The 258,994-nt window shown below is 33.1% G+C and overlaps 12 protein-coding genes, 2 long non-coding RNA genes and 1 pseudogene across 18 annotated transcripts; 10 read left to right on the forward strand and 5 right to left on the reverse strand.

Moving 5' to 3' along the window:
* The first annotated feature begins 4,726 nt into the window (after positions 1 to 4,726).
* LOC140051004 (uncharacterized) lies at positions 4,727 to 11,946 on the forward strand. Its single transcript, XR_011845476.1, has 4 exons — positions 4,727 to 4,744; positions 5,802 to 5,995; positions 6,735 to 6,883; positions 10,138 to 11,946. It is a non-coding gene; the product is annotated as an uncharacterized lncRNA (long non-coding RNA).
* An 8,203-nt stretch (positions 11,947 to 20,149) lies between these two features.
* Positions 20,150 to 24,073, forward strand: LOC140051005 (uncharacterized). Its single transcript, XR_011845477.1, has 3 exons — positions 20,150 to 20,283; positions 22,558 to 22,619; positions 23,075 to 24,073. It is a non-coding gene; the product is annotated as an uncharacterized lncRNA (long non-coding RNA).
* A 515-nt stretch (positions 24,074 to 24,588) lies between these two features.
* On the forward strand, positions 24,589 to 79,133 carry LOC140051949 (phospholipid-transporting ATPase ABCA1-like). Its single transcript, XM_072097304.1, has 50 exons — positions 24,589 to 24,678; positions 27,120 to 27,368; positions 27,907 to 28,000; positions 29,210 to 29,351; positions 32,091 to 32,239; positions 35,757 to 35,878; positions 40,365 to 40,562; positions 41,114 to 41,225; positions 41,684 to 41,808; positions 42,271 to 42,468; positions 43,817 to 43,882; positions 44,327 to 44,570; positions 45,275 to 45,411; positions 46,172 to 46,288; positions 46,644 to 46,826; positions 51,438 to 51,531; positions 52,159 to 52,270; positions 52,961 to 53,140; positions 53,677 to 53,899; positions 54,350 to 54,571; positions 54,947 to 55,154; positions 57,291 to 57,404; positions 57,595 to 57,775; positions 58,393 to 58,524; positions 58,773 to 58,909; positions 59,224 to 59,361; positions 59,750 to 59,991; positions 60,106 to 60,226; positions 60,712 to 60,929; positions 61,507 to 61,681; positions 62,580 to 62,635; positions 62,742 to 62,763; positions 62,870 to 63,024; positions 63,541 to 63,764; positions 64,032 to 64,262; positions 64,899 to 65,016; positions 65,366 to 65,449; positions 66,337 to 66,503; positions 66,802 to 66,979; positions 67,453 to 67,568; positions 68,434 to 68,581; positions 68,971 to 69,094; positions 69,407 to 69,539; positions 70,246 to 70,369; positions 70,669 to 70,740; positions 71,173 to 71,421; positions 71,537 to 71,868; positions 72,310 to 72,553; positions 73,179 to 73,287; positions 73,625 to 79,133. Exons 2-50 carry the CDS (start codon positions 27,303 to 27,305, stop codon positions 73,795 to 73,797), a joined length of 7,509 nt encoding a protein of 2,502 aa, XP_071953405.1. The 5' UTR covers positions 24,589 to 24,678; positions 27,120 to 27,302; the 3' UTR covers positions 73,798 to 79,133.
* LOC140051043 (biotin-dependent 3-methylcrotonyl-coenzyme A carboxylase beta1 subunit-like) lies at positions 79,025 to 86,167 on the reverse strand. The gene is made up of 10 exons (XM_072096115.1): positions 85,541 to 86,167; positions 84,985 to 85,163; positions 84,598 to 84,678; positions 83,267 to 83,445; positions 82,982 to 83,174; positions 82,501 to 82,592; positions 81,557 to 81,836; positions 81,294 to 81,389; positions 80,745 to 80,900; positions 79,025 to 80,582 (listed from the first exon to the last, which is right to left on the reverse strand). Exons 1-10 carry the CDS (start codon positions 86,058 to 86,060, stop codon positions 80,505 to 80,507), a joined length of 1,854 nt encoding a protein of 617 aa, XP_071952216.1. The 5' UTR covers positions 86,061 to 86,167; the 3' UTR covers positions 79,025 to 80,504.
* A 1,288-nt stretch (positions 86,168 to 87,455) lies between these two features.
* LOC140051825 (cytochrome P450 4V2-like) lies at positions 87,456 to 97,318 on the forward strand. The gene is made up of 11 exons (XM_072097145.1): positions 87,456 to 87,755; positions 89,827 to 89,942; positions 91,233 to 91,318; positions 91,732 to 91,922; positions 92,276 to 92,345; positions 92,698 to 92,824; positions 93,657 to 93,857; positions 94,168 to 94,270; positions 94,503 to 94,637; positions 94,844 to 95,023; positions 95,804 to 97,318. The coding sequence occupies exons 1-11, from the start codon at positions 87,587 to 87,589 to the stop codon at positions 95,962 to 95,964; spliced, it is 1,539 nt and encodes a 512-aa protein (XP_071953246.1). The 5' UTR covers positions 87,456 to 87,586; the 3' UTR covers positions 95,965 to 97,318.
* A 407-nt stretch (positions 97,319 to 97,725) lies between these two features.
* Positions 97,726 to 113,611, forward strand: LOC140052721 (cytochrome P450 4V2-like). 2 transcript variants are annotated; one of them, XM_072098413.1, is made up of 11 exons: positions 97,726 to 97,931; positions 101,006 to 101,118; positions 106,526 to 106,611; positions 107,265 to 107,455; positions 108,034 to 108,103; positions 108,423 to 108,549; positions 109,222 to 109,422; positions 110,087 to 110,189; positions 110,749 to 110,886; positions 111,385 to 111,564; positions 112,630 to 113,611. In XM_072098413.1, the coding sequence occupies exons 1-11, from the start codon at positions 97,763 to 97,765 to the stop codon at positions 112,788 to 112,790; spliced, it is 1,539 nt and encodes a 512-aa protein (XP_071954514.1). In that variant the 5' UTR covers positions 97,726 to 97,762; the 3' UTR covers positions 112,791 to 113,611. The 2 variants fall into 2 exon arrangements, with proteins under 2 accessions (XP_071954514.1, XP_071954515.1); XM_072098414.1 differs by having other exon boundaries at positions 110,752 to 110,886.
* Positions 113,612 to 113,880: 269 nt separating this feature from the next.
* LOC140051355 (uncharacterized) lies at positions 113,881 to 116,910 on the forward strand. Its single transcript, XM_072096544.1, has 3 exons — positions 113,881 to 114,048; positions 114,335 to 114,483; positions 116,427 to 116,910. The coding sequence occupies exons 1-3, from the start codon at positions 113,956 to 113,958 to the stop codon at positions 116,611 to 116,613; spliced, it is 429 nt and encodes a 142-aa protein (XP_071952645.1). The 5' UTR covers positions 113,881 to 113,955; the 3' UTR covers positions 116,614 to 116,910.
* A 1,330-nt stretch (positions 116,911 to 118,240) lies between these two features.
* LOC140051448 (cyclin-dependent kinase-like 4) lies at positions 118,241 to 149,767 on the forward strand. Its single transcript, XM_072096669.1, has 12 exons — positions 118,241 to 118,327; positions 119,768 to 120,065; positions 126,170 to 126,363; positions 134,998 to 135,192; positions 139,006 to 139,184; positions 139,562 to 139,674; positions 140,154 to 140,293; positions 142,401 to 142,610; positions 142,739 to 142,861; positions 143,513 to 143,748; positions 145,791 to 146,023; positions 146,490 to 149,767. Exons 3-12 carry the CDS (start codon positions 126,190 to 126,192, stop codon positions 146,630 to 146,632), a joined length of 1,746 nt encoding a protein of 581 aa, XP_071952770.1. The 5' UTR covers positions 118,241 to 118,327; positions 119,768 to 120,065; positions 126,170 to 126,189; the 3' UTR covers positions 146,633 to 149,767.
* Positions 149,768 to 150,471: 704 nt separating this feature from the next.
* On the reverse strand, positions 150,472 to 167,298 carry LOC140051287 (SH2 domain-containing protein 4B-like). 2 transcript variants are annotated; one of them, XM_072096450.1, is made up of 9 exons: positions 167,093 to 167,298; positions 164,932 to 165,236; positions 164,086 to 164,239; positions 163,252 to 163,675; positions 162,424 to 162,586; positions 161,250 to 161,376; positions 156,191 to 156,312; positions 155,415 to 155,635; positions 150,472 to 154,756 (listed from the first exon to the last, which is right to left on the reverse strand). In XM_072096450.1, exons 2-9 carry the CDS (start codon positions 165,101 to 165,103, stop codon positions 154,667 to 154,669), a joined length of 1,473 nt encoding a protein of 490 aa, XP_071952551.1. In that variant the 5' UTR covers positions 165,104 to 165,236; positions 167,093 to 167,298; the 3' UTR covers positions 150,472 to 154,666. The 2 variants fall into 2 exon arrangements, with proteins under 2 accessions (XP_071952551.1, XP_071952552.1); XM_072096451.1 differs by lacking the exon at positions 167,093 to 167,298 and adding an exon at positions 166,897 to 167,001.
* A 1,024-nt stretch (positions 167,299 to 168,322) lies between these two features.
* Positions 168,323 to 175,180, forward strand: LOC140051675 (SPARC-like). The gene is made up of 5 exons (XM_072096963.1): positions 168,323 to 168,476; positions 172,262 to 172,427; positions 173,069 to 173,296; positions 173,587 to 173,806; positions 174,352 to 175,180. Exons 1-5 carry the CDS (start codon positions 168,426 to 168,428, stop codon positions 174,491 to 174,493), a joined length of 807 nt encoding a protein of 268 aa, XP_071953064.1. The 5' UTR covers positions 168,323 to 168,425; the 3' UTR covers positions 174,494 to 175,180.
* A 401-nt stretch (positions 175,181 to 175,581) lies between these two features.
* On the forward strand, positions 175,582 to 193,987 carry LOC140051951 (endosomal/lysosomal proton channel TMEM175-like). Its single transcript, XM_072097307.1, has 8 exons — positions 175,582 to 175,920; positions 187,811 to 187,855; positions 188,245 to 188,339; positions 190,827 to 190,878; positions 191,740 to 191,775; positions 192,383 to 192,466; positions 193,403 to 193,474; positions 193,880 to 193,987. The coding sequence occupies exons 1-8, from the start codon at positions 175,675 to 175,677 to the stop codon at positions 193,985 to 193,987; spliced, it is 738 nt and encodes a 245-aa protein (XP_071953408.1). The 5' UTR covers positions 175,582 to 175,674.
* Positions 193,988 to 194,714: 727 nt separating this feature from the next.
* On the forward strand, positions 194,715 to 211,549 carry LOC140051124 (endosomal/lysosomal proton channel TMEM175-like). The gene is made up of 13 exons (XM_072096244.1): positions 194,715 to 194,790; positions 195,274 to 195,372; positions 196,176 to 196,230; positions 196,501 to 196,607; positions 196,857 to 196,894; positions 197,901 to 197,945; positions 199,443 to 199,505; positions 206,210 to 206,313; positions 206,450 to 206,530; positions 207,543 to 207,603; positions 208,651 to 208,710; positions 209,427 to 209,514; positions 210,656 to 211,549. The coding sequence occupies exons 1-13, from the start codon at positions 194,730 to 194,732 to the stop codon at positions 210,673 to 210,675; spliced, it is 882 nt and encodes a 293-aa protein (XP_071952345.1). The 5' UTR covers positions 194,715 to 194,729; the 3' UTR covers positions 210,676 to 211,549.
* On the reverse strand, positions 197,158 to 197,278 carry LOC140053102 (5S ribosomal RNA; annotated as a pseudogene).
* Positions 211,550 to 211,906: 357 nt separating the features above from the next.
* On the reverse strand, positions 211,907 to 214,662 carry LOC140051126 (uncharacterized). Its single transcript, XM_072096245.1, has 5 exons — positions 214,310 to 214,662; positions 213,600 to 213,819; positions 213,187 to 213,266; positions 212,829 to 212,931; positions 211,907 to 212,542 (listed from the first exon to the last, which is right to left on the reverse strand). The coding sequence occupies exons 1-5, from the start codon at positions 214,320 to 214,322 to the stop codon at positions 212,320 to 212,322; spliced, it is 639 nt and encodes a 212-aa protein (XP_071952346.1). The 5' UTR covers positions 214,323 to 214,662; the 3' UTR covers positions 211,907 to 212,319.
* Positions 214,663 to 217,338: 2,676 nt separating this feature from the next.
* On the reverse strand, positions 217,339 to 229,117 carry LOC140052110 (uncharacterized). 3 transcript variants are annotated; one of them, XM_072097519.1, is made up of 6 exons: positions 228,645 to 229,117; positions 220,384 to 220,600; positions 220,112 to 220,188; positions 219,845 to 219,958; positions 218,994 to 219,096; positions 217,339 to 218,155 (listed from the first exon to the last, which is right to left on the reverse strand). In XM_072097519.1, the coding sequence occupies exons 1-6, from the start codon at positions 229,060 to 229,062 to the stop codon at positions 218,005 to 218,007; spliced, it is 1,080 nt and encodes a 359-aa protein (XP_071953620.1). In that variant the 5' UTR covers positions 229,063 to 229,117; the 3' UTR covers positions 217,339 to 218,004. The 3 variants fall into 3 exon arrangements, with proteins under 3 accessions (XP_071953620.1, XP_071953622.1, XP_071953621.1); XM_072097521.1 differs by lacking the exon at positions 228,645 to 229,117 and adding an exon at positions 220,837 to 220,952; XM_072097520.1 differs by lacking the exon at positions 219,845 to 219,958.
* Positions 229,118 to 258,994: the final 29,877 nt, after the last annotated feature.

Raw genomic sequence — 258,994 nt, forward strand, 5'->3', positions numbered from 1 at the left:
ATTGACTAACAATAAAACATGTGGACGTAAATTTTGTAAGAAGAAAGTCAAAGGGGGTCTGTTCCCTTTAAGTTAATGGACGATCCTGTCAAAACGCCACAAACAACCGGGAAATTTGAACAAAAAATGGGGGGTTTTAAAATTGCTCGTATGAAAAAAACGTGTAGCCCTACATTAAATCAAATTATGTTTTAAAATTACAAATCACAAATTATAACTCTTGTACAAAAAAAATGAAATGACAAGTAGTTATCGAGAAAATGCAATTTTAGTTTACTTTTTACGTTAGGACTGCTCACAGGCTTTTAAAAAATGTCTCCTATCTTTTAACACTAGCAGGTCACTGAATATCCAAGAGACAGCTTCAACGAAAGAGGTGTTTCGACAAGCAATATTAACAATTTATAGCTCATAAAAATTCTAGATTTTCCAGATCTTATAACACTTTGGACTCCAACTCCAACCTACTTCGCAGAGTTATTTCAAATTATCAACATCATCTTGTTGCTAATACCGTACAACCACCGTTAGGTTGTGAGGGTGGTGAAAACATGGGATATCTCTATACTGTAAATGTTAGGCGTAAATGGCTAATATTATCACAAATCTAACGTTCTGACATTGTAGAAACCATCTTCATGTCAACATTTATATCTGGTAAAAGATCTGTCTGGTAAAAAATGTACAGGTAGGCCTACCCGGTATATTAAAAAAACGAACATTTCAATCGAATTATTTCGAATTTAGCTGCATACTATTATATTGCAACAATATCTAACATATGAATTCTGCAAACCAATATAATTTAGACATTCTAAAAAATGTAAATATTAGAGTACTTGATATTCTTAAATCGCTGAGTATCGCAATGATTGAAGAAACTAGTCAAATGTAATATAATTTATGGTAATATTAATCTTTCTGTGTGTATCATGATATTACCACAAGGCGCAATCTTCATCCACTTAGCTATTTGAAACGTTCACGTTTAATTGCGCCTGTAAATAACAGACAAATCAACATTTAATTTAATCGTGGTATTTTCACACCCACGCAGATAAATATATCGTTCCGCATCTTGGAACTACTTATCGTGTTTCTTTTAAGCTCAGTCTACAATATCAAACTAATGATGTGCCCAAATATGTTAGTGATATGTCCAGATATGGTAGTGATATGACATCATCATGTCCATAAATGAGCACATCACATCATCATAAACTTTGATAGAGTAGACTGAGCTTCGGATTAGGACCGATTATTTATATCAGTTTACTTTTGAAATATTATAAATAAACATTATTATCACGTCGGTATCTATATTATAAGTGAGAGAGTTTGTACGTCTGTCTGTTTGTTTGTTTATTCGTTATACAAATTGTTGTTACTGCACGTAACCTTACATATGGGGTACCAAAATGACCGTATTTGTACCGGGAATGTAAACTACATTTTAACATCATCCGCCATCTAGGATCCAAGTTAGGGACCAAAATGTGGTGGGTGGTTTGTGATGTCATTTTTGCTTGGGCTCGGGGTTGTAGGCTATCGAAATGTAAAATTATACTACAAAATTTTGCAGTATTTGAATTATCTTCAGCAAGGCGTTTGGGGAAATATAGATATAGATATACATATTTATTAACCAATATGACACCTATTCATTTACACATTTAGCAAAGTACTTTAACCATATCCAGCTATTTATCGGGCTCTTAGATTGTTTCATTACAGACATCCATTCCTGTGTGAACATAATATACACGTTCTTTACTGTTACAGTGTTCTACTACTATATTTAAACATCATCCGCCATCTAGCATCCAAATTAGGGGCTGGGATGGTGAGAGGAGAAAGAAGGCTGAGGGAAAGAAGTATCAAAATTAGATATTTTAATTATCAGCCAGTATGACACCTATTTATTTACACAGGTTTACCACGTTAGATGTATACACCTCTCAATTTAAAGCTGAAGTTGAATGTGTCCTGGGAAGAATTTGTTTTTAGAAAAGAGTGTGGGGTGTTATTGAAAAGGGGATGGGGGTTGGTGGGTATAAGGAGGTACTGGCGTCGGGTGCTATGTACTGAGAAGGCTTTAAACAAATTTTAAAACCCGCTCTGGGGCGGGTATAATTGCTAGTTTTTTTATAAAAATGTATTTAATCAATTTTCTATTTATGATTATGATCGAAAAAAATCCTTCAACAATGTCGACAATAATTAAAAATAGAGGAAAAAGATTAGTTAAATTTAAAGTTTTACCTTAGACTATAAACCATGAAAATCACATAAAACAACTAATGTTGAATTCGTTTAATGTGAGAATAGTTTCATTCATATTAAACCCTATATCAATTCATGAATAAAATCGATAATGAGAAAGATACATATTGTAGGCCTAATTAAATCCGAATAATATCTAAATGAGGACAGAAACTATTAATCTTAGGCCTAATAAAAAATAAGAAAATTCTAAATTTAATTTAAATTTTATAATAATTATACACTGGGCCTAAAATATGAGTTCTGTTCGTCAAGTATAATACTATATGATATTAAATTAACTTTAAACTTAGCTTAACTTCTGAGATTTTCCTAAAAATAACATATAATCTCAAATGAAACATCTTAGAATCTTTTGTAGAATACAAAAGATGTACTTCGTAGTAAAGAATCAATTTCGAGATGCTTCTTAAGTCATAAAAGAATTATAATGTCAAATGCGAAAGAACCTAAATTCTGTTGGTTCACTAACTAACTAACTAACTAACTTGATTCAACCTTAGATACATTCACAAAAGTGTTTTTACTTATTTGTGAGAAACTGATACAAGACTGTAATATTCATTTCTATGTGGTTCACCAGAAGAAGTTGTAAAGGCACAATGGGCTTTCAATAATGTTGTCAAATTGTGGAAGACAAGCAGCAGTGCCGCAATAAGATATAATAATATTTAAAGGTTTGCAGGGCGAAATCAAATATTGATATAAAGTTAGCTGTACACCACGTATATTAGTTGTGAGAAGAACTGAGTTTCTCGACGTTTCGATCAATATGTGTTGATCGTCTTCAGGAGAGTGAGAATTAAATAACGAAAATTTGTTTTTATCAATGATTCTCACAGGATGGTGTCCTATCATTGTATCTTTCATGATTGTTGTATTTTTATATTTGTGCTTGTGAGTTGAGTCATTTTATATGCATTTGTGTTATTCATGCTCAATTCAGCCTTGCGCTGTATGTTTATATGAAAACAGAGATTGATAGAAGGAATTGGCATGTGAAAGAACTGGACAGGGACCAAAAACAGAGATTGGTAGAAGGAATTGGTATGTGAAAGACCTGGACAGAGACCAAAAACAGAGATTGGTAGAAGGAATGGGTATGTGAAAGAACTGAACAGGGACCAAAAACAGAGATTGGTAGAAGGAATTGGTATGTGAAAAAACTGGACAGGGACCAAAAACAGAGATTGGTAGAAAGAATTGGTATGTGAAAGAACTGGACAGTGACCAAAAACAGAGATTGGTAGAAGGAATTGGTATGTGAAAGAACTGGACAGGGACCAAAAATAGAGATTGGTAAAAAGAATTGGTATGTGAAAGCAGTACGCCTTGGCATGGAACACACGAGTAAAAATAAACAATAAACGGAGAGAACTAAGGAGGTGGTGAAAAATGTGGTTGGACAGAGTCGAAGAGAATTGCGCAGAACCGTGTGAGATGGAGACGCGTAGTTGATGGTGTGTATGCACTGCTGATCTAACAAGGCATAAAGTAGTCACCAGTTTTAGTAAGTAGATTGATTGCCTTGGTAAAAGTAACATGTTGAATCTGAACTCATACCACAGACATAAAAAATAGCTTTTGTTCAACATTCGTTATATATTTATTTTCACCACATGTCTGACACGAGATCAATTCTAAAGAAGCGTGGGTTAAAACATTTTCTTTAAAGTATTGATACATATCATATAAGCAAGTCAATACGTCAATGTACAATACAAAATCACAAAAAAACAAATTGAATTTGTTTTAATTGAAGGACATTGCAACATTTAAATGTCACGACCTTTTGCGAAAAAATGAATCAAACAGAGTAAGCCTATTAATTGATAAACGAATTGATAAACCAAAGGGAGGCCTAAAGTGGACAACATACGAAAGAAAACGAAACAATATAATATTATAAAATAGAGGCCTAAAGCAGACATCTTTAATTAGGCCTATAGCTTACACCGAGAATGCCAATGTTTTAATTTTCCTATATTAACTAATGTACATGCAGAATTATCGATAAAAGTACAGTGTTGTTGCATTAGACAAAATAAATTAACTATTGATTAAATAAATATATAAGGTCATAAGTATTCCTTTATTAAGTCATGAGCAATCCAGTCTTGAGAATGTTTGTAAAAAATTAATTTTAACTTTTTTTTTTTATTTTAAGACCTCCGTTTGAGGGTTGCGTTGTTTACTTTTAATATACTGAATCATACTGGTAATGTAATTTTAACAATAATCAGATGATTAATAATATGTGAGAGCGCCATTTTTTTAAAGCAGACTACGCTCATTTGTCACATGGGTCAGTTTTATAAATCAGTAGACCAGTAATTCTCACTTTAACATCATGTCATGTAATATACCATATGCTATAGAATTACTACACCAGATCAAGAGGGTAATTCTTTTCGTTCGTGATTAAGCTTGGTTCCCATTTGAACATGCACAACGCAGAGATGTAAGTACCTCGCAAGTAATTTGACCAATCCCAACGTGATAAATTATCCTAACTTTTGCTGGTGATTGGTCAACTAAAGCTTGGTTCCCAAAGAACGCAACGAAGGGACGTACAGTACGCTTGGTTCTCACTAATGGCGCGCACCGCAAGGATGTGACGCAGGGTAGCTGCCGATCACAAGCGATGAAGTCGCTTGTTATTGGTCAACATGCTTGCGTTACGTCCTAGTAGGAACCAAGCATTAGTGATTTTCCAAAGATATTCGGCTTAATATCACTTAATTTACCAATCGCAAAAGATGGATTATTCGAATTGACGCTTGTCATTGGTTAACTCGTCAGTCTGTTAACTATGTCTATGGCTCTCTCGTCGGAACCAAGATTTAAGGCTATTAATGGGTTATAATCTAGAAATACTTTTAATGTACTTATATTTTTGATACAGTCGTTACTAACTGTATGTTTACATGTACATACATATGAAAATACATTTAACCTGAATCTCAATAGGCCTAAGGCAGTATACAGAAATAAAGATTTAGTTTGAAACGGTCAGAAATAAATGTAGGGTATGCAGGAACAATATTGGCATTTTTATTTATTTATTTATTTATTTATTTATTTATTGTTCAAATAAGGCAAGTAAAATTAAACTAAATACACCTAATTTGATTTCTGTAATATTTATTATGATTTACAACTGCGTATGTAATGATAAATATCAATTCCTGTGTGGGCTGTTTAAGTGATTTTTAACATATTTCACATTTGATGATATTTGATTTCTGTATAAATTGAGATGTTAAAATAATCTAGCCGGATTCCCAACTGCGCATGTCTACAATGTCTCTTAAAATCGATCGTTTTAAATTGAAATTGTTAACATTTGCAAAAGTGTTTGGCTTGTTAGGAAAGTGTGTATTTTCCAATGATAGAATAAAACACTCGTACAAATTGATCTTAGTCGTCTGGGCAACGATGAACTGTTTGCAAAATTTGGAAATCAAGTGAAAATAAATTGGCTATTTTATTTTTGTCTCCTCGGTTGGTCGGAACAGTGCCAAATAGGAAGTGCCTTGAGATACTGATTTGCCCTTCCTTTCAAATCTTTGACTAGCATATAATAACGAGAAAAACTTTACTTGAACAACATTTAAAGCGCTCTGGTAGAGGAAACTAATAACATTTTATGCCAAGTTTTTGTTAGTGGAATACAGTTGGTGTTCTTGTTTCAAGCAGATTAATTATAAAGGTAATATTTACTATATTTATTTGTAATCATATTTTTCAATCTAATTATTCTACCACATATCTTTTTTTAAATATTATTTTTGTTTTATTATTTATATTCATACTTTGTTATATTGTTTCTTATAATTAAAATTAATAATGAAAATGTTGTGATTAGGCCTAAGTAAAAATGTATTTAAATGTTGCTGAACACCTTGTGGATCTTAAAGCAAACTTATAAAATTATCATTGAATTATAATTAAATCTACAAATAATTTATTTTTTGATTTTTACTTTGATTTAAAACACCCTCGTATCGTTTCCTACATGCTTGTTTTATCAGACAAACGTCTATCCCTTCCTAAGAGGTATAAATATGATTAAAAGTTCGTAGATGAGTATTGTCAATGTTAAACTGTAGGCCACTGCATTTTCAAATGAACTATGTCTGTTTTAAAGGACTTTAGACCTACATTGCATTTACCCTGGTTAATCATAAACCGCTGAGGGTCATATTCGATAATCGGAAGCCAACCTGAATATTGAAAATGAGTTAGTTTTAAACTATAAATACATTTCCGGCACCCATCTTGCAGAGCGGATATCCAGTACCATTGACAACCATTAACAGCCAATTAACTTCAATAATGTATCAATTAATTCATTCAGATTAAAGAAAGTGTGACGTCCAACCAACGTGTCTTGAGTGTCTGCAGAATTTCATATGTCATGATATTTCTACATTTGTTTTTATTTTTAGGTTATTCATGATGCGTAATACACTTTCGGTCTATGCTTGTATTTTCGTCGTATGTCTGACGGTTTTTTCGGATGAATGTTGGGCGATTAACTACTTCCAGAGGGTGATTGTTCCTCGTCGAATGAAATACCATCGTTATGGCAATCACGGTAGGAAAATAGACTGTAAAGACATTCATTGTTCTATTCTAGATTTCGTCATTAATGTCACCCCCCCCCCCCCCCGCAACTTCATTCTCCTTTCCCGGCTATAGATGTTGACTAAGAAGCACATATGATCTTTATCAAAGCAACTTCGCTATTTATATTTAAAAGCATAGGCCTAAACATAGAAGAACATGAAATTTGGTTTTCACATGCTTAAAAATTGAATCATTTTAGGCGATATTGTTGTAAGGTAGGCCTAAACAAATTTACTGATACAAACATAATAGAATAATAATAAATATTAAAATAAAATAATATATTAGATAAACCCGCTGAATTCACTTTGAAAATGAACAGTTTTGTTATTTTCTACATCGTTTTATTTCAATAGACTATACAAAATGTATATATAAAGCAATGGCTTATTGTTTGACAAAGCTTACCATCGACGTTATAACCATAACACGAATTATAAAGCAAACAATATTATTAAAAAATGTCTTAGTTATTATTCGTTTATTATGCAGTACAGATTACCTTATTTTCACTAACATCCATGGATATAATAGTATGGCTTTCACTATATATTAATAAGTTTAAACGCCTACACGCTCGCATTGTTGAACGGTTATTACCAATATAAAAATGGTTGAAAACATGTAATAATATATGTGTAATCATTATCTGGTTACTATATAAGTTAATTAAAAAATTTCTACAAATTATGCCCCCAATATATGATGTCTTTTTATACCATTATTACACGCCTACACATGGTTAACGTAATATAATCAGGTTAAATTTGTAGATGGTAATATGAACTATTAATCAAATGTATTAAGTCTGATATGATACCATAGGAAATTAGCTCCACATAGGCCTAGTTTAGATATAATAGGGTTATAGGCGGTTTTGCCTTTCATATATACACAAATAAACATATCAAAACATTATTTTTTCTTTTGAAGTTTCATTTCGATTGTAGGCCTAAAATAACTATGTTAATGTCAATTATTTATTTATTGCACGTGACAAGTGGTTTATGTACCGTATGCCTTTTCGAATGTATGTAATCAATATTGTGTTAACATTACAGTATATAGAAATAAAGCTAGGTAGCGATCCATATCTTTATTTTACTAATTCTTTATCCAGATTTGACTTTCATATTATCAAACAATAAAGCTAAACTTAAAATCCTGAAAAAAAACTATGCTTTCTCTTTACGTATGTCAACGGGGGACCGTAATGTTGGGAAAGGGGATCGTAATTAGGTATGCCTGCTGGATACCATCCCCCATCAAACATGCGCTGCACTAAGTAGGCCTACAAGGAGGGGAGTCTTAAACGCACAGATTGTGGTATTGTTTACGTAGTTTAACCGTTCGACCACTCAACTTTACTAAAAATAAAGCCTTCATATGATGCCCCTTATTCGTGTTTAACCTTTCAAAGGTGAAGGTCATTGCCGCTTATGTTCAATAATAATGATTTATGTTACAGATGAATCTGTTCAATCCAGAAATATAAATCTAAATCAAATGTCCTTAGATAGACCCCATACAATGTCCAATAAAATAACTTGTAAATCCTCAAAAAATGAAAACGAATAAATTAATGTAAATAAATATGTTATTTATTAGTAAAAATGAAAATTTAATTCATAACAAAGGCAAATGTATACCGTTAAGAAAGCGGACTCGTTTTAAAAGGATTTTATTTGGGAAAATATCATAGCCCGCGGATGTTTAATTAAACGGACGAACTGATTGCTTTGAATTTGTTTTAAAAAACACTATATTTTGTTACTATTGTAAGTAATTAAAATGGAAATTTTGAATCGTAATTAATACTATGTGTACGACGATAGTAGATGATTACATCATTCAAACGAAAAGTATTTCCTATTTATTTGCCTAAAGGTATCAGCGCATGCGCATTCACTAAGTTGAGCCGTAGTCTGATGAGGAAAGTGATTGATGTGGGTGATAATTAAGATATTCATTCTGATGAGAATTATTTACAATTTGAACGATAACAATTATGGTGAAAGCGAGAACGTTATGGTGATGAACAAGATATCTAAGGATGAATGAATTAATGTAACACTAGGATCATGATGAGAAAGAAACTGTGACATTGAGTCGGGCTGTTCCGAGTAAAGGGAATGATTAACTAATGAGTTATTTTAAATAAACGTTTCACTTTTCTTTATCAATTGTGATTTTCTTACTGATATTTGGGCATGGCCCATGGTGTAAACTTTAACTTTCTTCTTGGATTTACTCCCTCGTATCACTAATAATATGGTCCCGTAGGCCTATACTAACGTTTTATTAATTTATTATCTTTTAAACTATCATTCATAGGCCTATATCGGCATGATCAAAATCATATATCTCACTATCTTCAATTGATTAACACTATACATCCTACCACTAAAAAATAAAAAAATAAAATAAAAAATCAAATACAAAAAACCAACGAATTAGCTATAACTGAACGATAAGATGTTTAGTAGTAGACCTCTTTAATCAAGATTCTTTTTTTTATATATTATACTTTAGGCCTACTGGCTACCATTTTTATTATGTAATACATTATTTAATTAGGCCTAATCAACACATTTACATATTTTAATATTAAAAACTCTACGACATTGATTTGTGGCGTAAGGCGATAATATAATAGACACAGATTATACACATACTTATTAACAATTCACACTTCTAATTTAAGGTGTAGGCCTATTATTACCCTTTTTATTAGTCACCTTGTTCAGTCTCATACATTTGTCCGTTTTAAGCACTTTAGAACATAACAAATCCAAGTACAATAGTACACTTGTGTATCTTAGACCATGGACCTATACATTAGATAGGTCCATGCTTACACCATGGAGCCATAATTAGATAGCTCCATGCTTTCACAATGTACTTGGTTAAAAAAACTAAATTGATTTACCATGTTACGCCTTTGAGCCAGGCTTACTTGTAACATGGAGGTATATAATGTGTATTCCTGCACAGTAACTTTGTATTGGTAGACATATGACTGTACATTATGTTTCTCCCTCGGAAGATTTTTGAGATAATTTAAACATAAATATTAAAAATGATAATGAACATTTCAATGTGTAAGAGTAAAATGCATTTTCAATAACCTAATAAGATGATCAATTCTTTGAAAACAACTCTCATGTTATTACATAATGATGTATCTTATGAAACTTATGAATTGAATTGAATTCTTTTTAGGTAGCCGACGTTACTACGCTTATCGGAAACCACGTCAGATATCTGACGAGAATGTAAGAAACAGCCGAGCAGCTGCGGACAGCGTACGGCAACGGGCATTTCGTGATTTCTTATTAAGCAGAAATAGCCGTTAGCTGGATTAGGCCTACTATCAGATCAATAATACACAACAGAAGTTAACTGTTCAGAAATGTAAATTAACATGGATGTAACGGTCAAATGCCCGAAATCGTACAGTAAGGACATCTGATATTATATATTATGAACACAGTGTTTCATCAAATCTGTGCGTGCACGTCACAATATGTTGCCATGAATTGATGTTTAGAATATATTGTGCTAGTTTTTTTTATATCGTCAAACTGAAGGGCATTTGTTAATCAAGGTACAATATCCGCAATCTTTCCGTTTAACGGAAGTTTAAAAGAATACAAAAATATCTGCAAAATTCATTTCCGATTTTATATTTCATGTGTAGTATTATTAAAAGGTCGAACTTTAACCCCCGCCCCCACCCCATCAAACAAAATAATATTATAGAACACGTGTGACTTGATAAATAGTGGTTAATGAGGGTTAAATATAATACCCCTTTCACACCAATAGCAAAACTCCGGAGATCACTGCTTTGGTGTGAAAGGGGTATAAGTTACTTTATAATAATAGGATTCGAACATCATAAAGCCCTAGTGGTCTAGTGGTAGGGTGAAATCTATTTCGAATGTCAGTTACAGGAAAGAATTTGCACTCTGATTCACTTGATATTTAAGAATAATATTTATTATTCAAAACGCCATTTTAAGTCACTGTTTCAATTATATATCCATTAATTCATTTTGAAACTTCAGGTATACTTATCTACCCACGTTACTTATTTCGATTACCTTCATGATTAAATCAATTTCAACAGATTCATGAAAACGTTTTAAATGCACTCGTGTATAACATCAAAGTTATTGCAAACGCCTATATCGATACAAATACTAATATAACAAATACTCTATATTCAATTTAATTATGTACATAATAGATTAACGTTAACTATTGTATGTGTTTTCTTTTCATTCACGTTTTAAACTATCATCATCGTATATTATATTACTATCGTCATTTCGTCATTATCTGTAATTGATTAAAAGTATGCCTGTCACAACAGTAGGGTTGTTACCCCGGTGAACTGGTTCACAAAATAGCCCTAACAGGAGGTTACCACCTATCTGATACCACAGTGATTGATTTACTATTGGTAATCATTGGCCACATTGCCTCAAGACATAAAATAAATTAAAATTAAAATAAATTTTACTACAGAATTCCTCACCACTGCAACCGGCGCCAACAAGGAGAATTCCTTTTTTTAGGACGCCCGGCCCCTATATTCGGGAGACACTTTCTTTTGAAAATCCAACTTCTATTCATAGGAAAACTGTTATGTCCCGAATTAGTACGTTCACTTTAATATATTTTTTTACTAGGTTGATCATGGGATCAATGCCGGGTCCTTGAACAGCTCGATCCACCCGGCACACAGGGCTATCTACCTTCACGTTTACTTTAACAGGTGGCGCTTTGTAGGCCCAATAACAACAACATTAATACATAACGACGGACATGCAATTAAATCACAGTATGATATTATAACTGTATTATAGAAAGTAATTTGACAGATGTTAGCATGGTAGGACCATAAGCATATGCTTAAGATTCGATCATTCTATAAAGATTGTGTTGAGATCGGATTGGATTGTGTGTGTTATTCTAGTGTTATTGTATAATGATATTACTAGTGATGTATAATGACAAATTATAACAACATTAAGTGGCTGATGTGATTAATAAGTGTGCGCCGTTATTGAGACATCATGTTCTAGACCGTTTCAACGTAGCTGTTTACCGGCGATGTTTGACTTACCAGTGAGTAACGATAACTTGCCATAATAATACATTCTGGACATCGGTGAGTTAGATTGATCAACATCTTTTAAGTTAACCAAATACTTAATTGGCGTCCATGATCATCATTATTGTTTCACTGCCTGTCGTTTAGTTGTTGTTGGTATGTCATGATAAAACAATTCATATTACATTGTATATATTGTAATTTATTGTACATACTTGTTAACTTAGGCTATATAGTGTTAACTATTCTCTGCTGTAAGCAGCTTGCTCAATTTTATTCATTTGTCATTTCCTTTTCTGTCTAATTTAAATGTTTGAATGTGACCTTTTTGATAATGTAAATGTGAGCACAGAATATTTTAACGAAGATAACTTAATTTCTTCACTTGAACATTCTAATTTATCATCAAACTTTTCTATATTTGGACTAAACTGTCGTAGTGTTGTTAATAAGTTTGACTTAATCTCAAACTATTTAGACTCACTCGTACATGCCTTCTCCGTCATTGCCTTCAGTGAAACCTGGTTAACCGAAAAAGATAATATTAATCTATACCAGTTACCAGGCTACAGTTTGATTCACAATGATAGGAAAGATAAGAGAGGTGGTGGGGTAGCGTTCTATGTTACCAACAAACTAACATATATTATTAGAAATGATCTGTCATCTTGTATGACTGAAGCAGAGACTATTTTTATTGAGATTGAGTTAGAATCAGGAAATAATGTTATTTGTGGTATAGTTTATAGACCACCCTCACGTTCCTTGCAAAAGTTTGATGATGAATTAACATGTGTAATGCAAATGATTAATCTAGAAAAAAAGAAAGCTTACCTTGTGGGAGACTATAACATAAACTTACTCCAACAATCTACCGACAACACTATCCAATCACACTTAGACACAATATTTTCTCAGTCATTTCAGCCAATCATAAAAAGTCCTACTAGAATATCCGATAATTGTGCTTCAATAATTGATAACATTTATTGCAACATCGATTCTTTTACTACGTCCCTTAAAAGTGGAATACTTATTACTGATATTTCTGATCACTTCCCAATATTCTGTGTAGATACTTTGGAAAAACATAATAAGCAATATCCTCGATTTGTATATAAACGACAATACTCTCCTCAACAAACGGAGTATTTTTTGCAAGAATTACAAAGTAATCAGTGGAATGATGTGCTATTCTCAAATAATGCGAATGTTGCTTATCAAAATTTTACAAACACTTTAAATAAAACAATTGATAATTGTTTCCCTTTAAAACGAATTAGAAATAAGGCGAACAAGTTAAAATCTCCTTGGATCACAGCTGAAATTGCCAGAGCTATCTCTCAAAAACATAAATTATATAAAAAGTACAAACAAAATAACACCACTACTAATAAAAGTACGTACATACATTTTAGAAACAAGTTAACCACTACTATTAGAAATCGGAAAAAAGAATATTATATGGTCCAGTTTGAACGAAATAAACAAGATATTAAAAAAACGTGGACAATCCTAAATGATATAATGGGTAGGAAAAAGACTACCAATTTGCCTACAAAAATAAAATTGGGTACTGATACTTTCTCTGATAATGATGAGAAAGCTGATGCATTCAACTCTTTTTTTATTAATATTGGAGAAAAACTAAATAATAAATTTAGGCATGAATCTCAAAATGAAGAAATCACCCACAGAACTTTCTTAAAGGGAAATTTTACCTCTTCAATGTTTTTTAAGCCTGTTACTGAACATGAACTTAACCACTATATTAAAAACACAAAGAATACTTCTCCTGGCCATGATGGTATAAGTGCCCAACTCATAAAATCTGCTTCCCCGTTTATTTTAAAACCTTTATTGCATATTATTAATACGTCATTATCATCGGGCTGTGTCCCGGCTGATATAAAAATTGCTAAAGTTATCCCGGTATTTAAGAATGGTGACATCTCCGATATAAATAATTATCGGCCTATTTCCATTTTACCCTTTTTTTCCAAAATATTTGAGAGGATTGTGTATGATCAAACGATTTGTTACCTCTCAAAATATAACGTACTGAGTAAAACACAGTATGGATTTAGACAACACCATTCAACTAGTCATGCTTTAATACAATCGATTGAAAAAATCACAAACGCTATTGAGAATAAAGAGTTCACACTAGGAGTTTTCCTTGATTTATCAAAAGCGTTTGATACAATCGATCATGATGTATTATTAGATAAGTTAAGATTTTATGGTATAAGAGGAGTTCCGCTAAACTGGTTCTCAAACTATCTTAAAAAAAGACTACAATACACATTTATTGTTAATACTGCATCTAGTAAAATGACAGTAAACACTGGAGTTCCTCAGGGATCCATATTGGGTCCATTATTATTTCTTATATTCATTAATGATATTAGTCTAGCATGTAACCATGTAGACATGATTATGTATGCAGATGACACAAATGTGTTTTATAGTCACAATGATATTACTCAAGCTTTTGATACAATGAACCAGGAGTTATCTATACTTTCGGACTGGTTTATTGCTAACAAATTAACGCTAAATGTAAACAAATCAAAATATGTTATATTTAAGGCTAGAAATAAGTCAGCTGACACTACCTCACTAGAATTGAGGATGGGAAATGAATGTATAGTAAAAGCTACTGAAGTTAAATTTCTAGGCTTATTTCTGGATGAAACTTTATCGTTTAATTTTCATGTAAATGAGGTAGCAAACAGTATTTCTAGAATAATTGGTGTCTTAAACAAAGTGAAGTCTATGTTATCAAGTAAAATCTTGTTAACGGTATACAATGCACTTATATTACCTAGAATAACGTATGCTATCACAGTATGGGGTGCTACTTCTGCTACAAACTTAAACCGTATACATATTCTCCAGAAAAAAGCACTTAGAAATATTTGTCATGTTCATTTTATGCATCCTTCTCATCCACTTTTTATTTCAACCCAAACATTAAATATTTTTGACCTTTATACGAAACACACTGCTATATTTATGTATCAATATAAACATAATCTATTACCTGAATCATTTAATAACTTATTTAGTACATCTGCCTCATTCCATAATTACTCAACTAGAAACAGGTCAAACTACTGTCCACAACTAAAACGCACCAAAGTCGGACAGCAATGTATTTCCTACCAAGGAACACATATTTGGAACAATTTAACAGACTATATAAAACAATCCCCCACTTTAAGTTTGTTTAAACAGAGATTAAAGCAATATTATAACAATAGAAATATTTAAGTTAAGTAAATCACATTATGTTATTTTGGTTTGTTCTTTTTGTTTGTACTAATTGTTTGATCTTTTTGTTAGGGTTACATGCTTAAAGCACTTGTGCTTATTTTGTATCCCATTCCATTATCTTATTATTTGTATTGTATTTGTATATGTTTTTATTTTGATTATGGAATAAAAATGTCGATGAATTGATTGAATTGAATTGATATTATTACCTTATTTCTTTTTATTTATGATTTTATTTTTACCCCCTGCAAACACAAAAAAGAAACTTTTTAATTTCGTATTTATGATAGAAAAACAGTATAAAGTGATCATTCCTGAATATGTACTATACCTTATACGCTTAGTCGATTCTATGGCGACAATTCGGCTTGTTTTTATTTTTTCAAAGGCAACATTTTGGCATACATGACGTGTCATACGTATAGTAAAATGCAACATAAAAAAGACAATAGAGATTCATGCGCATGTAAAATGCTATTTCAATGTATAACACGTTCTGGTGCCTTTAAAGCTTGGTTCCCACTAGAACGTAACGCAAGGACGTAAACGCAACGCAAGCGTTTTAACCAATGACAAGCGAAGTTTAGTTAGCAATCACAAGCGAATAAGCCATCGCTTGTGATTGGTCAATTCACTTGCTTTGCGTTACGTCCTTGTGTTGCGTCGCCAGTGGGAACCACGCTTTTCTATAAAATTGTAACAGCATGTGATTTAATTATGTATATACGTATTAATAATTCCTGTTTTGTTATGATTGCTTTTGTAAAGTTATTATTATGTTTTCGACAATAGGGTCATACAGTACGTATTATGGTTACCCTCAAGTACCGTTTAGTACCGTAAGTGCTCCTATATAAAGTGGATTATTCATTCGCTTTTTTTCTGTAATATAATGTGTGTTAATATTGTGAATAAACTTTGTTTCGTAAAACGTTAACTTTGCTTTATTTTAAATTTTGTCAGAACACCTTTATGGCCCCCATGCCTGTAGGTTTGGTAATACGTTATTGCCATATTAGCCTCAACCCTGGATATTGAGGAATTTTAATTTTATTTGGAGGGAATTTGACAATGAATGAATGGTTTATGGTTACTCCTCTCGTACAAAACTATACGCTTTCCGTCTATGTCACCATGCTGGAGGACGGTGCTCAGTTAGTCGGATCTTTCGTCTCTCTCTCACAATGCCGGCCATGAGTCTACATAGGCCTACTTAGGCCTACTATTCTTCTCAATGCAGAGACTGAAACGCTTTGTTTCTATCTCACAATGGAAGGAAGTTTGTGCACGTATAATACTCGTGCGTCTACGGAGCGTCCAGAGCAAGGCACGCTGTGCCTATCAATGCATGCAGCCTGTGTCCGTATAGTAAAGACGCGTTGCGTCACGTTAGACGTACCTGTCACAAATTAGGTGCGCATATCCCTATAAAAAAAGAAGTCGCGTACGTTCTACATCATCATGCAAATGCGTGGTTCACACAGCGACGTATCGATGCAATAGTGCTGCAAAACATCTTAGGTTTGATCTCACGCAGGCGGGGGTAAACGCAATGATTGGAAGGGCATTTTCTTACGTTGCGTAGATTGCGTTACGTTACGTCGCTAGTGGGAACCAAGCTTAAGATTTACCAGGGGGTAAGACTCATATTAGAGCAGCAGGACATATTTCGTCATAATAATGGTTGATGCTATTTAGAATCAAAGACTGGCTTGCTCCACCAGAAATCACAGCAATTGGCGATCTCAGTGTTCTCTCTCAGTTTCCTGAATTAATTCCCTATTTATTTTTTCCCATTCCCAAGGGAAAATATGGTGAATTTGTCTGGAAAATCTGCGATTGTGCAGTGGTGACTATTCGTCGTCATTCCAGGTTTGTACTATAGCATTATGAAATAAAACACATCATCTACAGATATATTGACAGATATAAAATAACATATGTATGACTTTTTTAATGGCTCAGCAGATTTCAATATTATAGATATGAAATATATATATTTTTTTATATAGACAATCGTAATAATATTAAAGAGTCCAGACAATGTGTATGTTTTTGTACTATAGTGCGTGACTTATCATAGAATTCAGGAACAGGAATCGAATATGGTCTACTATTTCAAGTACCTCTGGCTGTCGTAGTTTTAAAGATGTATTGTCCCTCGTAATTTGTTTTAATGTCATGATCTCTATTCACTTTGACCAAAAATTGGATCGAAAAAAAAAATGATTTACTTTAAAAAACTGTAAGTTAAAGCAAAAAATCAAATTGGCTGCCAGCCAATATAGGTTTTTGGTTAAATTTAACTATTTTGACATTTTATAAGTTAAAACATTATTTTTTTCAGTTTTTTTTTCTACGGAAAATTTATACAAAATGGCCTATTCAAGGTCTGCTTTTGGCCTAATTAATCTTCATTTTTCAGGTTTTTTGGGGACAATACATCTTTAACCAGACACTCTCAAGGCGAAGTATAAATAATCATTATTATATAGTAGACCTATACTAAAATATTAAAAGAGTGTCAATCCATCTCCTTTACCTTTCAACCCTTTTCACCAAAAACCAATGAATTTTGCCAATGAATAGTGCCTCAATCACTTTCCCCTGCTTTTACAGGAGGTAGGCTTTCCCCTCCATTATCCGCAACGTTTTTCCTACTAATTGTTCTACAAAACTGAGCTGTCTGATCCGTGTCTCCTAGTTTATATGATACAGAAAATAGAAGTATCTATCAAATTAAAACTGATCTTTTACTTTATTTTTTTTCAATTCAATTGGTTTCTTTTTCGGATTTCAGATGACAGAATAAGAAATTACCTACCGTAGAGGGCATGGGTGTTTTTATTGACCGAGAACTATTAGCATATGCATGTTCGTAAAATCAGCGTGAAGTGAATAGAATTCTAAAAAGTAAAACTGATATCGATTATTGACAATGTAGTTTGATAATAAATTTTTAATAACTAGGACCTTACTCTTTGGTTAAAATAATTTGCTATTATTATATTTTAAAATATAAAAATCATTCATTTAAAGAAAAACTCTGGAACTCTGTTAAAAAAAAATCTTGATATATAATAATATTATGCGGATTCAATTCAATTCAAAGAACATTTATTAACTTCCAAAAGACAAAAAGTAACAACAAAAAAACAATGGCAAGAGAAGAAAATGGAAGAATTGGGACTGGATTGCCTTTACAAATTACAAATGATTGTACTTTATTTGATCTGAAACAAGAACTCTTCTCGTTTTAATAATTATTTCAATCGATTACAATTTGCATTGATAACTCATACAGTGATGAAAATTTGCTATTTTTAAAAGCAAAACTATGGGCCTAAGGCATAAATTGATTTTTCAAAAACCCTGACATTTAACAATACTGTATACATCTATTGTGATTTAATCAGGGAGTTAATAATTAGTTTTCTAATTAACGAGTCCCTGATTGAATGGTCCTTCACGTTTGTTTCTTATTTACATAGGCCTAATCTAGTATTTTGGTCATTAATTTTGGTCTGTCATTTGTATATATTTTTGTTAAAGATATATGGTCCCTCTAAAAAAATAGTTTTTTTAATTTTTTTGTCGAATATGTTATTTTAATGTCACATAATAGTTATGCACTCTCACAAAAAATTGGGTCTGAAAAAAATTTATTTACCTGAGAAAAATGCAATTTAAAGCAAAAAATGGTCAAATTGTCTGGAAGTTTTTGGGTAATTTAAAACTGTTTATTTTGTCTTTTTATAGGTGAAATAATTTTTTTTCCCGTTTTTTTTCTTATGGAAGTGAACAACTTCATTAAAACTGCAAAATGGCCTATTCACAGTCCGATTTTTAAAAATCTTTATTTTTCATGATTTTGGGGGACAATACATCTTTAAGGATTTACTGTTTATGCCGATAAAATATTTGAAAAAAAGTGTCAAAGCTGACTGTGTTTGTTTGTCTTTCTTGGAAGTAACCTAGATTTTCTTTTTTGAAAAAGATTTAATTCAAAGGATTTGAATAGGCCTTGTCACTTGTCTTTAGGATTTCTTTTTTTTTATGGTTTATTAAAACAAAGAAATGGCAGTACAAAACTGAATTGCGTCCAGTAACATTAACATAAAAAATATATCAAAAACGAGCAAAATGTACACAAACATCCAATATAGAAATATATATATAGGCCTATATATACAAAAATGCATTAAAAAAAATAAAGAATATACAATTACAAATTTACAAAGATATATATCAAAAACGAGAAATTTACACAACCATCCAATATAAAAATATATATATATACATAAATGCATTAAAAAAAATAAAGAATATACAATTACAAATTTACAAACTGCGAGCAAAATTATTAATCATCCGTATGCCTATCTATCAAAATTACGAATTTCATATATATATTATTGCACTAAGGTCATTGTTAATCAGGAATGGGAGTGTGGACTTCTTAAATCTCTCTGTTCTACATTTAATTTGGGATATTTTTTTCGCGTTTCTGAGAGATCTACCTGTCGCTTCAGCACGGGTATTGGGGATAATAATATTACTAAATTTTTCATGGATACTCCTTCAGAACAAGCTGGAGACGACGGTCACAGAGCCTATCAAGAGAAAATTTCTTTAGGGCTGCAGTGTACGTTGTACCTTCTCCCTAGTACAATTCTTAAAATCTCTTCTGGACCGATTCAAGGTCACAGCTTAATTCGGAAGTCAGGGAGGAGTGCCAGGTTGGACAAGCATATTCAATTATGGGGCGTATGAAAGATTTATACATCTTGATTAATTGATCTTCTGGTGCACCAAACCTTTTAAGGACTGACACAATATGCATGGCTTTACTGGCCTTGCTAACGATCTCACCAATGTGTGTATCCCACTTATGGTTATCTTGGATAGTTACACCTAAAAGCTTCAATTTCCAGTCCAGAAAGAAGGTAGTGTAAGAGCCCAATAAGGTAATGACTCGTGCTGATACCTTTGCATTACCAAACTGCTGTTTATCTATAATGGTAGATAGGTCTTCATTTAACCATTTAGTTAGAAAATGTTCAAGGATTCGGATAAACAGTGGCGTAAGCAAGATCGGTCTAATCTGTTCAATACTGACTGTACCTTTTTTCTCTGGTATCGGTATAACGGTAGCTTGTTTCCAAGCTTTGGTGATCGAATTTATAAAGTGAACAAAATACGGTATACTGATGTTTTATTCTCAAGCTTTCACTGGTCACTGAACACAGCTTAAGCATGTGCTCTAGAATAAAACGTAAGTATAACGATTTTATTCAGACAAATAGTGTATTCGATCATAAAAACAAATGCATGTAATCTATAGAGATCAGATGAACATTGTGATAATAACGATATTTTTCGATAATGACCATGCAAATACAATGCATCGCCAATCATATCTGTACATACATTTTTCGAATCGGCGTAAATTGGAATTGTCCTGTCAAAAATGGTAAGTTTGTTCTTACTTTAGTAGCTAGATCAACTTTCGTATGCACTTTGAGGTACATATGCCCTGGGTTGTGGGTCAAAGGTCAGAAATGGCATTTCCGGTCATTTTTGACTAAAATGTCCCATAAGACTAAATATAAATGTATACCTTTTGATCAATTTGATACCAAAAGTGACCAGTGGTTGTCGAGATTTAAGGACCTATTGGTGTTTGGTCTTATAACCGTTCACACTGTGTTTTCAATATGTGTAACCAAGCCAAAAATGATTGTTTGACCACCATAAAAAAATTTCTGAAGTCAAATTCTCTGGACCGCAAAGTGCATACGAAAGTTGATCTAGCTACTAGAGTATCTGGTCTAATTATTATTAGTGCTATCAGTCAAACGATCTGAAAAAAAAAATGAGGGATAATGTGCTGGTCTTTGCCCGTGTCAAACACCTACTAAAGTGTATGCTTTATTGTTTTATTGATAGTCAAAATGTGTTTAAAATACTCTAGTCCCTTGGACTCCAACCCCATTTATAATACATGAATAAAATGCAACAATGGTTTGTTATCATTAGCTCGTGTTAATTAATTCCTTTATCCAAAGAAGTGAAGTGGTTTTTTATCACAAATGATGTGTTCTTTACCGAAAATAAATTGTACGTTGCTACGATAGTATGGCTACATCCGCAATGATGAAATAGAACAAATAAAGTAATGTTATAATCATACAAGCGTACGTGTGTCTTACTTGTTTGTGTTCTATATAGGCCTAAACATTGTTAGAAACTTCAAAACCAATGTATAGCAGCACCGCGCCGGACGGGAATTGGACATTGTAAAGGTATGCCTATGGGTTTCTTTCTTTGGTTTTCATTTATTGTGTCTATTTAGGCCTACTGACACAGGAGGGTCTTTTGGAAGACACCTTAATTAAGGGTTATGTAGCCTAGGCCTTATCGATCGACTGTTTTATGAACATTAATCTTAACAATAATCGGTAGGTATAAAGAAAAATCAAATTTATGTACAAACTGTATCCTATATTCATATAGACAAAGACCTATTAATAGCCTATATCGGTAATTATATATACATTTTACGTAAGGGCAAAATACGGTAAATCGCGCCTTACTTCTACTGTGGAATTTTTACTTGATGGTATATAAAGTTTGTTCATACGTTCGGTACTGCTTTTAACTACCTAACATACCCCTGTTTACTAATTAAGTTTAGTTAGGTAATTATTTACTGGCGATTACAACGAATTTAGGTTCAAATAGGGGTGTTTTCCGGATCGTGGTATACACTGTCTAATGGATACCGATGCTAAAAAATACTCGCACACAATATCTAGGCCTATAGTATCTTTACTAGACAACGCAGTGGGATCAGCTGCACTACTTCGAACAGCTTAGCGTTCTCAAGCTAAGTTAATTAGTCAGACGTTTTGTCCTACTCTGTGTACTTGTAGGGTCTACTTAAAGAAAAAACATGAAAAATTAAGAATAATAAAATCAGACTTTGAATAGCCCACTTTGTAATTTTAACAAAGTGAATCACTTTCGGCCTCACAGTTATGTATATCACCATTTTATTTATATGGTGCTTTTAACAAAGCACATAAATCCCTAAAACTTTACAAAAAAAGCTTAAGAAAAACAATTAAAAAATGAAACAAACTATCAGGTCTGTGCTTGACCAAGGACACATCACCGGGTATTCACTTGGTCATCTCACCATTTTACCATAATTAATATTAATTCTTTTTTCCCCTCAGATTGCTTAAACTATCGGTTAAGGCTTACATAGCTTAGAAAATAGTTTCAGTGCAAAATGAAGGTATGTTTCAAATGTTGAAATTATAACTCCCACAAGAACTCGATGAAAACTGTGCGATGAATTAGCGAAAAAAATTAATAATTATATAAAAAAAAAACAATACAATGGTTATTACAACCATCTCGTTGATCAATCACTCCAACCCATCCTTCTCACACCCTTATTCTTTTTGTTAACTTTTTTTTAGCAATCTGAATTTTATGCCTTTTGGATGTGTTTTCTACTATTTATACCTTCTTATTTTTGTTTTTTGTATTTTGTTGTCTATAGTTTTGCTTTGAATATGCTTAGTCCTCTAAGCTGTGACCTGGGATGTTTGTTACATTTTTTAAATTTGAAATATCATATTCGTTTAGGAACATTATTTATGAGAATATTGGAGAAGAAAAAGTAGAGTTAAATTAGGAATTGTCAGATCATAGATTATCTTCTTTAACGTTTCTATTTATTTACAGATTCTCGTTATCATTCCAATTATTCTGGCAGTTATCACAGCATCACTTGCCGAAAAAGAACGGTGTAACGTCGTTGCAAAAAGCTGGGTTACATGTACATCGAGTAACGACTTTATTCAAAAAGGAGAAGTCGAAACAACTCTTAACTATGCGGTAAAGATTGATAAAGCTGACGTTGGACCGCTGGTTTGTTGTAAAACACAGAGTTGCAAGGAGAAAAGTTGCAGATACGCAGCGTCAAAGTGCTCGTATTATTCTTTTACCAACCAAGTGGCATGGAACAACTCGAACGCTAAGCCGCAAATTAAATGCTATTCCATGGGAGCTATATCTATTTCTTGGGAACATTTTGAATAAACCACTAAATAGAATTATGCACTGTACAATTAATTACTGATCTATTCTTTGATTTATATTATACAGTAATAATAAGTAAGCACATCATAAAACAGTTTTTGCTACAACAAAGACATGATATTAGAATAAAAATTCCTACTGCTACTGCTAATACTGCGTCGAGCTTGCTAAAAAAATTCTTAACTATACTTAATATAACAAAAGAGGTTTTAGATATGTAAAGCTCTGTCTACACTATCACCCTTTATGTGAAAAAATGTGATGTGTCATATCACTACCATATTTGGGCATATAACTACTATTATTTGGGCACATTACACTCGTTTGTCAAACTAATTTGATAGTGCAGACAGAGCTTTAATAATATTGGGCGAATTAATTTATATAAAAAAAGTATTTTAACGCTCCATAAGCCACTAGACAAGAGATGGAGCACAGACTGTAAAGAAAATAATTGTACTGTATTAGGCCTATGTTAAGAAAGTTTTAGAGATGCACTCATGATAATTATATTCGTATGTGATACTGTAATTAAGAAAGACTATAATTATAAAATAGCTCCTCAATTTAATGTTTAGTAGTGAAAACAAATTTATTAGACACAATTGTTACAAATTCAAAAGCAGCTAATGAAAATTAAAAAAACACCCCATAAATAAATGATGTGTGCGATGTTTCATGGTTTTTAAATAATACTTTTTTTAAAATTATAAATAATACCTGGTCGATTTAAGCTTCAATCAACATGTTGAAAAGAAAAGTGTGAGGATCAAACTGATTAGAAATGTCAATGACATGCCACATATAGAAGACGTTATGTTATGGCGCTAGTTACTACTTGTATTCATGAATGTCTAAGAATGATTACGTAACGTATGACTTGGTGTAGACGAGATCTCAATTGTTCGGCGATATGACGTCATCGTTGTTGTTGAATGATAAATTGAACGCCACAATCATATTCATAATGGTTAGTCAATTTCTTATTTGTTTTAAAACTATATCCAATCAAAGAAAAGTACTGTATAATCAATTGAAATCAACACCGTCAAATATTTTTTTGCGAAAACGGCGTTTCATGCAAGAAATTTTGTAGAGTGCGCCCTCTCACGACTTAAGCTATTACGTCATATGATTTGTTATTTTTCCATGAACTTGCAAAAAACATATGAACGAAGCTGTGCAACATTTCTACAAAAATACCAGGCTTTCTATTTGATTTTTCATAATGAATCTAGGAAATTGAAGTGAGTATAAGTAGTTTAGACAGATCCTAATCCACTAGGCCTAGCTGTTGTTAACTTTTTCAGTATTTAGCCAGGATAAGTTTAAAGTTTAGTTAGGCCTGGCCCTACACTCTAGCTAGCTAGGCTAGGCCTAGCTAGTAGCCTTAGGCCTAGTCTAGGCTAGGTAGGCCTACTAGCCTAGGCTAGGTAGGCCTACTAGCCTAGCTAGGCCTAGGCCTAACTAGATATGATGGTAGGTGGGCCTAGCTAGCCTCTAGGCCTAGTAGGCTAGGCCTAGTAGCTAGTAGGCTACCTTTTGAGTAGTACTAGTAGAGGGTAGGCCTAGCCTGGCCCTAGCCTAGGCCTATTTATTATTAATCTAGGCCTAGCCGGGACTAGGCCTAGTAGCTAGGCTAGGCCCTATTTTTAGGTAGATCACATTCTTTTGTTCGGACGTATAGTAAATTCCTTCAGTACACGAGTACTTTCAAACAATCTGATTGGATAATATAATTACTTCTAGTTCTACATAATATGACGTGAGCGAAATAGGCTATATATAAATTTGAACATTTCATGCACAGTGGATTTTTTTAGTGAGCTGTTAGTTCACGTTCGGCACACACTGTGAGGAAAATAACATGTGTGATAACAAATATTAGACACGATAGCATGTGTGCCGATTCTTCACAAATTTGTCGGCGCAACACTGTGAGTGTTATTCCTGTCAGTTGTATTAGCCGATAGATAGAGTGCGCCGGGCTTTAGGTCATCCCTCTGACTAGGCCTAGCTCTCGAGGCTTATATGTGGAGGAGGCTGACACTACAGACGATGGAGACCACGGACAATCGATGATCAGGTCCATTTTTAAAGGCCTATAGGCTATAGTTATATATAGCTATATAGTATTCCACATCGATATAAACCCAAGGCCTATATATATGGTTTGTACAGTACAGTAGATTTTGCTGACTAGGTTTATTTATTTTATGTGTAAAGTGACTGGGGTTGGGTCAACCGGCTCAGCTACTGTGATTAAGATCACTTATGTTGACCCTGGTCTTCCCAATTTCAGTTTTTTTTTGTTATGTACTGTACATACCGAAATAGACCGAATAAATAATGAAATTAAATTATTATTTAAAGTGGTTAGGCCTATTAAAATATGCCATATTTTTCTGTCTTAATGTTTGTTTTTATTTATGGTTCAAATCATCCAACAATGCATGCAATTTCAAATTGTGAAATTAATAAAGGAAAATTATGTACTATTTTAAATTGTGCAAGAAAATGTGAAAAAAATTTGCTTGACTTAAAATAGGTTATTAATGTATATTTGAAAGGAGAATATGGCATAGCTAGGCCCTACATATCTAAACAAGATTGGAGCATTTAACGTTATTAATTGAGACACGGCCCTCCTAGATTAAAAGTCAAAACATGCCAAGAGTTCAGAACATCTTTTTAGACTAATTAATGGATATGCACAGTTCTGTAGCAGAAACTCTACCATTATTAATTAGCTCTGAGACTCGAGGCATGTACCATAGACCAGTGGTAGTTACATGCAGCAAGATAACAATTTTCAAAGGCAAAATGTATGTCCCTGTCAAATTGGTATGTGCTAGAGCTAGCATATGATCATAAATTCTTATATTGTTTCCCTTTATATGAATACAAAACTATTAATAATTAATGATTCCATATGCACTACAGTTACATACTGTAGCATTACATAAGCAGCATTCATTGGAGCATGACATTTTCTCTGAACTATACATAATTCATATGGATTGATGTCGATGCCTATATGTACACAGTAGTATCCAATTATTTTAAGTACGCACAAACAGCTTGTTTATATTGTAATATTAGACTACAAACAGATTGAACTATGTGAGTATGTTTTGGTATATAATGAACATCATGTAATGAAAGATCTGACAGTAATACTGTAAATAAAGGGCAAACTGCTTTACTGCCATACCGATGTTTGAATCTTTTATTCACTCTTTAGTATTGCTTCAGAGTATATAATATCATTGAATTAAAATTGATTATTTTTGTATTTTCTGTTATCTTGTGACTTGCTTAACTAGCCCCTGTCAACTACTTAGACGATATAATAAAACCGTAAATAAAAAAATATAAATAAAAAAAATTGCATAGAAAAATATACTATTTATAAAATGTCAGTAAATTATTGAATATAAAAAATACAATTGTTTGAATGACATTATGATTGATTTTTATACTAAAACTTGCTATTTCAATGGTTCGTTTACTGCAGTAATTGCATTTCATACATATTTCAAGATTTTAGATTTTACAGCTCACTATGTCGGTCGGTTAGTTTAGTTTAGTAAACAAATTTGCATGTACTGATTGGCTGCTAGCCAATGTGTTTCTTTGTGTGCTATTTTACGCAAATTGCTAGTCTAATTTATTTGTTTCTTTTCAGGAAATTTGTTCAATATGGTATTAGAAAATCAATGAAATATAACTTATTAAGGGAAACTGTACCTCTAGATTGTTTAAATATCTAGACAACAAACAGTTAATTTCATTTGAAACTGACAAGGACACACAAAGGACAACGAAATTCTTCAGAAGCTCACAAGCCAGTGAAAGGGAATCTGTGAAAATGGGATTCACCAATCAGCTATACCTTTTGACGTGGAAGAATTTTGTTCATCGTAAAAGACAACGGGTAATTTATGTTTTTGTGGATACTTTTTAACAGAAGAATACATTTATATTAAGCTATGTCTACACTATCGACTAGTTTCACAAAAAAAGTATTATGTGCCCAAATATGGTAGTGATATGCCTTAATATGGTAGTGATATGCTTTAATATGGTAGTGATATGACATCATTATGTCTATAGGCACATCACATTTTTTATCACATAAAGTTTGATAGTATAGAAAGAGCTTAAAATACAAACTTGTATGTTAGTATTGCGAGCCATTTTATGACTTAAGAGAATCAAATGTTTGCACTGTTTAATGACCATCTGAGATTGTGTTGAAGTCAACCATTTCTCCACAGAAACTATTTTTTTTTAAATGGGTTTTTTTTTTGTATTTCTGACCAGAATCAATTTGTGTTTTTAACTTCTGTTATTAAGAAATTATTTATTTTAAAGATACAGTTACCTAAAGAAAACAAAAAGCTAAATGTTCAAATTAGGCCTAATGTAATATAGTTATGTTTGTAATATATTTGTTCCCATTGTTTTTACAGTTCCGACTGTTGGTAGAAATCTGTTGGCCGCTCCTTATTTTTATAATTCTTGTAATTATAAGAAAATTTGAACTTCCTGAGTTTAAAAAAGAATGTAAGTATCCGTCTTTTTATCATAAAGGCCAATTTTCACAGACGATCAGTAACAGTAATAAAAATATAGAATCTATGTTATTCCTATGACCATATACATACTGTACAACACAGAGTGGGACAATAAAATAAGACATTAAACACATCCTCTCACCGTTACCGCCAGTCTGTGTAAATTGGTCTTTATGTATCTGCAGTATCGTGTTTGTTATTTACTGTGGTTGTCTGGTTTAGATGTGAAGATAAAAATAATAAAATCATAAAAGTAAAAAAAATCAAATTAATATTGAATTATAAGATGTAATTTTACTGATTTAGATAACTTGTATAACAAATTTATCATATGAAATTAAATTAATTCAACAGAAAGAATTACATAATAATATAAGCATAAGATATAATAAACTAATTGTAGGAAAAACCACAACAAACAAACAGAGATTCTTTCGCAATGCGAATAGCAAACCAATGTATTTATATTTTTTGTATTTCAAACTTTGAACACTTGTTAACATTTTAACCTCATTTTGTTAAATTGTTGATGTTTTTTTTAATAACTTTTTGTCTCTGAAAACAAATTTCATGATTTCAATATTTTTACAATACATATGATGAAATAAAATGAATCTGAATCTACTCAAGATTGGTTGTATGATTACATGAACAATTTCTAGTGAAAAGTATGGAAAGGTGCATTATAAAACCTACAGTAGTACAGTACAAGACATTGGATGGTAGACTACTTAACTTGTCTGTACAAAAGACATTTTGTCAACAAGTAGTTAAACAATACAATAGATTTGGTTTCAGTTCAAGTACCTTTTTCTACAGGTTTTGTCAATATTCGTATGTTTTATTTGAAAAAAAATGCAAGTCACAACAACCTTGTTGAAAGATTAAAAGAACAACAATCTTGAAATATTATTTATTATTTTAATTCTTCCAAATAGTAAAAATATGACACATGATAATCATATTACATTTTTTATACTTTATTGAAAATTGATTTACTTACAGAATTACATTTTATTGTCACATAAAATTTGATAGTGTAGACAGAGCTTTAACAGTTTGTGGAAAATTGACTAGTAAATCTTCAAATCTGAAACAATATTTATTTATGCCAACTAAATCTAGACAAAAAGTATTGTATTCTCATCCTTGTAAATGATTACGATTGTTTTACAAAATGTCTGTGTATCTGTTTTAGGTCATTTCTATAGCCGAGCTTTGTTTTCGGCCGGCTGGGTACCTACACTACAGTCTTTTGTATGTGATAGTCAGCATGTATGCCACAGCAACGTAACATCGGGTGAGGAGGCAGGCAACATCAATGACTTTCAATCATCCGGGTAAGAAGAAATCTAATTTGTTTTATAGTTTTGTTCCTAAACTAGGGGTGTATAAACTATGCTTAACTCAAAGTGATGCTTACCTTAAGTAAAATAAGGACACAAAGAGTATTACTTGTATAGGCTGCCTCCTCTCATAGTTTATACGTGTGTCATGTGTTCCTTCATTTTACAATTTATTTGGATATTGGTTGTTAATTTACTGTGGAAGAAATAAATGTTAATTTGAATTGTTGTGTGTTAGGCTTGAAACAAGATATTTCTAAACTATTGGTAAAATCAAGCATTATCAATTGTGTTCATGTTACAATTTAGAGTGTTAGTCTGCACCAATTATACTAATGTTCCAAATTCAGTTTAGAAAAAATAAGCTACAGTAAGTTGAAAAATCGCTGAAAATCATTGACATACGATTTGCTAACATTAACAATAACAAGCAGGTTTAACTCTACTATAGAGAATGACTTTATTATTGTTATTTTATGGTGTTACTGTCACCATTTTATTCTGTTTTTTTCATTCACATAAAGAATTACTGTACTGTTAATATAAAAAATACATATTTATAAAATTTGCCATAGCAAAAGGAACTGAATTGCAGTTTAACTTTTACACAAAAACAATAAATTGTTTACTATTACTATACAATTAATAATATTACAATAGTTAATTCTAAAGTATTTTGCAATTTTTCACATTATTTTGACTCCATGCAGTTATTAGCTGTTTTTTAAAGGAGTATACTCTTTTATTTTTAGCATCCTTAATATTATAATTCTTTGTACAGTATTTATATACGCCCACTTGCTACAAGACAGCTCATCTCAAATTATGTTGATTGCCTTCTCAAATTAAGCATTTTTTTCCAGTTAGTCTTCCCACCTTTATCTACCGTATCTATAAATTAGTTTTTGTAGATTGACTGTATGTAACTTTAATATTGTAAACATAGACATGTATTTGGATTTTAATTCTAAATTGAAAAAAAAAACACACAACTTTTGTATGACTTTAGTGTACTGTACATACAGTATACACTTTCCAACTTTATGTGACACAAAACATTACAATTCTGGATTGTCTTAAAAAAAGAACATAATCTTGAATTCAGAAACTTCTTGTAAAAACATAATTTTTGTACTAGCTTTATTGCTAGGCGTGTTCTGTCTTGATATACAAATATTGTTATGTAAAGCAGAACCCTATTAAGGAGATACCTTCAAGATGCACCCAAAGTTTCTCAGTATTGTTGTACTGTATGTGTGATTCTCTTGAAAACTCTATTATATTTATAGTATATTGTTCAGTTTATGACTATTATCGTCGGCCAAACAGAAGAAGTAAAATGGGGGTTATCAATAATTACAATATTTTATTTTATATTTAAAGAAACATGCTATTGAGCTGTTTGGTCTTCCTGTTTCCTGTTACCTATTGTTTAGTGTTTGTATCCGTTTCCAATCTTTACCTGTTTACTACATATTTTTTTTACATTAAGGCAATTCACAAAGCAACAAAAAATATTTCATAATGTTGTATTCAGACAATAGAAACAAAACCACAATGAACTTCATTTAGTACAGTTAACTCTCAGATTTTATTATTAAGTATCTTGTTAACAAATTTCTGTAGTAAATATAATATTGTGTGCATCATTACAGGGTTTCGCATAATTTTACATACTTTTGATTGTGTATTTCTAAAGTGCAGTATTTATCTCCATTTCCGTGTGTCTGTATTTGGACTTCATTTTGTAGATACCTCAATTAGTACTACAGTACAATACTACAACTAGAACCCTATGACCATATTCACCATTCACACTTTCTAAGGGAAACAGTTACCCTTAAAATTTAAAAAAAATATGTATCAAATATAAGTAAACACAATTTAAGTGAAATACAATAATACAATATTAACAAGTGTTTTTAGCCTCTGTACTGCTGTTTGTATGTTTTAATACAGCATACTGAAAAAATAAATAAAAACCAGTCCTTCACGAATGAAAAATCGAGGAGAGCAATGAATTGCTCTCTTAGTACAGTACATGGTGCAAAATGTGGACTAGCCTAGGTTGGGTTCGGGAGTAATTAGTTGCTCTCCTCGAAGCATTATTTAGGAGAGCGGAAGAGAGCAATCGCTCTCACTTTCCTTAAAACTGAAGGACTGAAAAATGATGGAGATTGCATACTGAAAAACCAGATTTTCCAGAAAAATGACATTATGGCCTAATCCAATTTCATTCATTAAATATTCACTATTCAAATCTTTTAATCTACCCATAATTTATATGGTAAAAGTATTAGCAGAAATTACCATGCCCTACATGCAATTGACATTCTAAAAAGTGTACTCTATTATTATTATAATCTAGGTACTACTATTATTTCCTTTTTAAAAGTTGTTTTTTATTATATTGAGAATAGAATTGATTAAATTTATTTATTGCCATATTTATTCGATTTAAATACATCTGGTTTTCTAACAAATAAAGGCTCCGGGGCATTTATATATTACATATGAAGTCCTATGGGGAGAGGCGTTTTTTGGGGTGGCCACTTTTTTAAATCGGAGCGTTTATTCAAATAAATACGGTATGTGTTTTACACCATATTCTAAGATATGACCAATAAACATGAGCAAATTATTAATAATTGTATAATTTTATTTAGTTTCAAATAAACCACAGACAATGTCATATTTAAAACAAACGTGTGTGCATTATATTTTATTTTTCAGGTTAAATCAAGTTTTGTTTGACATTGAACAAATCTTTTCGAATGCAACAGTAATAGAAGAAGGCAGTAAACTGTGGTTGCAAATCTCTGATATCAACAATCGACTAAACCAAGATGGATGGCGAAATATACCGTCCAACCTGCCACAAGGTACCGTCATATCATTCTCATAATATCTGTCTCATACAGTATTATCTGTATATAATTCTTTACATTAATCCATTCATGAATACGTACGTTTGCGACGTTTCGGCTTGTTTTCAGCGAATTTTCATCTGTCAATGACTAGGTGTTAGTGGTCACTAGAAGTAGCTTTGCTAGAGTAGTTGTAGAGCAGCGCCCCTATTAGTAACCTTGGGCGGCGATTTTCCGAAGTTCTTCAGGTAAAATGAGTTGGTCATAGTGTATGTGAGAAAGCGAGAACACACTGTCATCCCTATATTGTATTTTTGTTTTTTCTAATCCATAAAGATTCTTTTATTATTCATTTTTGCCATGTGCTTTATTTTTGTAATATTTTTGTGTCATGGTTAAATTAAATAAACAAAAGAGCAACTAGCAATAATTAAAAATAAAATCTCCCAAGAATTATAAAAATAGTAGTCTATTTTCATACCATCCAATTTACCATAAGTTAATGTATCCTTCTTATAATATCTGTCTTATATTATTAATATTATTAATTATATCACAAATAAACAGAAGAGCAGCTAAATAATAATTCCAAATAATATCTCCAAAAAATTAAAATTATAAAATATAGTAATCTATTTTTTATATTGTTTATTATAATCTGAAATAGTGATTGTGAATGAAATGATTGTATTATTTAAATTACATCAAAGGTTAAGTATATGTAGTATCAGTAGTGAATATATACTTGTGTTTTTTTTTGTACAGTATCCCATTAAACAAGATATTCCAATTAAAAAACTGCTGACATTTACAGTACTGTAATTACCTATGTATTATTGCGAAACAAACAATTGTTGAATAATATACGCACTGAGGAATTAGTTTAGATGTGCATTACTGAATTTACAGTCAATGTTTGCATTTTCTGAATTTGAGAGTCGTCAAGTGATGTATCACTTTTCCTGTATTGTAAGAATATTTCTGAATATAAAATATTATTATTACATTTTTAGTATATCACCGGGTGGTTTAGAATTAATGTTCTTTGCCTTTTGTGTTTATATAAATTAATTTGAAATGATAAGATGAGGAAATCTGTGAGAATAAGAAATGTTGCCCCAACCGAGATTCTAACAGATTTTCTCATCGTATCGTTTCAAATTATTTAATACATTTTCAGTATATCACCGGGCAGTTTAGAATTTGTTCTGTGCCTGTGGTACAGTATTTAATTTATATAATACCAACTGTATACAGTTAGTATTATGTATATAATCATAGTCAAAAATCATCATCAAAACCATACATGGTTAACATTAAACAAACACAATTTTACAATCAATTTGTGAAAAATTATACTGTACAAATTGGATGAATTTCGTCAGATGTTTGCCTTACTCTGACAAAAGATGAATGTCATCATTATGGGAATACTTTAGGGACCATGTCAAAATTATTCTACAGTTACTGCAGTAAACTATATTTTTTACTTCAATAGTAATAGTATATGATTATGCTATAGTTTATGAGGTAGTCACTACAATAAACAGTGTATGATACTTGTGTTTATGAAATCTTATATCTAATGCAAACAGGTTAAAAGTAAACAATAGTTACTGCAGTAAACTGCTTGAGAACGGGTGGTGTAAATGGTTCCTCTGCTTTTTTTTTTTGTGGCTTTTTTAGGATATTTTATGGATCATTTTTGTGTGTAAAGCGCTTAGAACCATTGTATTCCTGCAGTAGAATATTTATTATGGTCTCTTAATACATATGGTCCCTTTAATCACAACATACAGTAAAAATATCATAAAAATATCATACAACCAAGTCTTTTGTTTACACTTAAAATACAATATAAGTAGCCACAAAGTCTACAAATTCAGTTTTTCTGATTTTCGAGGATAAAACAGTGATTTTTCTAAATTAATCATGTTTGGTTTTTGGCTATCATCCTAGAATCTTCGGTAAAATTTGCCAAGTTTCTGATTTCACAATAAAATTGATTTCCTGAAGACAGCATAACATTTGAAGCGTTCAACGATTCGCCAAAACGATTGGCATTCATATAGTCTTTGTCTGCCATGGAATGTATTTTATAAGTCAACACTTACTTACCAACTTAACAAGATATGACATATACTGCAAGTTGAAATAATAAGTATCATGCATGTTTGTAGACTTGCCCCAAGTCTGTATTATCTTTTTTTTTATTTATTTGTTTTTATTTTGACCGCGATTTTTGTCTGAAAATACAGACTTGTGAAACACGTATAGAAATCGATTTGCAGACCGCAAATATACGATAAGAATGACGTAGGTTATCATACCGTATTTGGCTATATGGGGCGGGCGGTATGTAAATATGAATTTCGAATCAACCAATGATCATTTTGTTTCAAAATGAAAGAGATCGAGTACGTAGGCCTACCAGTGCTTAATGTACGATCGAGACTGTTGAAATATAAAATAGTAATGCCAAGTTGTTTTGTTTATTAATTGTTTAGTCCTTGGCCTAGGCCTCTTTCGTAGGTCCTACTCAACTCGCACGTATGACCTGCCAAATAAAACGCCAATGAAGTCCGGCAGACAAGAGGGCTACACCACCACACAGGACAGGACAGGGTCTCGGTGGGAATTAAATCAAAATTATCTCCGCATAATAAATGATCCATTCAATGTTTGATTTGCGGAGAAGCTAGCCTATCATATATCAAGACGAGTTTTCATGTTTCAAAGATCCCATCAAATGTTTACCAGACTACTAGGCATATAAAATAATTTCTAGCCTTCAGAACTTTCATAAATGTACCCAAGTACACATTGTCTAAACGTAACATAGCGCATGCGCATCATCTTAGTTGTTGAGTCTTTGAAATTCTGAAATATGAATATTTACACGGTGTACGAGTGAGTAGCCAATCGCATGCAGCTGAAACTAGTCAACCGGATAATCGTATGCACCAAGAATTCTTGGTGTCAAACCACGTGACTTGTGCGTGTTTCCCCAGACGGAGTATCCAAAATCAAGTAGTATACGTATGAAACGCCATCTGTGCCAAAATATTTATCTTTTAACTAATATTAAGACAAAACTCCCTCTGGAACCCAGACTAGCATGTTTGATACATCATGTTCCTTTTCCACAGCGGCAGTTCAAGTTTAGTAAACACCTTTGCAGTAAAATTCTTTTTAGTCAAATGCAACGCGACTCTACAGCTCACTATATTGGTCGGTCATTAAACACTAACTAAAATTTGAGCCTGCAACTGCAGCCATGTATATGGCCTTGTTTATCTCACATTAGCTATTATAAAACTACAAACAAATTATTTTTACTGTTTTATTTCATTTATTTTATTAATTTTGCCACACAAATAACAACACAGAGCTTGATTCTGCCAAGGAGTCCTGCTGTAGAGCTTCTGTTGCCAATAAGGCCTCAACAGTGTGCTATATTACCTGATAATATTGCAGTTTTTCTGTTTAATAAATACATAAAGCATTTTTCCTTCTTTTCTATCCATTGCAGACAAATCTTTGGCCGAGTACTTAAAGGACCCAACTGATGTCAAAAACCAACTAATGTCAGATTTGAACCTAACACCTGAAGTAGCTGATGCACTGTTAAATTCTCCCATAACACCTCAACAGGTAAGTTAATACTATCTTTTAAAGTACTGTATTGATTTAATTAATGTAATTTCTTAAGCTCTGTCTACAATATCAAACTTTGTGGGACAACAAAATGTGATATGGACACGATAATATCATATCACTACCATATTTGTGCATATCACTATCATATCTGGGCACAACACAATTTTTTATCACATCACGTTTGATAGTATAGACAGATACTTGACTTTCATGTCTTACCCAATTTATTTCTTAATTTCCTCGTCAGATAATTAGGACTTGTATAATTCCATTTTAACAACTGACAAATTAATGAATAACAACTTTATTAATTCATTTTTTATTGATGAATATTTAATAATTTGGTCTTTTTTAATATTTCGAAATGGACAAGAGTCAGCAACCCAACAAAAGTTTTAAAGGCCAGGTGCAGGCAAAAAATTTCTATTGATTATACCATGGAGGAAAAAATAATTTATTTTTTCCTCCGTGATTATACATTCCAATAATTTTTGATCTATAGTTTCCCCTATGTTTCATAATTTTTGAGATTTTATTTGTGTTACACTAGCTTGTTGAAAATAAGCACTTTCTTATCAGTGGGGGGATAGTTCAAATTACACAGTAAAATCTCTATTCTTTTGTACACAAATTTTGTAAATAGAGAGGCATTTTAAAAAGCTATGAAAAATAAACAGTGTGGTAAAAAATGTTATCAGATGACTAAATACAGATAATATAACTTGAATATTACATTTCTGATATTTTTATTCAACTTCAGATTTTTATTTTTATGCTATAGCAAACATTATCCACCGTATATCCACAATCTTTTTTCACCATCTAGAGACTCACCAGACATGTTATTACATTAGGTTAAACTACCTAACTACTGAAAAAAAGTCTTCCTGGTTTTTATGGAAGAATTTTTGCCAAATTTTGTATTTGATCATACTAAGGGAAATTCATGTTTTTTCGTCTTGATTTCTGTTACAAATATTTGATTTATGTACAATTAACCAAATATTATATTTAAAATTCATGCCTGTAGCTGAGCTTTAATGTATGACTTTTTGACACAACAGCTACAGCTACAACATTAAATAAAAAATTTCTGTTGACGATTTCGAATGCAGACATCTGCATACAATCTTAAAACCTAAAAGTCACTCCATAATATAACAACCCCTCAATGGAAACTAATTCTTCTGTGTAAGAATTAATTGGGTCGTCCTGAATCTATTGTAAATTTATTCAAACTAAAAATAAAACACAAACGTACAATCCTCAAAATTCCTTATTGTGACAACTCGTAAACTATGTTACGATAGTTTCCATAAATATGCCCACACTAAAGCTATGTCTACACTATCAAACTTTATGTAACAAAAAAAAAATGTGATGTGCCCATATATGGACATGATGATGTCATATCATTACCATATTTGGGCATATCACACTTTTTTTGTCAAACTATAGTCCAGACAGAGCTTAAAGTTGTTTTTTTAAAGAATATTATTATTAATGAAAATTAAATCAGCATAATGTTCAATCTGATTCTTGTATTAATTAACACATTAATATTTCAAGCTTGATATGCACTGTTATCCACATTGAACGCAAGAAGTTATTAGTCTGGTGTGTAGCTTTACACATAAATAATTTATAGAGCTAAAATATTCATTAAATTCAAGGCACATACAATTAGAAATATGATATCAACACAATTCAATTTAGGTTATCTCTATAAAAAGGTTGTGTATAATAATACATAGGTCTTTGATGTTGCCATTGTTATGTTTTTTATAAGATATACAGTAGAACCTACAATAGACACCTATTCAGTGTATACTTTTGCTTGAAATGAATAAAGGGAAATATATCTTTTTACAACCTCTATTCTGGAGACACTCCTGTTAAGTGGACACTTTGTTCGGCCTTGAAGGTGTTCACTTAATAGCAGTTAAAATAATGTGAAACAGGATGTAACGCAATATGTAAAACAGTTTAAAAATGTGTCTTAATACATGTGATACTGATAAGTTTCACTTTAATTGTTATGATTGCTATTAGAAATGTAAAAGTACACTTGAACTGGCATTACCTATCTGGTATCAGGCAAATTCTGTAATCGTGTCACATCTGTATCACATGTGGTGTCTGTATAATATGTTAAGGTTAACATTCGACTTATGGCCTATGGATACGGATTGCGAGAATTTATTTTTGGACAATTTATAGATACAGTACCGAGAATGATGATTTAAATGAAAAAATAAACATACAGTACTATAATATATCAAATTTAGAAATTCAGTTGGAAATTATTAATCTTGTTACAGTTTATCAATAACTTTGATTAATGTTTGATATTATTTATTCAGAGATAGCTTATCTTTCTGAATAAATACTTATTTAATACTGACGGCAGTCAAATCCTGTTGGTCTACGTGTATACTCTGATTTTAGGTACTTTGTGTATATAATGTTATAGGCTATACAAACATTCTTTTACTGCAGTGTCTACTGATAAGTTTGAATAATGATATCAAACATATCCCCAATAAATGAGACAAGCCATTATACAATTTACTGTATTTACAATTTTATTTATGATTATTGTGAAGAAGGTTAATAGACTGGTCCAATAGTCATATTTCCACTCATAATAAGATGCTGTAAGGCATTTCATAAGAACAAATAAAGTTTGAAATATAAACCTTTCACACTATTAGCAGAACTCTGCAGCTTACATGCACTGGGGGAATACTGTACCATGCATGTGTATGTAAACTATGGAATATTGTTAGGCAATGTGATGCGATAATTTTTAGTGTTATGTTTTATAATAGGGACTTCACAAAAAACAAAGGTTAGGGGACGAAGACAATTATCCTGTGTTCGCTAGAGTGTAAAATCATATACAGTCACCATAACCGTTTTATTAGTTACGCACCCTTGTTGTGAAAAGACACAGTATATCTCTTCAATCCCTCTACTGTCGCGTGGCGCGAGGCCCTTCTGAATCACTTGGGCTCTGGTGTTAGAGCATAGTCCTTCCTAACTAGGACCTCGCATTCAAACGCTGCTTTTAACACAGCCATTTTAACCCAATACAAATATTATTTCATTAAAAAATTAAAAGTAGAAGTTGAAATATTATTTAGAGTTTTGAAAATTTGAAGTATATTTAAGGTTATATACAGTACATTATTTCTAGTCGTTCTCTGTAAATGGGAAAATGGCAACTTTTCTCAAAAAGTTAAAATGACAGAATTTCATGCTAAGCTCCGCCAACTTTGTTAAAGCTCGTGCATAAATTATTCATGAGCACCGTCCTATCACTTCCCTTTGTGTTTCGTAAAGTCCCTATAGTATCACTCTTGTACTGTTTATACAACATTACCTGGCATGTGTATTTGCCATCTCCTATATGTCAATTGGCATTATCTAGTTTCCTTTGATTGCATTTGTGATAGGATAGTGGTTTTATATGGTGCTTTTATAATTTAAAAAACAAATTCATTGTACCATAAAGTAAAGTTGTAGTTCAATAAACCTACACAAACAATTCACAGTAGTTGAAGCTCTGTCTACACTTACCAAACTAGTTTGACAAGAAGTGTGATGTGCCCAAATATGGTAGTGGAACATTATGCCCAAATATGGTAGTGATATAACATTATCATGTCCATATATGGGAACATCACATTTTTTTGTCATATAAAGTTTGATAGTGAGACAGAGCTTTACAATACAAATACATATTGATAGAATTAAGACTATTAGAACAGCATACTAGAAGAAAGAGATCAAGAGATGGATACTATTATATTTGATGACATCTGAAACCAAATCTGGTGGGATTTACCTAGCTACATAGGTCGATTTACTACATTTTAGTGCATTGAGGTGAACAGCGGGGGTGGAATTTAGTGGGAGATGGGTCATAAAGGGCTAGACTAGATGTACTGTAACCTACACAAGGGGTTCAGTTCTACTAAAATAGTTTTAAAAGACTTTACAATAATATTGTGTGCAACAAACAAATATTTTAATTGATATTTTACCTCCGCCGAGGAGGTATGTGTAGTCGATCACGTGAGTTTGTGTGTTTGTTTGTTAGCAGGATTACTCAAAAAATAATTACAAGATATTTACCAAAATGAAAATACAGATAGATATGTGGTCAAGGATCACTCCATTCAAATGTGGAGGCAATCTGGACCACGGTCTCAATTTTGGACTGCTTTTTAGTAAAATTTTCAGACCTGCTAGTGTTAAAAGATAGCACAGAATTTTCAAAAGCCGGCATTTGTATTTAAGGATGTCTCATGTTATTATATGTGTTATATATTACTATAAACCTTTTCCCTACTCTCTGCTTTTCTCTTCGGCCTAAAAAATATCTAGACCCATCCACAAGGAGACTTGGCTTTATAAACTAAAGATGATGCCTTGTATGTTTTTTCCATTCTTTTTCCAATTTTTATTTGTGCAGATGATTGATATAATTGGGAGTGGAGAATACAAAACTATAGCATGCAATGCTACTGCTCTTCAGACTCTTTTGGATATTTCTGATCCTACTCTCCTGGCGGAAACAAAAAATGAACTCTGCGTTCTTACTACCGACGATTGGAATAAACTCGGAGAAGATATTGTTCAAAATCTTGATTGGAGTCAAATTATTGGTGGAGTAAGTATGCATAGTGGCAGCTTATAAATAGAGTATTAAAATATTGACAATAGCCAATGTAAATAATAGAGGATTAGTTAATAATGAATTGAGATTTAATGTAGTCGTTTATTGGCTTGGTTCCGGTTTCCCTCACAATTTACTCATACAATTAAATCAACTTTTTATTTATTCAATACCAGACTAGAGAAAGTAATGGGAATTTCCATTGTTTAAGTTTGACATGTTACAATTCTAATATTGCAAACATTGAATATGTATTCTTATATTGTATAATACATTAGAATCCCCAGTAACCTTGCCTTGGACACACTGTTATTTAAGAGTTAACCCCATCCCCATAAAAGAGGTATTTAAGAGTTAACCCCATCCCCATAAAAGAGGACACTTTTCTGGCTCCTGAAGTTCAATCCCTAAATATGGGTACTAGCTACTATATCCATTTTATATATTTTTTAATACAAGTACCATTAACACCTTGAAATATAAAGTTTAGAGTTTCACTCTACATAATGGTCAAAATAATGATAACATTCATTGGTTTGTTGCAGGCTGGGAATTTAAGTCCATCTAACTTTGATCCGTCATCATATTCAAGTCTTGATCCTGAACAGTTAGAAAAAATAACCAAACAATTACAGGATGCTGGAGTAACTGACATTGGTAAATATGTGCAGTAGAACTCGTATTGGCACATTCAATACCCAAAATAGCATGTCCCCTGAATAGGAGTTGGCTGTATTGCTTAAATATATATTCCTTCTAATTTGTGTGAATATTAAGATAGATATTTACAAAAAAATCATTGCTATTAATGTGTATAATTCATTTTATTAAAACTTCACTGTATTTTATTTGGTTTTTGTAATATTTTAAATTATCAATTTATCAAATTATTATTTTTTTAAATATGTTTTATAGAATTATTTTGAGTAGTCCTTGCAAATTCACACAACCTCTATCTCTGTTTTCTAGTTGCCTCTCTAGTTTTAGTAACTATGGATGTTACAGTTCAAACCATTATTTTCAATAATGGTTTGAAATGTTAGAGTGTGATTTTTTTAGATTTGAAAATAATTACAATGACATGTGTTTTAATATTTAAATCTCTTTGTTTTCAGGTGATTTTCCTTTAAGCAGTGTGATCAATGATCCTACAAAGTTGAAAACATTTTTAGACCAAAACATTTCACTGTCTGAAGGAGCAACCAACACTTTGCTAGATTCAACAACCTCTTTGCAAGAGGTAAGAGTCACTGAGAATTGTTTATTCCATCAAAATGATTTTATTAATTTTATTTATTTAAATAACAATAATAACAACAATTCAAAGCATTAAACGAGTCCTTATATATTCATATTGTGTGAAATATTTCAATTTATATTTTTGTGGATAGAAATTTTTACTGCAAAAAAGTTTTTTGTCTATATCTCAATTCTGTTGCCTATTTTATTATTCTGAAATTATTGGTTGTTTTTACATTGTTACTTAAAACATAATAAGTGCATTAGACTTAATAAATGTATTGTTACTTTGTTTATTAATTTTCCACACACAAAATATAATAAATGTAAGTCAAAATATAAATTGTACAAAAGTAAAATATAGATGGAAACCAAAATAAGTTTGACAACAAACGTTAGGGTATGATCATCTGTTACAATGATAGTTACAAAATAATAATATACTTGTTTTTTTTTTCTCTAGTTGCAACTTCTGTCTGAGGGCAGTCTAATGAGGCCTATCGTGTGCAATACAACCGCGCTGCGTAATTATGTGGACGTTACTGATCCCGCATCATTGCAGACGCTCAGTGACTCATTGTGTAATTTGACGGACGCTCAGTTAGATGAACTTTCTCGAGCAGTTAGCGAACAGGTTAATGCAACCACTCTGCTAAAACTTGTAAGTTTAGATTTTTTTCAATGTCTAATTATTTTAAAGAAAAAGCTGAATGCTGTTGCTGAGCCCATCATACTACAGTATATTTTTAAAATAGACCTATACGATTTTGTGTTTAATGTACTGGCAATCCTGATTAAGATAAATTCTCACTCAAATTATAATCTTTATTTTCATGGTACATCCATGGACATATCCTGGTCCAATTACAGTAGTAAGCTTTTATTTCAAGGCTGGTAGACAAAGTAGACGGTAATTAACAGACTGTGACGTGACGGTGTGTACACATTCCACAACCGTCACGGCCTGATAAATTACCATCTTTTACGATACGATATGATAGTATTTATTGTCATTTGTTGACAAGGTACAAATGAAATTTGATTTATACTATCCCAAAATGAAAGACAGGGTATATTGCCATCATGTGCAATAAATAAACTACCATAGTCTTTATAATTGGGTTCATTTCATCTGACCAAATACTCTACACCCTGATGCAAAGCTACTCCACAATTATTTAATTTATATAAAAATTTATTTCTTTCATTTTATATACAAATTATTGACAAAACAGCAAGATAAAAAAACACAAAGATCATTGAGATTCACAAGATAGACATATCCTGTTTGTCTGCATTTCCTAATGTAATCTGTTGGTTAAATAGTGGCTTAGATAACAATTTAACCAGGAACATAAGATAAACCACAACGCTATTAAACTTGAATTGTAGTTACTTGTGGTTAAATTTTAATGTGGTACAGTATACTTAAATCTACAGTGCATTTTTTATATTAATGTTTGTTAATAATAACTTTAAGTAGAGTAATTTGATATGTTACTGTTATTTAGAGTGGGTACCAATGTACAATAGACCTACTGAAGCAGTGCTCAATATGTTGTTCATCTCAATGATATTTTGGCACATATACTTTATATAGTATTAAACTATTCAAACTATATAGACCTATCCTCTGTACACTCCAACATCAACAAGGAATCCACAACATTTTTAGGATTCGGCCAAGTAGCCTTTTGGCAATTAATATCTAATTACAAAACGCATTATGCAACACTTAACTTTTTTATGGCATACAGAATATGTGTAAAATACAGCGTGTCTACGACATTGAAAGCATAAATTTCAAATTTTCACTTTGAATACAAAATTTCATTTTCCAATCTATTGGTTTTTTTCTGTAAACATTTTTTCCCTAGAGATAAAGGGTTGGGCCTAAATGTGTTATTCAAATTCAAAACCATATCTATTTACACATTTCATAGGAAATCATATAATCCACACATATACAGTACATTTCTAATTCTATATCCTTTTACATTTTTTTATAGTTTAATGTTACGGATACCGAATCTGCTCGTCGGCTTATTGATGAACTTACAGACGTCGCAAGAGAGGTTTGTCAGTTTCAGATTCAGTAAATTGGGCCATTTTAATATGATGTATTTTAATGATTAGAACTCCTCCTTTGTGAAACCTCTATTCAGGGCCATTATTCCTGTTAAAACAAGTAATAGTGTAATATATGTTCATACACTATGGAAAACCGGGGATATTGTGCAATTTTAATATATGATGTATTTAAATTATTAGTGCATTTACTACAGTAAAACTCCTTTGGGACACCTATTCAGTGCCATATTTCTTTTCAAACTAACAAGTAATATTGTAATATATGTTTAAACACTACGGAAAACCGGGGACATCCTGATTTTTTTCTGGTAAATGGAGGACGCCCTAACATATACCATCCGCCCTTCTAATCAACATCGTAGCTTCTTCCTTGCTTGCTTAATACATTTTTCTTCCCTACTTTTCCCCCTTTTTTTATTGTTTATTAGATTCAAGATCTTAAAAGTATAGAGAGCTACATCCAAGACATACAAGACCAGCTGAGCAACAAAGATGTACAGACACTTGTGTGCGGTGGAAGTGGTGACAATGACCTATTGAAGGGTAAAGTGGACGCGCAACATGAAGGGGGACTGGATGGTGGAGAGAGCAGAGTATCAGGCAATGCGCAATCTCCGGAAGATAGCTGCAGTTTAAGCTCGTTCAACTTCAGCAATGCCCTTGATAATTATGGTAATTATCTTACTCGCCCTCGAAGGAGGAAATGCGAGAATTTAGCCTCCAGGTCTTGCTGTGTATTTAATAATTAGATTCTACTTTTTAAAATCTAGTTTATGTGGTGTATGTTATGTATCTCAAACACTATTGATTTGATCTATAAAAGATATTTAGATATTCCAACCTGTACAATGTACAGCTCTATTTAAATTTGGAGTTTAATATCATTTTCAACGTTTCTATAGTAGAATAGTGGTATTTTTTTTAGAGTTAGGCTCCGACAAAGTCAACAAGTATACTGTATACACTTTTAAAATAATATTTATTTAAATAAGTTTATATGATCAACACTAATAAATATGTAGCGACACAAAAAGAAATGCATGCTTAACATATGTATAAACATTTGTACAGTACTGTATATACATTATATATTAAAAATATGGTAAAGTAAGAGTAAGGTAAAGCTCTGTCTACATTATTATATGTTTATATTATATTATTTCTACATTTGTGTGACAAACAAATGTGATATGCCCATTATAACGATAAGATAACTTTATTTTGTTCACAAAACAAGTGGAAAATTAACACAATGATGTCATATCACTACCATATTTGAGCACATCACACCTTTTTTGTCAAACTAGTTTGATAGTGTGGACAGAGCTTAATACTAAATCGTTGATGAGTTTATTATTGCTGTATTTTCTTCATAGATGGGTGTCCATTGGATCTGCTTGAGGATTCAACTGATCCTTGTGTTGTGATACTGATGAGGATGTTGAAACCACTCTTGGTTGGAGAGGTTTTGTATACACCTGATAATAATGCCACAAAATCGATTATCAAGAAGGTATATTTGAGCTCGAAACATTTTCAGTATCCGATTTTTCTTTTAGATAAAAAATATTAATAATTCTTTACAAAACATAATAATATAATAATTTCCATGGAAAGCAAAAGTAATATGAGGACGTGCGTGAGAGAAATTTGTACGGCCCGCTAGGGCATCTGTTCCATTTTCCTTTCAAAGGGTGTCCAAATTGGGAATAATTGCATATGTAGAGTCTATAAGGTAGGTATCTCACTCATAGACTACCAACACCACTGTTGGTTTGTGTAATTTACATGGTAGATTCCACCCCTAACAACTACAACTATTGTCAATTAGCTGGTATTTCTTCTGGAAAAACTTTGTGTTTTTTCTGCACAGTTTTGGTATCTCACACTAATGTACTCACAGTGTTGTAGCCAAGAGAAATAAAATGGTACGATGGTTGCAACAATAAAAGACAAAGCAAGAGTGTTCTCAAAGACCTTGTAAAAAAGTGGTCAGATTGAAACCTTACCAACCGTACTGGTTGCTATGGCCCTGACTTACAGATAATAACAATAGATCATGGTTACTCTTTTTGTAGAAGATCTAACAACATCATGGTGGCAACAACCCAAGAAACCGTACTTTTCATATTCCCTTTAGCAGAGATAATGTCTTAAAATACGGTTTTATTAGTAGATTAAGTCAAAATGTATAATCGTCCTCCTCACCATGCTTAATTAACGCATATTTTCTACTATTTCGTTACTATTTTCTTGCTATCGTTTTCATTTAGGCTCAGGAACCATTTGATACACTGTGGATGGTGAATGATCTTGCAGAGAAATGGCTAGCTTATTCACCGACCTTACACAACCTTATTAGCCCTGATGGTCAGTTAGGTCAGCTTGAGGTTAGTATAACAGCCAATCAATAGATTGATATTTTTAACTTTCTCAAAATCAAACACCAATGATGTCCAGTTTTGAAGTTTTAATTTTCAGCAAGATTAAGAAAAACTGGTTTACAATGCATGCATTCTGTTTTATTTTTTAATGACTAGTTTCTATAAAACTGCATATATGGACATAATAATGTCATATTACTACCATATTTGGGCATAGTATCACTACCATATTTGGGCATGTCACACATATTTTGTCATACTAGTTTGATAGTGTAGACAGACCTTTAGATGTTTAACAGGTTTTAGGAAAACTTCTTTTTAGTAAGAGTTTAATGATTTGGTGTTTTTTTTATGAATTTAGAAACAATTGCAAAATCCTGTCGTGAGAACTGCTCTAGAAGAGGCATACAAAAATGTAGCCAATCAGACGGATGGAGACATAGCATCAACAATAAGTGAAATTGAATCATTTAACACTACTGAGTGGGAACAAATACTAGATGAATTGGATTATGCTGCAAATACTACAATCAAGATTCTAAAAGTAAGGCATTGTACTATTATTGTAGCTGTTTGAGTATTGAATTATTTAAAAGTAATCAGAATTTAATTTCTTCAAGGCCTAATACATTACACCCCTTTTGTTAACCCCCTATAGAGCATTTTCATTTCTTCGAAAGATTCTCAAGTACTGTTATATGTTTTCAATATAAATTGTTTTATGACGGATGCATGAAAACATTTTTTGATCAGAATAACTGTCAGTGGCATGTATTAAAAACGAAAGGTTGTAATATACAGGTATTCAACCAATGAAAAGATTGTAATAATCAAAACACTAATAGACTAATAGACTAGTCCAGATTTGAAAAAAAATGAAATGCTGTAGGCATTTTGTGCTAAAAGCGAATAAACATGTGTTTTAGGGTAATTTTGGGGTGCTGAATTCAAATTTGCTGTTTACCCGACTCAATTTTTAGATCTTCACCCTTAAAATGTGAAAAACAAAATGGCCACCATTTCAGACTTATTTTGGCTTATAACTTGACTTTTTAAGTGACGTAGCAAGTTAAAAATGGTGTCTATACCTATGTTTGTGATAGTGAAGATTCCAATTATATTGTTATTAAAGTTGAAAATATTCTATTTCAGCCGCCATGTTGAAATCCAAGATGGCCGCCATTTTAAACGTATTTTGGCTTATAACTTGACTTTTAATTAACATAGCAAGTTAAAAATAGTTTCTACCTATAGTCCAGTAAAAGTATGGTTAAACCTAGAACAAATTGCAACATAATTTGTTTTTGTTTTGTCTGGTTGATATGGTCCAAATTAACATCATATCCAATGTTTACCAAAATCAGACATCGTGAAGTGGGTTCATTAGCATAAATTAAAAATGGCCGAACGGTTGGTTTTACTTATAGACCACCTACTGTAAGTGAATTACTATTAATTATTATTAATCAGATGTCTTGTTAATTTTGGACTGAACAAAAGATGCATGTTTCGAATTCATTCATATAATTCATATCTTTGTTTCTTTGCAAGTACAGATCGTTTCTCATTCGAAATGCCATTGAAGATGTTGCCATTTGCTCCCCAGTGTTTTCTTTAACTACAGATTTTCCACTATATTGCTTCTTCTGTCTTAAAATATTTTTTTAATGATGGCAAAGTAATAGTAGGCCCCTAATAGATTTAATGCTCCATCTGCATTCAAAGTTTCGATTCCATTTCCTGAAATTTTTTGCCAAGGAAGTTAAATACTGCTTGTTGTAGAAATTTAAATACTGTAATTAAGTACCAATTATCAATTTATTCACCATTTCAAATTATTTCAATTTCATAAAGATTTATAACAAATGCTGGTGTGGATGACATAAGAACAAAGCTTGTTTACCGGGCACCGGTAGTGATGGCAAGTTAGAAAATTACCCAAACCCTTTGAATACCGTTGATATGCAGTATCTTTAACTGATGGTTCTTCATCCTTGTTGGCACAATATAATGTCCTTTATGTTTGATGAATCTTGGAAACAGCATTATAATATAAGCCAAAATGTTGTTGACTTGGTCACCAAACAGGTAAAACTCTGGCAATGAAATAGCAACTTTGATTGCAGATGAAGATGCTCACTTGTTATACCAAAAACTGCAATATGACATCATTTATTTCATGTGTCATTTCAATTTTGGATGTTTCCATACACGTTTGATCCAATAGACTGGGGTAATAATGTTTCACAACATTAGGCGCTATATAAATCCACGATATTATTGTATGAAAACTATTAATTTGATATCTAATTATTATACTATAAATTAAACTTATATTTATGTGTGTAGGCCTACATATTACCACTAATTGCAAAGCATAGCTTAATGTTTATTGCATAATAATTGTTTAATGGGCTAAGGCGGCTATGTGCAGGTGTTCACAGGTCCCCAGGGCACAGAGAACTACATGCACAACAGGCCTAGGATATGCGCAAAAGCAAGGCAAGTCAGAAATTTATGCGAGGCATCGTTTTACCATCATCAAAAAATGCGAGGCATCATTTTATCATTTCCCAAAATTTAGGATCGATTATTATTCTTTGAAAACAGAACAGCATCAGCAGTAACATATTACAGCATTTTTATTGACAAATTAACAAATATATTGAGATTAAATGTGTTTTTCACCAATAAATGCATGAGAAATTGACGCATTCCACTTTGTTTTAGTCCTCTATTATCATTTTGGCCGTGAAGCTAGTTAATTCTATTTCCTTATTCTGAATTGAAGGCATTATATATAATACTGTAGATGAAAAAAACCTCAAAACGAAACCTCTACTTCCTCTGGTATCCAGTATCATTTACTACTATGGCTTATGCTATCATCTTACTGTACACTATTGATAATTTTATAAATTACAGTACCTTTTTTTTGTAAACATTTTGTACTGTACTTTTATAAGTGTTACCCCAAATGTCACAACAATCATTAATATATGGTAATATCAATGCATAAATAAATAAATTATACACTACTTTTTAGCAGTTTTCTCAATTTATATATTATTATTATACTGATGTATTTATCAATTGTTGTTTGTATACATTTAACATGTTTGTTTTTTTAACAATTTTACAATCTATTTCTATTCCGAGAAATGTTTTGATATAAATACGTTGTTGTTGTATTGAATTGATTCTGTGAAATCTATTTGACCAACTCTTTCATTATCATTATGAACAAACAATTTGAACATTGTAGTCAACTTATACCAGCCACGATATGACTTTAATGAAAAAAACAATCGTTACATAAAAATAAACAACATAGCATGATGAGTGTATACACGAATCTATTTCGATACGCTAGGCCTATTTTAAAAATATAAATAATTGATTATTAGGCCTATAATATAGCATAATAGCACGTTAAGAAATGCCTCGCACCTTTTTGAAATTGTAAACTATGCCTCGCACCTTTTTGAAATTGTAAACTATATGCCTCGCTTGCCTCACACTTATACTTGGTGTGCCTCGCTGCCTCACACAATCGAATTGGAACAATACAATGAAAACCCCAGGTCTAATGGTTAGAAGATCTGCATATCAAGCAGAAGGTTCCGGGTTTGAATCTCGGAGAGGGCTTTTTCTCATTCTCACAGGCTTCGTCATTTTTATTTTTTCTAATTAATTAAATTTCATTATATCGGGCGGATTAGAATTTATTCTGTGATGTTTATATACTGTATATATATATATTTTTTTTTCTCTTTTGTGGCGCAAACGCTACTTTTATTCACATTCCTATTATCTCATGTCATTAAATCATATTATTTAACACATTTTTGTTAATTCCAAATGTCATCAGTAACATTTTTACATTTATGAATTCCGTATTACCTCCTTTTTTCATTAATTTTCTTATATTTTTCTAAACACTTGACAATGATCATCATTATCATCTATCTCGTTTTAAAATATTTTACACATAAAGAACAATCCCTTTGTGAGTTTTTCATTTGTTTGTTTGCCTCGCACTTTGTTACTACCCTGTGTGTGTGTGTGTGTGTCTAAAATAGGCGCCATCTTTGATTTCAACATGGCGGCTGTTTACAACTTTAATAACAATATATTTGGAATCCTCAGTATCACAAACATAGGTACTGTATAGACATCATTTCTAAAAATGTTACTTTTATGTCAAGTTATAAGCCAAAATACGTTTTAAATGGCGACCATCTTGAATTCCAACATGGCGACTGAAATAGAATATTTACAACTTTAATAACAATATATTTGGAATCCTCAGTATCACAAACATAGGTACTGTATAGACATCATTTCTAACCTACTATGTTACTTATATGTCAAGTTATAAGCCAAAATATGTTTTAAATGGCGACCATCTTGAACTCCAACATGGAGGCTGAAATAGAATATTTACAACTTTAATAACAATATATTTGGAATCCTCAGTATCACAAACATAGGTATAGAAACTATTTTTAACTTGCTATGTTAATTAAAAGTCAAGTTATAAGCCAAAATACGTTTAAAATGGCGGCCATCTTGGATTTCAACATGGCGGCTGAAATAGAATATTTGCAACTTTAATAACAATATATAGTTGGAATCTTTACTATCACAAACATAAACATAGGTATAGACACCATTTTTAACTTGCTACGTCACTTAAAAGTCAAGTTATAAGCAAAAATAAGTCTGAAATAGCGGCCATTTTGTTTTTCACATTTTAAGGGTGAAGATCTAAAAATTGAACCGGGTAAACAGCAAATTTGAATTCAGCACCCCAAAATTACCCTAAAACACATGTTTATTCGCTTTTAACACGAAATGCCTACATGAGTGGAAATATGACTATCTGGACTAGTCTATAAGGATACAAGCAATGCGGCGAGAGTTGGATTCGAACCTCGATCTCACAATCAGTATTCGAACGTCCAACACAATGCGCCACACGCCCTTGTCCATCAATGACCAATAACAGTTTTGTAACCTACCTATACCAATAACAATAATGCCAATTGTGACCCTGAAGGTTTAGACAATTTAATCTATACTCTTCTAAGAGGACACATATTTAGAAGAATTTTTTCTTTTGAAATATATTTTTGTTTGTTTAATTCAACAGTGTATTAACATTGACAGATTCAAAGCTGTTGAATCAGAAGAAAAGTTGGTTAACATTGCAACAGAGCTATTGACAAACCAGTCATTCTGGGCAGGTGTGTATGTACCCCTCTTTTTATTTAGGAAACTATGATGTTCTTTGGTTACTTTTTAATTCATAAATTGTGAATAGTGTATAACAATTATATTTTACATAAATATTTTTGTATTAGCGAATGTCGTTGTTTTGTCCAGTGTCTTGATTTTTATTATTATGTTTTTTAATATATTTTTGTTTTTTATTAGTACATGCCATGAGTATTTGTAATATATATATTGTAATATTGTATTTATTTATCTAATTTTTAATTGTAAAAGACACTTTATTTCAGCTTTTGGCTGCCACTGTATTTTAATTTTTTGGAAATAACAATGTTGTGAAACCTCTAAGCGCTGAACATTATTACCCCAGTCATTTTGGATCAAACATGTATGGAAACATACTCCCATAATGCAGCTAGTAATCAGCGCAAAATTGTGTGTTGATCTAACCGGGCAATTAAGTAAAGTATCTTGCCTACAGATACAAGCAATGCAGTGAGAGTTGGATTCGAACCTCGATCTCACGATCAGTAGTCCAACGTCCAACATACTGCGCCATACTGCCTCTCCATGAAAGGAATGATACTCTAGTTTTAAAGTCAGAAAGTCAAATACTTGAGTGTACTTTTTCTTTTTTTTAGGCATTATATTTTTAGAAATGGAAGATGCCGGTAACACAATACCAAAACATGTAAAATACAAAATAAGAATGGACTCGGATAGAGTTGAAAAAACTAAGTACCTTATGGACAGGTAAAGCATCCATAATAAAAGGAACATTTGAGGAAGAAAGAATATAGAAAGTTGTAAAACGAAAATACTTAGAATAGTGCAGCAAAATATGTCAACCTTGCCATCATGTGTTAAAGGCCAATTTACACAGACGAGCGGTATAACGATAATAAAAATATAGAATGTTATTCCTTAAGACCATTTACACATCCGCTAAGGATGGATACAGATTCTATGTTGGACAATCTAACCAACAACCATCAACAAATGATGGAGAGAGGAGTTTGGATTGATGCGATACATAGACATACTGCAGACTTGCATGCAATATATCCCATGTGTTAGAAAGGTTTATACTTTCAGGTGGCAGGTGAAATGAATATCTACAAATTTGATTTTTAGATTTGTTTAGACGTACAGTTATATATGATTTCATTTTGGTCTATTAGGCAGTTTAATTATTCAATAATACTTCATTTGATAATTTGAATTAACTAAATCATAATATTATCTTTGTATCGCCTACTCTTATTCTCATTACCATTGTGTAGAGTTGTATTTACAATTTTTATTTCATTTATTCCGTCAGAAAAGAACAAAAAGAAAAAAAATCAAAATTAAAAAAAAACAGTTAACCAGAAAGCGAAATGAATCATTGTAAAGTGGCTCACCAAATCTTAATACAAATATGAATTATTATATTATATAAAGGTATTGGTCACCCGGTCCGAGAGGTGGTATATCATTTGACTTGAAGTATATTCAGAGTGGCTTTGTGTATATTCAGGACATGGTTGAACATGGTATCATTAAGGCATCTACAGGTGTTGAAGAAACCGGTGCAGGCATATATATACAACAGTTCCCTTATCCCTGTTACATTGATGATTTGTAAGTATAGTTGTTTAATTTTTAAGCAGTTTCAGCTTCTGCTTTTACGGATTTTTTAGAGAGCTTTTCCAACATTCGTAAGTCCTTGATTGACACCGAGTGTTTAAGGTGATGTCGTGAATAATGTTGCCAAACTTCCGACAGCATAATAAAATTAAAATAAACCTGAGTTTGATAAAAAACATTTTTGCAAACTGCTTAAAAAATTGCAAAACGTTTTACGTGTTTCCAAATTGTATAGTATTCGTTTATATAAGATTCAGCTATTTTGAGTTCCAGTAAATTTTCTCTTGGAAACCATAAATTCTCCAAATAGTTTAGAACATACATTTATGAAAGCTAGACATTTTGTTTGGTAGGATTGTCTATGATAAAATGAAAATATGAATTATATATACAGTATATTATATTACTTATTATGTCTATATCATTTCTTAACTTCAAAAATTTAATGTAAGTACAATTCTAAAATACACTTGAATTGAACGTTATTAGTGATAATACTTAAATACAAAACATGTTTATTTTGTTCACAGGTTTGTATTTGAACTGTCTGGTGCCCTCCCACTGTGGATGATCATCTCATGGGTTTATTCCGTTGCCATGATCATAAAGAGCATCGTGTATGAGAAAGAGAATCGCTTGAAGGAGGTTATGAAAGTGATGGGTTTGAGCAACGGGGTTCACTGGGTGGCCTGGATGATCAATGCCTTTAGCGTCATGTTTATCAGTTCACTTTTACTTATTTTTGTAATCAAGGTATGACTTTGTTTTCACGTCTTAGATTATTACAAAAAATTCTCCCTGCATTTAAAGTTTGAATGATTTTAGTAGTACTATTTGTAGATGACTTTGATAGCTATGTTTGTTAGAACGAAAATTCAATTTTGTTACTATGGCAGGCCACAGCTGCCTTAAACTTTCAAACACATTGTATTATATTATACTATGTATGCCATAAAAATCTGTATAGTGTAATGTTATTTTGACTATGGCAAGCCACAGCTGCCTTAAGCTTACAAACACATTATTGTAGAATCTTGATAATTGAGCTTGAGAATGACCCCATAATGGGTTCAAATCTTTATACGTGTTAATTTTAAATATTCATTGACCTTGACGGGGTCAAATTTTACTTTTGAATGTTTTATTGTATTAAATTTTTAATAATAATATTAATAATAACAAAATAATTTTTTTTGTCTACAGCAAGGACAACTATTGCTCTACAGTGACCCAACAGTTCTGCTGTTCTTCTTCTCGTCCTTCAGTATTTCAACTATATCACTATGCTTTCTCATAAGCGTGTTCTTTTCACGTGCCAACCTAGCAGCTGCGTGCGGTGCAGTCATTTACTTCTTTACGTATGTACCGTATAGTATGGCGTACTCATGGGATGAGTATATGTCAACAGGAGCAAAGTACGCTGTTGTAAGTGACGCCTTATGTTTCTATTATTTTGATATTTTATTATTAAGGCTGTTCCGATTATGACATCTACAGAATACCACTTTCGTACTTATTATGAGGAAGTTTTATGCACCTTCATACATTGTTTCTTATTGTTTTCATAGCAGTCAGTCTTCTAACTTTCAAGAAGAGATATTATTATATACTAACTATTGATTAATGGCTGAGTGGTCCATTCTTAATATAATGTAATATTTTAGATACAAAGCACATTTATTTCATATGTTTTTATACTATATATGCATTTTTAAATAAAAATACCAATATATATATTATTCCTTTAATAGTCATAAATCATTAATTATTTGTCATTGGCTTTCTCTATCTTTATTACAGTCTCTTTGTAATACCATTGCATTTGGTTATGGAACAACTTACTTAGCTTACTATGAGATCCAAGGTACTGGTGTGCAGTGGTCTAACATTGCTGAAAGCCCAATAACTGGTGAGGGTGGATATGGCTTCCTACAGTCTATCATCATGATGTGGGTGGACACTGGCATCTACTTGCTTCTAGTCTGGTATATCGAAGCTGTGTTTCCAGGTTAGTTTTCACTTTGTGCCCAATTTTATAAAATAAATTGCTATTAATTTATAGCCATACACTTTGTTTTGTATATAATTATATAATAATGTGTATGTCGTGGTTCAAAACAAAAAAAGGAGAATACACTTTGATTCTTTCCTTCTATCCGATTTATTAGTTTCGTATTGTACTCCAGCATCAAATCATTATACAAATCATTTAAAGTACAAGAATTCAAGCCCTGCAAAATATGAATAAACAAATAACAACCACTGTATCTAACAGTCAATTATATCAATAAGTAAATAATGCACCAATCCAACAACGAACAATCAAAATATAATAGTACCTCAAGTTATACAACACCAAACGTATGACACAGCATCAACTCGTGATAACTCCTGACTATTATACCTCTGAATCTAAGATAAATATTGTAAATGCAAGTTTCATTAATTGTAAGCATGATTATAGTTAACATATTTTAAATCAGTTGCTTATACATATATAAGTTAAGCTTAGTACTTACAAAATAAGAACATAGCAATATTAACACAACGAACAAAAGAACCTGCACAGTCTTATATACTTGCTTGATACTTGCTTGATGTTATGGGTCAGTTAGAAAGCTAAATATAGCTTATATGACCCTTCCTGTCTTCTTATGACCAAAATATAGGTGCTTAGGGCTCCGGGTGTACACATAATGTTCCAAAGTGTTTATAAATGTGAAAAAGTAAACTTGCAGTCAAGGGACTTCCAATGATCATTGAGGAGTGACTTGAATAGATTTAAATTTGGTGCTTTTACAACATTAGATGGTAAGCTATTCCACGAGTCCACAACTCTACAACTGAAGGAAAACTTCCTGGAAGCCTAAACTTGTTTTTATATATAACTTGTATTCATGACCTCTAGTTCTATGACAATCAACAAATGTAAAAAACTTTCTGCATTCTATAGCGTCAAGACCATTTATAATTCTGAAGATTAAATATATCAGAACTATAACATAGCGAGAGCCTGAAACACAACGAACATAAACCCCGCTTCGCTTACGCACGGACAGTGTCACCTGTATTCCAATTACAGAATGACTATGCAGCGCCATCAATACACAATTAATTCCAAATCATTACATGTAATCCAAATATAATACAGTAGAACGCCTCCTTTGGGACACCTCTATTCAAGGGACACTTTCCAATAAATTGAATGGAGGGCACTATATGTTTTAACACTACTACTAACTATTCAGGGGACATCACCATTAGGGGGATAATTTGTAATTCATACAAGTATATAAACTCTCTATAATAATCACAACTACGAACAGCATCAGTACAGTATTGTAACATCAATGTGATATAACATAATGATTTCAGTATTAAACCAATCCTTGAGTTTACTGTACAATATTTATGTTATTACTAGGAAAATATAAAACCAACTAATACTACCACTACCTATCCGGACAACTACACAGTCTTTATCATCTAGCAGCAGCATCACCTACCCATCTGACAGTATTATCAATGACACTTTCACTGGACGGGCTAGGCCCTGCTACTATGTATGTACGTACATAGCCTCTAACTAGGCTAGATTAGCTAGAGGCCTAGACCATCATTCTTCTAAGACATTAGACGGCCTAAATAAAGTCAATGATTCCGAACCAAATTCCCAAATGATTCCACAGTGAATATAAAACATAAGTTTAGAAAATAAACATCCTTACCATGCCATTCCATCAAAAGGCTCTCGGTTCTCCCATGCTTTAACATACCTCGCTGTGTTTGTTTACCTTTGTATATCCACTAAAAGGTCAAACTGACGGTGACCTCGCGAACGAGAAACGTGTCTATTTTGCAGAGTATAAGTACTTGCTTTATTTTTTTTTTTAGCACGATAGCGCCTACAATTTTAAAGTTCATTCTGAATTTTTCAGTGTAAATAGATATATACTTTAACAGAACATGCTTATTGAAATTAAAGAAAATCGGTTTATTAACTACACAAATAAAAAGAAGAAAAATTTGCATTTTTTAAACATAAGGCGAAATATCAACATGTGCCCTCTGTGGTAATATTTTGCCACGTACTTCACTCAGTTTCTGAGTGCTTTCATTGTGATTGTCTTGTTTTTCAATAAAGGTCAGTATGGCATGCCTCGTGAATGGTACTTTCCTTTCACTAAACACTACTGGTTTGGAATAAGTGAAAATGTGGACACTAGTGAGTCATGTGAACTTGGAACATTGTCAGACAGTGAGTATTTTATTTATTTTATTTTTATTCTGCATTTTTGACTAAAACCTGATAAAGAAGTTCTCAATGCAAACATAGAGCAAAATAAATAGTGATCCAAATGCATTTTTTTCATGGCTACTGTTTGTTTTAGTTTAGGTTCGTTTTTTATTGTACTTAATCATTTTTGAATATTTTTTTGTTTTTTTAGATGACCCCACAAAATTTGAACGTGACCCAGAGCATCTTACTTTAGGCGTTTCAATCAGAAACCTTGTCAAGGTCTACAAGCTAGGGAAGAAGGTTGCTGTAGATGGCTTAAATCTGAATTTCTATGAAGGTCAAATCACATCATTCCTTGGCCACAATGGTGCTGGTAAAACTACAACAATGTAAGTTATATGTATGGAAATAATGTTATTGGGAAACTATCTACTGTAATTAATTTAACAATTATCTAATTCCTTTTTCACATGACATAAATATGTTTACAGTTTTTAGGTTTTATAATATGTTTGTTGAGACATATTTTTATTTCCAATTGGACAAGTCTGTTGATTCCCGTAACTTTAATGATTGACAATAGGGACTTTTAGATTTGAGTCAACGTTAATGAAGTCCACGTCCACATGGGTCGTTACTGTTACTCGTCGACAAATATATGAACGTTTAGATTAAGGGAACGTTGGTATGACAGTGAACGTAATGACCCTGTGATCATCTGATCTTGTAAACTCTAGTAGCACTCATCCATGAAGGTATTTCACTGCAATGGGCCAGTGTAAGTACACAGGTTTAGGCCAGGCTAAGTGTGTAGCTTTGACCTAGTTTAGATCTTTAATTTTCTGAACAAAGACTGCCGTCCTAGTGATGAGACCCAATCCATAACCTGTATTATTAAAAGCTTTATTTAAAATAACCAATGGATATCATGATATTTTGTCATTCTGTCTCTGTAATAAGAGTCCGATAATTAATGTTAATGTAATTTAAATTGTTTTATTTTCAGGTCGATCCTAACAGGTCTGTTTCCTCCTACAAGTGGATCGGCATATATTTACGGCAAAGATATCCGTAAAGACATCACCGAGATTCGACGAAGTCTTGGCACATGCCCTCAACATAATGTGCTTTTTGATAAGTATGAATGATCTTGTTTTATTTTGTTATTGTCTATGTTCTTTTCCTGTGTTCATTTATTTTAGGTTGATAAACCATGTTCAATGTTTGTACTCTTTATATTAACATTATTGTTTGGACATTTCTTTTCTTAAATTGAATATTGGAATTCTGTTGATGTAGATAATGTTGTAAAATGATTACCATTACCCATTTCCTTTTCTCTTCTTTTTTTTCATAATTTTTATGGTGTTCATTTTTTTTTCACAGCATGTCTGTTATTGAACATCTGTGGTTTTATGCCCGTCTGAAAGGAGCAGAGAATGACGTCCGCATCGAGATGGAACAGATTTTACAAGACATCGGTCTGCCGCACAAACGAAATGAATTATCTAAAAATCTGTCAGGTAAAATTTGTATTATATTTGTATACAGTTTCCAGGTTGAAATTGAATAGTTAGTTCAAAATCTCAGAGTCCATTCCATTTTGTGTCTAATCATTTCCTACTTTCTTAAGCCCTGTCTACACTATCAAACTTTATGTAAAAAAAAAATGTGATGTACCCATATATGGACACGATGATGTCAATAGCACTACCATATTTAAGCATATCACTACCATATTTGGGCACATCACACTTTTTTTGTCAAACTAGTTTGATAGTGTGGATAGAGGTTAAGTCTTATGAAACTTTGAATGTATTTATTGTTACTTTACTAGGTGGTATGAAGCGTAAGCTTTCCATTGCTATGGCTTTTGTTGCTGGATCACGTACAGTGGTCTTAGATGAACCAACTGCAGGTGTTGACCCGTATGCCCGAAGAGAAATTTGGGATTTGCTGAGTAAATATCGACGAGGTAAGTATGGAAAGATTAATTGTTGCATTGAAAAAATTAGCCAATGAGTCAATTATGCTAACAAGATGTCCTATATTGATTTTGGTGTTTTACTGGCAGTGCCTCGTCCTTCGGATGGGCCTTTAAGCTGTGTACATACAGTGCATGTTAAAGAACCTGTTCTATTCGAAAAGAGTAGGGTATTGTCTCCTATTGATCTAGGTAGTAGGTGCACTGCTTGCTGCTGTGCGTTTGTAGAGGGCCTCATCCAAATTTCTTTAGTGCATGAGGATGGTTCTTCTTGTTTTAAATTTGTTTTATACACTTAAGTGCATAGATATTTAGTTATCTACTAAAGAATTTTAAACATTGAGTTAACCAAGTGGAATTTGTAATTATTTTATTCTAGGCCGCACTATTATTATGTCCACTCATCATATGGATGAAGCGGATATTCTAGGTGATCGCATCGCAATCATTTCCCAGGGTAAATTATGTTGCTGCGGTACATCATTGTTTCTGAAGAGTCGTTTCGGACAGGGTTACTACTTAGTCCTGGCAAAAAAAGTGGGTAAAGGTAACCCAAAGATTGCAGATATGGAAATGAAAGTGAAAGGAGTCATGGATATACCACCATTGAATGAAATAACGGTGAGTATTTGGGTTTGTAACACCTGTACAGTCAGTCAGTTATAATAATTAAGGCAGCTTAAATGTTCTCATTGTTAAGTTAACTGTATTGTATTGCATTATTTTTTTTTTTAGCTAAGTCTTGAAGACCTAGATAAAGATGAAGGTGTTGGATCAGAAACTGCTTCTGATTCTGCCACAGAATACGCAGTGAAGCCAGAAAATGCTGGAGCATGTGGAGGTACAGATATAACAGGTAAGTAAAGAAAAAAAGTATAATCTAACTATATAATTTGGCACAAAAGACTATGATTACCTCACAAATCCAATAAGGTTTATCGCAAATTGCGTGAGTGATGCATAATGGGAAGGGTTTGGGAGCAATAGCGCCACCACCAGTATATAAAGTTTGTATTATACCGGTGGCGCTATTGCTCCCAAACCCTTCCCATCATGCATTGTGCAATGACGTGTCTTGCGAAATCAAGGTATTTGCGATAAACCTTATTACAATAGAGCCTCTCCTTCGGGAAACCTATTATATGGATATATTGTTGGTTCCCGAAGATGTCCCCTTAATAGGGGTTCTACTGTGTGTTTTAAAAGTGTATTTGACTAATGTTCATATTGAGAAACATTACAGTAAAGTTTTCACAATGATTGTTTTTTTTTCTTTGTCAAATAACAAAGTTATTCTGACATTCGTTTTAGTTGAATAAGTAAATGTTATTTTGTTATCAGATCACGGACAGTGCTCTGTATCAGAACTGACAAAATTTATTCAACGACACATTCCTGATGCAAAGGTGAACGAGGCGTTTGGCACAGAGGTGTCGTACGTCCTACCAACAGATGCAGCAGAGGGTGGAGCATTTGAGGCTCTATTTAAAGATCTTGAGAGTAATCTGGACTTACTACATATCAATAGTTATGGCATATCAGACACAACACTTGAAGAGGTAAAGTTACTATTTCATTAGTGCGGGATACATCAACTGTTGTATTGCAGTGTGATTTATTATTGTGATTTTTAAATTGGATAATTATTGGATAAATGTGATAATTTTTAACCTTTGACCTGAAGGACAAATTGTTGCGTTGTGATTGGGCATCTGGTTGTTTGGTAATGACTGATCATGCGAACTTTATTGGTTAGAAAATTAACCGATAATTTGAATTTAGTTGCGAAAACACAGCCCTATAGTCTACAATATGAAATGTTATCAAACAGCAAGTTCGCTAGTGTAGATTAGGCTTAAACAAATTCAGGCATTTGAAGAATTTTTCTGGCTTTATTGATAAATAGGTTTAGTATTTCACTTTACATCATTGTCAAATAGATATTTAAGAATTTCCCTTAAGTGCTATTCTAATTTAGGAGAATTTGAATAGTAACTTTTTTCCTTAAATGGTAAATACGGCCACTTGAGTTTGGTTGTCTGAAGTAAAACTGTAACTTTAAAAAAAAATCCACATATACAAAAGAGAAGTATAAAACAATAGCTTCTTATTTTTATTTCACACATTGTTTTCTAGGTGTTTTTGAAAGTTGCTGAAGAGACCGGCGTTGACTCCGCTGAAGGTGAGATTCTGACAGACAGTGGCCGTCTTCCACGCCCCTTCCTTGGGCGTGGCAGCTTACGCCGGCAAAGTTATCGTATGCCTAATTTGAGTTGTTCCGATGATCAGCAGAATTTATTGGATGATGATGGTAATAATATTTTTTTTTTTTTACTCTTTCTAATTATTTCAATATTAATATTTTTGATGTGAAAAGAAAAATAACTAAACAAGTGTATTTGGTGGTAAAATAAAAAATACACAGTTTTGGGAAAAGTTAAATTCCATGAATCATCAAGATCTTATTTGTGGCAAAAATATATAATTTCTGATTCTAAATTAAATTTTTTTCTAAAATCTCTTTTTCATTTTTTATTTTTATTTGCACATGCATTTCTCCTTAAGTTGGTATGTTTATTTGTTTCTCTTTTAATAAATTATGTTTAATGTATTGATTTATTCATTGCTAATTTAAAATGTATTTAAATGTGTAAAAGTAACACATAAACATACCCAGTTATAAGCTAAAGTATTTGTAGAGCTTCATTCTTGTGTGTGCATGTGTGTTTTTTCTTTGAACTGATTATCATTTTTTAAGAAAGGCATTGTATTGGCAGTTATTGTTAACACATAATTAATTACAAATAATGAAAATAATAATTATATTTCATCTCTGTTTTCCTTTTACCTTCAATTTGTCTCTCCATCACCACCACACCCGATCTCAAAACATCTCTGTACCCATCCATAAAACCAACTCATTCCAACACAATATAGATACTCCGTACCCTAACTGTGGAATAATCTTCCATCCACCATTTCAGACTCTGTCTCTCAGAATGGTTTTTTTTTTTATAAAAAATTATATCTTTTCTAAATACTATCCATTCATGTCTTGAACCCCTGCCACAAGATGTTTTTTTGTTTTCATCTTCATCACCAGGGCATCTGCCTTCAAACTCTGATCTCATATAATTTTGTTGTTGCTTTGTATGTTATTATCTTTTATGTTAGAATATGTAAATAAATGTTATGAAATTTGATTGCAGAATGTGATAAAGTCCATCACGAGACTCTGGCTGATCATGATGAACAAGATGAGGATGTCAAAATATTAAATGTGGCACAACATAGAGTGTCCTAATATTTCTACCTAGACTTGCCCCAAGTTATATTTTCTTTCTCTACCGCATGGCATTCTGATTAACTAGAGTGATTCCAGCGTAAGTATAGGTATGACACGCCATCTGTGCCAAAATGTTAAGAAAAATCACCATCTAGAACCCATGACAAATTTATACCATGTTTACAAATTATGAAATTTTGTAATTACTTGTAGAATATATGTCGGTGTCTACTCAAGACAACCGCTCAGAGGTCAGCGGGGAAGAGCGCAGAGTTAAAGGTTTAAATCTTGTACGTAGACAGTTCTGGGCGCTTTTTATTAAGCGTTTCCATAATGCGAGAAGAAGTAAGAAAGGTGTTTGTGCACAGGTAAGTTGAATGTTTTAAATCTTATTTAATATAATAATGTTTATTCACTCCTACATAATACAATATACATAGGCATAATACAAAAGGAATGAAACTGTTTCGGTTGTCTAATGGTTAGTGGATTAACGAAGAATACGTCAATACAGCAATAGAACTTTATGAAACTTTATTCATCGCACGTGTCTGTTGTGTATGCTCGAGATTGCTTAGATATATATTTGATAAATTAAGTCTCATTTGAGACTTAGGAAAAGTAAAGAGAGTTATGAGTTACCTCATGTCATTATGTCAGGATTGTACAGTACCTTGGTATTGGCAGTCAAGTACATTAACGATTTAAGCTTCTGGTCCACTCCATTAACATCAACCAAAAAAGTACCAAACTTTTTCTTGTGTTCTACTTCACACATCATCGTAAACGTGCCTATGATTGTGGGCAATTTTTGACATGTACACAAATGTAACATATTGAGTCGCAAGACTTAAGTCTGTTATAAAAATGTATTTATTTCTCAGGTTGTACTGCCAGTGGCTTTTGTCTGTATCTCCATGTTATTTGCATTCATCGTTCCTCCGCTTACTCAACCACAACCTCTTGCTTTGGTGCCGTGGAATTATGAGCCAAATAACGTCTTCTACAGCAATGATGCGCCAGCAAATTCGTTCTCAGTCGAAATGGAGGACAATCTTATCAACTATCCAGGAATTGGATCTAGGTGTATGGATGGGGATCCAGTGCCGTAAGTTTTATTTTGTTGTGTTGATATTTATAATAGTGGTATCAGTACAACCACAGTTCGCAAGCGATGGTAGTTTTTAGCACATAAATGTTGATGTTGATGATTTTGATAAAAATAGCAGTATAGTCATTTTTCATGATCGTAAAACCAAAGAAAACAACCAAAGAAAAAGATTCATTTTGTTTCACTTTCACAAATTGTTTTGTTTGTCCAACTTAACATTATTCATATCTTAAATATATTCAAATAAGTATTTTTAATTTCTAGAGATAAACCATGTGATCGAGAAACTTCTAGCATGTGGAAAAAATCCAATCAGTCAAAAGACACGTCACAAGAATGCAACTGTGAATCTGGTTATCAGATGTGCCCCTCTGGAGCTGAAGGTCCAGAACCACCTCACCGTGTGACTGAAACAACAGACACCCTATATAATCTTACAAGTAGAAACATCAGTAATTATCTAGTCAAGACAATGGAAGAGTTCATATTAAAAAGGTAAGTCATAGGTTTGTGTTTAATATTTAGATATAGATATCAGTAAATAGTGGAGTTGTGGCTTGGTGGTTGTTATGCTTGTCTACCAATCCAAGTGTCCTTGGTTCAAGCCCTGTCATATAATAGGACTTTTTTCTAATGACAAATGAAAATTCCACTCCCACTACACTTTATGTAGACATCTTGTGTATATGTTTGTCAGGATTGCCACCTTTAAGAGGGATAGTGAATCAATTTGCTTGTAGTTATCCTTGGCAATTATATTTATTTTTTTATTTATATTTGCCTAAAATATATAAAAACCAAAAAACAAACAAAAACAATTCATATACACTGCCAAATAACACATGTAAATTTTTCACTGGCCAACAATTCCGCATTTCTGCATCCCTGATTCAGACTACACATATCCAGATCAAATACACATTTTTGCTGGCAGTGTAAAAGAACTATAAATTGACATGTTTAATTCCCAGTGATATAGTTTAAACCGATTAGGTCAGTAAGCATTCCCCGACTGTCTCTGCAAGTGCAAATTTTTATGTTTTGTTTTTTTGTCCAGTAATCCTGACAAATTAATTTAAATTCTGATTTTTTAGGTGAACTGAACTAATATTTTACATTTCTAAATTTCAGGTTTGGTGGATTTAGTTTTCTGGAAATTGCTGATTTCTCAAATCTAACTAGGAATGTTAGCAATGAGATCATTGCCAACATATCTGAAACAGATTTCAAGACATTGTTTCCAGAAGCTGTAAGTATTCTAAATGAATTCTTAAGCTCTGTCTACAATATCAAAGTTTATGTGACAAAAAAATGCCCATATATGAACATGATGATGTCATATCACTACCATAATTGGGCATTATCACTGTTATATTTGGGCACTTGTTCTGTCAAACTAGTTTGATAGTGTAGACAGAGCTTTAGTCAACTAGAAATGTTGAAATAACACAAGCAAATTATCATATACCTTATCAACAGTTAAGTTCTAAATTGCGATTTGTATACAAACATTTATTACAATCAATCAATCAATCAATGAATTTAAAAACTGGATTCAAATGTATTATTGGTATCAATTTGTATTTTATTTATTTCAGGACCCAGATTTAATACCATCTGTTGACACAGTGAAAGAGATATATGATGTATTAGAAGAATTAACAGAACGTTATAATGCAAAGGTAATTGTGACTAGTTATGTCATGCTAGATATAGAACCTGTGGTTAACTGCACTGTGTGTTGCAGTTTTAGTTATTTAATCATGTTTAATCTCATTAGAACATATGGGACTCCTATAGTGTCTATAATAAAGTTATTGATCTGGTAGGGTAGTTTCGAAGGGTTTTATATGAACACAGGAATACCCTATTCTTTTTGAAAAATGAACTGGGTTCTTTTAAGTGCATACAAGGAATTTTCATTGTCACAGTCACCAGAAGCGAGGAGAGCCTTGCACCTTTGCAGATATTAGGGACTTTACGAAACACGACCGTTAGGGGAGGATGACGAATATCCTGTGTTCGCTAGAGCATAAAATCATATACAGTCAACATAGCCGTTTATTAGTTCCGCACCCTTGCACGAAGACGACGACCGGCAGTATATCTCTCCGATCCTTCCCCTGTCTCAGAGCGCGGGACGCTTCTGAATCGCTTGGCTCTAGGCATAGAAGCATAGGCCTAGCCTTCCTAAGCTAGCCATTTGAACCCAATAAAAATGTTATTTCATTAAAGAATTAAATTAAAGCTTCAAATAGTATTTAGAGTTTAGATTGTGTTTAGGTGTAATTTGAACTGTATATTTAAGGTTATATACATTCTCCGTAAACAGGAAAATGGCAACTTTATCGTCCTCAAAAAGCTAAGACGACGCAATATCACGCTAAACACTGCCCACTTTGTTAAAGCTCATGCATAAATTATTGATGAGCACTGTCCTGTGGCTTCCCGTCGTGTTTTGTAAAGTCCCTATTATGACTGGTTTGGTGTACCCCTGTCACAACAGCTTGATACTGATACAAGATAATGTTAATATATTTTTAACTCTATTTGTAATTTCTTTTTAAAGGTTTGGTGGAATAATAACGGTTGGCATGCACTACCTACATACATCAACGTGATGAGTAACATGTTGTACAGAGCAAAATTAAATACGTCCCAGCGTAGTTCACATGGAATTACAGTATATAACCATCCACTCAACTACACACAGCTACAGCTGAATGAAAAAGCATTGTAAGTAGTTTTGATGATTTCAAGGCTAGTTGAGTTTGCTGGTGATATCTAATCAGGAAGCCATTTTTTTTATTTACGAAAAGAAATATCGCAACCAGGAATGGATCCTTTATTTGTGGGTGTCTTTCGTTTCATTTATTTCCACTCGTTTAAATGTATTTAAACAAACATACGTATACAGTGTATAATATATGGGTGGAAGGAGGTCACAGTAAGTTCATTGAACTTTAAATCGTGACCTGCGTGTTAGGTTATGGTAGTGATAAGTGTACAATAAATTCATGCTTCCTTTTTTTAGGCTTCGTAGTTCAATAGAAGTTTTAGTAGCAACCTTTGTGGTCTTTGCAATGGCATTTATTCCGTCCAGCTTTATTGTGTTTTTGATTGGTGAACGAACGAGCAAAGCCAAACATCTACAGCTGGTCAGTGGCATCAATCCTACCATCTATTGGGTAGCAAACTTCTGCTGGGATTTGGTGAGTTATCTTTCTTTTTATTACCTCCGACAAGGTGGTTATAATTATATTATTTTGATTATATACCAATGGTTAAATAATACATTAGTAATGTATCCTTTCCAACACCAATGATGTAATTGTAACACAATCGACGATAAAATGATCATAATACTGTAGCTCATTAGGTGAATATGAACTCTCTTAAATTGTAAATGAACTACTTTGAATGTTTGGATTCCTGTACTGAAACCATGTAGTAAAGCTCAAGAAATTTTATTTTTTCTATCTTATAATACTGTACTCTGATTATACAGTGGAGGACACCTTCAGGACCCAACATAGATGTGTCCCCTTAATAGGGGTTAACCATAGTGTTAAACAATATATTGCCTCTCATTCATTTCACATGAAACTGTCCTCTTTATAATAATTGTCTTCCTGACTGTCAATTAATAATTCAAGTATTAATAAATACTGTTTACATTTTGTAGATAAACTATGCCGTTCCAGCTTGCTTAGTGATCTGTGTGTTCCTCATATTTCAACAAGACTCCTATGTTGGACCTAAAAATTTTCCATGCTTAGTTCTACTATTGATGTTATACGGGTAAGTTGAGAGCCAGTCAAAATACATACATAATAATGAACTATTGTTGAATTTGTATTTTGTATGTGTATGGCCCTAGGGAAGAACAACCATGTGCTGATCTGGGCCTCCATGGATAGATTAAATTGTTGAAACTCATTAAAAGATTTTTCACACTGCTGCTCTAGCCCGCTACGTCCCATTAGGACTACTCAATCAGAAGCTAAAGCAAGCAGCAGTTATAGTTCTAAGGACAGACAGTTTTGTGAAAATGGAAACTCCACTATGATTTATTGATTCACAGTAGACCCAAAAAACGTCTGGGAAAGAGTCTATTAGGACATGTCATGCTAAAATTACAAATCCCTAAGCATTTCTGGTATATTCACTGTCAGATATTCATTGAATTATTATCGAAACAGTCCATTAAAGTTTGTGTTTGTAATAGGATACTTCACAATTGAAATATCTAGGGTGATGAAGTGACCCCCAGATTTGACCTTAGCAATAAAATTAACTAAAGTGACAGAAATTGAGTATTCACTTCTGTAACAAAAATATAATATTTATTCACATATAAAAAAAGAAAAGAAACCCAAAAACCATTGTCTGACAGACAATTTAAGTATTTGTTGCTTTAAATTACATTTTTTTCAGGTAAAATAACTATTATGTGACAATAAAATGACACATTAAAAAACATTTGAAATAAAAAATATTTTTCAATAAGCGAGCAGCGTTTTTTGTAAGAAATATTTCTTGTTTAAATAGCCAGCACTAAACAATAGCAATAGGAAGTGTAGTTAGTTAGCCTAATTTAACACCACTATTCACATATTGTTGCATTTCATTAAGTGTCATAAAAATCTTTTTCTTTATCGTGTAGTTGGGCTATAACACCCCTTATGTACCCTGCTACGTTTGTGTTCAGCGTGCCTAGTACAGCCTATGTTGCTCTTGCATGTACCAATGTCGTCATTGGCATTGTTACTATGTCTGCAACATTCATTCTGGAGTTTTTATCAGATGATGAGGTGAGTAGTATTAGGAAATATTGTACATAAATAATAACTATACGATAACCCATCTATACTGCCTTTGATGAAAATGATATTTTCTTATCTCCAATCAAATAATTAGTAAGAGCAATAATATCATGACGATGCAACAATGTCATTTCATTGGATTTGAAAAACATTATTTTTATTAAAGTTCTAGTATGATAGTTTTTCGAATTTTGTTGTATGTAAGACAAATGTATGTTTATCCATTTACTGTACTAGTGTCGCAGCCTTAACCCCTAACCATTTTAACGTCTCAATACAATAATATTGTGACGATACAACAATGTCATTGCTGGGAAACATATGTAAGCCAGTGAGTATTGGATTACAATAATACTTTTCTTTTATTATATATAAAGCATTTACAAAATGTTAACAACATTTTGAAGTCGATATTCTTGGTATTACCTCAATACTGTCTTGGAAGGGGCTTAATAGACATGGCAACCAATCAACTGTATGCAGAAACATTTTCCAAATATAGTAAGCAAACCAACGAAATTTTTTTTTATCTCCCTGAAGTGAATCACTTTCAATATAAATGGATTCAGTTGGACAATTATATTAATAAGCATTTGAAAATTAAGATTTTGTGTAATGAAATATTTAATGTTGCTTTCTTGTCTTGCTAAAAATTACTACAGACTCAAAATATAAATACAATTATATACATAATTATGCAATTTCTACTACTCATTTTATGATCAATAGAAAACAAAATTGAGGCCTAATATGTATTGTGAAAACAACTGTTTTGCATTGACATTAACTTGAATTGTTTTAACATATTTGTAGCTGGTTTCTATAACTTTAGCAGTCCGCTTGAATGGGATCTAGTTGGACGCAACTTGTTTGCATTGTTGATCCAGGGTTTTGTCTTCTTTGCATTCACTTTACTCATTCAGTACAACTTTTTCATCAAACCAAGGTAAACACTTTTTGTTTTTTTTCTTCTTAAATTAAATTTCACTTCTTAAGATGCAGGTGGATTTAACAGAAAATTATGCCATGTCATAAATACATACTTTGTTATGTTTGTGTTAGGGCCCATTTAAACTAGGACGATAACAATCGACGATAAATATATAAGCATCCAGTTTGTTTACGTAAAAAAGAAATTAGAAAGGTTTTCGTTCTAGGACTATATGATAATCATTTATGCTGTCTTTGATAAAAATAATATTTTAAAAATTCCAATCAAATGACGTCATGATAAATAAAAACAATAAAAACGTTGCATTGTCACGATATTATTGCTCTTGCTAATCATGACGTCATTTGATTGAACGTGTGAAAATATCATTTTCATCAAAGGAAGCATAGATGGTTATTCTATAGTTCTAGAATGAAAAGTTTTTATATTTCTTTTGTTTTATGTATGAAAAATGCATATTTGTCTATTTATCGTTGATTGTTATCGTCTTAGTGTATAATGGGCCTTTAGAAAGTATGAATAGAAGAGAATCATTCATGATACCAGTTTGTTTTAATTGCTCTTGTCTGCTCACTTCTTCCTGGAATTTTATTATTTTTGTTTTCACACATGATGTAAGGAATACATACAATAGAATAGAATACAGTATTTTAATTAGATCTTCAAAATATATATATTTAACTGGCTAATTTGTCTTCAGACATATTAAACCTCAAAAGAAAAACAAAGAAGAAGAGGAAGACATAGATGTTGCAAGAGAAAGACAAAGAGTCCTTTCAGGGCAGGCTTCTGGTGATCTAATGAGATTAGAAAACCTTACTAAGGTAATAATTGAATCTCTATATGCATGGTCAATCATTTCAATGTATCGTTTGGTCAACTCTCCCATTACCAGACACCTTTGGGATTTGCTGTTGTGACTGGTTTTCCAGAAAGTCTGGTATTCAGAATGTGTTTTTAATGGTAAAAAGGGAAATTGGGACCCTTTGGACTTAGAGAATTGTCTGGTTTTCATAGGGTTCGGTATTGACGAATTTGAAACAAAATTTTGTCATATATACATATTGTACAATTGTTTAGTTTTTTTTAAATCAATAGAACTTAAATTTATTTCTTTTTCAAGGTATACCGTGTGTCCAGAGGTTCTTACAATCTCGCCGTTGATGGTATAACATTTGGAATTCCAAAAGGAGAGGTATTACTCATGAACAATATATCTTTTTCTCATTTTTATTTTTCGTATTTACATCATATTTTAACTAAAGTGCCTAGTCAAATAGCTATGGGATTAAGGTAGAGGCGCCATTACCGTACCTAAATAGCCATCGGGGCCGATTCTCTCCTAGTTCTGGTGATGAAACAAGTCTTCTAAAATAAGGACTATAAATCGTACGTCCAGTTTACACAGATTGTCCGTGTGCACTTTAAAGAACCCAGTTTATTATTCTAGATGAGTAGGAAGTTACCCCGGTGAACTGGTTCACAAAATAGCCCCTGGTTCAGGGGGATTACCACCGATAGGGCAGTTATTAATTTACTTTTATTAATTCTTAGCCACATGTGCCTAAATACATAAATATAAAAAATGAATAGATGAAAATATAAAAGTGTATTTATTGCATTGCAGTGTTTTGGCCTACTGGGTGTAAATGGAGCAGGTAAAACAACTACCTTTAAGATGTTAACAGGAGACACAGATGTGACCAGTGGCACGGCGTTTGTCAATTCCTACAGCATCTTAACTGAGATGCGCAAAGTAAATCAAAATATGGGTTACTGCCCTCAGTTTGATGCACTTGATCAACTACTCACTGGGAGGGAACATTTAGAATTCTATGCAAGATTACGAGGGGTACCTGAAGAGGATATTAAAAAGGTAAGTAAAGTATAGCATTATTGTGCAGTAACTCTAATTTGTTGATAAATCATATATATGTTTATAAATGCATGGTTGATCTTGTTACATTTTGTTTAATAACCTTGCCTTTTAGGAGGCTGATAATGGAATCAAGAATCTCGGTCTTATTCAATATGCTGATAAATCAGCTGGTAGCTACAGTGGAGGGAACAAACGTAAACTCTCAACAGCTATTGCGCTCATTGGTGATCCTGCAATTGTCTTCTTGGACGAGCCGACGACCGGTATGGATCCAAAGGCTCGTCGTTTCTTGTGGAACTGTATCACGCGTATGGTGAAAGATGGCCGTTCAGTCATCCTAACGTCTCATAGTATGGAAGAATGTGAGGCGTTGTGTACTCGTATTGCTATCATGGTCAATGGTAGATTTAAATGCTTGGGTAGTATCCAACATCTTAAGAATAAGTAAGTATCTTTACCTAAATCTTTTATAGGAATTACATTATTTATTACAATACTTAACTCTTACTTTGTTATTTTCCAGACACAATAATCATAAAGTGCTAAATAAAATTGATTTGTGTATGGAAATTGACATTTTAAATTATAAAATTTAAAATTGTTATTTTTCATGATATGATTAAAGTAGTAAACATTCATTGACTAGTAAAAAATATATTTATATTTTTTTGGTTGATTCCATTTTTTACTTTATTTATTCATTCAAATATGTATGTTAATTTTTTGTTAATAATCTGATGAAATAGAACCCAACAATTGTTGCCTGAATAGTGGTTTGACTAGTGTTAAAAACTCCGGATAGATATAGTGGTATCCTAAAGGATGGAATATACATTAAATATTTCCACCTCGAATGGTTAATCTAAGTAAAAAATGTTCTTCTAGGTTTGGGGATGGTTACACAATTACAATAAGAGTGGGAGGAGATCAACCGCAACTACGACCAGTGATAGACTTTATGACCCAGGCCTTCCCGCAGGCTGTACTCAAAGAATTTCATCATAACATGATGGAATTTCAGATACCCTCACCAAAGACATTCCTTTCAAAACTCTTTGGCAAGTTAGAGTCTTACAAGGAGCAGTTGAACATTGAAGACTACTCAGTCAGTCAGACAACTCTAGATCAGGTATTTACATACCAATTATTGTGTCCTGTGGTTAAAAATGTAATATTAATCATCCTCGAATTCAGATTATGTCCTCAATAGACCCACGACAGCCACAGTGCAGCAAGGACATATCATGATCAGCACACTGGTAGATTTTCTCTACACTTTATAGAATAGTGTATTATATAAATTAATATAACATTTTATAAGCCTGTAATGAAGCAGGGTTTGAAACTGAGAAAACACTTTGTTAGCTTGAGAATAATAATATGACTTAGTAAACGCAACATCTGTGAACGTTTTTGAAGGAAAATTGGACAAGTATTGGTCAAATAAGGACTTTAATACCATTCTGGGCTTTGAAGTATAACTGACTGTGGGTCACAAGAGGAAAACTATCCTATGTAATATATACCCACACACATGAAGTTTCAAGTCTTTATTGTGCATTGTCACAGGACCAACAGATTTACATCCAATCTGAAGGACGATGTAATGAGAATAAAGTATCTTGCCTAAGGCTACAAGCAATTTAACAGGTCTTGAACCCTTGCCTCTTGTATTTGGTATTGAATAAATGAAAGTTATAAACTTATTTGTATCTCAATCTATCATCATTATGCAAATACTTGATTATTTTCAGGTTTTTATAAGCTTTGCTAAGCAACAGAAAACAGGGGATGAATTAGCGTTTAATGCAGATAATACAGCACATGATGAACCTGTATCAAATCAAATACAACTCACCTCAGGTAAGCTGTCTAGCTAACATGCTGTATGATCTAGGCCTAATTTGTACTGTCATTTATGAACAGTAGATTGCTGTGTTATTCTTGTTCTGTAAAATGTACTCAAACTGTAGCTTGGTTGTTATTCATGATGGCATTCAGGGTTTCGTTATAACGAAAACTGATGTTTCATTCTCTAGCTTTCGCTGGTCAACCGAAAGCTAGAGAATTAAACATAAGTTTTTCATTTTATTCAATTTATTGTTGGATCATCAAAAAAGGAAATCCTATAAATTACTAATAAGAGATCCAGATGAACCTTTTCACAAATTATTTACATTACTTTATGTTCTCTTTTCAGATGGAGTACGATTTCACAATCGGCAAGTATCAGTAGAGGACTACAGTGGGTATTCCAACCCATTGTACAGTCAGACCATACCAGCAGCTGAACGGCCTAGAAACCCTCACGGCTTCAGTAACCCATTGTATGCAGTTGGCAACCAAACAAAAAATGACTCATCAGAATGCTGAGTGGTGGGGTATACCGGCAACTGAATGCCTAGGAACCCTCACGGCTTCAGTAACCCATTGTATGCAATAGGTAACCAAGGTAGAAATAACTCATCAGAATGCTGAGTGGTGGGGTAATACCGGCAACTAAATGCCTAGGAACCCTCACGGCTTCAGTAACCCATTGTATGCAATAGGTAACCAAGGTAGAAATAACTCATCAGAATGCTGAGTGATGGGGTAATACCGGCAACTAAATGGCCTAGGAACCCTCACGGCTTCAGTAACCCATTGTATGCAATAGGTAACCAAGGTAGAAATAACTCATCAGAATGCTGAGTGGTGGGGTATACCGGCAACTAAATGCCTAGGAACCCTCACGGCTTCAGTAACCCATTGTATGCAATAGGTAACCAAGGTAGAAATGACTCATCAGAATGCTGAGTGGTTGGGTAATACCGGCAACTAAATGGCCTAGGAACCCTCACGGCTTCAGTAACCCATTGTATGCAGTTGGCAACCAAACAAAAAATGACTCATCAGAATGCTGAGTGGTGGGGTATACCGGCAACTGAATGCCTAGGAACCCTCACGGCTTCAGTAACCCATTGTATGCAATAGGTAACCAAGGTAGAAATGACTCATCAGAATGCTGAGTGGTGGGGTAATACCGGCAACTAAATGGCCTAGGAACCCTCACGGCTTCAGTAACCCATTGTATGCAGTTGGCAACCAAACAAAAAATGACTCATCAGAATGCTGAATGGTCGGGTAATACCGGCAACTAAATGGCCTAGGAACCCTCACGGCTTCAGTAACCCATTGTATGCAATAGGTAACCAAGGTAGAAATAACTCATCAGAATGCTGAGTGGTGGGGTAATACCGGCAACTAAATGGCCTAGGAACCCTCACGGCTTCAGTAACCCATTGTATGCAATAGGTAACCAAGGTAGAAATAACTCATCAGAATGCTGAGTGGTGGGGTAATACCGGCAACTAAATGGCCTAGGAACCCTCACGGCTTCAGTAACCATTGTTCTTCTTGCTGTACAAGAGTGAAAGGATTACTGCATATGGAGGGCTTGATGGCTAAAGTAAAGTACTCTCAGTCAAACTGGTCAGTTAATCAATTTTTCCGTCGATAACTAAATACAGAGATAAGGATATAAGAAATGTCATGTAATCAAAGCTATTGACAGAGATAAAAAAAAGATTGAAGTTATTTGATTACCAATATAACATGATGATATAAGAGAAATGAAAAGACAAATCTAATTTTTTAAGAAATATATATTTTATGTGTTAAATTAATAATATTTGTTACATAAGAATATGATACCAACCTTAATATTGGTAACATATTCTTATTAATTTTTACATGCCTTTAGGATATGGTTGATGCTTTATAGCTTTAGGAAAGTTTACATTTGCTTGGTAAACTTTCATAGAAAATGTAATCTTTTAATTAGAAATTTAGTATTTTTTGTATCTTTTACATGGTAATATATCTTTAATCATGTGCAATATACTGAATATGCACACAAATATTTTAGGTTTAACGTAGATAGTTTTATGACAAATTGTTTGTATAACTACAATTTGATGTAAGATGCCAAAAAGAAAATCATGATCATTCATGGTTATGTGTTTTCTATCTGACATGTTCGACTGTGCATGTATGTTTGACTTTTTAAAAGAAGTTTTAAAAAAATCTTTTGAATTAAATTGTTTTCATTAATTTATAGATGTATTGTCCCTTGAAACACAAAAAATGAAAAAAAAAATATTCTAAATTTAAATTGGCCATATCAAAGTAATATTAAAGTTATTCACTTTAAGTAGAAAATTCGAGCCAAAAACAACAATTTTACGTAATTGACAGGTAAATTAATTAGATTACATTTCATCTGGGAAATCGTCGCAAGCGAAAGTAAACAAAGATTTCAAACCATGAGTATGCATTATTCATGATGCTAATTAGGATTTTTTACAACTTGTCACGGTTGAGAAGGTGTTTTCACACAGATCGCGAGGAAGTTTTATGATTATGCATACAGAGTAGCCAAATAAGTGTGTTGCATTATGAGATATGTTTTGATTGAAAACTTTGACTGGAAGTCAAAGTTATTTTTTGAACAAAAAAACATCTGTATTTTGGTTAAATAATTTTTTTTTCCGACTAATTTTTGGTGAAAGTTAATAACTATTATGATACTTCAAAATGACCCACTTTTTTTCAAAATAAAAAAAAAAATTTTTTTTGCAATTAGTCAAAGGGACAATACATCTTTAATATTTAAAATGGTCTTGGCAACCAAAAAGATATACAAATAACAACTATGGTTAAATTAAATACAAATTTATAATCAGAAAGATATTTATTACTGAAATTATGAATCAAGAAAATAGTCAAAGATATAGTTGATATTGTACTTATATTATAAAGAGAAAGAAAAACAAGATTAAAGAAAATGTATGGTAGATGACATGATCATTGACATGTGTTCATGTCTATGGCAAAGATAGAAAGAAAATGTACGGTAGATGACATGATCATTGACATGTGTTCATGTCTATGGCAAAGATAGAAAGAAAATTATATACTAAATTTAAAGATGTATTGTCCCCCAAAAACATGAAAAATGAAGATTAATTAAATCAGACTTTGAATAGGTTATTTTGTAGTTTTCACTTTCGTAGAAAAAAAAAGAAAAAAATTAATGTTTTCACTTATAAAATAACAAAATAAATCGTTAAATTCAACCAAAAATCCATTGGCTGGCAGCCAATTTGACTATTTTTTGCTTTAAATTACAGGTTTTTTCAGGTAAATACATTTTTTTCGATCTAATTTTTGGTCAAAGTGGATAAATATTATGTGACATTAAAATGGTATATTCAACAACAAAATGTTTAATCATTATTTTTTCAGGGGGACAATACATCTTTAAATATATTTCTATATAAGTCCTGTGAGAGAACAAACTTGTATTATCAGTGAAGATTGAAATTATAAAAGTTTAATTTCAATCTTTTCTGCAATATCTTTCTACTAGGTTTTTGTACCATGTTGTGTGCTAAAGTAGTAAATATAGGCATATCTTGAAAGTATAGATGTAAATATTTCTAATTTCCTATAAAAGTAAATATAATCCAAGTTGCAATGCAGATTTTGTCATTCCAAATGCTGAAGAATATTGTTTATTATAAACGTTTATTTTAATTTTAAGTATAATGAAAGAAATTATTAAAAACATATTATATGCCTGATGGTTTTATCAATTTGTGGAAAAACAAACTTGTTGAGCAAATAATAGAGATATTATAGTGCACTATGAGCAAATGTATAAATTTATTAGTTTTCTTAAACTTACTAGCCTTTAAATACTTAACAATCTAAACTTGTTTATAGTTTAATATCAATAAATAATCTTATTAACACAGTTGTGAAATATTACAGTTTGATTTGAATTATACTCAGAATTTTCTGATAGAAAGAAAAAAACTCAATTTCTGATATTTTCTCTTCGTTTGTTTTAGTTTATTTTGAATTTTACTCAGAATTTTCTGCTTCATAGAAAAAAAAACTTAATTTATGATATTTTATGGTCATACTATGGGTATACTGTATACAGATGAAAATTGAGTATGGTTCTGTGTGTAATGTAAATACTCAACAGAAGTAACTAGCTTAGATACCAGGGCACAATTTGATATTTGGCTAGGCACCGTATAAACATAGTTATACTTATATATATATACTTCAAACTTAGCCATTTTAATCTGTCTACAGAAATATCATATTTTTAGTTTATTTATTTCTTGTTGTGCCCTTATTTTATGATATGTTTTTAATTTTAATTATGATAAGAAAGCACTTATTGTGAAAGGCCACAGTGTGGCATATATTTTTGAAAGAAAGAACTGAAAATATTTTTTAAAGAAACTTTTAACTTTACTTATTTTGCCACTATAATGCACTGTTGTTTTATAATGAGTGAAATGTATAGTTGTTTAGTACAAAAATAGTATTAGTGTAAAACAAAGTATAAATATATTGTTTTTTATATGTGATAGCTAGATTTTGTATTATTTTATGTAGGTTATAGTTCAGTGGTACTAACTCAATGCTATTTATACCTTTTCAGTCATGGTGTTGTCACCATAATACCAAACTCTCATTTTAGGACAGTAGACGAATAACAAACCTTAAATCCAATACAAACATGTTAATGAACGGAATGTTATTGTTTTCGATTTTATACAGCGCTTTTAACAATCAGCAGGTTGTCACAAAGCGCTTAAATAAAAATTGATAAATTCAATTCAAAACATTTATCGGAATAAATAGTGGGTTTATATGCATACATCTCTCACCTATTGTCTTAAAGTAAAAGCTAATTATGTGCAGTATATATAGACGTTATATTCAAGCAATGATTCTAGGATGAAAATATGACACAATTATGCAACAAACTAGACTAGCTCTAAAACCCAATGGTTTTTCGCTTGATGAAATTACCAGGTATTTTGTATAAACTGAATGAAAGGGTTTAAGGAGTCAGCTTGGAGTGGCCTGACATCTGCAGTGGCTTGAAAATGGCTGCCAATAATCATGATCATCTATTTGCGTCACCACATTTTCTGATGGGTGTCCTATAATTGTTCTAGAATCAAAATTATCATTTCGTTATGTTCAATTCAATATAATAATGAATTTCGGTGAAATTAAAATTGCATGAAAATAATATACGCCGTTTATTACGCACAGAATCTACTAAATCAATCTAGAATTGTTTAAAAATAAATAAATGTTCTTTTCATTAAGCCTCTAGGAATCAAAAGGTTGGGGAATACAGGTACTGTACAAATAAAAATAGAGAAAATAGTATAAACAGGGTGCTTATTCACAATAAGAGACTGTATTATATACTATTTTCTCAATCATATTCAACATATTCTTCCAAATGTAAGATAGTATTTCAATAATGTACCTTTAATTTGTTAATCATTCCATTTTTCTGTCATATTTCAGTGGTTATGGCAGGATTTTCAAAAAGGGTCAAACAGTATGTTTAATGTAGCCTGACTGTATCAATACATTGCGTATAGTGGTACCCATGTTGATGCCACCCCTGGGGTATTTTAAAAGTAAAAGTGTATATTAATGTTATGCATGCAACATAATACATTACCATATTACCACAGCTTTTATTACTTGGGTATTAATGCATGTTTTAGGTCATAATGTTTTTTAATTACTTTTTAAGTAAGTCATTGGAAGTATTTTGTAGTTTTATTATATTGTGCTGTAACCTTGAATGCAATAAACTACTCAGTTTTTTTATGTATAAATCCATTTGCTTCAAATTGAGTTTATCTTTTATTTTTTGGAAGACAAACAACCACAATTAGTGACACCTCATTTTCTTATGCACTCCAAAAAACACCTTTCTGTATATAAATCCAGCGTTACCTTACTTCCTATCCTTTTCAAGCTGAGTGTCCCATAAGGCTACAATATAAATTCTGTACCATTATTCAATTAACAAAATTGTAGATTATTGTAATTTCTTTGATAACCTGTCTATGAATTAATAAATTCTTACTTGGATAATTAAGTGCCATTGTTTTTCCCATAAAAGAACACCCCTCAAATATAATACAATTATCAATATTTCTTCAATCAAAGTCTTTTATTTTCTCCATACAGTAGATAATAGCATATTTAAGACTACAATATTATGTACCCTTTGAAATAGTACAAATATTCTCAAGATATGTTTTTTTTTCGTTTAAAATCTTTTTCATTATCCTGGCCGAGAGATTTTTTAAACCATGACATTTTATCTGTATCTTTTACACTATTCCCAGCACACTCGGCCTATATTTACAATTTTATTTTTATATTGCATTGAAAGTGCTATTTGCATTATTCTATCTTACATTTACTCAATTATTATGACAAAATAAATGGTTTTTCAAATCCCACAGAAAATGCCTTTGTTGTGTGCTAAAATTATAAAGAACTTATAACACACGAATCTCCTGTTTTTCCAAAGCGTGTAACAATTTCGAAATGCGTTGTAGGATAGAATAGAGCTAATTCACTAAAAGCCAATTTCTGACAGAATACAGTAAAGGCCAATTTACGACGAGCGGTAACGGTAATAAAATTATAGAATCTATGTTATTCCTTATGACCATTTACACGCAACACTGAGCAGACAGGATAATTAAGTGCCATTGTTTTCCCATAAAAGAACACCCCTCAAATATAATACAATTATCAATATTTCTTCAATCAGTCTTTTATTTTCTCCATACAGTAGATAATAGCATATTTAAGACTACAATATTATGTATTTCGAAAGGCATTGTAGGATAGAATAGAGCTAATTCACTAAAAGCCAATTTCTGACAGAATACAGTAAAGGCCAATTTACGACGAGCGGTAACGGTAATAAAAATATAGAATTTATGTTATTCCTTATGACCATTTACACGCAACATTGAGCAGACAGGATAATTAAGTGCCATTGTTTTCCCATAAAAGAATACCCCTCAAATATAATACAATTATCAATAACATAGTTGTGAATCCAGAAGAGATAGTTGTGAATCCGGAAGAGATAGTTGCGAATCCGTAAGAGATAGTTGTGAATCCGCTAGTGTGTAAAGAATGTGTCAGTTTGGTGTGGTAAAGAATCTATGTAGAATAACAATTTACATTCGAAGTACTCCAAACTTTGTATTGCTTTCACCTTTTTGTTGAGATATTATGTTCAAACACTTGCCAAGAACCTGTAAACAAAAACAATAATTTTAAATGCAAGAAGTTTATTAAACTCATGAATATCTTGGCAAAGTAAATTTTGAAATACCAGTCAGTTAATCACCTAAGCAGCTGTGGTATCTAAACAGGATATCCAGTCGGATCAAATAAATATTACTAATTTAACTTACGTTTCTAGTATCCTTTGGAATTACTATGCCATCATCATACAATCGAGACGAAGAATAAAATGCAGACATCTTTTGATGAACTAAACCTGCCGTTTCTTTTGACAATGTTTCTCTGTCTTCACTTGACATTGAACCTCCTTTTTTGGATAATTTTTCCTAGAAAAAGAAAAGAAATGTTTAATAATATTTTGACAAATCATGATTGTAATGAATAATAATGTAATTTTATTTTCTGATAGTTTAGTGGGACCTTGCATTATTTACAGGCTTACAAACCATGACTTCTTTCTGAATTTGGGGTTGTTAATGAACTATCACTCTTGTTGGTGTGTAAAACATTTACAGGCATTTTTGTTACACGCTGGACTTGGTAATCATATAATGCAAATTGTAATGTAAAATTGAAAAAAAAAATGTATTCTTACAAAAACAACTTTTTGTCATTAATTCTATACAAAGCCTATTAACTTGTTTTAAGCACTTCTACATGCCCATATATAGATATTAATTTAATTGAAGACTAGTTTACATTTCTGATTAAAATCTCACCTGTAGTATAGCACTAGTAACATCATTTTGATTTGCTAGACCTATCTGTGCATTCGGCCAGAGAAAATGAAATCTTGGATCAAAAGATCTTCCACACTACAAGCAAAAATTGATATAAAACAGAAAGTGATTTCAGAATGTTAACATAGTTATCTTTATGCTTATACAATAAAACATTTCCAATCGCATATCTATACCCATTTAGCCACATTACTTCACTTTAACATAAAAATAGAAAACAATTTGAAACAATCATAGCATACCATAGCAAAGCTGCTTGGTCCAAAACAGCCACCAACAACAACTGATATCTTTGGCACTGACGTGCACGCTACAACTGCAACCATCTTTGCTCGTGCCCGGAGCAGATCACCGAGAGCTTCGCTGTCCAGTTTTCCATCAATATCTGGATCCTCAGGAAGCGTGTTTTGTAAAAATATGATTGGTATGTTTCGCTGACTGCAGATTTCAACAAAATGCGCTCCTTTGAGAGCACCCTCATAGCTTAAATGCCCGTTATTTGCAACTATCCCCACCAATGTTCTTGAAATATAAGAGAGAAAACTCATATATATCATGTACACTATTAGACCTTATCATGTTGAAACACCGGTTCTTGTTAGATTGTTGTTAAGCAACGTTGGGGTCGGTTAGAGCTTTGATGGGAGACCATCTGGGAATATCGGGTGCTGTATATGGAGCTGGGGTCCCATTAGGCATTTGAAATCAGCGCTGCTGACTCTTATAGCAGCCCCTGCATCTAGTATCTGCATCAGACATATTGGCTTATGCCTCTCCTCTGGTTAAGGTTGGCACTTGACGAGAGAAGCCCTTGGTCAATGTTGGGACCAGCCAAAGGTGCTTTAAACAGTCATCATTCAGATGAATACAAGACTAATTGACATTGTCGGCCATATTAGGTTTCATTTGTTTATTTATGAAAGATTGTCAACGTGTTAGGCTACAGTATTTGTAACATTTGGCAATGTTTTGAAACAAAGTGAATTATTAGATGTAGCCACATGGGCTCATGAATATATGTTTAATGATGTCATTTAAATGATATACTATCAGAGAAGTAACATGTTTGAATTGCTGTGCCTGGCACACAAATAAACTCTTAAAACATGAACAAATACCGTAAAAATCATGGCAATAGCGATAAAACGAAATCACACTATTATTAACTCCCTTAACTATTACATACCCTTTAATAGTGGCAAATCCAGTGACCAAAGAAATGCCAAACTTTTGTTTAAACTCTTGAAATCTACTCCCATCCACTATTCTTGCTAGAATCTATTCATAGAAGAAAAAAAAACAAATAAACATTTTGGTTAACTGAAATCTTTATACACAAACTCAGAATTTTTTAATTTAGAAGCATATTGTTTGTGCTTAACTCATTCGCGACTTTTTTAATAACCTCTAAAAATCTGTACTATTTTAATATTTTTATTGTTGAAATAATCCAAGTATGGTGCCATGTAAGGAGTTATTTAGTAAAATATTAAAGGAAAACAATTCAAAAGAAAGGAAAACAATCAAAGGGCCCAAAAGTTACCCAGTATAAATATAAAACAAAACAAAACAAAAAAGGTGAAAATAAAAGGACATGCAATCTATTAGAATAAACACAAATTCCCCCAAAATATTATTCATTGAATGGATATGAAAATTGTATTAACTTTGTAAGGATTGTAATCCAAGTCCAAACTATGACGTGGTGCTAGGCCAGCTAGGTCATCCGTAGAGTACATTGGTTCTGTGAACTCGGTAGGCTCGTCAGGATATGGCTCATTCAAGGTATCCACAATATTCCTTCCCATTTCAAAGGCTTCTATTTCAGTCTCTGCAAAATGGTCTGCAACACCACTAACACTGAAAGTTAATCAATTTTGTTATAATAGTAATAATAATAATACTGTATCCTATATTTATAAAGCGTCTAATGTTGTGAAAACACCCCTTACGTGCAATGTACAGTGGCGCCACCAAGGTCTTCGGAAGTCACTTTCTCACCAATGGCAGCATATACAAGAGGTGGCCCTCCTAAAAAGATTGTACCGATACGATGTACCATTACTGTTTCATCAGCCATACAAGGTACATACGCTCCACCAGCAGTGCATGAACCACAGACTATTGCCACCTATGTAAAAGACACAAAAATGTGTATTTTTACCAAAATTGTGTGTTTTAATTTAAAACATAGAAAGTCTTATTCAGTTTATTTGTTTTCTGTTGAATTAAAAGTGTCGCGATAAAATAACACTAACAAGTCACAGGGGTCATTAATAAATATTCAAAATAAATAAACTACCAGTAATATTTTTTCATTAACAAAAATAATAGAAAAATGTGCATATTTTGGTAGCATATGGATAGCATATTGTTATTGAATGTTATAAATAACCCAACATACTGAATGCAATTGTGAATGAAATTGAAAAAAAAAGTAATAAAATATGCACATTTTGTAATATAATAGCTGCATCTTAAAATGTTCATGTTGGATAATGGATAGAATAATTTATGAGCTTTCATTTAATAGATTACTATACAGTTCATCTAAACACTAAATCATATACAGTAATAAACACAAACAAACACTACCAAATACTACATTTTTTTAAGATGTATTGTTGCTTTGACTAATTCCAAAAAAAAAGTTATGAAGTATCATAATTAGTCGAAAAAAAAAAAAATTAACTGAAATACTGACGTTTTTTGTTCAAAAAATTACTTTGACCTCTAAGTTTTCTTTGCTTGTTTGGCTACTGTGTATGTATATTAATCCTATACTTTCCTCGCGATCTGTTTGAAAACACCTTCTCAACCGTGACAAGTTGTAAAAAATCCTAATTAGTATCATGCATACTCGTGGTTTGAAATCTTTGTTTACTTTCGCCCGCGACAATTTTCCAGACGAAATGTAATCAAATTAATTTACTTATTAATTACATAAACTTGTTGTTTTTGGCACGAACTTTAATATTATTTTGATATAGCCAATTTAAATTTAGAATATTTTTTTTTCAAGGGACAATACATCTTTAAAAAACAAAAAAATATTTTCAAAAAGAAAAATAAATATTTTCATTCATTATTAACCATTCCAATGCATTGTTGATGCATTTTTTAATTATGATTTTTTTTTCTTCTTTTTCTCTGTTTTCATTTTAGGGACAGATCTAGAGGGGCACTTACTTTCCTCTTTTAAAATGAATGAACTTGTATAATATGTTGGTGTGAAAGAGTAAACAAAAGAAAATGTATCCAAATGCAAATCTACATAAAATACCTGTGGAATTTTTAATGATGACATAACAGCTTCATTATAAAAGGTCTTTCCTCCATGTTCTTTATCTGGAAATATTTCATCCTAGAAATAAGACAATTTTAAATTTCAAATAACTTGGTTTTTTTTTAGTAAAGAAACAAACATAGAGGGTCCAATATATATGAATATTTCCAGTATAAATGGTCATTTTGTTACAGTACCCCATGTGGGTATAACAAACTTTTGTTAATGAACACACGATCTAAGAAAATATATGAATAATATAAAAATGTGTACAATTATCAATATCAAATGGTATATTTTGTTTTTTTTTTTTAAATCTAGTTAACAATATCCTTTGATACATAAAACTATAATAGATTTTAATAGAATTTCCTTTTACTATACCTGAAGAGGTAGAAATGCACCTCCACTGTCAACAACATAAACTGAAGGCAGTCTATTGTGCAGTGCAATCTCTTGTGTGCGTAGTTGCTTCTTGACTCCAATTGGGTAAACAGTTCCTCCTTTTACAGTTGCATCATTTGCGTTCACTACACACCAGTGTCCATTTATTTTGGCAATTACTGAAATTTGAAAAAAAATTTTTTTTATCATTCCTAATAATGTACTGTATCCTTGCTATCTCATTGATTGACTTTATATCATATGGGTTGTGCACTCCTATTTCAATACTATTGCATGCTCAGCTTCAAATCTTGTGTGTTTAATTAGTTTTGGTTTTTTTTTTTTGCCATGGTTGACCCATTCAGTGTAAAGCTTCCTATGGGCATGCTCAACCTTAGACACACAGTTGGCTGTGATGAAAGAAAAAAGAAACAATCATGATGTCGATAGTCATCACACTATAATGACCATACCTAAAAAAAACCTAAAAATTACATCTTTTTCTTGCATCGCCTGTCATGCCTAATAAAAAAGTAATTATTAGCTGAAAAAATACCATTGACCATTCCGGAAGCTGGTATATCTCCATAGATCATTCCTTGTCCAGCTAAAGGTGAAAGTTCAAGAAAGTCCTCATCATCTAATAAACATCTTAACCTGTCTCTAACAAACATCTTCTTATTTACTTCAGTGTGTTGTTTCATTCCTCTTGCTCCACCTCCTCCATAAACCACAGACAAAATGTTACGATACGATTCTTCTAGCATATTGCTATTTTCTCTATTCTTTACAAAAGAGCTGTTCGATTGATCTATTTCACCATCAATAACCTTAAAGCCTGAAAATTTTGTCCGATCTTGGTTTCTTTTGGGGGAAGTGCTAGGCCCGTCATTGGTCTGTTGTACAGAACTGGACAGACTCGCAGTCGGCGCGGCCAACCGGTTCCTTGCTCCCGGTAAAGGCCTAACTCCGGTGCTCATTATTGCAGCTATTCTATGAACTCTAAAACTTGATAAATACATATTTGAAATACATTTGATGCAAATAGTGTTATTTAGATTTATTCTAGTAAACATTTTAAATTAGTTACGCCTTAAAAAGTAGTAAATTGTAGACGTTAAATTGAACCAATCTGTTGGGTGTCATAGGTCTCCGTTCCGTTGTGACTTCCCTTGTGATTTCCCTTTTATACTATACTTTGTTTACATCTAGTCTTTGATATTAATTTTCACCAAAAAAGAACGCCACCTATAATTTTATAATATTAATTTGATTTAAAAAGAAAGTGGAGGAAAGAAAATGATTTTTTTCTTAAAGCTCTACAGAAATATTAAATTGTGATGCTACCCTAACCAACCAAAGTGAATCATCACTGTGCTAGAATTGTTGTTCTTTCGTGAGCTCGGCTAACTTTTAATTAATATGTTTTAGCATAGTCAATTTATTCAATATATATATTTTGTTTTCTTTTGTATAAATTTATACAGTAGTACCTTGATTATAACAAACATAGATACATTTTTACGATGCTGCATGCTCTAGCCAGCTATGTCCCATGAGGACTAATCATTCATAAGCTAAAGCAAGCAGCAGTTATAGTATCTAAGGCCGACAGCTTTGCAACTTTGTAAACTCGACTATAATTTATAGATCCCAGCTGCTGGACCCCAAAAAACGTCTGGGAAAAGAAAGTCTATGAGTCATGCTCACGGCGGTTAAACTATTTTGGATTCTCGCCCTTTGATTGGTTGACGCGAATCAACAGACTGGGAAGAATTTTCGTGAAGTTACGTTGTCTCTCGAGGGTATTCAGTTGCATGCCAACAGGTTGAGGTCACACACACACACAGAGCACATTAAATTTAAAAATTGACCATTTTTAAATGGGCATGTAAATCATAATTAAAGAACTATCTTTGATTTGTATGTATTTTTGCGATTATAATTAATCATAAATATATCTGAAGAAAGAACAATGATTAATTTTAAAATGTCGAGCAGCATTTTTGTAAGAAATATTTCTTGTTTAATATATCAACTTTGATGATATAGAAATTATGAAAAAAAATATGCTAAGCATAATTCAGTAATATGCTAGAGCCCGTTCGAACGTAACAATTTACATAACACGTGTTACTGCAATGGTCGTTTTGGTCTAGCTGTTTCAAAAACCCAAGGTTGATTTTAGTTCCAATAGACAAACAGAACAAAATATGTCTTTGTTGCAAATGGCATCCATCTTACCATCGATAAAATACTAATAAATTATATTATAAATTATAAATTATAACAACTTTTTAAGCCGTTTTATCAATTGTGTGAGTCTATATTTTAATTTGTTTTTTATCGTACTAATATCTGCCAATCTTTTTATTTCTATTGTTTTTTATTATGATAAATTAATGGACGAAGCTATTCAGTATTTTTCAATTAGACTTGGCCTTCGACTATTGAAAAGGGTTAGAAACAAGAGGCGCGTACCTGGATTTTACTTTGTTATTATTATGGACGTGCCTGGGAAAATATTTTACACACAAAAAGCAAGCGCGGCCATTCATGCATATCTGTACAACAACATCAACATACAGCAGCAGCAGACGAGATGTTGGGACTTGGTATTGTTTCAATAAGTTTAATATTCTGTTTCATTATCGGAAGTTTATTCCTTTTACAACCTCTATTTAAAACATGGCAACATGTTAGCAAATTTCCTGGACCTAAAGCGTATCCATTGGTCGGCAATGCCCTAAGTCTTGAAAGAGATCCACACGGTGAGTAAGTAAGTAGGGCAAGCCTAGTAGGGCAGGCCTAGGCCTAATAAATATAGGCTAGGCCGGTGTGTGACCGAAACGGCCGCCGATTGAAACGGCCGCCAACATTTTCTATTATGGGACGCCAATACCGCCGCAGCTACAACAAGCCAATGCAGTATTATAAACGTACAGTAGTAAAGCCTATGAAACCACGATGGAGGAACAAATAAATGAAACCAAGCAATATTTTGCATTAATAAATTATAAATAAAAATTAATAAAATATTATACATTAATAAGATTCAAAAACTTCAAAATCGCGCTATGCGTGTTGTTCTTCAAGCTCCGCCTCGCACCAGCACTCACATTCTTCTAACATCTCTCCACATCATGAATGTGTCACAGAGGGTGCAGTACCAGGTAGGCTGCCTAGCTTTTAAAGCCATGAACAATATTGCCCCTCGATACATCACCCCTCGATACATCACCCAACGATTTTCCACTGTTCCGATACACTCTATGAGGACTAGGGCTGCTTCCAGGGGAGACTTGCTGGTACCCAAAGTTAAATTGGAATGTTTCCGGCGCTCTTTTATTTATTCTGCTTGTATTTTATATAATGTATTACCTTCTGTTTTGAAAGAATGTACCAATATTAACTCGTTTAAATTTAATTTAAAAAAAAACATTTTATCGTAATTGTTTAATTGAATTTTTTTTGGATAATTATTTTTTTATATAATAGTTTTAAATTTAAATGTATCTAGTAGATTCGTATTAGTTAAGTATAGTTTTATATATTTTGTCATTTTCAAGAGGGCCCCTGAATATCAGCTGGCCTGCGGGTTCAGCTGGAAGGGTTACCCAAACAAATACTGTATTTTGTCCAATTTTAATTCTTTTCCTTACACTTTTACTTTTACATTTAAAAAATATATAAAAAACCCAACTATGTTTACACAACATTCATTATTATACGATAAACATAATAATACATAAATAATTAAAAACATCTAGGCCTACTAGGCCTATCTGTTAATATTTATTAAGTCACATACGTCTAAAGATAAAGTCATTTCAATCTGAAAAAAAGTAAAACAATTGTATTACACCACACGTCGTTTTGATTACACGTTGTATGACAAACGGCACACGCGGCGTCTCATACATTCAATTGCGTTTTAATTGGCGGCCGTTTCAGTCGGCGGCCGTTTCGGCTGTAAACCGCTAGGCCTAGGCCTACTAATAATATTATTTAATATTAGTCTATAGCCTCGTAGGAGGCCTTGTATGTATTGAATTGTAGGCCTATCTATATATCATATTCATATTTATTGGGTTAGAGGCCTATATAAGCTACTAGACTATGCCTAGTAGGCGTGATCTCTAGGCCTTTTGATATGAGGGAGTCGTAGCTAAGTAAATTCTCCATGATTGAATTGAAATGCATCAGTAATGTATGATTGAATAAAAATAATAATAATATTCAATTAATATAGCGCAAAATGTAGGGCGCCTCTAGGCTAGTCTTTAATGAAGCGCTGACAAATCAACAGAAAATGTAAGAAGCACAAAAATTAATTATTGATGATTGAAATCGAAAATTAAAAACCTGGGATTTGAGTTTCCTGATTGAGTTTGGAAGGGCGTTGTTCCAAAGAACAGCAGCTGACCGTTAAGGCGCATTTTTCAGTAAGTGTCTTATTAATTATTAATAATTTTGAAATATTTTCAATGTATACGAGTGGAATATTGCATCATTTAATTAAATTTAACAAAACATGTTGCTAATGAAAGGAAGGGAGTAGGCGACGATCGCTGCTGGCACGTAAAAAGACAAAACAATGGTGAGGTTTTTTTGGAATTCATGGTCACTGCCATTCACGACTTGGTTAAAATTAAGTGGTCATATAGGTTATAAGGTAGGATGCTTAAGCATAGATGGCTTTAATTTATTCACTAGATCTGATAGATTGTTTAATTTGGCCTTCATAAATAAATTCATTCAAAATCTAAAACTTGACAACTAACATTTAACAATTAATTTCTTTTTAGGTCTAATACTAATAGCAAGTTCTTTTTGTTGTAGATTTATTTAACCAAGTTCGAAAATGGTGTACAGAAGATTTCAAAGACTATGGGTTGTTTCGAATATGGCTTGGGATTGTGCCATTTATAGTAGTGTATAAAGCAGAAGATGCTGAGGTAGGTTATATGTATACATTAGCACTGGAGTAACTCAAGCGACAAAGGCTCCTGGGGTCCTCCGACGCTGGATGGTTACATTGGGACTGCTCATGCTGTGGGCCCCTTATTAATCCAGGGAGCGATCAAAGCTGTTACGCCACTGTATTAGTTTTTTTTTTTGATAGCTTGACATTTTAATTTCTCAATGTAATAATAGGTAGGTTACTTTACTACTTTAAGCCACAAAACCTTTTGGACTTTAGGAACATACTCCCAGATTGGTAAAATTACTCCATTGACTACCTTCAATATTAACCACCATTTAGGGCTGCTTTTTAGTTTTATTCCAAAATTGTTTATATCTACCAAGCTACTGTATCTTCTTTGTTTCCTACTCAATACTATCTCCATTCTCTATTTACCAGCCTTGTGCCTCTTTTCTTTTATTTCTTTTATTCCTGTCCACTCAGGCAGCACTTGCCTGATTTATCTATCTATCTTTGTCTCAATTACCTTCACTTGCAATGATGAAGGGCTACAGTAGTGTTGCCCGAAAGCTCTGCTAACTTTTCTGGCTGTTTTACTTTATCGTTTTTGTATCTCCATTGAGATCCAGCCATTGATACCCACAGCATCATTGTCATTTTTCAGTATTTTGCCTTTGGATTTATATATTTATTGTAGTTTATAAACCACACTTTTTAATTCATGGCATCTGATTGGTTAATATTAATCAATTCAACATTACTTCCTTCAAATCAATTTAAGATAAGATTATATACAATAAGACAAGGATATAGATAAAATGTGGAGTGAAAAAAAAACTAAAGAGATTGTTCAAAACAACTACAGCTACAGGACTATGAATTTACTTTAGCAGGAATCTCAAAACAAATTAGTGCCAATAGAAAAATTGAATATTAGAAATATCAATAGCCTCTTAAAGATGTATTGTCAGCCAAAAACATGAAAAACTAAGATTAATTAAATTAAGCTTGAAATATGTAGATTTGTAGTTTTAATAAAGTTAATCAATTTTGTAAAAAAAAAGATGAAACAAAAAAATGTTTTTACTTATAAAATGACAAAATAATGGTTAAATTCAACCAAAAATCCATTGGCTGCCAGCCCAGTTGACTTTTTTTTTTCGATCTAATTTATGGCAAAAGTGGATAAAATGAGATATTCAAAAAAAGACAATACATCTTTAATATATTATTTGTTTATGTTAGTTTTTCAATTACAACATAACACTTTTTAACATCCATTATTAAGATAATTATTTAATGTTTATTCTTCACTTTTTAGGAAATACTTAAAAACAGCAAGAATCTAAAAAAATCGTATATTTATACATTTTTTCACCCTTGGCTTGGTACAGGTCTACTTACCAGGTGTGTGTAAATTAGAGTTTTTTTTAATACTGTATAATTAATAAATGAGCATAATCCCATTCTATAATTTTGCCAGCCCCCCCCCCCCCCCTGGGACTATACTTGGTCCTATACAGTTAATACAAAAGTAAAAATCTAAAGCTCTGTCTACACTATCAAAGTTTATATGACAAAAAAACTGTGATGTGCCCATATGTGGACATGATAATGTTATATCACTACCATATTTAAGCATATCACTACCATATTTGGGCATATCACACTTTTTTGTCAAACTAGTTTGATAGTGTAGACAGAATATATATTTGTATGGAACTTTTTATATGGTAAAAAAAAATTCTTATTGCAACTATTGTATCTGAGAAAAGCAGACATTTTCTTTTTGTGAATATTTGTTTTCTACACCTCTTTAGCACTGGGTCAAAATGGCACACACGACGGAAAATGTTAACGCCGACGTTTCACTTCAAAATTTTGAATGATTTTATGCAAGTTTTTAACGAGCAAGCAGAAATTCTTGTCCAAAATTTAGAGAAAAAAGCTGACGACAAGCCATTTAATATTGTCTTCTTAATGACAGCATGTGTGCTGGATATTATATGCGGTAAGAACTATTGGCTATGTTTTATTTTTAGTAAATTCAATTCATGCATTGAATAAAACCTTCAAGTTATTTTATATTGTATTTGATATGCTGAACCCTGTAAAGCTCAGTCTAAACTATCAAACTGTTTGACAAAAAAAGTTTGATGTGCCAAAATATGGTAGTGATATGCCCAAATATGGTAGTGATATGACATCATTATGTCCATATATGGGCGTATCATTTTTAGTCACATAATGTTTGATAGTGTAGATTTAGGTGTTTTAAGCAATCCCATTGACCTATATGTTACTCAATTCCTTGGTAAGGAAATGAAGATAAAGAGATAGAATTGATTCATTTTCACTTTACAGAGACGGCTATGGGAGAGTCTGTACATGCACAATGTGACATTCAGAATGAGTATGTCCAAGCAGTGTTAAAGTAAGTTATTAATCCGGTGCATGCAGGTCCAATGGAGATGATAGGGTTGAATAATAATATTCCCCCTCCTCTTTTTGAAAACCAAAATGTTAACATTTTCATATCACTCTATTTTTGACAGGCTATTATTTATTAATAATAATAATATATTGTAATATAATAATTTATGTCTTGTTTTTATAATTACAAATGAGGGTACAATATGTAAATAATTAATAGAAAAATAACGCTGTTTATTGAACTTGATAATAACACCATTATGGAGTCGAAACATCATTCTTTTTTAAGCATTATATTTTAAGCATTATTTTTCTATTAATAATAATTTTTTATTTGGGCTTGTGTTACACAGGATGTCCGAGTTACTTCATGAGAGACAGAAATCTGTATGGCTTTGGCCAGACTTCATCTACTTTCGTTTGTCATCAGGAAAACAGTTTTCAGAAAGTTTACATATTCTCCATGACATGACACTCAAGGTATGATAAAAGCAAGTAAGAAGACACTTTATAGACCCAACGAATGTCCAGCTTGGCTGGAGGCTAAACATATTTGGTCAGTCTTCAGGAAAATGTCCTCTTAAAAGCAGTGTCCACGGGGTATCCTCTGAAACTATAAGAGGACACCTTTGAGACCCATAAAACTGATGTCCACCTTGGCTGTAGTTTGAAACATATTTTGTCCTCTTCGGGAAAGTGTCCTCATAAAAGTAGTGTCCATGGGGTATCCTCCATTAAGAGGAGTCTGACACTTTTGAGACCCTACGAAGTGCTGTCCACCTTGGCTGTAGTTTAAAACATATTTTGTCCTCTTCGGGAAAGTGTCCTCATAAAAGTAGTGTCCATGGGGTATCCTCCATTAAGAGGAGTCTGACACTTTTGAGACCCTACGAAGTGCTATCCACCTTGGCTGTAGTTTAAAACATATTTTGTCCTCTTCAGGAAGGTGTCCTCATAAAAGTAGTGTCCACGGGGTATCCTCCATTAAGAGGAGTCTGACACTTTTGAGACCCCACGAAGTGCTGTCCACCTTGGCTGTAGTTTAAAACATATTTTGTCCTCTTCAGGAAGGTGTCCTCATAAAAGTAGTGTCCACGGGGTATCCTCCATTAAGAAGAGTCTGACACTTTTGAGACCCTAAGAAGTGCTGTCCACCTTCGCTGTAGTTTAAAACATATTTTGTCCTCTTCAGGAAGGTGTCTTCATAAAAGTAGTGTCCACGGGGTATCCTCCACGTATATAAGTATCCTTTAAAACTATTAAGAGAACACCTTAAGGAACTAGCATTTTTATTTTTAAACAAAAATCCCAGATTATTAACAAACATGGGTCAGAACTAAAGGAACAGCTTAAACAACAGAAAGATCAAGGTGCTGTGGCGTCAGAAGAACCACAAACTATTGGCAAAAGAAAAAGACTTGCATTTCTAGACTTGCTTTTGTACATGCAAAATGAAAATCCAAGTTTTACCATCGATGACATACGTGAAGAAGTGGATACTTTCATGTTTGAGGTACAGTACTGTATATATTTATAACATAGAATACTTTGTTTCAGTAGCACTTAATACTTATTAAGACTAATTACCATACATATTTAATTTAACATACTAACTAAAATACTAAAAACGTCAGGAGTAAAATTAATTTTTCCTCATCCAAGAAGACCAAACTATGGTCGACATTGTTGTATCCCTTCCTTAACTGCTTGGCCTCTCGACTCAACCAAACGTCTCACACAAATGTATTCAATGGTTTAATTGAAACAAGCAAGCAGATATTTTATTTATTTTAAACATTAAAATATATGATTGTGGAAACCAGGGCCATGACACAACCGCAGCAGCTTCAAACTGGGCTGTGTATTTGCTCGGCAGGAATCCAAAAGCACAGAAACGTCTGCAAGAGGAATTGGATCAAGTATTTGGTAAGTAGTGAAAGGATCTTGTTTGTTACACTTTATGATGCAAAGCGCCACTGTTAATGTTAATGCATACTTTTTGTGTGACAATGGCTAAACAATTTATAGTGAAATTGTTTATTGCAGTTAGTGTGTCAAATACCATCGTCATCCTTAAACAAATCGTTCGTTTTGATGCAAAGTTCCCTTTTAATAATAACGAAATAGTCATTCATTAACTGTACATCTTGTTTGATAGGAGATAGTAATCGACCAGTCACCACAGATGACTTTAAAGAACTCAAATATCTTGACTGTGTTATCAAAGAAACACTTCGTATGTACCCTTCTGTTCCCATATTTGGACGTACTATAGAAGAATCTATATCAATTGGTCAGTAATATATTGTGATATTATACCTATGTTTTTTAGTTATTATAAAAGGTATATTAATTATTATATAACATGTCAAGAAACCTTTCTTTTCAAAAGTTATGTATGTACTGCAAACTTTATATAACATATTGATTTCGCCATGCAAACAAAATATAACTTAATTAACTTGCTTGATTTCTAAATGCTGCGGTTCTTTTTTTCAGGTGGAAAAAAAATACCTGAAGGAATGCAAGCCTTTGTTCTCGCCTACAACTTGCATCGAGATGAACGCTTTTTCCCAGAACCTGAAGAGTTCAGACCGGATAGGTTCCTACCGGAAAACTGTGTTGACAGACATCCATTTGCTTACGTGCCATTCTCTGCCGGACCAAGGAATTGCATAGGTACATTTGTGAGACTTAGCAGAGTACCCTCTGTCTTAAAATCCCCGCTAAATCCAAGGCTAAATACCCAAATGTTGCATAGTCTCAATTGAATGTTCCCAATTAGTTTTGTGTAGAGAGGGAGCTCCATTTGTGATGATGTTACATTTTGAGGTATTAGGGAGTTTTCGCAATCTTACGAATACGATAACGAAAACGGATACGTCACGCACACGTATTCGTTTTTCGTAAGTCAGTAAAATCTGTTTCGCATGGAAATGAAATATTAAGGGCGCCGTCCAAAATATGACTGCGGTAAATTTGAGCGAAGCGCAGGTACGTGTTGCTTGGTGCTTGGCTGCCAAGGCCTAGCGTAACATCAAAGCGAGTGAGGACTTTAAAAACTGCTATTTATCAAAATTGACCTGGCATTTTAGTAAATTACTTTAGTAAATTACTTTCAATAAAAGTATAATTATATTATAGTCATGAATCATTCCTGATTCAAATGCTAAATGTGTAAAATAGATCAGAAACTATACTCGTTTTGTAGTTACAAATATGACTGGTGATATTTGTCAACACGAATACGCTTTACAAATATGAAATGGGGATCAGCTCAAAAGTTTCACAAATGTGTGATGTATCCGTTTTCGTTATCGTATTCGTAAGGTTGCGAAAACTCCCTATTTACACAATTAGCACCGGCAGTGATTAACGCTATAAAATAATGATGAAAATCAAATTATATGTATTCTTCTATGATCATCATTTGCGTAAACTGATTGTAATATTTTTCAGGTCAACGTTTTGCAGTCTTTGAGGAGAAAGTAATCCTTGCACAAATATTCCGAAGATTCAATGCTGAATCTGTTCAGGAGTTTGACGACCTCAAGATACATGGAGAAGTTATTCTACGTCCATCTGCTGGAATAGTTGTAAAGTTAACAAAAAGAAGATAATTGTACTGTTATATGTTATTATATTTACTCATGCAATTGTTCTTTAAAAATGCTGTTCATTACTGTAGGCTAAAACTTTGGCCATAGTCGTAACTGAGTGTTTGATTTAATGCTGTAAGTTGCTTAAATTCTGCAGGCATCCCAAACAATGTTGTACTGTTCTCTACTGGTAGTGTATACATCGGTGGTACATTCTCAAGATTAAACTGTATATTCTGTGTCGTAGGTCATCCTAACGAATCATAGGTTCATTTAGCAATTGTCATGTTTTTCTTGTAAATTCAGTATTTTTTTGTTTTTTTAAACTTTGTAATGCAACTCATTTTAGCTTCGGCTACCAAATTGCAATAAGTTTCTTTTAAACCTGAATAAATAAATAGGGCAGCACACTTGGAAGGTTCTTTATTCTAGTTAGGTACCTAAGTGTGGACATGCTTTGTGTTTTGTCATTCAGGTACCTGTGAGTGCTGTTTATTGACATCGCTATTTTCGTTGGTTGCGTTGTAGAAGTAGTACAGTTCACCTGATTTGTTGCTGTGATTTTATATATATATATATATATATATAAACAAATCAGGCACAGAACATTAATGATATATATATAATATTCATGTGTTTATATAAATATATATATGTCATTGTTTGTTTTTGTCTGTGTTTTTTGGGCATTCCTGACACAAGAATTTACTTTCTTGGTGACGCCTCCCATAATATTTGGAAATAAATGTTATTTTGATCTGATTTGAATAATAATGTTTTTCTTTGTCATGATCAACTGCCGTCTCAGAAGAGTAAGCCATGTGTAATCTGGGTTAAGTACCAAATTATGCGAACAAGTTAGTTGGTGGTGCATTTCTGTTAAGAATTAAACCTTCATCGGAGGAATCTGTGGCATCTCCAAAATTGAGCAACATAATTGTTGTTTCTCACTTTCCACTTCTTGAACAGTGCATCAGTCTGATGGAATAGATTAGGTTTAACTGGAGCATTATCACTTTTCCTTCTTTTCCACTATGTATGTCCATGGATTAAAGAATCCATGGTATGTCCTACGCTTTCTGCGAGATTGAAATGTGCAGGGCCCTCTATCTTTTGCAAGATCACTCTATCTCCGTCTTGCAACTGTGAGTCTTCTTATAGTTCTTCCTGAGTTACTTCAACCATGGAGGTATCTATGCTTCAACCATGTGATGTCCTGTATTTGACTGTGCCATATTCATAAACATTGTATATATTTATTTTTCTTTGTTACAGTTTTATTAGTAACTTTTCATGTCTTTTTATGAATGTTTTTAATGAATGGCCTATTGTTCTAAAAAACAGAACCAAATATTTAAACCGGTGCTACATCTATACCTGATATGTTTTATCCTGTATATAAATATGTTTTTCAATAAATAAATTCTGAAAAAAAGTAAAAAGTATTAATATTTTTTTTACCATGTCCCCTCGGAGCTTCATACAAAATGAAATAGCTATACATATTTAATAACAATATCAATTAATTATTAAATTGCTGGTGCGGTGAGGTTAATTTTTTTATTTTTGTATTGTTAAGTATGCCTAACATGGATGCTATACGTCAATACTACTATGATATTGATTAGATACTAATGCTTCTTGTGGTGAAAAAAAAATTCATATTTTTTTTTTTTTTTGGCGTGCCTTGGAAAATATTTCACACACGTCACACAGAGAGAGCGCGTTCGTGACCATTCAAGCATATCATCCACAACATCACACAACACAGACACACTCTAAACAACAGACTGTCGGCAGTGACTCTAGCAGAGGCAAGATGTTGGGACTTGGTATTGTTTCAATAAGTTTAATATTCTGTTTCATTATTGGAAGTTTATTCCTTTTACAACCTTTATTTAAAACATGGCAACATGTTAGCAAATTTCCTGGACCTAAAGCGTATCCATTGGTCGGCAATGCTCTAACTCTTGAAAGTGATCCACATGGTAAGTTCCAACAGTCATAGCCTAGCTAGGCTACTAGCTAGGCCTAGGCTAGGAGGGCCTACTGTAGTTCGTATAGGCCTAGGCCTATATTATTAATAATACAGTATAGGCCTACAGTAGCTAGTAGTAATAGTGTAGTAGTAGGCTCAGGAAGAGCCTAGGTAGGTCTAGTTGTAGACCTACTTCTGCCATGGGGCGCCGTCCGACACACAAGTGGCTAGTTTAGGCCTACATACAACTCATCCATTCAGCATTCTGTCTTAATTATCATGTTTGTATAAAATAAATAATAGACCTAAAATACTATGTGGTTTGTCTTTGATAAAGACAAACCACAGTTTGTTTTTTTTTTTTCAAATCATTGTTCATCCGTTTGAAAAGACAAATTCTGTTTTTATTGAAAGGCAAGCTAGCCTAGGCCTATTGTTTGTTTTTTTATTAAAGATATCTTTATTATTTTAGTATTTTTATTTAAAGATGTATGAAAAATTCAATCTTTTTATTTAAACGGTGGGAAAATGTTTAATGCAAATAATAAAAAAATCATTGTTTTGTTGAAATGAGGCATACATTCTGAGCTTGTATTTGTAAACAATGACCATTAAAAGAAAAAGTTCACCTTTTTCTCGGTCATATGAATTAAGATGTTTGTACACAATGAACAAAAGACTTATTATGAACAGTTGTAATGATTTCCTTGAATTACCTATACCAAAAAGGCTAATGATAGCTGGTTGTACTGTGAACAAACTCTGCTAACCTGACATGTAATGGTAAAGGTGCCGCGACTGTTAATTTTATTCACAGTTTGATTGATTTGTGCAATTTCAAATTGATTCAAGGATTTCTTTGCACAATTTGAATCAAAATACTAAATTCAAATTTAGCAGAATATTTAATTGCCCAAAGTATTTCAGTATTTAAATTATTATTTGATAAAACCAAAATCTTAATAACTGTATCCATAATTTTTTATTCATTTATTTATAAACTTATTTTCATGGATGACATTTTCATTAAAAATAATGTTCTTACAAATGGTCCATGAATAAAAGAAATGTATGCATAATAGTGAATAGTCATAAGTTACAAAACATTTTGTTGTTGTTTTAGATAATATCCTACCATGATAAATAATTCTAGTAATTATATAATACAATTTATAATTTATGTGTATTAACTATTATTTATAACAACTTAACAGAATAAACTTTTTGAGTTTAGGGTACGTTCACTAAATGGATTATGTAAGCCTTTAGAGATTTTTAAACAATGTTTCAGTTATAAAGCGCCTATGTATTTTAATATGATTCCTAAAATCATTCGACAATCTGAAAATGTTATTTCCTTTAAACGTGAACTTAAACAATTTATTTCCAGTTACTATTGTTCGTACTATGTATATATATATATTTTTTTTTTTTTTCTGTCAACGATTTTAACTTTTATATGAATTTTATATAATCATTGTAAATTTTTAAGCCTTTAATATATTTTATGTCATTTGAATATTTAATATTTTATGTGTTGTACTGTATGTTTGTTTTATCGAGGGCCCTGAATGATCAGTTCTATTAGGAACTGGATAGGCTACCCTCAGTAAATATGGTAATAAATAAAAATAAATAAAAGCGGTAAGGTAATCCACGGATTAAAATGCTCGGGTGTTCACACGTACAACGTTTGTTATATTAATGAATGGCGTTAAACAAAGAAGTCCAAGTATCGTTTACGTTTTAAAAGTTAAACCAGTGGTTACTTTTTAGATTTTACATTGTCTTGATGACAATCTTTTGGTTATTTTTAACCATTTCTTGAAATATAAACTTCAGCACTTGATTTCTAAATCAATTGGTTCCCAAAAAGCCTCTGCTTTTAGCCATTATTTACTTTTATTTCACCCTAAACAATTCATGCGCCTTTAGATCGAAGAGCAGAGAGCAGCTAAATAGCTTGTTTGTATATCAGCAATAAAATTTACAGTAAAAAACTAGAATTGATTGGTGAATATCTTAAAATAAGGTCAAAATCATTCAAGCGTCGCTGGAGTTAGCTCCATGGCGTTAGTTAAGATGGGCTATCATGTAGTTGTCGTTAATAACGCCACGGACGTGCCATAGTGAATTGCTTTATTAACTCCACTGCCTAGTTCACACGCAAGGCGTAGGCTATGCAAGGCATACGCCACTGGCTTATGCCATATGTGTTCAGGCTCTTAAATAATAATAATGGGTAAGTATAAAATATTAAAGGATTTAAATATGTCTATAGGCCTATTTTTTTGTAGGAGAGACGATAATTTAGATGCTGATTTTTAACACTGATCCTTTCCCCGCCACGTAGGTTGGGTGTTGAGCTAACATCACCGAGAAGTGCCAATGAGTGAAAACAACGGCTGGACCCTTTTATACCTACTACGTTTCATGTTATTGTATTTTGTATCATAAAGAAAATCCTTCCGCAAATTTCAAATTCTACGAATTTCTTGCGAATTTGAAATTAAATTGCGCAAGGAAATCCTTGCATAATTTAAAATTGCACACACCCACTTCAGGCTCATGATATTGATAAATGATAGAGTTATGAATAAATAATTTCCTTGTTGCATTGCAACTTACTGTATACAAATAAAAGAAGGCAACAATAGGTAGAATTGTTTAATAATAATAATTTTTAACAACATTATTTATGAATTACTGAAATTATTAAATACCTTTTAGATTTATTTTAATGTTACCAGTACTACTTTTTTACTTCAATAATGTATGATTTTATTTAGAGGGTACTGTATAAATATTGATATGATCCCTTAGGCATGCTTCATTGCATCAACAACATTCAAGAAAAATGAAACTCGCAAACGAATGAAAAACAAAACTAAAAACGATGGTAATTTTTGGAATTTCTGGTCGCTGCCATTCATAACTTGGTTAAAATTAATAGGTAAGCTATGCTTAAACCTAGAGGGCCATAATCACTAATTGCCCATATAAAAAAAATTAATAAAATTTCGAACTTGACAGCAAACAAATGATTTTGTTTAGGCCTAATATAACAAGTTATTTTTGTTGCAGCTTTCTTTAACCAGATTGGAAAATGGTGTACTGAAGATTTCAAAGATGGATTTTTTCGACTGTGGCTTGGGATTGTGCCATTTGTGATAGTGTATAAAGCAGAAGATGTTGAGGTGTGTGCTCCAGACCATGAATTTAATATTGTTGGCAATTGTTTAATTAAAATATTTTGTTCCAGCCACCTCCTTTTATAAAGTTGACACTTTTTCTGAGCAATTGTTTGGTTGTTTATGGCTGAACTAGTATGGTAGTATAGTACAATGACAGTGAGACATTGAATTTGACTTTGACTATGAAAGTCAAATTCAGTTTGGTGATACCATTTATGTTTTCTTACACACTATCATATAACTACAAATTGGATAATTTTTAGGCCAAAATATATTTGTTAAAAAGTTGATTTTCCAAGTTAATAAAGTTAATATATGGCCCATTCCCTTGATGATAATATGAAGTGTGGAATAAAGAATGGTTAAATCATACAGGAAAGAAAAAAAATATATAATATAATGTTTTTAACATCTTTTTTTGTATCATATTTATCATGAACTTTGTCATGACTTGACATTCTGTTATGATTTATAATACAGTAATTTTCCATGATGTATTACTAATTCCAGTAACCCATAAGCTACACAGACGACAACCAATCAAATATATTTTATATTTCCCCTGCTGTATGTGTACAAAGTACAGATTTAAATAGTAATCCTATCTTTACTAATATATTTTGTCTAAGGCATAGTGCCAATATCTTCAAATTTAATCAACTGTCCAAATAGGTAGCAATCTGATATAGGACAAATGTATTGTAAGTAATACTAAAACAGGCCTTTAGTGAAATGGTTTGTTATTAGAAAAATAATGGACATATGATTGAACCATACACTCCAGGATTCAACTAAACCATCAAGCCACACAGTGTGTTATTTCATTTAAAATAGTGTTTTACACAATCTATAACATTCTTTTTAAATGTTACTGATCTTTTAATTCCCTAAACCCCCATCCCTGTCCTCCTTCAACTCAACCATCAAATCACACAGTCACAGTGTGTTATTTCATTTAAAATAGTGTTTTACACAATCGATAACATTCTTTTTAAATGTTACTGATCTTTTAATTCCCTAAACCTCAATCCCTGTCCTCCTTCCAAACCAGAAGTACAGTAATAACTATCTATGAAACTGATTGGTTGTATTTGACATAAACTACTTTAAACTCCTCCAGACTTCCACCTTGCAAAAACCAAGGCAATCTAACACCAAGAGGCTGAGCCCCAGAGAATAATATATTTGCTATGAAATTAAAAAACATTATAAATATTAAATTCCTTGGGTACTGAAATTTGACTAAATTAAGAATAATTTGCTACTGTAGTAATAGGCTATACTTTCACTAAATTAGAATTTATTTATATTTGGATCGTTAATGTGTATTTTATTTATCTTTATGTACTGGATGTCTAAGGATGGATAAGCAAGCCTGTGAGCTACAGCGATTTTAATTGCTTTTGCTTATCCTTGCCTCCTTAGATTTCCACCTGTCTTGTTTTTGTTACCTTGTTTTAAATGTATTTCGATTTTAAAGCTCAGATACAGGCATGAATTTTAAATATAATATCTGGTTAATTGTACATAAATCAAATATTTGTAACAGAAATCAAAACGAAAAAACATGAATTTCCCTTAATATGGTCAAATACAAAATTTGGCAAAATTCTGCTATAAAAACCAGGAAGACCTTTTTTCAGTAGTTAGGTAGTTTAACCTAATGTAATAACATGTCTGGTGACTCCCTAGACGGTGAAAAAAGATGGTGGATATACGGTGGATAATTTCTGCTATAGCATGAAAATAAAAATCTGAAGTTGAATAAAAATACCAGAAATGTAAAATTCAAGTTATATTATTACCTATATTTAGTCATCTGATAACATTTTTTACCACACTGTTTATTTTTCATAGCTTTTTCAAATGCCTCTCTTTTTACAAAATTTGTGTACAAAAGAATAGAGATTTTACTGTGTAATTTTAACTATCCCCCCACTGATAAGAAAGTGCTTATTTTTAACAAGCTCAAGTAACACAAATAAAATCCCAAAAATTATGAAACATAGGGGAAACTATAGATCGATAATTATTGGAATGTATGATCAATAGAAATTTTTGGGGGTGTCTATAAAACTCAGATCATGCACTGTATTTTCTTTATGATTTAAGCTGTAGGCCGCTTCTACATGTCACAATATAAGTAAGAAAACGTACACAGTAATCAGTTTTAATAATACTCTAGTATTTCAAATGACTTACCTGCTGATTAATAATGGAACGATCCAAATGACCTACCAACCAATCAAATGATGATCTGAGTTTTCTAGTTCCATTTTGGAACTAGAAAAGTCAGATATTGATATCTGAGTTTTCTAGATCTAGAAAAGTCAGATATATCCGAGATCTGAGTTTTCTAGATCTGAGTTTTCTAGACACCCAATTTTTTGCCCGCACCTGGCCTTTAAAGGCTAAACAAAGAATGAATGAATGAATGAATGAATAAGAGTGTTTATCTGTGGCTGCAAGCAACACAATCAGACACCGCATGCCGCAGAGAATATGTACATATTAACAGTACTGTTAGTATTTTTCGCATTCAGACATAAGATCAAAGGACTGTTATAACAAACAAGTTCCTATCTTGGTAGGCGAGCTCAGTGTCCTGTTTAATTGTTTCGCAGAAACACAGACAGAGCTACAGAATGGACCCATAGAATAAGCTGAATAATTGACTTGAATTATGAGAAACAACAAGCAATTGAATGAATAATTTAATTTAATTTAAATTAAGTGTTTTATTTGATTTCCCTTAATTCTTTTGTGCATTATATTATTATAAATTCTATTTATTTTAATTTCATTTTAATTTCATTTTAATTTCATTTTAATTGTATGTTTACTATATTTCTTTGAGGGTATTTAATGATCAGGACCACCCTTGTAAAATATTGTTGAAATAAAATAAATAAAAATAAAATAAATATATTTGTGGTTAACAACAACCCTGAGTGGCATGAAACAACCACTACAGCTCCAAAACAGGACTGTGCTTAGGGGAATCTAAAACGCATTATACTTAGGAAAATAATTATTTTATACCTCCATGGTTTATTTCACACAACATATTATTATAAACACCACAAGCACAAAACAAATTCTAAAAAGTCGGCCCAACCCAAGATTCGAACCCGGAACCTTGCTTGATATGCAGATGTCCTAACCATTAGACCACTGGGCTTTCATGGTATAATATATATATTAAACATAACAGGCAAAGAACATTAATTCTAAATCACCCGGTGATACTGAAAATTTATTAATTAATTTTAAACAATGATTGATTGATTACTGCCTCCTCCACTAAAAAGTCTGGTGAGATTTCCGCTTGGGTTGCTCTGTAAATCTCTTACAAGTTTCTTCCAATCGGATCTTTAATTGGCTAGTTCTTTAAGTTGTTTGATGTCTTTCTTGGTTTCAAATAAATAAACAATAAATTACATAAGGAAATCTTATGAGAATGAGAAAATGTCGAACCCGGAACCTATCCTTCTATCATTTCCTCATCCTATCGTTTCAAATTATAATAATACATATTATACATATGGCACATGCGAGGGAAATCAGACATAAATAATACTGAAAATACATAATCCAAGATTTAAAATACTGGAAAAAATATCTTGCCAATACCTTCCAGAGATATATCTAACGCCCGTATTCTTAAACCGGACTTTAGTCGTAGTTCGAAGTTCGACTTGAAAAAGTCGTAGTTCGAGCTATTACTTCAAATTCGATTCAAAAACGAAGTAGTCGAAGTTTGCAGTTCGACTTAATGAAGTCGAGCTTTTAGTCGAGTTGCACACGTCTGGGTAACAAAGGCTAAACATTAACCAATGACAAGAGAGTATTTGAGGAGCAGACAAAATTTTGCGCATTGATATCACTTTCCATTTTCTTACAAAACTTTTTACGCATCAGGACTATACATGAAAAATAATTTTAATCGTTAATTATTAGAACAAGATCAGTATTAATTTAACAGTGAAGTACTTTTGATTAACAACAAACAAAATCTTCAAAATATATTTAGGAACCATGGAGGTACGGTAACTTTCATATTTTCTAGGCCTCCAACAAAGTATGATCGCGACGAACCACGCACTTCATAGCGTGACAAGAAAGCGCTAGGCCCCCTAAACATTCCATCACGTGGTGAATTGCAGCATCTCCCATTGTCGCTATGGCGTGACGTAGTTCAAGTCGGACTTGCGCGAAGAAAATAATGTAATTTGTATACAGTTGAAGTTTGTAAATAAAGATGATTTTCATTATTATACTTATACCAATGTATATTTAATTAAGCTAATATAAATATAGATATTTCATTCTTCAATATCTGGCCAATATAACAACTCAATGACTGTTATGTTTTTTATAAACATTGTTTAAAAACCATTTAGTCGACCATTTAGCCTGCCCCCTCCAGGACTAAAAAAATCGATCAAAATCCGTCTCGATTTAGTCGAGGTTGGCCTGATTTAGTCGGTGATTTAGTTTAAGTTCGGTTTATGAATTAAAATGACGTCATTTTTTTAGTTTTAGCTCGAACTACGACTAAAGTCCGGTTTAAGAATATGGGCGTAAGTCTAAAATGTTAGTTGTTACAATCAGTGTTTAGAAAAAAATGCTTTTAAAGTTAAAGATGTATTGTCCCTTTGACTAATTCCTAAAAAAATAAAAAATAAATATTTCGAAAAAAAGTTGGTCATTTTGAAGTATCATAATACTGTAGTTATTAACTTTCACCAAAAGATAGTCGGAAAAAAAATCATTTAACTGAAATACAGACGTTTTTTTTGTTCAAAAAATAACTTTGACTTCCAGTCAAAGTTTTCGATCAAAACATATCACATAATGCAACACGCTTGTTTGGCTACTCTGTATGCATAATCATAAAACTTCTTTGCGATCTGTGTGAAAATACCTTCTCAACCGCGACGAGTTGTAAACAATCCTAATTGTTTGTTTTGTTTGTTTACTTTTGCTGGCGACGATTTTCCAGACGAAATGTAATCAAATTAATTTACCTGTTAATTACGTAAACTTGTTGTTTTTGGCTCGAATTTTCGACTTCAAAAAGTGAATAACTTTATTATTACTTTGATATGGTCAATTTAAACTTAGAATATTTTGACCTTCATTTTTTGTGTTTCAAGGGACAATGCATCTTTAAGTTACAGGAAATGAGAAATACAAAAACAGGGCGTTTAAGTTTACGCCTTTCAATAAACAATGAATTTAGTTTTTTCAGAGCTCGTCTATAGACATAACCACCTTTGTGAAACAGTATATTGTTTATATTGTTCAAAATAAAATTTTTATTTTAACCTTTTATTTATTTATGTTTTTTGTACTTTTGTTCATGCCTTTCAACATGTAGGTTAATAATTTTAACTTTATATTATAGGAAATACTTAAAAACAGCAAGAATATAAAGAAATCATATGTGTATACATTTCTCCACCCTTGGCTTGGTACAGGCCTACTTACCAGGTGTGTGTTTTTGTTTTTTTTAAATCATTTTTTTTTCTGTTATCTTGTTATGTATGTTTTGTGCTATGAGTTTCTCAACATTCGCCACGGTTATAACCCCATGCAGTGTAATCTCACCATCTCAGAGTCATATACCAAATTTCGTATCTTGGTCCTAGTTTCTAAAAATGTATTTTTTATGTGGACATGGCGGGCAAGAAAATACCATTCTTTCAAAATCTGATATTTTAAATCCATTGTTTTGGAGAGTGTGTGTCAACACAATAATATACTTCGGTTGATTGAAATTTATATTTATACTGGGTAACCTCTTCAGTCAAAGACTGGTCTCCCAGTTGGTGATCAATGGCTGTGATGTACTAATACACCGGGGTAACCCCCTACTCGTCTCGAAAGATGTACTAGGTTCTTTAAAGTGCACACGAGCTAGTTGTGTACACTGGACCCACGGTTTATAGTCCTTATCCGAGAAGACTTGTTCTACCACCAGAACCATGGAGTGAGTGAGCCTCGAACCCCTGCCGATGTTATGGCTACGTAATTACGGTTCCACTGTCTTAACCGCTCGGCCACTCACCCACTCACAGACCCTATAATTAATGTTGAGAAAGTAGACATTTTCTTTTTGAATGTGTTTATTTTATACTCTTTAGCACTGGCTCAAAATGGCACACACGACGCAAAATGTTAACGCCGACATTTCACTTCAAAATTTTGAGTGATTTTATGCAAGTTTTTAATGAGCAGGCAGAAATTCTTGTCCAAAATTTAGAGAAAAAAGCTGACGGCAAGCCATTCAATATTTTTTTCTTACTGACAGCGTGTGTGCTGGATATTATATGCGGTAAGAACTATTTTTTTAATAAACAATTTTAACGTATTCTTTTTACTCATGGCGTTTCTTCCTGTTTTGTATTTTTTTAACTTTTGTATTGTTCCATATTTTTATTTATTTGTAAAATGAGCAATGAATTTCCGAAAGGATTAATAAAAAAAAACTTGAATTTTGAATAGCGCATATTCATGAAAAGGAGACATATCTGTAGACTATCTCTTGGATTTAGTCCTGACTATCCTAAAACGGTTTTCATGAAAGGGAACATCTTTAGTCCTGGACTAGACCTGTAGTAAAACCGGCAAATGATAATCCACCCAAGGGGTAGGCTTAATAAAGTTAGTCTAGGATTACAGAAGTCCCCTTTCATAAATATAGGCCTATGTATCTTTGTTTTATTTTGCGTGCATTCATGTGTGTAAAACCTTCAAGTTATCATTGTATTGATGATGTTGATATCAGATGTTGAACTTAGTAAGATATTTAACCCGCCATTATTTTGACATATGTCAGTCAATTTCTTTGTAAGTAAATAACTATAAGAAGAATAAAAAAGCAATACAAATTGATTTATATCGATTTTACAGAGGCGGCTATGGGAGAGTCTGTACATGCACAAAAGGATCTTCAAAATGAGTATGTCCAAGCAGTTTTAAAGTAAGTTATGATAAGGGTAAGGGTTGGGAGGTTGAAGGAGGAATGCTAGCTTTTCATATCATTTTTTACTATAATAATACTAATAGCTCAGAATAGAAACACAGTTGGTCAAATCAGCTGTGTACACGAGGTGGCACTCCCTAGCCCTGTATTATTACCGTATTTAAAAAATCCTGGATCTATCCTTGTTAATATTTCTATATCAATGTTGTTTTTGAAAACTTTTTTTTTTTTGTTACTCAGCTGTATTGTAGATATAGCATTTTGTATGATTTATGTTTTGTTTTTCGAAGTCTAAATTAGTTTTTTTGTTTCACAGGATGTCCGAGTTGCTTCAAGACAGACAGAAATATCCATGGCTTTGGCCAGACTTCATCTACTACCGTTTGTCATCAGGAAAGCAATTTTCAGAAAGTTTACGTATTCTTCATGACATGACACTCAAGGTGTGATATAAACAGGTGTTCCTATTGGGGGTACACTTTTGAGACAAAATAATGTTGCCCTTGGCTGCAATGGCGTAACGGCTATGAGCGCTCACTGGCTAAACCCAGGGGTCCCGAAGCTTATGGGAACCCTTAGCAGTGCCCAGAGGAAAAAACAGGCATTAAAATATGCATTAAAAGCGTTGGCGTGCCAGTAAGGGTTCCTAAATCAGGGCCTCAGGCCTCTGTGTTACAGTACATCACTGCTTGGCTTTAGTACAAAACATATTTTCTCTCGTTTGTTCATCGAAAGGATTGACTTAAAAGCAGTGTTCATAGGGGTATCTGATGAAACTATTAAGGGGATACTTACAGAACCAAACAAAAACATACTTTGCCCCTTGTTTGTTCTCCACACTGGTTCTATTAAAAATGCATCTCTATCATAGTTTTCAAAACACTCTTAAAAAACTTTTTTCTTTGTAATTTCTCTCTGATTTTTCTCTCCGCACTTTGAAACAATCTTTTGATTGGAAAAGCGCTTTATAAATTCTACTACATACTCTTTGTCAATGAAAAGTTTGTATCTGTTATGGTGCTTTTTTTAACATCTACCTCTTCTGATATGTCACACAGATTCCTCAATTCCAAATTCTTTAAGGCACCATTTTTATTTTTGAACAATAATTCCAGGTAATTAACAATCATGGATCAGAACTAAAGGAACAGCTTAAGAAACAGGAAGAACAAGGTACTGTGACGTCAGAAGAACCACAAACTATTGGCAAAAGAAAAAGACTTGCATTTCTAGACTTGCTTTTGTACATGCAAAATGAAAATCCAAGTTTTACCATCGATGACATACGTGAAGAAGTTGATACTTTCATGTTTGAGGTACAGTACTGTATATATTTATAACATGTTTTCCCTAAGGAACAGTGCCTAGAACATTTTTATATGTTTTTTGGCCCAAATACAACAATATGACTAATAACAATAATATACAGTAATACTATTATCATGGAGGAAATATACAGTATATATACTGTATATTTCCTCCATGTTATTATATACTTTGTTTCTGTGGCACACAAGAGATAAAATAACAATAAAAAAGTAAAAATAAAAATACAATTCACAAAATACAAATACCAATTGATTAATAAAATACCAAACATTTTACGACAGTACTTAATCAATTCAGATCTATAAAATTAAAAACGTCAGGAGACAAAATTTGTCCTCATCCAAGAAGACTTAATGTTCTATTACTAAGATAAGATAACCTTTATTGATCCTCAAAAAGGAAATTCATTGCTCGTCATAATAAAAAACAAAGAAAACACAATAAATACAAATATAGCATATAATCATTCATATAAAAACATCTATAAAAAAATACAAAATAATAGGCGAGTCTTGAACCTGTGCCGATGTTATGGTTCCTGAACTGCTTAGCCATTTGACTCAACAAAATGTCATAATTTCTCACACAAATCTGTTCAATGTTAATTGTTAAATTGAAACTAGCAAGCTGTTGTTACTTATTTTTAACCAGGGCCATGACACAACCGCTGCAGCTTCAAACTGGGCTGTGTATTTGCTAGGCAGGAATCCAAATGCACAGAAACGTCTGCAAGAGGAATTGGATCAAGTATTTGGTAAGTAGTGAAGGGATTTTATTTATTGATTTATTATTTATTTCCTCTTTATACTAGGTGATCTTTGGCAATTACTTTTCTCCCAGAATGCCCAGTTATGGCTGTGTGTAACAGTGGCTGTGTGGGTACTAGTACACCGGGGTAATCCCCTACTCGTCTTGAAAAATGTACTAGGTTCTTTAAAGTGCACATGAGCATTATGTGTACACTGGACCTACGGTTTGTATTTCTTATCCGAGAAGACTTTGTTCTACCACCAGAACAATGGAGAGAGTTAGCCTCGACCTCTTGCCGATATTATATTATTATTGCCAATTCCACTGCTCCGTCACATTATGAAGCACAACTGTTAATAACTGTATACTTTATGTGTGACAATGGCTAAATGATAGACTTGAAGAGAAAGGATTTTGCTTATTACATTTAATGTCACCATCATCCTCAAACAGATTTTTTGTTGTGCCTTAATGCAAAGTGCAACTGTCAATAATATACTTTACGAACAATGATAGCTAAACGCAATAGTCATTCATTAATTGTACATCTGCTTGTTTGATAGGAGGAGATCGCAATCGACCAGTCACCACAGATGACTTTAAAGAACTCAAATATCTTGACTGTGTTATCAAAGAAACACTTCGTATGTACCCTTCTGTTCCCATATTTGGACGTACTATAGAAGAATCTATATCAATTGGTAAGTTTTTCGGACCAATGTTAAAAAATACTTAATTTCTTTATATAATGATTAATTTGATGTCATACGGCTGTTTCTTTTTATTATTATTATTACTTTGGTTTTTTTTCCCCATTTATTCGATAGTGATTTATTGTCTCATTTATTTTATCTGTTTACTTAGTTAATTATATTAATTTAGTTTGCAAAGGGTCTTATATCTCAATTTTGAAATTCCGACTTATGTCTGATTTCTCTTGCATGTGCTACATATGGTCAATATTCTTTCAAAAACTCCTTTCTTGACAAACATATATTACAGAAGTAATGAAATAAAGTATAAAGAATAAGAATAAATAATACAATTGTGGTTTTAAATAAATATTTTGAATTATTTCACATTTGAAAATTGACATTGACTATTTCCATAGTGTTTGTGATATTTCTAGGAGTACCATTCAAAACTGATAGTAATATAATTATTGCTTATTATCTAAATACTGTGATTCTTCTTTCTAGGGGGGAAAACAGTTCCAGAAGGAACGCAAGCCATTATTCTCACCTACGGCTTGCATCGAGATGAACGCCATTTCCCAGAACCTGAAGAGTTCAGACCGGAGAGGTTCTTGCCGGAAAACTGTGTTGATAGACATCCATTTGCTTATGTGCCATTCTCTGCCGGACCAAGGAATTGCATAGGTACAATTGTGAGACTGTTAGTGAGCATTTTCTAAAGCTCTGTCTACACTATCAAATGAGTTTGACAAAAAAAGTGTCCAAATTATGGTAGTGATATGACATCATCATGTCCGTATATGGGCACATCACATTCTGTTGTCACATAAAGTTTGATAGTGTAAACAGAGCTTTAGACTGTCTTTGCTAACAAGTTTAAACATGCAGAAATTGTCACCAGAGAACTTGAATATCCTGGTATCTAGACCAAATGCCCCAGATAAAATGTTTGTGCTAAGAGAAAGTAGCGTGATTGGCGAACAATGTTAATAAATAAATTAGAATAAAAGTAAGAATATGTAAGGTCACTACACAGTCCTAAAAATTTGGTGCGTGCGTACCCTTAACATTTTCTAGTCAACTCCATCCTCTAATGGTCCGGCTAAACAAAATGGATAGCCATTAAAATTTAAGTAATGATGAATGGCAGAGTTATCTGAAGACATTACATCATCAAAAACACACCCTAATTGTATTTATTGTTGCATCTTAATATAGTCTGTTTTTAGTATCCCATACTGTACAGTATGTTTCCAATTAATCCTGTGTTGAGAGCGAGCTGTCCCTTAGCGATGACATGACAATGACAACTTCTTTTATTTTCTTTGTAAATAAAGTAGATAAATAAACTACAAAATTAACATTTATAATTAAAAAATTGATTTAACCAAAGAAAAGAGGAAAATTCTTGCTTATAAATAAAAAAAAACCCCATTTAAATATAAAATTCATTAATAAATGTAAATCAGCTCAAAATAATAATTTTATAGAAGTTTTCCAATAAAATACTACATTTAAACTAAGCAAACAATTTAGTTTTTATTTTTGATTTATAAAAGAATGGGTTTACAAATTACTTTCTGAAATCAAATGCGTATATATTTACATAACTTTTTAAAAGTAATTTTTCTTGAACAAATTGTGATCATTTTAATCGCTTGAGGTATTTTATTAGGATACCTGCCAGAATAGTTTTATAAATGTCAAATTATGCTTATTCTTTGTCATATGTGTTTTACTATCTTTCAGGTCAACGTTTTGCAGTCTTTGAGGAGAAAGTAATCCTTGCACACATATTCCGAAGGTTCAATGTTGAATCCGTTCAAGAGTTTGACGACCTCAAGATACATGGAGAAATTATTCTACGTCCATCTGCTGGAATAGTTGTAAAGTTAACAAAAAGGAAGTAATCGTGCTGTACTGCTTTTTCTGTTAACGAAATTTATACAGCACAGAAAAATTAAACAAATCAAATCTATCAGTATAGTATAAGTACTAGTAAATAATTAATGTAAACAAACATTAACATTTTGCCCTCTTTCCAGGGGTTGGATATTTCCGCCGTTTCAGTAGGCGTGTTCGACTAGACTGTTTTGTATGAATGTTTTGTATGAAACTATGAAATATGTACAATTATATTTTAGTAAAATTCTACAGTTAATTAAAAATGTCAATTTCAATTATTTTTGTTTGCAAAGGTAACTATTAAAAATGCAATATAGTGCAGCTTAACTTGATAATCTAAATTTAATCATATTTTGTATAAAAAAAATTAAATTATTTATAATTGTTTTTATTGATATTAATATATATGTTTATAAAGTTTATTACTGACAGGTTTAAGAAGGAAGAATCAACTCAATTAGCAGCTGTGTTTATTTAAAGATGTATTGTCCCCCTGAAAAAATAATTCTTTAAACATTTTTGTTGAATATGCCATTTTAATGTCACCTCATAGTTATCCACTTTGAGCAAAAATTTGATCGGGAAAAAAAATGCATTTACCTAAAAAACTGTAATTTACCGTACAGAGAAATAATATATACTTTTGTTGTCTATGTGTACACTAAAGATATCAATATTTTATATTTCAGTTGAATATTCTGAAAATTGTGATCTTTCTATAGAAATAATTTTCTGGAATATAAGTCTATTGCTGAATGCATTTGATTTTGAATTATAAACGGTTAAATTGTATTTGAACAAATCGAGGCAATAAATTATTTTTAAATTGCATTTTGTTGTTTTACTTTGGTGTAATATTCATTCTTAACCCGGATTTAAGTTTGTTGGGCCTATTGTACGTTTTTTCTGGAGAAAATGCTTATTTGTTTGAAATTACCATAGAGATATATCACTATGAAATAGCGGATCTCAATCGACTTAACTTTTTTATGATGGTGCTAGAAATGTAGATAGCCCCCTCTATTAAGTTACTTTGTTTGGGTTGCTATAGCTACAAGTTCCGGAAGTACAATATAGTGTATTGCCTAATGGTAAACAAAAATCAAAGTGACAGAATATTATTAAAGTACACGAACTTAATCGACGACCTAGGCTATATTTCCTATCAAAATGAGTGAACTTGCATCGCACTGGGAAGCACTAAGAAAACAACGTGTAATTGATAGAAAACATGCTGCGTTGAAACGAATGAAAGAAGAAAAGGTGAGTTTATAGAGAGAGGCATAGCCTACTCTGTTGTTGTAGAGGTGAGGACTAAGCGGTGTCTTCATACATGACTTCATACTCTGTATAGTGTTATATCCTACATGTATGTATTATTACATAGGCCTACAGCCTGCTGGTCTATTTATACTTTTATGCGCGGGTAAGCACACACAAGTGTGATGATGATAATGTGTTCCGGGCCTGCACGACGAATGTTTATGAAACACGAAAACTATATCATAAATATAATGTTTGTATTTTTTATTCGTGTGTGTTTTTTTAGGAAAGACAAGAAAGAGAATTTGCCGAAGAAGAATACAGAAGAGCATGTATTTTAAGAGAACAAGAAGATCAAAGAAAACAGGAACTTTCAAATCAAATAAAATCCGGATCAAAAACAGCTATAAAGAAATCATACAGAGACAGAGAAAGGTTCGTTAAAAATTAAATATCTAAACTAGGCAAAATAAAAAAAATATATATATAATTTTATTTATAACTTGTGAATTTAAAGCAGATCATGTACACGAAAGTGATCGATACAGGATGTAGAGCCAAATAGAAATAAATGATAAAGACGCTTATAAATTACCAATTGAACTTAATCTTCAGCAGGTGCTTGGCTCTGACTGAGAGTCAAGCACCTGAAGATTGAGTTCATACTCATGAAACAGCCTGCAGTGCAATAAAATTTTAAATTGGTAATTTACAAGCGTCTTTATCATTCATTTCTATAATTTTAATTAGGTTTCCCCCCCCCCCCCCCCCACCTCCTCTGGTCCCCTCTGGTTTAGTATAACGCAGTGACTCAAACCACATGTGGAGATACTACGAAGATATACAATTTAATACAATAGAAATAACAAAAAGCGATTGTAGTGTAAGCATAAATTGCACTCTGTTTAAAGAATGAATGATTAACATGTCACGTCTTTTCACACATTCATTGTGTTAGGAAATATGACAATGGAATCCGTCACTACAAACAAGGGTATCGGTCACTGAAAATACAGCTTTAGGACGTTGAAAAGTCAGGCTAGGATCAAGCTAGGATCGTAAAGAAACAAGACAAAAAAAACTGAGCATCTGTCTAGAAACAGATAATAAAACTTGACTCTAGTTTTGTTGAAGTTCGATTTAATGAAAATTGTAGTTTTTTGCTGTGAAACAGTTTAATAAACTTTTGTGTTAAAATGTACAGTATTTTATTAAACGAAATAAACTGAATATGATGACTGTATTTTGTTATTACTGAGATTAGTAAGAATATAAATGAACCATCGCATCAGTATCTCTATTAAAATGAAACAAGTATACCATTTTCAACGTATCCGGATATTCACCCCCTGGACATTTACCCCCCAAAAAAATAACCCCCGGAAAATTACCCCCCCGGACAACCACCACCTGGACAACTACCCCCTTAGGACAACTACCCCCTTAGGACAACTACCCCTTTAGGACAACCACTCCCCGGACAATTACCCCCTAGGAACAATTAACCCCCGGACAATTACCCCCCCCCCCCCCCGGGTAATTACCCCGCGGACAACTACCTCTGAGACAATACTCCCCGTAGGACTCCTGGACCTGGACAATACTCCGAGGGCAAATAATCTTTTAGGACAACTACCTCCGTAGGACAACTAACCCCTGGACAACTACCACCCAGACAACTATCCCTTTAGAACAACTATCCCCCGGACGGACAACTACCACCCAGACGATTCAACAACCTGACTCTGCAACAGTGTATAATAGGAATTAATAACTATATTTTAATTCGTTACTTTGACGAATTACTATTCATTATTGTAAACAAAAGTAAAAGATTGAACATAAAATATAGCCTGGTGTCAGGTCTCTGGTCTCTGGTCTAGTCTCTAGTTTCGAAACACCCGTTAAAAACAGATGATTTCATCATTTTTACAGAAACCGGTCCTATATATTTGTCTACTTTTGGATTGGAGGGGGGGGGGGGTAGTTGACCGGGTGGTAGTTGACCGGGGGGTAGTTGACCGGGGGTAGTTACCCGGGAGGTAGTTACCCGGGGGGTAGTTATCCTAAGGGGGTAGTTGTCCTAAGGGGGTAGTTGTCCGGGTGATAGTTGTCCGGGTGGTTGTTATCCTAAGGGGGTAGTTGTCCTAAGGGGGTAGTTGTCCGGGGAGTAGTTGTCCGGGGGTAGTTGTCCTAAGGGGGTAGTTGTCCGGGTGGTAAACATCCGGGGGTGACTGTGTCTAGGGGGTAGGTGTCCTAGAACCCATTTTCAAAATAGAACCGCAATAAGTTCGTCGAATACGGATTTTCATAAAAGAATTTAATGAATTTTATGTGTAGCGCCCTCTATTTACAAACTTTTTTGACAACTTTTTTAGAACAATACAACGGCTTCAGGAGGAACGAGAATGGCACGACGAGATGATAAGACACATGGACAAGAAAGAAAGACAAGATATTTATACAGATATGATGAGAGATCATAAACATAAGTCTAAGGTGCTACGTGATCACGGAATCTATAGAGGCGATCCTAAGTTTTTTATTGACCCTCAATATGCCTAAAACTGCCAGTGATAAGAAAAACACGAAGAGAGCTAGCTAAACATGTTTTGTAAAGACACGCCAACTAAGTAGTCTTTCCCACACTCGATCCTACGTAGTAGAGGTTTAGGGAAGGCCAACCGCACGGGACATTTTTTTTGTTTTGAATGATCTGACTAATTATTTTTAAAACAATGCAAATATTCATAGGCTAAATAAATGAGTAAGCATACGTTTTTATGTGTGAATTGAATTATTAATCTTTTTTTAATGTATTATCAAAAAGTGTGTCGAATTTAGGGTGTTTCGTCGGTGGGGTGGGGGGGGGGGGAACATATTTATTAATAACATTTAAACCTAACTTTATAACTTTAAACTTTATACTTTATGTTTAACATTCCGCACACCCAATTGTAAATAAAAAACGCAAAGGTACTGTAAAAGTGTAGTAGCATTGTTTTCTTTTGGTTTTTTTTTGAGATAAATAATATATATTATTATATAATAACAATATAATTATATCATTAAAAACATGTGTATTTGTTCGGCGCGGCAGAGAAGAGTTGCCGATGCTTACAATACCAATGATAATCAACAGCTTGGAATTTCAGTTTAATTAAGTTATTTTATAATATTGTTTTTTGATGTTATCTTGTTTTATATGTATTTTCTTGTTTTTCCATTACTGCGTCCAACTTAATCATTATATTAGGCATACTAGGCCCAACCACTCACTTTTTCAGTTAATTACGGATTGGATCCCATTGGAAATAAGTTTACTTTTTATTTGTCGACTTAATGTGTTATCCTGGTATATTCTTTGTACATTGTATATTTTAACCATTTTATGAATATCGAATAAAATCAATCAAGGCCTGTTGATTACTAAAGATCTGAAAATGTCAAAATACGTCAAGAGTTTTATTATTCTCTTAGCTTTGAACATGGAAATATAAAAATAAATGATTTATAACTCCATGCTTTGAACACAATTTTATGGATCAAGCAAAAAGCGACACTCATGCTGTATAACAATACTGTTAGGAATCCTTGTGCCAATGTTTTACTAAATATTTATGTTTTTAACGATATTGAAAGAGCGCCGTCGGGTTGATTTATTTTAGCCTAGTCCGATTAGGCCTAATTTCCCTAAAGAATGCAATGGAGCTATGTAAGACCAGGGAAGAGTGAAATTCAATTTATTTTTACTCTTCCCTGAGACTATGTTTACCATTAAAATTTGCGTTAACAGTTTAAAGACAAATGATATTAGAATAAACCCGGAATGTTACACTTGTAGTTTGTAGGCTACTTCAGTCACCAATTGGAACAGTTGTGTAATGAATTTCGAGTAGGCCTATTCTCGGTTAAATACGAAATGAAACGTCCCTAAAATTTAGTAAAAACACAATGTATTATTACATAGTACAATACGTATAATAAATATCTGTCGGCTTTATTGATGTTTGCAATGAATAGTTTGAAAGAAAAATCCAAATCATTTATCAGTAGACTACTATAAATAATACCAATCAGCATGCAACACGCGCCAATTCACAACATCACACATTGATTACTGTTGCCCAGGCAACACACGAAAAGAGCTTGGCTGAATATGCGTCCGTGACCTCGGAATCCGATGGTGATGACCTGAATGTGTGTATCGTCGTCGTGTGTGTTGGTGGTGCAGCTAGTAGCCGTGGTGGGTACGAAAGTTTGTCTCAAGTTTTTACTGGTAAATTCTTTTGCATTTATTTGTTTTCAGTATGTAAGTTGATTACTCTTTTGTTAAGAATCAGTTATATAAAGTATAAGCTTTTCTAGGCTATGCCAATTCTAATTGTTAAGTTCTGTTTATGTTAAGTTTGTTGTGATCGTCAGCTGGCTTTTTTGGGGTTCGCGATTTATAAGCAGTTTGCTGTCCAGGCAGGCAGTGTTTTTGTTGGGGGAGTGCATTGTCATTGAGCCTGCAGATTGAGCACTCCTTTCAAACACAACTCATGTTTTTTCAAGCTTTAAATGTTTTCATGTATATTATTATGTATCTTTTCTTTTATCTTTGCACAACTCCATCATAGTTTGAAACTTTTTTTGATTTTTTTATATTCAATATAATATTTTTTTACTGTAAACTGTATACCTAGCTACTAGTACCTAGCGGCTAGCCTATCACTTAACAGCAGATCCGTTTCAAAAGGTGAGAGGAACAAATTAAAGATTGATTTCGCTAATAAAAGATTGATTAGCGAAACAAGCAATTTTCAGCTGGGGGCAGGGGCCACCAACCAAGAGCAATTTTCGTTTCATTCACCAGTTCCAATTTCGGCGGGAATGTCCCGCTTTTTTATATTGTGTCCAGTTCAATCCTGACCCACGTTTCAAATGTGTCACATTATTTATCAAAAAAACACATTTAATGACACTGGAGGATTGAAAATAGCTCTTTGCCAGTAGACCAGGGTATGATATGTACTGTTACACACCTCTAGATGGCTGGAAATTGCACTCACAATCAACACTACAAAATACATAACAAATTCACTGATTTTCCGGCAAAAATTAGGGGACCATCCTCCCTTAAAAAAAAAGTGGAGGGGATATTTCCTCTATCGACACCTTCCACCCCTAGGATCTGCGCTGTTAATATCACCTTAAGCTTTCTGTGTTTTTGTTTTCTATCATGCATACCTACAGTAGGATGTCACACATAATATCAAAGTGTAAATTTATACAAAAAGTAAACTCAATTACAGTATGAGGATGGGAGAAAAGCATAATTACTGTAATACTGTACATGGCATGTTGAAAATCAACCTAATCAAATATAGTAACAACAATATACTTCAATATTCAAATTGTATTTCATTGCATTTTGTACGTTAAAGAATAAATACTGTACAGTACGTTAAATATTAATTTAAAAACTTAAAGCTGTCTACTGTATACTATCAACTCAAATGCGATGATGTGCCCATATAAAGACATGAGGATTTCATATCACTACCATATTTGGGCATATCACTACCATATTTGGGCACATTACACTTTTTTGATAGATAAGATAGACAGAGCTTTAACCATAAAATAACATCATTTATGATATTAACTACTTGCATGATAAGCAACAGTATAAAAGTACACTTGCTAATTTAACAAAATTTTTTTTATGTGACAGGAAATCAGCTGAAAGAAATGAATCAATAATTCAGTCTTAAAGAATATATTGGATTTAATATTACAAAATTCAATCAATTCGACATCTTAAATTTTACTTCAACAAGAAAGAACACGAAGAACGGCTGTCAAGATACTTGATGTCTCAATTATGTAGATCATTTCAGTTTCCAGTATTTTTTTCTTGAGCATTCTGACACTTTTTTTCTCTGAGTATTGACCGCAAATATGTGGGAAATAGAATGCCAAGGAATTTGGAGACTTGAATTCAGTTAGAATAGAAGATTGCAATTTGGTAGGTAAGAATTTGAATTATTTATAGAGAATTTCTTACTTGTTTCTTGGTTGAAATTGAATTGTATTTTTTACTGTACAGTTGGATTAATGGTTGTTATAAACACAATTATACAGTACTAGTGTCATACAGTATGTGGTTGACCACAATGAAATGAGTTTTTTTTTGTGGCAACTATGTAACATAACTTGGAGCTGTGGTTTTCCATATAACTAGCTCTGAAGAAAATCTTGTAATGTAAAGTAACTTTAAAAAACAACAAAATCACAAAAAAGTATCCCAAAGTACATATTTTGCTTTCTATAGATTGGAATGTACTTTTATGATCATAGAATATTTTGCTCTCTCCTGGCCTCCTGGTTACATTATATTAATAATTTATCAGCATTTGTTGTTTTTAGAAATAGGCCTACTGTATTTTGGAATATAAGCATAAGTGATATAATATAAGTTAATTACAGTATAACATTTTCTGTCATAAATTTATAAAAATTTGTCTTGGCAATATTAAACTTTGTAAGAAAACAATTATAATTAAATTGTTAAGAGAACATTTGATCTGCAAATACTACTTAGGAAAATCTATCTTTGAAATATTTTTAAAATAAATTTTATTAAAAGTACAAAAAGGGGAATTTTTTTGTTATCATAATAAAAAGATAAGCATTATTGTCTAGCTTAAAGTTATTCTGTATAGAATTATAACAAAGATTATGTGGTTTACATAGTGAGATTGAAATTATGATTTTTCATTGGATTGTGTTTTGACTTTTATATTGTTGGATAAAGTAAAAAGATTCCAAAGATGGCATGTCATATTATTAGTACTGTACCTTTGGATGTTATTATCGCACTCTACTATCAAAATGACAAGGAAGCAGCTGAAATTTGGCATAGAAATTGCCTGTGAAAACTGTTACAAGATCAGGAATGAAAAAACTGTTAGGTCATTCAGAAAGGATGTTTAAAAAAAATGAAGTTGCCAGACACATTTTTAGTTTGTTTCCTTAAGCTCTGTCTACACTATCAAAGGGCGCGTTTATACAACACGCTATTACACGCATATTCTACACGCCTACGAGAAGTGTGTTGTATAACAACAAAGAGATTCCGTGTAATGAGATTTTAATTGCAAAAAAGGCTACTTGGCTGAATCCTAAAAATTGGTGGATTCCCGGTCGCCGTTACCGTGTTGGAAGTGTCCTCAGGGTATATTTTGACCTCTCGTTAAAACAGGTCGTAATATCAATCATGTCATGCGACGTCTAACAAGATTGGGCCCATTTATTGCTGCTTCGCTGCCAGCAATCATCCTCCTACCACGTCTTACGCCTAGCCTGGTAGGGCCAACTCGTAGTGGTAGTAGGCCTCTATAGACTATCGTTTCCCACTCCAAACAGAATAAAAAATAACATCGCAAAAATGGCATCTTCTTCCATAGTGTATAGATGAAACAATGAAACAAACCCTTAAAATAACTTTTATTAATTTAAATGAACCGAGAACAAAATAAACAACAATGCAAACGTGAACGAATACAATAATGAAAACGGTAAAAACCGCGCGAATACATCGGACAGTGAGGAGGCCACGATGATTTGTTGACAACCCAGCCAACAATTCAATTCAAGCGATCAACGATTTGACCTTTTATCCTAGCATGCACTGCGTGTTGATGAAACTTCCGGTACAACACGGTATCGTGATTTCTAGTATAACAGCAAACGTTAAGGTGGGTTGACCTCGGTCCGAACAACACGCTAAAAATTAAAGCCGTGTTCAAATTTAGGGTGTTGTATAAACACGACCAAAGTTTATGTGACAACAAAATGCGATTTGCCCATATATAAATATATGATGATGTTATATCATTACCAATACAGTATTTGAGCACATCAAATACTTTTTAGTCAAACTACTGTATAATTTTGATAGTAATTAGTATAGAGCTTTTAAGATTTTTAATTGTTTTAGAGGGACTTTACTGTACACTCTTTACTGTACACTAAGTACAGTAACTGTTTAGTAATATCAAACATGTAAATGTTTAGTCACCATTTACACACCTCGGAACGCTTTGCAATCATGCAAATTGAATGATTCTCAATATTTTTACTGAATGCAACGATTAAAAAAAATATAAATAACAGTCTACAGTAGGTATAATTTATTATTTTAAAATGCATGCAAGTTCTCCAAAAGTTAATGATGGAAGAAATTTATATGAAAGTTAAACTAACATTTTTATTTGGCCTTAACTCTGGTTTATTTTTAGCATTTAAGCAGATGTCCATTTATTAACAAAATACAGACAGCATTACCAGATGATAACAATTCAATTAATATTCATGCAAGTAATAATTGTCTCTGGGGGAGCTCTAAATAACAAATGGTTAGCATGGCAACTGCCAGGCACTTTTCAGCTGCTAAAATGTGCATGGACATTTACTACTGCTAGTGCTAGTGAAAATTGTCATTTCCATGCATGCTTTAACTATTTAATCAGGGAACATTTTTGCTGTTGTATTGTAGATACAGCAAATGTTAACAAACCTACCCAATGCTACACCTTTATTGGTATAGTATACTTTCATTTCATTATTTATTTGGTCTATTTGAGTATATACCATAACAAAAAAAACTGGGGAGACCAGGGTCAACCTAAGTGAACTTAATCACTGTAGCTGAGCCTGTTGACCCAACCCCAAAGTCAATTTACACATAAAAGACATAAAGACAAAATACAGTTACAGCGAATCAAAATGAATAACGAACTTTCTAATGAAGGCTGATGGGCTTTCTAGAACTGCAGCATCTATTTGATTTTGATTTGATTTGATTTATTCAATATCGGCTCATTACAATTACAACAGAATACATAAAAATATATAATGAAACAAAAAGCCAGGATTGTCACAAGCGAACCCAATCACTGTTTAAAGACTTTCCTTTAAATAACATAAATAAAATATAAAATAAATGATGAGAAAAAATTATCTATCAACGGTCTCGGAAGCTGGTCCCAGACACGGGGTAACTTGATTTCTATAGAATGGAAAAAAGCCTGTGTAGCACAAATGCAGTATACAACTATGTTTCTTGCATCTCAGACTCAAATTGATCACCAAGTAATTGCTAATCAGTATGCCTACCTGTTGACCATCATAAACATTTATCATAATTTCTGAATTACTGGTACTGGTACAATAAATTAAAAATTCTGATGCCAATTGCAACTGTATTAAAAAACAACCTGTTGATTTACAGTACCTCACAGTCCTTAATGTTGCCTGAAATCACTGATGAAACTTACAGTAGTATGGTATAAAGAACTTTATGGAGACAACTTAATATGAAAAATATTATGATCAAATTAATACTTGGAAAGTAATAAGTGCTTGGAAAAAATAACAAATAAATTGACAGTAATTTTACTATTGTATGCTCAGTATAACTATAAACCAAAAAACAATGCATGGAGAAACCCCATAAGGTAGGATTTGTCCAGTAAATGGCCAAATTATTGTCATTTTCTTCCAACTTTACAGTACAGTATTACTGTAGTACTGTAACTTGAATCATAATGTTTCTTGTGTACAGTAGTACAGTACATGTACTGTACTTCAATCAGTAACAGTTTTTGAATATTTTAACTAACATCATTCCAAATCCCACATCATGTCAAATTAGTCTTTAAGAAAAAAAGTGTGTTGACTTTAATATATTGGCACATGCAGTGTTTCATGATCTTTGAATGATGTCGTCTGCTTTTGATTGTTGCTTTTCCTTGATATAGAAAACTACCTGTGTACCAACAAATTAAATTGTGTTTATTGTTATTATCACCTGATCATTTCTGATTTATATTGAATGTTAATAACCTCAATACATAATGTTTGCAGGGTTATATACTATGTAAATGTTTACATTTTGATAAGTAGTAACAGTATGTCCTGTTTGGTCATGACAGTCATTTTGAACTTGAATTAAGCTTCAGAAATTCAATTAAATATTAACTTTGATAAATATTTGAATACACTTCTTGGCAATATTACTGTACAGTATATCCTCTGTGGTATAATCACCCCTGCACGCCTTCCCTTCCCCTTCCCATAGAACACAAAATTGGGAAGGGGGATGTAAGACTATACCCGGAGAAAACCTGGTTCCAAAAATAAAAATGATTGGTAAGCATTTCTTGTAAAAACTCATCTGAACTGGCTAGAGAGAGGCCTATAAATAACTGTACTGTACATAACTAAAAGTCAATACTGGGACTAAACCCGGAGATATGTTTGTGAAATCAGAAATAAGTGGGTGGGATTAGACCTGAAATGGGTTTATAGCCAACGATACAGTATTACTATTAGTAACTGTATTCTCTCTGCAATACATGAGTTTATAGTACTCTGTACCAAGTCAATAGCCTACTGTGTATAGAATCATCAAATACTGTAGTAATCCATCAAATGAAGTGACATTGTATGTACTTAAATGTGTTTTCCTACCTGGGTATTAGATAGTATACTGTACAGTACAATAGTAAATATTTTTTATTGAAATTTTGTTTTTTGATATTTAGGCAATTTGCCAAGGATTTCGAAAAGACCAAACAAAAACCACCTTACAGTATGTTGGCGTAACTTGACTGATCCTAAAAATATGCCCTATCCCTATCCTAGACAATTTTCCCAAATTAAGACCATTTTAATAACATTGATAAAAAAAACAGTGGCTGAGTTTTTTCTTTTATTCTTTTTTTTTTAAATTAAAAAATTATATAATAATACCTAATTATATTTTATAAACCTTTTTTTTATTGGCCTAGGCGAAATCATTCACTATCGTTTTTAAAGGTGGCAATCCTACAGGAAAACATACAAGATGCAATTCTATACACATAAAGTATAGAGTTGAGTTTTTTTTATAAGAGAAAATCCTGAAATCTGACTGGATTTGAACCCAAGACCCTGGGTGTAAATAAAATGGTATTACAATACTGTAATCGCTAACAATTCCATTCTCAAAGCAAGCAAACCTTTTTTGTTATTTTATCAATTTTCCACCTCATGTGAGGTGGAAGTTTATATAATAACATGCACTGAATGTGATGTCAGCATTATGTCACACATCCCTTTATGCTGCAATAATATAACATTCATGGACTTTCATCCACCAATATAATAGAGTGTTGCCACTGCCAGAGGCCATTTCTTTCATTTCGTAACAAGATATTCATCTTCAGATAGGTATTTCAGCACCTGAGTAGACTTAACTAGGCCAGGTCAGCATTTTTTTCTTCTCAGGTAATTTCCACCTGTGGGGCTTGGAATCAGCATTTGGCCTACCAGACAGTTTCTTAGAAAACTTCAGAGAGGCCCTTTCTCACCCAATTAGCTTTTATCTCCTTGATGCATACACTCTGTTAAAGCATAAGAAAGGGTATCCTGCAGTGAGTCTCTGTTTTTCTACTATGGTAGTCCCATCATGTTGGCTTTTAATATGGAAAAAATAAACAATGGATATAGCACTCATTATTGTCGGTTTTTCTTTAAAGTTAGACTGTCTTGCGTAGCTAGACTAAAATAATTCCATAATTCTAGACAGGTAATTTAAGATTCTGTTTTATTAGTATATATTAAACCTTGTCATGTTGCTAGCATGTACTGTAGAGCCTGTGTCTCTACGATCAGTCAGGGAATTTTAGGTGATACATTTAAGTAAGTTTGGAATGATCTTTTAACTATTTATTGGAAATTCAATACTTTTTTAAAATTTGATTCGATAGATTTTAGGAGTATTTGAGATTAATTAATAAAAGTTAAATTTTATTTAACTAAAAACAGTACCTTTTTTTTCAGTATTTCGTGAATAGTGATACTGTAATATTAAATTACGTGGAGCTCTCATTTTGTGTACAAACATCTTTATAAAAGACGTAACAGAAATAAAAAAAAATGTCATGTTTTAATACAGAACTGGTTTTTTTTTTCCTTTGTCAGATTGGGTAAAATTTTATGAATGTTAAAAAGTATTATTGTTAAATGTTACTGTACTGTAGTTTGATTGTTTATTTTGTGTAATCATTTGTATTATTCTCTTCCGTAGTTTAATCCTCCAAAGGCGTCATGAATATGGAGAAATACGAAAACTTGGGTCTAGTCGGAGAAGGGAGTTATGGAATGGTGCTAAAATGTAAACATAAAGAAACAAACCAAACCGTCGCTATCAAGAAATTTCTTGAAAGTGAAGACGATAAAATGGTGAAAAAAATTGCCATGAGAGAAGTTAGGATGTTAAAGGTAAGTAATTTGTTTTTATATAATGTATTAGTGCATTACAGTACATTGCGATCGTTAGTAGTACAGTAATTACGATCCTAAAAACTATTTGTAACCATTCTCACATGATTATGATAAGTGAGCTCAATCTCAATTTGTCATTTGTTACGTGATTTAATCTCCGAGTCTAAGAACAGAATCTGATTTCGCAATCACACAAAATTAGGCACATATTTCTTTGAATGATTTATTTTTATCTCATACATGTACTGTACAAACAGTAGGATCATATAAATTAACCTTTCTTGCTTGTTCGCAGCAAAACCATCAAATTACATCCAATGATGTGGTGCACATCTAAAACGATTACCGTATATTTCGGTGTATACTGTAAGTCGCACCTGTGTATAAGACGCACCCCCTAACTGAGAGTAAAATATCGGTATTTTTTATATCGTCGGTGTATAAGACGCACCTTATATTTCATCAAAACAATGTTTTTTTAAATTGTAATCAATATTATTGTAATAATATATTTGTTATATCTGCAACGGCGTCCTTTATTTAGGTTTTTTCTTACCTAGGCTCGGCCGCGCTCAGCCTCAACAGCCGCAACATCGAGTGCATGACCGTGTGTGTAACATGTACGTGTGGGCTAGCCTCGCTCAATCATTTCGAGAGGGCGCACGTTTTCACGGACAATCGTATTCGATTAGTATCTATGTATCCGAGAAGTGTGTACGCTAGGTCCATGCTATAATCACCTGAGGAATACTAGTCGAATACCGTACACCATGTGGCCGCCAGCTTGCGCTGGGGGTACGGCGATCGTGCGTATAACTACTGTATAAATAAATACTATTCCAATCGTACGTAAACGTTTACAAATGAAATTTTATCGCCATAATGAACAAATCTTTTCATCATATTTAGTATAACATCATGCTAAAATGCCTTGAAAACTAGGCAGAAGTAGGTTGCCGTTACGTTCGTTAGTTACTGTAGCTAGGCCTAGCCTACTCAGGCCTAGCAAACGAGGTGACGATAGCCTAGGCCTTGCCTATATGTACAATCTGTGTGGTGAAGCATTTATGTTCGGTGTATAAGACACACTCTTAATTTAGAGGTCAAATTTGCGTGTCAAAAGTGCGACTTATACACCGAAATATACGGTAGATAGGTTATCATTGAATCCTTGTACTGAAAACATCAAACCCTATTAATGTACCTTTATGACAAACAACAAAGTGTCACTTTAATATGGGTTGGTCTTTTGTTAAACGTATATTGCCAAACTCTTGGGTATCATTTCATGATAAAGTGTCCCTTTATAGGGGTGTCCCCTGCATTGGGTGACCTTTTGTAAAACAGATACAGTATTGTCCACCTCTATCTAGTTTGTTTCATGGGAATCGTTCCTCATAAAAGGTAGGCCTATTCTGCTGTAAAGGTGCGTAACAATAGTTGAATTCTTGAAAATAGGAGCTGGTCCTACAGTATGATTCGTGCCTGTGTTTTTTAGGCAGTATTACAGTATAATGTAACATTGTTGGGGTGGATTGAGTGGCATTTGTATCTAGCATGCTTGAACTATAAATAGATTTTATCAAATTATGTGGGTGTAAATAGGGGCTTAAAGCCGTGTCACATGCTTAAGTTGTCTACAAGCAGCAAGATATGTTTGAATTAGGATCTCAGTGTTTCTAACAATCTCACTGTAGGATTTATAGTACAGATACAGTAATTGATCTGTGAATACATTTTACTTAAATGTCTACTTAAATAGTTTAGTCTCTCAGGTGCTGATTGACTACTATCTGTTATTATCACAATTATCTTTACGGTATTTGTCTTGCTTGATATGTTCTGTTAGATGATAACAGTATTTTCTTAATGCATTTCGTAGTGATAGTTCAGACCTTGATTTATAAATGTAAGGGGAGATCTCCTAATGGCTCTGCTCAATACGTTGAGGAGAGCCATTATTTTGATTAAGTATCCGAGGCACAGAGCCACCATGGTTGGGGTGTGACGAGCCGAATTTTGATAAATGACACCTCTAGATGGCCGGAAATGGTACTCTCGCACGTAAAATTCATTGTAGGTCATTGTTCTCTGAATGTAGCCTACGATGTATTATTATGATATTATCTATGCGTCGATCGTAGGGTGGTTCGTAGGGTTAGTAAACACCATTTTCATCGCGTTTAGAAGCATGGACAATGCAAACAAACAATGTATTGTTTGCTAATTAAAATCCTACCTAAAGATAGCAGACGTCAATTTTTATAGCTGCCCTAGCCTACTGTAGGCCTACGCATCGGTTATCCTAATTTGGACGGAAATCCGCCGACGAGACGACATCGGGTCCGTGGACCTCAGCTCACGCAGAGAGAGAGAGTCGAGGCTATCTACACACACGAGGCGGCCTACACTATAAATTATTTAATCCTAGCTTGGGTTAGCGAATTATAAAAACAACGACACCTAGCCTTGGACACCAACAAAATATATGCAAAATAAATATATTCCATATTTAATAATTACTGTAAGATTTAACATAAGGCTTCCTTAAGCCTTTTAAAATGATTACGACATGTGTATTAAGAAAAGGCCTGACCAGAATTTTGAGGGGAAAAAATGTGAGCAGTTTAGATCAGAGAGAGTATTATGTTTCATGTCAAGTGACACAAAATCCAGGTTCACGATCTTAATTACTGTTTTATTGTCGTCAGACGGCAGCCACCCTCTCGTACTGAGTAAAAAAAATGTGAGATTTTGCGGTAAAGCAGAGAGTATCGCGTTTCATGCCATGTGACGAAAAAAACTAGTCTGAATAATTATGGTTTTCTGTCGGCAGTCTTTTTGAGCGACAGATTGAACGTTCTGATACTATATTTAGTATTTAGAATGAATTGTTTACGATTTTTTTTCTCGCTACATCAAAAATTGTTTGCGCGACTATATATAGACTGTGTGGTGTATTCAGGGTTAATATTCTTATATTATATATTTTTATGACGCACTGTAACACAGGTTGGGGAGCGCTATTTTAGGCGCTCCTTTGATCGTTTTCAGGAGCGCCAAGGAACGTCAGCGTCATGGCACTCCTTTTAAATCAAGGTCTGAACTTTGAAGCAACTTTGATGTGAATGTGTTTGAACAGTTGCACAAATGCAACATATTAAAATTAATTAAAGTCTTTTTATTATTCTAATATATTTTTGAATACCACATTTGATAGTAGAACAGTAGACGCCTCTAGCTATTTCACTGGACAAACAAAAGCTTAACAATCAAGTGATAATATAACTTCAAAAGTTATCAACCAAGTATAATAATTGAAAAGTATTCTCAGGATGCCATACCCAACAATGCAATCTCCATGGTTATTCCTTATTATATTATATTTATCCCTGGGCAATACAATCTAAAAATAACACTGACCTCTGTATAAACAAGTTACCTCTTAACTTTTATAATATTTAATCAATCTATAAACACAATACAAGTAGCCTACTGTAGACTGGCCTAAGGTCCATCAGCTACTCTTTTCAGTTTATTCAGGTGTTTTCTTTTCCCTGAGCAAAAATATTCAATAATATTTGTTCATATTGCAAGAACTGCAGTCTTGTTATTGCTTTCATCTGCCACCATCAAAGCTAAAGGTTTACTACTGAATATTATTAATAATTTTACCCCCAGCGTACTGTGTCACAAATGAACTTTCTTATTGTTGCTAGGCAGTATGTGACCTTACATGTAATGTAGTTCATTGGTACAAAAATTGCACTAAAAAATCCCAGATTGCCAGAATGGATGCCTGTACAGTGGTAAATCCATACCTACAGTACTACCATGATTTATTTGAGGCATTATGATACTACTGGTGTCAAAAATGACAATCTCACTCAATTGGCATTCTTAAAAATACAAATAAAATTGATTAGGCACCCTAGTAAACCCTGGTATTTTTACAGTGAATAAAATGAAGTTACTATACAGTGCATGATCTTACTATTAGTATTACATTAAGTATTAATTCAGCTGAAAAAAGTGTGGATTCATGGCTTAATGTCCTATCCGAAGGACGAGACAATGAGAGTACAGTATCTTGCCTAAGAATACAAACAAGGCAGTACAGATCTGTCTCGATCTCATTCCTTCTCATATTTTCATCTGATTCTCCTTTTATTAAAGACCCCTTCCCTGCAATTTTGGACGTTTTTTGGAAAATAATACATATATATCACTTTAAAAACATTAAACCATGTCATTCCTTGTCTTAAATGTACGTTTTATGGTAAATTATGATAAAAAGTGAGAAACAATGCACTACCTAAGTAGCTCGCGGCGATCGACCTCTCGTGGACGGTCTTAGGCCTAGCCTAGCTAGGCTTAGTTTTGTAGGCCTAGCTGGTAAACATCGATAACGTACGAACATCGTACGCTAGCTATATACCTAGCCTGACGTTGTATAGTTGCTGCATTAATTGTCTTTCTATTTTTGCCAGACTCCGTTGATACAAATTGGGGAAAACCCGGTATTTTCGCTGAAAAGTTAGGAGTCTTCCATTTGTTTTGGCTTCACGATCGATCGAAAAGTGGGCGAATTACAGGTGAAAAACAAAAATATCAATCCGCGCGCAATGCATTTTGGGATTTATAGCAGGCCTCTATAATTATTAGAATCGATTTATTTTTCACATTTTTAACCGTTTAAAAACGAAAAAAGTTATCGCAATAGGACCATATAGTATTATTTTTACATTAAATATAGTTTGTGATCTTAAAATAGATCTAAAAAACGTAGGGAATGGGGCTTTAAGCTTATTATTGTCGACCTAACCCTTGTATAATATAATAAAGTGCACTTAAAAATATTCAGATTCTACAGTTGTTCTGTAGATTAGTAAATATTTGATCAACCAATTTCATATTAATTTAGATTTTATTATTATTATCCTTCCCACGCTTGTCTGTAGTGTACATAGACTAGACTGTTATTATTATGTCAACTACAGTACTTAACCTAGATTTGAGCATCTCGAAACATACGAAACTGTGAGGTCAACATTAGGGCAGTACAGACACTGCAGCCATGTTACTGTCAAAGTCAGTACTAAATTACTTTAAATTTTACTTCAAGATTTATATACAATGGTTGTTTCATTCCTTTTATAGGATCTGAAATATAAATAATAGTAGTCTTGTTCTAATAGTAAACTGAATAGTAGGACTTCATTGAGATGTGTACCAAATCTCAGATGACAGCTAATGTTTACCCTCAATGTTTGCCTACTTAGCAATAATAATACATTTACTTATTCACTGATCTATTGTGTAATAATGCGTCTGCTTGTAAATTTGCTAGACAAAGGCTGTAAAGCTTGTAAATGGCCTCGGTGCCTCGATCTTAAAGTCAATTGCGTATCAGCAAACGGACATGATAATGACGAGAAGTCATGTTAGACTGTTAGTTGAAAATTTCCCCACTGAAACTGGTTTAAGAACAGGTCAGCATATTTAATTGCTACCTATGATATTCTTCTTCTTGTTTCAAGATTGGTTCTTTTTTATGTCGTATTCAGAAAGAAAAAACATATTTGCATTTAGTTTTCACTATAAACCATTTGATAATAATAGACAAGGCTCACTCGCTCCATGGTTCTGGTGGTAGAACGAGTCTTCTTGGATAAGGATAAGGACTATAAACCATAGGTCCAGTGTACACATCTAGCTCATGTGCACTTTAAAGAACCTACTACTTCTTTCGAGATGAGTAGAGGTTACCCCGGTGTACAGTACTAGTATATCACAGCTACCGATAACTGGGCCCTCTGGGAGACCAATCTTTGACTGAAGAGGTTGCAGTGTGGCTATGTAGCAGTTGGCATGCTACAGTACACTGGTGAAAATGTTCCCTGGACTGATTTCTGCTGGCATGAAAAAAAAGCCTTCTAGAAAAAACGTTTTGAAATGTTGTTGCTTAATAGAAACAGGCCCTAAAAGTAAAATTCTTTATATTCTTCCATGGACACCATTTCAAAAGCTACAGTTAGTAATAGTACGTAGCCTACTGTAACTTTTTAAAAAGGAATAAGAAATAAAGCTTGTTAAATAATAATATTTTAGTATACTGTAAAGTAATACAGTAGCTTCAAACAAATGAGCTACTGTACAGGTATAGATTTTGCTGTTTGTGTTGTTGTTGTGAGGCTTGCACATTATTGATTTTGGTTGTTTTAATAAAGAGTGGTGTAGCTTCTTTTAATGGCTTATTGTTATTGTTATGGACACCTACTATAGTATAATGCACCCTCCTTAGTAACAGTTCTTTTGTCATCAATTAACACTATTTAGTCTGTTCACCTTTTAGTTTTATGGCAATAGCGTCATATAGAATTATACAAACATTAAAATATATTTAGTTCAATCCCTTTAAAAGACCACAAAAGGTTAAATATATCATCTGTGTTAATTCTCGCTATAAAAAGCATTTAACAAAAAATCTTTTTAACGTGATTACATTGTGAGATTGTTGTGTAATGCATTATGCAGGTACAGTATAAATAATGAACTACAGACAACAACCTATAGTGTGCGCCATCTATTGTTTGTAAATTCATGGTTTTATGTGGCAGATTTATTTAATAAAAGTTTATATTGTTATGTAAAGCAAAAATATGATTATTTGAACATTATTTATGGAGAATATTATTATCGAAAGTCAATAGTCAATTTTTAAACTAATTAAAATATTCTTCGTATTCAACTCAAAACCTCACAAAAATGTATTAATAAAATTGTATAAATGACATTGAAAAAAACTGTTATTATTAGCTCAATGAAAATTTCAATTGACATTGACTTTGCACGTATTGGTTTTTCTTCATTTTTAGCCTTCCTTTTGGTAGTAGTGTCATTTTTTAAAGACATTAAAACATTACTGTTTCATGTTTGATCAATATTTTTTTTTAAAGTTTATATTGTAATTAAATTTGACATTTTTAAAATGCAGTTTAGCATTGAATATTTTATGTACCTGTAGTATCAGGTTATTTTAGAATTTAACATTAATATATTTTTTTAATTTATTTTAATCATTTTAAAAACAAAGTTATTTTTTAATTTAATTTCTTTGAGGCCTATTTTTATATTAATAATTAAAGTTTTCAAAAATTCTTGTGATCTAACTGAAATTTAATTAATTTATTTGAAACGATAAATTCATATATAAATATATAAAAAAAAACCTACGCCACATAATCTTTGTTAAAAGTAAAGCATTATTTAATTTAATTAATATTTTACATCTTACATATTAATTAAATTATCAAGAGTTAAGTTTTGAATGTCTTTTAGTCATCATCACATTCTATTTTATGTAATTTGTAAATTACAATTTTAAAATCGTATTAAAGTAATGTTCGTGTGTTTTTGTTTATGTCAGATAGAATGTATTGGTTAAATATGTACTGTAATATAACAATATTAATAGGTTGGTATAGTACAGTTGTTTATTTCATTACTATTATTTTCATGGTGCTTTAGGTAGATGAAAAGGTCACCACTTTTACCACCTTTTGCAAATGCAGGAGGCCCAATGTACTGTCCTAGGGGATTCGTGTTATGCTCTACATACTGTTACCACACTAATATAATGTGAAACAAAATACAGTACATTTTTTGATCTAAGAGGATATTGAGAGAAGGAATAAAAATGTTTTGATATATATATTTGTATATTTTATTTGTTAAATTTATCATAAATTAAATTTTAATTTTAATCAAATAATACGGTAAATTTTAACATCACATGGCACATGATAAATTCTAAACCGCCTGGTGATATACTGAAATTTAATTAATTAATTTGGAACAATAAAGATGAGGAAATCTGTGAGAATGAGAAAAAGCCGCTCCAACCGAGATTCGACCCGGAACCTTCTGCTTCAGAATGATGTCCTAACCATTAAATATTATAAATTTATCAAAATTAAGCTTTAGGTTTACCATACAGAATTGGTAACCTACTTAAAATAACTTGGTATTTTATAGTAATTTGTCATTTGGTAAGCTGACTTTAGTCCCAAATACATTGGAAGAATTATATAATATTTCTTTACTAGCCTATTTTGCTAGTAAGGCTAGCCCATCAGTTGGCGCACCAGACAGTTGTTCTGAGCAGATAGCTCCTCAAACTTGTCACTTTCTTCTGTGAGTAGTGCAAAAGCGAGGGGTTTTCAAGTGACCAGTTGAATGCGCCTACAGTATTTTCAAACATAACTTGGCTAGTATAAAGTTTATGGCATTATTTTGGGCAAGCAAACTAGTAGGGCTAGTAGAGTATGCTGTACATATAAATGGGCTAGTGAGAACAAATACAAACTTTTATACTATAAAATAGTATGTTTTATTTATGTTTATGATCAAGTACAATGGTTAAGGATTATCTTGTAAAAATCTTTCATATTTGATCTTCATTTACTTAATGTTATATGAACAACATATTAACAACAAAACGTTCTAACAAGAAAGTATTGTCTACTGTAAAACAAAGCGTTATCTAATAATAAAGCGTTAAATCTAAAACAACAAAGTGTTATCTAACATTGCGTTATCTAACAATCAAATAAATTTTCTTCTTTTCAGCAATTACGGCATGAAAATCTGGTGAACTTAATTGAAGTTTTTCGACGTAAAAAACGTTTATATTTAGTCTTTGAATTTGTTGATCATACCGTCCTTGATGAGTTAGAACGATACCCGACTGGTCTTGACGAGATAATGGTTAAAAAATGTTTATGGCAGATTTTAAAAGGAATTGATTTTTGTCACAATCACAATGTAAGTATAAATTCATTCACAAAAGACAAAAAAAAAATATATCGGTTATTACTGTCTGTTAGCGCTTTTGAAGAAAAGCTGGGAAGTGCATTTTCAAATACAGTATGAAGCCACTTGAAAGAATGTGGTGTTTATAGATGCTTTATTGTGACCATATTCCTACTGTACTGTACATTTTTTCTCATTACGTGCAATAAAAAGAATATCATTCCCTCCTTTGGGACGTGATTTCTTTTTTCGTACATAAGTTGGGAATCCCATGTGAAAGATAGCCGAACTACTTCCTAAATATAACTAAACCTAACCCTCTAAATAATATCTCTCTCACTATAAAGTAAAAAGAAGTAGTCGAACCCCATACATCGACATGTAAAGTCCATAATCTTATCCACTCGACTACACAGACAGCTCGACAGAAAGCGTTTGCATTAGTGAATTGTAGTTAGCACAATTCTTACGTCACACCTGATGGATATGACTAATGAATATTCATGTTTATTTTGTGACGTTTCATGAGGGGTCCCCAACTGTACGAAAAGAAATATCGTCTGTGGGAAACCCCTATTCAGGGATATTCCTTATAAGGAAAAAACAAATAAGGGAAATATTAATATTATTTATAGATATATAATTGTTTAACACTACAGCCAATCAGGAGACACCCCTACAAAAATGAATGTCAAAGGTCTCCTCTTAATAAGGGTTGCTGTAGTTCTTAATTATGTAAATTTAATTAAATACCATTCTGTTAATTGAAAAATTGAGTAATTCTTTCTGTGTACATACTAGTACTACAGTGATTATAATTACACTATATACAGTTAAGGTGTTTGAGACTTTTATGTATGATTGACCATGTCTGTCCATCTTTTGATACAAAAGAGTACATCTTGACCTTGTTGACAAAAAGACATTAATAAATAATTAACTTTGCAAACTAAGATTCACAAACACAACCCTTTGAACTATTGTTGTTTTTTAATTATACCTGTTCTTTTCAATGCTGTAAATTATTTATTTATCAAGTTGCGTTAAACAAATCTACTTACTAGAAATACAAAGACAGCTGGGCTGATGTGTTGTGAGGCTGGTTATAATTGTTAATAATAATCTTTATAATACATTTACTTTACACCACACATTTAAACATAATTATTTACATACGGTTTAAATACTTGGTTCTCACTAGCGTCGTAACGTAACACAACCTACGCAACATAAGCAAATGCCCTTCCAACAATTGTGTTTGCCCCCGCCTGCATGAAATCAAACCTGCTTGTTGCACGTCAACTTTAGCTTGCCGTAGACTTTGACCTGGTTCACCCTACATACTTTTGAGTACGCACTGTACTATGTTTTCCAGGGTCTTTTGTCGTTGCGTGAAATCAAACTGATTTGATTTCCTGTTTAGCGATGTTTGCAGCACTGTTGCGTCGTCGGTTCCCACTTGTGATTATGCAATACTGCATCTTGCATCGATACGTCTATGCGTTGCGTTCTAGTGGGAACCACGCTTAAAAGGTAATTTACAACAATACACAGTATACATTTTTTACATTTTTTTAAAATACAGTACAGTACAACCATTTGACTAATAGTCACAAGTCATGGGTTATGAAATTTGGAGAAATTTATGTGGTGGGATGACACTGACAGTATACTCGAATTGCAGTAATTTAATGAAATTTAAATTAATGTTTACAGCTTTTCACACGTTTAATACAATATCATTGTCTTTTTAGTTGAGTCAGCATTCTCCCTGTTCCAATGGGTTACTGACTGTCTCTCATTCCAGTCTGCTACACCATCTCTTCACTTCTTCCTGTCTTGTGCATCATGTTCCTCCAACCATCTTTCCTGCTCTCTTTCTTTACCATAACTTTCCACGTCACCTCTTTCTCTTCTACCTCCAACTTCTAAATGCCAAAATCTCTTTTCTGGTTCATCTTCATGTATGCTGCTGCTTGCATTGCCACTCATTTGATGTGGCTCAGTGTGCGACCAAAGTGCTACTGTCAATTGGTTTTAGATTGTTCATATGATTATGAAAGATTTTATACTTTTGAAATTGGTACAAGCTTGTTTAGCTGAATTATGATATCTTACTTTTGAATCAAATATTTCTCTTCCTTATTATAATTTTTTTGTTTTTTTGGTTTGAGAAAAAGATGAATGTATAGTGTTTGGTTACAACACATGGGTGATTCTGTTTTCAGTATACTGCCTAAAGAAATAAAGTGGACACCATCAATACTATTACGCCCTTAGCTACATAACAAAAACCCTGTGTGGTCCGTTGCTGTCAGCCAACACCAATTCAAACTAATAAATGTATCACTAAACACCAAGCAAACCAGTTCCTTTTGTTTGTTAGAGAAAGGAAATTAAACAAAATGAAATTGTAACTATATATTGCTACTGTACTGTATATATCCTGGGGGTATAGGAGCAGTGTACACACACTCACAGATGTATTTATTTTAAGACTTAGATGATGACATATTTTTGTTGTCATGCTGAGAAAGCTACAACAGTGAGAAGTTATTGACCATGGCTAAAGTGTTTTTCTCTAATAAAATCTATTGATGAAAAGTAACTCAAGAGTTTGCTATAATTGAAAGTAGATTTTATCGATTTAATTAAAAGATCAAACACGTTCTTTTGATGTTATCTGGCTCTAGTTAGCCGAGCGGAAAGCGATGCTGAAGTATTAATTTTAATTGTTGTTAATTGCATTGTACTGTATAACTGCATTGTATGACAGCTACAGGTACAAACACAATCATTTTGTTTGTCATACATAACTACGTCTCCATATTTTTCAAAGATCATGTGTGGCCCTTAATTTATAGCCCTTCTTTTAAATTAGTTGAAACGATTCATTAACATATTCATAACTATGATTACATATTCATAACTATGATTAGCTAATAATACTATGTCAGTATTATTTTTAAAAATCTTGTCTAGTTTGCTCTGTATCAAACATGATGAAGATAAATATACAACCTGAAAACGTGCTAAAGAAAATAGTATACCTGGAATTTTTATTTTTATTCAATTTTCTGCCATATACAAAGAAGACAAAACAATTATAAAAAGGGGCAAGGAAAGACCAAACAGGTGCTAAACACCTACGGTATGCTAGCTGGTCAACCCAGAACAGAGCACAGAAAAAAATAAATAAATAATTACGTTATACAATTAAAGCATCTACAAGAAAGCGACCAACTACACACATTTTTAATATCAAAATTATTTAAAAAATAAATATTTTGGTGTAGTAAAATTCAGTAGACATTTTGGGAGGCGTGGCGAATACTTTTATGATTTTCACCTGTGACACTCATGTCCTATGGTACAGTATACTGTAGATGTTTTGTTTATAACATTTCCAGTTTGGTTTGTATAATTGAATAAAAATAGAAATGCAAGATAATTTTGAAAAGGTTTATTAAAACACTGAACAGTAATAAAACATATTAATTAATAATTCTACAGTAGATAGTTATTAGTTATTGTATTAATAATAATATTTATTAGTCTCTGTACTAATGAAAATGTCCTTTAGTTCAACAAAGCTATTGTTCATCAGTATTAATATTACATTTCTAAACTGCTTTATTTATACACCCATACAATTATCAAAAAAAAAGATACATAACTTTATGGAAAAGAAATATCATATATGAAGTGAATAATGTTTGTGAGATGAGATATTACAGTACTATATATTATTAATATATGGCCTATTACAGGTACATGTACACTGAAATAATAAATGATTCAATTGCTTTTGTTCTTTTTCTTTAGATTATTCATCGAGATATAAAACCCGAAAATATTCTCGTTTCAAAGTCTGGTGTTGTCAAATTATGTGATTTTGGGTTTGCACGGACATTAGCAGCTCCCGGTGAAGTTTATACGGATTATGTAGCTACTAGATGGTATCGGTCACCGGAACTTTTGGTTGGAGACACAAAATATGGAAAGTAAGTTTTGATGAGAGTTGTTCTACATGAATGTTCAAATTCTATCTTTACAGATTGACTAAAGCTCTGTCTACACTATCAAACTTTATGTGACAAAAACATGTGATGTAGCCATATATGGACATGATGATGTCATATCACTACCATATTTGGGCATATCACTGCTATATTTGGGTACATCACACTCTTTTGTCAAACTAGTTTGACAGTGTAGACAGGGCTTAAATTTATATGTATATTATATAAGTATTGTTGTTTGATCAAATATGAAAATTATTAATAACATATTAACAAATATATTAAATATTTAAATATTGATTGATTTGTATTGATTGATTAGTATCTAATGATTATTAATTGATTTCATTGATTTTTAGAGCGGTAGATATTTGGGCTGTAGGATGTTTGCAAGCTGAGATGCTAACTGGTGAGCCACTGTTTCCAGGCGATAGTGATATTGATCAGTTATTCCACATTATTAAATGTTTCGGTAAGCTAATTTAAATTAAATTTTGTTAAGAATTTTGTGTTTATTAATTGTATAGAAACATAGATAAAAATAAACATTATTTGTCAATGTAAAAAATACATGAAATGATCTTCCTTGACAAGATCAGAGTTTGGGCATCCCTTTTCAGGAGTTAATTAAACAGGGAGTAATTTATTTTTAAAACTATTGCCATTCTCCATTCAGGGAACACTCAATAGGAGTTCAACTGTATTACAATAAAAACAAAATTACATTGAAAATGAATAATTAATTAATTAGTAAATATATTAACATAGCATTCACACCATACACTTGGTAGTTAATACGCAATGCTTACTAATTCCAGAGTCCTGAGTTCAAATCCTGACTGTCTCAATCAAACCATTGTATATCGCTATCTCATAATAACCCTTACTTACCTTGACAAATTCATTTATTTTGTATTTCACAATCATTGTCATTATTTTATATTTTTGTAGGCAATTTAACAAATAGACATAAAGAAGTGTTTTTGAAGAATCCTCTTTTTGTTGGTATGCGAATACCAGAAGTAAAGACGATGGAACCACTAGAAAAAAGGTTTCCCAAGTTGTCATCTTTATCTATTAGTATTATGAAGGTAATATATTTTATTTATCTATTTCGTGCCTAGCTTACCTGGATAAACCAAAAATAGCCAGTTCTCTCCAGAGGAAGGGCTTAGATTACAAGACTACACCCCTGTATCATAATGGAATAGTCCGCAACGGCGTCCCCTTGATCAAGTAAGCGGAAAATGATGACGGTGTTACCTTGGAACATTCCCACATGACGGCCTAGTCCATTATGATACAGGGGTGTTATAGGAAATTTTACTTTCGTATCTAAGCCCTCCCTCAGAGCATGGGCTATTGTCGGTTTATCCAGGTAAGCTAGCACTCATTGACTACTAACACCACTATTGGTTTGTGTAATTTATATTTTCTTTAGAGGCCAGTAATGAATAATGGAGTTTTTTTTTTACATTCTTTTGTTCAGCAATTTTGTTTTCCCAAATGGTTATCTTGTCTGTACAGTTGTCAGAAAACATTTTCTACTTTATCATTGTGATGAATAATGTTTTATTTGACATTCCTTTAATAATGGCAATGTTATTATCTCAAATATTTATCTTGTCTTGTACAGTATGTCACAAAACATTTTTTACTTTATCATTGTACTGTGGCAATATTTGTGTAGCATTCTGGTATGTACTTTTTAAGTATAGGGACAATGAGACATTTTTTTTAATGAAATAAAACATGTATTCAAGTATGCTTCACTCAAATGTTTCACTTTAAAGTGGTACTTGACTAGTTCACACACACTTGTTGAAAGAGAACCTTTTTTTTAAAATTTAACCACTATTCATACACCATTACCTACTAATATTACCATAGGCTCAATGGGTTGTTGCATTCCCATGAGTGTACCCTGAAACCTATAATTATAGTTATATTGGAGATTCAGAGTGGATCATCACATATCGATCACAAGATCGTTGGTTGATATAAATTGATTTCTCTGGACATAAAACAAAGACTTGTAAATAAGAATTTGTTTGTGTACAGAATCTTGTGTATCTGTTTGTCTTGTGAAGAGGCGCTGGCAAATCAAATCGAGCGGCAATGTTTCATTTTCACATGGCCATGCGCATATCAATTGGCACAGGTGTGAAAGACCCTTTAGGAGGACAGCGAATGAAATCACTGTTATCCACTGCCTCAAAAAAATACAGCGTTATGTAGCAGGGTGTCTTACCTAGGGTGTATTACTCTGATATGATTCGGATCCGCTTAAGCTTGCATAGTATGGAGTGTGTGCACACGTACCTGGCCAAACATGACAACCTAGTTTGTCTATCAATGTGTTACAATTCCTTCAACTCGTTATTACTCTGCATCCATTCATTTCAATTCTCAATAGAATATAATTATTTCCGTTTTTAAAAATAAAATTTAATAGATAAAATCTCTGATTGATTTTGGTATTATTCTATTTTTTATAGTAATGAATATTTCTTATTAATGACAATTGACATCAAATGTTTAAATACAATACAGGTGTTTCTATTATATACTTTTTTTATCGTTTGTTCATCCTACTATTCTGACCTTATGATACTGAGATTTACTTACTCTGTATTGATACGATAAATTCTGATCCAATAAAATCTCACAATTTTTTGTTTGTGTGGTTTTTTTTCGCAAATTACCTTGACAGCAGGTGTCTCTTTCACAGCAATACAGGTGTATATTAAAGCTTCTCTGTGGTGTGTTCAATACGCCCTGGATAAATTCTCTATCTCCCCCCCCCCCCCCCCCTTCTCCTCTCTACACATTTTAAAGCCTTCTGAATAACCCTTATTAATAATTGGTCAGATGTTTTACCCTACTTTGATGTAATTAGTACTCTATACTGAGTACATTGAGAACACTTGCGGAAAAAATCTAGCTATCAGTGTAAGCTCGGTGGTCTAGAGCCAGGCTAGTGATCTAGAGGGTGTGGGTTTGAGTCCCACTCGAGAATTGCTTGCACATTTGTTACCGCAAATTTTCTCAATGTACTTAGTATAGAGATCAAATTATGTCAGAATAGGACAAAACATCTGACCAATTACTCAACACCCTGATACAAAGCTACTCCACTGTTGTTAAACACAATTTCAATCATTATTAATAAATTAAAATCCTTTTATATCTGAGCAGAGTAGTCTGCAACTGGAGCCAGACAATAGGCCTACTTGCAACCAGCTACTCAAGCATGAGTTTTTCAAGAAGGATGGGTTCTCTGAACGTTATCCAGCTGAGTTACGGGCTAAAATTCAGAAAGAGATGCATGAAAATCCGTTACTACGAGAAGGTCATAGCGGTGGCCACAGTGCCGATGAGAAAAAGAAACCAAAGAGAAGTAAAAAGGTAAAAAAGCTTTGTTTACCATTAAATTGAGTAAATGTACTTTTTTGCAAACTTTACTGTACTACTACTGTAATTGAACATAGTGTTCTACTTTATAACTCACAAGAGTTTGTTTTCTGTTTTTGTAGCATGATGCCTTTCAAGAAAAGCATCGTAAAAAGCATGCCGACTCTGAGAAAACGAGAAAGATGTCTGTAGATACTGTGGTTGTGGAGGACCGGCAAACAAAGTCTTCTCCCGAGAAATTAAAGGTGAGAACTGATTCAGATAAACGCCATAGTTGGCAGCCAGTGGCATGGGGAGAAGAATGTTGTTGAAAAGGTTTACCATCTAAGTCCACAGTGCCATGAGCGCTTTAGCAGATATGGCGTTATATAAATCTTCATTATCATCAAATAATGAGTGTTTACAGGTTGAATGGAGAGAATAAGGATTCCCTTAAATTCACATACATTATATTATTTGTTTTATAACACGCCTACTATTCTTAAGTAACTTTTATTTAATGAATCCGCTGCTTCCATCTTGGAATCAATGCCGATGGGTAGAGCCATGCAACTCAAAAGGCGCACTCTCTGACAATTTTGTCATAACACAACATAATAATAGAACAATTAAATAGAACTATTTTACTATGCAATAGAACTATTACATTGAATGGCATGTGATACAAAATTAACCAATTGGGCAGCAATGGTTACGTGTTGTACATTCTAATAAATCAACACATCAAAATATTTATTTTTTCCTAGTCTGCTGATGTTATGCTTATTCATCTAATTTTCAAATGAAAAATGTATATTGAACATTTTTTACTGGTGAAAAATGTACTCAATACAGTAAAAAATAGGTAGAATATACAATGCATTTTCATCTAATTTAAAAAATTATTTTTTATTTAGGAGGTTAATATGAGTGAGTCACAGAATGACCGCAAGTCCAGTACAACTCTCCACCTGAATGGCACCAATTCCACCAGCAACAACAAGGGAGGTTCTCCCATCCCACCAATTAGTCACAATGGTCCCACCAACCATGTATCGCAAGGGCCTAGCCTAGCAACAGTCAATACACTAAGTATGGGCTCTGTGTCACGAGGAGTTTCCTATTCTAACAGTACTGGACCACCTCCATTGAGGTAAGTTTTCTCACTCTTAAGGGCCTGTGGATCGTGAGTTTGAATCGAACTCTCACCGCATTGCTTGTTTCCTTTAGGCAAGATAAGTATAAGTGGGTGCCCGGTTAGATCGAGACACAACTTTGCACTGATTACTCTCTGCATTATTATGGAAGTATGTTTCCATATGCGTTTGAAAAAATTAATTAATTACCGGGGTAATAATGTGAAGAGCTTAGAAGTATAAGCTCATATAAGAACGAATATTATTATATTGTGTGGCTTTGCAAATGACTATAATATACACTTTTTAATCTTAAGACAATATACCTTTTAACATAAAAAATCATATTAAATTTTTTTACACATTTTAGTAATTATGATCTCTTCAAATTCTTACACATCAGTTGATGTTCCTCTTCCAATTCCTTCACATCAGTTGATGTTCCTCTTCCAATTCCTTCACATCAGTTGATGTTCCTCTTCCAATTCCTTCACATCAGTTGATGTTCCTCTTACAATTCCTTCACATTAGTTGATGTTCCTCTTCCAATTCCTTCACATCAGTTGATGTTCCTCTTACAGTTCCTTCACATTAGTTGATGTTCCTCTTCCAATTCCTTCACATCAGTTGATGTTCCTCTTCCAATTCCTTCACATCAGTTGATGTTCCCCTTCCATTTCCTTCACATCAGTTGATGTTCCCCTTCCTATTCCTTCACATCAGTTGATGTTCCTCTTCCAATTCCTTCACATCAGTTGATGTTCCCCTTCCATTTCCTTCACATCAGTTGATGTTCCTCTTCCAATTCCTTCACTTCAGTTGATGTTCCTCTTCCAATTCCTTCACATCAGTTGATGTTCATCTTCCAATTCCTTCACATCAGTTGATGTTCCCCTTCCATTTCCTTCACATCAGTGGATGTTCCCCTTCCTATTCCTTCACATCAGTTGATGTTCCTCTTACAATTCCTTTACATCAGTTGATGTTCATCTTCCAATTCCTTCACATCAGTTGATGTTCCTCTTACAGTTCCTTCACATCAGTTGATGTTCCTCTTCCAATTCCTTCACATCAGTTGATGTTCCACTTCCATTTCCTTCACATCAGTTGATGTTCCTCTTCCAATTCCTTCACATCAGTTGATGTTCCCCTTCCAATTCCTTCACATCAGTTGATGTTGCTCTTCCAATTTCTTCACATCAGTTGATGTTCCTCTTCCATTTCCTTCACATCAGTTGATGTTCCCCTTCCTATTCCTTCACATCAGTTGATGTTGCTCTTCCAATTCCTTCACATCAGTTGATGTTCATCTTCCAATTCCTTCACATCAGTTGATGTTCCTCTTACAGTTCCTTCACATTAGTTGATGTTCCCCTTCCAATTCCTTCACATCAGTTGATGTTCCTCTTCCAATTCCTTCACATCAGTTGATGTTCCTCTTCCAATTCCTTCACATCAGTTGATGTTCCTCTTCCAATTCCTTCACATCAGTTGATGTTCCTCTTCCAATTCCTTCACATCAGTTGATGATCCTCTTCCAATTCCTTCACATCAGTTGATGTTCCTCTTACAATTCCTTCACATCAGTTGATGTTCCTCTTACAGTTCCTTCACATTAGTTGATTATCCCCTTCCAATTCCTTCACATCAGTTGATGTTCCTCTTCCAATTCCTTCACATCAGTTGATGTTCCTCTTCCAATTCCTTCACATCAGTTGATGTTCCCCTTCCATTTCCTTCACATCAGTTGATGTTCATCTTCCAATTCCTTCACATCAGTTGATGTTCCTCTTCCAATTCCTTCACATCAGTTGATGTTCCTCTTCCAATTCCTTCACATCAGTTGATGTTCCTCTTCCAATTCATTCACATCAGTTGATGTTCCTCTTCCAATTCCTTCACATCAGTTGATGTTCCTCTTCCAATTCCTTCACATCAGTTGATGTTCCCCTTTCAATTCCTTTTTTCTGTACATCCTATTCATATTCTACATTATACTTATGTTATATTTGTTGACCTCTGTAATGATATACATAAAATAACTTTGTTTTTATTTTAGGATAAATGAAAAGTTGAAGAAGCCCAACAACAACTCTGTGTACAAGAAATCTCCAGCAGGAGTAACGCACCATAGTACCAGCATGACTACGCAAGTACAGACAGAGAAAAGCGCCCTTCATGAGAAAACTATGCAGCTTGAAAAAATGCCCTTTGGTCAGCGCAAGAAGGGTAACTCGTCACCGCGCCAAGATAATTATACGCACTTGCCAAACTTAAAGGGCGCTGAAACATGCAAGTTTGATTTCATTTTATAAATAAGTTTTAATTAAATCTTTTGACGTTGAAAAGTATTGTTTATTTGTTGATACAAAGTTTGCGTTACACCACATATATTAGTTCTTAAAAGAACTGTTGAGTCACTCGACGTTTCGAGCAATATGATTTGATCGTCCTCAGGAGTGAGAACTTTATATCAACATTTAATTTCGCCATGCAAACCTTCAAACAATATATTGTTATTATATTTGTTATATCATTCTTTTTCTTGGCCTCTGTGTTCCTTTAGAATTGTGTGCCTATTTCTATCCGTCAGACAACTTACTCATTTTAAGGCAAATTAAAAAGCATTTAAAAACGCTTTTTAATTTGTGTTTTTCTGGAATTGTCAATGTTAAGCAAATTAATGTTTTCTTACAATGTACTATATAAACTTAATTAATTAATTAATTAATTGACTTCTTTGTCTTCCACTACACAGACAAACCAGAGAAGAAAGCCAAACCAAGTAAAAGCCAACACGCCACCACAATGCCTTCCATAGCCATGATGGACCAACGCCATGACAGCAGATCACCTAATGCCTCAGATGAAAGATATAAATCAAACCTTCCGGCGGTTTAGAATCATCCATCCCACTGAACAGATAACAAAATCCTCATTTAACTGTGCTACATTGTATTAAATGTACATACTTACTAAATAATGTTGTTGTTTACTATTTGTTGTGAAATTTATGTACATTATATATTTTTTAATAAGACGTTTTATTTATCTAAGTGGCTAGAACTAGAAGAATCAGTCACACGAATGTTAAGGGTTTTACAATAATGTTATCGTTAATTAAATAGTATCCCGTAAACCCCCCGCAAACCCCAGCTCTTTATCCCCCAATTATTTGATACATCCCTATACAGTATTACTTTTAGGTGCATACTTACATTCTGGATTCATACAATAGAGTTAAGTGTTAATATTAATTAACATACAAAGGTATACAACTTGGAATATGGACTTGAGGTTCATATTGCTGAGAGAGTTATTCAGTGATTTTTTCTAATTGTGGAAGCTATTGATTGATGGATGGCACGAAGACAAAAACAAATAATAAACTAATGATAACCATTTCATATTTAGCAATTGTGTGTCAAAAAGAGATGAAAATGATACAAATGTATAGAAGAAAACTATGTGAATGGTTGAGGGAATTAGAAAGAAGTGGATAGATTGTATGGTGGCATAAAATCACTCAGGAGCTTTGAATTTGCAACGGCCGATGACCGAAGTACTTCATACTTATTCACTCGGCACATACATGGATTTTAGAACGAGTTTCCTCACTCCCTATCTCAATACAAATTTGATGGATTATATGTCCAATTAATGACCAACGGCACATCAATTGACCTGACCTTTATAGGTCATCGCAAATCAAAAGTTCCCTATAGAATGTCTGTAGGGCCTCGTAAAAGAGACAATTTTACTTTTTAAAATTGTGAAAACCATTATTTTTGTTTTTTCTTATAAATTTTACATTGATATTGATATATTTACGCGTGACAGGTACACATTGGGTTAATTTTTTGGAGTTTATTATTGGCAATACTTTATGTAATATGTATTTTATTACGTTTTTACTGTTTTTTTGTATTTTGTAAAATTTATTGTAATTCTGGAATAGCCTGAACAATTCCTACTATAAAAATAGATATTCATACAATGTATCCTATTGTGAAACTTTTCTACATAATATTTAGATGTGATTTAATGCAAGCAATGAATTTACTAGCATATTATTTTTGCGCAATATTTTTTATTCTGTAGTCAGCTGGAATTTTTGTATTTTACAGAAATTTATAATTCCAGTCATGTAGTATGTACACGTTGGTTTGAAAATCAACAATGTTCCTCCACTAAGGGTCACATTATGTCCTAATCTAAAGGTCACATGTTCGAAAAGTCAAATGACCTGATGGTAGTTTAACACGGTTCTATGAACTGCCTGTTGTGTATTCTGATTGCTGTTAGGATATGACTAAATTATGTCTTGGCAATGATTCTATCATTACAAGCCCTTTTATTATTTAGGGTAAATGGTTTTCAAAATTGCATTCTGTTCTATAGAATACACTTTAGACACCTGTTGTATTTTTTTTATGAATGATTATTTAAATATACCACCTGCAGTAAATGGAAAAAGAAAAGAGTATGGAAACATAGGGAAACTGTTATTGGATGGGGTATTTAAACAGGGTTTGTTTGTGAAAGTTATACTATCACACTTGTACAGGCGCATTTGAACAAGTTGAGCTAAAAATAGCATGGAAGTTGTATTAATACAATTAATCTTATGGCATATCATTAACAAAGTGTGTGTAATGATGAAATACATTACAAATAAACATGTACAGACGTGTTGACGCTCTTTATTTTTATTCGCAACAAATTCTGATTGATGTGTGTATGGGCATTTATAATGAAACCTATATCTCCATAATGTGTGCAATTTTGTTATAACCGTAGTTGTTTTAGATTTGTGTGACAAGCTTTGTATAAATATTCTAAGCTTCATGATTTATGGCTGAACATTTTGTATTTGCAGTACAAGTAGTGTCTAATTATTTAAAGGTTGATTAATTTATATAATTAATGGATTGACAATTAGAGGGGTTAAAGGCGTTCTATATGCTAGCTCATTTATTAAACAAGTTATCCTAAATCTAAACTGTCAAACTCTATGTGACAAAAAATGCCCATATATGGACATGATGATGTCATATCACTACCATATTTGGGTATATCACTACACCATATTTGGGCACATCACACTTTTTTGTCAAACTAGTTTTATAGTGTAGACAGAACAGACATGACTAATAATTATTATAGGATTCTTGGCATTTAAGGCAACCAAATTAAGAGAATCAAAAATAATTTGATTACAGTTTTTTGGAATGAAAAATATTATTGAAACCTTTTACAATTTATTTTTAAATACCTACAAAATAAATTATTGCTTAAAAATATATGGAGCTATCATGAAATGGAAAAAACCTGACTACTACTGGCTTGTGTTGCAAAACAACATCTAATGTAAAGATATCCTCTATTGAGGGGACACTGTCCTATGAAATGAGATTTAGGGAAATATATATTAACACTACAGCAACCAGGGATAAAGGCACATCACATTGGAGTGGAGCTGTGGCTTGGTGGTTATGATGCTTGGCTACCAATCTAAGGGTCCTGGGTTCAAGTCCTGTCATATGTCAGGGTTTTTTTCTCATGACAATTTACAACTCCACTCCCAAAGACTTAATAATAAGTCTTTGTCTATGTAGAGCATCTTGTGTATATGTTTGTCTTATATGTTCTAGTGCAGTATTTGGAGAGCCATCTCGATAGTGCTTTGCACTCATGGCAATCCTCAGGGTGCTGCACCGCTGTATTGTCATGTATTGTTGTGCCTGAAAATTGAAAATAAAAAAAAAATAAAATAAAATCTCTATTAAGAGGACATTCGATGGTAGTACTGTAGTTTTTAAAAACAATATCACACACAACATTGAATCTATTTTTATTTATATTACTTACAAAAGATGTTTGAAATCCTATATATTATTTTTGCACCAAGGTTTTATTTTATATGAGCTAAATATGTAAATAAAATATGTATTTTCTTTTCTGATAAACTAGGAGTTAAGGTATTAGGAATATCCTATATATATATGTAATTGAAAATATCCACCTGGTTTAATAAATGCAAATGAATGAGATATCATGTGACTGGTTGTTATTCATTTAGGCAAAAATACTGTTTGTTTGAGAGTTCCTATGTGTGTTAGTGTATCGCAAACTGTAAGGGCTAAACCAATTTTTGTATTCAGCCTTATTTATAGAGGGTAACCCTAAACAGTGTAAGGGGCCTTCTTATGATAACTGTCTGTGTGTGCCGTGGCTGTGTATACTAGTACACCGGGGTAACCCCCTACTTGTCTCGAAAGATGTACACATCAAGTGCACATGAGCCATATTTGTACACTGGACCTACGATGTATAGTCCTAATCCAAGAGGACTTGTTCTACCACCAAAACCATGGAGCGAGTGAGGCTCAAACCCTTGACGATATTATGGTACGGTTCCACTGCCTTAACCACTTGGCCATGCAGCTGACCCCTCTAAGAATACCTCATGAGGGAATGAAATCCACAGTTCACTAGGCCTATAATAGACTTAAATAGGTATAAAAATGCAAACATATTTGCAGTCTTGTTTTCGTCAATATAATTGTGTATGCTTGTGTATTCCCATTTGTATGGTACAAAAAAAAAATACTCAAATACCAACCTTATTATAACCATTTCTTTTAAGGCAATATCAACTGGAATATTTGAAAGAAATATGCTCTCTTATAGAACCAAAAAAAAAAAACTGCTAACAAAATTCATAATAATAATGCTTTATTAATATACATCATACATATTCCAAAAACAATTTAATAAATAAACAATTTGAATAGTATACAAAAATAAATGAAATTTCTTGTAAGGATTTCATTTTATTAATTCGCCTAAATTATATTTTACACCAAATAAAAAGTTGGTTGTACAAGGGTCCTTTGCCAGCAATTGCAACTAAAAAACTTCTTCAATTCACACTGCATTTAGCAACTTTGCACTGAGGGTTTGTGTTACCCGAAAGCTTGCAAATTCTTCCGTTTTACTTTATGGTTTTGTTTTAGCTTTTTGCTCATCTCTATTTGTATCTCCATTTTAGATCTTCACTGACACCCACAGCATTGCATTTTTTTCATTTGCTTTTTGATATATATTTAACAACCTTGTTTAGTTCTGACAATGATTCAGGCCCGATTCAAGGCACTTACTACATAGATATTAAATTATAGTTCACTATAATATCTCTATGCTTACTGTTAACTTCTTAAAGTTAAAACTACTGTATTTATTTTGTTAGTATTATTTATAAATAAGCTTCTCTTGTTTATAATCGTTTTTAAATTGTACATAACGTGTGGATATTTCATAAATTCCTTTACTGTATCATGCTAAACCACTGTGACTGGTGTAGTGAAATAAATGCTACAGTACAACAAAAACTAATCAAAAGGTGCAGTGTTTCGTTTATAATCACAATTTGTTAATGGCATACAAAGAGATACCGAGATTTACAGTTAGTGAATGGAATGGTAGATTAATATTAATAATTGAATAATTTATATTCAATACTGATAGAAATTATTGATTAAATTAAAACAATTTATTATAAATCTGTACAATAGGAGAATAATTAGAAAAATGAAACTATAAAGATAATTATAACATATTATACACCATGATTATTTCATATGAAGAATTGAAATGTGGAATGTTTATTTTATTTTATAATTATATTATTTATAAAACTATGAATTTGATAGAAAGCATATCAAATATAAATCACTATTTTGCTTAGAAACGTACAAAAAATTCATTCAAGGTGGAATATGTGTATACAATAGACACCATTAATCATACTGTTATAAACAACTAATACAAGGCTCTGTCTACACTATCAAACTATGTGACAAAAAAGTGTGATGTGCCCAAATATGGTAGTGATATGCCCAAATATGGTAGTGATATGCCCAAATATGGTAGTGATAAGACATCATTATGTCCATTATATGGAGCGTATCATTTTTGTCACATAAAGTTTGATAGTGTAGACAGAGCTTTAGGTGTTTTAACTAATCCCATTGACCTATATGTTACTCAATTCATATCACTATTAATACCCTATTTGGAAACATCACACTTTTTTGTCAAACTAGTTTGATAGTGTAGACAGAGCTCTAGAATTAAAAAGTACCATTATTATGACCAAGTATATAATCCCTCCATCTAAATTTAGAATTAAAAGAAATTTAAGAAAACTTTGATAAATCCATTGATAGTTTAATATGCCTATAATCACCCCCCCCCCCCCCCCATATTGTTTGCCAAATGTTGTACCCCCTGGGACTATATTTGATCATATACGGTATTTTTTTGTGGACATTTATTGTGTTGTGGTACCAATAAAAGTGAAACAATACTACAGCACCTAACAAACATTTTGATTAAAATTATGCAAATGTTCCTGAAGTAAACATTTAAACCATACCTTTTCAGATTAGCACCCTTTGGAGTTACCATAAATATTAAATTGAGTTGTAAACAAAAGTCTAAATCAGTGTAAGGAATCAAATATAAATCTAAATCTGTTAGAGACCATCGTACGATCAAAACGGTACTGGGTATGATCAACTAGCGTTCGTGTTCCCACCTAATCATCCATTCACAGAAGTACTGATGAAGATATCAATCTGTGGCGACAATAGAATGGACTCAAGACCTGGCTATCTTCGACTTTTAAATAATAGAAAGTTTTGAAAAATTTTGCTAGGCTTGTATGATGTGTTTGTATATTGAAAAATGGTATATCTTTAAATATAAATAGCTTAAACTGTATTAATATACCGTAATATGTAAATCTAAACCTGTTAATTTGCTACACAAGACTAGGTCCACTTGGGGGCTGTGGTAGGCAGAAACCCACACCCCATGGTACTATTAATATACAAAGTTATTATTTTTAAAACTATCTGTATTATGAAAGCTCATCGATTATGATCAAAACTACAGAAAGACTAAACATAGGAGGGAATGCTGTATGAGGAATGCTTTATGTTATTAATTGTTTGTACATTTTGATTGTAATAACGCCTCTTATTTTATATATTTTTTACTATCCAATTCTTCATCTATAAATTTATTTAATTATAATAATTATTAGTTAAAAAATAAATTGTTAATACCAAATATCCGATATAAAAATGAAATTCACATTTTTAAAAATCAAAGCTGCCTTTTTTATTTATTGGTGTATATTTACATCTTTTACATAATAAGTTAGCAAACTCTACTATATGGTGATATATAGAGAATACCCTTTAAATAATGAAGATAAAGCAAGATATAGTCAGGGCTTCCAAGGTTCAAATACCCTTTTCAAACTAAATACCATAGTGATGGTAAATAGGCCTAAACTAGCCTTGCTTGTGACGGTTTCTGCCCCTTTTGAAACAAAAATAAACCTTCTATAAAAATCTTGGATATGGGCTTGGTCCCATCAAATTTAAAATTCACTGTAAGAATTTGAACTGAAAAACCTATCAATAAGTGCTTAACCCTTTCACTGCGGAGCATTATTCCCACCTCTGTGCGTAATGTATATTTAAGAAAAACATATGGTATTTTAATAAATTTTAAAAAAATGCTAATTGAGATAATTGTGTAATTATTTTTGTGGTGTGTGATGGGCAAAGGGTTAGTCTACAGTTAGGTATAAAAAAAAATGTAATTTGCATATTGATCACGTCATTTTCCAACTGGATATTGATAAAGATATGTATAACAAATAAAAATATAAAAAAAAATTGAATTATTTTTATTGTTTTATAAATATTATGCACAAATCAAAGTTTTGGGGCAAAATCGTGAAAATAATGACATTTTCCAAAAATTCACTATAGTACAAAACTAAGTATTGTTTCAGAATTTTTTTTTTGCGTGTTGTGATAAACACAATGTTGCCCTATTGGGGCTGGTAAATTTTGGTTACTTTCAAAATGGCCACCATTACGCTACTCAAAACAACTTTCCAAGATAGAATACTATTATATACACTATACTATATATAATATAACTATAGAGGGCGCATGATTTTCAAGACAATAATACAGCTATAGAGGGCCGTTTTTTTTGCTGGAAAATTTTTTTAATGACTTGCAAAAATATTCAAGTTCATCGAACAAATATAGAGGGTGCTATATATTATAGGCAAATACGATTAAATCATTGTTTTGCCCATACCCGGTATTACCGGGTATACGCACTTCAACGACGTTTGTTTATACCCGGTAGTACCGGGTATACGCAGTGAAAGGGTTAAGCTGTTTGAATTATATTAAAAGCAGAGAGATATACATAGGTTGTGAGGATCAATGTCTATCAAGCATTATGATTACCATAGTGCATCACTTTTTAGTTAGCAATATAGCAATTTGACGACCAAGAAAAAAACGTCGAGAATATCTGGCCTTCTGAATACATTTTAAATAGTACAAGAACAAATTTGGGATCATTGGGTATATTAAAATAACGTCACTTAATTAATCATAGTGATAAGTTTAGTAAAATAAGGAGAAACCAATCACATAGAAAATATGTCACGATCTATTTAAACTATTGTGGTGTATATTGCTAAATGATTGTGGTATAAATTTGTTTTGCTCATTTTTTGAGATTTTTTAGATGAATAAGAGATTGATTGATTGCTGCATGAAAGCTGGGTCAAAGGTTGTATGCAATGACTTGTAAACACTAAACCGTATGCTAATTGGTTGAATTCAGCTGATCATGATATTTGATCATATAAAATGACTTGCTTTATCATGATCAGTGGATACATGACGCGAACTTACCTATTGGGAAAATTCTGGTTGAGGAAGTCCAGCTTGAGGGAAGTTGACTGATGGATATGACTGCTTGTATACAAAAAAAAAGTATACTGTAGGCTTTATATAATGTCATCTGATGTGTTTAAAATTAATTACATCAAAGAAGTACATCATAATCAGGTTTAGATGATGTTTGGCCTTGCGGAAACTTTAATATCTCTTTGCCTAACTCGGAAATCGGTGTCATCTGTGAAAGAAATGAACAATATAGGTATGTTAAGAGTTTATATATTTGGTTTTAATTAGGCCTAAAAGTTGTTTTTTTTTTAGCCCATGCCGGGAACCATGCAGATATTGCAAACAATTTGCTTACACCAGGTCAAGTCAAATGCCTGCTTGCGTAGATGTACAACTATAGCGTTTTAGAAAAATTTCTAGATACCGTAAATCTTCTAATTGTGACCCTGGGTTATTATTATTTGATTGTTTTTTATGGTGGGTTACTATTAGAAGGGAGGTTACTATTAGACTAGTGGGTTACTATTACTAATCTTAAATTAGGCACGTGAAAATAGTAACCCACCAACTTTTTCAGTCAGCAACTCATAGCAAAATAATAAAACAGTACAAATAAACAAATTTATTTTATAAACTTAAAAACACTAAAACCTACCGCACTCCCCCTGAGATCAACATGCATTATTTTGCAAAATATGGCTGCATCATAAATTGTTGTGACTCTAATACTATTAGAGTACTGGGTTGTTTTTATAGATTGACTTATAAGGTGGGTTACTATTAGAAGTGGGGTTACTCTTAGATTGTGGGTTACTATTAGAAGATTTACGGTAAAGGTATTTATTAGGAGTGACTGAATGAGCTAGCCATAGGAACAATCTACTTACTGTATGATATTCAACCAAATCCTTTAACTTCCGATGAATAATCTGGTCTGTACCGAAGAACTGGTAGCCTGCCAGAGATGCGTCAATGAGAAAATGTTTGGTTCTTTCTTTGTTCTTTACTGATAATGTGTAACCCCAGATTCGTTCACTAAGCCTCACCAGATAGGTACCTTCATCCTTGTTTATTAACAGCGATTCAACCTCTATCCTTGACATTGGACCTAATAAAACCAAAAGTTGGAATTTACTTGATTATATTATGATCATGAATATGAATTGATCATGGTATCTTGATTTATTATACTGTACAATATACCAGACTGTGTGAAAACCAAAAACTCTGTCAAAATTGACTTTTCTTCAGGTCCATTAAGATCACATTTGGAATACCATAATTCTGGAAAACCAGACACATTAGAAGTGGTGTAGTGGAGAGACCTGAGGCTCCTGGTTTAGGACCCTGAGTTGTCTTCCAATGCTGGAGGTCTTGGGCAATTTTCAACGTATTTTGTTGCCTGTTGCTTCATCCGGGACCTACTCAAAGGCCCGGGGCCTTTGGGTTTAGCAAGTGAATGCTCATAGCCGCTACGCCACGTCATATTGGCCAGCCCATGGGTTTCCAATATTGGGATTTTTGGCTCTATGATAAAATACAAAATTCTCTCAGATTTTTTTCCCAAACACATCCAACAACTCGTCAAATGCAGGAGGGATAAACTATATCATGCTTTAAGTGTCCATCAGTTGAGGCTTAGGGAGTGGAGCACTGTACTTACCATGCATCCAAGTATCTGGTCTATTAGTGATAAGATCAAAGCCAGCCTTCTTAGGCAGCTCAACATCTCTATACCAATCAATTGCCTCCATTCTATTCTTCGGTTTAGGCCCACGATCTCTTCTGTATATTAAAAAAACAGAGAAACATAAAATATTATTTTAGTCATACTACACATGGGTTGATGTTTCCCTTCAAATTCCAGGATTTTATGATAGAAAATTAACCACATACTGTACTGTGCTATTGATGTAATTGATCAATAGAGGGTGCTATTATATTTTTAAAATAATTCGGATAAAGGGAACTTAGACAACCTCAGAAATTAATGCAACTCTACAGAATCCAAACTAACAGGATATCTTCAATACCCAATAAAGTGTCTCTTTGGCATGGCCCGTCCAGTGTCAACATTTTAGCAAGGACTTTAGCTATACTGGATGCATTGCTAAATTGATCCTACCTTTGAATCAATGAAAACTAGCGGCCTATGTTATCGCAAACCCTGTCACGAATGGTTCCCCTTTTGATGAGAACTAGTACAAATATTGCGCCTTCTCTGGCGTGGCCTTTTTCCCCTTTGCAAAAAAACCGTATACGAACGTATACGATTTACTAGTCTGGGCTCCAGACGGAGTTTTTTCTTATTATTAGTAAAAATATAAATATTTTTGCACATATGGCGTTTCATACGTGTATTACTTGAGTTTGGATACTCCGTCTGGGGAAACACGCAAAAGTCACGTGGTTTGACACCAAGAATTCTTGGTGCATAGATTATCCGGTTGACTAGTTTCAGCTGCATGCGATTGGCTACTCACTCGTACACCATTTTAATATTCATATTTCAGAATTTCAAAGACTCAACAACTAAGATGGTACGCATGCGCTATGTTACGTTTAGACAGTGTACTTGGGTACAGGATTTTATATGGATCATTTAATATTACGCGGAGATAATTTGATTTAATTCCCACCCAGACCCTGTCCTGTTCTGTGTAGTGTGGTGTAGCCCTGTGTTGTGTGTGAATCCTGTTGTGTGCCGGTGGTGGTATTATGTAGGCCTACCTTATTGGCGTTTTATTTGGCAGGGGCGGATTGCTATAAGCGGTCTATAACCGGTCTTAGCGCTTAGCCGGCTATAATTCGTGACGTAGCAAGTAGTCTTATATTATAGACCATTGCTATACCGCGGTCTAACCTGTAAACGGTCTTTAAAATTAAAGCCTACTCGAAGGAGTCTTAAAACAGTCTTAAACCTCTCTTTTTGTTGCTTTTACGTATTATTTATCGTCAAAGACAACCAATTGAACGAGTTTTAAGTGTTAAATCAAATAATAACGGTGATTTTATTGTTATAGGCCTAGAATGGATTTCTCGCGTAGATGTACGTACTGTTATGATTGTGAATTGAACAAGCGTGACGAACATTACCTTATTTGGTATTCTACGCGCAAAGTACGCCCTCAATTTGTTACTTTACGCGGTCTTATCTAAGACTGGTTTATAGCAATGGTCTATCAGGAGTGGCTTTAATAAGACCGTCTATCTGATAAAGCCGGCTTTAATCGGGGAGTTAAGACCATCAGTTAAGACTGTTTTATAGCAATCCACCCTAGACTAAGGACTAAACAATTAATAAACAAAACTTGGCAACACGATTTCATATTTCAACACGAGCCTCGAACTCGATCGTACATTCAGCACTGTACGTAGGCCTACTCGATCTTTTTCATTTTGAAACAAAATGATCATTGGTTGATTCGAAATCCATATTTACATACCGCCCGCCCCATATAGCCAAATACGGTATGATAACCTACGTCATTCTTATCGGATGTTTGCGGTCTGCAAATCGATTTCTATACGTGTTTCACAAGTCTGTATTTTCAGACAAAAATCGCGGTCGAAATAAAAACAAATAAATAAAATAAAAAAACAATACAGACTTGGGGCAAGTCTAACGATTTACATACGTTTCGTATATGTTTCGTATAGGAAGTCCACTTCGTATACGTCAATTCGGAAGTTCCTGCCCGCATAATAAACATATACGAACCGTATACGATCATTTATAAACAATTTCCTAATTATACGATCCGTATATGATCCGTACACGACGACGCGTGTATACAAACTGCATCGTATTACCAAGCGAAAAGGGACTGTCCCTCTTTTTACAAGACGACGATAGCATACGTTTACGATCGCAGGAGCATCTTGACTTCAATAATTAGTGTACAATTTGGTTTTTTTTCAGTCGGTATATGTACATTAAATTCCCTATGATGATTTAGTTCATAGTTTTCGCGAATGAAAATTTGGTGCTGTATTTTACTAGACGTTGTTTTTCTAGCAAGCATAAAAACCCACCCAGGCTGTTCTGCCTTGTTTATCCCCTCTGCTATTTCTTTACCTTTTGTATGTTCCATTAATAAGTGAATCACACAAAATGTGCTGTTATTAATTTGAAAGTGCTTTAAATAATATTAATGTACTTGGAAATAAATAAGTATATATTAAATTGGGCCCGCAGTATATTAAATTTAAAACGAGTAAGTAAAATCCACAAATTACGATTTAATAAAAATGTAGAATACATGTGGCTCCCTATTATATATATGGAATGATCCAAATAAATTCGCCCAAAGCGTGCCTGTGTTTATGTGCGCTGCATGCATGCATCACATGGATGGATCAGATTTCATTCATTTTCAATCATCATTGTTTTTTTTTTGGCTACGGGTTTTGTTGACTCACCATAAAAAAAAAATAAAAAATGGGATGTAGGCCTAGTTACAGTAGGCCCAGGTAGATAGTAAATTCGATGACTTCTAGCTAGCTAGGCTATAGGCATATTGTAATTGTATATATCAAATATGCAGTATATAGCTACTGCAGCAGCTCCAGTAAACTAAGAGTTAACTAGGCCTGGGGAAAATACGCCAAGGAAAAGAGTCTGTGGTACACTCATTGTGAAAATAAGCTAGCTAGCTTTCCCCCATATATTAGATTTGGTTATATTGTATTATTTTAATAACCTACTCTAGCTAGTAGTATATCAACAACGGTGAAATGGAAATACGATGCATTATGGATATCATCGTTGCAGAGTTAGGGGGTGATAACAAAACATTCAACAGCCAGAAATACAAAAAAGAAGCTCCGACGTTTTTATTTAGAGCATTTTACTATTTTAGGCATACAGAACTAATTGCTGTAAATTTCCTAGAGTTGTCACTGATAAATAAAATTTAACATAACCTACATATAACTTATAAAAATCCAAATGATAAATTGTACGCGAACGCAGTAAAACCAACCAGTTAAATGTTTGTTAAATAATTATTTTACATCTCCCTGGTAAAATGGTACCCTACGCCCCCATTTTTATGCCTCCATCATTGATAAGCCCCCTCTGTACACACGCCTGCCGGCTATTTGTTTATCATTTTAATGAATGTAGTACGAGTCTAACTCCAAATAAAGATATAGAACACATTTTAAGAATTCAAAGTGTTGATCTTTTTTAAGAATCTGATATATACCATGAATCATCTTTTTACATAATCAGGACTGTACATAATATACAGCATAAGCATGTACAATCTAATTTAATTGTCACACAATTGAATTAACAAAGGACAAGGATTTCAAATAAACTGTTACAAATAAACAATTATTCATGAAATAGTTGGGGTATTGTTGGGTCCATGGGAAATCAACAATGTTTAGTAGACTTATTTAATTTGTTATTTAAAGTTGAGGGTAGTTATTTTTAAAACAATTATTGGAATACCATGAAAATAAAGAAAGATATGTTTTATGATTTCTTAATCACCAAGCAGAAATAATGAAAGCAATTCAATCTGTTCGCTACCGGGAATAAATTGATATTCGATATAATTGTATTTACTATCACCACTAATTGTGTTTTTTTTTTTATTCATATATAATTCATAATTCATAAAATTTATATATATTCAAAATCCGAATGTATTCATCGTTAAATAATAATTATTACAATGACCTTACTTCTGTTTTGGGTCATGGTTTTCCTCTTCGGCATTGCCGCATTATTGTTACTCCATCTCCATTGCTACAACACACGTCGCGGAATAATATCGCTTAACTTAACGATGTAATTTGACCACCCCCAAAGCTCGCACGTGGCGTGACGAATTGAGAACGACGAACCCGATGATTCACCCGATGATATGCATGATTGGCCACCAGGGAGCCGAGTCGACCACGAGTTGGAACTGTAGGCAACCGAGCGACGCTCGGTCGTCGTCGGCGGCTGCACTTACTGACCTGTCATATTTTATAAAGGAAAACTGCAAACAACATCGTCGATTTGTGTAAATGGCCCCTTGTTTTTTCTAGGCCTACCTAGTAGTATACCTGTTTAGCGTACTTTATTTACTTGCGAAAAAACGTTGTTTGAATTTTATCGGTAGCCTAGGCTATCTAATAAATATAAAAATAATTATGATCTTATGTTCTAGCTCCTACTACTTATTAATAATTAATACTACTAGACTAGGCCTATCTAATGGCTGGTGCTAGCTAGAGGCCTAGCCATAGGCCAGAGCCTACGTACGTATTTGTTGTAATGACAATTTAAATGTTTTATTTAGCTCTATTCTACTCATTACTGCTATTATAATTTATAAAATGGCCTAGTTTGTTCGTATATGATTCGTATACGTCCCGTATACGATATTCTTATCATGAGTAAACAACGTATACGTTACGTATGCTAAACGTATACGACGCCAACTCTTTGTGGAGCAACAGAGTGGAAATAATGTAAACAGTGAAATCGTATACGATCCGTATACGTCATATACGTTTTCAGCGTATACGGATCGTATACGGCTTTTTTGCAAAGGGTCCTGTCGTCTTGTCCATATTATTTTTGGTAGCACAAGTGCCTCATGTCTCGAAGTGGCTGCTGCACCTCCATGTATGGTTTGTATACAAGTGACACCCCCACCACCCCGGGCGGGATAGGGGTGTCCCAAAGGTTATTATTATCCTATGTAATTCATACTTACGTGTGATTCATCATGTCCGACACATTAAAATGTTCAAAATCTCTGGATATACGTGACCTTCGGACGGTGTCTCGAGCAGCCTGGGCCCAACTGCTTCTGTCTTGATCAGCGACCTTTGACTTCCTCACTGTTTGAAAGAAAACAACTTAGTTAATAATAATTTAGTTTACAAAGAAAGTTATCATTTGCCACCTTATTTATGAATACGAGAATTCAATTTTTGGTTTGGACCAACAATTTTTCAATGAAACCAGAATTCTAAAAACAACAAAACCGTTTTAATTTAGAATGATTTCTTGAAGTCCTGGATTAAATTTGACTGAGATATTGAATGAGGCCGTGCCAACTTGTCTTGTCTTTATTTCATAATAATACTTTGTAAGCATGGATACTAGATCATTTTGCTTTATTTTTCCTTTTTTTTCTTTGTAAGAATGTATAGCAGTGAATGTAATATAGTGAAATTCACTAATATTAAGCCATTACTGTTCTAAAAATAATCTTCATTCTCCCTTAAAACTCGTTCTCATCATATCCTATAAAAGTGTATATAAACATATGGTTCCTGGACAGACAGGATTGAAATGACATTAGATCTACTGTTGTCAGTATAGAAATGACTCAAAGACTGCACAAACAAGATAATATTCGGATTTTCATTGCTAAAACAGAAAATAAATTTCCTGTCTGACAGTTGTGCACTGAACCGTGAAGACTAAGTCTGCTATAATTAATATGTCATTGTTATTTGTTTTCTATTTTCAGCATACACTAGGCCCTATTATTTTTGTTTAATAACACCCCTCAGTGGTGGATCCAGGATTTTGAAATAGGAGGGGGTAGGGTAGGGCCTAAAAATGGTGAAATGAAGGGCTGAGCTTAATTTGATGTCCTATCTTTTGCATTGCAATTTGGGAAATTTAGTTGGTTAGACAGCTAGATAAGATATTTTAGTGTTTTTAAATACTAAAGTGTATGGAGGAATATTATACAACACTGACATGTTTTAATGTAAGGTGTACCATATCAGTTACTGATGTAATTTGGGATTGGATCCAATCCAATACTATGATGACATCACAAAAGGAAACATTAATCACATGATTTGATGAATGTAACAAGCATAACAATCAATTTCTTTATATTAATCATAAACAATCAAATTATCACTTACGTTGAACATTCCAAATTTGTTCAATTCTGTCTCGGTTCTTTTCCGCCTCCAACTTACTCTCTCTCCGTTTTTTCTGCAATGTTGAAAATATTTCTTGCGTTCGTTCTTTTTCCTCAATTTCGTACTTGGCATCCCGCTGTTTGTTTTCCTTCTTTTCTCTTTCCTACAAAGAGAAAATAGTTTGTTAAATTGTTAAAGGCATATTTAGCACGTATACTAAAGAACAGTGTTTCTTGTTCTTATGATGGGAAGTAAAGCTGTTGGTCCTGTCTACTATAGTGCATGTTAAACACCTTGGTATATTATTCCAAAAATGTAGGAGTTTTATCTTCTGATCTTAGTAGGAGCTGCACTGCTGGCTGCCGTTGGTCTGTAGATGGCTTAATCTAAATTTCTTCAGTTTGCAGTTAAGCTTGATGATGATACAAGTAAGTACATGGCATTTCCTGATTATTTGGGATGTTTTGTAATTCAATGGTGTCTAAAAGGTATGGCCAATCATCATTCTTTTTTTGTCTTGTGTAAGTTCATCTCACGTTTATTTAAATTCTCATTCGTGAATAAATCATCATTCCTGGCGTTTTTACTTTACAACTTTAATTAGTCTTGTTTATTTTATTTTATTTATATGTGATTTTTACTTTTTATGGACCAGAGATTCCGAAATAAAAGATTTAATGAAAATTATATTAAATATAATACTATACACTTCTCTCAGCGAGGTTAGTAGGCATGTGACAAATAATGGGTAGAACAAACAATATCAACCTCACTGAGCAAGAGAAGAGTATACTGAAAATGACAAATTGAAAGGAACTGTTGACATACGATTTGTAACTGTAGCTGTCTCTCCTGCTCTTTGATTTCCTTTGCTTGTTTTTCCTTCTGTAACCTTTCTTCTTCTAGTTTCTTCAGCAGGGCTTCCTGTTCCTTTTCATGTCTTTGTTTATCTTGTTCCTCTTTCTCTCGTTTTAGACGTAACTCCTGCCTTTTTTGTTCTAACTGTTTAACCCTTTCCCTTTCCTTCCTTTCTTTTTCTTCCTTTGCTTTCCTTTGTCTTTCAACCTCCTCTTCTTCTCTTCTCCTCCTTTCTTCTTCCCTTTTTCTTCGGTCTTCCTCTTCTTTTATTTTCCTTGCCTTTTCTTCTAATGCAGCTTTCTCTCTTGCTATTTTCTCTCTTTCTTCTTTCAACTCCTTTTGTTTTTTTCTCTCTTCTTCATCTATTCTTTTTCGCTCCTCAATTTCTTTGAGTCTAAAAATTATAAATAAAAACTCAGTATTTAATAGTTTTCAAATGGCCAAGCATAAAACCCTTAACTGCACAAAGGGAACATGTTCTGTAAAAAGAGCTTTGTACACCAGTACAGTTAAAAAAAGATTAGAGAGTTGTCTAATGTTGTGATTGTTGTCAGGGGAAGGAAGGGGGTAATTCCCTATTCTCTCCAGTTGTCTACTATACAGTATATACTGTGATTATATCACTGATAGTAGATATAGAATATAGGTAAATTTCTTATCTTTTTATACAACTGCCTACTTTGTTTTTATTACATCTGCTAGTATGTTATGTTACCTTTCATAGGAAGTGATTAAATATTATAATTAGTATAATTTACTTCATAATGCCTCCAATCAAAACTAAATTATGACAGTTATAGAAACCTTTTGAGTTCTGCTTCTTTGTGAGCTTCTTTCCTAGCAACTTCTAAACTCTCTTCTTCAAGAATCTGTTCAATGGATTTATCATCTTTATGTTCACCCATGACCCATACCCATGGGTTACCTCCGATATCTAGTTTAAAATTTACATTTCTTCCTATAAAAATAAAACAATTTGCAAGTCGTGAAGCATTAACACATTTTTAAATTTAATTTCAAAAGAAAAGTTTAATACTGTAGGAGGGATGTACAGTGGTCCAGTTTTCACAAGAAATGGAACAATTCTGTTCAAGCCACTGGGTTGTCAAAGGCCTCTGCGAAAAAGTAGTCAGGTTGAAATCTTACCAACTGCACTGGTGGCTACGATCCTGCGTAGGGTAATGGTTTAATTGTGACAAGTCTGTTTCGGGAGTTTGGAGTAAAAGAGTGTATATACTGTACATTTATAAAACACGACCGTCAGATATAGGTCAGTTCTGAGAAGTCCATAGTTCAACATCAATTTATCATTCATCACAAATTGACATACTAAACACTATAATTTTTTATTATGCTATAGCAAAAATGATTCACTGTATAGCCACCATCTTTTTTCACCTTCTACTCTAGGGAGTCACCAGACATGTTATTACATTAGGTTGAACTACCTAACTACTGAAAAAAGTCTTCCTGGTTTTTATTGCAGAATTTGGCCAAATTTTGTATTTGACCATTATAAGGGAAATTCATTCTTTTAGTATTAATTTCTATTACAAATATTTGATTTATGTACAATTAACCAGATGTTATATTTAAAATTCATGCCTGTACCTGAGCTTTAAATACATTTACTGTAATTACAGTACTCACCATTTTTCTTTCCAGATATAATTTTTTGCTTTTCAACTTTAACGTTCCATTCCTTCCATCTACGGACCTGCTCCTCCCGCATCTTGAAAAACAAAATCTGTTTCTGTTCATCGGATAACTCGGCTAGGAGCTCAGGCTCAATGTACATGTCCTTTAAAATCTGTTGTAGCATATTGACTTTTTTTCTTGAACCGTTTAATAAATTAAATATTATTTAATATCTAGTGATGTAATAAATATTTTTAGACATTCAACCAGCCTCATCAGCTTCACAGTCGTTTGGTCTGCTACAATATTCACAATTTCTGTTGAGCAAAAATAATATGATTGTCAATAATTTCAATCTTGTAGTAAAATAGATTATATGAAATAGACAAGTATTCTTACGAACCATACATTTGTGAACAAGAATGTGTTTGTGAAATTGGTAGGTCTAAGTGTATTGTAAACAGTAATATTTGTTTGCAAAAAGATATATCAGACATAATAAATATTATTCATCTGATTATGGATGTAGAATTTTCAGAGAAAGACAGGACTCACTGGTCTGTAAAACAATCAGACCTTTGAGAAAAAAACCTACAGTAGGAAAATTATCAGCATTTTGTGACCATGAAAACCACAGATAAAAATTGAATAATGTTGGGACAGCCATATCTAGCTCATTCTAAGGTTCAAAAGAACAGATCATACTGTGCATAGTTTATACTAATTATATGCAACGTAAATATCACTCACTGTGTAAACAATATTTTCATTGTGATGCACAAGAGTTAGTTAGTAGTGAAACTTTGATAACAAAAAATGACAATGCATTACTACATTCTATCAAATAAAAGACTTGAAAGAGTCATGAGTTACAACCCTGCACTAGGTCAGGATTGAACCCGGGACCTTGGGATTGGAAGGCAAGCACGTTAACCACCAAGCTACAGCTCCACTACATTTTTTAGTACATGATTAAAAAGACGAAATAGTTGAGATAACTTAAATTAATCTCTAATAATTGTACTACTTCACATCACATGTTGTACTGTATCTTGGCATAGGGTATACATTTAGAATAAATACTACAACTTTCCTCTTCCCAGATGTATACCAATTTTTGTTGGGGTGTGGGGGGGGGGGGATCAGGGTAATGTAAAAGACATAAATTATGTTAAGTTAAGTATGCATTTCATAATGTTTAGGCTCTGCCCAACACACACCCACCTGCCTTCCTTCAACCTATTTCATTACATGAAATTGCCATGTATTGTATACACGTACTTGTATTTTTATCATGCGATGTTTGCTACAGTATTTACACAGTTAAAAAAATGTTTATCATAACAAATGCTTAGGCAGTCTTATACAAATATAGGTATCAAATGCGGAAGTATAAAGGCTAAACTTGTTTATTGACAATTTCTAGATGTTTTGACGTTAGCCATATTCAACTGGGCTGTTCTAAGCAGATCTAGCTATCCTCACACTCATCGCGGCGACTGTTTACGTGCGAGCAGAGAGTAGCTCACTGTGAAGCGTTTGTGAGTGACCAATCAAATAAACATATTATGATCTACTGTCTCGTGCTACGCTATCATTTCGAACGCTGTAGAAAAATAGTTAAAAGAGTTTGTAGGGCCAGAGGTATACAACAAATAAGGTTAGGGATACATGGGTAACGGCTACATGTTAAATTGTATATCTTAAAATTTAACAGAAAAACAATTTATCAATATGGTCTATCTGTACATCTCAAAGTACAGTAGTAGGCTTACCTTACAATTAATACCATCCAGAACATACCAATTAAAGCATGGAAAAGCTCAGACAAATAATAATATTCCAAATAATTCCTTCATGCTCAGACAGAGACAGTCAACAAGATTTTCTGAGTAATAAAGAGGTGGGCTGGGGACCACCAAACAAAAAAGAACGAATTTAGTAATTTTAAATACAATAGCTGGCAGACCACCGTACCTTGACCATTAACAGAATTTCCCTATAAACAAGCCTAAAATTAATCAATGCAGCCTGCATGTATCACCATAACGAACAGGTTTGCCAGCACAACCAGTATAGGAAGTCACATCAACATACACCACCACCACCAGGCCTTCGTTGAGGAAGTAGAAGGGGTTAGCTCTTTTTAAACGAACCCTATACGGTAACATACCTTTTGGAACGGAATTCCTTTATACGTACTAAAATTATCTTCGTATGTCATGATTGTGTATGATCGTTAATCCGTGGTACATTTTGTGTGCTTTGTATTCATGACTCGATCTACAAATTGTATGCTTCTTAGCACGGGCCTAGAAATAGAACTACAGTACTATCACAATTGTCCATAATCTTAGCCTGGTACAAAGCTATCAAGCGGAACGGAAGTGGTGTATAGTAGGTGTGGTGATTCGTGACGGATCGAAATTCACCTGTTGTTAGCTCAGCAGTTCGGTCGGCTTCGTCACAATATAAGTTCATGGTTAATAAAACATTGAACTATATTCATTTATGTAAATATTAATTAATTGATAAGCGTAGTAGTACCTAATGCAAAATTCAGTTTTAATATCTAAATTAGATATTCAGTTATTACATACATTGTTAGAAATGAAATATTTAATTTCAATATTTAAATTCCGTAATGGAATTCAATGACATAATCTGGTATAATTTCTGACAAATAATTATATTAGTATACATATTGATACATTTCTGATCAACTAAAAGGTCTACATAGCAATGAATTAATGACTTTTTCAAAAAAAAATAAAACAATATCAATTCATATCATACATAAGGCCCAAGCGCATTGTTTAATTTCAACGTTCAGATTGTAAATTATACATTGATTTATATTAGTGTAGGCCTACATAGGCCTAATTACAAATAAATACGAAACATAACATATCGTAACACAATTTACGATTAAAATGTTCTGTTTTAAAAAAAAATGTGTAACACTAAGTTTTAATGTCACTTGGTATTGGTTTGAGAACATAAATTTTTATGAAATAATCTTGAGATCAATACCCATTTTAATTAAAAATGAAATAAATGATATAACATAATTATATCAACGATATTAAACTAATCAAACATACTAGTGTATATACCGTACCTTGTCAATATTTACCTGACTCGATTAATTTACTTTAAACAATCAGGTTTAGATCGGTAAAATTTTGAAACAAATCAAAACATAATATCACCAAAAAAAATCACTGAAGTAACTTAAATATTATATTCGTTCATATTTTAATATACAGGACTGTATTTTACTAGAAATAAACTTACCTACTCAATAATGGTTTTATCTAGAACTTAAGAACAGAATCGACCAATCACAATTAGTCTTGAAACTTAAAACTCTTGAGGGGGTAAAACTTATAACTTGCAGGATCTTTCGAGTCACTCGTGTAACGACCATCGGACAGCTTTCACAGATTACTGTGATTTGTAATCAAGTTTTTGAATTAATCGAATACCAGCAAGGTTATAGTATAATGAAATTATTAATTACTGTGATATTCTTTATCTGCCTAGCTTCTGCAAAAGTAAGTATTTTCCGCATTTTTTCAAGGAGATAGGCTATGATTATCTGCGTGCTAAAAAAAAACATACCGACGAATGCGCCGACAATTAATGTGAAATCAAAGAGCTTCCACGAGTACTTTTATCATTGTTAAATTAGCTTAACTATCAGGTTATGAATTAGGGTTGTTTTTGTAATTTTGACTGAACATTCAATTATCACTAACTTCTCATTACATAAAACATATTAAAGCAGTTCCCCCATAACCAAGGCGTACGTGCGTTACCACCCTTTACCTAAGTGAAACTCCCTGCTAAGTGTAAAGTTGTTTATAGATAGTGAAGCATGGTATATAAGTACTCATATTAGGCCACTTTACATCATCGTAAATCGTATTAGCGTAAACAAATAAACGATAAACGTGCTTTTTAGTTGTTACACAAGATGCATTGTGTATCAGAATTGCGAATAGTACCCGTCAATGTGTAACAAAAGACTTAATTTGGCTGTCTGGCACTTTCCAATCACTTTAATGGGCCTGATAAAAGTAGCCACTGTGCATTTCGAGGTTGACTATCCGTGGTGCAAGAGATAACCAATTCCTTCTATGAATAAATAATACCAATTGTTTGCATGTACGATGTTTATTCTCTACCGTGTATGATGAAGGTTTAAACAGGGAGTTGTAGAACTCCCTGGTTTAACAACATTGAGACACGAAGTCAGACTGATCCTCCCGTTTACTTAATTAACAGTTGACAGTTTGGCAAATGAACTAAAATATGTCATCATCCAAATAATGTATTTTTATATGTAATCATTCTGACTGAATACATTTTTTTTTTAGGCCCATCAAACAAAATTGATAAAATAACATGATTCTTGGTCAAAGATACGGCGCGACGTGTTATTCGTTAGTATACGTCACACACGTGGGAGATTTTGTATATAAACTTTGGCTGATGTTTTCAATAATCATTTTGTCTAGCTTGACTTGTGCTTTTAATTATACCCATTAAAACCTCGCATTTGTTGTTGTAATCTTCAAACTATTCATCTCCTTGTAATTGATATTAAAGGAACTCCCCCTTGTTCAGTCGCCTAGAGATTTGTGCCTTTGAAAGTTTACGATAATTAGCAAATCAGGCACTGTTATTAATTAACCTTAAATTTAACCCTTTCATGTTGGCCTACTTTATTTTCCCTCAATGCCAAGCCAGATAAGACTCGTGATTCATGATATGTTAAGAACGTCACGATGTCGTTTATTTTTATATGATAACAATTTATGTAAAATTAAAAATTAGGATTTGAATATAAATCTTAATTATTGAATTAGAAATGAGTATCCTATTCATAGAAACTTAATAAATAAAATATCCTATTTAAAAGCTACATTTAGTATTACTGTAAATAATGTCAACGTTAAAATCTATTTAAGAGAGTGTAGTTTGTTACGTTACAGATTTAGGCTATTGTATTGTATATACGTATATCCACTTACACATGTCGTATCAAAATGACCCAATGGTCCTGGGATGGTCACTCCGTCTCAGAAAATGATAAAAGATATAAATGTAACAAAATAAGAATTATAATCTAGATACAAATACTATATAAAGCAATTCGTGATTGTTGAGTATATTTCTGATCGAGTGTGTGTTTATGAAGTTACTCTTAGTCTTATCAGTGAAAAGCATTTTTCTTTTGCAGCTCTGTGATTAATGATTTTTGATCATTTAGTTGTTTCAGAATCACTGTGAAGTCTTCGGCCATCTTAGATAATGTATTTATTTTAACTTATTTCTCCATGGTCTTATAAAGCTCATAATCAATTTACCAATTGGTAACTTGAGGTCATTTTATAAACATTAATTAGCCTTAAAATAAGCTTTTATTGTCCCGCCGGGCCTAGTGGGTGATAATCGTGGTGTTAATTTACACATAAGTTAACACGCTGCGATACACTACACTAGGTGTGTTAAAACAAACTAATTTGAAGACTAGTAATATTAGTGTTATGTGTTGATAACTAACACATGCTGTGGCTGTGTGTAAGTTTTTCCGCATGGCCAAGTATCGTATGAATCATAATTAATAATCAAAATAATGATATTGTAGCAGTAATGCCATTATCATGGTGTAAATCAATATCAGAAATAAACAACTGCGTGAGTTAAAAACAAGAGGAAAGCTCAATGATGCATTATTTCTGTTATTATGTGGATTACTCTTACTGTATTTTATTTTCAAATATCTCTAAATGTTGTGCATACGGTGAAGAAATAAGTAATAATAAATAGGTACTAATAATAGGCCTATAATTAATGCATACATCAACACATTGCCACAGGTTTATATATTGTAGGCCCACCAATTGCCCTCATGGGTCAAATTAAATTAAAGGCCGCAATTGTAAAGAATGTTTATATGCATTGCAACGCGAGGATGTAAATTGCGCAATGCAAGTTAGTTGACAAATCACAATCGACAGTGGATCGATCGAGTGTTGGTCAACTTGGATCGATCGAGTGTTGGTCAACTTGGATCGATCGAGTGTTGGGCAACTAACTTGCGTTGCGCCTAAATCCGCACGGTGTGTCTAAGTGAGAAATCATGCTTAGATATACACCAATATTGTAAATAACAACATTCCGAACCATTTATTTTTTTAGAGAACGCTTGAAAATGTAGGCTATTTCAGGCCCGTAGCCAGGGGGGGTTTTTATGGTTCGGGCGAACCCCCCCTTTACAGCGAACCCCCCTTAACTGACTGCGAACCCCCATCCCCGACATGCCCAATACCTCACCCTCATCTCCAAAAACCAAATACGTGCCCCACAGTACAAAAAGTTGTTCGTAAATTAAAAAATTCGTAAACTCGTTCGGAATAACTCATACAGTACCTTCTTCCCTGTATGAGCATACTTCGAGTGATATAGTCTGTAAAGAGTTACAAATGAATTGCCGATTTTAACATGAAAAACAAATGTTTGGTCCCTGCATGTAACATGATATTGACGCGTCTCACAGCGAGCTGGGGGACGAACGAACGATTCGTACGATTCGTACAAAGGACACCGCCAGACAACTGCGTACCAATTGTTTAGATCACTGGCAGTCAGGCAGCATGCATAAAGTATATAGCCTTCCGACATACATCAGTATTTATGTGTGGCTATGAAGTATAATGTATCATAGAGGATTATAGTGAATATTAATATTTTACACTATAATATCTATGGTATCATGTACTGTAGTTCACATTATGACATCCGATTATTTTTTTCTATACGTACTCAAATGTATCAATATCACCTATTTACATTAGCATATTTAATTTCCTCAACAAATTGCTGTAAATAAATATTATAGATAGAGCTATAATAAGAATTGCATTTGCCTTCACCCAGTGTGCTTTTTTCGGGGCTTCTCCTAGACGTACGTTCGCATTGAACTTGAACGCAAAAAAAAATATCGAGTAAATGATCAAACAATCGGCGGTTCCGCACAGAGCACGCGCATCTAACATACGGCAACAAGCAACGAGTCCAAGTACGATCGTTTTGCTCATTGGTAGCATGCTGCATGAGAGTGTCTTTTCCGGCCATCTAGGGGTGTCATTTAACAAAATTTGCTTCGCCTCAGGGGGGGGGGGGGGGTAGGTACTGGGGTGGGTAGGTATGGGGGTGGGGGTGACCCAAATACTTAGTGTGCGAACCCCCCCTTGACAGATCCTGGCTACGGCCCTGTATTTGGTGATTTCCAAAACTAAAATAACAACATTGTGTATGTTTTATTGTTTAGAAGCAAAGGCCGCGTAAATTATCATCTGAACAGGCAAAAGCAGTTCTTGATGAGTTAACATATACCAAGGAACAGCAAATATACAACATAAATGATATTAATGACCAACAACTTGGTAAGGAAATCACGAAAGAAGCACAGAGGCAGGTTAAGAATTTCATCAAAAGTATGTACGATTATTACTTCCGTCAGAATGGCGAGAGGTCATGTGGTCGAGCGCGTGTGTTTGTTTGTTTGTTTCTTTCTATGTTTGTTAGTTGAATTGAATTGAATTGGATTGAAATTTATATTTATACTGGGTAACCTCTTCAGTCAAAGACTGGTCTCCCAGAGGGCCCAGTTGGTGATCAGTGGCTGTGATGTACTAATACACCGGGGTAAACCCCTACTCGTCTCGAAAGATGTAGGCCTACTGGTTCTTTAAAGTGCACACGAGTTAGATGTGTACACTGGACCTACGGTTTATAGTCCTTATCCGAGAAGACTCGTTCTACCACCAGAACGATGGAGTGAGTGAGCCTCGAACCCCTGCCGTTGTTATGGCTACATCGGTACCGTAGTTGTTATTAGCAGTATACTAAAAAACCCAATTTTCATAAGATTATGAAGGACGGTTTCGTAGCTATATGGGAATACGTAATGTCATGCATTGGCGAGGTTTGCGCTCTCTGGAATGCCCTTTCAGTTTCTCATTGATATTGATTGATTAATTATTATCGATTAACTTATTTTTTTTAAAGTCTATTTCATTTAAACGGTGGGATGAGTGTTATGGCCACAATAATTATTAGTTGATTTTTTTTTTAGATCCTTGCAGTACCATGAAATGTAACCAAGGACAGATTTGCGCATTAAACGAAAACTTCGAACCAACGTGCACATGCGCAGAATTCTGTACTGGTTCGGAAATAGAGACTAACATCTGTGACAGCGCCAACGTAACGTACCCAAGCGAATGCGAGTTCTATCGTAGAAAATGTCTGACTCCAAAGATATTAGCTGACGTTGAGTTGGACTATTATGGTTCTTGTTTAGGTTCGTATTCCGTATTTTCATTGAACTGCTGCAAGACGTCCGTTTTAGTCAATTGTATTGCGTAAAAAATACTAATATTTCACTCAATACATATTGAATTTCTTTACAGGAGAATTTTAAATGTTAAGAGTGTTTCTATTAGCCTAAATGGTTTAAACCTAAGTCCATAGGTTAGATGACTTATTTTTTACACTAAAAGACACTGGTAGCTTTGTTTTATGCGCTTTGATCGCCTTTTTACACCAACCCATATTATTGTTGTTCTGTATGTTTATTAACTGACCCTACAGATGTTGAGCAGATGTGCTCTCCTTCCGATCTACTGGCGATGCCCTCTCTGCTGCAACAATGGTTCTACATGGGTATGGGAGAGCTCACGCAACGGGACTCTTTAGAGCTGACAACGGTATCTTTACTTGATTCACCCCAATCACAGAAGAAAACACCTAAGCGAATGATGAAGTTTCTGAGATACCGATTTAATATGTTGGACGATTCGGCCCCAAACAGGTAAATCAATACAGTTACTTTATAACGTACGGTTGGTAAGCATATATGCATTTAAAGGATGATATAGAAAGGTATGGTATTAAGAATAAGATTATAGTGATAGTATTTAGTTAGTAGTTATAGTAGGCCTACAATGATAGTTGTTCAAGGAAACCGCATCAGTTCGTTTTCCGTACAACATAATAATTGGCAAGATCAAATCTTTGGCAAAGCGACAGAGTGCGTGCTATTTGTTATTTCAGCTAATGTTGAAGGTAAATATAACTCGAGATTTTAATCAGCTGTTGTCGCGTCACCAATATTTAGATTTTCATGAAAATCAATAGGCATGGTATGTGACTATTTGGAAAAAGAAAATTTAGGAAGAAATTGAAAATTGTGGACATTTTCGTGCAAACAAACAAACAGATAGATATACAAAGCAAGTATTATACTGTATACAAATACATTGCAAGATGTTTGCGAAGTGAAAAGGCTTCTCGCGGTACGCAATGTGGTAGTTTAAAAGCTGTAAGTAAATTGTATTTTTTTAAATTATTTTCCAGAATGTTAAGTGATTCAGAACTAATCCCGGTCCGTGCTCCGTTAGTTGCCGTCCAGCCTTGTGTTGTCCCTTTCCTCAAGTCTTGCGACACTAATGAAGACGGATACATACATATGGACGAATGGCTGGAATGTTTCAAATGAAATTATAGAATAAAACAATTCATTCAAGCGATATACTTTGGGGCGTTTGATTTATGATATTGAACGAGTATTCAGTTTTTCAGCTTGTGTTAAAACATTTATGCCCACGTTACGTCTTTTTGTGAATGTTGGATACGAAGGACGAACGTTAAAACCAACCAAATACAGTGCCGATAAACACGTATGCACAACAGAACAGTTACCGTCTCCTTCCGTTTACCGTAGGCCTACCGTAATTTCCTCTATCTAGATAATAGTATTAAACGTAAACGGTATTACGCACACGTTCGTCATGTGGAGTCACTTCACTTCCTTGTTTTGTGACGAAGAAACACTATGGCACGCGCGTTTAATTACCTTGATTTGTGCTCTTACTATGTGTCCCTTCATTTAGGCCTACACAGGAAGGCTGAAAGTTGCCGGAGAAATGCTTTTCATCATTTAAATACAGTATATTTACCTAGTCTGAAAACTATTTGATTTTAGGTTAAGTTTTCAATCTGAGCAAAAACGATGGTTTCAAATATGGCTCCGAGGTAATACAATGTCTTATTAGCTCACGAATGTGATACTATATTAAAACAATTATTTGTTTATTTAAACTTAAAATTAACCTAATTGTTTTGGTAAACTTATTAATAATGATAATATGTGAGTACAATTCCGCTGTTTATTACAGGGATATGGCAAAACATCTACTAATAAATTATTATTTAGTTGGTATAGAATCATAATAAACCGTTGGTGGCGCTAATTTTCCTATATTGACGCGGGGTGATTTTAATATGATTTTTGGAGTATTTAGGAACATTTTTAATGAGTACCGGCATAATTTACTTTACCTACCATGGCAAATGTAACGCTGTGAGAGGGAACAGAAATTAAAACAACAGGATTACTAGACTGTACGGGTAAATACTATACGGAAGCCCGGTGTAAGATTGAAATGTCTCCTATTGGTTGGCCTAATCAGCCTTACGCGAGCTTATTCATTTATAGCGCCCTCTACACTATTAGTTTTACTGGCCTTCCTTTTCTTTTATATAATCACTGCATAGTAATTCGCACAGTAAATGTTTACACATCACTGAACGTCTAAGTTTAAGTTAGTCAGTCTAGCGTATACAAAACCAACCATTGGTCAACGTCCCAGCTGCGCTACACATAAACAAACAATCGGTATGACGTCTACCCAAGAAACTAAAACAGATGATATAGAAGGAGGAGAGGCAACAACAAAAATAGGAAAAAACAATCCAGCCTTCGAACTGAATGAAAACACCACTGCTATGGATGAAGTTAACATAGAGACTATAGACCCATGTGGAGAACCTAAAAATGTTGAGAATTCGTTTCATAGGTTCTTATCACCAGATCGGCTATGTGCATTCAGCGACGCAGTCTTTACTATCATCATTACTATTATGGTAAGTTTGTAAAACTATTGTGCAAGATAATACTCAGTTTGTTTCAGTACAGGTGCAGTTACTGTTTGCTGAATTTGAATCTAATCAATTAACTTTTAGAGGTGGACGGTGGATGTATGACTTTTGTAGTTGAAGTATTGTTATCTCTAGTGCGCAGATTTTGTTATTGCTATTCATAATGTTTGAAGGAGAATTAGCTGCTTATAGTTAGTTGCTTGCTTTAGGGACTTCTAGGTCACCACATTGTTTCATTTACAAAAGGGTTAATTAATGAATAAGTAATCGATCCTCCTGAATGAAACACTTGGCATTGTAGGCTATTCCTTATAGTGATAAGCCTAATTTATGTATATTTTGATTAGATGAAACTTCCGTTGATTAATACATTGCAGCTTTTTTGATTATGGAGGAATTAAGATAGTATTGTATGTTATACCATTCAAATTAACGATGGTTGTACGTCCGACGTGTTGTCAAAGCACAATTCTAATGTATAGCATATAATCGATACCAGTCGAACAAAACATTCAGATTACAGATCGGCTACCACCTGATCAAATCAACCAAAATAAATAAACCGAACGTTTAGCTTATTGTACCATGATCTACGTATAACGAATATTACTAGAGTGGTACCTTAATTTACTAGTTCAAATTGTATGATTTGATGAAAATCAAATTATAATTTTAGTAATTTAAGTACATTCCTGCTATGGCATATGCTATATTTAGATATAAACAAAAAGGCCTAGATCGTTAATTATAAGCCAAGAAAACCCGTTTAGTAACGAAACCCGAAATATATACCCAGCACTGAAGGAAATAATCAAACAGTTATGTGTATAATTTAATTATATCAGTCGGATCTTGTATAGGCCATCATGTATTTGACTGAACCATTTTAAAAACAGGGTTGACATTTACATAAAGTATTTAAATATATTCCCACCTCTCTTGACTCCCTATCTAACTCACCAAGCTACTGTATTAATATAGACATTACAGAATGACAGGCTGCTATCTTTCAATTAACTAACAATTTTATTAAGAAAGAAGGTTTTCGGGCCATTGAAAAGTGAGTTGACCTGGCAAGAGAGTCGATATGAATCACCTAATACAACTTGCCAATTTAAAGGCCAATAAATAATTATCATTGGATTTTAAAACGAGATTACGAATGCTGTGCCTCCCCCCTCCCCCAGGTGACTATACACCCTCCTAAGAGCGTTCTTAAGCGATTGTGAAGTGCACCTCTTTCCGCACAGTCATCACTACACCAACGTGTACCAACCTTCGTGATCTGTAAACAGCATTTTAGCTACTCCCATATTGATTAGTATTCGGTATAGGCCTACTAATTTGTATAACGATTGATGGGAGAAATGATGTACTGTATATAGGCCTTGATTTTGTAACCACAACCATACAAGCCTACATGAAACATGTTTTTAGCCACCTTCCAATTTTTATAAGGATTGATATAGATTCTCATGGTAGCCTACTCTCACGTGAAACGGGAGAAATAATGTACAGTATAGGCCTAAATTTCGTAAACACAACCATAAACAGGCCTATTGAACCATGCTTTATTTACCTCTCATATTGATTAGTATTGAGTATACCAATTTTGTATGAGGATTGATAGGTGTTGGTTTCTCATGCTTAAACTACTCTAAGAAACGGGAGAAATGATGTACTGTAGGCCTAAAATATTCGTACAACCATAAACAGGCCTATATGAAACATGCTTTTAGCTAACACCCATATTGACTAGAATTGAGTATACTAATTTGTATAAGGATTGTTAGGTGTTGGTTTCTCATGTTTAACCTACTCTAAACGGGAGAAATGATGTACTGTAGGCCTAAATGTCGTACAAAATGTTCGTACAACCATAAACAGGCCTACATGAACCATGCTGTTAGCTACCACCCATATTGATTAATAATAGTACTTAGTATACTAATTTGTATTTGTTAAATTGTTATACTATATTTAATTTGGAATATGGTGTTGGGTTAGCGGCCGGGTTTAACATACGGTACTTCTACACATGAGAAATTGTGTACTGCATGAACAAGTCTAGTCAATCAACACATAATGTTATAACTGATATTATAGGCATATAATATAATATATCAATAATTAGGATTGTGGTGACGCATGCTTGGTTGATCTGTCATTCATATTTAATAGTATAATTATTTAACCAAAAGTTCACAGCGACTGAGTTCTAAAGATAATTCATATCGCGTGTAAACAGTCCTTATTAATAATTAAATATATTTAACACAGTTTCAATGTTTGAGAATGGACAGGTTTTAAAATGAGAGGAACTGATAACGTAAACACAAGTCTTGTTATTTTATCCTAGTATACACGACAGGCCAGTCTACAATGTTTGTTATTAAACAATATAACGCACGTTTCTGTATATACCTGGCAGATTTGTATACGCCCCGGGGTAAATCTTGATGTTAAGACAGGACAATTCATAATGCATAAAGTAATGAAGATGGTTAATTAGATGCTACTAATTATAATAATCTTTAATTATACCTAATTAAATAGGTTAATTTAGTCCTATGCTTTAGGCCTAAGCATGAACATATTTATTCGTTTTAAATAATTGCATGTATCAATTATTTACCGTAATGATTTCATAGAGAAACGCTGTGGCGTATGCCTATAGGACCAAAATAACTGGACAGTGAGAAAAAAATCCAAACTGAAATTAAAGTCAGTTTAGTATAAGAAAATGTATAAGAATATCCAGTACAATCCTCCCTCCCCAATCCCCCCTCCCCCTCCCCCTCCCCAATCCCCCCTCCCCCGGTAAAATATCCCCTGGACTACCTCTTGGACCACTGTTTCTTTGATGAAATTGAAGCATTTTGTGATGCCTTTGATTTAAGGTTAAACACAAGTTAAACCAAAGGCATGTGGATATAGGTTCGAATAAAAATAAAATGTTCAAACCTTTGAATATCACCTGGACAATAGACATTTTATTATTAATTTAAATTTATCGGAATATGTATAGAAAAGAACTGGGTTGAAAAGATTACCCATTTAGAAAACAATTTACATTTCTGGGAAAGAAAATTTTTATATTTTTAACCTTTAGCAATATCTTAGATTTTTTTGGGGATCATTGTGAGATAAGTTTAACTTCTAATTTTGATCCCTAAAATGGTCTTATATAATTGTTGATTATTGGTTATTGTTATAATATTGTTTATAATGAAAGAAAATGACCATTTCAAAATAAATCTTTTTATTGAACAATAAAACAATATTATAATCATTTGATCATTAACAAAAGTATTGCTCTAATATAAGAAATGAAATGGGTTTTGGAGCTAAATGGCAATGATATAAACTAGGATAAAGTTTGGAATAACCGTGTAAATTGCATGAAATATAACACAAACATTGCCCAGTTTAATTATAAGTTGTTGCATCGAATTCTACCTCGTAATAAATGATTACAAATCTGGAAACTAGCAAGGAGTTTTATATGTGACAATTGTGGTATAAGTATTGGGAATGATGAGCAACATTATTATGTTAGTATTATGTACTGTTGTCCAACCAGTATGGATACGATTTAACAAATGAATTGCAAAAAAAAATATTTTCCTGAAATACAAGAGATAACCTTTTAAACACTATTTTGTTGGAACGACAAATAAAGTTGTAAATGAACTATTTACTTACTATCTATTGTATTTATAAAAATGTGTTTACAAAAGAAAACAGATAAACGTAAAGATGATGTAAAATTTATTTAGTTATTCTCTCTTAAAGTTAAATATCAAATTAAAAACTATGAATATGCATTTAACAGAATTACAAGATACAAGATAGTCTACTTTATTGTCAACATTTTACAATTTTGAGATATGTTTTGTACCATAATATTAGTAGATAATTAAAGGCAGGATAAGTCTCGAGTAAATACTTTACTTTAGTTTGTTTTAATCTATTATGTTATTATTAATATAAGTTTTTTTTTCTTTTGTTAATTGTGGTTACCATAGGCCCATGCATCCTGCATCCAGCCTCCCACCTTAGTGTATATATTTCAGATTCCGCATGGGAGGTAAACAAAAATTCCCCGTTTATGAGAGCGATGGTCTTTTCAACCGTATATATGATTGCACCAAATAGCAATACAGTAGTTTAAATTTAAATAATAGATGAAAATGACTCTGGACAAAGGGTAATCGGGTTTTTTTCCCCCAACCAAAGTGCCCTTATGTATGATTGCACGGAGGGCAACAGGTTATGCTATTTTACAGTTTTTCCTACCAGTACATTCCAAATAAATGTATAATTATACTTCAGACATATCATTTGAAAAATATAAGACAAACATTTCCATCTGTATCCCTTTTTACATACACGATGTTTCAATGGGTCACTAGCGGGCGTGACCCCAAAATATAATATCGATTTGATTTGTTTCTTTAAAAAACGTTTTCCTTTAACGAATACCAAATGAATGTTAATACCACCATGGAAATAATTTAACTCTTCTCTGGTACCACTATAATTAGTTATCTATATATTAGTACAACTAATTAACTCAAAATACAAATCGAAGTCCATATTAAAATATGTATTATGTCAGACCATGGTGAAATGATTTATTTAAATAATTCCTCCATGGTCAGGCCGATCGCATCGACGCGGTACAACGAAGGATTTTACGGGTTTGTCTTATAGATTAGATTCATTATTTCTTTAATCTAGGGCTATATGCACCGAACGATGTCCGTTTTATTACTCCATGGTTTTATACCATGTCTTGAATTCTGATTATGATTGTCATTGACCCAATCACATCGCAATAATTTGTCCTTCAGGTCAAAGGTTAACAATTTAACGCATTTATTCGACAATTATCTAATTTGAATGAGATAATCATCAGTTAATTTTTATCGAGTAGAATCGGTTAAACCCCGTTTCCACAGGCAGTTTATTGGTTAATTATCGGTTAATTTGTATCGATTAATTATCGGTTAATTTTTTACTGCGGAAACACGGCCTATAACGTACCGGATCGCACGCGTATGTAGCCTTGTCGAATGTAACAGCATGCGAATGTTTTTACATTCTATCGTATACTGTACTTTTAATAATTCAAACTGCAATAACATTGATATGTTCTGTAATGAGCTTGTTTCTTTTAAAATGAAGTTCATTGTTCACAAATGAACAAACGTTTAAATACTTGGGACTTACATTTGATGAACAACTCTCATGGAAAGTACATATTGATTCTATATGTGCAAAACTATCAAAAATTCTACATCTATTTTATAGATTGAAAAGTTTTACATCTCCTAAAATTATTAAAAGATTATACAATGCTCTATTTTTATCACATATTGACTATTGTTCAACAGTCTGGGGTACTGGTTCAAACGCCCATATTTTAAAATTGCAAAGGGTACAAAATAGAGCTGCACGATTAATACTAGGTGCTGATATTCAAACTCCTGTTAGACAAATGCATTATGATTTAGGTTGGCTAACAATTAAGACAAGAATTGAATATCATACAATTTGTACAATATTTAGATGTTTACAAGAATCTGTACCTTCATACTTATGTGATGTTTTGCAATATATTAGTAGTGTACACAATATTCAAACCAGAAACTATGAAAATAATCTGTTGTATTTGCCCAGATGTAACCTCGAAATATACAAACGTAGTTTTGTTTATTATGGAAGTTCACTCTGGAATGGCCTACCTTATGAATTAAGAAAACAAAACAATTATAACCGTTTTAAATCACTTGTTAAGATTCATTTATTGTTGCCGGTGGTCTAGGATGGTTCCAGTGAAATATATTTAAATATGGTATAAAAGTTATAATAATAATGAGAACATGCATTGAAGTTTAGTTTTAGTTTAAGTTTTAGTTTAAGTTTAGTTTAAGTTGTTTGTTTAAATGTGCCGTAGGGCCCCTCGGAAGAGCAGTTTTATTTTATTACTGAGAGGGCTACCCTACTGAAAGAAAACGAAATAAATAAATAAATAAATAAATAAATGCATAATCAATTTGCCTATGTCATGCTAATGTTTTTTGGCTGTTTTTTGTATTGTTTTGCATGTTTCTATTATATATAATAGTGTATGTTTTATGGTGGTGGTTGATCAAACCTGTTAGTAGCGGGTTTTTTTTTTTCGCTGAAGGTTTAGATTAAATAAAATAAAATAATACATTAAAAAAAATCATCAGTCATAAAGTTTAAATTGTTTCGAGTCTTTGTTGCCAATTTGTAATAAAGGTTCTGTAATATGGTCACAATATCATAATAGTATCATAATAATAATAATGTGACCACTATATCATAGGCCATAGGCCCAAAGCTTGGTTCCCATACTAGGGACAACGTATAACGCATTACGTAACGCAATGACCAATGACAAGCGACAGTTATTGGTAAACTTGCTTGCGTTGCGCTGTAGTGTGACCTCTATCCGTGATGTGTGACACTGTATTAAGAAATGTTCCTAATACTGGACAGATGATGTCACATGATACAGATTATCGGGCGCGAATGTTAATAATCATACAAGGACCTTGACAGTAGGATCGAACAAGCGAATAAAGGAGTCTGGACAAACATTATCGTATGGCCTGTAAAAATATTACTCATTACATTTAACAACATTAATCTAACATTACCGTATGACGTGATTAATTTAAAGCTCGGCTACTACATATAGGCATGACTTTTAAATAACGTATTTGGTTAGGCATAAATGTACAAAAATTCAGTAGTTGTACAGCCTGATATTACCATTTTTTAAATCTCCAGAAAACGATAAATGTTGGGTGTATGGAAGATGATTTTTAATATAGCGCAAAAATAAAAATATAAAGTTGAATAAAAAATAAATAGTTATTACTTACGGTACTATTCTAACAAAATATTGCCATGACGTTTATTTTCCATTGTTTTAATGCCTCTTTGTTTAAACACATGTGACAGAATAGGGACTTAAGTGGATAATCTCCCCACACTCACTTTTTTGTGTCGTGTGACACATTTTAAAACGGTTTGCCTGCAACCTGGTCTTTACCACCTTGTCTTTACCATTGCTCCTACATAATTATTTTACATCAGCCGTCCGATTGTTTGTCGTTAACGCGTGTAGTCCTGCTGTCCTCAATATGACTTTACCATTGTATTATTGTGGTGTTAATTTTTCTCTCTTTAACTGTACCAGTTTATATTTATATTCATTATATTAATATAAATATTTACTTTAATAATATATCCGCACGCTATGTCTATAGAAGATTACATCTAAATCATGCCGCCACGCAGGGAACTGTCGCAACTAAACATCCGACGCGTTGCGTCATCTGATGGGAACCAAGTTTAAAGCGTACAGGCCTACCCACCCGTAAGGCACTGTGAAAGCTCCGAGATTCGAACCCACTCTATATTGGTATATAAACAAGCATATCAACCACCACGCTTCAATGTCACTACTAAAACATAGACCAGCGGTAGCTATTTATACGTAGAGCATTGGTTTAGTTAGATAAAAATAGATACGGGTTATGTTTATTACCTTACCTTTATCTGACTAATACCATTTTCCTTGATTATATTTCGCACGTTAATAGTCCAATCCATTATTAACTCGTAATATTTGACATATTTGTCTTTTATGATTTCCGAGGAAAATTAACATTGACATTATCATTTGTTGTTGACTCCTTATCCAATAATACATGCAGATTTACATTTACATCTCTCTGCATCCAGAAGTCGAAATCAAGTTTTTCCAGTAATTTTTCTTCTTGTAGAGGCACGAAGGGTGGCAAATGATGAAGAAGAGTGGACTATAAACCGTAGGTTCAGTGTACACAGTTATAACCTGTGTGCACTTTAAAGAACCCAGTTCATTATTTGAGAAGAGTAGCGGGTTACTGGGGTTAACTGGTTCACAAAATAGCCCCTGTATCAGGGGGATTACCACCTTTCTGATAGGACAGTGATTAATTTACTATTGGTAATCTTTGCCCACATTGCCCAAAGACATAAAATAAAAATAAATCTGTTGTTGACTCCTTATCCAATAACACATGCAGATTTACATTTAGATCTCTCTGCATCCAGAAATCGGAATCAAGAAGTCTTTCTAGTAATTCTTCTTCTTGTAGGGGCACGAAGGGTAGCAAATTATGTAAAATAAAGTGGTTGGTCACTTAAGTTACAATTCCAGATTTTCGTTACATGGCAGGGTCGCGATATTTTTTTCGTAAATAGGTTGGGTCACTGTGTTTTACAGGAGTTATAACCACTAGCATTCTCATTTGGATAATAACAATATACATTTTAAACGATTTACAATTTATGCAATACCGGTATTCAATGTGATGTGAAAGTTCCCCTCCGATGATTCACTATTCACTTCAATAAGATACAATTATATTTATTTCCTGATATTATGATGTAATGCTTCTGGAGCCTTCAGACCTCGGGAACTCTGAAACACAACCACTCATACACTGCCTCTGTAGCAACGGCCTGCCCTGGTTGTATCCTATTAATATATTGATGGATTGAGGTATTACATTTGTGTAGCGTCTAAAAACATTAGACCTATTTTAGACATTTGTTTGCATAAACATAAGGAGTACAAATGTTTTATTTTGTAACACATTGAATTGCCAATATTATGTACATAATCTATATTATAAGATGCACGTAACACGGTAAAGACAACATCAATAGGTATATGCTGTTTATATGCAGAGGACTTTTACCACACTAATGCTCCGACTACACTATCAAACTTTTATGACAACAAATGTGATGTGCCCATATATGGATGATGTCATATCACTACAGTACCATATTTGGGCACATCACACTTTTTTTGTCTAACTAGTTTGACAGTGTTGACAAAGCTTAAGGCTGGATGATTTTAAAAATTGTTTTCAAAATACTAATAAAGACAGTATTACACATTAATAATATAAAAACTTTATTTCTTGTATGGCAAAAACATACAAAAGGTATAATACATATGAGTATATAGTTATAACCGGTATAAAAAGAAACGCTACCTCGATTTTAATTGTAATTATGTTATATTTTTTTTCAAATTTCTTACAAATTTTTCATATCGTCGAGTTTTTTTCTTCTCGAATAATGTTTTCTAAATCATAAGAATAAAAATGAAAAACCAACGTTAATTAAACCTAATAATTGTATTGATCATGGCCTAAAGCGACTAGATATGATCGTATTGTAATATGTTGTACTAGAGAATACGTCACATGGATAAATGTGAATGAATTCTGTACTTGCCTCAAAACTATGTCTCATAACTACAGACAAATACAGTAATAGGGAGGTTTCGCAACCTTACGAATACGATAACGAAAACGGATACGTCACGCACACGTATTCGTTTTTCGTAAGCCAGTAAAAATCTGTTTCGCATGGCAACGAAATATTGAGGGCGCCGTCCAAAATATGACTGCGGTAAATTTGAGCGAAGCGCAGGTATACGTGTTGCTGCTTGACTGCCTAGCCTAGGGAGGCCTAGCGTAACATCAAAGCGAGTGAAGACTTTAAAAACTGCTATTTATCAAAATTCAGTGACCTGGCATAGACAAATACAGTATTATTGTATTATATTCATTTATTTATCATGACATCTTTTATTATTATTTAATTAAACACTATCACAATGTTATCAATAGAACACGGTCACTTTCTTGACCTCTATAGATCGGCCGCTTATCTGTGTGCAATATTTGATACCTTATCTAAAATGTAATATTAAATATATATTAAATCTAAATGTTAAACCTTACTGATCGATATGCATTACTTGTTCCACAAGTAAATGCTTTCAACATGGGAAAGTCATTTGGTCAAATAATATGTTTAAACGAAGTAGGTACTGTAAACTCCGATTACGTGGGCCTAACCTCATATTTATTTGGATTTACACCTTTAAATCGGTGGCACACTTAAAATACAAAGGTGCATCCTTCAAAAGAACAATACAAATAAAACGAAAAATTGCGAAAAAGCAGGATAAACAAATAAAGTAAAATAAAATAAATCAAACCATAGCACTATACCACCAATTTTCTTTAAATTTATCTAATAATTTAAATTTATTTATTTATTCGGCCAGAAGTATGTTAAGCTCTGATCAATTCGGCTAACGTTCTTGCAAGCTCGGATCATGAGAATTAACGTATTTCTCTTTGCTCGGATCAGTTCGGCCAGAAATCTGACAAGCTCGGAGCAATTCGGCCAACGTCCTTGCAAGGTCGGATCATGGAGAATTAACGTATTTCTCCTTGCTCGGATCAATTCCGCCAGAAATCTGACAAGTTCGGATCAATTCGGCTATAAATCTGGCAATCTCAGATAATTTCGGCCAGAAATCTGATAAGCTCGGAACAATTCGGCCAGTTAAACCATGAGTTCCAATCATTATCCAATGTCCAGAGCTTACCTGATTAAATGAGTTTATTTGTGGTTTTTTAAAGTAAATATAATGCATGTAATTGGCTTCGTCTCAAATATTATGAAACTAATTTACTAAATGACATAACGTTTTAATGCCATATTTCGTTTTACCAAAACAATAATGTTGTCTATTATAATATAACAGGAAATCTGAAGCTTTCCTAATGGAGGTTATATTGTGTTACATTTTTAATTAAAGTTTATCTCATTTGATTGGTTGATCAAAATGCATTAAAATATTTGATTTTGCTCTGGGGCTATAACAGCTTAGCAACCATTAGCACCGTCTATTTGTCATTGTCTATTGACACTCAACTATCAAAACAAGTTGGTTTACCTTGTCAGATCATAGTGAGCCGACTGTCTTGGTGTTTGTTTTCGACTTTAGTGAATTACAATTAAAAACATAAGTATTAATTACATTACAATAATTACACATTAATGTTAATAGGTTAATCCTATAAGTATCAACGCCTTCATATCCAAGCCGAAGGTCGCGGGATAATGTGATTAATCTTTGTATTGTAGAATTTAAACTTAATATTATGTCGAATTATTAATGTTTAAAGTTTCCTCAGTCATATCTTATAAATCACTTTTTCGCGCAAATTAAGTAAGGCCTAATATTATTTCCGTTTTCTCGTGAAGCATGATTCTGCGCCTGACTTTAAATATACTGTATACCGTACGCAATATGAATAACCATGCGGGCTATCGTTGAATACCCCAAATAAAACTTGGTTTCAAAGACGCTGTGCGTCTTTGACGAAGTTTCAATATCCGGCAGACCCTGCCTCAGTTTTGTTTTTCAACGTCGTAGGCTACAATATAAAATAAACTTAAATTGACACAAAACGTTGACTTTGTTAACTAATAAGGCATAGGTGGTAACATTAAAAAAAATAAGAAGAAAGAGAGGCAACTGCAGGCTAGGTTGACAACGGTGAACGGTGCACGGTGCACAAATGACCGAGCGGGAAAGGGCTGGATGGAAATGGCGATGTTGCGATCGGGCCTACATCCGTTTTATCTATATTATAAGTGAGAGAGTTTGTACGTCTGTCTGTTTGTTTGTTTGTTCGTTATACAAATCTTTGTTACTGCACATAACCTTACATATTGGGCACCACTCATTTTGAAGCTAACGTTGAATTGAATTTGTCCTTAAAAAAGAGTGTGAGGTGTTATTGAAGATGGGTGGAGGTTGGTGAGTATAGGGAGATACTAGCGTCGTGTGTTATGCACTGAGAAGGCTTCTGAAAACCAATTAAAAAAAATTGCTAGTGAATCTATAAATGTTTATTTTCGTTCTAGCTAGCGTACGAATTTAATTGTGTATCTCGTTTTTTTTTTATAGATTGTACCGTTGTCTGCATCTGTAGATGACTATGACCCAAACGTGGTAAGAAAATATACCGTTCTGTTAGCACAACTAATTTGCTTATTTCTGTTTCTATAATGGTTTCCAAGGAGACAACAAGGCTTTATGTTTCTTAAATTACTGTATAACGATTTCGATAACACATTTATGAAATTTGTTATAATGCCGTACAGAAGATTCCGAATGTTACAATTGTACTTTTTATTTCAGAGTAGTAATAATCTTCATTTCCGTATAGTTAGTTTAGAGATTAGGGCTACATGGCGCCAAATAAAAAAAAGGTTTTATTCGACGCGTCCACTCATTTCAATGGTAATCTTTAATTTTGTTTTTTCTTAATTTTTAATCAAAAAGATAATACTGCATTGTTATGTTGTCATGATTCCTACTCTTTTTAATTACTATATTAGAAAGTATGGCAAAGCTTCAATGATGACGTGTACAACTTCATTATCTATATGATAACGTTCATGATAGTTGTGAAGATATGGGAGGAACACGCAATGTAAGTTATTGACCATAAATACCACACCCATTCCTTCTCAAACATCATATCGTTCCCGTCTTCAACACCACACACCCCTCTCCAAAACCACACCCACCACTTCTCCAACACCACACCCACCCTTATTCAACACCACACCCACCTTTCTTCAACACCACACCCTCCTCTTTTCAAACACCACATCCTCCCCTTTTCCAACACCACACCCACCCCTTTTCCAACACCACACCCACCCCTTCTCCAACACCACACCCACCCTTCTCCAAAACCACACCCACACCTTCTCCAACACCACACCCACCTCTCTCCAACACCACACCCACTCCTTCTCCAACACCACACCCACCCCTTCTCCAACACCACACCCACCCCTTCTCCAACACCACACCCACCCTTCTCCAACACCACACCCACCCTTCTCCAAAACCACACCCACCCCTTCTCCAACACCACACCCACCCCTCTCCAACACCACACCCACTCCTTCTCCAACACCACACCCACCCCTTCTCCAACACCACACCCACCCTTCTCCAACACCACACCCCCCTTTCCAATACCACACCCACCCTCTCCAATACCACACCCCACTCCTCCAACACCACACCCACTCCTCCAACACCACACCCACTCCTCCAACACCACACACACCCCTCTCCAACACCACACCCACCCCTCTCCAACACCACACCCACTCCTTCTCCAACACCACACCCACCCCTTCTCCAACACCACACCCACCCTTCTCCAACACCACACCCACCCTTCTCCAACACCACACCCCCTCTCCAATACCACACCCACCCTCTCCAATACCACACCCCACTCCTCCAACACCACACCCACTCCTCCAACACCACACACACCCCTCTCCAATACCACACCCATTCCTTCTCCAACACCACACCCATTCCTTCTCCAACACCACACCCACCCCTTCTCAACCACCACACCCACCTTCTCCAATACCACACCCACCTCTCTCCCATACCACACCCACTCCTTCTCCAACACCACACCCGCCCATTCTCCAACACCACACCCACCCCTCTCCAAAAACAACAATCACCACTTTTCCAACACCACACCCACCCTTCTTCAACACCACATCCTCCCCTTTTCCAACACCCACATCCACCCCTTCTCAAACACCACACCCACCCCTTCTCAAACACCACACCCACCCTTTCCAATACCACACCCACCCCTCTCCCATACCACACCCACTCCTTCTCTAACACCACACCCGCCCATTCTCCAACACCACACCCACCCCTCTCCAAAACAACCACCACCACTTCTCCAACACCACACCCACCCTTCTTCAACACCACACCCTCCCCTTTTCCAACACCACACCCTTCAATTTTCAAAGACCACACCCACCCCTCACCAATACCACACCCACTCCTTCTCAAACATCACATCCACCCATCCTCCAACACCACAACCACCCCTTCTCTAACACTACACCCATCCCTTCTTTAACACCGCCCTCTTCTTCAATGGCATGCCATACTTTATTGACCATCAAATAAGCGTTCCCATCGCCCGCCGTAAACGTTCAACTGTATATAGGCCTACAGTAATATGGAAACTAATTATTGTAAGCTATACACAATATCAGGCTCTAGTCTGTAACAATAGATTAAGAAAAAGGCTTACATTAATACTATCGAGTTATAGAGGACATTAATTAAGTAATATAAGTCACGACACATCTAACGAACATAACGCATATACAAAATCAACACATACATTGGTTACAATGTTGAGATAATTATTCGATCAAAGATTTGATTAAAATTAGAAATATTATTGTGATAAAACAGACGTCAGTTATTAAGTAAGTGTCTTCCACGACCCAATAATTGTTATTAAACATTTATTTACTGAATAAATAAATCATAATTAAACATACTTTGCAATTACAATAATTTCTATCCCCGTTGCTATGACGAAAAGAATAGTTTGATGACAGTCTGTAGCTACGAAATAATGGTATTCTGCAATTGCTTTAAATGTGTACAGTGGTTCCCAAGAAAGAAAGGAATTGGACGTTTCAGTGTTAATCTATAACCAACAGTAAGGGCGTGTGGCGCAGTAGTGTGTTGGACGTTCGACTACTGATCGATGTTCGAATCCAACTCTCGTCGCATTGCTTGTATCCTTAGGCAAGATACTTTACTTACCTTTGCCTCTCTCCGCCCAGGTGTATAAATGGGAACCCAGTTAGATCAAAACAAAACTTTGCACTGATTACTAGCTGCTTTATTGTGTTTGATCCAAACAAATGACTGGGGTAATAATGTTCAGCGCGTTTCATTAGGCGCTATATGAATAAATAAATCCAGGATGAAGATACCCCTATTAAGAGGATACTTTATTGGATCCGAAGGTGTCCCCTCAATGTGTTTTAACCTGGTTGATTTAACGTTTGTTATAATATTAATGTTTATTGTTATTTTTTATTTTTTATTTTTTCAGTATATTTAGTACAATGAGGAATATTGGAGATACTGCGATTGTACTAAATGTTGTAAGTATAATTGTCTCTATGCCTATATAATAATAATAATATTGCATAATCCAAATCAAATAATTTCCAATAACTCTTCTATTAAATTATTGTTTAATGTAGGCCTGATCCTTTCAAACAAACATAGTTTCCCATAGTAGCAATCCTACTTTAGAACATCCTTATGGGACACTATATCGGGCACTATATTCAATGTGTCCCATTATTAACAGGATTTACATGCTTTAACAAATAACAACTATAATTCACTATGTAATATACACTGTCGTAGGTTGGTTAGTGAACCGTTTCACAATTACTTATTGTAAACAATATAAAATAAATTGTTAAATTTACGAGTCAGTAATTTTGCACGTTCAACAGCTCCTTCATCACACAATTTCCATTTTAACTCTTCTATTAAATTATTGTTTGTTAGTTACCCGAACACAACCATCATACGTGTTTTGATGTCTATAAATGATTTGCTAATCATAAACGCAAGGCATATGTAGAAAGGGCAACAATAACGTTTATATCAGTGGCGAGGGCTATCTTTTTACTTATCCTCATGTGTCTCCCCCACCCACCTCTCCGCAGTAACTACCAGTGCACTCATCAGAAAATGAGTACCTGGTTAAAAAACAGGTGAAGGCGATGTGGAAGGAACTGGCAAGCCTACCACATAATGTTGAGGCATAGCCTACCTGAGCTCATAGAAGCACCTTCAACGTTGAGGATAAAGTACGATACTCCCTAATTTACTTGCCTTGAATTTTTGAAGAGAAAAAAAAAAGGATTTTAAAGTAGTCAGTAATACATTAAACGTAAATCATGTTTTATCATAGAATATAGATCTTATTTTGTATCTATTATTTTCAGATTCTGCTTCTTGTTGTAAGCCTTATACCTTTCTTTGTAAGTATTTTAACCTTGTTTTAATAGTGGATCTGTGGCTTGACTGTTTATTTCCCAGCCTCAAATGAGACTTGGTTTATAAGCACGAGATATAGTTTATACATTGTATAATTGGTTAGTTGCTTGCTGATGGATGTGTATGACAAACCCCGTAGTTAGGCAGTTGTCTGTTTATCAGTGCATCTCATTTGGTGTTAAATTCCATCGAATTAATGGGAATGCTTGGACTAATTAGCACATCACAGAACCTGTACGTAACTGGTCTAGAGAGGTTGTTCAATCATGAAATGACTGCAAAAATACCAAAATTGTTGTATCTTATATAATAGTATTTGTAGGCCTACTAATATTCAGTATTTTATAAGATTTTGTCTGTTTATCAAGGGCCCTACACGATAAGTCTCTTCACAGAAACAGGACAGGCCACCTTCATTATAATAGTAATACATAGATAATTAATTAATTAATCAAACAGGACAAAAACAGCAACTTCAAGACTATATAGATGTGTTAATGTTTCCACGAAAACTTGACAGTACATCATCAATCTATAAGTTCTTCAATTTAAAAGGTGTTTTACGGATGTTGATAAATGATTCTTTTTCAGTCAACACTTCTTGGTGAATTTCCACTTGAACCCTTGGCACTCATCTTACAAGGATGTTGTTTTCTACTTATTATTATTCTTGAAGTGAGTACAATATTCTTTACATATTTATTAGAAATCGATATAATTCATCATGTGTCATTCACCCGAAGATAACACAACAGAATCATGAAACAATCATGTTGTTTATATATCTGAGAATTGTGTATAGACTATTAGGTATTTGTATTAAATGACATGCCGTATCACTTTAAATTGTTCGAGTTCGGCTTGATGTGGATGGGGAAGGGGAAACCCATTATACGCTCAGTTCTCCGTACATAAAGACACAAGTATGTTGATCAATAGCAAGCGCCGATTTGGATGATCGATCGTGTGTGACAATTGACTGGGCCAGTGGGTCACTATGACATAACGCAAGGACGTAAACGCAATGCAAGTAATTTGACCAATCGGGCGATGGATTATTCAAACTGTCGCTTGTGTCAATTCGTTTGTGTCAATTCGCTTACGTTGCGCTTACGTCTTTGCGTTGCGTCATAGTGGGAGGTCAAAATCACCACCCATTGCGTTGCTTTGGGAATCAAACTTCTATCCACTTACGTCCTCTTTTATCCGATTTATGAATATTATGTATGCCTGCTTGTCTGTCCGGTTGTTTCTCTCAAAACTCTTTGATCATGCTTGTCACTGCAAACATTAATCACGAGCGTAAGACAAACAAAATTAAGAAATTTCAATGTTAAGTTTAGTTAACTATATCGGCATTTGTTTGCGTTGTACATCTATATAGCCATTCATTTCCGGTGACGTGTCTATAAAAATGACAAATTGCATATTATATACTGTACTTATGTGTAAAAAAGCACAATTTAGTATTGTACATTATTCACATACAATAGAAGAAAACGGAATGTTCTGCTAATTAGGTAAGACCTTGTTTAATTAACACAATTCTCCGATTAGGGTCATATGTGTAACTTTCTACCAACAAATTAAATATTCCCCTCATTCTTCTAGGCACTGACTGTTATTGTAGCGTTTAGTCGGCCTAAAATGATTGAGCCTGAATATATAACATCGTCTGAACAAGTAAGTATGCTATTAATCAATCGAATACTGCAACATTACTATAACATTGAGAAGTTTATTGTAAAGTCGGAATTGTGCTATAATTAGACAGTACAAGTATTCATTTAATGGTCTAGATATCCATTCATTAATTTAAAATAAAAAATTTTGGTCTAACTAGTGATGAATACACAATTACTCTTCTAAATTGACGGCAATAACGACAAAGGCGATGGAAATCACATATCGATATCACAAAGATTATGGTATATTTATGACAATTCAGATAATTATACCTAGTGTTAGTGTCGTTGAAGGCATCAATGACGTCCACAGTGAAAATGGTGAGGACAATGATGATGGATCGTGTTAGTACTCAATACCATGGTAGTAACATGTATTATTCTTTATTCTTTATTAATTTAGCCGAGCATCCGAACTCGTTACTATTTTACCTTTACGTTGCAAGCATCATGTGCTATATTAGCCATTAGCTGTGCACAAGCTTTATGCGATAACATCGGTAGTACGTGATAACATCGGTATCCCCAATGCACGATATCCATATTACCAATGTGATACGTGATATCCGATGTAGTATTCGATAAAATCGGTATCAAACATCAAACACAATAACAAATCCCAATGTATTCGTGCACGATCGGTACACAATAATAATATCAGTAAACCCAATGTTGTAGGCATACACGATAATATCGGCACAGGCCCAATGCGGTAGGCCTACACGATATTTATTTCGGTATACCAAATTCAGCCCCAAGTCTGAATTTCATTGTCTTTTTTTCATTTATTTGTTTTTATTTCGATTTTTTTCTAAAAATACAAGCTCAAGTAGTATACGTATGAAACGCCATATGTTCCAAAATATTTATCTTTTTACTAATATTAAGACAAAACCACGATGCGATCGGTATACCCTCAATACAGCACACAATATTATCGACGCTTGATACATGTGTTTATCTACAACGTGTGAAAGAACTAAGAGCAAAGCACTTGTCCACACGTCTGTACCAAAGATAGTGTAAACGATCACTATCGGGAAAACATGGCCATTTTAAAGCAATTTATATCTTGAGATTCAATTTCCGTATATTCACACTTTCTCGTTAGCTTGTTTTCACACATGGTAGGCCTACTGTAATATGAAATTATACGGTATGGTAATATATTAATTGATTATTTAGAGAAGATGCAATAACTTCTACTATAATAATTGTTGTTCTACATATAGGCATGGGTATTCCTCGTTCTGATGCTGTTCTGTGGATTCATCGCTGACTTCATTATAGGTTTATGTATCGGTTGTAGAAAATGTAAGTCATCTTATTCTAATTCACTGTGCTGTATCTGAAACGTCCGTAATACAGCATCTTACTGTGTATCACATGGTGTATCATGAATGATGGGAGTATAGTGTCGATATGATACAGGTGTCGTATGTGAAACAATGTACAGTATCACAAAATTTGCCTTTTGTTTACTGGACAAATTTAGATAAAGTAACGATAATTGGCTAAAAACAATCCCCATGGATTTATTCGCGAAAACAGTCGATTTTTATTTCATCTAATTTTATTTCTGTTGACATATTTACTCCGTATATCTGTAATGCATAACATCAGCAGAAATTCATACATAATTCACTGTAGCCTACTTTAAGTAGATTGTGGATTCATAGCTGTTATTATTTTGTTCAGATATCATTAATTTCATACTACTGTACGTTTCTCGGATGTTGATTTTTTGTTCGTGTAATTTACAAAGAAGCCTAAAACTGTTTACTTTTGATGTTTTAGTTGAAGGACGAGATGACGAGGAGTCTAGGTTTAAATCATGTTTGTCTTATCTGATGGATAAACGCATCCGTGAACATCTCCCAAGTGAACGCGTACACAGTGAGTATAGCAACTTTATTAGGGACATGTATACGTTTTGTGAAAGGGAGGGGGCGGGGTATCCGTTTAGTAGTAGACCACATAACGAAACCCTAGACTCCTCCCCTTCCAGTCTGTTTTTATTGTTAGTTCACCAGCCAGTTGCCGTTTCGATTGTTGTTCAAAAATACGAGCTCATGTATTATACGTATGAAAAGCCATTGTTTTACTAATTTCGGTCTAGAACTTAGACTAACCGAAACCCATGAAAAGAAAGCAAATTGTACATAACGTTACCACATCTCATAGAATAATACCAGGTATACTACTTTGAATGTTATGGATATTCTCATAGTTTCGACTAGTTGTAATGTGGCGTTACGTAATATTTAGTTGTAGGTTTACGTTTTCACTTCTCGCATTCAATATATTACGTATGAAATTTAACCAAGTGTGTGCTATACTTTCTTTACTCTGATATACGTATTATTTTGAACACTGCCCTCTCTATAGAAAACTTTCCAAACTTATTCATAATCCCTTACCGTGCTGCAGTATTACTGCTTTTATCAGTCCATGGAGGAAATTCCTCCATGCTCAGCAGTCTAGGCAATTGAAAATTTCCTTAACATAATGTTGTTTACCCCCCTCCCGCCCCCCCACCCAATTTGTTAATTTTCATTCAACAGCGGAAGCCCGTAAATATAATTTAATGCATTTTAAGTAACAGACAAAAACAACAATTTAAAGCTTTAACCTTTATTAATTTTAGATTTAATCATGGCGGCTCATCTTAGATTTACTAATTTTCATTCTTATTTCAGACTTTTCTGACGGTGTTTTTGCCATAGTGGCAACTCTAATTATCCTTGATGTCACGTGAGTTATTTTTTAAATTGTACTATTAATTATTGGCAGTAGCAGCATAGGCCTGTTTGTACAGTGTTAGTGTAAAATGTAAAAGGAAATGTTAGATAGGCCTATAAACGTAAGAAGCACGTGTACGGCAGTATTTCTCATAGGAGCATTGACTAGAACATATCTCTCTGTACAAACGTTTTCCTTTCAAACATGCGTACAGTCGTATGGCTTTGTCGGTATCGCCAATGTGTTCTCTTCGTCTACTGCATTTTATTTTCTCCACTGTAGTACTGCCGTTGTGCCAAATTCTGAAACTTTACAAGTTGACCTGAGGACAACACTGAAGGACGACTCGGAGCTACTACTATCATACGCAGCCACTTACATAACAATAGGTAGGTTAATTAGTCATCAGATAAACATCATTTTGTTTAAATTAAAGATTTTGAAATAAACAAAAAATATTAATGAACTTACTTGCGTGTAGGCTTACCATTTTGCAATATTGTAAATGTTTAATCAGGTTCTATAGTTAATTCAGTAGGCCTATTATGTGTGGTGCAATGCATTTATTTTCTGTTCTACCAGATGGCCTACACGGCAAACATAACGCATAAAGCTAATTTTCTCTATTCAACTTTCAGGAATGATTTGGTATGTACATTACACCATCTTTAACCATGTAAGTCCTTTTATTTTATTTTATTTTTTTATTTTTATTTTATTTTATTCAATCGAAACCAACAGCGATAATTACCGCCACTAACAGGTTTGATACAAACAAAGCCAGGAGAGTTTAAAGCACCTTGATTGGTCCTGACATTGATCAAGGGCTTCTCTCGTCCAGTGCCCACCTTGACCAGAAGTCTGAGGCAGATACTAGATGCAGGGGCTGCCATAAGAGTCAGCAGTGCTGATTTCAAATGCCTAACGGGACCCCAGCTCCGTATACAGCACCCGCTATTCCCAGATGGTCTCCCATCTAAGCTCTAACAACCAGGCCCAACGTTGCTTAACTTCGGTGATCTGACGAGAACCGGTGTTTCAACGTGGTAAAGCCGTAGTTAAGCTTGGTTCCCACTAGCGACGCAACGTTAAGCGTGGTTCCCACTAGCGACGCAACGTAACGCAATCTACGCAACGTAAGAAAATGCCCTTCTAATAATTGTGTTTGCCCCCTACGATGTTTGCAGCACTAGTGCATCGTCGGTTCCCACTTGTGATTACGCAATATAACACTTTGCGTCGATACGTCGCTGCGTTACGTTGCGTTCTAGTGGGAACCACGCTTAATGCAATCTACGCAACGTAAGAACATGCCCTTCCAATCATTGTGTTTGCCCCCGCCTGCGTGAAATCAAACCTGCGATTTTTGCAGCACTATTGCGTCGTCGGTTTCCACTTGTGATTACGCAATGCAGCACCTTGCGTCGATATGTCGGTGCGTTGCGTTCTAGTGAGAATCACGCTTAACTATGTAATTTATAGGTCCTTACACAATAGATATTAAAACCCCTATTAATGGGAAACATTCATGACCCAACAACAACGTACTTACTTGTCCCCAAATGAGGTTTTTTTTAAAAACTATTATGCAAAAAAACTACCTCCTGATTGCGGATTGTATAAGTTGTCAATTAGGCTTCTACGATCTTTGGAATAATGTTTATTTCATCATTCATTTTCAGTTAGTGGTGGCGGTTTCTCGTGCAATGAATATGTTCAATAAGTTGGTAAGATTTATTATGATTTAATGTTATAGAAATAGAGAATGTTATGTTATACTGATTGTGGGACGCAAACAGAAATAAGGAAGACCTTTGACGGACATCATGACGATAGTGACGAGGATCGTTCCTTGATGAGATAACAAAGATATACTAAACGCTGCACTAAGACGTAATAATACCAAATTTCTCGTCACGATGTACAACCACAAAAATCTTCCCTTTTTTCTCCTTTTCTAAAAGTCCATGCTGATTTTTTTCTTGGCTTGGCTATAAATTTAATGTGAACTTGAATACATTTTTTTATTTTTTTTATTACACCTTATTTATAGAGGGTGACCCTAAACAGTGTATGCTGACAATGAAGGGGCCCTCTTGATGAGTGAAAGTGGACGTACTAGGTTCTTTAAAGTGCACATGAATCAGATGTGAACACTGGACCCACGGTTTATAGTCCTTATCCGAGAAGACTCGTTCTACCACCAGAACGATGGAGCGAGTGAGGCTCGAACCCTTGCCGATGTTAATATGGCAAGGTATTACGGTGCCACTGTCTTAACCGCTTGGCCATTCACCGGAGAGTAAAGTCTCCACGGTTTCACACAGGAACTATACTGATTATCAAACTACCCCCTCAATTTAAATGACGACCATTACATAAAATACATGATGTAATAAAACTATGCTTTTCCAGGGCGGAAAAGATTGGCAGCAACAATAACAGACACGCGAGCGGCAAAAATTGGTTCAGTTGGACCTAACGCAAAGACGGAAGCGCAGCAAGTAATTTGACCAATCACGACTCGTACGCTCCATTGCGTCGTCGTGATTGATCAGATTAATTGCGTTGTGCTTACGTCGTCGTTTACGTCGCGTCCTATAGTGCAAACCAAGCTTGATTGTTTATGACGCGCCACATGACTACGCAGCTTTCCAGTCGAAAAGTCATTAAACAATCACCGAGGGCATGCGCAGACTGACTCGTGAAGAGGGCTAATGATTGATATATTTATGGTGATGGTTAGTTTGCTTATAAAGATGGAAGAAAATAGTAGAATGTTTATGAATAATGATAATAATGCAAATAAAATAGAATGAGCAAAAAATGCTAATTATCGTAATTTTTAGGTTGAAAAATGAGCTTTTTAACCTCCTGTACCTATATTAAATCGGTTATATAATCGCTTAAAACTAGTTAATACCAAATATAACAAATGAAGCGGAATGTTCGTGTGGGAGTGCGAAAACCCTAAACTGTGAAATAACTCAAATTAGGGCCGAGTATGATTTATGGTCTTTGAGATAATTGATCTGTATGCATTAATTACTATTGATACTGGTATTTCAGGTATTGTACGGTGTAATAATAGGACGTGAGAAAGTTTCACGCCAATAAAAAAAAAACATACTTGTTATCTATATAAATCCATGGAGGTAATAACTCCATAATTGATCTATATTTAAAATAATATATAACATATCTAATTGTTTGGTTATTTTCAGACACTGCTGTGCGTTGGAGTGTACCCGTTTAATTTCAAACTCATCTCTCTTTATAGTAAAAGTGTAAGTCATTTTACAATTCATTTGTAGCTTTCGATTTGCGATGACCTACGACCTAGGTCAGGTCGGGGGTCAGGTAAATCAATATGTGGTCGGTCGTCGCCTTGGCATAGAAACCATCAAATCTGTGTCGAGGTGGGGAACAAGGATTCACGTCACAATGTCCCTGCTGATGCGCACAATGAATTAACATGACGTAGTTTGGTCATCGGTCATTGGTTAAAAAAAAAAAACCGAAAGAAGCTCCCTATTATTATTTTTATATAAAAATCCCAGCCCTTTCTCTTTCTATTTAGCGAAATCGATCATACTGCATGCCTACTTTACAATAACTCTGTAATGTGTATATAACTAGTGTGAAATAGTGCTGATGTGAAATCATTTCATTCAATTTCGTGACGTCATTATTTAATTACGTAAGCAATTTGCAAACAACTTGCCCCTCTCTGCAGCGTATACAATATACAAGTTTAGATATAGGAATAGTGAATGTTTAGAATGAGTTGATTGCTGGGGATGTTTAGAATAATGTACGAACTCACTCAATTCAACGAATTAAAAAAAAAATTACTGTTCAATTGAATTAATAGCATGTAGAAGACTAATATGCCATGCAAACATTCGGTGGGGCAGAGCAGTTTAAAACAAGGTGACCGTGCAATAGTAGTAGTTGAAATGGGAGAAAATAATGCACGACACGTGTGCGATACCAGCGAATCAAGTCAACACTTGACATGTGGGTTAAACTAGCAGTATATTACATTTAATGGCCTCTCTATAATATGCATAAAATATTTCTAATACGTTCACTATTCCATGTATTGTCTAGAAGGAATTCGGTGAGCATAGGAACAAAAAAGGAATACAAATAATTCCATTCCTTGAGTTTCGATTTAAGTATTGTATTATATTGGTTATGTTCACGACTCATTGAAGACATTACAGTGTTGTTTATGTCGTAAGGTGTGGAATTTTTAACTTTAACTATCGGATTTATAAAAGTATTTTTTCGTAAGCAATTTGCAAACAACTTGCCCCTCTCTGCAGCGTATACAATATACAAGTTTAGATATAGGAATAGTGAATGTTTAGAATGAGTTGATTGCTGGGGATGTTTAGAATAATGTACGAACTCACTCAATTCAACGAATTAAAAAAAAAATTACTGTTCAATTGAATTAATAGCATGTAGAAGACTAATATGCCATGCAAACATTCGGTGGGGCAGAGCAGTTTAAAACAAGGTGACCGTGCAATAGTAGTAGTTGAAATGGGAGAAAATAATGCACGACACGTGTGCGATACCAACGAATCAAGTCAACACTTGACATGTGGGTTAAACTAGCAGTATATTACATTTAATGGCCTCTCTATAATATGCATAAAATATTTCTAATACGTTCACTATTCCATGTATTGTCTAGAAGGAATTCGGTGAGCATAGGAACAAAAAAGGAATACAAATAATTCCATTCCTTGAGTTTCGATTTAAGTATTGTATTATATTGGTTATGTTCACGACTCATTGAAGACATTACAGTGTTGTTTATGTCGTAAGGTGTGGAATTTTTAACTTTAACTATCGGATTTATAAAAGTATTTTTTCGGGAAATACCCTTTAATTTCAATAAAATATTATAGCCTAATATATTTGATAAATTCAAGGAATTTGCTAGAATAAATAAATAGGCTTAAAATAACATAAAAAGCAAAACCATTAAATGAGTTGAGTCAACTTGTTTATCTATAGTAAAACCCGGTTATGTACAAATAAGTGTGTGTACAAGTTAACGGTACGTATAGGATAAAGTGTGCCCATAAAATTATTCAGGGGGACTCGTGCCCACCGCCCTGTTTAGTATTAAATCATAATGATTTTATTCTATAGCGCCACCACAACGTACAAATCGAGTAATGAATATCTATCCAGGTAATATACTTACAACGTTGTGTGATATACTGCCATCAACGGTACGATATCATAATTTTCTTTTGGAGTTTCAAAAAATGTGCATGGAAGTGTAAAATTACTCTTCCCTGTATGCATTAGGCCTATTTTATCTAACTTTCAATTCCAACGATGTGACGTAAATATTGCGCAATCTTGTTTTACTTCATCGTCATCATGGTGACTTTAATTTTAATAAAGTTTTACTTTACAACAAAAATAGAAATGATAATCTTGTTCAAATTAAACAAAAAGCAAAAATGAATTTTTAGAATACCTGCAATGGTTCACATACCCACGTGATTTTTTTTTTGTCACAAAAAGACTAGATATGCGTTTTTTTATTTCATTATACCGTGTGAAACCGGAAATATAGAGGCCCATGTTAGTAGAAGGTAAACCGGGAATTCAGAGAATTAAAAATAGTTAGGTATACATAAGGCCTCCGTCGTCCACTATAGAGTGACACAGACGTTGGAAATTACGAGATTAGTAATAAGTCCTAGTTCTGAGGAATGTCATAATAGGTCAATACAGCCAGTATACATTATACATTATTTACATTGTGTTAAAAGCAATGACAATTTTCTTCAACCTAAAGAAAGCAATATTTGCTAACATTCCAGAGCTGGAGTGACAAACAAAACCTACTCATGAATAGACACCCGACCAGCACACGCTCTATTCTTCGCCTGAACGTGCAATATCCCTTGGGCCTAGGAACACAACAGATTGACAAACATAGGCCTACAGTTAGAAAGGTTGCACTTTCAAACATAAGTCTCCAAAAAAGAAAGCTATATCAAAAGACGTATAAGCGGTGAATAATTCCACCATTTTAAAACGAAACACAACGCATATTTTCAGTGCCGGATCCAGGGATGTCTCAACCGTCACAAAAAAAAAAATCTGTTTTGAAATATAATCGAATTTCGTTTATGATTGAAAATGTTCATCTGGTTTGAAGATACGTTATTATAAAATTCTATTATAAAATTTCGTTCAATTTGCAAAAATGTATTCAATTTTGAAAGTTTCCTAATGGATGATAATGATCGCATTCATTGCTTACACATAAAAGAATACTTAAAAATCGTGTTATGACATGATACAGATCATTGGTTAAGCATTTAAAATGAATGATAGATAGGCCTAAATATTAACCTATTCATAAAGTAATATATAGGATTGTTATAAAAGCTTGGTTCCCACTAGAACGTAACGCAAGGACGTAAACGCAACGCAAGCGTTTTAACCAATGACAAGCGAAGTTATAGACAGTTAGCAATCACAAGCGAATAAGCCATCGCTTGTGATTAGTCAATTCACTTGCGTTGCGTTACGTCCTTGTGTTGCGTCGCTAGTGGGAACCACGCTTAAGATTAGAACCTATTATTTAAATATAGAACTGACCGATCACAAACTATATCTGAGCCACCAGCTTGAAACTTTCGGTTTATTTTTGTTCAGTTTTCACAAAGGGAGCTTAACATTTATTGGAAACTATATAAAATGTTAGCTACCCATATTTTACTTCGAATTTGATTAAAAATGATAGTTTTGATGATCTGGGCTTTGTCACTTGTTCATCGTTATTATTTGGTTATTGTATCGAAATGGAGTTGTGGCTTGGTGGTTATTATGCTTGGATTGGAGTTGTGGCTTGTTGGTTATGATGCTTGGCTACCAATTCAAGGGTCCTGGGTTCAAGTCCTGTCATATGTCAGGACAAATTACAACTCCACTCCCAAAGACTTGTATCAAGACTTTGTTTTAAAGAGCATCTTGTGTATGTTTGTCTTGTGAACAAGATTGCCAACTTTAAGGAGGATAGTGAATAAATGAAAAGGAATGTTATCCTTTGCAATTTTTCTAAATATATAATCAAACAATTAGGTGATATTGTTATGAATGTGACGTAACATCACATGTACATCAAACGTGAATGCAATTTAGGCGTACTGCAAATTGTTAGCCCCACTATGAACACTACCACATCCCCGCAATTGATAAACCTTATTGGAAGCCATTTTAATTAATGTGTATAATGTACACGGTATTTTTTTATCGGGTTGCTAATTCATATAATAATGTAGTTCAAATGTTTCCTTACATCGAAATTTTTAGTTGTAATAATTCTGTCTTTAATGTCATCTTTAATAATATATAAATGTGTTTATTTTCCTTGTCCTTTTTATTTAAAACAAATGTATATTTTATGGCGATCCTGTAGGCCTATTTGTATTTTTCTTGATACACTGTTGGATCTTGAATAAATAAATAAAAAGTAATAAATTTGTATAGATATAAATGAATTTAACCGTCATCATGATTTAACATTTTGTTAATGGATTTCTCATAGTTTGTAGTGTGATGTGCCTAAATATGGTAGTGATATCCCCAAATATGGTACTGATAATGACATCATTGTGTCCTTATATGGGCACATCACATTTTTATCACATAAAGTTTGATAGTATAGACAGAGGTATTCATTCATTTACATCTTTCTTAAAATTCTTCCTTCTTTTTCTTTCTAAATTTCTCTCGTTACTGATCCTATTTCCTTATTGTTATTATATCATTTATAGTTTATTGCCTGTAAAAATTGTTTAATAATTAGTAAAATAATTGTCGTCAAACATAAAAAAAAAAAATCTAGCTTTTATTTATAATATAATCATTAATACAATAAAACAAAATAATTATTGAATCTATGTTTGAAATTTGGTGAATAATGACAGGTCACCATCCAAGTCCACGCCTTAATAATTTCTATTTAAGATTCATAAAAAACTTAATCTCTAATTATTTCGGCATTTGAGCAGGAGTTAACGTTTCCGCTAGCCTTTCTTGTCAATGTTTACGCCGAATTAACTTCGTATTAACTTAGTAGCTTAATAATTCTCTCGAGAATTTTATAAATTTCTTTGCTATAGAATAATAAATCAATTAGGGTAATAAGGTAGTTAGGCAATTTGAATATTTTGTAGTTATTTATATGAAAGAAATGGTGTGAGAAAGACGATGATCGGTTAAGTCAACGATTGCTCAACCACAACATAACCTTTTAACACCGTTTTTGTTATTATTGCTTTCTTTCAATTGTATATATATTATAGCACTTAATTGAATACTTTAAAACTTTTATCCGAATTATAAGTTATGTTATCATTGCTTGAAGATACATGCAACGTTATTTAGTATTGATTACATTTCTTTTGATAATCAGCCTATTGGAAATTATTAACATTATATCATTTTGCTTGGTTGCAGAATGTATAACAAGATTTGCCATTCCGTATTTTCTCTCATCCGAATATTAATTTAATGAACAACACAATATAAATATTTATTTTATATATATAAATGCTATGTTTAAGTTTGCCCTCTAGTTACAGTTGTCTATCTAATTTGAGTGAATAATATAAAAACCCTCTTGGCAACGGAAGAAATGGGTTTTAGGAGACTTTACTATACTTAATTTCCGAAAATTCTATAGTTATGAGGCCCGAATAAATTGATTTTATTGTGTGTAAAGAATGGTTTAATTTCCGTTAGTAATACACTTTTAAGCCCAAATGATGAATAAGATGAGATATGTTACGAATGTTAGCCCACGCACACCAGTTTGTTTTTGTATGGAACGCCAAATTGTATTGGATAACGCATAGAGTGTTCTATGAGAAGTAAGATTCTTTGTCAAGCCACCTCCTAATATAAAGATGAGAAGAGGAAACCAGAGAAAGAGAAAACCAGGGAAATAGAAAACCAAGGAAATAGGAAACCATGGAAAGAGGAAACCAGGGAAAGAGGAAATCAGGGAAAGAGAAAACCAGGGAAAGAGGCAACCAAATGGTTCTTTTGCATCGGCTGTGATTGAATCGGGGGCATGGTACAACGGTGGTCTGCACAGATCACAACCAACACCTTTGTTGTCCACCAGCATTCTTTATGTTACCTATGTACACGAGTTATATCCTCAAGGGAACTCTGGCGGCATATCAAGTGTAGAAATGAATTGTCATTATTTTTACCGCAGCTTAAGTGACATTGTTATACAGGAAATGCCGATAGTTCTGATTGTCACTTGTGTTCTATAGGCTTGATCCATGACATTTCAATAGTGTACTGTGGGATTGAACAATGGCGGATTTTAATGGTGCTTTATATATTGCATTCCAAAGAATTAACATGTCTGGGCTTTTATAAAAGTGCAAAAAATTTAACCTGCTACTGATCAGGCCATACGATAACTAATTGATAATTATGATAATTATGATAATTAAGATTGAAAAGATTAATATTCATGAAAAGAGTGATCATGAAAAGAGTGAGATTGAAATATCATTCTTTCCTTTTGTTTATCGACGATACACAACGTCAAAAACTGTTGCCACTTTCTCAAATCTCTTTCCACTTTCTTAGCGTTTAAGGAGGCTATGGTCTTGCTATGGTATCATTATTAGTTCATTCAACATTTATATTTTAAAAGAAAGTAATAAACAATAATATGAGAATGCAAATTAAGTATATAAACAAAAATAAGGAGACTAACAGACTAACTTTATCAGTTAAAATGTGACCCTACTCAAAGTTAGTTCTCGCTTGGACGCAAGGCGCAACGTGATTGGTCAATTTACTTGCGGTACGCGTAGATCCATGTGTTGCGTTCAAGTGAAACTAAGGTTGATACTCACAACCAACATTCGCAGTAGTTTTTATTAAAACTTTATATTATTTCTTTATATATTTAAAGACGTTTGAAAGGAATGAAAATGTAGCAGTTCAAATAAGCTGTCTTTTACTATTTATCTCAACGGTGTCATTACTTGGTACGTGGGGAGTTGCACATTTAAATGGGTAAGTGGTTGGTGCAGCTATTGCGGTTTATATACATCTGCCCTTTTAATTGAAAATATCAATACAAAATAATTAAATCCAGCAAGCGCCCACGGTTTTAAATAGTTCGCTTTAAAAGTGTTCTCGTTATTTTTAGATGTGCTCGTAAGTTACAAGAAAATCAAAAGTTTTTCTTCACCCGTACACTTATTATTCTCTCCATATATCCAGTTGTAAGGTAAGTTAAAAGAAAATGGAGAATGTTATCTCCATGTCATAATTTGTATAGTATCCCACATTTAACCGAATATTGTGTAAAATAATGATATGAAATTCATTGGTCTTTAGTGGCATTGCTTGCACGAAAATACACATCCATTCCAGGCCATAGATTCTGGATCTGGCCCAGTACCAAGAACCATAGCCATTTGGACACATCACACTTTTTTGTCACATAAAGTTGATAGTGTAGACAAGCCTTTAGGCCCATTAATAATAACTAAAATTTATTTGAAAACGCCTTCCATGCAGTATGTAAAGTATGTACAAAATATTTAAAAAAGTACAGGTAATACAGTTAAGAAGCTTGTCTTTAGAATTTGTTGTGAATGTGCTTCAAAGTAAAACATTAAATCTAGGCCTATAATAATAGAAAACAAGTTGATCGCTCAGGGCCGTACGCGGGGGATTGAGATTGTGTGGGTTTGTGATTCGTGGTGCCAAAACCACTGAAAGTATTGGGCGTTGTATGTACCGAGGCCACTCATTATTTTTAATGTCCCTTTTTCATTGACGCAACAATAAAAACAAAAAATTGAAATTAATGTTTGACTGAAAGATGTATTGTCCCCAAACAACATGACAAATGAAGATTAATTAAATAGGTTATTTTGTAGTTTTAATATAAAGTTAATCCCTTCCGTAAAAAAAAAATAAATAATGTTTTCTCAAAGAAGATGACAAAATAAATGATTAAATTCAACCAAAAACCCATTTGTATGAAAGCCAATTTGACTATTTTTTTGCTTTAAATTGCTTTTTTTTTCGATTCAATTTTTGTTCAAAGTGGATAACTTTCATGTGACATTAAAATGGCATATTTAACGACAAAAAAATGTTTTTTTCAAGAAGACAATGTATTTTTAATGATAATTTCCGTTATGTTAATTAATTCAAATGTTGGAGAAAACTTCACGCTCTTTGAAAGCTACATTGAAATGGAATTGTTTATATAAATATCTATGTTACAGTTTATTAACATTTCTGTGCGGATTCAAAGCTGGGACCTTCGATGCTGTTACATTTGAAATCGTAAGTGTGACTCATGTTCCATCTTTTTGTATAAATCTAGTACACATTTAAATTAATTATATATTGAATCAATTTATATTGTATGCGTCATTTGAAAGGTACAATTGTATTATGCATACAGCATATATTTTTGATCATATAATCGTTTATTTGTTATGTACGACTTTCTAATGTTCTGGCATAAAATAACATTAAGGATTGAGTTTGACTTAGCACTTAAAAATAATAATTAAGGACACTTAAATCGTAGTTACAGGTTTTATGTAAATAAAGATACTAAAATCGAGAATACATTAATGTAATAAGGTCACAAATCACAAATAATAACTCATAGTAAAATACGTAGTGGGAATCGCATTTGAAATTATATTTGAAGTTAAATGTATGTATATTTAACACACTGGAGGCTACTCAAAATAATAATACAGTAATAACATTATGGCACCGTTTTCATTTACGAAATTATGTACAGTAAATTAAGCAGTTCACTAAAATTTCTTAAAACTATAGGTGTAAAACGTTAATGTTTTTATTTTGTTTATTTTATTATTATTGAGCTTTCGTACGACCTAACCTTGGTGAGTGAGAAAGCACACACTCAAAACCCCACCCCGCTCCACCCCACCCCATGTCCGCACAATGAATTTCTGATTACTGTCACTTCGTAACGAATCGAAAGCTCTCTATTTTCATAATATACAATTCGTAAACAGGTAATTCATAACACGCAATTAGGTTTATAATTATATATTTATCAGTAATTCAACTTATGTTTCTAAGTATCTGCAATATATTAAATATGAGACAAAATAATCCTTTACCGATGTTGCAAATAAAATAAAATTATACAGTGCATGTATAGAATAATAGTTCATGATAAATAACATATGACCTGTTGAATGATAATTTATTCGTTCTGTAGCAAATTTTCATTTTTTCATATTTTCCTTTTTTCATATATTTATACAGAACTCCTAAAATTAAAAGTATGGAGTGAAATACAATATTTGTATGAATGATTGATTTCAAATTAATGTTTTGTTTTAGATTCAAGTCTGTCTTCCCGTAGTTTTTCTCTTAATGCGATTTTTTCTTGATCGATATCACGTAAGTAACTAGTCAATTCTAGTAACTGGTCAATTGTAGTATAGCCTAGGTTGAATTCATTCAAATGATATTCCATATTAAGAGTAAATTGGTTGATGCTATAAAATAAAGAGAGTCTTATACCTTTTGCTAGAGATTGTAAAATACTGGTCCCTGTATGTGTATAGTCACAAATTGAGTACGGCGTCTTATAAAAAATATTCACCAACATTATGTTTAGCTTTCATACTTAGGGTCATGGTGTAGTTTACACAGGGAGAGTAAGGGTGGAAATCCCACCCATTCTTCCACATTCCCCTTTGCGCCTAACATAAATAAACAATGTGTTGTATTAGGCCTAGCTCTCTAATTTACGTTTCTTTAAAAAAAAATCGATTATAAATGGTAGGTTAAAAAAGGTTAAACATTTTATAATATAGGGTGAAGCACCCCCATCCTACTATAATCCGCCCTCTATAGACATTTAACTTGCAATCATTTATCATCATCACTTTATATCAGGAGTTCAAAGTAGGCGAGACAGGTCACAAGTACCTTTTTATTTATACTATGATTATCATCAGGAATGAGGGTACGTTTATTGTAAATACATAATAGAAAAACAACACTTAAGAAAGAACGACTCAATTATGGAGTCGAAACGTCGTTCTTTTTTAAGCGTTATTTTTCTATTATGTATTATCATCAGGGTTTTATAAAATCAATACTTTTAATAGAAACACCGACAGGTACAAAGTTCAGATGAAGCACAACATGTGAAACAAAAAGAAGACTTCCCCGCAGTGCCATCTTCCAGTATAGAATGTGAGTACAGACACAATGCTACCGGAAACTATAATGTGACAATACAATAGAATTTACCTTTCGATAATAAAGTATAATACATAGACCATGAAAAGAGTGTAGACAGATCCAAATTACGGTCAACCAACTCTAAACACAAAAGACGAAATAACAAGGCAAGTGTGAACGTGATGAAGTGTTGATATTGATATTAATAGCACTACAATGATAGAAATTGACTGTGAAAAATTTGTCAGTCCTATTTCTGGTATAGTTAAGATCCATGCTTGAGGCTATGTTAGGCACCGGTTTATTTCACAGTTACCTTTTACAATCTAAAATTAGAGTTTATGAATATACGATTAATTGTAGTGTATACATTTGAATGCCTCCTTGGCGACACCCCTACTCGGCGACACCCCTACTCGGCGACACCCCTACTCGGCGACACCCCTACTCATGGACATCTCTATTAAGGGGTCACTTTCCCATGAAACAAGTTAGTGACAATGTTTTACCACCGGCAAACCCCTATCAGACGACACTTCTATTAAGGGGACATTAATCTGTTGGGTCTGTAGTTCAATCTACACATAATATTTCTTTTCCAAGATAGTTTAGACTGATATGAAACATCTTGACGAATGTGGGAGAGATGACCTCTAATTAGCAGCGAGTGCATTGAACACGAAATTTAGACTTTATATTTTCATTTCACCTGTCCATCAATATCCTTCAATTCAAAGCTGTAATTTTATGATTTTAATTTGACGTCATACCGTACAACATGGAAATACCAAATCGTTATACAAAAAAAAACCTTCCGAATAACAATTATTTACTTAGCACCGCAATCAGCGATGTTTAATAATGCAATCAACTTTTATTCCCACGAAATGGTAACAATCGCGACATAAAAGCACTATCCACTCTAACGCTCTCTCGCACATGACCGGTCACCTGATTTTACCCATAAAAATAATGGTAAAATTTGTATGATGACATTTTTAAAAACCTCAAGGGCGAACCTCTTCATTCCATTATTATATGTTTTTATTATGATTATATATTATTCAAGAAATTGATGTGAATTATTCAATTATAAATATAATCTTTTTAATTCATGTGTTGTCATGAACGTTATTCCTTTTTTCTTCTTCAGCTGAAATGACAAATATGTAGGCTAGATGGTTGCAGTTGAATCATCACCTAGCAGACTATTTTTGTGCTTTTGCAACGCAGTAACATTATAACAACATTGGCAGAAACAGAAACCTTCAGACAGCCGATCATCCCTGATTTTTATCTCCCAGTGTGTGATTTTATAGACCGTATCAAAACTTCCAAAATGTTTGTACTGTGGCCTACAAGTGTCACAGCAAAACCTTCAAACATCGTGGCAAAATTTCAAGTGCCACGGCAACATTTTAACAAATTTCTTCGCAAAAAGCCACGGCAAAGTTTCAAATGTGTTGCCACTTACAGGTCACCGTATGTATGTTCTCAATATAACATTATTATCTGATGCAAAAGTAGTCACGGCAAAACTTTCAAAATGCCACTGCAAAATGGTTTAAAATTTCGCCGCAAAACTTTTGAAATGCCACGGCAATATGAATTCAAAGTTGTTATCGTGTCGGCACTTAAAGGCCACCGTATGTTTGTTCTCAATACAACGTTATGAAGGTTTGCTGCATTGACACAGGCCACCATAGTAATATTTTTTTTACTGCAGTACAACATTACTACTGAAGCAAACATAAGCCAACCTTTTGTTGATTTTTGTTTTCATTATTTTTTGCTGTCGTCATGCTGCAAGTTTCTGCTTTTTAATTCAGTTGCAAGAAAGATTACGATGTGCATGATTTAAATAGATTACGGTAATTTTCGGTGGTGTAAAGTTTCGTTTTGACGCGGATATACAAATAATATTTTCGCTGATTTTTCTTGTACATCATAATGCAAAGAATGTTTACAAATATTTTTATCCAAAATAATAAAATACAAAACGAAACTTTTAAAAGAATAGAGAGGTATTTATTTATTACAACTATATATTTATTACATACATTTTTTTAGATTTCATGTTGGATTTGTTCTTTAGTTCTAGGCTTAGGAGTATGTAAAGCCTATTATTTTTTAACAGTACTTTACTGGAATGGAGCATATTGGATTTTCAGGCCCTTGTATATAACTTTTTTAACTATGGTTTGCAGCAATCCCCTCCGGTCATAATAATAATAATATTAATAATAATACAAGTGCTCAAATACAAGTGTGAGCAATTATAACAAATATAACTGATTTCTAACATCAGTGCAGAAATTGTTTATTATTTTCTTTCTCCACTTTTGGCCTAGGCTATATTTAATTTTTTTTTAAATAGGGTTTTTTTTCTTCAAATAAATGCTTCAGTCTCGTTGAAAAACAAATTTTAATTATTTTTATACTTCTAATTTATTCATGCATGAAAATGAATAATATAAATATTTTAAATAAAATGTTTAAAAAAATGTATTCTATTTTCTATGTTTTGTCTCGTGTATCGACCTAAATTTAGTTTTTCTTTAATAGAATATAATAATATAGGCCTAATAATGATATAAACAGATACAATGAAGCCTGCATAAACACAAAACACGATCGATCGTAAAGATTGAAATATGTCATCATTGGCCTATTCTTCACAAATATCTGTTTACCCTGCACTACTATAATAAATAAGTTAAATTGCACTATTCGAAAATAATTATTTAGCTTGGAAATTTCTCATACGTTCGTTGATTCTAAAGCGTTTTCAACGATGCAGAAACAATCGTACCCGTGTCATACTTGCGTTGGCATACTGGGTGAGTGCATACCTGGAGCATATATAGACCTACGGGGAGCATACACAGGCCTACGGGGAGCATAAATAGGTCTACGTGGTGCATGCTTACTGGTTGTAGGCCTACTCGACGCCCTCTTTTCATCACTGGGAAGCATCTCAAAGACTACGTGACTTCTTTCAACTGTGCCAAGCTCTACTGTTCTATTTCGGATAGATTTTCTGTAAAATTAAAATAAAGAATAACGTTGTTATTAGTCACAGAGAAACACAGTTTTCGGGGTTTAGTAATAACATAGACCTATATCATAGGCTATAATTCTCTGGTTTCCCATGAATATTATTATGCCATTTTTGGTCCCATTTTATAAAAAAAAAATCACATTTTAGGTGCATTCACTTCAAAGATCAAATTTATACAATATACATAAATATTAAAAATAGGTCTACAACAATATAAATATAATTTGATAATTGGCCCATGCGTTTAATATTAAACAAGACTTACCTATATTTTAAATGGGCATAAACACCAAGAACAGTTATCAGGAGAGATGCAACGAAAATAATTCCAATAAAAACCATTGTTTTGTTAACATTCTGCAACGAATCTGTGGAAAGACAGTGTTGTGAGAGGGATTATACCTATAGCGTCATATTTGACGTGATACTCTGATGTCATTTTACGGCATTTGTCTAATAAACTGAACAAATTGTTGAGACCGAATATTTTAGTTGGGTATACAAAATACCAAAAGAAATGTATTAGCTACGAATGGGCAAGCCAATTCAATCAATGGGGTAGGGGTGGGGACTTTTAAAACAATTATAGTTTTACTCATCAACAGCTATACATTTGTACTCACCTAATGATTTAAAATGATTAAAATTATAGCCTGAAGCATCATACAACTCGCACTGTTTACCCGTATAATTGCTTAAACACCTTAAAAAAAAATGTTTAAAGTATTAACAACAACACATCGGTTAATCTGTCGGTCAAGAAACGTGTATATTAAACCTATTACCAAGAATATTAGAAAGTATTTATAGGAAGCTGCACTCTACACTATCAAAATAGTTTGACAAAAAAGTGTTATGTGCCCAAATCCTGTAGTGATATGACGTCATCGTCTATATGGTCACATCACATTTTTTTGTCACATAACGTTTGATAATGTAGACATAGCTTAACACTAATCAATTAATAACACATTAATATTTATACCGATACTACAATATACCTTATGAAGGTGGATCAGTAAAATATCATACTTACACGCAGTGTGCTAATCCATTAGTTTCGTAACATGAACCGTGAATGCATGTTATTAGGTTGTCCACACTGCAAAGACGACGGGCTGTCGTCGTCGTCGAGTTTAATACGCTTTCCGTCAGCTCCGTTACCGTTCCAATTTCTGTAAAGACATCGGTTCCAGTTGTCACCGTGTCCAATAATGTCGTTGTCGCATTCACCAGTGCTGTCGATACGGTTGCGGCTGTAATGAAACGGAAAATCATTTAATCTAAAGTCGGGTTCCCACACAGTCACGTATGACGGATCGACCCGAAATACCAATCAAAAGCTGGTTCCAACTAGTACACGTAACTTTCACAACCTCAAGAATGCACAGACTACTGAACAGAAATTTGAAAATGTCGAGTGACAAATCATCCTAACTACGTTTGTGATTGGTCCAAACTTGCAACATGCGTTGCGCGTACGTACAGCACTTTTTCTTAATTCTAGTAACTAGTTTGGTATGCCCGTCATACCTATGAGTATTATCGCTATGTGCTACATTATCAATTAATTAGTGCAGGTCGGCGAGGTCTATAAAATATATTTTAATTAGGCCTATATGATAATCTTTTTAAAACCTAATTATTGATAATTATGTTGGAATCATAAGTTCATAAATTACATAAAAAAAAGAATAATGAATTATTAAGAAGCCTAATTTTGATAATAATTAATGCATAACTTACTTATATTATTCATAATTCTTATGTTAAAATAAAACTCTGTAGTTCACTCAAATACAAATGGTTGCTGGTTACACATTAACTGCTTACTTCAAGTAATGCATGTTGACTGAAATCACCAATTATATATGTTAGGTTCCACGCATGTGCAAACGAACCTGACGTGTTTTCTAATTATAATAAAAAGTGTAGGCCCATATTTATATTTGGCATATTCGGTGTGGTATCAAGTGCAAATTAACTTGTGAAGTCCGGTTAAAAAACACAAAAGCAAATTTCAGAATCACAATAGGTGTAAAACAATAAATAAACATCTATTGTTTCCAATTTCAAAAAGAAAAAGTTGCTTGGGTGACACTGAAAGTGGGGAAGCCCACATGATTACGTCAATGTTAATTATGCATGACATCCACAATAGAGTAATTGTATATGTATGTTGGTAATAATAAGGGACTCTATATAACATGGGAGGGAAGGGAATAGTGTAATATGTTTTATACATTAGTCAGTGAATAAAACAATAACCCTCCTAAAATATAACACGATATAAAAATAAACATCTTTTATTTATTTATTTATTTATTTATTTTATATATTTAGGCAAATTGTTTTCATTGTATTCGCTCGCGTTGCGCTGAAAGAGGGAAATCCCACGAACGTCAATTTAAAATTTCACTAGAACATTGTACCTATAACAATTGAATATTAATAGTCATAAGATACTTCCCTGGTAATTAATAGGACGAAATGTATAATAGGAAAATATGTATTATAAATAAATCGGCATTAATAAAAAGACATTCATAAAATAAGTACTATTTCTATTAGTATATTTCTAAAATTAAATAAGGGAATTTTACGACAAATTGGCCAATTACAGTTTATTTTATTTATTTATTTTAATTTTATTTTATGTCTTTAGGTAATGTGGCCAAGAATTACCAATAGTAAATTAGTCACTGTCCTATCAGATTAGGTGGTAATCCCCCTGATACATTTTGTGAACCAGTTCACCGGGGTAACCCCCTCTTCTCGAATAATAAACTGGATTCTTTAAAGTGCACACAGGTTATACTACACTGGACCTACAGTTTATAGTCCTTATCCGAGAAGACTTGTTCCACCAACAGAACTAGGAGCGAGTCGGCATCGAACCCTTGCCGATGTTGTTGGCCTTAACCGCTCGTTAATTTTTCATAAAAATTCTTCGACACAGGCCTACATTAACTGGTTATGAATATGATAAGGACGATAACGCAATATGTACGCATTTTATTAAAATATTGTTATATTAATAATAATAATTTTATTTTAAAAAGTCGATATTGGCATTAAAAAAAGTCCCTGTACTTACAGTAATAGTTTTGACGTTTTTTAATTTTTTTATATAACTGGTTGCTATGAGTATAAAATAATAATAATAACAATAAAACGTATATTAATTAATAATATTATCGCATAATTATATTTTGAATATGTTTTGCTCTGTACTATAATAAAGGTAATTTTGTTCAAAAAATGTCAATTTTATGTTATTATTATTTTTACATAAATTTGTATGATGATGACGCAATAATATGCACATATTGTAATATTACCGCATAACTGAATTTTAAAACGTCGATATTTTGGTCATTTTTTTTAGAAACAAAGTTTCTGTACTATAGTACAGGGATTTTGATCACAAATGCACCAAATTGATATTTTTCGACCTAACTATGATGATGTCTCTGTATAGTACATGGATTTTTTTCTCCACAAAAACACCAAATTTCGATGTTTTTATTTTTTGACTGGTTAGGTTAGGCCCACAACAATATTAGGCCTATGGCATAACAGATAGTTTGGCCTTTTTCAAAACAAAAGCCCTGTAGGTACTTACCAATATAGTAAATGGATTTTTTCTCACAAAATAGGCAAATTTCGGTCCTTTTATATCTTTTGACATAACTGGTTATCTATAATGACTCAAGCTGATAACACAATATAGCAGTATTATCACATAGGCAATAATTGAAATTTGGCCCCCTTTTGAAAAAAAAACACATCCCCATTCTATAGTACAGGAACACTTATGTATTGATATAACTGTTTACTATATGACAATATTTTCAAGAAAAAAATCCCTGCCCTCAGAACAGGAATGTTTTTCTAAAAAAATCGGTCAATTGTCTAACTTTTCTTTGACAACCTTAATTCAACTGAAGAAAGAACAACATATTATTTAGTGGAATTTTTTACATCACACTTTTATTCTAATAAAACTCAAAAATATATATAAATATATTAAATTTATCATTTGGTAAGTTATTCAATCAACGTTATATATGCCTTTACAAAACGATTATCGGTACAATTTAATACAATTTCACAATGGACTATTGTGGCATATTTAATTCTAATATATTTCCTGATTGAAATAAATGTCAAAATATAATACAAATATAATAAATAATAATAATAATATAAAGAAAATTAAATTAAAATTCATCATAATTGAAATTAATAAAACAATTATTCGTCTACAAATTCTTTCACATTTTCAATATGAATATAATTTAGTGAAACAGAAAAGATTAAAATCTTATTCCAGGTCATATAATAAGCTCTATCTACACTATCAAACTAATTTCACAAAAAAAGTGTGATGTGCCCAAATATCGTGTCCATGGACACAGCACATTTTTTTTGTCACACAAAGTTTGATAGTGTAGACAGAGCTTTATAAAGAAATGTATTTTTAATGTTGAAACACACAATACAAAATCAATAAATTCCATGAATTTGTCCACATATCTAAATAGATCAAATAGAAATCCAGGAAGTGTATAAGCCTAAAAATACTAATAAAATAAAACGTTTATGAAAGGAACCATTTGTTGTTGAATACTATCTTCTACTTTCGCTTTTCTAAGTTCAATGAATGCTGATTTTTTTAAATTTTATTGTGCTTTATAATGATGAACAAACACCCTGCTATAATAAAGGGAAATAATGTGATTTATAATATAAAAAACTGATATCGCTATCCATTTGTTGTGCTCGAATCTCGAACCTGGTTTACGAACGTCGAGCGTACCTACTCTCGCTACCAGTTTTTACACATTTAGGCCTATACCTTTTAAATATTATTTTTCTTATAATCTACCATCAATGGACAACCCACTGAATCTTTGAACTTGATCGTATGAATTTATTAATTCAGTCTAAATTAGTCAATCAACAACCGGTAATTAACTTAGGAAATGTCAAACACTACTTTTGGAGTATCATCATTGCCTTCTTAGTTATTGTTTTAAACAATTCAACAAACAACAATATCATAGTATAATACTTAAACATGTATATTATATACGTACAAATTTATAAATTAAATATACTTAGGAAATAATAAATATTTCAGTTTAATATTTAGAAAGAAGTATAATAGATCTGAACTCAAATCAAGGTGTTTTTGTTGACGCTATAAAACGCATTGTTCTAACGATTAACACGCAATGCGTCATCAAGCAGCATTCCTTCTTCTTCAAAGTACACTTCAAGTCTTCCACTACTTTAATAAATATTGCACTGTCTTCACGTCTACATTAAATCCCCCTTTTCTCCGTATACAAATAGTGGATTGTACTTTCAAAATGCGTTTTTGACGATGGTTGTACGCTCTGCTTCAGTACCAACTATTTGTCGCCATTAGCACGTCATACTTGCGTCGCTGACCCTGCACCGACCTTCGACGTTTTCGTATGGGAAAGCATATGCACGGCTTCGGTCCGCCTACCGTTTGTTACTGCGTCATCTTCATAAGATGCTTCATAATCTTCCTTTATCTGACTTTGTTCAATAGATTTTCTGTACAAAGCAACAAAAATAGAAAAACAATAAAGATTTCGCACAATAATCTTTTTTTTTTACAAAAGCCATATTTTCGTACACCCATAATTATAATATAATTTATTAATAATTATACTCTACATTTAGTAAAATTAGTCTAATGGTATATATTTAGAAATTACATAACCATGGAGAAATAATAATATTTCTCCATGGTTTAACGGAAATGGGGAAATAAACTGCTTAGCGATAGGCTGAAATCAATAATAAAATACATAGGCCTATGTATTTTAGCTGACACAACGTACCAACTTAATCCGTGTATTCTGGAGATTGAATATAATTACTGATTGTATAATTTAATAAAGGTAGTTGTTTGATGGTAATTTAATAAACATATTTGTATACAGATAAAGTAAAACAGTGTTAAAAAAGACAATTGTTGTTAGACTGCCTTATTGCTTAGACCTACTCACAATCTCAGATTGCAATACGTTGATAGGTGCATTAGCTTCTTTAAGCAACTATTTTGTCAAAATGTTATTGCAAAACCCACCTTTATTTCTATATTATAATAATAAACTATTAACTACTATTTTCTACTTTGTTGTTTCAAAAATAATGTACAAAATGCATAAACCACAAAATAAAATAGCGATGCAATCGGGTACATGATAACCATGCCTTTAGTGCAATATTAAATAAGTATTAAATAAAACAATATTAAAATCGTATAATGTTACAGTGTACAACATATACATATACATGACAGACGTACCATGTAACAGTATATCACTGTTATATAGTTCATATATTGTATGATACCGTATACTGTTATAACACAACAGGTACTGACCTATGTTTCAAGTAGATATACACGCCAAGAACAATTAATAGGAGAGTTATAACGAAAATAACTCCGATAGCAATCATTGCTTCGGTAAAATCCAAGAAGGAATCTGTATTGAAAAGGAGAGTATAGAAGTGATATAGAATATAGTCGGGCTAGTTGCATGGATTAACATACACCGGCACCGTAAAACCTCAAAAGATGGGCTTATTTTCAAACAACTACAACTGAATGGGGCTAATGTTCATGTAAACATAACCGGACTACAAACAAATCCGCTTTATGATACATAACTTTTTTTTCGAGATCAACAATTAGGCCTATCAACTATATTCAATTAAAGAGTCATTTTTGAGGTTTTACAGTTTAATACAAAATAAATAATATATAAAAAAATAACATAAATAGTGTTTATTATGAATGAATGCATTTGGTTGCAATTTTATATAATAAAAGTATCTTTAGATTTCAGATAGATGAAATTATGAGAGAAGATGTTACAATTAGTTATAATGAAAACAATTCATCACGTGACATACTGACGGTAACAGACAACATCTTTTACAAAACGCAGCAATGATATGGTATTAATGGATAATGGTTAGTAAACTAAGATTTGATGGAAGCAGCAGAGATCACATTGTGCATGCATGGGTGCAGATTGGATGCTTTCAAGAAGAAAAGATCTACACCCACTAAAACCCCGGCAAAACTGCGTTCGCGATTGGTTTAAGCCATGTTTTGTATCAAAGTCCCACGCAGGTGTGTGCACCCTACTTTTCTGCTTGAAATAATCTGCACCCATGGATATACGAGTGTGGACACTTATAGCAAGAAGAGGACCCAGACGACCTTACTTGGATTAACTTGAAGGGTCACGTGGAGGTTCATCATCTTTGAATTTGGTTTAAAAGAGGGGGTTGTTAACTCGGGTAACAAATTGCATTCATGTTTCTTGATGATGATGATCTCTGAAATGGTGAAATACGACAATGCAATGACGACGGGAGGGCAAGCAGTGTGAAGATGTAGTTTGACAAAAATTGCGTGCTCTCAACGTATTGCAAACTGGATTTATCGAAATAATGTAAAAATGCGTTAATGGCCAACAAAGGTTTACTCACCATCCGTTGACGTTGATTCAAAGGTTAACGTTACGTCGAATAGCTCGCACTGTGGACCCTTACGACCTGTTGTACATCTATGAAAAACAAAAGATATTTTATTATAAATAGTTGGCCTACTAAGTTCAAGTCTGGAGGTTATTTAAATTCTGATAATGCCATTGCTTAACGCAGACAATTATTATTATTAAGCGAGCTCTAGTACCGGTATACCATAACAAATCTCTTTAACTTTTTAAGAGAAAAAAGCATAGGTCCCTGATAATACTTACATGCAATGTGGCCTGTCTGCCACTTCGTAGCATGTGCCACCATTGTAGCACGTTAGCAAGTTTTTCACACAGGGACGGGACATCGGATTTAGTACAGTTTCAATGGCAGCTATCGTAGTTGTAGGCAAGATATCGGTTGTTGCACTGGTTGCCGTTTCCAGTAACGTTGTTGCTGTGGTTTGGACGACAGTTTTTGCAGAAGCAGCTAGTGTTGTAGCTGTAAAGAAACAATATTTTCTGTTAAGCTTGAGACAGAAACATTTTTTAAACAATTAGATTCGTCAAATCAAGTATATAAAGCATCAAAATGTATCATTCCATGTCACATTCTTTCCTTTCTAACAGTATAGGTTTTTCCTATTTCAGAGTCTTAATAGTAGCTTTTGTTTAAAAACGAATAAATACTATAAAATAATGAATAGTAGAAAACATGTTAAATTTCACACAACTTACTTATAATATTCATAATGCTCACGAGATATTTCAAAAGACTAAAATGTTGTAAAAGATAGTTGACACGTTGATCTTACTTCAGGTGATAATGCTTCAAACCGCATTACACCTCCAATATAAGCTCAGTTTGCCACCCACGCATGCGTACAACCAATTGATGTATACTCTATTAATACATTTAATTGTTTATACTATTATATTATTTACATTCATTGCGTTAAAACGGAAACTTACTTCCACATCCGGGAAACACAAAAACGATAATATAATGTTTGAATATCCCTGTAAAAATCAACATCTGTTGTTTGCTATTATAATTTAGGTTCTTTTCGAGTGACGGGTTTTGCTTTGAGTGATGGCGCCGAAAAGGGGAACTCCCACATTAGGCCTACGTCATCTCATGTGAAGAAAATGTTTTATCATATTTGTGATAATACCCCATTACCAAATATGTTAAATTATTTTATGAGGTACCACCATCATTAGGCCTATAAGGGATTGCTTTGATTGATGACGTCGAAAGGGGATCTCCCACATTAGACATGACGTCATGATAAATTAAATGATTTTATTATGTTTATGTTGTTGGCACCATATCCCGTCTACCGTATCAGTGACACGACAACACTTTAGGAGGATATTGCAGACTATTATTAGACCCTGGTAATAATGATAGTAAGTAAAGTTTTGTAGCCGATTATCGTATCTAATGTTTCCAGTTTCCATAGGCAAATTCCATGACACAGCTTCACATGTGTTTCATATGTAACGCCTGTATCGTAGACCGTAACATAACATTTAATCTAGCCTCTTATGATACAGGTACAACATGCGATGCTTCCTGAATTACGCAACAGATCTATTTTTGTAATTTCCAAACGAACGTTTCTATCCTTTCAAGCCCGAACTTGCTTTTATCTGACGCGTTATTGCAACACACACTTAGCACCTCAAATGTCACTCCACTCAATATATTCAACAATCTTTACAAAATTCAACAAAAGAATGACTTAAATCTGAGTGTCTCGGCTTTAATTTATCTGTAGTAATGTTTACCGATATAATAATGTTAGGATTCTCTTTGTTTGTGTGGTTTGTTGTATTAGATTGTGTATACTTTACTAGGAAGTACAAGTTTGCATTAGATGATGATGTTGAAACTCCCGGGACAGACTGTCGCCAGAACAAAAAGAAAACGCCAACGCATCATTGGACGAAACTACTTTGAAATTTGACACTGTATATTAGGTAACATTTCTGGTGCTATAGGCTACGTATCCGTAGCTAGCCGCTAAAGACGTCGTGCAAAACGATGTATACGCAACGCAAACGAGTTGACCAATGACAAGCAACGTTTCGAATAATTTATCGCTTGTGATTGGTCAAATCACTAACGTTGCTCTTCGTCTTTGCATTGAGCCCAGGTGGGAAGGCTCAGTAAGCATTCGTGTAAACCATAAATCGACTGTGACTGTCGTCTGGAACCGAAAACCATCAATCAATGTGTTTACGATATACAGCAGCGCGCCATTTGTAATGTAGCGCGCCATAGTAGACCAGTAGCAGTGTTACGCAATGTAATTGTTTGTTTACTTTTAATGTACCGTGGGAAATTATAACACCAACAAATCCCAAATAACTGACATATCAAAATATGACGAAAACAGACCTTGTATTCAGACCTCGCATACCAATTTAATAAAGAGAACGAAAGAACATGTAGAACAAAATAAACCCTTACTTATATGAACAATAAAATCGAAATTACTCTATAAATATTATAAATACACAAACCTAGTATACAAACATTCTAAAAATAATATATTGTTTAAAGGCCAGGTCCGGGCAAAAAATGTCTATTGATCATACATTCCAATAATTATCGATCTATAGTTTCCCCTATGTTTCATAATTTTTTGGGATTTTATTTGTGTTACACGAGCTTATTGAAAATAAGCACTTTCTTATCAGTGGGGGGATAGTTCAAATTACACAGTAAAATCTCTATTCTTTTATACACAGATTTTGTAAATAGAGAGGCATTTTAAAAAGCTATGAAAAATAAACGGTGTGGTAAAAAATGTTATCAGATGACTAAATATAGGTAATATAACTTGAATTTTACATTTCTGGTATTTTTATTCAACTTCAGATTTTTATTTTCATGCTATAGCAAAAATTATCCACCGTATATCCACTATCTTTTTTCACCTTCTAGGGAGTCACCAGACATGTTATTACATTAGGTTAAACTACCTAACTACTAAAAAAAAGTCTTCCTGGTTTTTATGGCAGAATTATGCCAAATTTTGTATTTGACCATATTAAGGGAAATTCATGTTTTTTCATCTTGATTTCTGTTACAAATATTTTATTTATGTACAATTAACCAGATATTATATTTAGAATTCATGCCTGTACCTGAGCTTTAAGAACAGGGATTTTAAACAAAATATTTGGAATGTGCAAAATTAGCGCTATTGAATTGTACCTGTAATTAATTAGGGCGCAGTCAATGGTGTGACTTTTTATTATCGGTGGCAAAGTGGTATTATGTAAGCCTAGAATCAATAAGAGCCGTATATAGCCTATGTTGTTCTTTTAAATTTCATACCATGATTTGCAAATATCTTTATTTATCTTTTCTGTACAGATCACAGCTACAGTCGTTCGTAAAACGCGGTGGACGTATTAGGAAATTGCGACCATTTTCCCCCTTAAAATTATTTCAAAATATATTTGACTTAGGCCTAATGTTTAACTATGTTTTAGGTAGGCCTACACTACTTAGCATTGACAAGTCATAGGCCGGTATTTTTGGAAAATTATAGACGTCCTAAAATGTAATGATTGATTGATTTTAACAGCCATTTTATTAATGCAAATTAAGAGGTTGTGGACATATTTTTGTTGGTTGACATTTTGAATTTATCATAACCTGAAATTTACCTAACAAAAATCATAGACACTTTTACCTAAAAAATGCATTGTTTTATTTTTCAGAAGTTTGTAATAGCTTACACGTCCAATTAGCATGACAGCTTCTGCCCGGGGTTTTATTGTTTTATATTATTATTCCTTGGTTCCACAATCTTAAGGTTATGATTACAAAAGTAACGGTTTTTGGCGCTTTAGTTGTCAGAATAATCGTCGTTGGTGACAACCTTAAGTGACAAAGAACACATTTAATCATACTGAGCAATCGATTTCATTATAGACTTAACAAAAATTCCCACATATAACATTATATCAGCTTATCTTACTGAAAAAGGGGGCTTAAGACCCTTTGAATTCAAACAATTGTATGAATAAAAAAGGACAAAACGGAATCGGAATGTAGACAACGACAGTCTGTCACTTTGTTACAAGTTATCATTGGAAATATTTTACTTTTATTAAAATAATTTGATAATAATAAACTTTTGATTAAAGAAACAAAAAAAGAGGAAGTAAAGATTGACATTGCTATTAGATATACAGGGTACAAGTACGTGAATACAAAGAAACCACCGTGTGAAAAATTCCAGCCCATTAAACCATATTTTAACAATTTTAACCATCATAATAATGAAAGTATTATATTCAATACAAATCGATACGGATCAGATACAGAACTAAGTGTGGTGTGATTATTAGAAATAGACCTAGATTTACTGTTTGCATTTGCACCGTGGGATAAGGGAAATCATTTGATAATTGAATAATAATAATAATACAATATAGAATTAAGTTTATCAAACGACGGAGATATCATGATCCAACCTTAGTAAGTTGCCTTTTTAATGCAAATCATTAGGTCCTAAAGTTAAAACTCATCAAAGCTCTGGCTTAGTTAAAGTCAAAACAGCGCCACCTTTAAAGAGCCTTCCACGCTGGAATGTCTACACATTGGTACAATATTAGTAATGAAGAAAACCCCATATGAATAAAACCTATACCAAAAGGCTATGTTTAGTATATTTTGATACGTAAAAATAATCATGTGCATTACTAAAAATAAAAACAGAAAAATCCTATAATTCTTTAAGCCTATATTATCTTATATCTAGTATTTAAACATTACATTGTTTGTATTCCACAACAAAAGAATGATCCTGCAATCTTATGGGAAATTACAAGTATATAATTTTAAATAGTATAATAGTAATAACATCGGTATGCGACAGGAATAATGGTGGGAGACACGTTTGAAAGAGAAAAATTACTCTCTTTTGTTTGAAAAATGCAACCAGCGATACATGACGTAGGGTTAATTTATTGCTGAAGATGATGTAAATTTATACAGTATTACGAAACGACCGACAATAATTATTAAAAAATTACGAAGCTAATAATACTTATTTTTTAATATGTAATAGTTTAATTAGATTAGAAATTAATATTACAAAGCTTTGTATTCAATTTTACTGGCTGGTTTGACTAATGTCGTAAAATGTATAACCATATACGTACACACATTAGGCATAGAACATTAAATCTATACTGAAATTTAATTAATTAATTTGAAACGATAAGAAAAATTCGCCCCAACCGAGATTCGAACCCGGACCTTCTGCTTGATGTGCAGATATATTGCTAATTGATATTTACAAATTTAAAAATACAATGTCATTCCATCACTGTCTACTACTACACCTTTACACTACACCGACACCGTACCTCCAAACGTTTAGTATACCATCGCTATTCCTAAATTAACTAAGTTATATTGCACAAAAATACATTGCGATTCCAAAATTAGGAAACTGATCGAAAACATACTGGAAAAAACGCAGTAATGCGATTACCTACACATGTTATTAGCAAGACCAGCATTATTTCTTTATTTTAATTTCAAAATAATCTTTTTTCTGACGTCATAATTAACTTTAACTGATATTTAATAATTATCATAATTGTCAAAATATGAATGAATGTGTTGTATGCAGTTTACAGGTGTCTCTAATTCACAGCGAGCCATGACACCTGCGTAATGTTATGCTAATTATTAATAAGGTCAACGAATAGGCCTATAAATACAAAATCAAAACAACAACAAAGAAAAACAATTTTAATATAAGTATGTTCTTTAGTCCCAGTTGACGTCATGAGACACTCACGTTGAAATGCAGATGGATACATTTGGCAGGACTTGTATACGTGCACGTCAACTTTGTGTTCATTCATGCTGTCACTGCATGAGAAGCCGTTTGTGATTGGCTATTTATGTTATAAATTTACGCTCAGTCATGCGCAATACACTACTTGTCTGAAATTGAACCCGGTGGTCTTTGAGCTCATCAGACACACTTTGCCACGCGAGTTCATAAGGGTTTTTTATTGAAAATGTTGTTTACACGTTACAATCTTGTTCCTGTCCATTTTAAAAATCAACACAAACACTTTAATACACAAATAACACGTTAACGAGGTTATTATGTTTTTAAAAGATAAATTCCAATCTTAATTCCTTTTCTTCATGTATAAATAAAATACAATAACTTTTGATAATTTTGAATTTCGTCCACGGAATAATATCAATAGTTTTTCCTATTGACGCCGGTCAAACAACACATTTTATTCAAAATTCATCAAAACAAATTTTATTAGTCTGCCTAATGAAAGGACATACATTCCCGAAGATGTATAAAAAGTCTTAAATAATACCATATATTATAAGTTAAAGTAAACCAGGGTGCTTGTTAGTGTACCTTAGTTAGTTTTATTAGGTACTTGTTAAACAATTTAAAAAATATATATATTTGAATTTAAGCACGTAGACACTATTTTATGTCCTAGTTTAAATTGTTATTCTTGATTTTTTTAAATACGGCCTTTTTTGGTTTTATTCTATATTTTGCTCTAACTATTTTTTAGATAAATAATTTAGAAAAAAATGCATATTTAAAAGATTTTAAAAACAATATTTATATTTATTATTAGAAACGCAATTACTACTTTTTAATTGATATGATTTTCTGTTTCGTGATCGTAGTTAATTCTCCATAACACACGAACTTATTTATGCATGACCATTTTAAGTATACAGTACCCCCGCGTGCTACCCCCTTTTACACCTAAAATTAAACAATATCAATTAATGAATATCTATTTCTGACATTAAAATATCCTAATGCTTCCCCATGTAAACAATCACGTGGCCGTATCCGCCAATCACATATGAGATATTTCACTCAACTATTAAGTATTTAACTTTAAGTCAATAAATATAGTATAGCCCTAGTAGTAAAGTAGTACTAGTATTAGTAAATATAAAGTATTTCCCTTATAGATTGAACGTATTTGTGTTACTTTTAAAGTGTGTTAAGTGTTTCCCTGTATGAAATAGTGATTATGCTGGAAGATGGATTTAAATTCATGAATTATTACATTTTGTAAAGCCCCTATCACCAGCCGTTGATTAATTAAAGTGATAATAATATTCCTATATTAAACTTAAGGAAAGTCCCCGGTCTTTACCATCGTCACAGACGTGAAGTCTTCAAAAGAAAACAATAATGCTAGGTTAAAACCTGAGGGAAGCCCCTACCCGGTCTTTGTTGTCAAACAAAGTTGATAGCCTCGGTTGCACGATTAGCATGAAAAGAAATACGTAATTCATTAATTTAAACATTATATCAAAAACATCATTATTAGTCATTATTTACAATTATTTTCTTAATCTAAGAATCCAGTGGAAAGTTCAGTATTCATCCCCTGTCATAGATTTGGAAAATAGTACCCACGTGGACATTCTGACCCTTCGGGGCATGTGTAAACGTACAGCATGAAATAACAACACATTTATTACTATCATTAGATCTGCACCTTGAATTGAATTTGTAGTCAATTACTATCAATGGTGGTTGTACCAAGTGTTTGATTGCCTTGGATATAGGCAGCTTTAACATATCATGTTATTGTTATAAATTGTGTTTCTAGATGGTTCAGGAACATATCATACTGTACATACTGTGTAACCATAGTAACCGGTAAGGGATGATGACACGTGAGAGTTAAATATAATGAATCCATTATTTTAAAATAAAAATAAATATATTTTATGCCGTAGGTAAATATGCATATTATCATTTAATGACAGTTAATCGTATAGGTTTGCTCAATTGAAAGCTCGCGAGAAGGTCGTCCCTAATAAGGTTTGATTAAGCTATTGAAAAGGCAATCGTCATGCTATCTGTTTGTATTAGACCAATCCTGGCTGGTATTGCATTATAATACAGCTATATTGCAATTTCGGAAGTTGTTCAGGTATGACGAAATAGTGATAGTGCACGTTGCGCACACACCAGATACTTTACGATTATGTTTTATAGTCTACACGCACAGTAAACGCGTACGGCGTTTATAGTAACGCATTCGAGTCAGCCTTGAGGTATAATACAGATCATGCGGCGTTAAAGATATCAAACTATTAAGGTAGGACCAAACTAATCGATACAGCTAATGGTTAAGGAATGTTATGTTGATAATAGGGGATTCTTTTATTTACCTTCACACAAGCATTCTATGTACTTAGATTAAGCAGGTACAATATAGAGTAAAAGGCACTATTTCCTCGCGACAACATAAAACTACTTAAACCGCGTAAGGCGGTAAACTCTCAAACATTTTTAAAGCTAACAGCAAAACCACATCGATTAAAGCAAAACATTACATATTTACATTCTCCCCTGGTGTGTTTATTTATAATACATATTATGACACTTCACCTTCGATCCTCATTTTCACACACATCGGGCCTACCGCTATTGAAACAGCAATGTCAATGTGACTGGGTTATAAAAGTGATTAACATCAGTGTATCTTACCTTCTAATTCAGCGGCTATCTTGCGTATTTTGCGCAAAATCTGCTTTGAAGCATGGTACACGGGTCCTTGAAGTTCAAATTCTGTGTTCGAATCATTTATCGCTACTATAAAAAATAAATATGCATTGTCTGGCATTATTTTAGATCCACATGCGTCTAAAATTGTTTCTTGCGAAAATACTTCTATGCTAGAAAATTTCAATCCTTTGGTTGTGAATTCCTTTTGGACTTTGACTTTTAAAATGTTATTTTCAACTTTTCGTACGGCTGCTTTTACTATTAAACTGTTCCGCGTAATATTGTCCAGTCGTATATCTTCCGAACATTTATTTTTAGTAATAAGCCTAGTCTTAGTAGGCATACTGGTTACACTCAGATACAATGTTAAACACATACATAGTTGGATATATCGAAACATAGTTAATAAATTAATTTATCTTCAACTTCGTAATATATGATATAGACCTATACTGTCTTTGTCAAACTTATTAGTGATTGCATTAGTTTTGTCGCTACTATTTTATACCATGAACTTCAACCGGAAATTGGTTTAGCCAATCAGAAGAGAGCACTAATTTATTGTCGTTCATACAGTGCGATGGATCATACAAGAACTGTACTACTAGGTCGACAAATATAATTAATTTGATTATAATTATTATATAATTATTAGGCCTATAAAGTTAATAATATTGTATTATATATATATATATATATATATATATTATTTGTTTAATAAATAATAATATAAACATAACATCAACAATGTTGAACGATTATAAGCAGAGAATATCTGATTATGAATACTATTTTTTTAATTGGACTGTCCCAGGGCCCTAAATCTAACTATCAAGTTTTGAAGACACAATTTTGAACATTATGTTATATAATCATCATAATCATATAATGTATGTTTTATATTACTACCATAATAGCAAAGAAACAGTATTTTGCTTTGCTATTCCTAATAACGTTGTTTTCAACTAATGTAACAAATTAGGCCTACAGTTTCAAACGTGTAAATTACGTAATATATCTCCATATACACCGGTACTAGAATTGTTCCTTTGAAATTATACACCTATTACGAAATTCAGTGGATAATCGGATATGGTATTGGACGATAATCAATACATTCGGATATCCTTAAATTGGTGGGTGTTTGCAGGCTGCAGTTATTCGACCACAAACGTGTTTGTTGCAGTAAATTAATAGGATTGTCCACACGTTACATGACACCGTTATGTACTCTTATTAAAGCAGGCCTACTTTAATTCTATAACGTGTTGTCATTGTAATTATTTTACAATGAGCAGAGTACAAATAAAATTATTTCCGATTATTTGTGTAGGAAAACAAACGACAGAAACAGCATCTTATTGAATTTTCCGATAATACTGGACGAATCTAGAGAGAATGGAAATTATGGTACAAGTTACCGGATTCACGTCACGAATTTTGTGACAAAGTACTCAAGTGACAATTATACAATCTATTGTAAGAATTATAAAAAGGATTATAAAAGATTCCTTCATGCGAACTAAATGCTGTCATTCAATTCTTTATCAATAAATTTAGTAGTGATGTAAAAGCATATATACATTTTTTCTTCACATATTTATAGACTCAGTCACTAAAAATGTACCCATCGTATGTCACCAGTTTGTTAAACTCCTGTGTCATGCTAATTGTGATATAAATATAGGCTATTTTTTTTACCAAGAAACGGTTATTTCAAAGAAAGTATTTAAAATGTATATTTTATTTATTTATTTTTGTTATATTGAATATAACTGTACACAATCAATATAGATAGCTTTTGTATTCCTGTTAATTTCATTGAATTTCTTATTCTTGGTGGATGAAAACTAAATCAAGACAACAAATTGTTCTCTTAAAAAGACGTATTACGTTCAGAAAAAAAATCTTTTATGTCATGGGAACATTTCAAAAAACATTATAATATTCAATGTAATTGTTTACAGTACCAAGGTATAATTAATTCAATAAAATATAAATAATTTGACTAAACTGCAAACACCAATAATTCCTTTTCATTTAGATATTTTTATTAAAAATCCAACAGGGTGTAAAGCTTTTTACAACAAATTTAAAGAAAATGTTTTTGTCAGACCGAAAAGTATGAGAAAATGGGAAGACAAAATTAATGTCAATAAAACAGATGAGGAACTGAAACAAATGTACAAACTTCCTTTTAAATGTGTCAGAAAAACAAACCTACAATGGTTCCAATATAGAATAAATAATAGAATAATTGCAACAAATGGTTTTTTGACAAGAATTGGTATTCGACAAAATGAAGCATGTACTTTCTGTGACAATGTACCTGAAACACTTCCTCATCTGTTTGTAAGCTGCAAATATGTAAAACCACTATGGTCAAATATAGAACACAAAATTAGTAGGCCTATTCCCTTTAAAAAAATAACTTTTACAATTGATTCGATTTTGTTTGGAGATATTTCACGATGTTTTTCTGTTAATACAATTATTATTCTTACAAAGTATTTAATTTATAAATGTAGAATTGGTAAAACTCTGCCAAGTATTAAGGCTTTAAATATTTATATACGAAATTATTTAATGATGTTAAGGTATATTGCAAGGCAAAATGGAGAATCAAATGATTTTGAGAAACAATGGGTAGACTTTATTAATTTATTGTAATATTAATCTTTTTTACTGCTGTTATAGACACGTCTTTTTGTTTATTTAAAAAAAAATGTTATTGCATGTATAAAATACAACATGATAAAAGTACAATTGGGCCTTTGTTTATAACACTGGGAGAGTGTCAATCCTCAATGCATTCATTAAAGCACCAATATGTTATTGTATGTATAAAATACAACATGATAAAAGTACAATTGGGCCTTTGAACTGAACTAACTGAACAACGTGATGTTGTGCGTCGTCACGAAAAGCCCGGCCGAAGCACGCGATTGGTCAGTCCATTTTATAACCATCAACTCTCGACAATCTCTCGATCTCACGCTCAGCAGTGACTTTGACATCGGACACTCTGTATATTCGATCGATTTAAACATATATATATATATATAATAGTCAATAGACGTAAAATGACCAAAAACTTTATTGATAATTAATTGCACGATTTTGGAAGTGCTACGGGCCTGCTAATCATTCCTTCCATCAATGTTTGTATCACACTAAACAGGCGCTTAAACCGGGTGTTGATTTGAAAGGTGGCTTTCTATTAAATTAATATATAAAGGTTAGGCCTAATGATAGATACAGTAGTCTAGTCATATCCCTGTTTAGTGCTATCATCTCTAATTAACGAAGTATAATTCACTTGACATTGAGTAGTAGGGGTAGATCGAGTTCACAGAAAGCCCAACACAAATATGTGGCACTGTTCCACGCGGTTTTGCTCCAGAGTGCGTTTGCAATCATGCCGACGTGTTCTGCTTTAGAATGCGTTTGCAAGCATGCAGACGAGTTCTGCTCCAGAATGCGTTTGCAATCATGGAGACGTACGTGACGCGTTCTGCTCCCAGAATGCGATTGCAATCATGCCAACGCGTTCTGCTACAGAATGCGTTTGCAATCGGGCAAACGCAACGCTTCAACTTTCAGATACTTGTCTACGGTAGCGTATTCTAAATACTTATAACATATTCTAGAATGCGAGTCATTATAATTACGTATATTTATTTCGCATCGTATACAGTAGTCAAACAAGCAATTGGAAATATTTTAGTACTCTAAATTACAGCCGCAACAGCATTTCGGATGTATGTGCATATCAAAGTTTTAACAAATATAAAACTAAAGCGCTAATAAATGATTAAGACAAACCCTTGAACTTTTAACTTTTTTTTAATCCACCCTTATTTCCACCTAGTCGAGAACTTTGTTTCTTTTTTAATATTTATGTATATAATAATATTTAACATAGATCACGTATTCTTAATATTATTCTTGTAGAAAACATTTATGAAGTTTCTCCGGTCGTTTTACGGGCGCGCGCGTCCCACAACCTTGCTCTTTGAACGCCGCTTTTAGTGTGCGCAATGAAACTAGAGTAGAACGTCTAACTAAAAATAATCACTTATTGTATTATGATTTATTTGCAATTCTTGTTATGATTACCAAGAAAACCACTCCAAATATAGACCAAATTCAGCATGTTTGTAAGTTTAGTTAATCAATTATGACAGATAGCGATGCTAATTAAATGAAAACGCTTATTAAATGAATGAACAACATAGATAAGTGGACGACACTTAAATAACGATTATAGTTCATTGACCTAACCATGCGTCGACAGGACGAACACCCAGCCAATCTGGTGTTAAAAACTAATTTTCATGAAACCATATATGGCAATTAGGGGAAATCAAGTTTACAGTGACCTTAAAGAGTTTAAAAACGTGGTATTCGTCAGAAAAAATGATGAGTTATTACTCTTTATATTTTCCGACAGAACGTTTATAGCCTGAAGACAAAATGTGTTAAACCTAAGGGCAGATGGTCACAGGAAATACCCACACGAGACAACTAAATATCGGGCTCAGAAACTTTACACACGTTCATTATAATTACTCATACCATACGAATAATAATTCAAACGAAAAGACTTCATATAAGTCTAGATATTAATATACGAGTCTGTTGCTTCCTATATACCATATTCTTATGCTGTCGTACACATTACAGTGCACTATTAATTGTAAATAGCGGATGCTAATACATCAGTTTAAACACGTACTGGTTACACATTTTTAATTCTAGTCGTTAGTTATCGTAAGGATATTCGACTATGATTCTATTATTAAATTGTAGATAATTTAGGTAATGTGTTTATTCCGTGTTTATAATTTTAGGTGGAGCTTCAGTTAATTAAAATTAAACGAGAGAGGATACGTTTTTAAATTACATGGCAAGTCCAGTTAACCGTATTTACAGATGGTTTAAGATGTACGGGTCTGTAGCTGCTGGGGCGGTGTCCTCTGATATATAAAAGTTCTTCTATAACAAAAGTGGATTTCAGCTTCCATGGAAATCGCAGGCTTGACTCTCACGGACAAAACTCAAGGAATGTAACGTCTTACACCAATAAAGAATGCAAGTCATATATTATTAATAAATACACTTGAAACAACGACACTTTAAAATAATTCGGTAATAGTTGAAAGAAGGGATATCCCATCCAAGGATAGAGGGATTAGAAACCTTTTGTTCCTTTCAGATTTATTGTATAATTATAACCTATTGTGATCTTAATTTCGATCAATTTGAATCAATATGTAATTAGTGGACATAAGCAGCTAATGGGGGATAAATTGCACCCGGTTCTTCATTTATAATAATCGATTAAATATAAATGGCGGCAATATAGCAAGAATGGCGGAATAGAGAAAAAATGTCGATTCATGATATCTTTGAATTGATGTATTGGAAGATATGTTGATAAGACGGTAAGCTATAATAATAACGCAACGTCATGTCGTTTGTTTGCGTTAAATGTAACATATTATAAAGGTTTTATCGTGTAGGTCCTAATTTTGGTGGTAGTGATGCATGGTTCCATCCCCTTGTTTCTTGCGTCATCTCGTCTAAAACACCAATATGGTCTGGCATGATAGTGTTTAAAACTAACGATTTCCAAAAACACCATACCGTAGCTGTTGTCTGGCATGACTGACAATTGTAGCCTTATATTAATGGCCTCTTAAAATATGATATTTGTAATGATATAGAGTTCATAAATAATAATCTGGATGAAATTGTTTTATATTATATAATACTTGTGCGATGGTGTCGTGACGAAGTGGGCGTTTCACAAGGGCGACCATAAAGGGCGTGATATGGAATTTAATCATGATGACGGAATAAATATAGGACAACCAATTGTTTTATAAAGGTGCATTTCAGTAGGCCTACAAGTGCCAACTGTCGTGTAGAAAATGATTGTTACGCTAAACTTTAAGTAGGCTAACTAATTGCAATTAAACATGTCCATATTATGAGGCCTAGTGTAATGCATTGCCTCGAAAATAGATCATAAATATCATGGGGAATGCTAAGAATAGGAGCGATGTCAGGCGGATGTTTACCTGTTTACTTTGTTTGTTTGCGCATATTTTTTATTTATGCCAATGTTTACACACTGATATCTAATTGCACTCACCCATAGAATAAACCTGTGCCGATGACGGAATATTCAAATATAGTGCATTCCGACACGCGTATTACCTATTTGGTTTTATATCTTATATTTTTATAACACCTTCATTTGATAGATAAATACCTGCCAATTATTGTATATCATTTATAGTATTAAATACCTTTAAGGTGTTTTTGTACAGTCCATTGTGGTCTACAGACCAATGGATATGAAAAATATAAACGTTTGTAACGAAATAATGACAACTTGTTAAGTTAATTATAACATTTTTCTGTGAAATTAACGAAGAAAATAACATTTATACTACACTACGGTCAACCACATTTAGTGGGTTACGAAGGATTAATAAATAAAAGAAGTCAAACGTTTCGTTCAATAAGAAAGAATTAAAGAATCTTTTACTTAATGTTAAACATATCATTTGTATTATATAGAGGTATTATAACTGATGTTTCATATTCTCACTTTTTTCATTATTTTGTGTAACCATGTTAAAGGGCTAACTGAGAGAAGTTTACTTCTAGGTTGGTCCTCATTGTTATGCTCTGTATTATTTGTATGAGAGATACCACTTGACTTGCTTAACGCGTCTTCACTCGTTAAACGCGTCGTCACTCGTTAAACGCGTCGTCACTCGTTAAACGCGTCTGATTGAGACGAGTTTATTTAAATAACAAAGTGTGTGTTGGTTTATGATAGCGACCACACCACATAGCGATGACATGAGGAAAAACTCCTCTACGCAAAGAGAGATGGACAGCCAAATCTCTCAAACTAAATCATTCTGTAAAACACGCCGACATTGATATGAAATAAGGGCGTGGTGGGGTGGGTTAGAAGGCAAATTGCGCTACCTATGGATTTTTTTCAACCATTATATTTCAATGAGTAGTATGATCTTGTATTTCCTTTAAATAAAATAATAAAATAAGTAATATCGCGGCTCAGGTATTCAACTACAAACAGCATAAATGTTGTTCAAATATAACCTTTACTATATCGCAATGCTTGATCTTCTGCAGAAACCAGAGTGCATAATAAATGTGTTTACATGATTTCAAAAAGCGGAAATGTTATCTAGGACCTATAGACCTATTATGTAAATAATAATCATTTCTTTTTACGGTGTAACGTAACAACAGTAGGCCCATCTAGGCCTATAAGAACCCTTCTAAATTGTCAAGGCCCAGATATTCTATATTTTATTTTATCTTTATTATACATCAATAGGTGACATAAATAGCATCACAGTAGGCCATGCATGGCCTACTGTGACTTACATGGGCCATAGACCAAACTATAAATCTAGGATAAACAGCATTATAATTACTTCTTAAGTTGTTTTGCTAGTTATACATACAGACTCGATATGTACTAAGTCCTATTGGATTAAGTAAAAGCCTACTAACAAGAAACTAAAATATCATAAACGTCATTTACTTAAGTATAATCTCAGAACTTAATTAATTAAAAAGAATGTGAAAACTAGAGGTAAATGACCGGTGAATGAGGGTAAGATTTGACCTAGTTAGTAAACTTTAAAGCCTGTTGGATTACCAAAAGGATCACACAACCGAGAGGGGGAACATTTTAGGAATTTTATGAAATTATTCCCCTCAGGCGAAACAAGTTAGTCACGGGTGCAGGTCAAGCATCAAATGGCCATCAAAATCCGAAGAAGGGAACTGTAAACAGGGCCTCGATCTATTGAGGCTCAGTAAAATTAATTTAACCTTCGATTCAATAAAAACATCTGTTAATATAGACTAACTAGTAATTGTATATAGGATATTAATGTTTGTGGGTGGTGAAGGGTGTGTGTCATTGATGGGTAACGACGCAACGCAATTCATTTGACCAATCACATCGATGGGTCATCCGAACTGTCGCTTGTAATTGGTCAAATACTTGCGTGACGTCCTTGCGTTGCAGTGGGAAACCAAGCTTTATCGGGGTGCAGTATGGCACGTAATTGCGTAGGTACTTGAGGGTCAAGCAATAATATGCAGACCACCGATCGATATAAGGGCGTAGGCATAATAGCTGCAGGTTGTTTAATGGTTGAAGAAAATGCATCACCCCTACAATATTAGTCCCCATAATTCCCCTGTGCTTGTTTGTGAATATACTTATAGGCATACCTCGATTGTTTAGTGTTCCAGGTACCTCACCTGTGCACCTCCCTATGCACAAACTGTCCCACTCCCTTCTTGCGCGCTGAATTTCGAAATACTTTGTGGCGTTATGTTAGGTTGGCGCATGGAATATAAACATGTAGGTCTATGGAACTATGTCACGTATATGTCAACGTACCGTATACCACTGGAGTGCAAACTTAAAAGATTATCAGTAATAACTTATATATAACAATACAGAACAGATACCTAGAGCAGAAGGTTAATACAAAATTGTTGTTTTTCAAGTTTTTTTTATACCAAAAAACATGTTTTTCTTGTAGTTGACTTCCCACATTTCTGGGGTGACCTAAAAAGTTTATCAAAAGCTAACTTACCTTCCTTCTTAAAGGAATTGTGTCAGGGTTGATGAGTTCAGAAGGCCTTAGACAGGACGGAACCCTCTCTCGTCAGTGAAAAAGTGCTGCTAAAGTCGTAAATGCTCGTAAAGTCAGTCGCACACAATATGCAAGCAGTGACCCAAAATATGGCAGCCTATGATACAGAGACAAGATAACGTAAGGGTCGAGGCTCACCAATTAGCACTGTGTCAATTTATGATTTCTTTATCTAATTCAATTTGTACACATATTTAATAGCTGTTGAGTTCAAACAAACGAATAATATCCATTCCATTTTATCTATAGACAAACAGGGTTCGTCCAACTTGTTAAATCAAGGTAACAAATATTTCAATTGTAACCCGGATTTAACTAATTTTAAGTACCAATTGTATGAAACCTAGATACTGTATTTAATTTAAAAATAGGCCTACTATTATTATCTATTTCATGATAGTATCCATCGCTTAAAAAACATAAACAACCTATACACAAGTGGTACCAACCTAACCCATATCATCAATAGGGTATCGTAATTAATTAGGATCGTTTCACATATTGAGATATTAAAAATGATACGTTATTGATAATAGTTACGTATTAATAACTGTTTACTGTATTAACTGTTGATTGTGAAGTTAAAGCGCAGCCTATCTGTCTCTAACTCTATAGATTGTATAGTAATTAAGTTTGTTGTCTTAGGACTTAAGTATTTGCCAATAGGAAGTTCAGAGTTGTAATGTACTATTAAGTTTTCCTAATCAGTGTCTGTTTTGCAAATAGCTTGACAAAGGGATACTGTAATGACACTCGTGGTGTTTTTTTTTTAGCGCGATTGAATAATGATAAGATATTAATTATCAATAATAATGACCGGTATATACTAGTACTAAAAGCAAAATGAAAACCTGAGAAATATGTCTTTTTCCTGTACTTACTGTGGATATCCTGAAATGAATAATGATCGTGTCTATCAAAATAACTAATTGTGGCTGGAAATCTTAAAATTCTTTTCGTTATTCTTCTACATTTTCAGTATAAAGGCAAGTACAAAATTGAGGTATAACACCCCCCCCCCCCTCCCTCTGCCCCCACGTCAGGTTAAAGGTGTTTCGTTTTACCATGGAGGATACCTACATACATGCACATTAGCTGGTCCTCCCACCCCCGTTTCACAAATATTTATTATATAATACCGGTATATAATAACATTATATTGTAATTTAGTTTCACCAAGTTACACTAAATACTGTATAATTAATACTTTCCGCGAAACATTGTCTTTAAAAAGAGCAGCTCTTTGGCAAACCGACATGCACATGTGCCATACAACAATCCATGAAAACCCACACGTGTTTCCTATTTTGTTAATATGCGATATTTTGAAACAACAAAACATTTCACTATGGTTAGGATACAACGAATATCAATATCTAATTTGATAACGAATAAATACCGCAGGAAACAGTATATTTATAGTTTTGCGGTAGATATTGGTTTGTGGTGACACGTGGATTGTGGTCGGGGTACTTCTACTTTGAAGAGGAAGGAAATTAAGTCACAAAACAAGGTAAGTGACGAGTATGTGACCGCCAAGTACAAGGTTGATGATACGTAAAATTAATTAATAAACAAACAAATATTTAGACGTGTAATAATACCACATCTTTTGATTAAAATCCTTGCATAATATGAAATGAATTAAAACAAAATAGGTCTATATCGAAATAATATTTACTTATATTTGACCCAGCAAAGTTTCCTCATAAGGATTGGCACTTAGTTACCAATGATCTGGTTTCAATGTCTTTTGGATAGAAAATGTCCCTTTGAATAGAGATGTCCTCTAAAAAGAGGAGTTGTATTTTGTTTAAATCATTTGATTGTCACGAATTGTCTCAGAATGCTGTCTTCTTTAAAAATTGTATTTGTATTAATTTTTTAAAATGTATTCATATAACATACAAAACTAGAACAAGCAAGAAAACATTCAAAGAAAAAAATTACAAAACTGTTGCAAATTTTGCTTTATGGCTGTCTTTGTATAATATAAGAGTTGGCCGCCCATACCTTACTGTACCAGGCCTAAGCGTCACATTATTAGCTAGATAAACGAATTACGAATGGCAGTAATTTATTCTTATGACAAATATTTGCTGAATTTATTGCTTAATAAATACAATCGATACAGAAGTTAGATAACAATATCAACAACAATAATTGAAGAGTCAAACCGATATTTGGTAAGTACGGGTTAAGGACCATGTGTCGTCGGTCGAGAGGTAGCGTGACGTGTCGTCGAGAGAGGAAATAATTACAGGAACTCCCAAAGGAAATATTTAATTTAATTCGAGGACAAATTATATATTATAGGCTTATTTGTCAATGCTATACCAATATAATAGATACAGTATTATAATTATTAAGATATTTATCATTAAAAATGTTTTGAAATTAATGTTATAATAACGTAAAGTTGGGGAAGAGATATAATATATAATATACAAGAAAACCAAACACATAAAATATAAATATCAGAACTAAAACTTAATAATGACTAATTATAATAATTTTATAAAATAATATACCTACAAAACATGTCTTAGATTCTTTAAAAGAAGCCATTAAAAATCCTCACAACTCTATAAAATGTATAATGTACAACAATCCAGAAAAAAAAAGTTAATTAAAAAACATAAATTACTGCTACGATAGATGGGATAAGATTATGTCATTTAGTGCTTTGTAATTAAGGAATTAATTCAAAACATTTTACTCTCTGTGAAAATTATCTTTTTTGTTAAGCTTTAAAAAAAGGATTGTTTGCATTTTCTTAAAAGTTAAATTATTTGCCTATGCCCTTGTGCCCTTTTTCATATTTGTATTTATATATATCTTGTTTTGTAACAGGGGGTTTTCATTAATTCATCATTCATTTATAAGCTATGCTTCAGAGAGTTCTCCCTTTCTATTCTTTTGTTTTGTACTATGATTATTTATGTGTTTATGATTATGTGAATGGAAATGAAGAAAGATGTTTCAAAACAAAGGATGAATTGGCGTTAAGGTGAATTTGGGGAAAATGTAGCCAAAAAATACTACTTCATGTAGGCCTATGTAATGTTTTATTTCACTTTACTTTCTTTATAAGCCAGCGAGATTAGTCAAGGTCCATTTTACTGTCTGTATCCAGGATTATGAATAATATAGGCCTACTAAATGGAATTCTAGGGTATAATATTCGTGACAGTGATTTCCTTATAATATATACTCGAACGAGTAATAATAAGTATCTATAAGTATAGGAAGTGTATTGCTGACTGAAAATAAGGGCTAAGCCTTAATTGGAATCTTGGATCACGAAAATGTTTCTGAATTTCCTTTTTATGAAGGATGAGGTTGGTTCGCACGGTATACTCACTGGGAAAGATATAGCAAAAACATCCTATTGTTTAATTATGTTTTTGTTAGGCCTAATATAAAATTCTTGAGTATTTGGTAATCAAACAAAGTAGAACAGAGGCAGCAAAGGTTACAAATTCTGATTGCAAAATTACAGTAACTTAAAAATGTTTGAAAGACTTTTGAAAGTTTAAAATGTTACACGTTAGGTCCTACACATTAAAATTGATAAAAACGCTAAAATAACAAAAGAAAACTGTTAAGTTCTGTCTCTTTTCTTTTAATAAAATAATGTTATAAATCTGTAATTTTTTATTATTACAATCTGGTAACAACAGCTAAATAAAAGATGGTTTCAGTAAAATTGTTTCGGGAATTTTGTTATTCTTAGGCCTAAATAATGAGTTCGTGATGATTTATGGAAATTTTTATTGTATCATTTTTGTTTAATGACTTCATTGTTAATCATTTGATTTATATCTATTGGCTTCATAGAAGCATGTCAGTTTAAATGTTGAGCTAAAATCAAAAGAAAGGGAGGTACGGAAACGAATGGGGAATATAAAGTGCAATTTATTTATCATAGCTAGAATATATATAAATTTAGAAATAAAGAAAATTGTTTCAGTAATTGTGTGTAATAACACAAATTTTGTTCGTAAAGTCTACAATTGTATAATAATAGTTTTCGGGTTTTTTAAATTGTTAATAAGGGGTTTTTTTTCTGTGGGTAAAACCAAAGGAAAGGGAAGATACAGGAGATAAGTGGATGATGTTTTAGGCGTAGTCTATTTCTTCACGTATCAAGGTATAGATGTGAAAGTGTTGTCTCTTTGCTATTTCCTTGTTATTTCAATTTACAAAGTATAAAAGAAAATATTTTGAGTAATTGTTGTTATATTATTGTAAAAAAAATTGGGTTCGGAGAGTCTACAATAATTATATATAATATATTTTTAGGGTGTTTTTTTAACATAAAGGGTTCTTTTTGTGTAAAAAGAAAGAGAAGGAAAAGGATGAGTGTGTGACGTTTTGGGCGTAGTATTCTGGGTTTAGCTAGGGAAAGTAACGTCTCTTCGCCACTTCCGTGTTAATTCATTTAATTTATAAATAAATAAAAGAAAAACATTTTAAGTAATCATGTGTATTTATAACAACTGTGGTGTTTAAAAAGAATAAAATGTTTATTTTCTGTTTGGGGCAAAACCCGAAATAATGGAAGAAATGAGACGAGATAGGGGAATGTTTTGGGCGTAGTTTACGTTCAGGTAGGGAAAATACATACTTAGTATTGCTATTTCCGAGCTATTATTTCATTTATGGAATACAAGAAAATATTTCGAGTCATTTTGGGCAACAGTTCCAGGAAGTTAAAATTATATATTAGTTTTAAGTTTTTTTTTAAAATAAAGTGTTTCTTTGGCAACATATTTGAGGTCATTTAAAAATATTTTTTATTTGATGTTTTAAATGACAGCAGGAAACTCAGTAAAAATCATTCTTTCATTTCTTTCTTTCTCAGATAAAAAAACCGAATATTTGTCTCTGTGACATTTAAACAAGCTACCATCACAAAACAAAACTAAACAATATATATATATGAAAATATATTTTAGGAAAATATGTATAGTTTAAAATGACCTATATTGTCAAAAGGAATCGCTGTGAGAATTCCTCTTTCCAAATTCACAGACAAGTTTAAAATAACACCGATTTTTTTAAACGAACAAAGGAAAACAGGCCAGTTGTTGGAAAGGTAAGGGGTAAAATCATGAACTTTATATACAGGTAATCTGTCACAAAGTAATTCCGGTATAATGAGACAGAAAATGTATAAATCTAAAGTAATCAAACGTAATTTGAAACTTAAAAGAAACTTAATTAAATCAATTATACATATTACCCGCAACAATTTCAAATCTATTATTCAGTATGTTTTCATAACTTATTTATAAAACCACATAATTTATAGAAACTTTCCGCAAATAGTTATGTCAATACTAGTCAGCCAGAGAGAACTTTACAACGGAAGGTCATTGTTGATGTTCTTTGTCGCTCACCTTTATAATATTTATACAAAGATAAATCCTCAGTTAAGTATGTGATCTTGAAAAGAAGAAAAGAAAAATGACTGGCATGAATGTCAGACAAAAAGAAAAAATGGAGAGTTGCAAGTTCAAATACAGTCAAGGCTAACAAGGGACATTCTGGGGTTTCATCTCAACTTTGTGTGAAGTGTGAACGCTTCTAAAATGAGTTATTAAATCAGTCAACGGAAGTTCTGTATCTTGTCCTTTTAAAAAATGATAAAATGTCATGCTGATTCGAAAGTATTTTGAATTTGATGGAGAGCTTGTTGGCATATGATAGTATTGTACTATACTGGCCTATGTTTCAGCAATAATGTAACCGTGTTGTGTAATAAAATTACAAGGCCATAATACTGTATATGGCTGCAGTCGCGTGCTTAAGTTAGTGTTAACCGCCCGACATAGTGAGCTTTGTAAAAACAAAGCAACAAAAAACAAGGCCTAAAAATTATTAAGTATAATTATTACTACTATATAATTAACCTTGAATTGTATTTTGCCCAATGAATAAATATATTTAAGCTAATTGTTATTGTCTGCAATACGCATACTTTTTAAGATAATTCCTATGATACAGAGTGACTATGAGGAATACTTCATCCATGGTGTGATAAACATATGACACTGTATCACAGAACCTTTCTAAAATACTTTAAGAAACAAGCAAACTATTGGAGACTTTGCCAATAGTTTATTGAGATTCTGTATGCAACTTTCTTAACGTCTACTTCTAAAGTCATCCATACCCAGGAGCATATTGTGTTTTTCGTGTCCACTTAACCCCCCTTGACCACATACAATTATCATGACCAATTATTATCAAGTACAATTTAGAGACAATTTGCATCTTTGCTTCTTTAATCAACCGCAATTAGCTGTTAATATCTATATCTAAACACCGACTGGTGTTTACACCACTTTGCTATAGCATAACTTCCCGTAGATTTCCACACTTCTCGAAGTATGACTCAAATACTAGAAGTGTTTTTCTTAAACAGTAAGTTAATTCCAAAATCCGTATTTATCAATGTTGGTTAGATCATAAAGTAAAAACATTTTAAATTTCAATTACTTTGTTTTCGCTAGGTATAATAACTTATTAAACCCACGTCAGTGTTATTACAATGGCCAGATCATTCAGCGTATGGTTAGCATATTGCTACAACAGAACACGCGATTATGGTTTCGAAATCCAGGTCGATTGAATTGAATCAATCGGTAAACGACAATGACATTTCAAAGTTTTACCAATGAAAAAATAAAAACTAATTTATTTAATGTCTCGTTTTTTAATGACTTAATGATAACTAACATAATTGAATTTTACTGTTTTTCGCTAATTTTCGCTAATTTTTAATTGTGGGATTACAAGTTTTTCTTGGTAATATTGTTGATAACATCTAATATTGGTCAAACGCATAACTGTAAAAGGTCTGCTGTTTGCTACGGTAACACAATAAACAGATATTCTTGTATTTTACTATTTTTCATTGTGTAGACCTACAAGTAGGAATATGTCGTGTAGAATAATAATTGGTAAAAAAAGATAAAACTTTAATATAGGCCTTTATATAATAAAACATAGACCTTATCAAAAGTTCATTTGGAGTAATTAATTCACCCAGTAAGTTAATTAAGTATTCTTTTAAGTAAAGTTAGTTCATACTATACAATATTATATTGTCATTCAAAGATGTATTGTCCCCAAAAAACATGAAAATGAAGATTGATTGATTAGACTTGAATAGGCTATTTTGCACTTTTAATAAAGGTACTCAGTTCTATAGAAAAAAACAACCAACAAAAATAATTATTTCACTTATAAAAAGACAGTTACTTTTAACCAAAAACCATTGACAGACAATTTAAGTATTTTTTGCTGTAAATTGATTAACTGTCATAAGGGGGACAATATATCTTTAAATAACAATTATTACCGTACAGTAGGCCTATTTAATTTCAATCCAATTAAAATTTGAATAATTTGCAGAGAAAAATGAAATAAATACAGTTTTCTCTCATGGTTACATCAATGGTATCAATGTAACAATAAAGTCTAAGTGTATAATACATCAACATACATCCCTCTACCTACGAAAATGCACCAGTGAAGTTGCTATAACTGACCCTTGTAAGACGCAACAAATGAGGGCGATCAGAGGTCAATAAGCTGACGGATATTGACCTAATAACTGAAATTTATCCTTTACTTTCCATCCACCTTAATTTTCTTTGCGGCTAAAAGCAATCTAAATGGCGGAAGAATTCTACTAAATAAACATACACGACTAATTGCCATTTCATTGATGCAAATAAAGGTTGTGAAAAGTTGAAGTATTCATGCAAGTTTAAATATAAAATAGTTCTTTTTGTGTGGTTATGATTCTATAGAGCTTTACAGATAAGACTCCTTCAACTGTTAAACCATGGTTATTCTAATACTATAAATAACCACACGAGTAAACTTATTATCTTAACAGGTTTATATTTCGTAAATTTCTCTCGGGTTTGTAAGCGATTAATTAAATAATTCTTCTTTGTGTAAAGAATTCAATAAGTACTTCAATTGGTAACATAGTCTGTTAGGCTCTATTTAGTTTATCTTGTTAGCCCAAGGTGTGAGAACACCTTTAATGCCAATTGTCAATATAGTGTTAGTTTAATGGTTAGATACGAGGAATTTTCAGGATTGTTGAAAACCCCCTTCCGTAATCTTTATCCAAATTTAACTTTTATACCTATCGTATTTAGGATCAATTACCCAAAATCTGAATGGATAAAGCTAATATATTTCAGAAGGTGAAAAGACAGGAAATATCAAACAATACACTTGATGTCAATCATGTTTGAAACCAACACCCTCAAGTGTTTGCCAATTTTGAATCTAACCACCAAGTTCTAACGACTCTAAAATTCGCCGCCAAGTGGAAAATGTATACATCCAATCGATTATTATTTAATCGGGATTTAAATCAGTAAAGAAATTAGAAAAAATTTAATTTCCTATCCCATATTTGAAACATGTTTATGTAAACTGTAAATAACCATTTTTTTTTATTTTGGTAAATGTCTTTCTGTGGCAACAACCTTTGTTATTGCTGCGTAGTGGTGTAAAAGTTTTCTTGTCAGAAAAGTAAATTATGATGTTCTCAGATAATAGCCACTATAAGCATCGCGGGTAATGCAATGCATAGAGTAACAAAACAAATACTACAAACCAATACATGAATCAATTAAAACAAACAGATTCTGAATCGTGGCACAGATACAGTTCGGTTAGTTGATGACAACGATGGAACATATTTTTTAGGCCTATAAATATTCCAATCAATAAATCAAAACATATGTGACACATTCAAAATGTCATTGACATCAGTACATTCGATAATATATTATTATAATCAAAACAATTATAAACATAGTAGGGAGTATTTATTTATTTGGACACTATTTTATTACAGTGACACGCTGCAAGAGACGGAGGTGCGTCCGATGGAAGACCAAAGTCAAATAAACAATATAAAATTCTAGAGACCACAGCAATATTGTTGAATTCCTTCCAACAAGTTCAATGTATCCCTATTCATTGACTGGTGGAATTACTAATGTAGCTTTGATAATTATTGTTGTTTTCATCATATGTTTTCTCTAAATTACAATGAATTATAATAGTTTAGCAAGAAAAACTAAATCTTTATAATGCTGTTGACTCACATCTTTCGTTCAAATAATAATTATTTATGCAATTATTTGATACAATTTTATTTTTGAAGATTAAGAAGATCATAGATTTAGAAAATCAAAAACACTACCGCTTTTATCCGAGACGATAGATTATTTTTGTAATTATCAGGTACTTGGGTTTTTAAGCTTTTTCATAAGTGGTATGTCAATAAAGTAGTGGTACTTAGGTGAACAGGTGGGTGGAATGACGATAATCGATACATAAGATGATTAGAGTAGCGTAAGGCCAAAAGATTGCCATTGTATCTGTCAAATTAAAGTGCCATTAATTGCTAAGATGTTACACGACGAAGGCTAGATCGCAAACTCCAACCAGGGAGTTAGGCCTACTCCCTACTCAAACAGAATCAACACTCAATACTTTATCTATGATTTTAGTCAAGTCGAGTGGTTAAGTAGGGCGAAGCGCAACATCCATAACACTAATGCTCCTCTCGAACACATTCTGGTGGTAGGACAATATTCGGATAAGAACGTCAGGTCCCATATGCACAAATCAGGGAGGTATACAAATATTAAACATCCATGCATGGATCATGCACTATATTTTCCAAACCCTTCCCTGGTTTTCCAGTGCATTCGCGGAAAGGCACACCATGAAAGCCCTGCCGAAGGGATGGTTGAAGAAGTCACGTCATCATAGATCCATTACATACAGACAAGATGATGAGATCCGCACTAAAGTTTCCACATCAGGGAAAAGAGTAAACCCTTCTCTGGTTTCCAGTGCATTCTATTCTTTTCGAAAAAGCGGGTGCGCACACCAGCCCTGCCGAAGGGATGGTTGACGTTGACGTCATCATAGATCCAGTACAGACAAGATGATGAGATCAGCTATGATTAGGCCTATATATTTTGATTTACACTTTTACACACAAGAAAACAAAAATTACACGACCAAAAGAAACCAATCGGTTTGTAACTCATAAATATGGTATCTCTTTACATCCGATATGACTGCCAATCGATAATGGTTTGACTTGTTAAGTGTAATAATAAAAACCGAATAAAAACCGACATTTATTGACGCTAAAACAGACTGTCCATGTATATACCAGATGGGGTTAGTTCAGTAAGGACACACTACACATTTACACTCATTAGTGGTATACTTGACTCCCCATTAAGATATTTGTTAATAACGGCCCAGGTGTTTTATAAGTTAACATAAATTTGGAAACACTTCATATTTTTTAAATAGCCAGGTGTTCGGCACATAAGGACATCATTTATATTTTTAATATAGCTTGATCTAATGCCTCTGATCCTCCGCAACTTTTCAGGTATTTTGCTAATTATAACCGGAGTTCGTCCAAAACAACAACGTGTAAAGTAGGCCTACATTTATATTGAAAAGGTGGATAATTAATGACGGCTGTCTCGTTACGTCACCCAACTCATCGCTAAGCATAGGCCTACAAGCTTGGTTCGCTCGTTGACGCAATACGACGACGTAGGCGCAACGCAAGTTAGTTCACCAATCCAAAGACGTCCTTTGGTTGCGTCAATATGTGAACCAAGCTATATTATTTCGTTATTAACAGCATGCACAAGTTAACATTAATTATAGTTTATTCATTAAATTAATAAGAAAGGCATCTTTTGGAATAACTTTATTGATATTAGGTGATGTAAAGTGAATAATTGATACTTGACAATGACTGTTTGAAATGCCACCGACAGACTAGCCTTTTTTTGTCAAAAGCTAATTGATTAACACCGTTTGACACTAAGCTTTGTCACAATACAAGCCTAAGATTTAGGAAACCCGGTTTTAAACCATTCAACTACCGGAATAAACTACTTTTGTTCCACATCAATACAGCCGCTGTTAGATTAGCGTACGCTCTTCAGAAAATTGTCATAAGTTTCTACACATTTTTCTGTATTAAAAGCCCTAACTTGAAGAAATGGTGTTACGCAATAAATGACCCAACGTCGACCTGAATTTACCTTCCGGTCGCAGTGAATTGTATACAACACAACCACATGTTTGATTGAAATGTTAATTGCCTGATAATAAATAAATAATTAACAAATTATTTGATACTGTGCCTAAACCCCGGGTTGGTTATACCACCAAATAAACAATAAAACCATTAGTTAGGCCTACATTCCTGAAGGGTGGACCCACGGTAAGAACTGAACTCAATGTTAGAACTCAACCAAATCAATGAGCGAGGGCCTACAAATTGCAGGGGGATTGCAGGGGGGTTTGCAGTTTCCGGGGGGGGGGGGGGGGTTGCAGGGTACTGTAGGCCTATGAATAAGCTCAAAGCTCATCGTGTATAAACGGACAATGAGGGCCAGCGATGTAGACCTAGTAAAAAGCATTTTAGAATTACTTGGCCTACATAATGTAGTCTGGGTACAGGCTCGATACAAACAACCCCCACAGTGTTCATATTGTTTCCGAACTATAATGAAATGAGTGACGATTTACCTTTCGTACTGCACTTTCAAGTTGAACGTTGGATGACCCACAGAACGGAAATAATGACACTCAATGGAATGTGTAAGGGATATAAAGGTTTAAAACACTAAATAGGAAAAATTAATTTATAAATTAAACTATTTAGTAGGTAACTAGGGAACACGGTATGCTCAGATTTGTAAAAATATAGAAAATGTATGTTTTCTATTACATACAATAGATTGATTGTTCAATAAGATATATACGGTAACGTTTATCTATATAGATAGATATCATATAATAACAATAATTCACATATCTTCTCTAATGGTTATGGTTTATTAAGTGTTCTTTAGTCGTATATTTACCATTTACAAATATCAAGGAAAAGGCACATTTAAAGTTTAATATAGGCTAAGTGAAAAACACACGTTTAAGACATTGATCAAATCTATGAAATGAAGATGGCAGTACACTAGAATACGGGAAAATATTAAACACATCGAGGCACATGGCATCAAGATCTGGAGAAGGAAGACGAGTACGGACGATGGAGAGGAGATATCTGGTGCCTTCGAATTGGTCAATGCAAAGAAGAAGAAATAGAAATGCTTAAGGAGGGTTACATTCATCTTTTATGTGATTGTGAAATCCTAGATAAATATATTGTTAGTTAAATAATTAGATCATAAACATAACACATGCTGATAATATGAGGATGCATGTAAGCTCCTGGTCACAAGAAGAACTGCAAACCATTGTGAACATCTTGAATAAAGTTTGTCTGGAATTTGGTCTAAGAATTAGTGCCCCCAAAACAGAAACCATTATATGGAACTGGAAAGAGGAAGTTGAAGAATACCCAAGATGCATCATACAAATTGGCGGCGTACACATTAACAACGTAACACACTTTAGATACCTTGGTGTATGGGCTACCTACAATGATGTTCATATTGGAGATCAAGAAGTAAAATACAGAATCAATTCAGCCAAAGGAGCATTTGCAGAGAATAGGGCATTGCTTACCAACAGAACGATCCACCTGCAAACAAGAATGATGTTTCTTAATGGTCTAGTTAGGAGTAGACTCACCTATGGTTGCCATGCTTGGAGGGCAACAGGAAGTGAAATGTCCAAACTTAGCACAACATACAAAACCTTCCTAAGAAGAATGCTAGTGAATGGCTTTCAAAGAGTCTGCCCACCAAACCATGTAGACATATCCTCAGATGAAGAAACAGATGAAAACTATATAGACTGGCGTTACGTAATTGATAATGACGATCTCTACAAAATTACTGGCTGTCAACCGCTAGAAGAATATGTCTACAAGCAACAATTCAACTGGATCGGACATGTAATTAGAAAAGAAAATGAAAATCCTACAAAAATTCTTACTTTTCACACAACACAAAGTAAACGAAGAGGTCGGAAGATACCATCAGTACTTGATAGAGTTGTACAACAAAGTCAACTTACTAGATGCAACTTCATTAGAGCCTGCTTCAACAGAAATTTATAATTCCCAGCAATGTTTTAACTGTATATATGAACTGTTTTATAAGTTGTTTTGTGACTGTGTAATTTGGTAGTAGTCACTCTCATACTGTAGGCCTACATTTAAAAGTAACACATCCAAATGCCAACTTCAAGTCAATGGCTACCAGATGTCTCTGTGAGACGGTTATTTGAACCAGTACCAGTACCAGTACCAGTAGACTTGCGTGAAATACCGGTAGGCCTGCTTATTGTTCAAACTGGACATTATCGTAGAAACCACTTACTGCATTTGTCACAAATTCTCTTAGGCTCCAGGCCCCGGGCATCAGACCTGGTAGGCGTACTTCATTATTGAATATGAGTTATTTTAAAACAATGAATCACTCCATCTTCACGAATTAACTCTATATTAATAATGTTTCATTATTGTGGTAACAGACCTATTATTAACTGTAATTACAGCAAGGTATACATTTCACAATGTCGCAATGTGCGATGCATTGTAGCACTATAACACTTTAAAATACCATACGTAAGTGTAATTTCTACATAGTTTACAAGTTTTACTTTGTTTAACGTCACAATAAAAGGAATGTTGGAATAAAAGAACCTTAAATATGATAAAAACCTGTCTAGGCTAGTCTGTCAGAGTTACGGCTCAATACAATACGACAATAGAGCGTAGGATACGATTAACAAGTATAAAGATTAAACTATTTTAAACTGTTCAATATTAGCGCTTTCTCTTAGCATTAAAGTACCCACGGTTAATGACATGCCCTGGATACAGACGAAAAATCATCGCATAAGTCTATAAAAAATATAAACTTGTATTATGAAGTTAATACAAAACTGAAAACAGTCATTCCATAAAGTATAATAAATAGGCCTATGTCACAAGAAGTACTGTACTGTATACAGTGTTATCCCGGCCCTCGGGCTAGGGTGGGTCAGAATAAAAAGCTTTATATTCATAGGTCAGTCTGCAAGAGCACGAATACTAAGCGTAGGTACGTATATTAATGTATCTCATGTGTTTAGGTCCATAATTCACACGTGTTTTCATTCTCGACGCAAATAAACGAAGTACCCAGAATCAAGCATGTATTTTAAAATCTACTCATTAGTTAACTTTACTTGCCGAGAGGGGGCGCATGCTAATTCTAGGTACAGTACTTGGGTACCAGTGGCCATATTCATCTATCATACAGTAGGCCTACTTTGTATTTCAAAGGAAAATAACTTACTTTAAATAATGTGCAATAAATATATAAGGATTTAAATGTCATTTATATGCCACTTATAGGAGAATGTTTCCCTTAGCCTAGGTGTGAATGGAGTATACTGAAACGATACTCGTTTTTTTTGTATTCTCCAAAAGCATGTGATGTGTCGAACAATTTTGTTTACAAAAAACAACCACATGCCGCATACAAAAAGGCGTTGTCATATTTTACAATTTGACATTAGGCCACAGGTTACGGTCAACGATTATATATTTCGTCGAAAAAAAAGTTTTTTTCTGATGATTTTCTTTCCGCCTGTCCCCACTGATGCCTCAGGTTTTGGCACAATTCACACAATTTCCGTAAATACTTGCCCTACCTTAATCTAATTATTAAAATGTATAGAAACAATACATTTTTACATTGTAAAAAGAACAATTAAACCCACAAATATTTAAACACCCACAACAGACCACAAAATAGGAGGGAACACGAACACGCAGGTACACGAAAGACCCGGCCTGCTTTTACACCCGCACTCCAATAATGATATTAGTTTATCATGTAGGCCTATAACACTAAAGAGACGTATCATTTGGGAATTTTCATCAAAACCATACAGTAACAGAATGCCTATGAGTAAACCCACTAGACCTAAAAAAGTTACCGTATTTCATGCTTTTAAAAAATAATTGAAAAGAATTTCACATCTGAAGTCGAGGCGAGTGTGGCCGAGAAGTGAAAGACAAGGCACTGTGGTTCAAGACACACAGTCCTGATGGATGGTAGAACAAGCCCTCGTTGATATCTGGACTACATTTTTCTTGTGACACCTTAAAAAAAGAGCGGAGGTTGACAGCTTTTGAGAGGGTTACTCAATCTGTCTACAAGTGTTTTCTGTTTACTACACTAATCTTTAGTGTTCACTTGAATTTCATTCTATTTCCTAGATAACTGGCCAGACTTTGTGAAGAGCGGCACCGACCGGAAACGTGTTAAACCACGAGTATTTCTTCCAATTTTAGTTGTCAATATTTGACATATGTCATTTTAACAGAATTCTAATATATTGCTTTTAATACGCCCTGATTAATAAAGATATTTATTACTAATTACTTGGTATTTGGTTATGGTATTTTTAATTGTCTGGTAGGATAGGTTTGCTCCGTGACCACCAGATGCCACGAGCGTGAGTATGACGGATGGTCTCATCAACCACAATTTCTTGGCAGCAGAAACAGGACAAATTTTCAATAAAAGTTATTTTAACCACATTTATTGAAAATTTGTTTTGATTTTGAAAACACTTAAAAGTGTTATCAAACGCCATTTAACCGGTTATCGTCGTGCAACTTGAGATCTCGGACTAGAAAGATGACTATTAAAAGAATAATTTTAACTTTATGTTTGTACGTTTATATAATTTTGTATTCTATTTGTTTTTAAGAGGGCTCCTTCAAATCAGCTGTTAAAGCTACCCTTGTAAAACAAAGTTGAATAAATGAATAAAATACGTTAAATATAAAAGAAAGGGCCGAAAGTAGGTACACTATATAACACAGACACATCATCATCAGGTACAAACATTACACAATCATTCTTATTCATAGGCGCGCGAAATTATGATTAAGATTCCAGTTTGATGGTCTACAGTTCAATGAACTAACAGAATTAACTTACATATTGTGAGGCACTGTCACTGTAGTTATAATCTACGTTAGCGTTATACATTCAAATTGTTGTCTGGCAGCAGCCTACACACGTAATAACATCAGAAACACATGGTACAGTATTTGCAAATGACATACCTGTGACGTAACTTATTAAATAGAAAAAAACATGCACCGAAACGAACAGCGCCATCAGCACCTGAAACATAAAATTTTGATTTGACAGAGAAGAGAATCATCATTTAGGCCTATCGACGCACGCCACATAAAGTTCTATAAACAATATCAAGTCTATTAGGTCCGGTTATATAATATATAACCTTGACTCACATTATTATAGAAGGTATTATTATTTTATCCATCTGGCGCCGCGGTTATAAAATCCGTGTTATAATTCTTAAAAATTGCTATAAAATTTACAATGCACCACATGTTTTAGAATGGAAAAAGATCAGGGGATGTCTTTAGGCAGCAGATGGGAACAGAAATGGCTCATTTGGTGGTTTGAGTGGAATTTAAGCAGGGCTTTTAAAGCCCACGTTAATCCAAGGAAGTAGGCCTATTTGTTTGTTCTTTGTTTTTTTTGTTTTGTTTTGTGACAGATCCAGAGAGAGTGATAGGCCAGCTAATATTATTATTTTACAACTCTCTGGATAGGCCTACTCCCAACTGAAGAATAATTATTAAACTATTTATCACACTTTTAGCTATACAATAGATGGGTTTGGAATATAAAGGGAAGAATTGAGGGCAGCAGACGGAAAGCGTGCTCTAAAATCTGATAAAAGTGATATTAACCAAACAATGCAGTCATTGACCAAAATATACAATATTTGTAAATAAACAATAAATAATTTGTAAAATAAGCATTTTCTGTTAAAAATAACAGTGTGAATATTTCCATAGCAGAATATCTCAAATGCTTTCTCGACATGAGTCCACCTCGATATCTATTATTTAAAGTTCAGTAAATAGAATTCATCTCGTTAACTCGTTGTATTTGTATAGGCTTATGGTTGGTTTCATTGACATCATAATATTTATTTATTTAATATTGACAAATAATGCGTAATAAAAACAACTTCATTTTCTATTGGTTTTAATATTTGGGGTTTGAATATAACCTTGAGGGTGTTACTTTTGAAATGCTGTAAGCATAAGTTTGAAAAGCATGGACCGAACTACTTAGGCAGACAATCGAAAACATTCCAACGTGACGAATGTTCACACCCTAAATGTAGCACCAAAACTGTGACAAATAGTCTCGTATTGTACTGTATAACCTAATCAATAAACTGCAAATAATCAAATTACTTTTTATAAAGCTTGGTTCCCATTAGAACAAAATCGCAACGTAACCAATGCAACATAAAACGTTGTTCGGTTTCCACAACGACAAGTTGTTGCTTCGTTACATTTTTCTAGTGGGAACCAAGCTTTAAAGGAAGGTTTAACATGTGATCGTCCAGTCAATCTAATGATATACCCACCACAAATTGCAATAGTAACAAAGTAAGTATTTTTGAATTCCATATAAAGTGTAGAACGACATACTAAAAGTCACCGAAAATCCAAGCATTGGGTCAAGGGGTCAGAGGTCAATAAAGGTCATTTTAAGTCAAAATTAATATGCCCCATTAATTACATATATTTAACCATTTGAAATACATTATATACAAGTGTGATTTATGTCATCCGAAAGCTTATTAAATTTCCTATTCAGTGATATCAAACTTATAGTCATAACATTTTATTTAGCATGTCATTTTTGCGGAAAAACACAACATAATGTGTCAATTTTGGCTAAAAATGTTGTTTTCGCTGTAAACAACAATGGTATACACACAGGGATACCCTGGGGTGAACATTTCAGTCCAAAGCGATACACATGACCAGCTCAAGATGCAGATGAGTTCCTGTTCCTTCCTGTTGCTTCTGAATGATCTACATTCCATTTTTTTCCAGATGGCATTTGTGTTGCCATGGTTACAGTATTTATATTGGGATGTGTAAGTATTTTAACGATTTTTTAACCAGTAGAAATACAAAGATGTTCAACAGCCGTTTGACAATGACCTCCATGTTGTATGACGTTCGGACCATCTGGGCTGGATTGTCAACAGACCTGGTGATTGAAAAGGTTTCTATGAAAAGCCTCAAAGAAAACCAGAGGTTTGACAAGAGATTTAGGAATGAGTACATCCAGACCAAATCTGCGTTGAATGTAATGCCTCGCAATAGTATCAGGGCGTTACTCCAGCAGCGGCCAACATAAGAACTTTGGCCACACGTCAGGAACACAATGCAATTGAAAAATCCATTTGGTTACGACTCAGAGACTTCATACCATTGACACGGGAGTTACTGCAGGTGACTCGGAATATTGGCAATGTGGTATTAAGCATTGAATATTTTGGACGGATGTTAGGCCAGAAAGTCTTGCAATGTATTCAAGATCCTGGCAATAAAGTACATACAGGCAAATATGTGTGCATCGATCCTACAGTTCCAGAGGAGACTCGAGGTGACAACAAGGAAGTTTTTGAACATGAACTTTGTTATCCACCAGCACTTTTTGAAACAACCAACTTACAATACTTTCAGCTAATAAACCAACATGATGCCATGTGGAAACAATGAATAGTCTAACACATCCAACTCACTGAATGATGTCCGATAGGCCTACATTCTAGATGGTAGTGCTCTACTGCACAGCATTCCATGGAATAGTGTAGAGACTTGATGCGATCTGCCATCATAGTCTTTGATGATTATGAAAGCGGCTCATCCACCAAAGATGGCGCACATGGTAAGGCGGGTCAGGTGGTAGTATCCCTGTACATTTTACCAGTGACATGTTCCACAAAATAGGATCACTTTCTGTAACAAACGACAATTTATAAATCTTCGTAATTAGTACCGGTACTTGAACAAAATGGCAATGAGTGAATGCAGCTGCTGATGCAGATGTTATTTCGGATAGTACAAAAAACCATTGAATCAGCAAACAGGAAAACATCTGTCATTATCCGATGACACGGATCTATCTAGTGCTCCTCTGCAATCAAGCATTTAAAACATCTTGTGATATTCTTTAGACTGGAGCTGAGATGCTGGACTATCAAACTGGTTCAAACAGTACATTTGAGAGACATCTGTGATAACCTTCTGTTTGCTCATGCGATACTGGTGACAAAACATACAGAGTTTTCGGAATTGGAAAACAAGTGGCTCTAAAAAAAGCTTGTCATTGCACTTATTTCTGACATTATGCTGTAGTCTTCAGATGCAAACAAGCTACAAAGGATGAGAAAATGATTTAGTGTGTCTGTACAATAGACGACCTGAAGAACGTGGAATGTCTTTGACTCCATCCCATCTACAAGTACAACCTTGCATATATAACTTCATAATCGTACCACAACCAAGGTACATAACATCATGTTCAAGTTCAAGTTATCTTTTAGCAATGGAGTGGGGTTGATATGTGTACCGAAGATTGGGGATGGAAGATCAGATGATGGAAACATGGTTCCTCTACACACAGACTTAAAGCCAGCACCTGAGTATCTCCTTGAAGCCTTCAGGGGTAACTATAACTACATGTGGTGAATGCAACGGCATTGCACTGTACTGATACCCGAACAAGAAAGTGATACTGATGACATAGTTGTGAGTCCTTTTCTATTTGAAGGATTAAACAATATCATCCCACACGGGGCAATTCAAATAAAAAGGTCTGGATTAAAATGATCTTACAAAATATACAAAAATATCACAATACACAGTACAATATAACAAGAGTCAAAGTTCAAGAATTTAAGAGTCGGGTGGCAACTGGCAAAACAGAATTTCTTTTACGGTGTGTTCTACATGCCAGGCATCGAAAGCGACGCCCATGAGGCATGAGCTCGAAATCACTGAACAAGGCATGGTTAACATTTTTTAGAATAGCTCTACTTTTTTCTAGAGTTTGCATGTCACAGAAGGAAGATAAGCTACGAAGTTGACAACCTATTAATTTAGAACTTAAATTAACAATTCTTTGTAGTGAGTTTCTCTTTTTGACCCTAAGACTAAAAAACCAGCATATAAAGTAAAACAGTTAAAACGTTCTCAATAAAGGAATTATAAAAAACCCTGAGAATTACTTTATCGACATTAAAATGGTTCAGCTTCCTTAACAGATAAAGTCTCTGGTGCCCTTTCTCTATTGCCTCTGTATTTAATTCCCAGCTGAGATTGTCCTAGGTATTTAAAGGAATGGACAATTTTGCTGGTTCGTCATTTATGAGGGCTACCAGAGGGCTGCGTCCTTTCTCCTTCCTAAAATCTACAATCATCTCCTTGGTTTTGGTCACATTGACTTCCATCTAATGCGGAACCATGGCCGTCCTGTGAATTTTTAAGGAGAGACAGCAAGACAGTGTCGTCAGCAAATTTGACAAGATGACTATTGTCCTGTTTGCTGCGACAGTCATCCGTGTATATAATATACAGGAGAGGAGAGAGGACGCAACCCTGGGGAGATCCAATACTTGTCATTACGTACATTCGTTGATACTAAAATCATCAAAAATCTATCTATAGTAGGCCTAAATCATGAGTTGATTCCGAATTATCAAGACTCATTAATTAATCAGCAATAGTACATACCGCTAATGAATTCCAATGTTCTTCTAGCTAGCATCATTTTTCCTATTTCATGACGATACAATAGGTACAGGAAAAACATTATTTGCACCAAATACTTCCAATATATAAATAAACATAATTTAGTTTTACGCTATTTTAAGAAAATTTGAGTTTTCGTAAAAGGTCACTGACCTCTATAGTTACATAACAACTGTTGTATCAATTAGTTTTAGAGTAAGAAATACATATTATACACATTTGTAGTTATTTAGATTTTATTGGCAGGCATAAATGTTACCTCTAAACACAAGTTTCATCAAATGCATCGGCAATTATGGAATAAGACATTGCAGTTAATAATTTTGTTAGGAAAAATTTGAGTTTTTGTAAAAGGTCAATGACCTTTTGACCTCTAGTTACGTATAACTGTTGTATTAATTGTTTTTTTAATGTATATTAGTAGGATATATATACTATACACATTGGTACTAAAGCTAATTAGATATGGTTATAAAACAATGGATTATAGGCATAAACGCTACCCCCTACCACAAAATTGTTTACATTACATTTGATCAAGAATCAATTTCAATAAGAATAGTACATCATTACTTTAAAAAATTCTTCTAGTTAACATCATGTTTCCTATTCTATATATCGATAGGTACAGAAAAAACACAATTTTGATTAAATGCATCCACAATTATGGCATACGATATTACAGTTAATCATTTTTTTTATGGAAAAAAATGAGTTTTTGTAAAAGGTCAATAACCTTTTGACCTCTAGTTATATAAATAGGTGTTGTATTTTGGTTTTTTAAATTGCATATTAGAAAGACATATATATTCTACACATTGATATCAAGATTATTGAGATTGGATTATAAAACCACAAGTTATGGGCATAAATGTTACCCCCTACCCCAAAAATATTTACGGAATAAAATCGCTATATAGTTGTTGAGATTACGTAAA

Source organism: Antedon mediterranea, chromosome 6 (genome assembly GCF_964355755.1).
Source record: "Antedon mediterranea chromosome 6, ecAntMedi1.1, whole genome shotgun sequence".
NCBI lineage: Eukaryota > Metazoa > Echinodermata > Crinoidea > Comatulida > Antedonidae > Antedon > Antedon mediterranea.

Coding starts and splice junctions, on each gene's coding strand:
- LOC140051949 (XM_072097304.1), top strand. CDS start 27,303: ATGGGATTCACCAATCAGCTATACCTTTTGACGTGGAAGAATTTTGTT. Junction 55,155..57,290: donor TATCGAAGCTGTGTTTCCAG/GTTAGTTTTCAC, acceptor TTTTCAATAAAG/GTCAGTATGGCATGCCTCGT. Junction 63,025..63,540: donor AGAAAGGTGTTTGTGCACAG/GTAAGTTGAATG, acceptor TTTATTTCTCAG/GTTGTACTGCCAGTGGCTTT.
- LOC140051043 (XM_072096115.1), bottom strand. CDS start 86,060: ATGTTTACTAGAATAAATCTAAATAACACTATTTGCATCAAATGTATT. Junction 84,679..84,984: donor GTGCATTTCTACCTCTTCAG/GTATAGTAAAAG, acceptor TCTTATTTCTAG/GATGAAATATTTCCAGATAA. Junction 82,593..82,981: donor TGGATTACAATCCTTACAAA/GTTAATACAATT, acceptor TTCTATGAATAG/ATTCTAGCAAGAATAGTGGA.
- LOC140051825 (XM_072097145.1), top strand. CDS start 87,587: ATGTTGGGACTTGGTATTGTTTCAATAAGTTTAATATTCTGTTTCATT. Junction 89,943..91,232: donor ATAAAGCAGAAGATGCTGAG/GTAGGTTATATG, acceptor TTCACTTTTTAG/GAAATACTTAAAAACAGCAA. Junction 91,319..91,731: donor GGTACAGGTCTACTTACCAG/GTGTGTGTAAAT, acceptor ACACCTCTTTAG/CACTGGGTCAAAATGGCACA.
- LOC140052721 (XM_072098413.1), top strand. CDS start 97,763: ATGTTGGGACTTGGTATTGTTTCAATAAGTTTAATATTCTGTTTCATT. Junction 101,119..106,525: donor ATAAAGCAGAAGATGTTGAG/GTGTGTGCTCCA, acceptor TTTATATTATAG/GAAATACTTAAAAACAGCAA. Junction 109,423..110,086: donor TTGATACTTTCATGTTTGAG/GTACAGTACTGT, acceptor ATTTTTAACCAG/GGCCATGACACAACCGCTGC.
- LOC140051355 (XM_072096544.1), top strand. CDS start 113,956: ATGAGTGAACTTGCATCGCACTGGGAAGCACTAAGAAAACAACGTGTA. Junction 114,049..114,334: donor AACGAATGAAAGAAGAAAAG/GTGAGTTTATAG, acceptor GTGTTTTTTTAG/GAAAGACAAGAAAGAGAATT. Junction 114,484..116,426: donor TCATACAGAGACAGAGAAAG/GTTCGTTAAAAA, acceptor CAACTTTTTTAG/AACAATACAACGGCTTCAGG.
- LOC140051448 (XM_072096669.1), top strand. CDS start 126,190: ATGAATATGGAGAAATACGAAAACTTGGGTCTAGTCGGAGAAGGGAGT. Junction 142,862..143,512: donor CTTCTCCCGAGAAATTAAAG/GTGAGAACTGAT, acceptor TTTTTTATTTAG/GAGGTTAATATGAGTGAGTC. Junction 146,024..146,489: donor CTTAAAGGGCGCTGAAACAT/GCAAGTTTGATT, acceptor TCCACTACACAG/ACAAACCAGAGAAGAAAGCC.
- LOC140051287 (XM_072096450.1), bottom strand. CDS start 165,103: ATGCTACAACAGATTTTAAAGGACATGTACATTGAGCCTGAGCTCCTA. Junction 162,587..163,251: donor GACAGCTACAGTTACAAATC/GTATGTCAACAG, acceptor TTCTCTTTGTAG/GAAAGAGAAAAGAAGGAAAA. Junction 155,636..156,190: donor ACCAGATACTTGGATGCATG/GTAAGTACAGTG, acceptor TGGTTTTATTAG/GTCCAATGTCAAGGATAGAG.
- LOC140051675 (XM_072096963.1), top strand. CDS start 168,426: ATGAAATTATTAATTACTGTGATATTCTTTATCTGCCTAGCTTCTGCA. Junction 173,297..173,586: donor CTATTATGGTTCTTGTTTAG/GTTCGTATTCCG, acceptor CTGACCCTACAG/ATGTTGAGCAGATGTGCTCT. Junction 173,807..174,351: donor GACGATTCGGCCCCAAACAG/GTAAATCAATAC, acceptor ATTATTTTCCAG/AATGTTAAGTGATTCAGAAC.
- LOC140051951 (XM_072097307.1), top strand. CDS start 175,675: ATGACGTCTACCCAAGAAACTAAAACAGATGATATAGAAGGAGGAGAG. Junction 192,467..193,402: donor TACTTATTATTATTCTTGAA/GTGAGTACAATA, acceptor TCATTCTTCTAG/GCACTGACTGTTATTGTAGC. Junction 193,475..193,879: donor ATATAACATCGTCTGAACAA/GTAAGTATGCTA, acceptor TTATTAATTTAG/CCGAGCATCCGAACTCGTTA.
- LOC140051124 (XM_072096244.1), top strand. CDS start 194,730: ATGCTGTTCTGTGGATTCATCGCTGACTTCATTATAGGTTTATGTATC. Junction 195,373..196,175: donor CCCAAGTGAACGCGTACACA/GTGAGTATAGCA, acceptor TTCTTATTTCAG/ACTTTTCTGACGGTGTTTTT. Junction 208,711..209,426: donor TTTTTCTTGATCGATATCAC/GTAAGTAACTAG, acceptor TACTTTTAATAG/AAACACCGACAGGTACAAAG.
- LOC140051126 (XM_072096245.1), bottom strand. Junction 212,932..213,186: donor TAATCATTTTAAATCATTAG/GTGAGTACAAAT, acceptor GTCTTTCCACAG/ATTCGTTGCAGAATGTTAAC. Junction 212,543..212,828: donor TATGCCCATTTAAAATATAG/GTAAGTCTTGTT, acceptor TTAATTTTACAG/AAAATCTATCCGAAATAGAA.
- LOC140052110 (XM_072097519.1), bottom strand. CDS start 229,062: ATGTTTCGATATATCCAACTATGTATGTGTTTAACATTGTATCTGAGT. Junction 219,097..219,844: donor GACCCTTCAAGTTAATCCAA/GTAAGGTCGTCT, acceptor TTTTCAATACAG/ATTCCTTCTTGGATTTTACC. Junction 218,156..218,993: donor TATATCTACTTGAAACATAG/GTCAGTACCTGT, acceptor TGCTTTGTACAG/AAAATCTATTGAACAAAGTC.